The sequence below is a fragment of the Pieris rapae genome, chromosome 16 (assembly GCF_905147795.1).
Source record: "Pieris rapae chromosome 16, ilPieRapa1.1, whole genome shotgun sequence".
In the NCBI taxonomy this organism is placed as follows: domain Eukaryota; kingdom Metazoa; phylum Arthropoda; class Insecta; order Lepidoptera; family Pieridae; genus Pieris; species Pieris rapae.
Genome location: NC_059524.1, coordinates 742,274 through 1,030,631, shown reverse-complemented (window position 1 = coordinate 1,030,631; position 288,358 = coordinate 742,274). Strand labels below are relative to the sequence as shown.

General features: G+C 33.2%; 2 protein-coding genes and 2 non-coding genes across 5 annotated transcripts; 2 read left to right on the top strand and 2 right to left on the bottom strand.

Annotated features, from left to right (window-relative positions):
- Nucleotides 1-28,442: 28,442 nt before the first annotated feature.
- Nucleotides 28,443-32,786, bottom strand: LOC111002554 (chymotrypsin-2-like). Its single transcript, XM_045631664.1, has 5 exons — nucleotides 32,582-32,786; nucleotides 32,091-32,286; nucleotides 31,188-31,422; nucleotides 29,802-29,978; nucleotides 28,443-28,662 (listed from the first exon to the last, which is right to left on the bottom strand). The coding sequence occupies exons 1-5, from the start codon at nucleotides 32,619-32,621 to the stop codon at nucleotides 28,447-28,449; spliced, it is 864 nt and encodes a 287-aa protein (XP_045487620.1). The 5' UTR covers nucleotides 32,622-32,786; the 3' UTR covers nucleotides 28,443-28,446.
- Nucleotides 32,787-88,225: 55,439 nt separating this feature from the next.
- Nucleotides 88,226-88,297, top strand: Trnae-cuc. The gene has a single exon. It is a non-coding gene; the product is annotated as a tRNA-Glu (tRNA).
- A 10,822-nt stretch (nucleotides 88,298-99,119) lies between these two features.
- LOC110991764 (glutamate receptor-interacting protein 2) lies at nucleotides 99,120-268,135 on the top strand. Of its 2 annotated transcripts, XM_045631613.1 has the most exons (18): nucleotides 99,120-99,246; nucleotides 144,549-144,708; nucleotides 158,823-158,942; nucleotides 245,466-245,675; nucleotides 247,106-247,350; nucleotides 247,690-247,982; nucleotides 248,997-249,172; nucleotides 250,457-250,549; nucleotides 251,854-252,010; nucleotides 253,141-253,367; nucleotides 254,048-254,193; nucleotides 254,621-254,948; nucleotides 256,956-257,111; nucleotides 257,799-257,927; nucleotides 258,543-259,022; nucleotides 260,061-260,260; nucleotides 263,498-263,605; nucleotides 266,383-268,135. In XM_045631613.1, exons 2-18 carry the CDS (start codon nucleotides 144,606-144,608, stop codon nucleotides 266,458-266,460), a joined length of 3,249 nt encoding a protein of 1,082 aa, XP_045487569.1. In that variant the 5' UTR covers nucleotides 99,120-99,246; nucleotides 144,549-144,605; the 3' UTR covers nucleotides 266,461-268,135. The 2 variants fall into 2 exon arrangements, with proteins under 2 accessions (XP_045487569.1, XP_022112943.1); XM_022257251.2 differs by lacking the exons at nucleotides 99,120-99,246; nucleotides 144,549-144,708; nucleotides 158,823-158,942 and adding an exon at nucleotides 222,588-222,731.
- Nucleotides 180,780-180,898, bottom strand: LOC123689891. Its single transcript, XR_006750758.1, has one exon. It is a non-coding gene; the product is annotated as a 5S ribosomal RNA (ribosomal RNA).
- Nucleotides 268,136-288,358: the final 20,223 nt, after the last annotated feature.

Sequence of the window (288,358 nt, the reverse complement as noted above, 5' to 3'; positions counted from 1 at the left end):
AGAACGAGTATTTTGAACCATGCCCGCTCTATTGTCCTGGTGAAGATTGTAGTTCAGCCACGCTAACTGGAGAGTGTCCATTCTTACTACTCATTGCCGTAAACTGTTCTCCTAGTTGCCGCTGTCTACCTGGTCACTGGAGGAAGGATGGCATTTGTGTTCCATATGAAGAATGTCATGTACCTACATAGTAGTACCATATAGTTAATATCTAAACATGAATGTTTTTGCCTAGAATTACGGTATGCCCGCCTACACTTGAAATTTAGCGTAGCCTTTTATAACTTTTGTTTAAGGGTTAATAAGCCGCAATATAATATTAATTATATATTTAATGAATCTTTTAACTATTATAAATTGCTTTCCCGGGGAAGCAATTTTTAGCATTATTACGACTGTTTTATAGTTTTCTCATTTTTGTATACTGTATGTAAACTTTTTTGGAATTTTAACAAAACCTTTTAGTATATAAAAAACACAAGGATGTCTTTATTCTAAGGAAATTATTTTGTGCACAATGATAGTAATATTCGTTTACCTAATTATGATTTTTATCAAATAGATCAAAACAACTACAAATATAGTTTTAGTTTAGATTTATTCTACCAAATAATGATAAAAGTTAACGCGAAGAAAATACAATTAAAGATTGGTAATTATTCTAGACACAATGTATCGTCGTAATATGCGGTTGCTGTAACGTGGGTAATTGTGTGTTAAAACAGTGAAACCGTCATAAAACGCTTTTGCTATACAGCCTAATTAGATTATTACTGTAACATTACAGTAATAATCTAATTAGGCTGTACTGTACATACATTTAGTTATTGCATAACTCTTTAGACTAAATAATAATTAGAGAAAAAATAATTTTCATATTTTGATATATTATAATGTACTTAGTATCCTAGTAATAAAAGACCCTCTTACTTTTTTCCTAAATAAATAGATTTTACTTTTACGACTTTTTTCCCTGGGGCACGCAATATATTCTTAAGAAAGGCAACCGACTAATGTAAGATATTTATTCTAAATTTAAAAAGTACTATTAATTTTCTCTGTTAATAATACGTTTGTATTTTCAATTATTAATAATAAAACAAAGTTGACTTCAAGTAATCTTTTTAATTTGTGCGTATACTATGACTCCAGTATATAATTTCCAATATGTTTTGACATATATAATGTTAAATAACTTTATTTCTCTTTACAAAAAATGTATTTTATTTACATGAGAAATTTAATATTTATAATATACGAGCGAGATACACGTCGCCATTAGCCGTCCCAACTTTAGTCTGCTATGTTCACTCTAACATGCATTTTTAATGCCTTTTTGAATTTGTTAAACGCGCTAATATTGCGAATTCTAGACCGTAATTTATTAAATAATTGCACACCCTGATAGACTTTTTCAAATAATTTATACACAGCTTCGGCAAGATAAATATATATGACTCAGCGTCAAGTCTGACTCCCGTATATAGAGTAATAATATTTCGAGGCCCTAATTGCCTTTTTCTCGTATTCAAAGACGTATGATAAGAAAAGAAAATGGCATCGTAAGTTATTGTTAGACTCAGACAAAAGTTGGTGATATTGAACTTTGCCAACTAATTTCATTCGATTTATTTCTTAAGCGTTAAAGTAAGGGAAGAGGTCAATTGAGGTATTGGTTGTGACCTTCTATCGTAATATTTAATTATATTTTTGTTTATGGTAAATGAGGCAAGGGGCAGCAGGATTTTTACTGGAATTACATTAATACATAATATTAATATGTTGGTTTTCGTTTTAATTTCGATTTGCGCCACCTATGGGGAAGAGTGCAAACTATTTGTATTTTGGCTCACTGTGACTAGATAAATTTCATTTTCTTATACAATTACATAGATGTCGCTGATATCAATAATTTAAAAGTTCTGGCAAGTAATATAAATATTTTTATGTTGAAGAAAAAGAACCTTAATATTGTATACATATTATCACTGCGTACATGTCACCTCTAGACTCATACATATAGTGATAGATTTCTCTAAGTTTGTTACCATATTGCAGGACTAATTTAAAATAAGGATTTAAAATTTACAAACATTGTTTTATTTCGATTTGTCTTTATATTCCACGATTTCCTAACAGGGACACGTTGAAGTTATTAATTTAGTAATACTTCAGATAAAATTTAACAATTAGAATTTCAAAGTATTACTATATCTAATAATTGTATTTGTGTGTTGTAATTTATTATTTCAATATTATCATTTCTTTCTCACTTTACCTTTAAAAATATAATGCTGAAATCATTTTTAACGCTTTATTAATTTAATTGATAAAAATCTGATACATTTACATTCTTATACATTTATACCCGTTTTAGTTTTTTGTTTTTAACTGTAGATATTCTTTATATTTTTCATATAGTTCTTTAAGTTGCTGTTTAAAGTTGTCAGCCAATGTCTTATGTTTGTTTATTTACAATCGTATATGTAACGCTGTATGATAAAATAGACAATAATATAATTATAGAAGTATTTTTTTTACAATTTTATTATTTTATATATTAAGTTCAGTGCATATCCTAGACTCGCTCGTTAATAATACGCTGTATTTAGTGTTTATTGGTAATAAGTTATAAATATGCGATACAATTGTTCTATGTATAGTAAACCCTTTTAAGATTAAAAAATATCATATCGCCGGTCTCGAACCAGATATTCTGGACAAGCTGGTTGTGGTCAAAAGACCGCGGAGCAGAACGCCAACCCGCTGGCGTGTTCAAGTCACAATTCTTTCCATAACAGCTGCACGAAGGTATATACTGAAAAATTTGAAAGATGTCACTAGCAGGGCAGCAAACACCTTACGGTGACACAATGAGCAATGAAGAATACAACTGAGCGGAAATTAAAAATAAGTCAGAGTTCCCAGCTCTTCTTAAACAAAAATAACACTTTGAAGACATTGAATAAAAAACCATGATGATAGTTGGTGATTATACGAACTTCTTGATAAGTATGTGTCACGTAATACGGCTAGGTTTATTTTTAGGTATTTAACAAGATATCCTGTACATTCAATTCAATAGTCCGAAATAGTTATGAGTCAAGGAGCACCACAATGCAGGGTGAGAGCCTCATCAAGTCCACCCTACTCAAGGACAGACACTTCGCATTTTTCATTAATAACTTTTATTTATAGTCAAGTGTTCTAGCAGTCAGAAAGAATGTGTTAATTGCGTGCATAGAAAAATACTATACCAGCGGAATGTAAGCTTATTAAGAATTCTATTCAAAATCAAGTACGTGCGAAAAAGTACACATATCAGAAGTGAAACTTTTTTGTAAATTAATTATTAATAAGGTAAAAGCCCCAATAGATGATCATGTACCAGTAAGCATATGATCACTCCATGTATTTTTATATCTATATTGATACTGTTTACACACTGTATACTTGCTAATGATAATTATAATTAAATAAAAAATCTGCGTTTTCTGCACAAGACGTTATGCGACAGAATTTAAAGTTCTAGTATGTAACTACTAAACGAATATAACAACCAATAGCGTGTATTTTTCTCTATATCATTTTTCTCTCTCTCTCTCTCTCTCAATGAGACTCAATCTCTCTCTCTCCTTTTTCTTCGACAAAAACGCTGCACATCTTCGTGACAGTGCGTAAAAATGTTGCCCTCTACAGAAGTTAACATAGGCATTAATGCATCATGCAATGACAAGTGTGTACAACGTTTAAAGGGAGAAATTACAATGATAAAAGAGAAAAGAAATTATACAAAATAAATAGGACAACAGCTGAAGAAATACACATATACAATTTGGATATTTATTATATTTCTACTTTGCAGTTGTTTGCATTAATGATGAATTTTTCGAAATTGATAACTGTTTGAACTAGTTTTAGGGACAGGATTTGGTTTATTCATTTTTCCAAAAGATTAATAGCACAAGATCGACCGCCGACCTCAACTCTCATTTGTAACGTGTCGCCATTTATATCGACACTCCATAATTCACTGAGCAATTTGTGGATATCCATGTCGATATCTGAAGGACCAAATCTTTTTTTTTAAACATTTTTGGGTATTCTTCGTAAATTAGATTATTCGTAGATTAGATTAAATACTGACAGAATAATTATCATATCGTAATATCAGGTCGGGGCAACATTTAGAACTACAAAACTGAGAGCTGCTGCAATGGAGAGGCACTTAATGAAGAACAATATATTATAGACAATAAGTCACTAATTACGTCAAAAAACTATTGAAATTGTTTCTAGTGCCAAAACATAATATGGCTAAAAATCTATAGAGATTTTTTCACATAGCTGAATCGGCCCGAAAAACATTATTTTAGTGGTAAATTCTAATACTTTTCTGTATCATAATTCTTACTTATTAAATATATTTTATGCTATTGCATAGATTTTATCGCGGGCGTAGAGATTGAATCAATATCAAAAAAATACTACATAAATAAATAAATTTAATTGCTAAAGTTGATAAAAAATGCTATGCAATAGCTGTACCGCGGCAGTCCCTGAGTGCCACAGTTTTCTAAAAATTAGTATGTATTACCAACATTATTATATATTTTACTCAATCCAAAGCAGTTATGAAGCTAGTTATGAAGTTTCAGAAATTTAACTAAGTTTAATGATGTCCTGGCCTAATTTACTGCGTTGTTCTGTTAGAACTTGCTTTATGCAACTCCGAGAATTCTGATCTAATTGTGACCTGGCTTCCTACGGGTTATTGTGGACACTGGCAAAACATTGAATATATTTTATCAAGACATAAAATTTATAAATAGAGAAGTTTTTTATTTTATTTCGTTTGGAACAAATGCCTACATATCAATATTATTGTGGATAATCAATCATAACTCCGCTGTTTAAAGCCACATGATTTAAATATAAATTAATGTTTCATAAATTTTTTCTTCTTTTTTACTTAGTACTTTTATAGGGGAATTTTAGTCATTGTGTAAACATTGATTAAAATATTGTTTACAACAGATTACCAACATTCCGTAACTTTGTTTTGCAGGCTCTTAAATCTTAATGTGGTTTAAGTTTGAATTTTTGTTTGTTTATTACTGTTATTTTTATCTTTTTAGTTTTAGTTTAGTATTTATATTATTAGTTATTATTAATAATTTGTTTTTTGTTTTTTTTTGTTTATTTTGTGGCCGTTTCTTTTGTTCCTTTGATATATTGCTTAAGTTCTAATGTAATTGATGTGTATGTGTAAGTGTGTAAAATTTTTGATGTCATATTTTCTTGTATTTTTAGGCATACACATTGTTTTAAAAGGTATATATAAATAAATAAATAATGAGGGGGGTTCAATCGAGCGTGACGGCCATAACAGGTAGATACCATAGCCTATGGATACTCACTGTTGGCGACTCATAAATGGAAATATGAATATATTATAAGTTAGGTTAGAAAATTGTAACTCTATAAATAGAAATTAAGTGCGAGTGTTAAGAGTGATAAGTTAGACAAAATATGTATACAGATTTAAGTGAGAAATATGGTTCATTTATGAATGTAAATATATTAAATAAATAAATAGAATACTTCGCCGAATAAAAGGGTCACAGCTCTCGACGCGGTATACCGGCGCAAATGTATATAAGCGTAGCTCTCGTCGCGGTATACTCGTGGAGTACTTAAGCTCGGCGCGGGCGAGTCTCGGGCAGACTGCCCTTCAGGCGATTGACCCCCCTGCGACGGCCCAAGCCGAGGTTCGAGTCTCACAGGAGACGCCCTTGCGCGAGTCGCGGGAAACCCCCCCTTTCCGGCTGAGCTAAGCTCGCCAAACAGCCCGTGCTGAGCTGTAAAGGCCCTTAAGGCCAACAGCGAGATACCCCACCGGTATACAAAGCCGCACCGAGGTTACTTAGGTTACCGCACGGGTGTTATCAAACGAACACGATTTAACGTACTATACCGTGCGGGCCTGACCATATCTGAGGTGTTGACGGTGGTGATTGGCACTAATCAATACTCACCTTATTAATGAACGCGTTGCAGGCTTATGTTTCTCAGAAATCGTAAACGAGATTTCTTGCGTCATTCAAATACAAAAAGTACCAGTAAATTTAAAACGGAAGTAATCCGCCAAGTTTCTAAAATATGTTCCGCAGAAAATATTCATACGAAAGTGATGTCTATAGAAATGGGTGAGAAGAAAAGAACAGACGAATATTCAACATGAAAGTTTAACGTTTAAAACTTCTTCAAAAACTTAGCCTGCATTTAGTCCCTTCTTCTTTGTGTGGCCACAAAGCAAAGCTGACATGACCATGGTGACAGCTCCAGAGTGATAAATATAGCAGTTTACATCTTATATACATTGAGTTAAGAAGTACAGAGATAATCTATGAAAAAGATTTTCATGAGACGCCGAAGCGTGAACGACATTTCAAAGTCGCAAGTAGTTTCTTGAAGTAGAAAATATACGGTGGAGTTGAGTAGTTTATGTATCCAATTGTAAAGATCGATTAAAATAACTTCTTTTAATAGACGCAACAATACAAGACAACAGGTGCGTGTGTTCGATATAAAAATGAACATGTTTCGTTCAACGACTAAGTATCGCAATACAGCGAGGAAATGCTGCCAGCGTTAAAGTACAATGCGACAGGGATCAATTATTACTATTATTACTATATATATTCTACTATATAAGAGCAGTGTTGGCCTAGTGGCTTCAGCGTGCGACACTCATACCTGAGGTCGTAGGATCGATCCCCGGCTGTGCAGCAATGGACTTTCTTTCCATGTGCGCATTTAACATTTGCTCGAACGGTGAAGGAAAACATCGTGAGGAAACCGACATGTCTTAGACCCAAAAAGTCGACGACGGGTGTCAGGCACTGGAGGCCTTTAGATTTGCCTATTAGATTTAAAAATGATCATGAAACAGATTCAGAAATCTGAGGCCAAGACCTAAAGAGGTTTTAGCGCCACTGATTTATTTATTTTTATTACTATAAGAAAATTGTGAATACTGTACATTTGATTATTACGTTTAGTTACATGAATAAAATTTTAAAAATTTAATAAGACAAAACATTCAAGTGTATTTAATAATTCTAACGGACGTTTTTTTTTGTAGTCCGCAACACCACCAAGTCCACCTTCTCTTTTTCTAGTAAATTTGATTTGCGATCCATACGCTAATTTTGTGGCGTCCTGTAAAATATGTGGACGAAATTGAGCCAAAAAGACAGGATCACAGAAAAGCTGTCGACAAGCTTAATATTACATATTAAAGAAGGGAAATTACATATGTGTATGCTACATTTCTTGTGACTTAAAGAATTTAGTGTGTGGTATTATGATTAAGGTTAATTTAAACTTATTTAAAAAAACATAACGATCGTCTCGATTATGGGGCTATCAAATGCATCAGAATGGTATTTGTATATAGTTTTGTTTTTATTCTTGTGAATCAATAACAATTATTATATTGTTAAAACAACAAATATTATATTTATAGTATAAATACCACAATCATCTACCAACATTAATTTCGTATGTTTTTAAGAGGTAATTTGAGTATTGTTTTCTCTAAACCACAACTAAACGTAAGACAGTTTTTTCCGTGCACTACTATCTGGCCACTATATGTAGCTGGCTATTGAAGTATTCGATCTTCGACTTTCTTTCAAGAAAAGAGTGAGCGAGCCTTATATGTAACCCTCTTTCATAAAAAAACCTTAGCAAATAATTTTTTAGTACCAAATTTGTTGCCACAAGAATGTTAATAAAGAATATAATCGTGTTTTCTTTTAAATTCTTTCATGATTTTGCTACAATTTGGTCTACTTTTTCATTATTTCTTGAGCGCATTATAATTAACAAACTATTCATTATATTAATGGTGATACATAAATCGAGTGATAATGTAGAAATATACGAATGCCAATAGAACATAAGTCCAGATATTTATTATCCGTAGCCGCACATTTGTATGCATTGGCTCATCGCAGCCGTTTGTACTGGGCGCTCATAACTTATGTTGACACACGATTCGTCAAACAATTCCAATTGTATTACTCTGTATTAATTCTTGACTCGTACGAACTTTTATAACTAAATAAAAAAAATATTTAGACAGATTTAAAAAAGTCCCAAAACACATCTCTTTAACCAAATTTTGGAGTGACAGTTGTACCGAATATAAAATACACCCAAAGTAAAAATACAAACAATTCATAACCACAAAACCTTGCTTAGAATTGATGACATATTGTGTTGGAGTTTGTATAATTTGTATATTTAAATGCTTCTTGCTCTTATCGTCAAAGCAAACAAAGATAGAGGCTGTCAAAGAAGTCTACGACCAAACAGCGTACGAATTAAAAGGTCTGCAACGGATTCGCGAGCCCCCTGGCATTGAGAGTGTCCGAAGGCAGTGATATCACTATTATTTTTTTGTATTAGAATTACGCTAGTACCTCTCTCATTGCTGGCAATAGACCACTATTATAATGAGAATACATAGACTGCGACATTTATCTTTTTATCTGTCTGTCCGGGGCTACCGCAGGCTCATCTTCATATCTCATAGACAAGGAATGGAAAGTAGAGTTATATCAATGATTTTAATTCCCTATTGAAAACTACAAAATTAAAAACACGATGATTATGACACATGTCTATTGATGCACAGCCGGGGATCGAACCTACGACCTCACTTGAGAATCAGACACAAAAGCCACTAGACGCTACTCATATATTTTCTTTTTTTTAAATATAAATGTAAGAGAGTAAAACTCAAATGTTTGAAATAATATTTATTTTAAGAAACAACATTTAGAGTTTATTATTTCAGTTAAAAATCACTTTTATCCTATTCCTTTTATAATCAATCAAAAATGTATTCACATCAAAAACTTCGTATTGAAATTAAAATTACTACCTAATACAAAACCAGCATATATTCCACAGACCTAAAAAAAAATAAATGAACAAAATTACTTCTTTACACATATTGAGCTAACTAAGAATGAAACGACAAAACTGTTAAATTTTATATTTAGAATCTTATTAAACAAAATTTTCCATACAAACCTTTGAATTAGACGATAAAATGAATGCTTAATTAAATTCTGGCGCGTCTAATTAATTCCAAGACATCAAATACAAAGCAATTCAAGAATTAATGAAAATTAACCATCAAAACGAAGCAGGTATTCAAGTGTATTTTGTAAGTGTTTTATTGGGATATTTAATTAATTTACGTATGGGTGGGTTTAGAATCTTCTATATTATAATCGGGAAATTTAACGTTTTCCCTATATACTAAATTAATATAAATATTTGTAATTGCAGAATGTGTTGTGCCAAATAATTTTTGTATAAAAATATGTCAAAAGGCTTTAACTGTTTCCTCCGATTTTTGTTATCTAAAATATATTATGCTTGTGTGTGTGTGTGTGTATTGAGAAGTGAAACTTTTTTTCGAAAAATGATCTGTATATGAAACTTCATAGAAATTGGTTAAATAAAGTCAAATTAGATAAAGTTTAACAATTAATGTCTTTTATTATCATAGACATACGAATACAAATAATACAATTATTTTATTATTACAAAATTTCATTAATTGTAATAACATTATTACAATCATTGTTATCACTATTATATATTTTTGTTATCAATGGCTTTGAATCTCTTTGATTCAATTGTGGTAGGGACAAGAAAATGATGGCGAGTAACGGAAAAATATAACGCGTAACCGAAAAATGTGACAGTTTTTTTCCAACGCCGATAAAGAAAAAACTGTGGCGCTACAACTTCTACAATCGTCGTCATTTGTTTAAAAAGGCAAGTAGGTGATTAAGCTTCCGACATCGTCGACAATTTAGGTTTAAGGCAAGCCGGTTACTTCACAATTTTTTTTAAATACGCAAAGAGACCTCTGGGATTGGACTTGTACGATGAAGCTGTACAACACTTCTTGTATTATGTGGTAAATTAATAGTGTTAAAAGTAATGGAGGTGTAGCCAATTGTAGCCAATTAAATATCAGCCTCAATCATACTATGAATAACGTTGAACGTCATATCAAGGCAGAATACAAAATACCGATCGTCGCGGTTTATTAAAGAACTTTTTGCCGCGCGCCATCATTATGTGGTACAAGCTACTCGTTGAAGTATTTCCAAACCAATTTGACTAAGGGTCACTCATGAAAAAAGCTTATCTGTTCTTTAAAGGCCAGCATCGCACTTGCATTAGAGTATATGGGCATCGAAATGTCTTAAGACCAAATGAGCCAGTGATTATGTAATTCTAAGGCCTGTTACATTAAAAAAAAGTTTAGTAGGAGAAAAAGGAAAATAAATAAGTTCAGTTCTCATTTCTGAACGCGCTAATGAAATAGTAATGAATACTAGGAATTGGCTACACTGGGTTTGTGATTGTTATTTGAAAACTCAAAGTTACTGTAAGAATACCGAGAAACGAAAATTCTATTCTCATTCTATCATTATTACAATAAACATTGTCAATACTTTCTTTCAGAATTTATTTTTAATATATCATTACACAAAATTTAATTCACTCTAAAAACATTCATACTGAAGTAGGTATTATAATCTTAAATATATAAAACAAAGTCGTGTAGTCATACCACTTACAACTCAAGTTCGGCTGGACGGATGATAGTTTGGTGGATCTCTTTTTTGGTGGATTCTTCTCCGCTCCGAATAGCAAAGTAAGCAATAATATATCGAATAACATTAAATTAATTAATTAATTTTACGAAAGCAAACAGCATGTGGTGCCATCTGTTGATATAATTACACATTACATCGAATTCGTGTAATTTCAAGAAATTTGAGTGGTATGACGAGATGTATGTATAACCAGGCTTGATATTGATCGAACAGATGTGTTACTTCATGAGAAAAAATTGTAAATCAGAAAGTTCTTTAGCATGCAGTATCGTAATATTGGCGCTTGAGTGAAGAGGCCTGATGTGTAAAACTGCCATTCTACTTTCGCAAGGGTCAGGTAATAAAAAAAATATTTTTTTGCAAAAAAATGTATTAATGTCATGTCATATATTTATATTACCTTAACGAAATCCTATAATATGTTTAACTAAAGTATCGATATCATTAGACTGTAAGGCGGAACGAAGTTCAGGTGATCTAGTAAAAAAATAAATAAGAAAAATACTGATTACAATGCTGTAATAAATCCCATATTCGATTTAAACTTCGGTAACTAATGATTATTTAAGGATTTGCTCTTTTTTTAAACAATTGGAGCCGTCTCCCAGGGAAGATACCGCGAGTCGATTCCGCAGTTCGTTAGTTCGCAATAGACAATATCTTGTGAAAATGGGGCTTTTATAAATGCCTACTTTTGAGTAATTTACATTTAATTCAAATTCAAATTCAAATTCAAAATTTATTTATTCATGTAGGTAACAATGTACACTTATGAACGTCAAAAAAAGAAATATTAAATGAATTTAATTTTACATTTACTGCCAGTTCTCAAATCAAGGGCGTAGAACGGAAGAGAAGAACTGGCAATAAACTCTCCGCCACTCTTTTTAATCGCCAAGTTTTTTTTTTACACAATGCTTGTAAGGAGCTGCAACCACTACACCATGTTCCATATGACATATTGAGTAATAAAGAATAAAATAAAAATATAAGCTAATAAGGACTTTTGAACAGTGTTGGCCTATTGGCGTGTGACTCTCATACCTGATGTCGTAGGTACGATACCCGGCTGCACCAATTTCTATTACATTTAACATTCGCTCGAACGATGAAGGAAAAACATCGTGAGGAAACCGCCATGTCTTAGTCCCAAAAGTCGACGGTGTGTGCCAGGCACATTATGCTTATCACTTACTTGCTGATTAGATTTAAAAATGATCATGAAACTGATTCAGAAATCTGAGGCCCAGACCTAAAGAGAGAGAGCTAGATAGAGAGCCAGAGATATTTTAAAGGACTTTTACTGTTTAAAAATTAAATAGGGCGGTATTGATGAATGACGAGATTTTACTTGGTCCAGATTGACCGACTGAAATTTTCAGAATACAGAAGCTGTGTTTTAAACAAAGAGCAAGTAAGCCATTGGGAGTAAATGTAACTCCGTTTCCTTCCGAGATTAATTCGACATTGAATCATTAGTCATGTCATTGTGGGCTGGAAACTATTAATAAAAGACAAAGTTACCGCCTGTTTGCAATATATTTCAATAGAATTCATTATCGGTAGTTATAAAAAGAAAAACTTCATTTTATTATTTAGTTTTTATTTGTGAACATCAAACTCATTATTATGGATATATTTAAAAGCTAAAAAATAAAAATATATTTATAATGGAACATAAGATACAGATATCACTTATTCCACGTCATTATATTTGAATATAGGCATCCCTTCTCATCGGCAAAGACTAGACTAGTACGTGTAGGGTGTAGGGTGTAGGCTGAGAGAAAAAGCCGGCATAAAAACTCTCAGTACTCTTTAAAATAGCAAATTTATACTTATTATAAAACCAATATAATAAATTAATTAGAAGTAGCCTGTCTAGCACTAGTCCCAGGCCCTTTTATCAACTACATAATCGCTAACATTATAGTAAGCCTTTTTGTACAGTTTTTCTTTAATACATTTCTTAAATTTATTAAAAGGCAGAGATAAAAGAGTCGCTGGGATTTTATTAAAGAAGAGTATCCTTTAATACTCTATAATGTCAAATATATTTTATTGTATATCGTCAATTTTTTTCAAAGTAATTCATTGTGAAAATGACCTTATATAACCTTTTTTGGTTTTTTACACTTCGTTATTTTTATTGATAAACAAATAACATTTTTCATTACAATTATAAGGCATGCAACGGGCAGTACTATCGCTAACAAGTGATTTCTTCTAGGCAATAAGAAAAAAATATAATAGGTAAATTGCAAGAAGTGTATTCCGAAACGTTTTTAAACAAACAAATGTTTTTAGCTATTCTCTTTAATAATGTGAATTAAATTGATTGCTGTTCATAAGTGCACGTTGCAATATATTGCTTGTAATTGTTGAATATATGGTAAAGATTTCTCTCAATTACCGCTGAATAATTATGTGCATGGTTGAGTAGAAGGTAAAAATCATGGCTTAACATATGAATGGATGGGTATTGCGAATCTGGAGGCTTGTTGCATCTGGACGTCCAGTAAGCTTCTTCATTATGGAAATAGGAAAAACATTCTTTTTATGTTATTACATGTTTATTAATCATACAAGGGATTTGATCTACGGTTCCCTGATGAGTATATTGATACCTTATATATTTAAAAACATCTAAAGGCACTACGACCAATGGTCTCGAAATTTCTGTATATGTTTCGTGATCGTTTGTTTTTTTCTAAAAGGAAAATGAGAGAAAAGAAAGGTGCAGGCAGGATTCGAACTTACGACCTCTCGAGACCTACTTATATCCGAAGATCATGATTCTGTTACTGTAACCTTCAATACTGTCTTCATTTGGTTGGTTAAAATAAAATGTTTGATGGCTCCTTTTCAGGGTTGATTAGAGGCATTTGATTGATGTTGCACACCCGATAATCACAGTTGAGTCGTGATAGATCACTCTCTTAATGATGCTGTAGAACACGACGTCATTCTCCAATCTTTTCACTTTAATAAAGTGGAACACTTTCAGAGACCCATATTCATAAAAATTAACTTTGAACGCTTTTTTGTCTCTTTCTGTCAAATGCTGTTTACGCTGTGTTGTTAAGGGACAAATTATGAATTATTATTTTTATGAATAATGGCCTACCCTATTCTACATTGATATGTATATAACACATACAAAGAAGATAATTTAGAAGGTGGATAGACGAGATTAAGGAAACAGCAGGTATATATATGGCAGAGAGTGGCACTGTCAGACAGCGCGGCGGGATTTTTCAAAAAAGGCCAATGCCAATGTGTGTTTTGTAATAAACAACATTTAATACAAAACACACACACATAAACACACAAATTAAACTGAGCGATATCAAAACAATAAATAATTTTTTTTTAAAGGATTAGTACACGTAGTAATAATCTATATCCTATGTGTAAGCTAGAATAACCAAAATAGTAAACAATAACTGCAATAAATAATTTGATAATTTATTTCAATTGCACATTTGGTAAGATTAAACTGCTAGTTTAGTTTAATTAAGAAAACGTTCCACAAATGACATCTCCTACAGAGATTGTAATATCACGTTTACTATGACTTCGTATAGGTACTTATGCTAAGCCTACGTATTACGTAAGGCTGCTATTTTTCAAATACAAAAAAATATTTGTAATAATTTTTATGTTATAATATTAGTTCTATGCCAGGCTAATATAAGCTTCTGGAAATTCTAACCGCAGAGGAAGTAGCGGGCACCACCTAGTTGTATTATAAAAATACATAAACCTTACCATAAAACCATAAATTTTTTTTGGCAAATTCTAGTTTATTGCTTTCGTTCACGTAGTTCTTATCGAATTAAGTACATAATATTATTTTAATAGTGACATTTCGCTATTAATTTACAGGTTTATATTTATCTAAATTCCGGTTCGTTTCCTTTCATCTTCTATCAGGTTTTAATGAAACAACACCTGTTTCGACGATTAATCGTTTTGTTGTCGTGAAAGCAGCTATTTAGTAATAGGGAGACAAACTTATGGTAAGGTCAAAATCCTTTATTTATGGGCCGGCTTTTCCGCGACTTTGTCCGCTATGTATTTACATTAGGCACCATTATATAATATTTTTACGACGACGAACTTCCGACCCCTATATCATCCACTTTTACTTCTGAATTTGTGTCCCTGTGTGTGTTATATTGGGATAAAATAGATACCCTCTCTCAGTACTAAATGATACTACATGTATCTTTTCAGTATCGATTTAACCGACTATTTAAAAATGTACATTATATGCAGTCAATATTGCCTTTAATATAGAGTTCGAAATAGAATAATTAATTCCAGAAACGAAGAATGCGAATCCTTTAATCTGCAGAGTATTTCAGACGTTTTATCGAATTAGCTTTAAGTACAAATATTGAGGAATTACTAAGACTAGATAGTTCTAAAGAGTAGTCTCGGTAAACGAGATTTCACATGCGATTATTATTATTATTATATGCACCCTAGGAGCTGCTGCAAGGGCATGCAATTGGTAGAAATTGTTGTGTGCTACTATGAAATACACACCAAAGTACAATCTAAACAAGTAAGCAAGAAATATTTTTTTTATTTTTAATATTGACCATGCAATAGTGTCTCCTTCAGTAGTTCCTAGAAGTCACAGCGAACGTGATTGTACATTCTCTGTACGACATTGGAGCTTCTGTTTTCCCTATCGCTTTCTTCACATACTAGTTTATACATGTCAATCTTTTTCCATCTGTCTTCTAGAACATCATCATCATCAATGGTTATACAGCCCCTAGTGGGCCTTAGCCTCCTCAATTACACTTCGCCATCGTAATCTATCAAGTGCTTCCCGCGTCCAAATGCGAACCCCTATTGTTTCGAGGTCCTTGACAACTCAATCCCACCAACGCAGCCAGCACCAGGTCTACCGGATTTTCTTTTGCCACCGGGTTGTGGGTTTAGTAAGGACCTTGGAGTTCTGTCTGTTCTTCTAGAACATACAGAAATATTAATGCATGATGTATTTGTGAAGTTTTAATTAATTAATGTTCATCTATATCTTTATGTTCTTGTATAATATTTTATCAGGCGTTCTGTCGATACCGGGTAGAGGAGTGGCCACTCGTTCAAAACTAATTTTAACCGGATTCAGTGAGAAATTGTGAATACTGAAAAGAGAAATTAATAAGATTCGGTTCCTATTACAAACAGATGTTCACTGTTTGTGATTTGTTTCTGTTCAGATATTTATGAAGTTTTATTTCGCTTATATTATTATAGGACTAGTAAATTAAGAATTTCAGAAGCTGTTGCAACAATATAAATTAGTCATTTGATTAGTGTTTTAAAAATAGTACTAGTATTAATAAGACTACTTTGAAAAAATGTTTCAAGTATTCACCGCGTACCAAGGAATCTTTGTAATCTATTTACCTACAACACAGATTGTAATGTAGGCAACCTAATCTGACATGTAGCGATAGATGAATTTTCTAAAAATGAAACTGTCATATTTTGCTTTCTAATAATTTCATAGTAAATTATTTATAGTATTATAATATAATATAATAGCCTTTTTTCGGACATAACATTATTATTGTTATTATTAATTTATAGTAGATATTATTAATAAGTATATTAAGCAAGGTGTTTGTAACGAAAACACTGAAATAAAATCAATATGTATTTACTCATATATGATTTTAATTCTCGATTAATAAACAAACATATGTTATTATTTATTTATAGTAGATATTATTAATAAGTAAATAAAGCAAGGTGTTTGTAACGAAAACACTGAAATAAAATCAATATGTATTTACTCATATATGATTTTAATTCTCGATTAATAAACAAACATATTTTTCAATTTTTTTTTTAAATTCAAATTTAAAACTATCGTAAAGTAATAAAAGCTTAGCATCAGCGGGAAAAATAGGAGCACGTCAGATCACCAGATCAAAGATAAGAGGATGAATCAAAAAATACATTACAATGGTGCTACAATATTTTTTAGGTCTGGGCCTCAAATTTTTGTATCCGTTTCATGATTATTCGTTAATCTAATAGGTCAGTAGTCCTGCACCTCACACGCGCCGTCGACTTTTTTTGGGTTTAAGGCAAGCCGATTTCCTGACAATGATTTTCTTTATACGAAAATTTAGATAACATATTTTTCGTCTACGTGCTATAAAACACGTTATTAAAAAAGAATTGACGTTCGTATTTCAAATATTATGATTTCATAGCAAACATAATTAAAACACACACACAGAAGGTGTAATGAGGAGCTTTTTCTAATATTTGTTTGTGCTATGTTTTCTTTTTTGCCTCACTTAAGATAAATAACTTTCAATGAGCATTGGTTTTAATGGAACCATATAGATTGTAGAAATTGGCCGAAATTTTAAGCGAACCTGACTGTTCATCACAGCCTTTATAGTTTTGGCAAGTGCACTGGGACTTAGTTTAAATGCCTACATCCCACAATTTAACAGACATGTTTAGGGATGTTAAGATTTGGCATCAACGTGGAGATAATACGCCAAGACTGAATATTAATTGTACCTTTTACGTAACCTGCCTTTGATAATAAATTTTGTGATGATATTTTCTTACTCATATTGTTTAATATCAGACATGTCAAGGTTAAAATACTTAACGTTGCTTGAAACAGTTTAATAGGAATGTTTTAATGAAATAAAACATAATTCAGTACAACCCTAACGCCCAAACCCAATAATTTATCCACTATCACAGATTGAAAACAATCTGAGATCAGACCGTGACAGTTGATCGATTTCCTACATCCTAATTAATAAACCTTACGAAGACAAAAGATCTTCGCTCTTTACACTCATATTTGATAATAATCAATAAAAACCAAATCAAGTTAATAAAACCAAACAAATAACATTAAAGTATACATGTCTATGTTTAAATCATATGAAATAGATTTTTAAATATCTTAAAAACTGGCGAAGTTTCTTAAGAATCTTAAGATAGGATATGGGCACAGTTGAACTGTCATTTTCATACAAAGGTCTATCCACATACACCGATCAGACCTATCATACATACGTATCGACATATGGCTATTACAATCCCTCGATTGGTTATTGGCATACTTTTTTCTATATTCGGATTAATATGTCTATCCCAGATGGTCAAAAATGGATAGAGATAGGTTATTGGGCTTGGGCAAAAATGTGTCTCGCGCTCAGATTGCATCCGTTTCTCGATCATACTTTTTATTTATAGACAGGTTCTGTGTTGACGCGTTATGCATTAGTTAAAAATCCTTAAGACCTTTAAGCGATACAAATCCCAAAATTAATATGCTTTTTCCATGCTCAAGATTGACGTCGAGATGTTAAATGCTGTCGCTACTGGAAGATACACTGATGCATATACAGCAATGTTATACATTAAATAATGTAATTTGATGTTATCACTACATATTATAAAACAAAGTCGCTTTCTCTGTCCCTATGTCCCTTTGTATGCTTAAATCTTTGAAACTACGCAACGGATTTTGATGCGGTTTTTTTTAATAGATAGAGTGATTCAAGAGATTCATATGTATAATAACATCCACTACATAGTGGAAAAGTACTGTTATTTTTGAGGTTTCTAATGTGATGTCGTAAATAATTACATTTTTTCCGCTTACATTGCAAACGCAGGCCCAGGCAATTGAACCCTACGAGTTTTATCAAAATAATGTACTAAGTATTGTACACATTGAAAAGGTCTACAGAAAAGTCCGTGATGATATATGTCTATCTCTTATGGATAACCCACATTTTTATATACAACGTTCACAGATTTTCTGTAGTGTATTTAGTATCAGCATTGCACCCGTGCAAAGCCGGGGCGGGTCGCTAGTTGTAATATAAAACACATTATCTGCTAATGAGTCTCATTAATTTTATCTTTAACTATTATTAATTATCATGACCATTATCTATTTATATTAAATAATATATGTTTGATTAATTACCAACAAACATTCAGCAAAAAAATATAATACCGTAAAATGCGAATTGAAATTGCGGTATAGGACACGTTATTATTAATGCTTAAGAAGGGAGATGCTGCTCTTCCTCTGGCCTAAAGAACGAATAATCGACCAGTTATACCACTGATTGACTGGTCCGAAGACCCTAGTGGCTAAGACCTTGAAGTTGCATACTGTGCGATTGGAAAAACTTTGGTTTGGCCTCAGAATTCTGTATAAAGACAAGAGACGTGGCTTCTATGCCAGTAGGTATATTCTGATGATGTTTCGCTACATCACCTGGAGAGTTGTGACAATTCTTTCAAACGAGGTCATCTTCTACCATGTGTGTAATTCTTTACACTACATGAGTCCTTGCCATTTTCTATACATTTTATTCTTCATTATAAATCTATAATAATAAATAACTGTTGTTAATTCAGATTAATTTTAGTTTTATAAGTTTTGTATCAGATTTTGACTGAGATATTATATATTACTTAAGTGTTTACATGAAAACACAGTTTACTACATACTCATGATATAATTAAATTTAATTTAAAAAGTTTTTGTTGAAACTTACAACGCAATCTTAACGTTAACATTGTTCGTTTTTTTTTCATATTTAAAAGCACCTAATATAAAATAAAGTTATATTAGGTGCTTTTAAATATGAAAAAAAAAATACGTTTATTTTGGAACATAGGATCATCATGGTATCACTTATTCCACGTCATTAAATTCGACCCTGTTGGCATCCCTACTCATCGGCAAAGAAGACAGAGGGTTTTGGCCGAGAGAAAAAGCCGGCATAAAAAACTCTAGGTACTCTTTTTAAAAAAAAGCAAATCATCAAACAATTCTACAATATTTAAAACAAATATAATATAGCAAATTAATTAGAAGTAGCCTACCCAGCACTAAAATGTCTATAATATTGTACTATGTTTTGTAATATTGGCCTTATTAAATATTCTCTTCATCAAAGCATAAACACGTAAGTTATTTTAAAAATGATGATTTACCTTAAATTATAAATACCTTTCAAATATAAAAGCTTTAACAATATAAAATCGGCAAAAAAGTTTCGATTCGCACAGTTTATTACTCCTAAATTGGAGAGCCCTAGAGATTAGGATTCATAGGTACGAATATTTAAAAGCGAATAACCGTATAAAAAACTTCTGCGTCAATTTTGGAAATCAGAAAAAAAATCTTTATACTAGGCTATTATTTTATTTTTAGTAACTTCAAAGGAACATACAAGTCAGTCATATATTTAAGTTTGTAGCGAAGCTTTGACACATTTGAATTGTCAAAGAGGGACAAACTTTATTCTCTTTTTTGATGTTGGACTGAAGAGGGACAAATTGACGGTTAGTGTGGTACAACTTTCAGTCCCATACATACTTTTTCCCGAGATCCTGATACCAAGTATGATACTCGCTAGTATTTATTATGATTTTTACAATCAATACCGAGTTCGATTGTAATACAAAGTTATATATATCTTCAATTATTTCATATTACTTTTATAATTTGTTCATTTTTGGAAAGTACCAAATGAGAAGAAGAACAGTGTGGCTTAAAAAATGGTGGATAGAAGATATTATAAACGTTAGAAGGAAGAGAATGGAGGAAAAAAGCAATAGATACTTGGAAGTATGTGAAGTGATGGGGTTCCGATCAATGGTACAGAAGAAAAATATAACAAATCTAAACAAAATGTACAATCTATAACACCAATTGGCATCAACATTTAAATACGTTGCTAATCTTAATACTGTGACTTACATACCTGTGATTTATAACAGTGACATACTTGTGAAAATAGTGTTGAAATATGCTTAGCCTACCTCGTATCTCTGTCGTAATAGTAAAAACTCTTTGTTGAAAAAGTTGAGTTACTTTTGACGTTGTTATCCAATTTCGTTGGATTGCCAGAGTTTTGTTTTTGGCCAGACGAGGTCGTGTTTTGTTATGCCACGAGAAAGTATAATATAACGTAAAGATAATATATAAACAAAAAGTATTTTATTAGGTAAACATACATCAATACGCTATTTTAGTTTTTCACATTTTGTGTTATATATATGATGTATGCATGTTGTTCTAAAAGTAAATAAAAAAGACTGGGGCTGGTGATTGAACAGATTTATTGTAAACGCGCAGGAAGATCTCCCAATCATAAGAGATACCGGCGCCCATGGGTACTCTAAGCAAAGGGGTTCGTTGGGTTGCCGGCCTTTTAAGAATTAGTACGCTCTCTGGACCCTAAGTCAAATTGGTTCAGAAATACTTCAATAAGCTGGTTCTATATAGTGGTCGTACGCGGAAAAAAACTGTTTTAAAAACACGTCGTTGTGGAACGACGAACGTTTAGGTGATACGGGTGGAATTTCGGTGAAGGTATTAATCCGAACAACTCCTCTAAATTTGGACTTCAGTTAAACTTAGACGTTCAATAGTTAAGAAAAGTATGTTGCACACGCTTAGTTTCCTACTTGATTATATCTAAATTCTCGGTGGCTTATACAAGCCGTGTGACGCCGAGTATGCAACTTTGACGCATAATTTGCCACCATGGTATGTACTTTTTATACACATAACAAACGTCTGTGAATATTGTTTGCCTTGACATAGATAGGTAGGTGTAATACTAATAATTAGGGCCTGTTTCACAATGTCCGTTAACTTCCAAATAAGCTATTTATTACTTATTGGTAGGATAAACTAGTGTTTGTGGCGTTTCACGACTGTGAGATAGCGTTATTCGTCATGAAATGCGAAGTTTCCTATTCGGAACTTTTATATTCCAAATAATTTGTGTTGTATAGCTATTAGGTAGTTTATCCATACATTGTGAATGATGAATCCCTTAGTGTATGTATAAGTATATACACACACACACAGCCTAGTTTAATTAGTCATTCAATTAACAGCCTAGCTTTTAATGAAAAAAAATGAAATGAAATAGGTAAACATAATATTGTGTATATTATAGAAATAAATTAATTAAAGAAACTACAGGAAAATTGATTTTAAAGTGTGAGGGCAGCAACTATGGATATCCAGACCTACTTGGTTTATCAGAATGCTTAGAATAAAATTATTTAGAACACACTTTGCAAACACCAATGAGCTATTAATTTTTGCTCCAATTCTCAAAGTTATGACAGTAAAGCGAAGTCTAGTAAAAGGTCACAATTCAAATTTCTCAATAGATAAAAGTTTTAAGATATCGGCACAATTTTACGTGTTCGAGTACGTTAGATATAGGGCACGCTCGGGAAGTTCTTCAATTTCCAAACTCATACAGACCATCCATTGTGTAATGCGACTTAATACTTTTAATGGATTCTTATGTTTAAAATATATGAGTATTTTGCTCAATTCATTTTCTTTAAATGTCTTGAAAAGGAATTTTCATTTACATTTTTAATAACATTTCCAAAATATTGCCTATAATCATGCATACTCGTATATGTTTTTGTTCGGAACCTGCTGTTTCATCATCGGACATATTGGCAAAATACGAATTCCTACCCGTATCTCGTCGACGTCCATAGTTCCAAACCTGAGCAATTCTAAAGCAGTTTTTGCCACGTACCACCACTATGTGGAACCAGCTGCCAACCTGTTCGACTTAGGGTACTTCTTTGTGGAAGATCTGCCCTGTATCTAAAACCTAAATGGATCCTCGACCTATTTAACCACTGAATTACCTGCATCCCCATAGTTGTTACATACAAAGCAGTTAGTTACACCATCATAGAGGAATTCACGGCTTGACATAATCACTCTGATTCTACCTATCACTATAGAAGATGCAGTTCTCTTAAACGAATACACGTAGTCAACTGTCAATCCGTTGGGACCACGTATTGTACGTTATTCGTTAATTATTTGCCTTAAAGTGAATACAGAAGACCCACAACGAGTTGTATCAAACTCAAAGCACCCTATAAACGCTCTGTTTACACCAAACTAATGCTTGTCTCTACAAATACGAGTGTTATAAAGAGGAATCATTTGTATTTTCGTTGTGTTATTTGAAATATATTAAGTGTTGGCTTTGGCGTGCGACTCTCTTGACTGTGGTCGTACCCCGGCTAACTAAAGAACTAATATCGTCCTATCGAAAACACTGTGAGGATAGGACGAGGTAAGAGGACTTGCCTTGCCTTGCCTTGCTTTGACCCAAAAAGTCGATGGCGTGTGTCAGGTCAAAACATACTGTTTATTTGTAATTAAAACTATAGGACCGATTATAAAAATTGTAATACAAATTATTTTTAAAATTATTATTAAAACGGCGAATCAGTTTAGACTACGAAAGAAAGAAAGAAAAGCCACAGGCCAGATCTAGTATTATGTAAAGTACTGCCAACATAACATGTAAACATACGAGCTTCATAAAACCTATTTTACTTGTATAGGACGCTTGCCAAAAACATTCAGCAATTATCATTTAAATTTAACTGCCGCGATACGAGTTAATGGTCGCACTTAATTTCTTTTAAATTTGAAGAATACTTGTATACCTACAATTTATTTTGAGTTATACTATTTCCTTTTTATAAACTACAATAAAGATTTAATTAGTTTCCTTTGTATCGTCATATTGCTGAAGTTAGAATAAAGAGTCACAAAATATACCTTACAGAAATGGGCATGCCATATTGCAAGGTGTACAGATAGGTGATGGATTGCCGAATTTACCTGTTCGATTGGACATCCAGGAAAATGAAACGTGGGAAGACTATTATACGATGGGCTAGGGTGGAAGCTAAACACAGATCCAAATGGAAAGTTCAAGAGAAGACATTTACGCAAAAGTACAGAGTACAAATTGAGATGACAAGAACTAACGTAGACTTCCAGTATAAAAACCAACACCAGACCATATTTTTATATAAAATTTTATTTCATTTTTTTATAGAACAGGGGGCAAACGGGCAGGAGGCTCACCTGATTTTAAGTGATACCACCGCAAATGGACACTCGATGCCAGAGGGCTCGCGAGTGCGTGGCTGGCCTCTTAAGAATTGGTACGCTCTTCTCTTGAAGGACCCTAAGTCGAATTGGTTCTACTAATTTTTAATTATATTTATTATTAGTTATTACTGTGTAGTTCAAGGAATTTGTAATAACTGTATATTTGATTGTTATGTTAAGGTTTTATTAAAATACATTTTATAAGAAAAGAAAAATAACAGTATTTTTCTTTTAATTAAAGTGGCTTTATTCTCACTAAATTATCTTGTGTACATCGAGCACGCGAGCTACATTTTGCAGATTTATGTTGTTTGATGATATGTGTTGTTGTAAGTTGTTTTCCACAAAATTCTAGAATTAATTAATTCAATTCAACTAAAAGAAAATTCGTTTAGTAGAATATGACTTTTCATATCTGTTTGTATCCTTACATAATTATTGTATATTGTACTGTTCTTTATTGAATTTCATTTCATTTAATAAACCTATTTTCGTTTTATTATAGAAATACAATTATCCAATTTGTGTCTTAATACCTATTATTAATTTGTCGGTATTGGACAATACAGAATACATACTGTACCGTTTGCTTATTCCCAACAAAGTGCAACAAATTTCAAAATTTCAAAAACAAAATCTTAGGCCTGAACCCGCAGTTACCATGGCACTGGATTATATTCAAACAAAATAAAATAAGACGCACTCTCTCATTTTGTAAAGATTTTGTAAATTAAAAATTCAACAAAAAAGGGTCCTATTAAACACCTGGACAAGCATAAAGCAACGACTAAGTTAAGTATTAACTGAAACTCAGTTAATTATGAAGCTTTGTTCTCTGAATAACTTATCCAACTTCTTTGCGGTTCGGGCTCCCAGTTGTTGAGAAAATTTTAGAATAATATTGTGTGACGCCAATCGCTCTGAAATACGTTTTTTTTAATAAAATTATTTTTTGATTATGATACTTTGGGTACTTGTATAATATACTTATATAGTTATATTATGAAGGTGTCTAGGCAGGCAATAGACTCTTTTTGTTTCTTATACGACAAGCAAAGAAGAAAGTTCTCTGATTGGTGACGAGGATATGATAGTGATCGGGAAGATCGGGAAAGGAGATATTGCCATAAAACTGCTAATAGGATTTATAAATCTCTTATTTCTTATCAGAATTTGAAGTAAAGTGGAGGTTGTGTTGAATGAACAAATTACAGTTGTTGTTTATAATATATTATTATAAAAAATATATTATCTATAATATCATTATTATGTAACTAATACGTATCTATCTTGGAATTATTGACTTTTTTATATGTGTATATTGTGTTGCCTATATGAATAAATCAATTTTATTTTTGATTTTGATATAATTAATGTAGTAACTATAATACTTGATTACAATTAAATAAAATGTTCTTCTCCCTATTTGTTTATTAAATTATTATTTAAATTTATTTTTAGTTTCGAAGCATATACATTTGTACTGTGGGATCCCTTTAACAAAGGTCCCTTGGCGATTTCTATACTCTTAGTTTATTAATAAAGTTTAAGCAACAACAAAAGTGAAAATGCTGATGAAGCACTAGCGGCTCCCAAGAGCAGTTAAAAAGAAGACCTCCAAAATTGTAAAAATCACAATTTTCTGAATTAAGTAAATGTAGGCGAAGTTCTGTTGGCTTTTCTTTTTCTTCGCGCTAAATATTTACCCGGCGCAGGCCATTTCCTATTCAAGCGATGTCTCGGCAAATATAATTAAGGGCTGCCATATTTTATACTTTCATTTCCGTGTAACGAGATTGAGCTAGATAATTTGAATTCACTGCTTCTACGCTTGCAATAGTATTGTAAGATTACAACTGTAATGCAATGACTATAATAATTTAAGAATTAAAATGTCAAAACATACTATAAACCAAATACGAGCTAATAATGGTAATCAATCAATTATGCTAACCATATAGCCAAAGATATATACTAAAAAGATTTAAAAAAGCATTAAAAATATTAAATACATTTAACTAATTAATACCTTATTCGACTGTTGCGTACATGAGTGTGTGTTCATGATGCAGGTTATGTATCGCTACGGATATTCTGAATATATATGTACAATCCTCGATAACAAGTCGAAGCTTAAATATTAGTCGTTGTACACAACGTGCACAACGATGTTTTTGTTTCAATAAATTGTGATTTATTTTATTGTGTTATAACTTCACTATATAACTTGATAACATTTCATACTTCAAGTTGCATTATAAAGGACGATGATGACCCATCCCTGCAAGTATTGGAACCGATCTCCCCTAGTTATTTGTAAATGTGTATGGCCCGGTCTGTGAAAGATGCTTGTGTCAAGCATCCTCACAAACCAACAATGGGCGTGAAGAGACGGACGCAACCGCCGCATCGCATGTCGGGAAGCGGATAAGGCTCTGCTGTTACCGCATCCCGCATAAGGCGATTGTTGGTGGCACCTTGGGGTTTTAGTGGGTATGCACAATGGCGAGTCCCACATAACCCTTCTGCACCAAGCAGCCGCGCCGCGGAAGGGTATGCGCAATGCATTTCCCCAAGTAAAATAAAATAAACAAATAAAGGACAACAAAATTTCACATTATACACGCGTAAGGAATAAATCAACACGATATTGCATTCGATACAATCGCTGACGACAAAGGATCACAATATCGACTTATCGTTTGATCGCCTCTTAAAACCAAATGCTCTTTCTCGTCTCGAAAGTGAGAATGCCTCGGTAAAGATCTTTAGAATTCCTTTATTTTGAGCGCCTTCAAATCTGAAGCAAGAATGCTTTCTAATGTTAAAATATATCTTCTGAGTGTGGTTCCTTTGTAAGCTTTTGAACATATTTTACACAAAGAAAATAACCGGATGTTGTTGTATGGCTTTAAAGTATGATATTACGAGTTCGTTCTAACTAGATATATTCATAATTTTTTTAGTACATTTTAAAATAATCACAGGTAGCAACCACAATTTTCAACTATTTTTATTATTACTATGTAGGTTAGGACAATAATTGTAAATACTGTATGTTTGATTATATTTAGGTTTTTTTTAATAAAGTAATGCAATGGTGGTAATGTAATGGATGGTGCTAGGCCGGCTACTTCTAATTTATTTGCGATATTTGTTTTAAAATAAATTTTGTTTGACGATTTGCTATTTTAAAAGAGAACCGAGAGTTTTTTTATGCTGGCTTTTTCTCTCGGCATCCTATGTTTTAATAAACGAAATATTATTCTGAATATTTTTTTTTGTATTAATATGGTTTTAGGAATTGAAATGTGAAGAGTTAACATGAGCTGGGTTTGTACGTTGTTAAACGACATGGACAAAATTCGTAATAAGACCTCATAAAATCATTCAGGCAAACAACAGATATTAGGCCCGCAGTATGAAGTTGGCAAGAGAAAGGATGTAGTGATTTAGGGAAAGCATGATTCGCACAGTGACTCCGTCGTTGGTACTGAATATTATGGTCACCAATCTTCGCTAAAATTAAGGATGATTTATTTTATGGAACTAACAAGAGAGCTGGTGCGGCTTGTGATGCGGCTGAAAAAGCTAAAGTCTGCAAATACAGGGGTCTAGGCTCTGAATATGATTTTGTCCCATTCGGTGTCGAGACCCTTGGTCCGTGGGGTCCTAGCGCATTAAAGCTTTTTAGGGAATTATCAAAAAGGTTAGTCGACATCACAGGAGAACGAAGAGCTGGCAGCTACCTCGCACAAGGAATTAGTCTAGCTATTCAAAGGGGGAACGCTGCTAGTATCTTCGGAACCTTGCCTAAAGGGACTCCTTTTAATAATATTTTTTAATAATTAAATTTTAAGGTTAGTTATTAGACATATTTTTAGTTTGTAATTGTATATTAATATAATTAAATGTATAATGTTTAATAATTATTTTTGGTGCTGCATCTTTGCTTTACGAGATTGAAGGCCATCCTCCAGTGGAGAGACACCAAAAGAAGAAGAAAAATTATTATTATACAAGTTTCGTGCTATAAAGATTTTTTTGCTGCTTCCCGTCCAGGTAATTCCGAACTAATACGACTTAGAGAACTTTAGTTTATTAATTTTGCAAAGGCTTCTAGCATTGACTGTCCATGGGCGACGGTGTCACCTTACATCAGATAAGCTTTCTGCCAGTTTGCCTGTATACAAAAAATGAAAAAAGCACTGACTTCGATTTCTTAAATAACTTATTTATTTTTGTTAACTTGTAAAATGGGATCTTGATTTAAATATCACATGTAAATTGAACGACAATTTTTATTTCCTCTGACATAGATTTTGTTATAAATTTCAACATAACTATAAGAAAAACACTTTTTTAACGGATTATAGATATGTATTATTATATTAAACTTATAATTATTTTTACATAATTTTAAATTTAAACCGACGTTTCGCGTGCTTTACAGCGTGCGTGGTCACGGTGACTGAAGACAAAGGTGTTAAATGTCAAAAAGTATTACAGCTGCAGAAAATGTTGTGTTATCTTTTTTTGACATTTAACTCCTTTGTCTTCAGTCACCGTGACCACGCACGCTGTAAAGCACGCGAAACGTCGGTTTAAATTTAAAATTATGTAAAAATAATTATAAGTTTAATATAATAATACATATCTATAATCCGTTAAAAAAGTGTTTTTCTTTAAATGTGTAAAAGTTATGTAAATAAAAGACAATACTATTCAACATAACTAATTCAAATAGTCGTAAATCGTAGAACAGTTATCCATTGTGTACTTTAACTCATCTTTGTACCCCATTTCATCTAGGACGCTAAGAATCCATTCTTTATACGAACTCAGTCGGCTGAAGATGTCTGGGGCACCTAATGCACAGGGTATACCCCAAGATGTGACGCCGACCTGTTGATAATTATCTGCACATACCAGAGGACTACCGGAATCTCCCTGAAATAATATATTTAAATTTAATATAATATCCTTTCTAAAGCTGTTTATATATTTATTATTAAGAATATAGGACCCATATAGTTTAAAATATCCTAAAATGTACTCCAACTAAAATGATCAACTTTCTTAATAAACCTAACCACACTCTTGTCGGCCTGTTGGCCCCAGTGGCTCCAGCACATCTAGCAGGGTATGACGTAGCAGTGATTTGTATGGGCCTATTGACGAAGACTTTCCGTATACAACACAAAAATTTTGTAGTAAAATATCAATAGTTGTATAAATATACACGTAAAACAGTAAATTAAAAGAAGAATAATGAAGCTAGCGTCAACTGTAGTTGAGCGATGCGACAGCGAGATATGTAGATGGTCTTGGTTTTTACTAGAACGGGTTCTGTCAGCACGAGTACATATCAAAAATATGCAAAGTTACAACAAAATTATATTGAACTGGATCCAGCACTGAGAGAAGTTCATGCAATTCTTAAAATTTTAGCAACAGAACCTATTGACAGACAAGATGGCGATTTATGATCAAAATAATTTAACGAATTATAAGTTTTATTGATATAAATATGTGTAACCGTTGACTGATATAATTATTTAATAATGTAATAATAATTATTATTATTTATTTGCAAGAATATAAAAAAGTTAATCACAATACAATCTAACGTTCGCATATTCTGCCACACGTTATGGACGGGCAAATTTGTTTAAAATGAATTTTACATAGATTATCAGTCATATCATTGTTATATAATTTTTGCAGTGATAACATGTAAAAATGTATGTAATAATTACATTATTACAAACTACTATTAATATCACCATTCATAGAATAATACATCTGTAGTAAGATATGTTTTTAGAAAAATATTAAAAACCTTGATTGTTGACATACACAAGATGTTTTTCCTACACTCTATTAATGTTTATGTATGGCAATCAAGATTTTTAATGTTTTCTATTTTCATACATAATATATATTTATTATTAAAGAGTGTAAAAAGGGTTATACTTAGGTTAGGTTAGATTAGACTTTAATTACGATTTAATCAGGAATTTTCGAAAATCTTAGTCTTGTTCTACAAATTATAATCAAAGGGTGAATCTTTAAAGCAAATGCCATACCTTACAAGTTCCTTTCCCAAACCCTTTGAAGGCGCATATCTCAGCTTCTGGATACACGAACGGAGGACTAAAGCCTAACTTCTCTTTAGCCACTCGTTGGGTTTCTTCTAAGCAGTATGAAGAATTCACTGTTAACATCTCAAGTTCTTCCAATTCTGTGCTTAGAGGATTCTTTACCTGTGTCATAATGTGTTCTTTTATGAATTGCAAAATACTAGTCTTATATTTATTTCAAATTGTATGGAGACGGCTGACTAACTTGCTATTTGATACAAACTTTTGCCAGGCTGATTACTTACTATTAAAAAAAACACTATTTATTTTTAAAGTAATTATTGTTATAAGAGAAATGTGACGTCATCAGCGTTAGCAGGCCTCAATTTTTCGTTTGTTTTATAACAGGCAGGAGAGGTTAAGTGATATCAATTAATTTCAATGGCGAGCCAGCCCTGCTACATACTGATACACACTTCTGCACTATAATATAATAAGATAACTTTGAATAACACTTTCAAACAACGGTTTAGAAATTTACACAATATGTCTTTGATACATTTACCTAGTTCTAGGAATTAAGCACAAACATCGGTCCTTTGACGTCGACTATGTAAAGCAAATTATAGGAACGTAGCAAAATCAAGACAGGGCACGGAGCAATATATATTTACTTAAAATAAATAATGTGACGTATTTTATCACTTGAATGTAAAAATAAATTCTGCACCGACTATTATATATAATTTGATGAATCATTAATAATTTTGTAACAGACTCCGGCACATTTCATAACTCAATTTTCCTAATTAGAAAGTTTATGAAATTCAACTCAAAAGATTATTGAAGTTAACATCTTTGAAATGGTTTAAATAACTTCGTACAACTTTGTAGTCAAAGTTCTTCAGACGTTTCAGATATATTTCTGATCAATTTATTACGGATTTGGTTTCTTGTGATACTTTAAATACATTTAAGTTAAAAATGTAATTATTAAATAAATAATAAAATAAAAAAATATATATACTCTAACAACTCACAACTTGTATGTGACACAAAGTGAGACATTTTGCACTTTTATAAGCGGTTTTAATTTCAAAATTTGTTTAAACAAGTCAGCTCATATTGACATTAGGTAAAAGATTATACATGTAAAAATCTGTGAAATTATTAAATTGTAATAGTATTTATATGATATTATTACTTATATAGTATAATTAATATAATATTATTATATATAGAATATTATTATTAATATTATATCATATAATAAAATCGTTACCGGCGTTTTTGTTTGGTATTAAAATATTCGTAGCGCAGATGACATTGGAATCGCGCGAAACAAAAACTTAACAACAAAATCTAGATCAAAATTGGGCGTTAAGTACTTACCCCACTACTGCCATACCCATATATTATAACATACACCCCATCGCCAACCGTATTAAAGTTTAAAGTCACTTGATTCACCAAAAGAGAAAATGTAATGCTGGTATTTGTGAGAAGGATCCCCAAATCGTTCTTTACTTGGTACATAGTATAATTCGGGTGCGTATAGTTCCCAATAATGCTATAGTTCTGTCCACTACCGTCTCGAATATTTGTACCAACTGTTGCCATGTACGATCTGTAAATAAGTCATATTAATTCGTTGAAAAATTTGGATTGTTTATCTGTAAAAATATTTGAATTAAGAACGTCAAAATGATTGAATGTTGACAAACGGCTCTATAAACCCTATGTACCTGGCTGCCCAAAGGACAGACTGACGACAGAAACACAGGTAACAGACGGAGGCAGGTTAGGGTTAAAAGTTCATGGTGGTGGGATTATCTCAACGCTATCGGTACACCGCGATAAAGGCCTTGAAGTAGTTTTCGCCGCTTTGATCCTTAGGCGTTGCGTAGAGATGTGGGGTCACTCTGCATCGTTTACGGCATTTACCATGGAGAGTCTGGTCCACTTTGTGGGACCAGCTTCCCACTGAAGTATTTCCGAACCAATTTGATTTAGGTTCCTTCAAGAAAAGGGCGTATCATTTCTTAAAAGGCCGGCAATGCACTCGCAAGCCCTCTGGCATTGAAAGTGTCCTTGGGCGGCGGTATCACTTAACAGCAGGTGAGCTTCCCGTTTGCCCCCTGTTCTATAGAATAAAAAGAAAGAGCAATATTACTGTACTACTTACACCTATTCACACATACATATTATTCTAGTGAGGTGTCAGTGTATCTCGCACCTTCAGCTGTCAACATTGGGAACAAACGCGATAGCTTTGTCATGTTATTTATAACTTACCTCGTTAAACTTCCATTGACATATGCAGCATTGACACAATGAGCTGCCGTTAACAGATGCCTTTTCGTCAAAATGGAGGCACCGCATTGGAACTTTGAATTCACATCTCCGTATGATAACATCGCTATCCAAGGTGTATAATCAGCTGGGCTTCCACCAGCCAAGCGCGACGATAGATCCATGTTTGACATTAATGCTTCGTAAAACAAATTTTATTTTAAATTTCGTTAAACTAAATATAAGTATATAGATACTTACTTATACAGAGTGGAATGTTTATTTTTGTAGCTGCAAAAACTCGACATAAATTGTTTTCATTAACATAATTTAACTTAAATTTTTAGCGTTGATTGATTATTTTTAAATCGTAGTTTAACAGATAACTCAACGCCAAGAAGTTATGAAACCAGCAAAGAATATATGAATAAATGATTTTGAAGTCAAAATTAATAAGAATATGGAAAAACAGAGAAAGTATTTTTTTTTCTTACCAGTTGCAGACAGCACACCCAATAGTAGTAACATCATCATTGTAACACAACTAAAACACCATAAAACTAAACTCGAAAAACGGAGCAGAAATATATGAACTGTTATCTAAAACGAGTACAATTTGCATTTTATACACCCGATAATGCTTCAAAACGTTGACATTAAGGCACATGAACTACTTTCCCAGTTTATTATAGTTAAACCCCTGAATTTTCTATCAAAGGTTCTGCTATTAAGGTTTTAACTTTAGAAATTATCAAAGGAAAATGGGCTTATCCGTGACTAGAATTTGTTAAAAATATTATTAATTATTAATAAGGTTTACTTGCGCGATTTTATCAGCTCTGTTTGATTCTACAAATGGATTATTGTATATGTATTATGTATATCTTATATGATAAGACATAAGTATGAGTTATTATAACAATATTATTTTATTTTCTTTTGTGTCTGGCACATTTGTGCCACTATTTTGCTGCTTAAATATGCGATGACAGCATTAAAATTGAGTAAACAAACAAAATTCTTTAGAACTTGCCGACAATTTTTTTTATTTTTAAATATGTACTATTGAATTGCTATATACTCAATTATACACTTGATTTTCTTACATTTATATATACTTATATATACTTTACAGATGGCAAAAAGTGAATATATCATGGTGAAAGACTTCAATAAAATATATTTCCCGTATTAAGTTTCCAATGAAGAACCCGAGAGCTTATATAGTTTCTTAGTGATTACTGCCCTGTCGACCCTTGTCTCACCTCCGCCGTAAGCGATCACCTGCCTTGAAATTGGAGAAATGTGGCTTAAATCACCAAGTGTTATAAGGTTTTTAGTGAAAAGAATCTAAATTGAATCCGTCTGTTTGGTGTTAGATTTAAAAATATCAATATAATCACAGGTCGGTACGCAAAACCATGCTTATAAATTAATTTAAATCGTCTTGAATAGTCAAGGCGCTGGCCAATTCTTATGTAGCAACGCCGTCAAAGTTCTAACTCCATATACAACATCTCATCAGCCACTTTTGGCCTGCCATTCAATGGTTGGACTTGTCAAGAATCTTGTATTTTTAGTTAACATGCGTATGTGTAAGCGAACTACAAGCAGTTGAATCATTTGTAGATGCTCGTTAATTTTTTTTAAAGAAAAGGGGGCAAACGGGCAGGAGGCTCACCTGATGTTAAGTAATACCGCCTCCCATGGACACTCTCAATGCCAGAGGGCTCGCGAGTGGGTTGCCGGCCTTTTAAGAATTGGTACGCTCTTTTCTTGAAGGACCCTAAGTCGAAATGGTTCGGAAATACTTCTATGGGCAGCTGGTTCCACAAAGTGGTGGTTACTGTATGATTATTCATGTCATTAGAAAAGTAAGCTGTAATCAATTTATGAATCGCCTGTTCAAAATTACATAGCAAAAATCCAAGGCATATTTGTAAACTTCAAATGTCCATAATTCAAAAGTGTGTAAGACTTTATAGTTTTATTGAAAATATGTCGACTTTGTACTCAGATAATGATCCAAAGATATTAAGCCGAAATTTAAGAGGAAGAAGATATGGCCCAACTACCCCAGTTATACCGACAGGAAATGACACACAACGTGAACAATAATTAATGATGTTGTTTCGAAGTAAAAGATTGATGGAACTCATAAGTAAAAGAAATAACGATGCCTCCGGGTTCCGAAACAAAACACAAATCGTCCAGTTTTCCTTAAATGATATACACGCGTAACTTCTAACAATCGATTATCCGTATTCAGTATCGCTACTAAAAATCTCATAAAAAAACAGACGTAATCTCAGACCAAAATGGTTGGGGTAATGTATTATTACCACCTAATTAATTTAACGTTATGTATATTTCACAGCCATCTAGCTTAATTAGCCGTTTAATTAACAGCCTAGCCTTTTTATTTAACTTAATGGCATCGTTTAACTAACATGAAACATTTGATCAACTAGCTGAACATAATGTTCAGCTAGTTGAACAAACAGCTAGGCTAGATCAAATAACCTGGATCGATGACGTTCCATTACTTGCCTAGCCTATTGGCTGTTAATTTTAATTTAATTCGACTTTCTGCCACTCTCAAACTCGAAACGAAACTCTTCAAACTATGGTTATGATGACGTTACTTGTCTGTCCTGTCCATTTTAATTTAGTTCCACTTTCTGCCACCTACTCCAAACTGTCAATAAAGCGTCGGCAAACAATAAATATTATGATGTTTTCCAAAGGTTACAAAAAATAGGATGGACGAGTGTATTGACACTTAGTTTAACCGAAAAACACGAATATGTTACATTTTAAATAATATATTAAGGGCCTGTTTCACAATGTCCGGATACATACATACAAATAAGCTATTTGTTACTTATTTGTAGGATAAACAGTATTTTTGCGTTTCACGACTGTCAGATAGCGCTATACGTCATGAAATGTGAAGTATCTGATTTAACTACTTCTTTAACTTTTATCTTTCGAATAATTTATGTGTTGCATAGTTATTTGGCACTTTATCCATACATTGTGAAACAGGCCCTAAATGTAGAATTTCGTATGTCAGATATTTGAGCTTTTTTTATTTCTGTCACATGATCGTACGCATTGCCTAAGCATTAGCCAGCCAGTTCTATTAAATGCTACGGCCGAATATAATTCAGGCCGCCAGTTAAACGGCGCTGTTTAGTTAAAAGTCTAGGCTGTTAATTAAACAGCTTACTAAGCTATGGCTGCAACATATATTTTGTATAACTTTAAGATTCCAACATACAAACAACTAAATTAATAAAGTTTCTTACTAAAAATTTGGCTTACAATTCACATAATAAAATTTAGATTGAACCAAGAATTTATGATGATGTCGTCGAATTAAATTGTCTGTCTGGAACTCTTGAACATTGAAGATGACATTCTTTACATAAAAACGTCTGAAAAATGACCTTTTTAAGTGGACAATTTATATGAGATTATGTTGGGTATTGTAAAAAATATTCAGCTGTTTTTAAAGTTATACTGTTTTACGATAGCACAATTTAACACATTTTTTGTTTAAATAACTGATATGTTGACTACACATTTCTTAATCAAAGTACGTAGAGGCAATACCTTAGAAGGAAACAAAGGAAGCTGGACTTGAAATAGATGGTCTCTGTGTTGAAATTTGAAAAAAATCCCATAATACTTTAGCATCGTTTCTCCACCGGAGATCGCGACATAATGCACGAGAAAAGATTCTTCAAGAGAAAAATATTGATTGTTGAGTATATTATCTTTATGATACAATTTTTTCAGATATATTTCATTTATTTATATATATATTAAAGTACACCACATCATTTACAATGTGATATCTAAAGTATGTGTTACAAGCTACCTATTATGAAATACATACTTTTTTTAGATTTTACAAGTAATTCTTTGGCAGAAGGCACTTAACAATGCTTTTTTTATTAACTGATTGCTTACAATATTATAAAGTGTTGTTTCGAAGGCGCATAAATAGTATTGTGAGAGAATTGTACTAAAACAATTGGCGCCGAATTTCGACAATAGATGGCGTTGCTTCCGTAAAGTTCAAATATAACAAATACGTCTCAGTTTACATTCCTTTTGTTATTCTATGGGAGAGGATTACTCGGTGATGTTTTCGTTCGGTTAAACGTCTGATAAATATGTATCAGTGGCGGAGTTTATTTTGCGCATTGTAGGGCTGCGACATAATCCAATCACATAAAACTTAATTACTTACATTGATGAAAATATTGATATATTATACAATAATCTTCCTACTTACCATACCTTTGTTTGCCCTTTAGGAGGTTTAAGTTTCTATTTAGTTATTATTATATATTGTGGTTGCTTGTTTAATTTTTTCCTTGCTAGTAAATTTTTATACAAAATTATTGTATGTGTAAAATTTGTGAAGCCATATTATCCTGTACATTTAAAGAATCCGTATTGTTAAAGGACATATAATGTATAAATAAATCTACTGCCGACAATGGAGTGTTGTCTTTAATTAAAGGTATAGTAGTTAAAATATATAACTAGTTAGGTATATATAGGGTTTTAAGGTAGTATTGTAATTTATGATAAAATGCGATGTATATAATATAAAGTATTATAAAAACCATCTATCAAATCTAGTTTCTTCTTTTTGTAGTTGATTATAATACCTATTTAATTGTTATTTATATTTAATTACGATATATTAAATTGCATAGGTACCTATTGTTTAAGACGGCTCCATTGGACTACCTACGTGGCAACTTTCGCCCTAGTTTCGTGACATTGTTTTAATATAAATGTCATTTGGCCATACTCTACGATATTTTTATTTCGCTACAGATACAATTCATTTATTTGTTCTATAACCCATAAATTTTCAAAAAAGTTTCATTTTAATAATTCACTGTGATATTGTAAATATAACATTTACAGGTGCCTGTCTAAAATGAAATTGCAATAGTAATTATGGAGTAGGGAGCTGTGTGATCTTAGTTGATATTCTCACAGCTGCACTACAAAAAAAAAAACAAAACAATATATCTCTCTGTTCGCATTTATACACTTCTTAAAGTCACCGCATTCGCGAGCCCTTTGGCATCGAGAGTGTTCGGGCGGTATCACTAAAAACACTCTCGATCATAGGGTGTATGCTATCGTATGAGTCATGCACTGCAGGCTAAAACATGCCTATCAGAATGTATGCAGGGATGAAACGCCACATTTTTTAACGTGACAACCCTATTCATCGTATTGGCCCTGAAACAAAGTACATCAAATGTTATTGCTTTCGGCGACGCGTTCCAACATTATCTCATTTCGAATGTCACAAAACTCGCGAAGCTAGGTTTAAGTGTTCGTCTATTTGTAAACAGGAATAAAGAATTTCATTGTATCAATGACTACTAGTGAATTAATTTAAATGCCCTAAGAATTTTTATTTAATTTTTACAAGTATATTTTTAATGGCTGCAACAATTTTTTTTTTATTTGGGGAAATGCATTGCGCATACCTTCCGCGGCGCGACTTCTTGTTGCGGAAGGGTTATGTGGGACTCGCTATTGTGCCTAGCCACTAAAACCTCAAGGCGCCACCAACAATTACCTTATGCGGGATGCGGTAACAGCAGAGCCTTATCCGCTTCCCGACATGCGATGCGGCGGTTGCGTCCGCCTCTTCACGCCCATTGTTGGATTGTGAGGATATTTGACACAGCAAGTAACTTTCACAGACCGGGTCATACGCTTTTACAAATAACTAGGGGTGATCGGGTCCAGTACTTGCAGGGATGGGTCATCATCTTCAAATTACTGCAACCATTACACCATGCCCTACTTGCCATACTTGACACAGCAACTGTCTGAATAACAAACGCTTATATCAGCAGGCATGGTATCTTAATCTTATCCTTCGACGTGTTAGTTCCCCAACGTTCATAAAGCATTATTCCAATTTTTCCAATAAAAAGAAAAATCTGTGGATTTTTGTTAGGCACTCAGATTTTAATATCGTTTTCATGTTTTAATAGTAGGTGGTCAGCCTTCTGTGCCTAACACGTTTTTTGCGAAAAAGTCAAGCCGGTTTCCTAACGATGTTTGAACGAAAGAAAGTCCATTGGTGCACAGCCGGGAATCGAACTTACGCTCTAGGGATTAAAGCTGCACACTGAAACCACTACAATGTTGTCTATCGATTTCAACGATTCTTCGACGTTGTACAAAATTTCTTATAGCAATTGTGAAATTAGTACGACTGTAGATTTCGTTGTAAAAGCACACTCAAATTGTACATTTATATAAAACAAATTTTACACAAATCTGTGTGTCTTTACGAGGGTTCAACATTATCACTATCCCAGTCCTTAGGGCTGACCCCATAAGGGTTCCGAGATTGGTATCTTTACGAGTCTGTCGATAGGCCTACTATATCACATGAAATAAAACGAGCTGTATATTTTTTTAGTTCAATTCTCTATCGTCAACATTTATATGAAACTTTTAATGCGACTTCCCACAAGGTTGCGTTTAACGTTTAGCGCTACCATGGAAGTGATATGAAAGCACTGTTATGTTAAAAGTTCCACGCGAGGGAGGAATAGAAAGAGACAGAGCGAGAGTGAATACGTGTCAGTACTTTCATACTTTTTCTAATATCATAATCACTTAAAATATTATGGAGAACAACGTGTGTTGTGTCCCCGCTAGCGTCCATATTTTTTATATCTTTTATGTATATATATAAATTTAGCTCGTTTTATCTTAATTTAATGTCTGTGAAAAAGGTAAGAAATAGTAAAAATGTTGTGTGGTTTTATGAAACCACGGTAAAAGTAAAACTTATCTTCACATTATACACATTTAACTAAAAATTTTTAGAATAATATTCCATTATGTATGTGCGCCGCCATATTGGCCTTGGCTGCTATGACGAGCGTCTTTCACTTTATCCCTACTCCGCGGCCGACCGTCACGCAACATGCGCTACACTGACCAAAAAGTTTGAGACGATGTAATAAAAGTTTCACTTTAAAATCGCATCAATATTTATTTATTTAAATATTAATACATCTTTCATAAAATATAAATATAAAAAGTCCAGTATCATAATTATGCTTACCACTGAACACACAGCGAAAATAGTGAGAATCTAAATTCATGCAAATTCACAACTCTGTATGCGCTGCATAAAAATGTTCCAAATTATCCTTCCGTTAGTTTTTAAATAACTCAAAACACTTTCAGTTGCCTGCGGCGTTTTCATAGAAAATATTATTTTAAATGTAAATTAACTAATGTTTCTATATTAACATGACTTGGCCGTATTTCAGTATATGTTGAACTAACACATTTGACATTATCTACTAGAAGCTTATTTAATTTAAAGATTTCTATTTTTGTATGTATATAATAAAAAAACTTAAAAAATCACGGGAGCTATTTCAACAATGTCTTCCGTTAGAATACTACATTATATAGCTTATGGGGGGGCGGGGGCAATGTGGTAGACATTACAATTTGGCATTATATAGCGTACTTCAACTATTTGAGTTGAAGTACAAACTATTACAAAAAAATTAGGCACTGCCACCAATTTCCACCGCTTACCACGCCAAATGTGGTTATTTGGTATTCTCCCCAACATCTTGAAGACCATACTATAATAACCATAGGTGCAATACGATACGAACAATTACTTTTAATTTAATGTATCAAACTATACACAACATCAAAGATATACTTAACATGTAATCTAGATAATATACTTAACATATAATCTAGATAAGTACTGAACACTAAATACGCTCTCAAACTTATTGAAATTCAAACCTTTTAAATAAACGAAGCTGTAGATAAAACTATCGCTTTTGAAATCAACGAAAATCCAGCCACTCTGTTAAAAATCGCTAAGCTCTCTCCATTCGACGTAATTAAATTTATTCCTGATGCAAAGTTTTGATCTTAAATTTTGATTAAATAAGGATTCCTTTATTTGTTTGGGATCCCTTGTAGCGTTGGGAGCTCGATGATCCCTTATAACTAAATATAAGGGTGTAACTTCAAGATTTGTTATGTTCGAGCGTGAGCCGACCAGTCATTTGCGTGTAAATAATAGTTATTTGTCGTTTAGAGATTATTGCTACCGTAAAAACTGAGAAATAATTAAATAATCTCACAAATGTAGATGTTGCCATAGAATACAATTCATATTATATGACAAAGATAAGATTACTAAAGTTTTTTTTAATATATCAGAGATAAGGTTCAAAGGGAACCAGACGTTTTTTTAGAATGGCATCACGTTTTACCATAGACCTGTAACGCTGCACTGTCAGTACAAGCTTATGCATTCGAATCATTGCAGTGAAGCAATGACATTTTGTATATATGAGCACTATACACATTGTTTACTTCTTACGGTGAAAACAAATATTGTCTAGGATCTCTAAGAAACCGCTTACGTGGATGTCCCCACCAGGACAGGTGTAGGTCCATCATCCTCCTAGTATTTAAAAAATGAATTAATCCAAGATACTGATCCAATCTTAAGCCAAAATCCATTTGAGGTTGGATAGCATTTGAAAAAATGAATTGAAATTATTATTATGTTGTTTAATTGATTGGAAAGATGCGAAATGATAAGACTTCTCGAAATAAAAATTAAATTTTCTTCTTTCTTATGTGTAAAATGGAATTTCAATTGGAACTTTCACGGTATTTGTCGTTTGCACTAAAACAAACCTCAACCTCTGTCTTAGGCAGAATAGAGATTACTTGGACGAGGGTAGTACGTCAACTAAATTAAGTGTAAACCGGGTCTGATATCAGACGCAACGTACCACAGTTTATGAACTGTGAATACAGTATGGTTAAGATGAACAAAGACACATTTTTTTATGACTTTTTTGGACTTCTTATTGGAGGGCTGACGGTTTGTAACGTAACGCGTTACGGCGCCAGTCTGTCTAACCGTCCTTCCTCTCACGCATACGGCAGCGGAAGGGAGGCAACTCCTCTCTCCCTCTAACCCGCAGCGTTAGCCATACGCTCTGCTTTCTCCTATCTCTACTCAGTGTTTAAGGTGCAGAAGATGATACTCGGAACATTACAGAGTTAAATACCTCTTCTTAGATTAGTAAAGTTATCACTTCTGTCGAGCGTCGAGACTCATACATTTTTTTATTTTATTTATTCTCAGAGGGCACAATTCCACGTTATTCATAATTGTAATATAGATAATAACTTTAAGTGAACTACTTTAAAGGATAAAACCGTGAACAATGAATTATAAATTCAATATTTACATATTTTTTAACTTTATGAGAGCTTATCTAAGGTTAGCGAAAGACTTCAAGTAGCCATATTTGATATTTTTATTAGAGTTTAATTGAATTATTGCCATATAAAAATACATCAATTCGCTATTTAATTGAATTATTACTAGCATAGAACAAAGGTATTACATATATTGGAATTAATTTATAACAAAAAATGAAAACGATAATATATAATTGTTAACAATCCTGTCATCACTCCATATTATATAATAAAACTGTTTATATACCATAAACAGTAAATAATAAAAGTAGACGAATGCGAGCTGAATTAAGTGGGCGGTCCTAATGATAAGAACATTTCCTCTCAGACGTCTGGCTTAGACGAACTTCAGAATTTTGCAACTTCCTTTACAAGTGAGGACACTTAAAGGCGGTATGAAAACTTACGGGTGTCGACAGCAAATTATGGTTAGAGACACATTGAATCACTATTCGTACTATGTTCTACATACAACCAGCAATTTATTCCCATACTGAATTTACGAGGTATCGGGCCGGACCAGGCGGCTAAAAATATGTAAAGCTGAATTGGGACTGCTATTATTTGTCGTATCTTTTTCATACTACATTCGCTATTGTAGTAGAAGTTATAAAGTTTTATAGGGTCATGTTAGACATAAAATATTATCAGATAAACTTTTTGTTGAAACTTTTTTGGTAACATTTAACAAGTTTAACTAGCTGTAATACTATTTTGAGTTGACCGTATATACAGGGAGTCCAACTATGAAAATACCCCATGTATGTTCCGCGATTTTTTGTACTTTTCGATTTGTATTCTTTTTGCGTTTTTTGATTGTTTTCTGCCAGTGAGGTTTCAAAAATTCATATATGTATTTTTTTGTTGCAACTTGCTGGTGCTTTTCTTAACAAATAAGTAAATACATATAATCGCAATACATACCGCATCCAAGGTTCACAGGGACCTTAGTAAATTTGTTGAAATTTTCTATTAATCAATTTTCAATTATTATTCGATGATTAAGGGCCTGTTTCACAATGTACGAATAAAGTACCAAATATCTATGCAACACATAAATTATTCGAAATATTAAAGTTCCGAATAAGATACTACGCGTTTCATGACGAATAGCGCTATCTGACAGTCATGAAACGCAAAAATACTGTTTATCCTACCAATAAGTAATAAATAGCTTATTTGGAACTTATCCGGACATTGTGAAACAGACCCTAAGACTACTGTAAAAAAGGGTCAATTAATAATACATACAATATTGTAGAGGTCTCATACAATTCTGAGAACGTTCGGAAAATAATACTTATATATACTAAAACAAAACACGTCGGTAGTATCTGTGCTTAAAGACTAAGCGATCCGCTTCAACGAGGTAACTGAATAGAGCCTTTTTAATGCAAATGCGCTGGCTTCAACAGATTGCGACACCTTGCAACTTTGAGATAAATCTTACAAAGCCATTTTCTTCTTTGACATACATTAAACTATGAATTATGTCAGAAATTCAATAAATAATATACGTACGGTTTTGCATGTACATACATACACGATATATACATATTTCGTTGGACTTTTCTATTTCTGAGAAGAACGGGGAAGAAACTCAGCAAGTTTTATTAAGTAGTAAAACAAAATATGTTATGTGATTAACCACATTCACCATCACACATAATTACAACACTTCAAAGATAACAATACATTTCTTCCCACTTCGTCTTAGGATTCTTCAAGATAACAGCGTACGAATTCTTTAAAGGCTAAAAACCCAATTGCCTCTGACAATGTGAGTGTCCACTCTGACACTGACACTCTCAATGTCCAATTAGTCCCATTATCATTCCAATTTTAAATACAATAATACATACCTAACTTCAATCCGTTAAAAAAGTGTTTTTCTTTAAATGAGTAAAAGTTATCTTAATAAAAGATAGATACATGGTTTGATCACATACTGGTACATGATCATCAATTGAGGCTTTTACCGTAGTAATAAAATAATAATTTACAAAGAAGTTTCACTTCTGACATATGTACTTTATACGCACGCACTTTTTATTTATAATTAAGTAAAATTTTAAGCTAACCTACTTATTTAATATTTAGAACAATATTGTAACTAACACAAAATATAAAACCATATAGACATATGATTGTCGGCTGAAATTAGATTATTGTTATTAATTGAATGTTAGTGCAGTTAGACGAACGAAAGAATCCCCGATAGCTGGAAAACATATTTCCATGATGATTGAAGTTTGGATAACGAATTGAAAACTTCGAACACTAGTAAACAAGTCAACTATCGTTATCTCTCTGATCTTGTACAAAATCCAATGGACTCGAAATCCTGTATTCAAAAGATGTACAAGAATCCGTCTTACGTATTGTCTGTTTCGAACTCTGCAACATCATGAATAAAATATCACTGCGTTGTCCCAAATTGTATGGAATGTGTGAATTATTTCACGTCGAGCTTAATTTCGATTAAAGTAACACTCACAATGGTAGATTGGGTAGGAGGTAGAAAATAAATATTTAATTTTATGCTACGGGAGAACATGCAAAACTTATCTAAATCAAATATTTGCATTACAATTACGTATTTTAAAAACTATTGCTCCCATAAAAATAAAATCACAATATAAAGAGGACTACAGAAAGCTATTTGCATTTTTCAAAATTATACCTATACTAGAGAAAGTGCAGCTAGTATTATTAAACGAAAACTACTTTACAGAAAATTATCTTAAAACAATTAAAACTCAGTACCACTATTCAACACGTAGAAAATTAAAAAATGCATTTCTATTACCCAAACACAATAATTTATATGGGAAAAAAACATTAGACTATATTATTCCAAATTTAATAAACTCGCTACCAGCTACACTATTTACTAATTAGTAAGTATTATATTAATATAACTAGAAACAATATTAAATTTAAATTAAAAAATTATTACATAAAGCAAACAATTATAAATTACGCATAACAAAAATCAGACTTCGTCATTTAATTCATATTTAAATATTAGAACACATCCTGTAGTTGATTGAGAATTCTCGTCAAGAACAGGTTTCTTGCATCGGCTATGTATGAAGCGGCGGTGTTTCGATTGTTTTAGTGCGTTGTTTGTGCAATTTTTGAGGGTAAAGGTGTTTTGTTGTATATTATGTCACTTTATTAATTTAATTATAATTAACTAAATATTTTCAACGTCCTGGTGGACAGAAAAACTGTGTCCAGTTTATGTTTCCACCATACCAACTGCTACTATTTATGATTATTTATACAATAAAGATAATAAATAGAAAATAAATAAATTACAGTTAGTGAATTTAAAATCGGTGGCGCTACAACTCTCTGGGCCTCAGATTTCTGAATCTGTTTCATAATCATTTTGAAATCTAATAGGCAGGCGATGAGTCTGTGACTGACACACGCCGTCGACTTTTCGGGTCTGACATGTTAGATTCCTCGCAATGTTTTTCCTTAACCGTTCTATGTTAAATGCAAAGATAGAAAGTCCATTGGGGCACAGCCGGAGATCGAACCTACGACCTCAGGGATGATAGTCTCACGCTGCATCATTCATTCTTCATTGCATAGATTTAACATTAAATAAATAAATAAAATAAATAATTCACATACAGCGAAACAGTGAGTTTAGTCAGTTGATTAGTTTATCAAAATGATATATGTGTGTTCGCGTGTACATGTGTGCGTCATGAAGTAGGATCCGTGACTGTGAGGATTATATTACTCACAAATGTATATGAGTTTTGAAGTAAGACTTTGTACGAGACGTAATATCGTACTATTTCAGATTACAATCGCAGTATATCCCTAAAATGCCTCCTTTCACGCTTCGGATCTTCTAAGCTGGGATTACGAATGAAGATTGTACTTTCTCGATATACATAATACATGTAGATTTTATGTGAATTACAAGTTCATCTGAAGAAATACAATATTTTTCGTGAGTACGCCATATTTTTTTACTAACGCGTATTATCTACTGCCTTGACGTGGTAATCTCTTGTTGGGCGCGATTGCTGAAAAAACACTCGAATCGTAACGAAAGTTTTAAACTTCAGATTAATATCTATTTAAGAATCTTTATGTAAACACAGCTGGAGAGTGGAAATGACCAACGAGGAAGGATCCTGATTTGAGAAAGCAACAAAAGGTACAACTTACTATGTAAAAATCTCAGTTTTGTATCGCGCAGCCCGGACATACAACGGACACTATTTAAGAATCGTAATAAATAATTTAATTTAAGTTTTGACTTACCTAAGTTATCGCGGAATATGGTTCAAAGCTGTACTAAGTTGCATCACCTGCATGATAATCATACCCCATATACATTCTTTCATGTATTAACCGACACCATCACACAATACTTAAATATTTTTTATTAACCAAAAGAAGAGAGAAAGAAATAATTATAAACAAAGTGGAGAGTGACACCCTTTACAAAGATTTGAGTAAAATTCAAGTACTTCAAACTCAAATCTTTATGGCATTCCTTATGTTATTATTAAACACGTGACACGTTATAATTTATAACAATAAGGACCTTGTTTAGACACAGCAATGTTGTGGATGGGCCTCACCACCATAGTTAATACATTTCTGTTCATACAAGATACATTAGTTATTTGCTTTGGCTTCACATTGGGAAAAGGAGTATGTACTTAACATTATAAATAAACCTAACTTTTATACAGAAATTTAAGTTTATCAGTCAGATATTCTGTAGTGTAATAACATTTCTTATTTAAAAATTTCTTGAAAGATTTGATAAACCTCAAATAATTTGCTTCGCTTTTCAAACTTTCCGGTAATTTGTTGTATATTTTTATCAAGGGAGGTCAATGGTCCTGATTGACGCAATCCCAATCTGGACGCGGGTGGAACCAGTTGACCTAAACGAAAAGGTCTCAGAGAGTAAAGGGCCTTTGTATCTTCACTTTTTTTAAACATATCAGGATACTTAAAAATAAATTATTTAAATTTCCAAAAACCTTCCAGCAAATATTATATGCTAGGTAGGGAAAGGAGATTGTCCCAAATGAAGTGAGGCTTGCATGAGTAAGTATTTCCTAAATTAACTAAAATTCTCAAAAGTTTTTATGTTCTGAATTAAAAATGAAGATTTCGTAATATATTTTTGTTCAAAAAATTCCTGTGTAATTCAGGGAAAAATTGGACTATTAAAATATTATGTACGTTATATTTCTATTCTAAAAAGAGAGAAATATACCATTACAAGAATGTTAAAATGGGACAACTGCTAATGATACCGTTAAAAACATGTGACGGTGATGTCGGCACTTTATTTTTATAACTTTCTCAAATTAGATTAGCGTTCCATGTTTTTGAAATATCGTTAAAGAGGTGCGTTTTGTAAGGATAACGATGTTTGTAAATATTAATGTAACGATGTCTGAATAGAATTTATTTTTGGACGAGAATAATAATTTGAAGTCATTGTTGGCCTAGTAGCCGAGTGACTCTCATCCTTGAGGCCGTAGGTTCGATCCCGTGCAACAATAGACATTCCTCTGTCTGCGCATTTAATTTTACAAACAGTGAAAGAAAATATCGTAAGCAAAGCGGCTTGCCTTATACCCAATGAGTCGTCACAGGAGGCTGATCACCTCTTTTTCTTGATCATTTATCATCAAGGCACTTGCCTATGAGAATGATAAATGATCAAGAAATAGATACAGAAATCTGAGGCCAAGATCTGTAAAGATTGTAAGTCAGTGGTATATTTTTTTGTTCTTTGACTTAGTACGAACACACTCCCGTATGTCAATCACTTCCATCACTTTTGTTCACGTTCATATTTGTATTCAGAGACGCTTGAAATCAAAATTGGCCTTAGTATACGTCAAATGATTGAAACCTGCGACTTGAGCGTGACTACCACGAATCTGGAGCCACTAAACAGCCAATCTCGTAACTAACACTACAGAACTGAAATTAAAATTGAAAATACTTCAAAATATATATTGTATGTATACTAAAAATTATGTTCTCCTCAAATTTGTATTTCTTGCAATTTCAGATGATAATCATACCAAAAACAAAAGAAATAGGCGATGTTCGTTCATCTACTTTAGTTTTCTTTTGTCTGAGATTTATAAGTATAAGTTACTGCAATGCTTTGCAAATTTGCGGCTTATTTGAATCTATTAAAAGCCGCCTAGCCGTGAAGGTGGAATTTTGAATTCAAATAATTTCAGCAAGTACTAGTATTTTATACCTATTACTCACTCTCATCTAAGCATGTCTTAACATTACAAAATACTACCTTTTTAAATACTATTTTTTAGATTTTTTTACATAAAATAGTACCTAGATGCCTCAGCGTATAGTTAGTGTAATTTAAATAATCAAATTTGATATAACAAATCTATTTGTTATATGGAAGCGAAAAGAACATCGCAATTAATTTTAATTCAATGTGGTTGTGAGTTCTCTACAATAAATACAGTTTTAATTAATATAAAGTGTTGAATGTTGTTATTTAAACGAAAAATTTATTTGCATTCACGGTTGCATGAGCACTGCCTGTTAGACAACTTTATTGATATGTTTTCATTAATTATCATCAATGGAATTGATTTTTTGTTGCAGTTTTGGGAATCAAATCAGTATGTAACCTTGCGGCTGCTAAATTTAACAATAATTAGCTATCGTTTTAGAGTTTTAATGCATGCTGGACCACGATAATTAACAAATTGTTACGCCATGGCTATTAAAGTATTTAATCACCTTCCTAGAAGTTATAGATCACTGATGTGCAATTCTTTCAAGGGGAAGGTGATTAAATTTTTAAAGGCATGGTGCTTTTATAGCGTTGGCGAATATATAAGTAATTTTTTTAATCGCCAAGTTTTTTGTTTTATACAATGATTGTAGGGAGCTGCATTGTTTACACCCTGTTTCAAATGACATCTTAAATATTTAGCAGTTATTAAATAAGAAAAAAATAGAAACAAATATTTTTTTAAGTTTATTGCTAGTTCTTCTCTTCCGTTCTACGCACTTTATTTGAGAACTGGCAGTAAATGTAAAATAAGAAGCATTTAATAATGTATATTTCCTTTTTTTGAGGTTCATAAGTGTACGTTATGTGACCTATATGAATAAATGTTTTTGAATTGAATGTCCTTTATCAGCAGTAGGTATGGTAAAATAAGACGCACTTACATACTCGAAGCACAACATGCAGATTGTGCTCTACTTATGTATCTAAAAAAATTTCACCTGGATGTGTTCGCCTGGATGAGATCGCTCGGGCGCCATTAGCCCTTTTTTTACTTAATTTAATTGTACTGTAATTGTGTATTACTGCAACGAAGTGTTAATAAATAATATCACTTATTATACGTTAGGCCTGTGTCTCCACGTAAATATTTAATGCACTGAGAATACCAGAAAGGTCACCCATCTGTTCCGAGTCTATCATTGACCCATGAATTCCCATTTTAGTTCCATTATTTCAACAATCTTTTTTAAAACTGTTTTTAAATAAAATGCTTCTTAATACTTTCCATTTATCTGTTTAAACGCTAAACGATGTATATTAGAAAAACAGTGAGTTCTACAAAAAAGTAAATGTAATTTAAATGGACTCGGGATACGCTTCAAGTTGTTCATTTAATAAATTACAAACACTTGTAGGAAATGGCTTTAAGAGTGGACGATAAAGAATGGAAACGGTGCAGGCTATATAAGATTAATATAATACTGAGATTTTAAAATCATAATTAGGTATTGGCATGAAAAGACAAAGTCAAAGTCACAAATCATTTATTCATACAGGTAACACAATGTACACTTATGAACGTCAAACAATAAATATACATTGAATGCTTCTAATTTTACGTTCACTGCCAGTTCTCATATCAAGGTTGTAGGTACGGAAGAGAAGAACTGGCAATAACCAATCTCTCTCCGAGTGGCTTGATCCTTTGGCGTTGCGTAGAGATGTGGGGTCACTCTGTATCATCTACCACATATACCATAGAGAGTGTTCAATTCTACGGATTAATACCTGCAGCTGAGTTTCGTCATCGGAATGAGCTGGTACTGGGGAGCTTCCGCCCAGAGGTGAGAACAGTAATCCAACTCAAAAGGGGTTCACCCGGAGTTGTGTGCTGCGACATTGCAGGCTACTCGATTGTGGGGAACTAGCATGGATCTGGTTAGTACTGCGCCCTGTTCTCATAATATCATTTTCACATGTGTCTAACCTTTCTATAACATATTTCATAATACGTGAGTTATTAAATTAGGACAATTTAATAATCTGATGTTTGAAAATAACAACATTATAAACAGTTCCGTGCGCCTCTTGTAAAGCTTCTATTACAATTTATAAGGTATAATAAGCTTAGAATTTTGTTCCGGAAATTTAACGTTCTCTACTTAGCAATATTTTCATAATATTAAATTAAAAGCTCGAGTAACAGTGCAAAGTATGAAACAATGAAGATTTAATGTGACTGCAGAATGCTAATTTACAGATTCACAAATTCTCATATATTAAAGTAAGTAACAAAGAAACTTTTTAACACACACATTAGCTATTAAAAATATATATTTTTTAAAGGTAAACAATACAAATATACACACAAAGGTCAACGAAGCAATACGTGTTTATTGTATTGTAGGCTTTTTGAAGTTGATAGGTAAAATAAAAAAATAAATAAAATATACGAAATGTACCACAGAAGCAACTGCTAATCAAATCAATATAAAATGAAACAGAAAACTAATAAAGATTTCATTGATTCTATTACAATAAGGTTATCTTTAGTGTGCTGCGTTTTATTCAATTTGCTTAACCATCGGTCGTGCGTTCGACGTTGCTCTGTATTAATTGATTCTTATCTCACGTGAGATCTAGGATTATATTCACTAAGTAATGAAATATTTGGGTTTGATTTAAGCGGCAGTTAATTAAGCATCTCCTGGATAGGCGTGCCCTGAAATAGGCACTTAACATCAGGTGAGATTATGGCCAAATGTGCATCCGGTTACAGTAGTTAAAGTAAATTATGGTAAATCTAATAAGTACGAATAAATCTACCACTACACCATCACAGCTGAAGTTATTTAATAAATAAAACTGAAAAGCAAGAGACCACAATTTGTTTGTAAAAATACAATAGAATATTAAAATACTTCTGTGAAAATAGATTCTGTTAATATGACAGCATTACTATAGACTCTTTATCAGTGTTTCCCAACGTGGGTTCACACCCACTGGGGGCAATTTGATTGTGAAGGGAGGGTATTAGAAAACTTATTATATTTGGATTTTTAATTTCAGTTTTTCACTATATTTTGGAAATATACTTTTGTTAACTGTTTCCTTGTAATTTATTCCTAAAACCTATCATTTAAGTCTCTTGAAGAATTATTTTTTTAATATTGAAAATTATGTGAAATGATGAAGGCATGAAAATGGTTAAGAAATACTGCTTTATATGTGTGCTTTATATCTCTGTCTGTGGTGGTACATACGAAACGAAATAAATAATGTATGGTAGTAAATTCGCATCTATGTATGTTGAAACAGTTTAAATTTAAAATTTAAATAAATACATACTAAACTAAAAATCCCACGAATATAAAGGGACTGCTGGCTCCAAGATAATTATGTAGACTTACAAGATGGTCCTTAAGCAATATTCAGCAAACTTTTGGTGCAGGTTTAATTTAGTTAAGAGGAAGTTTATTTTAGCATAGTCCTCGTAATTTCTCTATAATCTCTTTATATTTTTATAGGTTTAAGAAAAAGTTTCAAGCACCTTCTTCCTTTTCAGGCAAGTCTTTAACGTTGCCATTGTATATATGATTTTGTAATTTAGTTATATACAACTAATACGGCCCGTATTAGTTGTATATAACTAAATTACAAAATCTATATCCTATCGCCTTGCAGGGAGAAGAAACGTGGACCATCTTGGCTCGAGAAAGGCAAAGGATTTCTTTTGAGATGTGGTTCTGAAGGCGAATATTAAAATCCAATCAAGTGAAAGACTCGTCGTCTTCAAAACTATACGCTATTATAAGAACACTGAACAGAAACCGGCGGAAACATATTTGTCCATTACAGGTCTTGCATGACATCAGATGAAATTACACATCAAATAAATAAACACATCAGTGGCGCTACAACCTTATTAAGTCACATTTCTGTATCTGTTTCATGATTATTTATTAATCTAATAGGCAAGTAGATGGTCAGCCTCCAGTATCTGACACACGCTGTCGACTTTTTGCGTCAAAGGTAGGTTGGTTTCCTAACGATGTTTTCCTTCACCGTTCGAGTGAATTCTAAATATACACATAGAACTAAAATTCATAGGTGCACAGCCGGGGATCGAACCTACGGGATGAGTCGCACTCAGAAGCCTCGAATTTAACCACCATCAGATATACGGAATTATATTATAGCGAAAACAAAACTCAAATACCTTTATATTATATTTATTTACTTTCCTTGATGTTACATTAATATTAGTACGCGACCCACGTTTCTTAGGCAATCTACGCTAAAGCCTAATTTGGAATCAATTTCTCGTAAAAACATAAAGTAGTAATTTAAACTTTTACGATTCAGGGACAAAATAATTTAAGTTTCTACATAATGGACTTAACAAATATTTTTTTTACAAACGAGATTCTGAAATAAAAATAATAATATATATTATAAGAGTACAGAGAGTTGTTTACGCCGGCTTTTTCTCGTGACCTCTGTCTCCTTTGCCGATGTGTAGGGATACGTGTTCAAATTTAATGACGTGGAATAAGTGATACCTGTCACTCTTATGTTACATAATAAACGTATTTTTTTATATTATATAAGAATGCGATGCTAAGTCCGGGGTGGTGGCGGCGTACGGTAACCTAAGTCGGAGATGCAAATATCTGAGATTATTTTATCTGCTTCGTAATTATTATCTATCCTAAAAAGGCAAGTGGGTATTCAAAGCTACATAATAATAAATGTATGCCGGTTTCCTGGCAATGTTTTCCTTTGCCGTATCAGCTAGTGTTATATCCATTCAGAGCTTGAATGTCGCGCGCGTTCTGCTCTTACAATTAGACTGTTAAAATATTTACTATATGCACTTCAGGAAAACTATTACATCGTTAAATACTGTGGTCCTAAATAAAAATATATCTACAATCATAAATGTATACATGTTAATTTTAATTGTGATACATTTTTGAGGTTGTTTCGATATAACTAGGTTGTAATATCACACCCGCAACTACAAACCGCCCATATTACGCTGGCATTGACGTGTACCATCCGAATATCTGGTATAAAATCATCAATAATTGTTCCTGGATGGAAAGCTGTTGACATAATATGTCAAAACTAATAAATACAGAAGTATGCTTGCGTGCAATGCGGACCGCCCATACGGCCATTGCAGACTACTAATAATTTATAAACTTACTAAAATATGTTTATGTACGTAACTAGCGGATCTAAAGTTCGTTGTCCTATACACCGGTATTACATACAAAAAAATATATCTAAAAATGTAAATCATTTTTGACTACACTTGAACACACAAAAATGTCATCAAAATCTGTCCAGCCATTGTCCAGTTTAATTACTTGCGGTATAGATAAATATGGCCAACTATATCTGCCGGGCTGATTTGTAAATCTAAACCATCCAAGTCGTCGCCCAAACACATACAAAAACATATTCAAATCGGTTCAATCGTTTAAAAATAGTTCAGTGAAATACACACGTACAGTTACATATAAAATATATGAGTTTGTATAAAATGCATAATGTATGCGTACGAGATGAAAATAATCAAAGAACCTACAGCTTATCTAAGCCGGTGGAAATCAATTCCGAGAACTCGAATCGGGTTTGATCCCCGAACATTGAGTTCGCACCTTACCTTATTTAATGAAAGCGAGGGTCTCTCACGTAACTCATAAAACGAGAATCGTCGATAATGACAATTTGACCCACTGATTGAACTTTGCTGAATTTTTTATTTATGAAAATGCATATAGGGTATATTTTGCGTCGCTTTTTTAATATAAGTACCTGGATGGCCGAGCTTTGCTCGGTATTTTTATTTTTTTATAAATTGTGTTTTTTGGAAATTATATTTAAGTACGAATTACATACTAATAAAATGATGAAATATGAACAGTATAGAATATATATGCTGAATTGATTCAGTGTTGTTGTGTCGTTAAAGCAATTTAAACAAAAAATAGTATTATTATTCGCCGATAGATATCAGGAAGATACATTTTTCAGTTTAAATTGGGACTACTCAAACACCACCTTTTTGTTATTTTCTATCATTTATTCCTAGCTAGATCGATTTATTGAAACCTCCCGTATACTAAATTTCAAGAAAAATCGTTGGAGCCGATCCCGAGATTCCAATTATATATATATATATATATATATATATATACAAGAATTGCTCGTTTAAAGATATGTATAAACTGCTTTTCTCAGTAACAACTATATAGTCTAAGACAGGATTTCCAACGTGGGGCCTACGCTCCACAGGGGGGCAATTAGATTGTTGTGGAGTGCAATCAAAATTGAATGGATGTAACACAACATGGAGACTTGAGACTGAACCAAATTGGAACCCAATATAAAATCTCTGTGCAGCAAGCATCAAGCAACAAGCGAGGATCTCACTAAATTATTATCGAAAACTTATTAAAATTGTTTGTCATTTTTTATTTTGATAATTTACTTATTGTTTTGTTGACAATTTCCCACGAGATTTAGGCATTTATTAAAAAGCAATATAGCTTATGCAATTATGCAAGCGCTGGAGAACACCATCTGGGAGTCTTCCACTGGTACGCTCAGCACCTGGTGGTAGACGCACAAACTGCCCTTGGTATTCTGGGTGAGGCAATTCTGCGCACTATGACCCACATAGGTCAAGTATGAAGAGAGCGTACCATTCTTAAAATGCCGGCAACGCACGAGCCTTCAGGCTATGTGTGTGGCCATCACTTAACACAAGGTTTCTTACCCGTTGGCCATTGGTGGTTTGTTGTTATTTGTTGTTTGTTGTTAAATTATTGCGAAATCTTATTTCCGTCGATAATAGATATATTATGATAGTTTCCATTAATTATTGCTGTTAATTATATTGATTGATTTCATCGCCTGTAATTGCTTCAGGTTGAGAATAATGGATTGATATTCAGTGAAGGAAATGATTAATGCAATATGTATATTATTCAAGCCGTTGCTTCACTAATTTCCAACACACATATATATATATACAGTATTTACCATGTTCTTAACGTACAGACTTACCTTAATAAAAATAAATTCATAGAAAATATAAAACGTTTGCTCCCTGTGGTAGTGTACCTTTGACGCTATTCTTTGAGAGAAAAAAACACCAGCGCTGTCACCGCTACTATCTACCAGGCGTCAATATAAATCTTTAATTAGCGGCTATGATAATTGATTATTTTTAATAAGAAGATAAATATGTGATTTACGACTCACGTAGTAATAAAATGAATTAAATTAATAATGCACAAATGAAGGCACTAGATATACACGGGGAATTCTCTTTGCTAGTTTTCGATCGTTGAATTTTTTCGCGTGCGCGTCTGTTACAGATACCGGCAAACTTCTTGAACATTAAACAGGGGAGTGGGGGAATGTTTGCGCATCGCAGCGCAGGACACAAATGTCTATTTTTCTTTACATAAGTGTGTCTGCCAAGCCTTGGAAAGCTTTTATAAATAAAATGAATATAATGCATATTTTACTTATTTAAAAAGCAGCTAAAATCGTTATTACTCAAAAATTATTCATATTGCATTGGGTTGAAATTATCACAAAAATCACGTGTCGCATTCTAATGGGAATATATAAAATTACCCTATATACTGAAACTATACAAAAAAATCAGATATTTTAACTAATCAATAACCACTTAGTATTGTATTTTATTAACATAGCTTTTACACAATAAAAAACACTTTTCTACCGGTAAACTTAAAATTATTTAACATACGTTTTGCGTGCTTTACATCGTGCGTGGTCACAATGACTGAAGACGAAAGCTGTTATAAGCTGTTCGAGAAATTTGATTAATTTTATCCTTTGAGTAAAATCTACTAACAAACACGCACCTCTGTTACAAAAAATATAGAAAATGTTCAGAGTAAGTGAAATAACAGAGGGTACTTTTCAAGTCACGCGCTCGATAATAATGGATTACGTGGTCCTCGAGTCTCTGACCCCGGCTTCCTCTATACCTTACGTGAAAGCAATATCATTTAGCTCGACACTATAGCTTACTAAAGACATTTTTATTTTAGCTAAGATTACTTTATAGTAAATATCGTAAGACATGCATTAAAGTCAGTAAAACAATGGCATACCAAAAATTTAGTTTAGTTTTGCTTAATCATTTATTCATGTAGGTAACACAATGTATACTTATGCACGTCAAAAAATAAATACATATACAGTTATTGTTAGTTTTTAAATCAAGGTCATAGAAAGGAAGAGAAGAACTGGCAATAAACTCTCCACCACTCTTTTCTATCTCTAAGTTTTTTTCTAATACACAACGTTTGTTAGAAGTGGTAATCATTTGCTTTACACTCTTTCTCTTCCACTATTAAATATTTCATTACATAAAAATAGTCATTGAACGAATTAATATTCTGCAATTTAGAGTCATAAAACAGTCAAATAAATAAATAAATATGTTAAATTATAATTAGTTATCCGCTCTGGCGGTAATACTAATATAAGTTTAATGACATTAAAACTATGCTCGCGAACCTACTCTCAACACAATTGTATGCGAAATAATTGTAATAAATTCTATTCAATTTAGTTCCTTCCATAGATAAAAACTATGCAAACCTTGACATCTTAGTGTTTGCGTAGATACAAACTGTACGTTATCTTAATTAGAGTAGTTTGGTTTTATTTGTAGCGACAATTAAAAGTGGTCACAAATTCGGCGCCATTTATTTGATTACTTGATTGCAGGTTTTCAAATTAACGAAGTTAAGGCGGACGAAAATACGATAGCGTTTGCATTTCAATTAGCTTGTTATTAGTTATTTAGTTAAAACACTTATTAATTCATTTTTTTTATATTATATAAGGCAAACTAGCCAACGGGACGCCCATTAAGGGCAGTACCACAGATCATGCACACCAATTTCTTGTGGGTGCGTTGCCGGCCTTTGAGGGAGGAGTACACTCTAATTTTGAATAAATGGAGGTCGTAGAAGAAAATTAATGTGAAACGGACTGTGGAAGACTTAAAGCCATCGAGGTAAACTCAACTATAACAAAACAGAATCATTGTTAAACCCTTAATATAAAATTTTAAATTGTGTTGGTTATTTTTGTTTAACTCATCTAGGTATCTAATTTTATATTAAGTGTTATTATGATAACAGAAATAGAAACTCTATGGACGTTTTAATAGATACTGGTGTTTTTTAATACGTTTAAAAATATGAAAATAATAATAATCAATGGTAGCCGCCAGGTAAGCCGGTTACTTTACGATATTTTCCTTCACCGTTTGAGCGAATGTAAAATCAACATAGAAAGAATCCATTGGTGCACAGCCGGGGATCGAACCTTTGACCTCAGGGGTGGGAGCCACACGCCGAATCCACTAGGCCAACATTGCTCTATGACAATAAAATAAATTTGATACATACACACAAATAACAAAAGTATCTGCAACGTCTCAATAGCTTTCCCAGAATATATATAATGTTTTTTAATTATATTAAAAAATTTATTCTTTTAATTATATTAAATTTCAATAATAGCGCCACATAAAAACTCTGTTAATAAGAGACCGCGGTTTAAACAAAACAAACGTGAGAATAGTTCAGCAACGCTGGAAGTTGAAACACGTCGGTCTTACATAGCATTTGAAATACAGATTTTTTTTTAATGATTCAAAAATGCTTTTAGGCATGATAGCAAGAAAGTATTAAAATACTATTCCTTTTTTCCTCCGATTTCCTCCGCAAATATAACTTTAAATAAATTCAAAGCATAATAGTTCTAGATATATATTTATGTTTTAGGGGCCGTTCAAGTATTATTAAAATCAAGTAAGCACTTTGTCTGGGGTCTTTGATTTTCTCATTTGGTAGGTCAACAGAGATTATTTACTTTTTACACATATAACCCACAAATTATTATCTATGCAGACAGTATCGACGTTACAAGAAATCTGTCAACAACTCGATAAAACATCAAAGTAAAGATACCAAAATATATGATTGTTACCAACTGCTGCTACAAAGGTGTTTTTCAACACTTTTAAGAGTAAAAAGTTACTTGCGCCCCACACTCCGCTGGCAAAAACGTACAGCGCTCTCGCTAGAATAAAAAAATAAGGGGGCGCATCGCGATATATAGCCTAGAGGTAAGAACTCTCGATATGTCTCTGTTTCTCTTAGATTTTTAGCTGATGCCGCAGGAATGGAGCTACTTGTAATCGGACGTGAATTAGAAGCAATCCATTGACGAAAGAGTACAAAGCTCCAAGCGTTTGAAAATAATGTTCTTAATATACATTCTTTGGAATGTTTCTGAGAAATTGAATTTAATGTATGCCTTCATTTTTGTGGCCTTCAACTTTCAGACAATATTGCAAAAGAAAGCAAAACTAAGATATTCTGCAAGTACGCCTGTCCCTAGAGGAATAAAACTCCAATATGGTCAAGATTAGACCACCTCAGCAAGCAAGCAAGCTTAGGCACAGATTAATATGAACAGTAGAAACTAAATCCTAAATCGCGTTAACAAAATTATTTTGACTGCTAAGGATATCCTTAAAATAATATAATTTTGTTAATATACATATGTATTACTTAGCATGGGGGCCTTGAGTCCGGTCAGTGGTTCAGCTGATCCAGGACCTTTAAGTCTGAAGAAGAGCAGTAACTACCTCCACATTCCCAATTCCAGTTTTAGTTTATCACAACTCTTTTTAGGTCTGGGCCTCAAATTTATATAACATTTTCGTGTTTATTTGCTGTTTCAAATAGGCAAGTATTCCACGATGTCGATGTTGGGTACAGAATGTCGTCACCGTTCGAGCGAATATAGAAAGAGAGTCCATTGGTGCACAGCCGAAGTTTGATTCTACGACTTCAGGGATAACAGATGCACGCTAATGTCAGTACTTGGATATGATAACTAATATGAATCAAAAGGTCAAAGGTTGGTGGATACAGTTTTCGCACTTAGACTCTCAGTAGGTTTGTTGTGCGTAAAATCCTGGCTAAATAAGCTAAACTAAAAAGCCTAAGTCTTTTCAGAGTCTCAAAGTCAGGGCTAGTACCCAGAAGACTGCGCATGCCTCACAGAGCGACCACTGCTTCGAGGATGTTACAGTACAGAAACTTTCTTCTGTGTAACAAACCAAAGTGACATTATTTGATTGAAAAGATATTCATACACCATATTAAATTATCTTTAATATATTACTGTCTCATCATGTAATATATGATTTCAAATTGAATGATATGCTTAATAACATAATTTCATTTGTTTTTAATTTGCTATTATATCGTTCCAAGATTCGAAATTCAAATATTTCGCTATGAATTTCGATTAAACTGAACTGAACGATTGAACAAAGTTTCTTTTAAAACTTTTTCCTTATATAAAAGCTGAGTGTAAATGGTTTTCTTTATAATTTATATCTTTTTAAGTATAATATATTTTTATAAAACAAAAATATATAGTATTCGTATTTTTAACCTAATAGTAAATTAAAAATCAATATATAAAAGATTACATTTATTTTTATAACAGTCTTTTGTCAATTCCTACTCTTTAAATCATACTGTGTGTAGGCTTAAGCGTTGAGCATAAAATTGCAACACGTAAGCAAAATATTGGATCCGATATTATTGAAATACATTTTTTGTCTGATCTCGAATCAAGGGAATATTTTCACTAGTGTTAATCCATAATGTACCTGAAAGATGTTTAGGTTAAGACGAACGGGATAAGGAAAATGTTCTCAATGGTTTGGCTTCTTATTGAATAAAAAAACAACTAACACGCTCGTTAGTGAATGCAAAAATCATGTGGTAACTGGCATGCCTTTTCCTTCATAGTCTTCATTTTTGAATAACGCCTGTCTGGCCTGTCTTATGAAACTGACTTGCTGCCTCCATTCTTCTCTATCCACTGGTCTCAGTGCATTATAGGTTCTAACACTTATAAGTGTCTTGATTTGGTCAACCCAACGGGAAGGCGATAACTTAGGGTGCGTCCACATCTGGCGAATATGCCGCGAATTTACAGCTCGCGAGCCGTTTGCGAGCTGCGCGCGAGCACATTCTGGCACAGCTGCAAATTCGCCAGATGTGGACGCACCCTTAGAGAACCTGAAAATGTATGGCGTGTGTCAGGCACAGAAGGAAGGAAATAATACTTCGAATGAAAATCAAAGATCAGCTACTAGCTTTTTATGTAATAGTATAATTTAAATTAAATAATACTTTAAAGTATCTGTCGTTTAATATATATTGGTTCTTTGTGATGTACCATAATTACCACTGCGACACATTAACTTTTGCTCTCATAGTTGATTTTTAACTCCTGCTATTTCTTTTGAGCCCTAATGGAAAAGTTCATAACAAAGCTCGCTTACAATTGCGAAAGCTCTTTAATATAAGGTTACTCGCGTCTAAATTACTTAACAAGCGCATAAAGGCGTATGTTGTCCTATTAAATCATAATAAAGTTGTAATTAACTTCACTACACGCTGCAATGTAGTTCGCTTTGATCGTTAAGACTGCATTGAAATTAATTATCTTTATTAACTAATATGTAAAATTAAAGTTCTTTATATCCACTGTGTTTTATTAGTATAATTGTATTTAACTAGCTGTACCCTGCCACGCTTCGCTGTGGCACATTGTGATTAAATGGTTGAGAAATAAGGGACAAAAATGAATTAAAGGGCCTGTTTAACAATGTCCGGATAAGTTCCAAATAAGTTATTTATTACTTATTGGTAGGATAAACTAGCGTTTGTTGCGTCGTACGACTGTCAGATAGCGCTAATCGTCATAAAACACGAAGTTTCTTATTCGCAACTTTTATCTTCCAAATAATTTATGTGTTGCATAGCTATTTGGTACTTTATCCGTACATTGTGAAACAGGCCCTTATTCTTAAGAATTATATTGTGAATAATAACGATTCCGCGATTATCTTTGAAGGAAATCGTGAATCGTAGTCATTCCCAAATGTATTTAAAATATAGTGTTTGCAAGTTGAACTAAAATAAACAAGAGATAGTCCCCTTTCGCTTGTTCATTTAAAACTTAAAAGCACAAAGCTTGTAATTACGCCAAAGCATAACTGTGTCGTGATATTTTATGCTACATTGTAACACCGCCATGTTGGTGTTAATAATTAGTTTCTTTGTAACTTCCCCACAGCGGTAATAATGTGGAGTGACTTGTGGTAGTTTTATTAAGCTGTAAACGAACGTCGTGAAATAGGATAAAATATTATTTTAAAAATCAAGTTTAAGTTGTTTGTACTATGTAAATAAAATTACTAAATAAAATATATTTTTTAAGATGCGCGCACACCGTCACAAAAACCGACACCCGCACACCGTCACAAAAAACCGACACCCTGAAGTTAGCATAATTAATATTTTAAAATAAAACATGTCTATTTTTTATTATGTAGAGATATTTTTTGGTATATTTAAATAAACTTTATTTAACTAGATAATGCTTAAGAATAAAACTTTAAATGTATCAAATTCACATATTAACACATAATAACTTTATTTTATTATTATTCAAAACAAATAACATAATACATAAAAATATATCTAATAACTAACCTTAACAATTAATTATTAAAGAATATTATTAAAAGGAGTCCCTTTAGAAATGCGGCTTGTGATGCGGCTGAAAAAGCTAAAGTCTGCAAATGCAGGGGGCTCTGAATATTATTTTGTCCCATTCGGTGTCAAGACCCTTGGTCCGTAGGGTCCTAGCGCGTTAAGGCTTTTTAGGGAATTATCAAAAAGGTTAGTCGACATCACAGGAGAACGTAGAGCTGGCAGCTACCTCGCACAAGGAATTAGTCTAGCTATTCAAAGGGGGATCGCTGCCAGTATCTTCGGAACCTTGCCTAAAGGGACTCCTTTTAATAATATTTTTTTAATAACACATAATTACACATCCATGTATGAAACATGGTGACCATTTTTCCTTTCTCTATACAGAAGAATATCTTTTTTTCTAGATTCTCAAATCGCCTTATGTACCTCCACTAACCTATTCTTATACATACCAAATAAATATACATATTAGTATTGTATAGTTTAGTACATGAAAGCCTTGAGGCATAGGACCGAATTGGGAGGGATTCCTGGTGGAAGCGCATGTACAAAACGTTGTAAATTTCATTTACATTTTCAAATCTAATATATCACTATGAAAAGAAAATCGTATCGAGTTACAGTTTAGTTTGATTAGTAATGGTCATTTCGTCTTCAGAAGACGTCACAGAGAGGCGACACAATCTTTCTGTTAGACTAATTACAACCAAACCTAACCATAGTTTCACAATTCTATACAAATTTATTTATCTTTCAAATCTAAAAAATATTCCATAGTATCTATTTTTTACGACATTTAAAACCCAAGATTAGTAGAAAGTTAATTTGAACCTTCTAAACTATCAGAACCTACAAAGAACGCTCAAAAGATGAAGCAGTCATATGTGAATTACGCTCGTACAATTATGGTATATCATAACCAAACATCCAAATAAATATACATTCAGAATAAATTACCCAAAAAATTGTTATGCCCTCACCTCGTTAGGCAAGCAGCGCGGAAAAACAGGAATCTTCATACCGACCGAATGTAACGACCGTAAATTTCATGTTCCGGCGTGTACATATTAGCTAGGTTCATATTTTAAAAAGGAAAATTCTTCATATTTTATCTGACAACAAGCAGTAGCCTAAAGAGCTATCCCGAGAACCCAATTTAGGGGTTTTTTTAACCCAAGTAGTCCCAACTCCATAGATCCCAGATCAAATGGGTTAGAGCCTCATGTGATGTCAAGTGATATACCGCCCATGGACTTAATATAATTTCAGAGGGCGGGCCGGCCTTTTAGGAATTGGAACGCACCTTTCTTGAAAGACCCTAATTCGGTTGGGAAATACTTCAGAATGACAGACGTTGCAGGTAAAAATCCGAACAACTCCACTGAACACACTCCAAGATAAATGCGGTAGAAAATGCAGAGTGACCCCACATCTCTACACAAGGGATTGGTCATGGACGATTCAAACCGCTATGAATACGGTCAAGTGATGGGGATCTGACCAGAGGTGAGAACAGTACTCCATGTGAGGCCGAATTTGCGCTTTATACAGTTGCAAGCCCGGTTAAAGTACAGCCTTGCCTTGTTTAGTACACCTAGCAACTTTGAGGCATATTATCATTACCCTCCAAAAGACCGCGAAACTGAACGTCGTTCGATATGTCAACGCCAAGTATTCCGATGCTGGTTGTTGCTTTAAGAGAGTTCATGATATTTTGTAACTTTGCGTGCAAAACGACATGTGATAAAGAATTGCTCATATCAGCTACTTACACGAATAGAAGAGGTTCGATTTATTATATATCTGGTATCAATTTTTTTTATTATTAAAGCTACCAACTTTAATAATAAAATAAACTTATTTTACTTACTGATAAAACTAGTATATGTATCTTTAACATTTCATAGTTGTAGTCAATACACCCTCGTCAATAATATTGTCACCGATGTCAAAGAAGAAAGTTCTGGTATTATGGAATAAAAAAATCGCATTCATCTTTAATTTTTAGCAAAATAAATAACTTCTTATAAGAGGAAATAGCACCGCGAAAAGTTTAAACGATACGCCATTTCTCTTTCGGGGATTTTTTATTAAAAAAAGTATGAAATACTGGCTCAGTTAGGAAACAGGTAATATATTTTGGCTGACTTTGTTGCTGTATTTTTTCTTTATTATGTGAAAAAAGATAAATTTGATTAAAGAGTGACAAAGTTAAAAACTATAACGACGTTTTAAAAAGTTTTTTTACAAAATGGCGCTCAAAAGTGACGTATAGCATAAACGTCAATTCAACAGAATATAAAAAAACAAAAACCATAAAGACCTCAGGGCTCACAGAAACGTTATTTTGAAATTTATAGGAAGTGCTTAATATATTCTGTAGTCTACGGATTTTTTATCTGTAGCCGCGGTCATTTTGCGCATTTGGTATTATATTGTACAGTGACGTTTTACTTGTTCAGTTCGATCGAAATTATATATCCAGTGCAAGTAAAACAATATTATTGACGTTTATTTATTTTCATACCTCGAGCGAATAAATATAATATACTTAAAAGCTAATGTATGAACATGGTGCTTGTAGCAACAAAAGGGTAACTCCATATTAAAGGGGACAATATATTTTCTAAAGGAACATGAATATCTCAGGAGCCTAAGGTGGTGTCATCAATCACCGATTATCCGGTCGGGAACTACTTATTTGATTTTATTACATTTTTTATTATATGCTAACGTCGCGTTTAGCGAATTTTTGCACACAGGCGATGTTTTATGTTATGGTTCGCTAATCAAAATATGGAGAATACAACTTGGGGTTTAAGTAGGATGTTTTAAAGTCCACATATTTTAATTAAATGCAATTTTAATAATTTAAGGCAAATGGGCAGGAAGCCTCGCAAGTGCGTTGCCGGCCTTTTAAGGATTTGTACACTCTTTTCTTGAAGGACCCTCAGACGAATTTCTCAGTGCAAAAACTTGCTATTAAAAACGCTCAGATGTGGAACGACCGACGTCGAGGTAATTATGGTATTTTATTTAATTATTATGGCAGGTTTTATCTGTTTTATCCTTTGTATATTTCAATAAAATAAATTAATTGGTTTATGTAATCTATTCTGTTGACTGGCTTATGATCACGCCTTAAGACTTTTTTTTATTTATTTATTTATTTATTCTCCGGTGTTGCCATCCCCAAGTAAAGAACTACATGGATTTGGTCGTTGTTTGTTAGGAATAACAGAAAAGAAGTGAAACTCTTTGTCCCTTTCAATATTTCCTGCATAGATGGGTTCATTCAAACTAAATTGGCAGTTCCTGGACTGGCATGTTCTCCGACAGTCTGCCAGTTCTGTATATAAAAAAATGTAAACTGTTTCGCATTTGAACTGCTGTTTGTAGCCACAGCCCAACATTTGTCATGTCACGACATTAAGCCGAAACCAAAATATAATCGCACTTTAATCACGTGCTATAGGAGTGGTATTCACAAGGAGTAAGGATCTGAGTAATGTCAACTCAAAGATGAAGTACCCTCAAAATTTCCGAATTGGGTCATCTCAGTGTTCAGATCTAAAATAGGCGTCTCAATTGGTACGAATTTGGTTCTTCAACAATATTCAAGAGTCTTGACAGTTCCCCCGGTAAGCATTTCAAGTGTTATTCCCAGTTTGTAAGTGTGGAGCTTTGATTACTACAGATAAAAATATTGAGGTTCCTGTCATCGCGGGACATCTTAAACCTTCGAGTCGAAATTGTAAGATGTAAAAACTCAACAAAAATATGGCATAATAAAGATTTTTATTGAGGCTGAATATAAACGACTCAGTAAATTCCAGTAGGTAACCCGTCCGAAGTTTTTGTATGCCATTTTGATGTTTCCTCCGTAGCACTGATATCGCAAAGTTAGGTACGAATAAAAACACAATACTGACGGCTGTCCCTCTTAAAAGTTGTTAGAGTATCGATGTAGGTGATAATGGCAAATAAAAAAATTGTTTTTTTTTTGTTTAATGCCTGGAATAGATCACTTGCAATGATGGTATTATTATTATCTAATTATTTATAAAAATAAATTTAAGAAATAATTAAATCACTGGCGCTACAACCTTTTTAAGTCCGGGCCTCAGATTTCTCTATCTTTGATCACTTATAAATTCACAATAGGCAAGTAGGCCTCCTTTGCCTGACACAAGCTGTGGACTTATTGGGTGTAAGGCAAATCGGATTCCTCAGTTTTTCCTCCACTGTTCAAGCAAATGTTAAATACCCACATAGAATATCCATTGTATGTGGGTATCGAACCTACGTCTTCAAGGATAATTTTCACACGCTGAAGCCACTAGGCCAGCACTGCACTTTTAGAATTATATAATCGAAGTCTCGTTTCTTATATTTTCATGAGTTTAACTATTTTACCCCAAAAACTAGTAATCGTAAATCTATCTTACGCGTAACAAGTAGTAGGGTGGAGGTAACGACGCGAACGGACATTATTTGTGTCCCCTATAAGGTTCCTGTCGTTAGGACATTTTGTTTGAAGATTAATCGCCCTCTGGCCACAAGGATTGAATTGGCAAGAATTCTCCATCTTTTTTTAAACGTATATATATTTAAATGAAACTTGTATACGCGAAAGTATTACATTATTATATACTAGCGGCTTCGCACGGGTGCAATGCTGATACTAAATACACTACAGAAAATCTGTGAACGTTGTATATAAAAATGTGGGTTATCCATAAGAGATAGACATATACCATCAGGGACTTTTCTGTAGACCTTTTCAATGTGTACAATACTTAGTACATTATTTTGATAAAACTCGTAGTGATATTATATCCATATATATTTACATATATTTATATACATATCCATATATATTTATATAGATCCATTTGTTAGTTAAATTAATAATAATAACAATCCAGTGGGGATACAATCGTGTTACATCAGTTTCTTTGATTATTTTTAGTTAATAGACAAGTTGGTCGGTCTTCTATGCCTGTCGGATCCTGACTTTTTGTCAGGCTTAGGCTCGTCTTAGGCTTGCTAGTTTCTTTACGTACTACCGAGTGTTATATGTACATTGCATTAGACAGAAAGCCAGTCAGTCGGGGATCCAACTTACGACTTTGATTTTATTATTACGATTTTATTAAGACTATTATATTTTATTTTGTTTTGTTCTATTCTGTTCTTTTCTGTTTTATTCTGTTCTATTCTGGTCTATTCTGTTCTATTCAGTTCTATTATGTTCTATTCTATTCTGTTCTATTCTGGACTATTCGGTTCTATTCAATTCTATTCTGTTCTATGCTATTCTGTTCTGTTCTGTTCTGTTGTGTACTATTCTGTTCTGTTCTATTCTCTTCTATTCTATTCTGTTCTATTCTGGTGTATTCTGTTCTGTTCTGTTCTATTCTGTTCTATTCTGTTATATTCGGTTCTATTCTGTTCTATTCTATTCTATTCTATTTTATTATATGTAATATAAATAAATGAAATAAACTCTCCGCTACTCTTTTTAATCGCCAAGTTATTTTTACACAACGTAAACAGTAATCTGCAACTATTACACCATGTTCCATATGACATCTTGTGTAATAAAGATTAATAAAATAATTTAAAACAAATATTTGTCCTCTATCAGCAGGAGGCATGGTGAAATAGGAGCACGCACTTACATACTTGTGAGTACAACACGCAAATACGTAATATAAACAACTAATAATATCACCGCATACACGAATTCAAGTACATATAATGCGCTCATATAAAGAAAGTTCATTGGTGTCTTGTGTGACTTGTGTCACTGTCTATGGGCATTTCACATAACACAAGACGTACTTTTATCCACTGTTCTATAAAAACATCAAAATCATATGACGTCAGTCTAACTAATATATTGCTTTAATTATAAATCTCAATTCATCAATCAGTGAAGTAAACACAATTGTAAACAGCGAACTAAATTTCTATAGGCTTTGCATACTGTGTGCTCAACTAATTAATGCAGTTAAAACATCGTTACCGCCAATTATTTGTAGCTTACCATACCATGTGGAACTGTCATTTGAATTTACTGTTTAGATTATGTACCAAAGTTTAATTTTGATGCCAGTTCTATATCATGCATATATTTCACGGAATTGTGTTATGTTGATTGTAGTCGTTATAAGTTTGTGTGTATTGTTAAAATAATATTTTTGATTTTTTGCGAACTTCGTTTCTCTGTTTCACTTACCCTACCTTTTTAGTATATAGAATATTTTGATTTCCAACAAAAGAGTTCCACAACTGCGCGTTTTTCAAGGCAGTTTTTTGCCGCGCACCACCACTTTGTGAAATCACTGCCTACTGAAGTATTTCCAAACCAATTCGACTTAGGGTCCTTCAAGAAAAGGGCGTACCAATTCTTAAAGGCCGGCAACGCACTCACGAGCCCTCAGGCATTGATAGTGTCACTAATCATAGTATCACTTAACATCAGGTGAGACTCCTGCCCGTTTGCCCCCTGTTCTATTAAAAAAAATTTACAAAAAATTATCTACAACTAAAAATAAATAATTAGGGGTAAACCACCATAAATGAAAAATGATGAAAAATGGATGTCTGATTAGCAGACCTAAGCGATATAATAAACAGAAAATTTCACGAATATCGGTGGAGCCCTTTCGGAAGAGTTTAATTACCAACACACAATTATATATATTAGATAAAAACGTCAACCTTCACTTTGTTGACAGCAGTTGTCAAGAGGTTTTTATGAAAAGGTAATTTAGGGAAACACAACCTAGAGTGAGTGTTTAAGAAAGAATAATGAATCTCTTGACCTACTTGTAAATAAACTTTTAAGATTTATGCTTTTTTAAATGGATTCGTCTTTACAAATATAACAATATTGTAAAGACGAATAAAAAGAATATAAATAAATAAGAAAGAGAAAAGTTTTGTATTTTATGTTGGTAACTAAAAAATTTAACAACTACTTGACGTCAAATTCGATCATTCGCTTTTTAGGATTCAAAAGTTGGATGGAGTCAAGTAACTGAATGTAACTGAAACTAATAGAAATAAAAAAAATAATAAATAGATAAAATTGTCATTTCTATATATAAACTAACGCCCACACCCAATAAACTATCTCAATCCATATTTCAACCATCTGAGATACACATCTTGATCCAAATATTAATAAAAGTGTGCCAATAACATGGTAGGTCGGATCGGTATCTGAGCATAGACCTTTGTATGAAAATGATAGTTCAACTGTGCCAATATCCGATTTTAAGATTTTAACTTACACCAGTTTTTTAAATAATTATAAAGCTATTTGATATGTTTTAAATATTATTTGTGAGGTTTTATTTACTTTATATTGATTTTTTATATTGATATTTATTTGATTTATATTGATTATTATATGAGAGAAATCAGCGAAGAGATTGCATTCTATCTGTCGCCAAAAATGGATTGTCTTGGGGTTTGATTATTGGGATGCAGATAAGAGATTGATCGATCACTGTCTGATTGTTTTCAATCTGAGATTGTGGTATAATTTTTGGGTTCGTAATAGTACCTATCTATCTTCAGATAATGATTTATTGTAAATTTATTTGATATTAGATTTTCAGGCCCTTAGGGCAGAAGATGTTTGAACGAATCTAAAAACGCCGTTCCTCCAGGTTACGTTAAGTAAAGAAAATTGAAGTTTAAGATATTCGAAAATGACAGGCACAATCAAGAGAGAAAATACATAACATCAAAGCCCTTTGATGTGCAAATAAAATTAGGTCTGCGCCTCGGGTAATGAGCGTTAAAAGATATGATCGTCTTATGAGACAGACATGTGTTGGAGTTTTATTTTTCTTCCGTTTCAGTCGGAACGTAAACCTTTTTTGATTCTCAAACCATTTCAATCAAATATAAATGTAAATATAAATCATGCCGATTTATTATTTCTATACTGTGCAGGTTAATTCAAAATATATATTATTCGAATATTATAATAATTTGATTTAACTAAGCCGGCGATAAAAATTATGGGATATTTTGAAAACTATAAAAGGTTTAAAATTGGGCCAAAAAAGAAAATACAGTGTTACTACAGGTAATTTATTGCATACAACCAAAATCTTTAATTTATACATATTATTTATTTTATAATGACAAAGACTCACTGATGCAAGGTTTTTTGTATATTGTGTTTGAAAAACTAGATGTATACGGTTTAATAAACCACGTTATCTCCATTTCCATTAGAATTGTTATAAATTTAAATCTTCTGCTTTTTCATACTTCATTTCAATATTTTAATTGTTTCGTAGTTTTATAAATCCATCATTGTTGATTTAATTCTTCCTATCTCCCTAAGGTATTTATGGTTTATCTATAGGTGAAGATTTGTAATTAGTACTGTTTTTATTTTATTGTAATCATAATTTACATTCTGTTAAAATACTGTAATGATTCCTAAAATGCAATAAATAAATAAATAAAAATATTATTTTTTATAGAACAGGGGGCAAACGGGCAGGAGGCTCACCTGATGGTATGTGATACCGCCGCCCATGGACACTCTCAATGCCAGAGGGCTCGCGAGTGCGTTGCCATTAATTATCATTAATCGAGATTGTGCCTACAATGTTATAAAACGTAAACTCTTTAGTGACAAAGTTCTTGTATTTGACCTTTGTACAAATAACTTTATTTTGTTTGAGATGTTATAATTAATTTTTACCAGGTCGTATTGTGCTTTAATTTAGCTACGTCGCGTATAAATAATTGTATCTGAAAATCCGTCGCAAAGAGAAATGTTATACGTTCTTTGAATGGCTTTTGCCCGTTAATTACCACTTGCTGACCTGTTCGTTAGTTCCATATTCCCAGGGACTGCCAATTAGTAGTCGTTGCATTCTTTTATATAGAGATCTCATTTGTATCATAGTATTCATTGTAACATTTTCTATACGACCAACCCAACTACACATTTTTAAAACTTAATCCAAATGTTATTTGTTGTTAATGAAGTCGTCTAATTCTATAGCAATAGGTACGTGTTAAAATGTGTTGCTGTTCGAAAACTAAAGAACGGCTGGACTGTTTTTTAGCTAATTTTGGTATTAAATTACTTGTAGAAGTACTGTGTGAATAAATATGAAAGTGCTCGGAATTAAATAAAAACAACTATTTTACTTTTCCTTCGATGTGTCTCCCGTCGTTCGGAAATCAAATTGAAAGAATCTTAAGTTTTGTCACAAGTACTCATACAAACCTCAGAAAAGTTATTACTTATAAAATTTTCATTTTCTACCACAATCATACGTGAAACAATCAACAAAACACCAATTTACATCGCCAAAAATATAGTAATGGCGAAGAGTGCAGTTTTGCAAATTGACTGTTTGGGATAAATGCACAATGGCCCATAATAGGTCACTGGATGCACTTTAGTGCTACAACGTTCTATTTATAGAACGTTGGAAGATCTTTGAGACAACTAAATATTTTTGGTGGATTCTGATGTCAGATGATGTTCGTTTTTGTGGCGGTAAGTAAAGACACTCAAATAAAAACTAACATGGGAGTATTTTTGCAACAATATGAAAATTTGTTTGCGAAGAAACTGTTAGATATTAGAAATAATAAAGTCGCAGTGGACACCTCGACCCGATTTATCACATTAACCACAGATTCCTGTCACATGATAGACTCAAAAGAGGATATATGCAGCACGTCTTCCCAGATAGGTATAGCGCATCAGTTCAATAAGCATAATGGGCTGCGTGAACGAGCAATATTGGCGACGAAAAATAAAGATGTCGAGAATCGCAATGCTACCATTCTAGCTGGTTACTTATATAAACTAAGGAGCCGAAAGTCAATAACAATAAACAATGGGAGACGATATCTAATAATTTTCAATTTCAAGTAAACAACTTTGTAAGCGTACCAAACAAATAAGTTAATTGTTGCAAAATAACTGAAAGGTAGGGAAACACTAAGATGGCCGCACTGCGATAAACCGCAAATCTGTTACCACACCACCACCATAATAACATTATTACTTAACGTTTATCATAATTTTAGTTTTCTACTAATCTGTGCTTGACGGTGAAATTTTCACATCTGTGACTAAATTATAGATCTAGTGTCTACTGGTAAGATTAATGTATAATACGTAGTCTTTCTTATTATTTAAAACCTTGCTATAATATTATAAACAACGTTCGTCAGATAAACGTGATGATAGTATCATTATAGTAAAGTTTTTAATCATATTTTTAATCTTTATTGAACATTTAGTTTTCTACTAATCTGTGCTTGCCGGTGGAACTTTGATATAAAATTGTAATGTATTGTATCTAAATTATAGGTTAAATGTCTATTGGTAAGATACATTTAAAACGTTTATAATTTTAAATAATATAATATCATTTAAAATTATAAACGTTTTTTTGTTAATATTATTAATATTTTTAATATTTATTAAAACGTTTAGTTTTTTTACTAATCTGTGCTGTCATATAAACCTGATGATGAATACAGTTACTCGATATATAAAAGAGATAAGAGAAAAAAAAACTAAGAGAAAGCAACCGAATGTGAGTTTAGGCTGCTTTTAAATCAAGTTGCAATTTAGTTTCCGCGATCGTAGGTAGTCTCTTATGGTTTCAATTTGACTTACTATCGAAAAAGCTTATTAAGGATAACGTAAACATATTGAGAGAATGCAATCTAGCAAAGGAAGTTTGTTCCTTTATTGTTGCGTTATTGAAAGGCAAGCTTTATTGAGACTTGCGATCAAGAGCGTTTTATTTTCAGTGCGCCTTCAGATTATAGCGACACTTAAAGACAATATTACATTAGCTCAACATTTTAACGCTAAAAACACTACCATCGAATAAACATGAAACAAAATCACTCAGTATTGGCAAGATTCCAGACTGGACGAGAATCTTAAATACAAAGGATTTTGATGAAGTAATATAGGCGTTACGTGATTGTAATAAGGCGACTAAGGAAGACACTTTTCCAAATGTTTAGATTGACTTTAAATGGATATAGGAAGGAATTATCTGCAATATTGTAGCCTGTGAAATTAGACTGTTTCATTGGAAATATATAATATGTATAATACACATAGACAAGTGTTATATACAGAAAGTGATTGTTTTTTTTTATACATGGGAAAGAAAAATACCATGAAAATACTAGGTATATCAGGCAAATTTTATATCTATACCATGTGAAAACTACAATTCTTTATATAAAGCAACTTGTTATATTTTATTGAGAAAAATTCAATGCAATTATGTTGTTAATGTTTATTTTGAATTAGTTGATTGTGTAAACATCATCAAACACAACAAGTTAGAGGTAAGAATGGACCTTACTATCATATTATATTTATACTAGCGGATCCGACAGACGTTGTCCTGTCTACACGTCTTTAATTTCAAAATTTCAATTTTTAATAAGCCATTTTGATGAAAATTATTATTCAAATGTTATGACAATATCTAACGATCCAGCACATGGTCACACACGATATAACACAATGATAACAAAACTTTTTTTAAATTTCGTGACAGACTAAAATTAAAATTCGAATATTATTTAAAATTTGACACTGCGATGGTAGCGCCGTCTGTCGGATCCAATGTAAAACATTCCAAAATCAACAACAACTAATAAATTGAAAATTAATTAAAAAAACATTGTCCAGCGGACAAAATTGTGAATCTAAACCATTCCCAGATCCCCTTGAACACACACAAAAAATTTCGTCTAAATCGGTCCAGTCGTTTAGGAGGAGTTCAGTCACATACACACGCACACAAGAAATATATATATTAAGATATATTACACTGCCTGAATTCACAAGAATTGCATTTTTTTTTATAGAACAGGGTAAACGGGCAGGAGGCTCACCTGATGTTAAGTGATACCGCCCATGGACACTCGATGCTAGAAGGCTCTAAGGAAATAATTTCAATATTTTAAGAGGATAATCATTTTATAGCGACACAAATCATATAATATTTCATCTAGAATAAAGTTGAAAAGTGTTTTAAACATATTATGAATGTGTGTGTAAATAGTTCAGAAAAGTATTTGTTTTTTCCCATTTACATATAAAACTACCTTTTGCAAGAAGCAATTATAATTAGTTATAAAAAGGTTTAGGTTATAATTTTTTATTAATGTTTTTTGTTTATTTTTCTAATATATTAGTATAACTGTAAAAATAGAAATTAAATAAATCATTCACAACAGGAATATGTGGTGTAGAGCAAGCTGACAGTTGTTAACAAATAAAATTCTCTAAAATCAGATTAGAATAAAACATAATTGAGAAAAAATAGGAATTTTTTCCTCATTCCAACTTTTTTAATTCTATCAGAAATGGAAAATAAACTCGCCACCTTGAACAACTTTGTCTCATTATGGCTGTTCGATGTTTTGCAGAACTTGATACAATTTCCTATACATAAGCAACTGGTTCCCGTACAAGTGTTTTACTATAGGTACTTTAATGATTGAAATATTCTAGAAAGTTCCAGAGGGAAAGTCCTTCTAAGAAAGTATGAAAAACACATTTTTACTATAAGTTTCACCTCATATTGTATCACTTCGACCTTTGTTATTTCCCAACAGCGTATTATTTAAGACAAGTTTGCCGTGATCTAACACTGTGGAAATATCAACTGAAGTACTTCCGAACCAATTTGACTTTAGGTCCTCAAGAAAACAGCGTAATAATTATTAAAAGGTCGGCAACGCACTCGATAGACCTCTGGCGTTGAGTAGTTGAGAGTAGAAATTCTTGAGAGCGTCCATTGGTGGTATTATTTGCCAGTGATCCTCCAGCCCGTTTGCCCCCTAATTTGTTAAGTGATACCAATGGACAGTCACATTGTCAGGCTCGCAAGTGCATTGCCGGCCTTTGAATACGTAAGAGATATACTATATTTTATGTTTATAAATTCTGTTCAAACAAAGTAAGGCTAGTGAAATAAATTATTCCGGAAATCCTTTAAGCTAATTAATTGTTAGAAATTTTGTGAAGTACAAAGCAAATGGCGGATATAAATTGCCCCGCCTCTAAACTACGGTGACGTCTAAATTATGATAACAAAGAAAATTGCTTCCGAAAAACTGGAATACCATGAATAAAATTTCACTGAGGTGAACGCTATAAGGAAATAATTTAAATATTTTAAGAGGATAATCATTTTATAGCGACATAAATCATATAATATTTCATCTAGAATGAAGTTGAAAAGTGTTTTAAACATTATGAATGTGTGTGTAAATAGTTCAGAAAAGTATTTGTTTTTTCCCATTCACATATGAAAGTGTGTGTGGAACCAGCTGCCCACCGAAGTTTCCGAACCAATTCGACTTGGGGTCCTTCACGATAAGAGAGTAGAAATTCTTGAAAGGCTGGCAGCGCACTTGCGAACCTTCTGGCAATGTAAGTGTCCATTGGCGGCTGTATCACTTGGTGGTGTGGTCACATCAGATGAGCCTCTTGTCCGTTTGCCTGCTATTACGTAAAAAATAGGCCTAATAGGAAATAAATTATTTGAATTTGACGGCGGGCGCAGGATGACATGGCCCATTAACAGATGTCCCTAAAAAGCGTTTCCGGATTAAAATTATTACCATTAAAAATCTTTTTTTAATTATAAAAATGTATCGTTATATGGTGGTAAGAAGTGGCCCACTAGTTTCGGAGGCCTATATACATTTAGGATCGCAGAGCCAGTGGAGAGTGAATCTGAAAACTGAAGAATACAGATTTTTCAATCAGAGACTTCTGCCAACTTCATTATACATATTAGAAAAATTATAATGTTCATGAATCGTTATAGGTAATAATATATACCATGCAAACCAATGCCAATTTGTTTTAAAGTAATAATTAACAAAAATACAATTATCGTTCTATTTCTAACAAACATAATAATAAATACTAAACAGCGATAAAATCATATTAAACTTCACAACAGAATGTATGTTAGTGATATTAAGTTAACTGCTAACGTTTATTTATGTTTATTGCCTTTTTACCCCTAAAAGCCTTATTGTGGGACATTTCTATTTATAACGACCATTTTGTATCATAACTTTTTAATTACACATAACTTTTGGTTGAGATTTTTTTAAATCAAAATTATTTCTCACCGAACTAAGAGGTAGGCGCAAAGCTAAGGCTAGCCTTAAAACAACCATGATCTGGGGCTCAGAAATGCAAAAGCATTAAAAACAATTATTGTTTCGCCAGGTATAAGGGGGGAGTCATATGATCACTTCTTTAATAACGCCAAGTACTAGGCAAGTAATAGAGTTATTAAATGCTTTAATAATAAGTATATAATGTATATTATCTAAAACCTCATCCTGTCGTGACCGAAATGTAGGAAATGTCTGATTTACGGCCGACCTCAGCCACAAATCAAGCCTGTCCGATGCTCCAGTATTCATGCTTTTTTACGTTATCAAGCGAATTGCCAATTTCGACATATTTTCAATTTCAAATCGGCACACGTTGCGCGTTAATCTAACTTCCATTTCTACTAATGCTCGCGTTTTAATTAAATGCTATTGTGATACATTTTTGTACGAGAAAGATTTTTAAGCGGTTTTTCCCGTGTATGTGTTATTTATTACCCGGTGTGCGATTTTTGTTAATGTTCTTTGGAGGTTGTATTTATAATCTGAATTATCAGATGCAGTATTGGAAACATTAGGACAAATTTTAAAGCAATTATTAAATATAGTTCTCAGTTTTATTATACATAGTTTTAATTTCCAACACAAACACAAAATAATAATTAAAAAAACAATAGAAAATTAAAACACATTTAATAGGTCAGTGGTTTCCCGTGGTTAAGACATTTATTCGTTCAGCGAGAAATGCACTAGCTCTGGGGTCACCAGTACTATCTTAAATATTAACTGCGCTAACTTAAATATTAGTTGGAAAAACTATCATATTTGAGGTGATAATTGTATTTTTTCTCGATCTCCTATTCTCACTCTCTCTCTCAATCGGTCTAAATTGCTCTCTTCCTTTTCTTCGACAAAAAATCACTGGTAAAATGTTTACTTTAATGCGCCTGAAGAATTAATCTAAATGTCATACACCATTCAATTGCGTGTCGGTACGATGCGTCGCCTACCAACTTCCACAGACAACTGACAAACGTCAAGCGCGTCAAATTCGAAATATTAAAATGTCATTCCATTACATAGATAACCAATACCCCTTAAAATAACAGGCGTTTAATGTATCTAGGAAGGCTTTAGGTACAATCGTTAAATCTCACTAAAGACATATTAGATTCCAGGCTAGTGCGCACATTAATAGCGATTTCAAAAACCCAGTCTGTTTGTGGTTTGTCTGTCGCGGTGAAGCTAACAGGGTCTTTATTTGTCTTTCTACTTGATCCTATTTGCTGATGGATTAACTTAGATTGAGTACGAAAGCATGAGGGAAATGTTTGTAATAATTTAATACGGACTTGTTTCTATTAGGTAATATATTATAATGTTATATGCAGTAGGTCTTATTATCAAAAAAAATGTCATCAATCATCCGAAAATTGCAAGAGTAAAAATATTATGTATAATAGTTTTTTGTATAAATTAAACTTTTTTAAGCCATTTAGTGTATAAGGAATTTAAAATTTGTACCGTGGCGTAGTCTTTCACACACTAAGGCTAATAAACCACATAATGTTTTCTTGGGTGTTCTGTTCTTTTAGTTTGTATATTGTGCTAAGCAAGGATCGTCGTTGTCTCTCACTTGAACTGCTTCATTCGTTACATAACAATTAACATTAAATTATTTATATGTAGTATATCTATTTATGTATAGTGTTATTAAACTATAAGATAAGAAAATTAAATAGAAATTATTTATTATATATTAAAGTAGTTATTTTAATATTTTATAATCCTTAAAATCAAGTACTATTAAAACTTACTGAATATCTTCGTTAACTTAGTTGACTACATATCAAATTGTTAAGCTTAATGGCGCTAAACTTTTGGATTCCTTATTTTCATTCAAATCATTATCCAAAACAAAGCAAAGGGAGGTTTTAATAAGAAAATAATCTTGATTCTTGATCTAGAAAACGTCTGACTTCACAATTCAAAACAAGGGATTTGTTTAATTAAAAAACTTCGAAATGTCTAATTAAGTAAGAATTTAGTTTATAAATTCGTAATGTGATGTTACTGAATTTTTTTTAGGGAATAATCCTTTCTACAAGCCTATATATATTATATTATAAGTCGATATCTATATATATAAAAATGAATCCCTATTTCATCACGCATATACGGCTGGATGCTATAATAATATAGCTAATAATATATTCCTTTGCACTTAACATTCGCTCGAACGGTGAAGGAAAATTTTGTGAGGGAACTGGATTGCCTTATACCCAAACAGTCGACAACATGTGTCAGTAACTCACCTTGCTTATTAGATTGACAAATGATAATTAAACAGATAAAAAAACTAAATCCGAGACTGAAAGAGTTTGTACCGATATTGATTTATGCATTAAAACAAAATAAACATGAGAAAATTGCTCTTCAAATAGAATCGTAATCAAATAGAAAGTAAATAACTGTAGAAAGAAAACAAATGCAATCAGGAGCATTAAAGTGCAGTGAGAAAGAAATAATAAGCGAATGGAAGCTCCTCAGCCGCTAATCGGTTTAATGACGAAGCCAGCTTAGAGGCGCCTGCATTGCTCTGATAATTTTCCTTAATATAAATATCCGAGCGCGGTATTACAGTTTTTAGGCAAAACTTTTAAGATCACTTTTATAGGGTTCTCAACATCCGTGTGCTGAATTTTTAGTCTTCATTACGTAGTAAGAATTAAAGGCGATTCATGCCCGTGTGGATATTTTTGTATGTATTAGCTAAAACGTATTATTGCCTGTATTTTCGGGTCATAGGTATATCATGTTTTGTTTTAAGTTTTTACTTGTTATCTTTTTAGTTTAGTTTTCTATTGTATTAGTATTAAGTTACTGTAAACATAGAAAATAAGGAAATACATAAATAAATGTTTTTTTTTCATTGTCTAAGCAAAAATTAATCCTACATGGCGAGGAATCGAGACGAGAGTCCAAATAAAACACAGCGTTTACGTCTCTAAAGAAGAAATAAGACAACAACACAATTACAGTACAATTTAGAACAATAAAATAATTCGACTCTTAATACCAACTAACATCTTGTATCTGGATATATAATATGTAGAAATGTGTAGATACTGATATTTTTAAAACCACTGAACATAGTTTCTTTAAACTGACTAAGATATTACATATTAGAGTCACACATTAAATTACAAATATTAATTCCAAAAATTCACTTAAATGCGGTCCAAATAGGCTTTACTCAAGTCAAGTCTCTATTTACTCAGCAAATTAACTAAGTACTCTGAGTTACCTGGACGTCTGTCTTCCTTAATACCAACGAAACAAAGTTCGGATGCCACCTACAATTAGATTTACTTTGAGAAATGACCTAGTTTTCGACCGTATCCTTGCTTCCGTTCATATAAAGAATGTGTAAACAAATTTAAAATGTTAAACGATAATTATGAATAGTGCAACGCTGTTACGATTACTTTCTAGTTGTGTTGTTTTTGTTTTGGATAAGCTAAACAATTATTTATTTATTAACACTTCCGTTGCATTACATAAAAGGTAATAAAAAATTAAACATAAAATTATATAATTTTATTGTGAGCTTATTTTATCTGATATATGTTTTAATTATATTTTTTTAATTTTTATTTTTTGTAACACTTATGTTTACTTTAATTGTCAAACATATTAGATGGAAGATTTTGTAAAATATTCCGTAGATTTAGTACTATGCATGATATGGTAACCTTAATAAATTAATAACCTGGAGTCTTACTTAAAAAAGAAACAATACTTATTAAAAATTGATTTATACACTTCTATTACTAGTGTTTCTGTCTTCAAAAAGTGTTCGTTTTGAGGAGGGATATAGTCGAAATCGGATAACATTTGTATATCAACATAGATTAGAGGCTTGTGGGCTAATCTTCATCCACAAATTTATCCCAACCTTTAAAATATAAGATCAGTTTTGTTTTTGAGATATTCCAAATAGGATGTTTAATATTGATAAAAATGTTGACAGTTACTCGAAATCAAATTTTTTGATTACTTTAGTATGGTTATTGGAACTATAGTGAAATTTCTAAAGCCTAAAAAGGACGGATAAAAACTCGAAAGAGTATCTCTGAATCTAGACTAGTAATAATATAAGTTCTTTAATAATTATGGCACTACCGTACAAACTGACTTTTGAATATACAAAAATACTAAGGCCCATAAATTAATATTCCTCTACTATGTTTTAGTCGTGTCTAATTACTCCGACCTATTTTCAATCATAAAGACTGTATTATCCGATATTAAGCTCGGCAGTCTACGAACAGTGCCATACAGATATAAAACATAGTAAGCGTATTTTATTACTATGTTTGTCAATCATAAAGATACTTTGAACAATTCATTTTATATACATTAACTGTTCTTAGATATTGTTATATATTTAATAAATTCTTAAACATGACGCAGAAAAGAAGATTAAATTAAATGTGTATTTTAGTGACTGGCATAGTGATTTCCAAACGATTTGGCCAGTTGTGATGGATTTTTGTTTAAAAGAATTGACTGAAATGGATCTTGGCCACAAGAAGACTTGATGAGTTCTATTTTTGCTAGCAGATTGTTCCCTTATTTTAAAACATATAGTCGTAATATTTAGAACTCCCATAAACACACCCCTACTGAGATAATCTGTTAATGATTGATTATTTTTAGACATGCTAAATTCAAGGCCATCATTGCATAGTTTTCAAATATAATTTTAGCTAATAAATATACATTATATCAAATTTAAACTTGTCATAACAAAGTATGGAGCTGTGTTGGTCTAGTGCTATCGGTTCGATCCCCGGCGGTGCACCAATGGACTGTCTTTCTATGTGTGCATTAAAATAGGGAAGGAAAATCGTGAGGAAATCGGTGCGCCATAGACAAATTGTCGACGGCGTGTATAAAAGGAGGCTGATAACCTACTTGCATATTAGATTAACGAATGAAATGAAACAGAAAAAATACATAACATGCAGATGGTGAAATGGTTGCAGCTCCTTACAAACATTTTTTAAAACAAAAAACAGTGGCGGAGAGTTTTTGCCAGTTCTTATCGTCCGTTCTATGCCCTTGATTTAAGAACTGGTAGTAAATATGAAATTAGAATCATTGACGTTCACAAATTTAAATTGTATTTGAAAATTGGAATAAATGTTTTTTTTAATAATTTTTGTTTTTTTAATACAATCCTCCATTATTTAACAAGATTAAGCTGAGAATTTTATTAGTTGTAGCGCCACTATTTAAATAAATCAGTGGCGCTACAACCTCTTTAGGTCTTGGCCTCAGATCTAAATCTGTTTCATAATCAATTTTTAAATCTAATAGGCAAGTAGGTGATCAGCCTCTACTGCCAGACACACGTATGGGTCTAAGACATGTCAGTTTCCTCACGATGTTTTCCTTCACCGTTCGAGCAATTGTGAAATGCGCACATAGAAAGAAAGTCCATTGGTGCACAACCGGGGATCGAACCTACGACCTCAGGCATGAGAGCACGCTGAAGCCACAAGGTCAACACTGCTCTATTCGCCACTATTATGGGCCAGTTCTACAATTATAGGATTAATGATACACGATCATTGTCATATGAACATGAAATAAAGTTACAACTGTCAAAGTCATGGCTTTTTGACATGACTTTATTTGTGATGACATATCGGTAGCTCTAACTATTTTTAGATTTTCAACGTGAAACATGCCAAAATATGTCTTCGAACCACAAAGGCTTTGGTTTTTCAACACAACAGGCCCGAAAAGGTTTTTAAGACAAAACGACGAACTCCCTCGAGGACGATCGTTAACGTTCAAACGCCGCTCGGATACACAGTTAGAAGTAAAAGTTAACGTCAGGTAGGCGTATTTTTTCCTTTTCAATTGATAGCAATATCCATAAGGAATCATGAGAACTTAATAAAAGGGAATTTTATTGGGTCCATAGAGTCATGAACGAAGAACTTCTTTTAAATTCTTAAAAGGCCGGCAACGCACTCGCGAGCCCTCTAGCATTGAGAGTGTCCATGGGCGGCGGTATCACTTAACATCAGGTGAGCCTCCTGCCCGTTCTATAAGAATAAATAAATAAAATCACACAACACAACCAATTTAGGCATATAGGCTTAGTTAAATAAATTAAATCACAATTAGTTAAATGTATTAAATTTCCTTGTTTGTTTCCTTTTCTAAATCTTCTTCTTCTTTGGCTATATTTTCAGTGTATTTGTTTGTAATTATATACAATTATATATAATTTACAAACAAATATTCTAAATCACAATAATAATAATAATAACAATCTAAACACACTATAGCTTTAGGATTACTAAATAAATAAATAAATAAATTTTTTTCATAATTCCTGTTTAACTAATGCAATTTATGTATGAATTTTTCATCTTTCTTAACTCAATATAAAGATCATCGGCCAAAAGAAGTTTGCAAATCGTTACGAAATAATTGGTTCCACGGGACTAAGGCACCCCCTAATCTCCCTTGCAAAGTGTCATCCCGCGAAAGACATTAAAAACAACAAAGTTAACCCAAAACTGCGGATATTAACTAAACGGTCGAAAGGACTCCAACCCAAACTCAAACACCACTTAATCATAGGTCTTTCGAGTTTTTCCTCTGAATTAATTCACCCAATTTATAAGAGTACTAATTATATTATACATATTTAATACTTTCAGGGCTTATGTTAATTGGAACCTTTATTTAATAGCTTTTATTTTGTTTATATGATGTACTGAGGCGCTTCATTTTATTATTGTATATGGTCAGTTATATAATCTAAAATTAAAAATATCACATTTTTTTTACATGGATTCAATACCAAAGTTTCTAAAGCCATTAAACAATACAATTATTACGACTTACATTGTGGTAATATTTTGTGTCGTTCTACACTAACTTCGAAAATAATTATGTAAATAATCAAACCAAAAAAATCAAAATCAAAAATCATTGATTCATGTAGGTAAATACACTTATGAACGTCAAAAAAGAAATACATTGAATGCTTCTAATTTTACATTTACTTTCAGTTCTCAAATCAAGGGCGTAGAACGGAAGAGAAGAACTGGCAATAAACTCTCCGCCACTCTTTTCAATCCTCAAATATTTTCTTTTACACAACGTTTGTAAGGAGCTTCAGCCATTACACCATGTCTTGTCAAGTCATGTCTATTTATATCTGTACTATACTATACAGATTAAAATTATATAAATATTAACTGTTTCGATTAAGATAATAGCCGTGAACCGAGTGTCAACAGGAATAGACGCTGCAGTTCCTAAGTTACGAAGTTATCTGTGATTTACTATCTGCTCTACATAGTTTAATTTACTGCAGCGAGCTGTTACAAGTTCTACGGTTGTATTATTCGATGACTTAACCATTTCGGGTACAGATACTTTCTGATTTTAACCATACGTTATTCGTATTTACTGTACAAGAAAAAACAACGCGTCTGGTACATTGTATGTGATGTATTTTTGAACTTACAGTAACCAGTTCATTAGAAAAATTAAATATACAATTTTTAATCTATTTGCACTTTATTTTTTTTTTGTTGTTTTTGCAAATAGTGAAGGGGGGATAGATGCTTTTGGCACAAGTGTACCTGTACCAGACTCACGCAGTCGATTATTAAGATCTATGGCAAGCCGTTTCCTCACGATGTTTTCCTTCACCCTTCGAGTGATGCGAACATAGACAGTATGTCCTGGTATTGGTGCACAGCCGGGATCGAACCTACGACCTCAAGTATTTCAACTAAATAAAGTATTTAATGTTAAATACTTTATTTAGTTTAATGCGCCAGGCTGCACACAACTACTGGAAAAATATATAACAGTAAATCTCAAGGATCAATAAAAATCATCTTTCATTCGTCTCAAAGCGGTGAGTAATGTAATAATAACAAGTCTAAGGAATAAACTCCCGCAAATCAAAACTGCAAGCTTTCGCTGAAATGCACTATAATCCCCGGTTATTGCGGTGCTTATTCTGATACTAAGTTTTATAAATTCTTAAAATTGCAACTAAGAAAAGGGTCACGAGTATTTACTCGTGACCCTTTTCTAATACTTGTAGGTATGGCATGGCACACAACATACTTTCAACGTACAGACTCGATTTATGAGACAAAACTCGTCCTCACACGTTGTAAGTAGACAAAGAAATTAGTATCTTATATTCCAAAATCAATTTAAATCGAGCTCAAAATCTGTTTTTGAAGTGTCACTTCCGGCGCGTGAAATTTTGGTAATTTTTTTACGGATGAAACGTCACGATGGTGTGCAGCGTTTTTGTCAAAGAAAAGGGATGGAGCGATTGAGACCAATTGGGAGGGGGTTAGAAAGGGAGATCAAGAAAAACATGGTGGATGTTTTCGTTGTTTTTTTTGTTTTTGTTTTAGATGGCAATTCTGTCGCCTTGCGTTAAAAAGGCTCTCAAATCTTACACAATATAATATAGTTGACATATTACATTGAATTTTGTGAGATTCGTTTGTCTTCACTCAAAATATCGATTACATGTGTCTCTCACAGAACGCTAATCACCTACTTGTTTATCCATCAACGAAACAGATGCAAACAAGCTATTGGTGGTGCTGCATTGTTCTTTATTGTAATGTTTAATAATAACGAATAATTAAATTTAAATATTCACATTGAACGTATAAAATTTAATAATTTATTGTGCTGAGAATAAGTCCAACGTTTGTTATTTTTCAGTTTACAGCGAAGCGACTTTATTGCTTCTCACGGTTTGAGAAAAATTTTCTTACAGTAACATTTATAGTTGGATCCGGTAAATTTAATATTCGTAATTTGCTTGTAAAATTATACATCTTAATATTAAACAATTAAGAAGAAAGTTAATACATAATTAGTATTTATCGTGAAGTGAAGTGACTGCACAAGGCAGGCCTATATCCGACCCTTTTTTTCTTTGCATATCAGTGTGTTGCTACTTAGGAACATTCATTGCTATACGGACAAGAGCATAGGGGGCATAGTACAAATTTGTGTTTGAAGTTGAAACTCTACTGCAAGGACTTGAGTCGACTCAATTTAGTCCAAGTTAACCCTAAGAAGATACAAGTTTCCAACACATAAACAATAAATAAACACTACCTCTCTACTCTTTGTTGCTACCCCTCTTCGAACACACTTTTTTATCACCTCATCCAGCATCGGAATATTAGGTTTGCGCTCATTTGATGGATATGGTTCAATCAGCCGATACTTCGATCCGAACCACCGCATGCAACTCTTTACAGCCAAAAATTTGGCCCCACGTGGAGTATCGCTCTCAGCTCAGGGTGTAATGAAGATGAGATAAGAATATTTGGCTTCTGGGTTTAATTTAAAGACTTAAAGTTCACAATTGTCATTAAACAATTACATAATGATTCAGGGGCATTTTATGTAAATCCAGCTTTATTGGCATCGGGAGAGTCGTATCATTTCACAAGATATCTATTCAGACTCTATGCCAAGTGTACGTGGTTTGAATGCGGACTTATCAAATACAAGTTTAGCTTTCTGTTAGAACTTTAAATATACACTGTGTAACATTACTATAAGGTTCAATATTCCCTGTTAACAAGTTTCACAGCCGCAAAATACTTTGTCAATTTCCTCAGCGTGCAGCACGCTATCTGTCAAAGTATAATAATAATTGAGAGAAGGATATTTTATACGGTCTTTTGTGTGTTGGTAATTTGTGTTAGATTAATGATCTTCCATCAATATTTATATTCTAATAACAATACATATTAAAGTTAATTAATGACGATATTCATTCACTAAATCTTAGGTGTCAGATAAAAGTTTGATCATAATATTTTGGGCCATAATCAACATTGATAATTTTATGACGTAAATACATATAAGTGATAAGTTGCTAATTAATAAGCTATTTTTGTATGTAAATCCAATTGGGATTCTTATTCGATACTTCACATAAGCGATTTCACAACGTAATCACAGTTTGAGTTTGATTCCCAGTGAAAGTCAAATAGTGATATTAACGGGTTGTGAGGAAACAGTCGTATATGATCTTCTCATACTGTAGGAAGCTACAATGGAATGTAATGAAATATTACTACAGTCAAACCGTACGACGACATCGTTTAGAACGACATACCAGTTATATAGATCAAAAGTCCCGGCTGAATTCTAATTTTTTTTAGTTTTACGTTCACTGAAACAACGTCATCGGCTGTTACGACGATCGGTTTTTACGACCATATTTGGTCATACAATAGTTAAAAAAAAAATATGTTTACTATGGAGCATAAGATACAGATATCACTTATTCCGCGTCATTATTAGTACAAGTATTTTTATTTACACTATAATCTATAATTAATCTATCTCCTCCCAAAAATGTAACAAAAATACATCCCGATATATTGCCTTGTTTGTTATCACTTGAACCCTTAAATGTTATCGTTATTTTTTGCTGGACCCTAAAGTAATTAATTTCTAATAACGAGACGTGACATCGGTACGAAACAAAAAACCGTACATTTGAAACACGTTAATACACATGGCCAAGGATTATTGAGAATTGATGGATTCAGAGGGGGTGTTTTTGTCTTTTATAAACCAAACTAGCTAATGTGGGTTATATTAGGTGGGCGGTAAAGTTCGTAGGCGCACATGGAAAAAATATTATTGAAATCTCTTCAACATTTAAATTTGATTTGATTCTTCAATTTAGTTGCGTCCGCGAGCAATATAGCAGTGATGAAATTTTTCGAAAATAGTTTTATAATACGATTTGTCTTTAGGCACCAAATAAGCTTCAGTTTCGGTGATTATCTCTTCATCAGTGAATAATTTATATGCCAAAAAATTCTATTGAGGTCTGAGAACAGGAAAAAGTGTAACCGCGTCGCTAGTGACCAAATTTGAAGAATACTGCTTCCTGCTAATGCATCTGTAAGTGATTGATGATGATCTGTTCAAGCGATTTAAAGTCACATCACCTCTATGTATGCTGATATCACTGACCGAGTGTGATGAAGGATATCGAAGGTTACTTTTTATTTTACTAAAAAAAATAAGTTTGACAAATATAAAGTATTCAACGTAGAATGCACTTTATCAATTTGTCGATTTACGCTTGCATAATAAGCAATAGACGATCGCTTCAAATCGCGCCAAGTTCCAGCGAAATTCTTGCAAACACGATCTCGGAGACTTAAAGGAATCTCAAAGTTTTTGGAAGTCAAATTTCCCGCGAACCATTGATTGGAGCCGAGATAAATTCCGAAGTAGTTTCGCGAACTTCTCAATTAAACGCTTCGTGTTGGAATTGAAAACCGAAAACTAATTATTTTCAATCCTAAACAGGATTTGATTTTAAATATAAATATGTTGGGGAACCATCGATTTTGATATCATCATTTCGTTCTACTGGGCGTCATGTGGGTAAAGTGCGAGAACCAAAAGTCACGAGTAATTATCGTACAGTATTTAAATTAGATTCCTTATAACACTTTAGCAATTATATTGAGCAGCGAGTTCAAAGCTCATCACCACAATGCTCCACTGAATATTTAATTAGTACTGTCTAAAGTCGAAAATTTGTCGACACGAACTGTCATTCTCATACAAATTTAGTTTTCGACATTCTACCTACACTACTATTGTTATATCATCGGTACTCTGTGTGCAATGGCAAGATGGCGCCTCGACCCCACTCGTATTTGCTCTTTCCATCACGAGCTCATAGAAAGTGTTGTCCAAAGCCGGGTATCGAACATAAGACCTTGAAGTCTCTTTCAACTGTTAATAAATCTATCAATTACACAGACTAGACAAACAAATATACCTACTACAAAAGCGTAAAACAATTGTATAACCTTAAATTATTAAATGCAAATAAGCGCGAATTTCAAACAGTATTTAAAGAGCTTGACGTTTTGATTTGACAGATATTGCAGACAGTTGACAGTTAACTATTTGATATTATTATGATTAATCTAATTGGCGTGTTAAGGACATCGTCACGTAGTTGGAATTGGAAATATTCAGCTGATTTTTACGTTGTCATACTGGTTCCAATTTAGTAACTGAAGCTGCAGCTAGCACCACCACGATGAATAGGTATATGATGATATATATGTTATTAGATGTAATTGAATTCGATAAGACCATTCTTTTAATGTTGTTTAAATCATATATCTCATCCCCAATACGGCTAAAGTAGTCTAACAAACGTATAAATCACTGTACCTTGATATAAAATGATATTCTACGGCTGGCTACGTCACGGTGTGCAGATATCGTGAATATATTCAAGCTCCAAGTTCCAGTACTTCAGAAACTTTGTCGTTCAAACTTGGCCTATATTCAACGCTACGGACACGAAGGGCTAAGAGAAAAGCGTATGTCAAATACAGAGATGTCCAAAGGCGCATAACAAAATATATGACATTTTTTCTTGGGATCTTTTTAACTGTTGAATCTGCTTCAAAGTTTATATTTAAAATATATAAATAATTAAATGAATACGCCAACGACTAAATGTTTTATTTCTTGTCGATTTTATTTATATATAATGACACGACGTCATTTATTTCATTAGAATGGCAACATCTTAATCCGATATGGTCTAGTGGCTAGGATATCTGGCTCTCACCCAGGATGCTCGGGTTCGATTCCCGGTATTGAAAAGTAAAAAAATCATAGACATCTTACAGGCTGTAAATTGTGTGTTAAAAATATTGTGTTTCTTGCTTTTTATAGTTTTTAAAAATAAACTAAAATGGTTGATGACAGTGATAACAACTTGGGAATTATTATTTGCTTTGTACACATATATTTTTTGTTTTTTAATTAAAAATTTGTATAAAATACAATTTGCATGGCAAGACCGTTATAAAGGGGACAGAACGCATTTCTACAAATCAATTATAAATCTTTAATGGCCCGACTTAAAGTGTATACAGATGTAGTATCCATTACTAAGATAAAAAAGGTAAAAAAAAAGTGACGAATGTTCTTACTTTACACTACGTATAGAATGTTAAAAATAAACTCTTTTCGTGACTTTATTATATTTATACACATTTTACAAATGTAAAGAATCGTATACACCGTTCGTATTTGATGAAGTCAAGTTAGTATACTTGATATTTTAATTTTATGTAATTAATTTTAGTAATTCAGCATTTAGCCCCGCAACCCGGTATTCGATTCGATATTTGCATAGGGTTCATACTGCATGTTACCTATTCCTCCACTTAAATAAAGATTCCGTCTTTTTTTTATAGAACAGGGGGCAAACGGGCAGGAGGCTCATCTGATGTTAAGTGATACCGCCGTCCATGTTTAAATTAGACTTATACATAATATATTATAGGACAACGGGCGTAAATATCGCTTAAATTGTGAAACTTAACTTAAATAAGTATTGAAGAAGGTTAAAGCATCTATAATGACTTTTTTTATAAAACAGGTGGGCAAATTGGCAGTTTTATGATGTTATGTGATAACACGGCCAAATGACAAAACACTGTCGTAAGATTCGCAAGTGCGTGGCTTATAATATTGAAAAATAGAGATATTAAAGGAAAATGAAGGAAGCATAAGCGGATAAAGAGTGAATTTGTGAAACGCTGGTTCCATTGTCGGACTTTCTATGTGCGTATTCAACAGTCACTCAAACGTTGATGGAAAACAGCGTAAGGAAACTGGCTTGCCAAAGTGTCGTGGGTCAATGTGTGTGGCACAGGATCACTAACTTGCCTATTAGATTGACAAATGATCATGAAACAGACACTGAAATCTGAGGCCAAGACCTAAAAATGTTGTACCGCCAGTTTATTATGATTTACATTCCACAGCGGATTCAATTTTTAACACTACCTTGACGCTTCGTATAATTTAACAGCAAGTACTGGTCAAAGTTGGAACATTTGCCGTAGCCGGGAGAGCGATTTCAACTTGTTACCAATAAAGTTAGTTGTAAATGCTTCCATGTTCAGCTTTATGCTCGTGTTCAGATACGTGACTTATGGGATTTAGAATAGTTAAGCCGTTAGCACTTAGCTTTTATAGTTTCGGCTGTTTTATTTATTAACGGACTTTCTTACGTAATACTAGTAGTATGAATGTACTACGAGGTACGATAATAAAGGATCAAGGAAGCTGTAGGAGTGTTTCAAGGTCTTCAGAAGAATGGAGAACACCACCAGCTAGTACATTGATATTTAAGTACGAACTTCTAACGAGTCTAGTACAATGAATGTAGAGTTACGATTACAAAAGACCAAGGAAGATGTAAGAGTGTTTCAAGGTCTTCAGAAGGATGGAGAAGACCACCAGATATGGTGGTGATATTTAAGCACGAACTTCTAACGTATCTAGTCTTCAGAAGGAGAAGTTGGTACATAGAGATAAAGGATCAACATGGCAGTACGTCTGTTTAAAGCCCAAACACATTTTTAAACGAAGAAAATTTGTTTTGCTTGGAATTAGATTCATAAATCACATTCAATGGGCCGAGATTCCTTACAAATTATCAAAACATTCGAAACAAAACACTATCTGACCGCAATCCACCCCCTTTTCTAGGTCAATTAATACCATCCCACTCTATCTTTGTCGGTACATCTATTCTCTAAAGTAATACAAATAAACCGATATTGACCGGGTTGGACAGATCAACCATTACTCATGTCTTCTGACCGCAAAATCATTTACCATAAAGGACAAATAGCATAAAGTTAGAATTATGTTTATTTAACGGTATTTCATTAAAATTTTCTTTCATACCTAAAAAATTACGCCGTTAACCTAATGCTATCGCAAAATATTCTTAGAGTTTTTGTTCGTTAAAATTAATTAAATTATTTTCACATGATTTTATTTATTTCATATAAGTGTTTCATTTGGAGTTCATTAAAATCCAATTTATTTGGGAAACGCTTTAAAATATTATTATGAAAGTTATGTAAGTTAAAGAGCAGTGTTGGCCCAGAGGTTTCGTCGATTCTAAACCCGTTTTGCTTTTGAATCACGGCCAAGCACCAAAGAATTTTGTTTATCAATCGCATGGCGAGTGCAAACATCGTAAGAAAACTTAAAATTAACAGTAAAATCATCAGTAAAACAGTATTTCATATTTTTTTATTGAAAAAATTGTTCACTTATAATAAACCAACAATTTTTATAAGTGTAAGTACCGCAACAATAGGTTTTTCGGTTTTGGTTTCGTTTTACGTTATTAAACGTATTTCTCTAGCGCTCTGGACTTATATCCACAATCAAGACAAATCGAGGCCCAGTTTTCAGCTTAGGACAGAACGATAAAGAGAACTACAACAATAAAAACATCTTGCACTTAGGATCATTCAAAAAAGAGCAAGCAAAAACATTTAAAAAATATAGGCCAGCGGCGCATCTGCGAGCCCTCTAGCATTGAGATTCATGGGCGGCGGTTTTACTTAGCTTCAGATGAGCCTCCTCCTCACTTTTGCCCCTTTTTAACACTTTTTCCTTTTAAGACTTTAACAATTATAATACTGTCTAACAATATTTATTTATCAGAAATAATATTCATGTTGTTTTCCAGGGGTGAATGCACGAATAAGTTTGGGGTGAATACTAACAATGTTACAAATTTTGATTGATCTAGATTGCGAATAACATGAAATTATTTTTAAAGGGGCCGTAATGAGTCATTCTGATATCATAGAGGGGTCAAATGTAATATTTAGTATAGTATATATTTAACTGTACTATACGTATAATTTGAGTTAATCTTACGAACTATTTCTATGAATTCGAAATAATTTATCTGTTACACAGCCCATAGATCGGAGCTATATTATATATATTTAAATAATATATATAGGTTGTCTTACGGTGCCCACTTAGTGCAAAATTCACACATACTACTCTAATTTTTGAACATTTAAAGAAAAATTACAATGAAAAAGTATTTCTAAACAGGCGTAATTCTTAGAAATTGATTTTCAAATTGAGTTGCAAGATAACAAAAATTTTGAATACTTAATACATTATATATATTAACTATAATTAAACAAAATGAAAATAAAAATTCGAAAACAGAAATTGTTATGATTAGTTATATACTCAGATATACCTAATATATAAATGAGCAGTGTTGGCCCAGTGGCTTCAGCGTGCGACTCTCATACCTGAGGTCGTAGGTTCGATCCCCGGCTGTGCACCAATGGACTTTCTTTCTACATAGGAAGAAAGTTCATTGGTCCAATTTGCACCTCAAAGAAAACATCGTGAGGAAACCAACTTTTCTTAAACCCAAAAAGTCGACGACGTGTGTCAGGCACTGGAGGCTGATCACCTACTTGACTAATAGATTTAAAAATGATCATGAAACAGATTCAGAAATCCGAGGCCAAGACCTAAAGAGGTTATAGCGCCAGTGATTTATTTATTATTTATACCTAATATATAAGTGCCACACGTAAGGATTCGTTTATAATTATATTCTTATAGCATATGTTTGATATATAATCTAACCTTCAAGTATTGGTCAGAGATTATCGACCGAGCGTCAAAACCATCAATCACGGCTGGCCCCTAATCAGTTTAACAGATGTCCTCGGTCACGGATGTGTGCCACAGATGACGAATGCTCTGCCGACCTTTGAGTTTTTATATTTACTCGACTAAAAGACATACGTTAAGTGTACGTACTAGTAAGGTCCCGCCTGTCCATCAATTTCGGTTTTATTACGCTCGTCACCAAACAGAAATATTTCAGCAGCAGTATTAAGCAGAGACCATAGAATTTTAAATGTGGGTAAGTGAAATAAATCGTTAGGTTCTACCAACGAAGAACGATCTTTAAATATTATATTGGAGTTAAATTGAGAGCATTAAGTTCATCGGATCATTTCATATTTCTCACGCGGTAGGTACATGTAATTAATAAGGTTCGTATGTAGGTAGACTAATTTGTATATACTCTGGTTGATTTTATAAGATTTTATATAAGATTTATTTCTTTTTTAGCTATCTTACATCTAACTCGTATTTATATTAAAAAATAAGACACGTAAACAAAGCCAACACAGATTATATTGATAAACAAAATATATGAATCAGAAAACACAAAACTCAAATATTAGATAATTAATGTTCGTATGAGACAAATGGGACAATTGAAAATATCTTGTAATAGAACAGGGGGCAAACGGGCAGGACGCTTGATGTGCCTATGGACACTCTTCATGCCAGAGGGGTCGAGATATAACTTAGATATACATATAATTGTGTTATTTATAAAGGTTAAACTATTTTGTGGCAAAAAACGTAAGGAAAACTTGTACTGATCAATTAAGAAATGAATTGTTACTGAGCTGATACCGAGTTCGCTAGTTTGCTACTATTTTTATATAGCATTATTTATATAATGAAACTTGAATCAAAAATCCCTTTTGGATAATATCGCGAGATAGATTATAATGGTTACAATATTATTGACACACAAATGATCACACAATAAACCACCAAGAATCTTCCGTAGCCTGATATTGGCAGATGCATTGGTTTGTGGCTTGTTTCTGCCTGTTTGCACAAGACTAGGCGATTAACAGTTCACAAGTGAAACTAGCACTAGGATAATGTTTGGTACATTATGCATGCCTGCAACGATATCGAGGATTAAGTACGCCTAATAGGTATTGGTAGTTAGACTGACAAATACACCTCCTCATAATTATATAAGAAAATATGAACTTGTGGTTTAATGTCTCATATTGCATTACTCTTAAGCCTCTGCTTGGCAAAACAATCTAGAACTTTCGGGTAATCGTGAGCTAACCTATTTATTATTTGACAACTGAGCGTTTTTCAAGACGATTTTGGCCGCGCACCACCGCTTTGTGGAACCAGCTGCCCACTGAAGTATATCCGAACCTTCTTAAAAGGCCGGCAGCGCACTCACTTGACATTGAGAGCCATGCGTGGCGGTATCATCAGGTGAGCCTCTTGCCCGTTTGCCCCCTGTTCTATAGAAAAAACAATAATAAACAAAATGTCAATCCGAAAAACAATGCCACCTGATGTATAGGAGATGAGATGCCTATATGAACCCATATTATTATACTCAGGGAAGATGTAGGCACTAAGGAGTTCCACAATTGTTTTTATAAGAAACGAGGAACCAAATCGTCCAGTGTGGCACTTGGACATGTCGACAACGAACTCCAACGTGTAGTATTCTTGTAATGTTTATCATAGATAGTATTTTATACGTAAATGTAGAATGAACAGTATTTCACGTATTACTATAAACTAGCAGCTTATTAAAGGACACATCAATATTCTCTAATAAAACTCAGCCATCATGTTATGTATTTCACCGGAACCAATATGAAGCAGATTGATCTATGAACGCTTTTGGCAACTCGATAGACTACATAAGTAAAATAGCTTTACCATTTCCGTAATTTTATGGTTTGTGCGGTTGCCAATGTAGAGTCAGCGGGTTTATTTTAAATCTGTGTTGATTACAATTTTTCATAGTTTTTAAATCTTACTGCGGTCTGTCACGGCTTCGCAGGTGTGGAAATATTTTTAAACATAATTTTTTGATATTGATATGTTCTTTAATATTATGAAACATTTATTTTTCTATCATCAAGCGTTTTCCCAGCGCATGCATAGACATTTTATACACCTTGGGTAACATTATTGTAGATTTAGTAGGCATTCTTTTTTTCTTGCAATTCAAATTCTGATAATATAGACTTTATTAACAGTGATAATGTAGCATTTAGACGGTAAAAGAATTGTTGAAATTTGTCCTATACTTTTTATCATTATACATACTTACCTACATCGAAATCTTTCTTCTGTATAATATATTAAGTATAGGTTACAAGTAAGTGTACTTACCGATACATAATCTCTGATAATATATTTTTAATGTAGTGTTGCAATGGCGACAGATATTTTTGCTATAGACAAATCAAAGAAATTGAGCCTCGTTTTTTTTATAGCATAGAGAATCAGACGGGACGCCCAATTAAGGGCATTCGTTGCACACATGGACATCAATTTTAGTAGTTGCGTTGCCGGCCTTATAGGAGTTTATGGAGTTGTGTTTAACTTGCTTAAAGCTAAAAATAGTCAACTATATCCTTCTATATGAAGTATATGTATCACAAAGCCGTCCTTTGTATGTTAAGTGTGTGGATCATCGTAGACGCAATCCACGGAACAAACGTCAGTTTTAACAGTCGTGTTGGCACCAGTCCAACACTATGAGTCATCGCATGCAGCAAACCAGCATCATTTGTCAGCATTACAACTCACGCGATGGGACTCAGTTTGTATCTGATTTTCAGACGCGTTGATGTTAATCAAAGTAAAACTTTAAATAAAGAATGTCAATGCATGTTCATGACAGCTCTCGTAAATTAGTATTTTATTAATAATTGACTGGCTTTTACCGTAAATTCCAAATTTTAAAGAAGAAACAAGATACTGAATGTGATATCAAAACTCAATATTCAAATTAAAAATTTTTTAAACCCTGCGCTATGAATATTTACGGTAATGCTTGTATTCTAAGAATACAATTTAAAGTCTAGATGTACGTCAAAATTCATATTAATTATATCAATATTTATTATATAAAGTTTTATTACAGTAGGTAACTTAGTCCTTTATTTTATTTCAACATTTTATAATTCCATGAATTAATTACAAAACAACAGTTTGTCCTCGACAAGCCTACATGAAAATATCTTTCGTTCTTACATAATCATACAGTCGTACTTATTAATTGTTTGAATGTACCTACTAATATCCTTAGTATGGGAACGACATCGTTTTACACAAAGTACTAAAAATTACATATCAAAGCACTACCTTCCAAAATGCAATAGGACAAAACGCTTAAACTACTAATAATCTACTGATCAATTTAAGTTATAGACGAAGGTATTTCTGTATAAACTCATAATTTAAATTTATATGCAAGTCTTGGCGTTGGTATCTTGAGCCTGAGTTCATGTGTTCGAATCACGATGTTTTTTTTCTTCTATACTTTCTGTTAGAAAAACATCACTAGGAATCCAGTAGATCAAAACCCGATGGCGTGTTTTAGGTACCTAAAGCCTTACCTTCTTACCTTTTAAAAATCAAATTAATAAATAAAAACCATACAAAATTCTAAGGGGGTTTATTTCAAGGAGCCTTTTGTGCCTAACCTTTGAGTTTCAGTTGACGTCGTCGTTTTTTGGGTGTAACACCCACTTACCTACTTAGCTAACTCTTCTGCAAAATTATTAAGATAGTGAGAAAAGAGCCACTCTCAAACTATGACACCTCTTAATTAAGAAGTAATATAGAAGGCACCAAGACTCCTTTATCCTTCTTTAAAACCTGCCAAGCTGTTTCCACTTTTAAACCCAAACAAAGAACCGACTTTTAACTAGTCTTTAACTTCACAAACTCAGTTAATTATTAAGTTTACCTCTTTTAAACCGCTCAATGCGGAACTGAAGTATGAATAAGGGAAAATTTACCAGTGATTATTATTGTAAGAACTTTGTAGGACGGATGAAGTCAAAATTAGTTATGTCCAACCTTTGTATTACTTTAAAAAAAAATCTTTTAATAAATATATACATATTGTTTTTACGAGCTGGTTGGTTGAATCTAGACTAGCGAACATGGAAAACATTACATAGAACAAGACAAACGGTTATAACTGCTACACACTAGAACAATATTATTGTATAAGTGAATATAATGTCACTATATTAACGTCTACACAAGAGAAAATTGTCGGTGCACATGGTAAGAGGAACAGAAAAGTGGAGCAAAAATTAATAAACTAGTGCTTAAGCAAAGGAAAAGGAGGAAGACAACTTGGAAGGTTGATAGACCATATTACAGAAACAGCAGGTGGCACATTGCAGAGAGGAATTATGAGTCTGGTACAAGTAAAAAGTTAGATCCCTGCCTGTGCACCAATGGACTTTCTGTCTAGTATTAAGTCTCGCTCCGTGAAGGAAAACATTGGGAGGAAACCAGCATGCCTTAGACACAAAAAACGACGGCCTGTGTCAGGAACAAAGGGAAAATTTTTACCTATTAGAAATGATCAAGGAACACAAAAAGAAATCCGAGGCTCGAACCGAAAAGGTCGTAGAGCCATTTGTATATCGTCAATATATTTTTCATACATGGTATGAACGGTATTATCATGCGATATGTCGAACATTATATTCATACGTTTTTGTTATTGAAGTATTGTGAGCGTTCATGCGTTACGTTCCAAGAAAAGGGCGCAGTCTCGTTACACTGCTGTATTTTTATGTTATGGTAATAACGAAACAGATATAACATCGTTACTATGACTTCCTCTACAAAGAGTATGTTGAAAAACTTTTATCGTAATAAATTATAGTAGAGACATTGCGTGTATATGCGTATTCTACAAATTGTACTATGGAGAGTTTTCTGTAGAGTTTTTTGGGTTGATTCGTCCTTACGTGTACGACACCTACGCCTTACGGCTGTAACTACTTCAATCACGATACTATGAATCGCGTAATTTATAAGTTAAATAATAAGTTATTCTGAGGTTTAAGGATATACAACTTCTCGACCTAGCCACATGAGCATTAGTCTAGTCACTTCGAAGTTCCTCCCTTAAGAACGAACTGTTCATTATCCTATAATCCTACATAATTATAACGGGCATGTTCAAGAATGCAACCTTGTTTTTAACTCAATAAGATCTAAGCGAAAGCAGGACAGAAATCAAACATTGCAATCAAACTAGATACACTTTTATTCTTCTTTCCACAACTTTAACTTAACTTCTCTAAGTTTTAACTAGAATTCCATAACGACTTCTGAAGTACAAGCACCCTTTTGGACAGAAAGTTAAAAAACAAACGCCTAGAAACGAGACAAAGGACTGTATTAAAAATCTTATTAAGATAGTTCCTACAGGCTGATGTTAATACATTTTGATGAGCTTTCGGAAATTCTCTCGTAACTTTGACGTTCTTTAACTAGTGAGAATATTACTTTTCGACCTCTTGAATATTTTATAGGGCGGCCCCAAAAGACCCGGTTTATTGGATAAAAACGATGATTACAATTCTATCGCTTTAAATTTCAGCTGAGTCTAATGACAATTTTAGCAGTTCGGTCCGCGGGGACATTGCTATATTTTAATAAGTTTTGATAGCTAGTACTAAAATACTTATTGAGGCGTTACCTTTATGTAACTTAAACTATAAGTTTTCTTATCATTTCTATTTTATGTGTTTAATATTATTTATTTTTCTCTACATACTCTTATTAGCATAGTCTGTAAGGATAATGTATTTCTGTAATAAATAAATAAATAATAACCCAAAATTTCAACCGCATGATGGCTTTAATGATCTGTGGATGACTCCTGGAAACCTTCCTGGTAGATACGGCTCCAATTGCATTCTTTTAATCGTATAAAAAGCAGGCTCATCTTTCAAAGGCCGCCAATTCATCTGTAAAAATCGAAAAATAAAGTGGTGGTTTTTGACTGTCCCGTAGCCTGCCTTGCGTTTATGCTATAAAAAAGTTTTTATAAGAAATAACAGCTTACATATTAATTAATTAAACGTTAGAATCTTATATTAAATTGTTAATGTTTAAGGGAGAAAAATAAATAAATTATTATTATTATTTTTATTGTTATTATTATTAATAATCAAAATAGTATTATGTGTGTTATTTTGTGTATGTTGTATGTGTGTGTGTGTTATTGTTTGTAATAAATTATATGTCTATGTCTATGACTCATATTTCCTTATGATTTTTTTTTTAATTGAACTCTTAACCTAGAGAACCGGAGCATAATAGCTGAACTATAAATCAAAACGTATTTTTATGTAGATAACGTCAAAAATTACCTAAAACTATTTGCCATATCGCTTAGAAATGATAAGTGATCATTATGACTTATGTTAAATATATTGTTACAATTTCCCAAAATTGTTGTTATCTTTCAGGCAAATACATCAAGTTTAAAACGATAAAACTGAAATAGAACTTTTCTTCCGCATATAAATTTCTATTTAAGGCGGGCCCTCACACCTAAAGTACATTGAACTTTAAGTTCAAAGGTAAACAGAATCGATGCGATTATATTCGGTTGACTACACTCAATAATTAATTCCTAGAAGTGAATTATTAAGTGTGAGAATGCTGCTATAAGACTATAGGTTAGTTTCGAATTTCTCTGACTGTAATGTTGTCAATATCAATTATCTAATCTGTCAAATTATTGGGCTTTTTGTGAAGTTTCAAAAATGTAGTTCTTTGCGTCATTAGTGGGCGTACTGTAAAAAATAATGTTTTTGACTGAAAAACACGATGTTCAGTCATTCAATTCAGCATCAAAAACTTCGGTTTTTGCCCTTTGTAGGTTGACGAAGCACGGAATTCTCAGTTCGTCGGACATAGGCGTTCGGCAGTACGCGATCTGATCTAGTGAGGGGAGGTTGCGCGCTCCATACCGCTAACTGTTACGAAAATAGTACTAAGCTTTTTGTGACGCTGTGGTGAATCGTGTTTTTCAGTGATTTAAGTGTTGACTTTTGATGCGGATTTTATTAAGGTTTGTGTTTTTTTTTATGTTAAATTACGATACGTTTATTTATTCAAAAGTGAGTATGGACATAATATCAAATTTTGAAGACATGTATTCTTAGTAATTAAAAGTTTGTGTTTTAATAAGGAATAAATTAAAGTACATAGTAACATTGAAATACTCTACAATATGCGCATAATTTTAGCTAAAACCATAGCCAAGAACTCTCTAATTGCACTTGACGTCTGCTAAATAATAAAGTGCACTTCACTATTTGAGCTTTAATTAAATTTGATTTACTACAATTCTTATTAAATTTTCATACTATAACTGCTACTTCCGAGACAGTGATCAAAGTACATGACCGTTCGTTGACTTGGTTTCGATATAAAGAATAATCGCAATATCATGCCCATCAAAAGCAAAAATCTGAGGAGACCGATAGGGCAAGATGAAGGGGAAGACTCGAGATGTTAACATCAAAATCCATATAATTATTGTCGTATTATTACGTCATTTTCTTAGTATTTGAAGACCATATGGAGCTGGTCTACATTCAACACTTACGCCGCTGGCCCTGCGTCATGGCATCCGAAACGAACTTCTAGTGCTGTTCTTTGTCACCTCCCACCAATTACATTATATTTTGATAGAGCAACCTAAGGCATCTATACTTTCCCCAAGTTTAATTAACAATTGTACCTTCACTATTACATTTTATACAACCCTTCAACATTTCGGCCCTTGTACGTACTTTACGTTACGATGTCTTGGAGAGTCCATTTTAAACTCACCAAAAATCCTCGAGCGAAAAAGGCGCTAATATTTATTCTCCTCTCTAGAAATTACTAAAACCGAGCACCCTCAAAATGTGTCTGAATTCAGGTTAACTGAGTTCAAGGCAATTGCTTATTCGAGTTTTTGTCCTGCAAATACAATTAAGAAGCGTTTTACACTTCTCCGATCGATGGAAAATTTAAATTTAGAATACTTAACGAATTTTTTTTATTAAAAATTAATGACATGAGATAATATAAAATCTTTGTTTTTCATTTATTTTATTATTCTTTATTACTCAAGATGTCATATTATGGAACATGGTTTATTGGTTGCAGCTTCTTACAAACGATGTGTAAAAGAATAAACTTGGCGATTAAAAAGAGTGGCGGAGAGTTTATTGCCAGTTCTTCTCTCCCGTTCCACGCCCTTGATTTGAGAACTGGCAGTAAATGTAAAATTAGAAGCATTTAATGTTTAATTTTTTTTGACGTTCATAAGTGTTCCTTATGTTACCTACATGAATATATGATTTTTGAATTTGAAATATGACGGGACTTATTATATGTTTGAATGTTTTCTACGCGTTCTTAAACCATTTGAATCCTAGCTAGATTACCTTAGTGAAGATCGAGAGACAGAATTTTGAATAAAACGAAAATAGTTGAAATAAAACACTTAAATTAGAATTGTACAATATTTAAATCATATTTAAATTATAATAGTACAATTGTAGTCTACTAAGTACTACTAATAAGAAACTTACAAATAATTGTTGCTTCAACGTATGAAAAATCAAGTAAATTGACGTTTTGAGATGTCACGTCACCTTTAAGCGTTATGATGCGTTCTCGTATGTTTATTAATATAATATTTGAAATTAATAAAGGGTTCGCATAATTTCATCACTTTATCAAAGCAACAAAATATATATTAAAAACTGTTCTGAATAAAATGGCCATTCCAGACGTGGCGTAGGATTTACACAATGCGGTCTTTGTAAAAAGAATATTTTAGTTGTTTTTAAAGTATTGAAATCAGAAGTTGCGAGACCAAAGCAATTCTCTGATTCTAAAGTTTTGCAAACTTATTAGTTCAGAATTTGAATAACAATTCATGTTTGAATGTTGGCTTCTTTTAAGATATTAAATGTCTGAAGGTTGCTAACAGATTGAATTTTAAAAGTTTTCATTTTGCAATTTCATCGTTTAGTGTGTATGTATTTGTATGTAGTTCATACGTCTAACAATAGCTAAGTTTAACATTTTGAGGTTATACTGTTTGATGAACCTGAAACTTCCCTATGCAATCGGATATGATTTGACTGGTAAAAAAGCCGACGAATAATATATGTGAAAAATGGTATTTATATTTGAAATTAAAAATTTATTACGACTAAGATTCACATTAACGCCAATTCCTTTTAAGTTATAAATAAACCTTTCAGAATTAAATAACTTGGCGATTAAAAGGTGAGACAGAGAGTTGCCCGTTCTTCTAGCCACGCCTCTGATAATATTTCTGTGATAGGTACTATATTAAACTTATGTTAATTTATATGAATAAATTAATTTAAGTTTAATGTAGTCCTTTAAGTATATTTCCTTGTATTTATGTGGTTTCGTCGTGTGTTAAAGTTTGTAATGTAATATTTTCTTGTGTTTTTAATTTTATGACTTGAATAAATACTGGCGTGAGTAAACAATAATCATAGCTTAGTAAAGTTTGTACTAATTGAATTTACAATGATCACACTAAGAAGTACTAGGCTAGTAGTAAGCCCTAGGAGTTGTACTTAATATCAAAGCTTAGATCAATTTGTCAGCGGTTAACTCTCGGTTGCTAGATTGATGCCAAGACTCACTGATTACTACGTACCTTGAAGCTTAAGTTTATATCCATTCATTAGAAGCTTTTCATATATAAATATTTTATTATTGTATAAGATTTATTCAGGTATTTATATGTTGTTCAAGTCATTTAAAACAGTGGCGCTACAACCTGCCTTAGGTGTGGGGTATATATTATTGTTGACAAAACTTATAGATCAAATAAATTAAAACATATGTAAACAGTGTAAAAATAAAATAATTTTCTAAGTAAATACGACTTTACCTCGTCAAAAAAAGCATTCGTAAAGCAAAGAAACTTATCAACGAAGTATTAATAACAGGCGTTCCAGACGGGGGGTGGATTTTTTACGTTAAGAGCCTCTTGTGGACTCTTTAGTAATTAAAACCGTACTAAGTGTGAAACTTTGGTGATTACTCGTTTTTGTTGACTTTTGTGTCGTTTGGGCCTATGAACTAGATTAACACACAGTTATTTTTTTGACTCTTGGAGTGCACATCTTGTCATATCATCAATTTTAAAATATAATAACTAACTCTCATAAAGTTCTGTTGTCAAGTGTTTTTGAAAAGAGAAATTAAGAAATATATTTTTTATTTATTTATAAAAACACTTCTACATTAACAGGTGACCCTTTATTGACACGAGTGAACAATAATAATAATCTTTACGGACAGACCACAAAAACGAACAAACATATTACATAATAAATAAAAAATACAAGAAATTTACTAACTGTAGGACCTAACGAATAATATAACTTTTGCCAGATAACCGTTATTGGTCTGAATTTTAAATTAATAAAAAGTAAGAATGTGCTTATCTATAGTTTCTATACAAATAATATTAATATTATGGTAAGATTTGAATGTTTGACTATTTTTTTTCGCTATATTATCATATAATGGGCTAAATATTTTCAGAGTTACAAAAGTTCAACTGTATGAAGATCAGGCCGCTAGTAGGTATATAATCTTAGTTTTGTTTAAGGAGCAAGAAGTCCTTTATCTATCAGACGTCTGCAAACGTTTTATACTCCATGTGAACTTTGAACCCGACTTTATTACATTGTTAACAATATTGTTCAGAAACGAAAAAAATATTGAAGTCACTGGACTGTAACGTTTTGACCTTAATTCAATTGTGACGCGTCTTATCAATTTGGGGCTATTTAGTATTTAATTTCAGAGGATGCGTAGGCGTTTGTTTATTAAAAATTACGCAAGACGACGATCACGAAGTAAAACGCAAGATGTGTGAAATGTCACCCAATTCGGCTTGGATTTGATAGATGATCTTATATACCATAACATACGGATAACATATACCTAGATACTAATATATATATACACACACATACACACACGTTGAAGTTAGATTTTTGAACTGTATGCTGCGCTGTTTAGTTCTGCATGTTTGATCACTTTGGTTAAAATTTGCATGACTACACTTGACTCCTCAATCGGGGGGCATGGCAACGCGCTTGCCAAGCCGATGTTAAGAAAATAGTATAAGATAATAAATTTATTTATTAAATAAATTTATTATCTTATAAGTACTCTTCTTTTGTTTCGTTTTCTAATATTGTTATGGTCTTAACTTAAGACAAAAATGCCGTTAAGAAGCGACTGAATAAATTAAGCGAGTTGGATCTTACAACATTTTACGGTGAAAGAACTGAGCTACAAATCTTTTGGTTTTGATGGCATCGTCATTTACACTAGACATCTTAAGGCATCACAATAGTATCGCAATCGTGAAGGAGAGGTTAAAATTTCTTAAAACTTTGCATGCATTTTAGGTAGACCCCTGATATACCACATGTGTGCTTCATATACTTTATTAAAAAAAAATTGTTCTGGCCGTCCAATAAGCACATACATTAGTAAAATTTGTTTATTCATTAACGCTTGCAATTATAAAACGCTACAGTAACTTCAAATAAACGATCATATTTGCGTAGTAATCCTAGAGTGATTTGCTCCAGTTCAAACAATTTGTATTAAAAACTTGGCAATTGAAAAGAGTGGCGGAAAGTTTCATGCCAGTTCTTCTTACCCGCTCTACGCCCTTGACTTGCGAACTGGTTGTAAATGTAAATTTACAATTAATTTAATTTGTTTTTTTTGACGTTCATAAGTGTACATGTTTACCTATATTAATAAAGATATTTTTGAGTTTGAGTTTGAGTAAAATTTTTTAATCTTTTCTTCGAGACTTAGTTACCCACTTTGTGTATTTTAGTTACAAAAATATTAAGCGTTTCCCATACATTAATTATTCAAGCTTAAAAGGGTATGCTCAATCAGAGTTTCGCGAAGGAACATTTATGATGTATGATTTTATTTGGGACTGATACGATCCGGGCCATAGAGTGTTAAAAACAGTTGATAAACTCGTTCGAACTTGGACGAACCAATATGTAAAAAAATCTGATAAGTGCCAAGTAATTTGATATATTTGTTATTCTTATACACATTGATATTACTTTACACTAAGTAAGTACTAATTTACTCGACAAAAGTTATTTTTTATAAATATTTTATAATATTGAATAGACAGACATTGATTTCGTGTAAATGTAAGCGAATTAAAAGAAATGTTAATGTCAGAAATACTTTTTTTTTGTTGGTATTAAGCTATCGGTTACACAATAGGGTGATAATAAAAATAATTTTCAAAGAAAGAAAAACTTGTTTTAAACTTTCAGTTTAAGGGCTTTCTCCGAGAAATAATTTTCGCCTTAATATCCCTTTTATTTAGCCTACCTTTTAAGTAGCTACATATCAACATATTATGTTACTATTTGCTATGCTACAAAGTTGCTTGATTTTCCGAAAAAACTGAGCTTTTTTTATTATTCAACTTTTTTCTCTCCATGAGTTAAGAATTACTCGAATTGGTCCAACCTCTTCGAGTTTTGAGTTTTTTTTTTCATTTTTATTTATAAACATAAAAAAACCTGCATTTCTCACGATACGTTGTGCGTATATTTACCTGTTCCTACTGATTATTATTTTATTCTGTGTCTGTTCTGCCATACCGAGTATTTACAACCTTATTATGTTTTAGTCCTTTTATGATTTTTTTAGGACACATCGTAAATACACGGAGTTTGAAAGGTAAATGATCCGAAACATGAATGCTGTAAAAGTTATGCGAGATTTAGAAGAAATAAAAATGATTTTTTTATTCATTTTATAAGTTTGGAGTTCACCGCCTGGACAAAGAAGGTCAGAAGGTTAGTCATACTGGTTATACTAGTATCACAGTCTGGATTTAATTTTAACTTCTATTTATTATTTATTTATAGAAAAGTAGCAGCTTTCAACTGCTTTTAAGTGATGGCCGTAGGCCCGTTGCTTCGGTATTTTCTTGAAGGACGGTCAAACTGCTTAGAAAATACTTCAGTGGGCAACTGGTTCCACATAGTGGTGATGCGTGGAAAATTTGCTTTAAAAGACTCCCACTTGTGAAACGACTGACGCCGAGAGATATAATTTCGTATAAGTTGAAGTACGATGGTAAAATTCAAAAATGTATATTTCATCTTAACAAGTATGTTAGGAATAGACATTACTATATTTTATGATTGTTTGTGAAAATAACAAAGGATTCATGTATTTGTCGAAACGCTCTGAGCTCTATTAACACAATCAAGGGATCTGTGTATCACATTTTTTATAAGTAGGTATAACTTCTAACGCGTGTAGATAATACACACATGTCTTTTTTCTTATTACAAATCCCCATAAGAGATATTACTTACTTCAAATACATTAAACATCTCCCAATAAGAAAAAAATATATAATTTAAATAGAGATATAGCTAAAACATCCTCACTGAAATTTCAAGTGACGTGATTATCAAACTGAAATATTGTTTCTTAGAGTCAAACACGATTCATCTGTTCTGTATCATACTATACTATAAAAACTTTACATAGGACGTGTACATATCAAAAGAACAAAGATCGTTTCGCGTTTACGTTATTCCTTTTGAAGAGTTCAACATGCAAAGTGTCTGCCATCAAAGCAACACTGACTTTTCTTTAAATTCTTTTTATTTGTATTGCATTTGAATGGGATCTCTTATACCTAAGTTGCAGATTTCACATCATTAGACGAGACAAGAGTACAATAAATTATAATATTAATATTAAAAAATGGGGACTTGAATGCCTGTATTCTTATGGGACTCGAAGCAGTCACGATATTATAAAAAATAAAATAAAAAGTGATTTCATTTTTCTTAATTTTTTTTTCTTTTTAATTTTACAAAATAATATAGTATATTACAATATTTTACATTAGAAAACCGCTGTGGTTTGTATTAATGTAACCATAGCAGTCTTGTTTAGGAGCGCGACAAATGCATGTAAAAGTAGTTTTTTAATTTAGAATTTATGTTGGTTAGTGTTAGGCTATCTGTTATGTGATTGGGTAGACTATTTATTAGCCGATAAATTTGTAATACCATTCGGATTTTAGCGCTATTCAACTTTATATGCTCAGATTGTCTGTCCTGTCTCATATAATGAATGGAAATGGAATAAGCGAAGAAATTGTTTTTTATAATACTTTGTACTAATTTATATGAACAATTCAATCTTTCATTCTTACATAATTTTACAAAAACAGATAAAAGTTTATGAATGTAGTTCTTTATTTGCAAGTACATAATATATACAAACTTAACAAAACTTATTTTGCAAATACATATAAACGCGAATTTAAATTTACATAACTCGACTTTTCCGACGCGCGTCTCAGCACTAGAGTGCTAGTCATTGATCACATCTAGGCATCTCACCAAATCGACTTAGGGTCCTTCTAAGAAAGACGTACCAATAATAAATACCATCCTTTTTAAAGTCTGGCAACCCACTCGCGAGCTCTCTGATATTGAAAATGCCCATGCGTTTGCCTTCTGTTCTATTAATCGTATTTACTTACATATACAATATGACTTCTCGTTTATACTTAGCTTTGTTTAGAAAGTTTATTTATATGACCTAATGTAACACTATGCTTACACTCACTTAGCTGGCTCTGTGTATGTTAAATATTGCATATTACTTAAATAATGTTACTATAAAAAAATTACCGTACATATAAATAAATTGTATAGATACTTCCATTTCGTAATAAGCACAATGACACCAGGCTCGCTACTCTGTAAAACCGATTTTCAATTATAGATTCAATAAAGCAATGAATAACAAAGTGCTGATTCTAAGAAATACCTATTCCAAGAAAATAGCTTTTTCAACTGATGAAGGAAAACTTAATATTGAAGTTGCAGGGTAACCCTGGCAGGCATCAGTTTCTATGTCAAGTGGTATTAGCTTGCTTCAAATACATTAAACATTTATATTTCCGCATTCGTATCAAATAACTATAGAGTGGTTTTCATTAGTCTGTGTCTGAAATGTTAAAAAACAAATTGCGTTTTAATCTGTTTGTATTTGGGAAATAATAATGTGGAATAAATCTAAATTTATTCCACATTATTATTTCCAGGGAGCGGAATGTCAATTACAAAGTCAATTTATTACTGAAGCTTAGGAATTGTACTTATGAACGACAAAATAATTACTGCCAGTTCTGAAATTGTGAGCGCAGAATGAAGAATTGTAACTGTTAATGAAACTAAAAAGATTTTTACTTCATTGGCTAAACTTTTAGCTAAGCTTCACTTGACCTACACCAGAATCTCTACTATTCAGAGACTGGGTAAGCAATACCCAGTAAAACCACAACGAGTAGTTCCAATAAAGCCGTATATCGAGGCTCCGGGATCGGTCCCGGTGGACGGGACTAGCGACATCAACGGCATGGCTAAAATCGACCTACAAAAACGTATTGTCTAATAATTTCTATAGAGGCAAATCAATTATCCTTATTTTCTTTTTCCTTCCTCTTATGAGTTCCATCAATCTTAGAAAAAACATTTGTTACCCGCGTGTCAGTTCCGTATCATTGTTGCGTTATTGGTTTACTGAGCGCCTGTTTTTGCTATTGTTTTCGGTAACTATTAATTTTGTTTTATTTCCTCCTGTCATAATGCCTTTTTCTCGGTCATGCTAACGAAAAACAATGCGAATTTGGATCAGTTTATATTAAGGTAAGAGCTGTGTTGGCCTAGTGGCTCCAGCGTGCAACTCTTATACCTGAGGTCGTAGGTTCGATCCCCGGCTGTGCACCAATGGACTTTCTTTCTATGTGCGCATTTAACATTGGCTTGAACGGTGATGGAAACCATCGTGAGGAAACCGACATGTCTTAGACCCAAAAAGTCGACGACGTGTGTCGGGCACTGGAGGCTGATCACCTACTTACCTATTAGATTTTAAAATTGATCATGAAACAGATTCAAAAATCTGAGGCCAAGACCTAAAGAGGTTGTAGTGCCATTGATTTTTTTTATATAAGGTAAAAGTCTCGCCTATGTAGATTCTGTATATTTGCAAGATGTTCGTCATTTGCATAACCATGATGAATTTTACACCTGAAACTTTTCCAGTAATGTAGTAGGTAGAGTAGTAGTATTGACGACTATACAAAAAGCAATTGTTAATTTTTGAGTTTATCGTGTTCATACAGGCAGAAATACGCGACCGAGAATTTAATTGTTGGCATAATCGAATCAAAATTTATTTATTCTTATTAATCATGCTGGCATTCACATTATGTTACTGTCATCTACAGAGTAAAAATAATTAAAATTATAGATAAATTCATCTCGTTTCGACCGGTTTTAAAATACAAAAAACATGGAATAAATTTAAAACGCAGATAAAGTTTTTTCACAGAAAGCCATAGTAGCCAAAGATATAGATAGATAGATAGATATAAAATCAATTTAAATCTACTACATTCTCGTATACCGATATTAAGATACCTTTTTTCATATGTGTGCTGCTAAATTCTATAACTTTTCATATAACAAGATTTGTTCATAAGCATGAATATCAATCTCAAAATGAGAATGTTCGAGGACACCGCATTAACGTTTGATCTTGGTGAAGTGTGTTTTATTAACTCTCGTGTGTCACAGGTTGACGTTATTGCATACTAAATATATTATCTACGTTATACCTTTGCTGTCCTGAATTTGACCTGTCTATAGTTTATACGTGATCTGATAATATCCGTATTACATTTACATTTATGATCGCTAGTATAGCGCAAAGTAAGTTGAATTATTATTGTAGAATTGTTTAATGATTTGATTTTTTTTAAAAGAGTACCGAGAGTTTTTTACGTCGGCTTTTTCTCTCGGCCAACACCCTCTGTCTTCTTTGCCGATGAGTAGGGATGCCAACAGGCTCGAATTTAATGACGTGGAATAAGTGATACCATGATGATCTTATCTTCCAAAATAAACGTATTTTTTTGAACAGCTGACTTATTTTAAACATTTTGTTGTTCACTTCATAATTTACTCACAAATACTATTGATAGTAAAAATATATTTGTATGGATATAACACAATTGTGGAGTTATCGAAAGCTGTTGAATAATATTTTTTGATGAAATGGTAAACACAAATTTAATAAAGTATGATATGTACGATACAGATAATAAAAGAATTGACTTTGACTAAATAATGTAAAATTTAAATTAAGATAAATTTACACGCCACTGCGTATAGCAGAATATGCGAACGATTAACGATTGTACCACCTTAAAATTTTGTACCATATTCTTGCAATAAATAAATTATTATTATTATTAAACAAACCTTCCAATACAATAATTGAATAGATAACTGTACTAAGAAACCTACGTTTATGACCAAATAGCTCTATGAGCTTTTGATTTTACTAATTGGCTTTGGTATTTCCTCGTAATGAACATTATTAAGTATCGTTAGAATGTACTGAAAGGCTACATTGAACTATTGTATGACCAACTAGCAAGCTACCTGATTCAAAGGCACTTTGATAAAACAAACGAGAAAAGCCTTTAAAATGTGCAGACAATGTAATAAATACACCAACGTACAAAATACAAGTTTAAATCTCAGATTTAGTTTGACCCCAACTTTTTCCAATTTCAACTGCACCCGCGGCGGAACGTGACAATTTTTATTACGACTTCACAGCGATGTTATTATTGCGAGCGGGGATTGTACGAGACAATAACTTGAATAAAAGAATTCGCTAATACCAAAAAAAGTTTTAAGTTTTTGTAACATATGTGCTTTAAATTTATGGATTGTGCAAGGAAACAGAAAGTAGTTGTCAACTGGGCAGAATTAATAGGTTATATATAGACTTGCAACGAATATTCGGTTACTATTCGGTATTCGGCATTCGGCCTATTCGCCTGGTTTTATTATATTCGGCCGAATAACGAATGTCTACATATATGTAGACCGTATGCATCGGTATACCGATTACTTAAAAAATATATTTTGTCATAGAGAAATAATTGGTTAAATGAGAAATTTAAATCATATAAATTACATTTCTGTTATAATCATTTAAGTATTCATTGGTACATAATCATCTTTTGAATTGAAAAATTGAAGATTCTACGTATTTGAATTATCGCGGTAATCAGAATTTAGAATGGTAAGGTTCCCATTTATTTTTATAATCATTCATCGAGTAGTCATGCAGTGCGATAGCAATATACCATGCAGAGTAACAGCGGGCGCGCGGACGATGAGTACATTAGAACAAAACATAGTCTGTACAAGTTTTTGACGGTAAAATCCAGCCGAATACTTTTGCCTAATATTCGGCTATTCGGTCAGGGGCTTTGCCGAATAATCGGTATACTGCCGAATATACTATTCGATGCAAGTCTAGTTATAAATATCTAGTATTACAATAACAGCCGACTGATTTAAGCGTGCGACTAGACCCTGAGTTCTAGCTCTCAAGTCACGGGATGTGAAATGAACCATTAATTTTTTAGAGTTCGAAGGCTGGTGTAGTTACATCTAGAGGTCCTAGACCCAAATACCGACTAGGTCAGACACAAAACAATGTCAGATGTGGTACATTAAAAAAGAATGTTCAAACAAACCGATGCTATAGCCAAGACGGAAAACAATATATCACCTTTACCGAAAAGTGATTTGAACAATATATAGCGATGATATAATGGAAACACATTAATTAAATATTTCTTAAGCGAAATATGCTTTGAGGAAAATATAAAGCCATGTTTTCTTGTAAAATAAATTGTTTGACTTGAGTATGAACGCAAATTGGCAAACAAATTACTTCACATTCTTGTATAACTATTTGTACTTAATGTTATTTAAAAATAAACCGTTTCATATGGTGATTGTAATCGTTTGCAGTATTTAACAGGGATCAGGTAATATTATATACTGTCAATATTAAATATTTGCAGTTCGGTCAGTTGTTATTCAATATGAGTAATTGATGTCGATATAAAAATATGATTTTTACATAACGTATCAATAATCGATTGTCATTCAAGGTCTGATATTTTTGTTATTTATTTCTTTATTGTATAAATAATCTTAAATAGTAGAAGTTGGTATGGTGGAAACATAAACTGGACACAGTTTTTCTGTCCACCAGGACGTCGAAAATATTTAGTTAATTATAATTAACTTAATAAAGTGACATAATAAGTCAGTTAAATGTCTATAATGATGAAATACAAAAATCTTAAATACTAAATAGTCTCTAAATTGTTATAGATTTCTCCTCCTCAAAAGAATGAGTAAAAAATCCTGTTAAATAAATGCAACAAGGTTTTAGTCTATTTATTTTTCTATTCACGCCTTTTTCCCAAAGGAATTCCTACCACGAATTTCCATTTGCCATGGTCTTGGCACATCTCTATCGCTACATCCACTTTCATGTCTTAGTACTTTTGACTTGTTATTTCTCTAGTAGGAACTCTTCGCTTAATAACTTGATATATATAATAATTTGGGGCTTCATATAAATGTAACTCTTATAAAAGTGTTCATAATCAAATCAAAATTCGTTTAATCAGTTTAGATGCGTCCCAGGGCATGCTTATGAATGTCAAAAAAGTTAACAAAATTCTCAAATTCGCAAACATACCAGGAGGTCTTGTTCTGAGAAGAACGGGCAAGGAATTCACCAAGTTTGACTTGAGTATGAAGCATAAAAATTAATTTGAAAAACCAAAATTGAATTTAAACACCTGTCCACTGAAAAGAAATAAAAACTATAGATATAACTCCACATTATACATATCTCTTTAATCTAAGATTAATTTTTTTTATTATATTTAAAACACATGAAAAAAGACATACGAAACAAACACTTCAGAACACACTATAAAAAAACAAAAGAATATAATATTGTGTTGAGGAATAATTTATCTATGATTAAATTTTTCAAATTAAGAACACATTCAAAAAAACAAACAATACAAAACAATATATTGTGGCCGAAAATTTAATCTATGATTATTTTTTAAAATTAAGAACACATATAAAACAAACACTTTAAAACACACTAAACAACAAAAAATACAAGGCATAAACAATATATCGTAACGAAAAAGATTTGATTTCCAAGTTTAAAATTATTAGGGCATAAAATTGCTCCAGGCCTTTATCATGCCTGAATATAATAATCATTCCAATAGACTGCATATGGCAAGACGTAATAGCGGCCCCGATAGCCAAGTCTGATAAGTAGCAGTCGTTTGCGAACATTAATTTCAGTATTTGCCCAATTTGCTCCGAATGCGCACGCAAATTTCTACAAACCGACATATATTTCGCTGAACATTCCGACAGCGAACAATGAGTTGTTACATAATGACCCGTGACGTTGCAGGGGGATTTATTTTCAATAATTTTATGAACAATATGGCGTCAATTTTGTTTATTTGTTGGATTAAACGCTGTTTTTATAACAGGCAGTTTGCGGAGAACTTCCGAATGTTTAACTATAAAATTGAATCTAAAGCCTTATTATTATTTTAATATAGTTTTACATAGTTCCTTTTTGTTAGTGTCTTATGATAATCGTATGTTTGGAATATGTGATACTCTCCATCTGCATATAATATGCATCTGCAATACATTGACGGCCCATATTTTATTTATATTTTAACAGTTTGAAAATATATTACGAATCATTGTTTTATTGATTTCCAATTATTAAATTTGAAACATGTCAAAACGAATTACACCGTACATTCAAAGAACATTATGTAATAACAAAAACAGTGAACGAATAATTTACTTGTGTGGTGTGTATAAATGTAATATGATCTTGAAAATCCATCGTTATATTTTGTAGATCCTGTTTTGTTTATATATATTTTCAATACGTATTGTTTTAAGTGTAGTGTCTACTAAAATAGAGTATTTGAAAAAGCTCAGTTCAGAGTTCTATAAACGTTTATATTTAAGTTAAATATTTTAAGCGATTTGTTGTAGTTATATAACTTTATATACCATAGTAGCTGTTTTATACTTACACAGTTCATATGTTAAAGATCTTTTAGCTTTTCTATACCTATTATAATAATAAAGCACCAGTGACCTAGGATTTATTATTGAAAAGCGGGCGATTGTTGAAATTTTGTAGCAAAAGGCGTATATTTGAAAAAATATACACCATCCATCGAGGTTTAGCAGTTCATTTTGGTTTTGTTCAAACATAGAATACAGCGTCATTTTATGGCACCGCTTTCAGAGTTGCTTGTTTGCAAATTCGTGAAAATATTTTTTCGAAAATAAAAAAGATTAAACGATAGTTATATATATGTACTAATTTGTATTATTTATTCACTCTTCATTATAAAAAAACACATAATATAACTAAAATTATAAAGAATAATAATAATTACATATGTCATGTTTGGGCAGGATAGGATATGCTTAAGAAATATTTATTCAAAAGAATTTTAAACAATGTTAAGGAGGTAACCAGTCGTATAGAGTCGGGCAACCTATTCCAAAACTTAATGGCGAATTATTTTATTTTTTGTCTAGCATACTCGACGAAGTTATATATGTGCTTAACCTAGGCCATGGTAAAAATAAATGTATTGAATAGAATACCTTTTATAATTAATTAACTAAAATCGTACCCTTAAAATGTGTACAAAATAATATTAAATGTGATAAAACTCGACTCAACGTTATTAATCTTTCTAAAACGTACATTTTGCCTTATAAAATGAAATATGTTCTTGTCTCACAAGGGAGCTCGAAGACATTGGCCTGATGTTTGAAATAATAACGCCCTTGTAAAGGTGATAGGGGTCCCTTGTGTTCACTTCGCTTCAATATAATATGAAAAAAACAAACAGCCAACTAAAACTAAAGATATTATGTGTAGAGGTTACTATTTTTTTGTTACCATGCTAATTATAACTTCGTCTGTTAACCAATAATAGCTTTAAAGTAATCAACATTTCGCATAGGTAAATTAGAGGGTTGAATTGAATATTAGCTTAGAAAGCTTTAATTAACTGTCTAGAGATTCCATTAACTCTCTCATTTAACTACTTTACTGCGACATACATTCGAAAAACAGGTCCCGCATACACGATATTTTATTGTGATTCCAAATTTAAAATTGTTGTTGTGTTGACTATAACAACTTGATCAACTTTCAATAATAGGTAACACATTTATTTAATTTAGTCAAGTTTTTCTTGTCTATGAAATATGAAACGAATGTTTCAAATTATAAGAATAGTGTAAACTATAATACTATAAATTAGGCCTCCTTCATCCAACACAGATTAGTATCTGTGCTGGATGAAGGAGGCCTAGTTTATAGTATTATAGTTAAAATCAAATTCAACTAATAAACTATTAACTGAATTTTGGAAACATTAGAAATTGTTTGGATCACGAATAGTGAAAAAAACCTTACCATTGCGTAGATGATTTAAACCAAATTGATCGAATTTCCGATTCATTCCGTATCTTTAAATTGTTTCGTTATTGGTGGGTTTATGTGATTATTGAATTGAATTCTGAACGCGTATTGGCGTATTATTGGGTTGGTGAGGATGATGTGAAAACCACTTTTATATAATATATTGAATAAATAACTGTTATTACGTGATTCCTTCTAATTGTAACTGTAATTTAAAATTCTACCTTTTAATACAAATTGGCTTGCCATCATTATATGTACGAGATATTAATTAATTTTCTGCGGTTCTCCAATGACAACATCTTAAAGTGCGCATAAATAATTAATAAAATAAATAAAAAAGTGCGCATTAAAATATAAAAATTTTTACAAAAAAAATGTAACATTATAATTGATTGTGGTGGTGTGGTCATTATAAATTTATTTTTGTAAAACAAAAAATACTCTACCCATTCGGACGATATGTTGCTTTGATCTTGGAGATGTAGAATATTTCCTGGTATTTTTCTCTACATATTGATGTACAGATTAATATTAGAATTAAACGTATAACCTTACGCAGGAACCAAACACGTATTTTGCATCCAGACGTATTTTATTCCAATTACAATCGTCTACATATATTTAAGCCTTAATGAAAATCAGACTAATTTAATGTTTGGTACCGGAAGTAGCAGCGGTGGGCCACCACTATCTTTTATTCTGAGACTTTACTAAATAACCAACCAAACCAACTAACAAACGGGTAGTTTTTACAAGGTCGTAACGGTACACTGGCATTTTACTAAGCAAAACTATATCTTAATTGTAAAATCCTAGTTTTTGGTGGGCGTAGATTGAATTGTAGTTGGATCCAGTTATTGCCATTTTTAGTCATGTTGAATATATAGTATACAGTCCGCGTAATTTTAGTTGGTGACTCAAAATGGTTATATTTGTAAAGCTTGTTATGCAGAAAGAGGGATAATAAAGTTTCTAGCCAATTCTTCTCATTTGTCCCTTGAAGCGAGCAATATCGCCCAACTCTAACTTATATTATTACTTAAGTTAGTGTTAGTGTTTATTAATATAATAAATTTTTATCATGTATTCTATCCTAGGTATGGGATGTATGGATATATATGTATGCCCTTTTTTCCTTTCTCGTCCAAAACCCGCATGTGCTAGTTTCTGCCATGTACCTCCTAATGTAGCCCCGTCTATATACTTTCTTAATAGTCTTCCTCTTTTTTATTATACTTTGGGTACCAGTTTATACATTAGAATAATTTCATGATTGAGTAATGTTATCGATATTATTAAATATATTCTAATAATGATAAAGAAAAAAATTTTTTTTATACAGGAGGCAAACAAGGTTTAGTGATTTACCCGCTGATTTCGCAATGGGAAGCTCGCGAGTGCGTTGCTAGCTTTTAATAATTGGTTGGGTCTTGAAGGTAAGGTCCTTTTGTTTAATTAGTTCAAAAATACTTCAGTGTTAAAAATAAAATGTAGTAAAAAAATCAATTGTTCAATACGATAAATGTAGATTTCATCAAAGTATATGTTGTTAAAATATTAATTTTATAATTAAACCAAACACTTTTGATACTGAAAACTTTAACATTTACAAAGCGTTTGAAACAATGATAATGTCTCAAAGATAACAGTTTGGATTTTCCTCCTGAAATTTCCACGTTCTAATAGTGCATTACTGAAAATGGCCTATTCAGTGCACTAACTACATTACCATTTCAGATAAAGACTATAGCGCTCCGGGGTACGAGATGCTTCCGAACAATCTTACTTCAATTGCAAAATCTATAACATTATTACCTGTGTCTTCCGTAAGTTAGGTTCCTTATAAATTATATTATAGTAGTTAGTTATAGGCGACAACGCGCTAGCCAGCCCTCTTGCATTGAGAATGTTAAAATTGTTTTATAAAAAAATCAAATGCGATCGTGATCTTCAATTATCTTCTTATTAATATAAGATACAGCATTGTGATTAGGTACAACCAGGGTTTGAAGGCACATATACAAAATAATATGTAAAAGTAAAAGATTTCATGATAACACGTCTATAGAGACGCTTATTTTTACTACAATTAGAAGGTTCAAGGGTGTGAATTGGAAAAGTCATAAAAATCCTTTATTAGTAATCTCTTTTAACTAAAGTCTTTGCTTCGCTTTGATAGATAGAAGAGTGCTAAGTATTCAGTAAACTATAATTATTTCTAGGTAATAGCAAAGTTAGTTAATTTAACATTTTAAATTAAAGAACTTGAACACATTACTCAATCAAGTAAATGCATGCATTTCCTCGTCGTTAGATACAATTTAAAAAATAAATGTTAAGTATATCAAAACAAATTCGAGATTTAGGGCTGTCAATTGCTTAACGTGTGTAACTAGCACACAAATAAATAAATATAAATAGACTTTATAGATTTATAATTATGAAACAAATTGAAATAAAGTTATATTTTTAAGCATATTTCTTCATAAAAAAATACATTTTAAATCATTTATTACCATGAAACAGATACCATTTTAACATATTTTTGACATGTTAGAAAGCATTATTCTAAACTATTTTAGCACGTCTATGTTGGCGGAAACCCAAAGTACCGAACCAAAACCCGAATAAATATTTATACACTTTTGAATCGAAGCAGCAAGAATTAACTCGTCGCAAAGTCCATAATTCAGTCACGACATCCTGTAATATACTACTATTTGTTCCGGTCAAATCCTTTGTGGAATTCCACTTTGTCTCCCAATCTCCCACCCCTTGTGTGAAACGCTGAATTGTTGAATTTTCTTTAATTTTTAAATGCTGTAAAATAAATTGGGCATTGTTTATTTTAAATGGTTTTGAAAACGGTATTAATAAAGAAATTTAATTGTGTATATTTACAGAAATTTCATCAATATTTAGTAGTAATAGTTATATAGTTTAGATTAATGCAGGGGCGTGTTTGCTTTGTATTAAGAGAAGGTTAAGATAATAAACAATATAGCCTATTCTGTTTAATTATATTTTTTTAAAGGTATATATGGACTACTATTGCTACTAGTAAAATTAGACTTTGAATTCAAATAAATTATGAGAGAAATTAATCATATTAAACACATATGTAAGTACTTACTAACTAATTATTTAAATTTGTTTATTTATTAACCTATCATACATGTTATGAATCAAAATACTTAGACAATATCAAAGCTAAAAAAGATTACATAGATAAACAAAATACATGAAATAGACAACATAAGTAAATTAAAAAATCTTTAAACAAACGGTAATTAATACTTAATATTTCAAAGAAAAAAGTAGATTGTTAAAATGAATGGAATACATTAAAAAGAAATAAATCAGTGGCGCTACAACCTCTTTAGGTTTTGGCCTCAGATGTCTGAATCTGTTTCATGATCATTTTTAAATCTAATCGGCAAGTAGGTGATTAGCCTCCAGTGCCTAACACACGCCTTCGACTTTGTGGGTCTAAGACGTGTTGGTTTCCTCACGATGTTTTCCTTCACCGTTCGAGCAAATGTTAAATACGCACATAGAATGAAACTCCATTGGTGCACAGCCGGGGATCGAACCTACGACCTCAGGTATGAGAGTCGCACGCTGAAGCCACTGCTGAAATGGAATACATTATTATTATGAAACAAGATCGCTACAAACACTTTTTTAATGTTATGTAAATTACAATGTATAATAAAAAACATAATGCTGCTATAAATACATGATACATCGACACGCATGTGTAACCACTATTCAATATTGAGAATAGTTTAAATAAACGCATTTGATCCAATCTACACAATTGTTCTGGGCAGTGTGACCACAAATTCACGTTGAATTTGCATTATGCGGTCAACATCAAAGTAACGCGACAATCATCACATATGGCATTCATCTTCATTAAACTAAATTTACGAACAATTTATTTCATTGATGTGAACTTATGGCAATCAAAACAAGAGGAGCAAAGTCCGTCTTCCCACAACTGAGCCTTTTTTAAGCGATTCGATTTAGGATCTTAAGATAAGGCTTTTCAGCCTCCAGAAGAAAAGTATGGAAATTATGGTATTCGTTTTAACAAGAAACTCCCAAGTGAAATTATCACTAAATACATTCAGCAATCGAATTAAATGGAAATTAATCAATACAGATTTCTATAAATTAATTAAATGACCCAAATTCTTGGAATTTATATGCGTATCCAAATTCCTGGAATTTATAAGTTGTTTTGAATTTGAGTTAAAAAACCTACCAATTCTTAAATCTTAAAATCCGGCAATGCACTCGCGAGCCCTCTGACAGTGAGAGTGAGTGTCCATGGGCGGTTCTACAAATAAAGTCATAGTTGGATATAGGAAGTGAATTCTATTTTAACTTTCATACAGTTCTTTTGTATATTGGCGATGAATTTGTGCACATTATCGACACCATATATTTTTTTCTTTATTGTGGCTTGTTGGTATATAAATACGTAGTAGAAGCTACAACTTTATTTAGAAGAAACACCACAGCACACTCTCAAAGTAAAGGCAACAAAACCAAAAATAGCAATGTTGGGAGAAAATTAACTATCTACGCCGAATTATCACTTCTTAACGCTCCAGCGAAAAGATTCGTTTTAGCGACTTGCTTATAGTTCAGTCTAGACCTCAAATGTTCTTCGATAAATATAAAGGTATTTGCGTAACTAATTAGATTCGTCTGAGTGCGTGCTTTGAGAATAAGTTTCGTAATTTAATAGACTGTTCAAACTAAACAGGCCACGTACACTGTATTTTATTAAGACTATAGATTCAATGTATTTTACTAAATCACGTGGTCAAACTTTAGTAAAACCATGCGAAATTAATACGAACATGCGGCGAAGGAAAGGGTTTAAAAACGGGCGTTATAATATAAACGTTCGGTAATCGTTAAAAGGCGGACAACGCACTGGCATTGAGATTCTATATAAAAAAATAAAAAAACCCTGCCCGTTAACATCGTTCTATAAAAGAATAGGAATTCGGTATAAATCATTAAAACTAGTAAAATATGTATGTTTTTAAGAACTATATCAGATAGTTGGATACTATATCTATCATGATCACTATTGTAATATTATAATAAAGAATGAGTTGTATTTTTTGTGACCGACTTCTAAATGTCTCGAAAAATCTATATTATAAGAAATTAATGAAGAAAATCTTCATTATGTATTCTTGGCTACGATTAAACTATTTTAATGTTTACGCATATCCAACCTACATTTTAAAAGATTGCTACTTTTGCTACTAAGTTTAAAAAATACGTTTTATCCTATACATCGAAATCCCGAAATATTTAGGTTAATATAGAAAATTTGGAAAGACTTCTAACAGAATTGTATCGATTCTGAAATTCAAATGGGCTAAACTAAAACAGTAGCTCGACAATTGGACAATTTAAGTTTTAAATGGAAAATTGCTTTAACTGGAACTAAATTCAATTTATTTGTAGTATTCCACGTTCGCGCGTATTTATAAACAATTATCAATTTTTATTTTTAGTACTGGTGAATTTTAACTAACATATTTTGAATAGTGATGTTAGTATTTGCGTGTTGTTCCCACGAGAATGTAAGTTTTCTATAACAACCATTACGCTATGTTCCACATGACATCTTAAGTAATAAATAATAATAAAATAAATTAAAAACATTTGTCTCAGATTGTGAAAGATCGTCTATAAGCAGGAGGCATGGTGAAAAAGAAGCTTACATTTTTCTGGGAACAACACGTAAATACATAGTGAAAATAACATTACCGCATACTAGAATTCAAGTACGACAAGTCACCACAAGTAGCACGCGTTCACGAGTGTGACGCATGGCCAGCCATCGGCCCCCTCGCCATATTTTAGGGAGAGAGATAACCCGACGCAACAACTTTTTGAAGTGAAACTTCTTTAGAATCGTTGTGATTTCAAACCGAATGTAACAGAAAAAGCGACAGTAAAAACAGACAGAAACATATATTCAAAAGATTTGATGTGGGAGAAAATGAGATAGATAGAGAAACTTCTTTAGAATCGTAATTTCAAACCGGATGCAATTGAAAAAGCGACAGTAAAAAGAGATAGAAACATTAATTCATAAGATTTAACGTGGGAGAAAATGAGATAGCAGGCATTAAACAGCCTCTCTTTACTGCCGCTTTTTCATTTGATCGAATTTCAAACTTTCGATGTTTTAGTTTTTGCCAAATTAAAAATTTATATTAAACTTATACATTAAAATTTATCATTAAAATATTCTGTTTTAAAAGAACACACACATTTAGATAATGAAAAATGATTAATTTATATATGATTAATAATAAAAAAATTGTTTTTGAATGTTTCACTTCTACCATGTGTGAATTGCACATATGTTTTTTTTTCTTCTACCGACACGCCGTTTACTCTGGATTTCACCTATTATAATTAATTGAAGGAGTGGGCATGGCGCAAAGTAAAGTACAATTGAGTTGACGCAAAGTAAAGTAAAAAATGTAAAGTAAACAGATGACTCTTGGATAAATAATAATATAAGATGATAAAGATGTAAGCCTCGAAACGATTAGAGATCAATATCGAACTTGACACAGTTGTTATTGCTTGTTAGATGTTTACCCCAATTCGCTGACAATGCTGTTCGCTGATAGATGTCTTTACAAAGTTCCTTCATCTGTTCTTGTTTAACTGGATAGCAGTTTAACTAGCTTATGTCCGCAACCTTACTTCGAACTGTATGACCAAGCGCTTTTGAAGCTTTAGATTTGAGGCTTTTATTAACGTGCATATTTCGCGGATTTACGTATTATTACGTTGTGCTTTTCAGAGTCTCTCATTAAACAAGTTACCTGAAAAGCGCTTGGTATTTTTTACTGCTTTCGGGCCTTAGACGAATGAGCAGCGGTATTTCCCTAGGCTTCTGTGATAGTCTCACCGAGGTGATGGTTTTCCAATTGTACTCGCGTTTCATTTGATAAGAGATATTCCCGGTGCCCATCCTTTCGTTTCCCCCTTCCTCTATCCTATCCTTCCCATTTACTTACACCAAGACCTGCTCATTCCATTTGACCGCATACAATACAGGGCGGCTGGAGAATAATTGTTCGGACTGACACCTACGAATACACTACCGCATATCGAGGCAAAGTGCAAAATCCCTGGGTAGCGTTTGTCTTTGGGTGGCGGTTATCACAATTTCAAATCTTATTCATGTTTCCATGTATGTTTCATACTACGTAAACTATTTCTACAAAATTGGCAATTCACCGATGTTTTGTTTAAACACTGGAATACTGCAGCTTTCATATCTAAATCCAAAATGTTTACAATCAAACCAAGATTCTGTTCAAACGCATTAGGAATACCAAAAGAAACGATCATCTTCAGTTATGGTATTTTTAGATCATATCTGTATGTGTGTGTACGTATGACACGTATATGGATTAAACATTTATAACGGACAACGCAGCAGAACTTCAAATATTTAAAACTATATTCATAGAATGAAGTCAAGTTAAATAATGATACTTTCAAGGTCAAAAAACGGACGAGAAGAACTTGCAATGTGACGGAGTTACCGTCACTATTTTAAATCGCCATGTGTCATAACTATGATAATGTTATAAATAAATAAGTTACATAATAAGTTCAACCTTTAACAGCAAGTATTGAAATAGGACTTACATTGCTATGGGAACACTCAAACATATAGTACTCAAAGTGAATCAAGGCAGAAAATACTGAAGAGCTGTGTATACACCAATCCGATTCCAACTAGACACCAACGCATAATCGTAACTATTCATAGAAATGTACCAAGAAGAATAAAAGCTGAAACTGATTAATACATAGCCAAACATATAAATAGTAAACACCCAGTTCGACTAAACACCAACTCAGATATTATTCATAGAAATGTACCTGTACTAGGAAACGTTCATTTTGATCGGGGCTAGATCGCTCAATAAACAATTACACAAATGACATAACGTTAAATTGCTTTCACAGTTCTATTCACAGAACAACAAATCACGTAATAAAATGCATAGCCATCAATAAAGCAATTGTCAAATTCAAATACGAGCGAACATTTTACAGGCGCCAATAAAAATGTTCCAAACATTACGATAACCCTGCAGTTAGTTTTATAGTCACATATATTATGTTAAGTCAAGTGTAGAATGCAAGTGGGAGTTTCTAGGAGTTGAAACATAGTTAACGTCCCGCTGAAATGTTCGGAAAGTGTTTATTTGCGATTGTTTCGGGTAATTTACACATGAGTTGAATTGATAATATAGATGGGAGCTGGAGATTTCGTTCGTGGTTTTGTTCTTAAACGATAATATTTATTTATTTTATCAAGAAATATATATATCGTATATTATTATCTACAGTATGTTGAGCAAGCTAGTTTCTAAATTTATGGCAGTTATGGTAAACATGTTATCAAAATATTTAAAATTCCAATTCCAATTTTAGACTTTTATGCGGATTATAGCAGATTTGGTATCAAATGTGCCTCAGAACAATGATTTTTTTTAAATTGATCACCCCACTACTGAAAATATCTAGCTCTAGATAAGTAGTATTTGTTCTATATATTTGCCATGAGTTGAATAATACATATTATTAACGTGACAACGTCTTATAATTCGATGGAGCCGCGGCGTTCCATTTTAGGCTTGAAGTGTAAGCGAGAGCGCGGAACGAGCGACAAAGAGGCACAATCGGCCTCCGCGTTCGGCAGCGTTCGTTCGTTAAAAATTGACAAAATTGTATTTATGCGTACAAATAAATATAACTTGATCAATTCTATTGGTATTTCCATTTACCTCTTTCTATATCCATACAAAATATCTATCAAACAAATAAAATATAAATTTTCTTTTGAAAAATGCAACCATTCCATCAGTATTTTCTTACGACGTTGGCACGTTTAACTATCGTTAGTAAACCGACTTCAAAGACAAGAGATTTTTTTAATAAATAATTTGTCCTTCTTTTGTTTCTTTCTTTCAAATTGTGATATAAGACAAAATAGTATTTTAATTTACAAATATATTAACATACTCGTTGCACACTGTACCTACAAAGACATCAAATCTTATACATAAGTACATGTTTATATCAGGCCCAAATTACGCCTAAGATTATGTGACGTGATTGATGATACAGTGTTGATCATTTATGTGATGGCATCTGTGATATATGGATCGCTATCCTAATTATTACGTATAATTTGCTACTAAATTTACTTAAGGTCTTGCGGTATACTTCATGGAGATTGGCGTGAGTCTTGAAATTCCTCAATTGCCTGTGTGTAACGTCCGGTTGCGGACGTGTTGAGTTAGAAAATATTTATATCAGATTTTATTCACATGTAGACATGCATGGTTTGATTACGATGTAACTGTTTTTTATGTGACAAAAAAGGCAAGAGGTTCAAATGACGTTCAGCGATACCACCGCCTATAGACACTCTTAATGCCAGAAGTGCGTTGTGTGTGTCGCGAGTGCGTTGCCGGATTTTAAAGAATTACAGTACACTATTTTCTTGCAAGACCAATTAAAGGTTAAACTGTACATTTTTACAATATTTGAGCGTAATTAATGAATCGTCAAAGGCTTTGTGTTTGGCAGATGTAGCTACGAAAATAACACCATATAAATGAAAACAGTAGCGCTACAACCCTGTTAGGCCTGGGCCTCATATTTCTGTATCTGTTTCCTGTGCCTGATATACGTCATCAACTTTGTGGGTCTAAGGCATGCCGGTTTTCTCACGAGGCTTTTAATGAGCTAAATTTAAATACGTACATAGACAGAAAAGCCATTGGTGTCCAGCCGGGAATACAACACACGGACTCAGGCTAAAAACTATTCAAACTGATCTCACATCAGCAGTTACGATGTAGTATGTTCCAATTGTAACAAAAATCTAATATGCTATTTGATTGTTAGTAAATATTTAACTACATAGTGTGTCGTCAAATCCTTGCAGAAATTAAAATGATTGTGGAATAAAAAATAATCTTATTGTATATTTATAAAAAAATATGTTTGTATGGTGTCTGTAAAATTCGCCTAGTCACTCATAAAATATTAATCTCAGTAGCTTTAATAAATAAATAATAGAACGTGTATCGAAGCATCCGAGGTCCCAAATGCCATTCATTGGTCGGAGAAAGAATTTTTATTATCAATATCACTTGGAATCCACGTTGTTTGTGCGCCTTTATTATTTATTATTATAGGGGAGATAACAGATATATTTTACGACATCTAAGTGTTATTTTAATGTACAATTTGTTGGCGACATTTTATTGTTAATGGGCTGGAGTGTTTAATGGTTTCGCTTTAGAAGTTATTTGCTGTTTTAGTGATTGACAAAAGAAGAAAACAGATAGAAATTACTTTTCTGGTGTAAAATATGGAATATGGATAAAGCGATTAAAGAAGTATATAAAGTCTTTATATTACTAAATAATGACTAGTACAAATACATTTTTAAGGTCGTGGTAGGGAAAAAAACAAACAAACGGAAAAAAATAACTTATTATTGTATTTGTAAAGATATGTTTCATTAAGTCCTAAATAAAAGATAATATAACTTAATTAATAAAGATGTATACAAAATATAGCAAAAACTATTTCAAAAGAATAAGTATGAAGTTTCTTGCCCATTCCTTTTCATATGAAACTATCTTTTGTAAGAAGCAACTGGTAATTTTTTAATATTAATAAAAAAAACACTTTCGATGATTTATTTCATAGGTAATTATTTAAGTTAACAAAAAAACATTTAGTGCCTAATAGAAGTTTGTGGTTTCTAATTAATTAAAGGTTTTTTTCAGTCTTTTATTAACATAACTTTTTATCTCATTTAAAGAAAACACCTTTTTATTTGATTGATTGGATTGAAGCTATGAATTATTATAAACTTATTTTACATATTTTTTTTTCCCGACGGTTCGCGTGCTTCACAGCGTGCGTGGTCACGGTGAGTGTGAAGTGTGAGTGAAGACAAAATGTGTTGAATGTCAAAAAGTTACACAGCTGTAGAATTATAATACATAGCTTTCATCCGTTAAAAAAGAGGTTTCTTTAAAAAAAAAACTATTATTATCTCACTATCGACCCTACTGCTACTGATCCTGTAGTTGGTACGTTTAAGCTATAAATAAAAGAAGTTTTGCATATTACATTAGATATTCTTCTCCACATTAGACACACTTCACAATCTAAGCTGAAATAATAATAAATAATTCTCACCCCAGCTTCGTATAGTAAGTGTTATTTTATTACGAGCGGAATCTAAATTGTCTCTAAATGATTCGCAGGGGTCTTTTATTGAGGGTTATTTAGACGATTTTGAATGAGGTTCCAGACTTTCCTTTCTTATCTTTATCATTAAAAAAATCCAATTAAATTCCCTATTCCGTTGGATGCGTTATTTGGATGTATTAATAAACAATCTAGCTTCCCCACTTAGTAAGCTTTAGAAAAATAGACACATTAAATATTCAGTAAAGAAGTGATGAAATATGAACGTAGAATATAAGTTTGAAGTTAAGGAAATTAGTAGTGGCTTCAGCGTGTGACTCATCCCTGAAGTCGTAGGTTTGATCCCCGGTTGTGCAGCCATGGTCTTTCATCTAAGTGCACAATTAACATTCGCTCAATCGGTGCAGGAAAACACCGTCAAAAAAACCGGCTAGCCTAAGATCCAAAATTGATAAAAAAGATAAATGATCATGAGACCGGGTATCTGTTGAAGAATCTGAGGGCCAGACCTAAATAGGTTGTAGCATTATTAATGTTTTTGTACTCAAGGAAATAATTTGTTTAAATAATTTATAAAAAAATATACTTATTAGTTACTACTTCATAGAGTGGTCAGATCGAGTATTCCAATCGAGACCTTAGTAGTAGTAAAGTTATACAAATATTATTGACACAAACTTGTGTGCGTCACGACTCTGAATTTTATCCTATTATTTAAGTTATGTAAGTGTTATACACATTATTAGTTTTTATATTATGTGTAATACTCGCATATATATTATATTATGTCGATATAGCCTTCTGTGTCAAAATAATCTAGAAGGGTGCAACACAGTAGGTAAACAGTACTAATTATGTGAAAATATAGGCTGAATTCATTACACGAAATTGCTAACATAAATGAGTCACATAAATGGGAATAATTTTATTTATTTCATCAAGCTAATACGGTGCTAAACAGCAAGGATTAAAACATAAAGTGCCATAAATACATTTAACAGTGCAATCATCATGTAGATGACCACAACACGCGAATATGGGCTGTATTGCATTAACATAGCAAGTTTTTTCCTATAACACAGTCGTATGCGATTTTATTCGCCGTTGCTATATTTGTTCATGACTAAGTATGAGGTTTCTGCGGTTTAATAATTAAAGGTTTGTTTTATTAATGCGTTTTATTAACATTCAATAATAATATTAATTATATCACACCAGACGCGGCGGGATGGGATGTCGTTGATCCCTTTAAAGATGGGACGGAAAGACGGACATGTTAGGCCCGTCTCACCTCTCTCGGACAAGCAACAAAGCTGGCACGGCGACAAAGCAGACGAGAAAATAAATATAAGAGTTCTCTCTCTTTCTCTTCTCCCTTTGTAGTAGAGACTCTTGGATCATGGGCTTCCAGTGCACAGGCACTGCTTAAAGCATGAAGTTGGCGCCATGTTGATAGAACCGGTGAACCGGTGCTGCATCGCATTTGTTTTTACTTTCGTTTTATAAATTTTTAAATTAAATCTTTATTAGTAGATTGAGAAAAATGTAAATTCCGTTTTAAAAATTTCCTATCGTTGTAGAGCAATGCGTAATGGCTTCAGCGTGCACCCATACCTGAGGTCGTACGTTCAATCCCCGGCCGTAAACTAAATTCTAAAATAATTTATTCATGTTGGTAACATAATGTACACTTATTTACTGCCAGTTCTCAAATCAATGGCGTAGAATAGAAGATAAGAACTGGCAATAAACTCTCCGCCATTATTCTTAATCACCAAATTTTTTTTACACAAGGTTTCTAAGGAGCTGCAACCATTACACCATATTCTATATGACATCTTAAGTAATAAAAAAATATAAAATGAATATAATACAAACATTTGTCCTCCAACAGCAGGAGGCATGGTAAGCTTGGAGGCAAATAGGAGCACGCAGTTACATCCTCGTGGGAACAACACGCAAATACGTAGTCGAACCAACTAATATCACCGCATACACGAATTCAATTACATACGACAGTCAACACAAGTAGCACCCGTTCACGAGTATGACGCATGGCCAGCCATCGACATATTTGTGCACACCCGGGATTTCAACACCTTATCACTGGGAGAATCATAAACTTACTAGATTCATACACAATGTTTAAAAATTTAACTTATAAAGTTATGCTTGTTTGATTATTTAAATTAATAAGTGAGATCTGCTTAACAAAGTGTATACCATAGAAATTTCAAAGCGTAGTGTAGACAAAATAGAGTTCTCTCAAGACGCACCTATCGAATTTTGCTGAAGCATAGTTAGCTAACCGTGGCACAGCCATACACTGTAATTTCGACTTTATTGCTATAAGTTTAGAAGCTATAGACTCAATTTACTGTAACCTTGTTTACGAAACTTCTGATAGAGGTTTGCAGTTATTTAAAACGGACAAGTTGCTAAGTAAGTTTGGAACAGTTTTATCGGTGAATTGCAACTTATTGAAATTTTAAGTGTTAAAAATTGCTTTTCATTATTCTTAGTGGAATATTGCTTTGTTTGAATCGTAAATGCCTGGATTGCGTTATTTAGATAGGAATTATATATTTGTTATATTCATTCATTCATTAGGAATAGTACATTTGTAATTAAATACATTATTAAATAACTTAGTAGTATTTATTCTTATTATAACTAGGAGGCAAATACATCTTCCGAGTAAAAATATAAGTGTTTCTTTCCTATCCTAATATGTAATTATACATAATTATTGTCTTTATGTAATGTATTATTTTTATTAGTCCAGTATCATTATCTTATTGTAATGACACAGGGGTACAATTGGATGATTTTAATAAGTGTAATGTCGCGTAATGGTAGCGAGGCTCTGTTTCAACCGTAAGATATTTTTTTTTGGTTTGATATTCTTATTTTAAATAATATAAACTTGATCATGCAATTGTACGCAGCAGTGCGTCATAAATAAATATATTTTTAATATCTCTTTCAACTACGGCATGTCCAATTAAAAACTAATTCTTAAAAGGCCGCCAACGCACTCGCGAGCCCTACGGCATTGACAGTGTCCATGGACGGCGGTATCACTTAACATCAGGTGAGCCTCCTGTTCTATAAGAAAAACTACACGTATATTATTTTTAAATCTGTCAACCATCTAATTGGTGTGTCGGTTTAAAAATTGTTTTGTACGAAAAAAACGAAAAATAAATAAACTTATGTTAGTTTTTGGATTTTTGTAATACATTTCTTAACATAGTATTCGAAGGTGTATATCAAAACAAATGAAGTGTAAAACCCGGGTCTCATCCGGACGATATCGGGCTCAACAACGCGCCGCCGTCCGGCAATTTGTCCGGATTAAGAATTTACGATGTATCCCGCTCCCGGATAAAAAGTAAACCCAAATTGGGTTCTTTATTATTATTTTCTGGTGATTTGCACTCGTGTTTTTATAGATTACTTTTTGGACACAGATTTCAGTGGGTGTCTGCGTCAAACCATTTTTTTGTGAGATCCCAAAGATTTATCAATTAACAAGAATCGTGTTTTCACTATATGAATATAATACAAACAACATTTTACAAGGAAATGTTTTATGATTAGAATTAGCATCATTGTTTCATTATTACTCAATTCACTTAAACTTTAAAGTGTAGCAATGTAACATTTTGTATCGGGTGTATTTTAGAATGCATGAAATTAAGTTATAAGGAAGTTATTCTAACAGGTTCTTAAATGTAATTCAATATAGAGACTGGCGATATTAAATTCGTGCCAAAACGTGCATACTAAAGTGTCAACTACCGGAGTAAGTCCAAAGCAAAACCATTGCATGAAGCCATTTAGAAAACATATTTTACTTTCGTATTTTTTAAATTAAAAATTTCGTTATAAACTATAGATTTTAAAAACAAAACACTAACTATATAGCTAGCCGGCAAGAGAAAGAACTCACTGTATGTGTCTTTTGCTATCTCCAATATCAATATATCTTCTACCGTTTGGTTCCAATTACTATCCTCTCATTTGTCTTGAACAATCCCCATTTATCCCCAATTACAGTTGTAATTCGTCCGTCACATTCTGTCCCTCGGTATCTCCAGGGAGATCAAGACAAAGCGACAATTTCCTGAATATTCCCAGATTTCAGGCAAATTATTTGATCCCGTTCTAGGAGATACTTACAAAACTTGTAATTCACCTATAATGATCTTTTCTAAAAACAGTACTAATTGACACTATTTTAACTAAGTACTCTCGTCTCTTTCTACCGAATTGTTTTATTTCTGTGACGAAAAGAAACGGATGTGTTTCTGCGCTTCTTCAAAACTTTATTGAAAACGGTGCAAGTAGACTGATTATTTTAAAAATGGGGTTAATATTAAACAATAATCTACTGAAAAATAAATCAATGTTTTATCACGGTAAAATAACTGTGAAATTGATATATACAAACAGATAAACGCTATTAAAGGGATTAGAATGCTTTACACTTCCTAGATAGAGCATGTACTAAGAACAGCATGTACTTAGTATTCTTCCACACGAATATGCAAAGATAATATTCTTAATTATATATTACATAATTTATTTATTATAAAATAAACTAAACCTTAAATAATTAGGAGGGAAAAAACGACCGTTATATAAACAAGAAAGTGTTGTTATTATTGCATAATATGAATCCTATTAAACTTTGAATAAAACTTCGTACTTAATATTGACTTAATATTGACGTTAGTACTTGCATAATCTATGAAATTATAGAATAAATTTAGTTAAATAGTTCACATAAAATATGCATTTATGCATAAACCGTTCAGCTAACAAGACACTAACAATTTGCAATTTCGAATTCGAAATTCAAAAGCATTCAATAATTAGAACCCTCTAGCAAATTAGTAAGGAACCCAAAATAGATCTCGGAGAGCGCAATAAAACATGCGGTCAACTTTTTGTCCGGATGTTAGCGGTGACTGATCGCATCTGCTGCTATTTGCGTCTTATATTTGCAGTGCACGGATTGCTTAACAATCGGATTCATTAAAATAAATACGTAAAAATTATATTAAAAAAAAACTTTGCATAGTTAAGTTGAAACTTAATTTCTTCTTCACTACTTCTGGTTGTTCCTGTCTTGCGAAGCAGATCATAATCATCAGCCTCTTTAACAAATAAATCAGTGGCGCTAAAACCTCTTTAGGTCCTGGCCTCAGATTTCTGAATCTGTTTCATGATCATTTTTTTAAATCTAATAGCCAAGTAGGTGCCTGACACACGTCGTCGACTTTTTGGGTCTAAGACATGTCGGTTTCCCCACGATGTTTTCCTTCACCGTTCGAGCAAATGTTAAATGCGCACATAGAAAGAAATACCATTGGTGCACAGCCGGGGATCGAACCTACGACCTCAGGTATGAGAGTCGCACGCTGAAGCCACTAGGCCATCACTGCTCACCAGCCTCTTTATTTGGTTCAGTTCTAGACGTAGGTTTCCTCGGTTCAACTCTACTACGCCCTCAACTGGCCTCTCTGTATCCACTGGGATCCAACCTCTTCAACGATGTTGTCAGTCCACCTAGTCGGTGGGCGGCCGCGCTGTCCATTGTTCTGCCCAGGTCTCCTACGGGTTCATATACTGCCCATCGTCAATTAGATTAGCCCTTACAGCATCGCTACGTAGTATTTGCTTTATATTATATTTTTTTAGTAATAAATGCGACACGTGTTTGTTTCTGATCTACGGGTACAGAGTTATTGTCGCTACGGGTACTTATAATTCGAAATGTCTTAATTAAAATTATATACGCTTATAATCCACCCCTTAAACATAAAATTAAAGCCCCTTTAACGGTAATGTCTTGATAATAAAGTTATATCCCAAATACGGAATTAATGGGGACTGTATTTAATAAAAATCCTATCACTATTACCGTCTAAGTCGCTGAATAATATCTCCTAATGCAACGTGATAAGGATAAAAGTTCTACAACTCTTTTGTCAAAACGTCTCATATGCATTTAGCCAAATAGCGTCACAAATTGTAAAACTTATTGACAGTAAAAGGGTTTTTATGGCGATGCGATAAAGGCCATTATTGCACACGTAATGTTTGTGATGTTATAATAATTTAAGAATAGGGAACGAAATAATGCATTTTAGTTATTTTAGTGATTTGTTAAAGGTAATACGTACATTGTGTATGACAGGGCTTTCTAATGTTATCTGTGTTAGCCCATCTTACAAAGCATCTTGCAAAGATTTATAAATACATATAGGAAGATTGTCTTTTTACCCTTTACGGTATAACTTTTTTGGAGCTCACATAATTATAATAAATACAATCAAAATACTTCGAATATATTTATTAATTTATTTTTGTTTGACTTTATATGACAACTTTAAAGGTATATTGAGTATTTGTATAATATAAAAAACAAACATATTGATGGCAAGTAGGTATTATTAGGCTTCGTTATCTCGCAAGTGCGTAGTCATTGAAGTTATAACCTACATGTTACTGGGATTAAAGTTAATCTTTTTACAATACCTAGATAATGATCTACATTTATCTATCCGAAGGTCCCGTTTTGCTAAAATCCAGGTCCTTCTTTCTTATTTTGAGCCTAGTTCTCCATCTTCGTCCACTTGGTATATACCAAGTGGACAAAGATGTTTTAACCCTGTTTGTTGTCCATTGACTTTTATTAATTCTATCCGACCGTTATTCTTTTCTCCTGATCTATCTCACACCGTCACATACTCCACTCTTTAATGTCATTTTGGGGTTTTTAACAAAGTTCAATTATTTCATAAAACGATTTGATGGCAACCCTACATTAATTGTCTGTTATCAATTGAGTCAAAATGTGGGGTACTGATCAATTCAATCTATTAATAAAGTTAATGTGTATTTAGGATTCTTAGAATGGCTCAATTGCTTGTAAATGACTACAAAAATTAACCTATCCTTGCATCCGTTAAATACGAGTGAGTAACTACTCAACTCCACCATATATTTTTTTCCATTCGCCCAACTTTAAGAAACTATGACAAAAATAAAAAGAGTTGGGCGACCGGGTAGGTCTTTAATTTAAACATTTGACAACCAATATATTGTATAGGCACGTATAAAAACACTTTTTATTAATGACATTATTTTACAATTATTGTATCTAAAATACGTCATTATTAATATAATATATTGTGGATTTTTCTTGTCAATTTCTTGTAATTTGAGGAGAAAATTTACCGTATCACCGGGATGAACATTAAAAGTTTGACAGTTACGAAACCCATAAACATTTTGTATTGGATTTTGTTGTAATTTATTTGTCAATATTTATTCTGCAATTTGGAACCCAGTCCAGCAGTTCTCTAATCGCATCAATGGGAATGCATATTCGATAAGAAAATTCACATATGAAATTAGTAATCTCGTATATCATACGAATCGTCATGCAAATTTTTGTATTTAAGACGTGTACGTCTGCGGGTCCGCTAGTATAGAAATATTATTGTATCAATACAATTTTCCATCGAAATAAAACTAATTCATTTAACAATGGTTATTTGTAACTAAGTTAGTTCTGTCCTAACGAGTGACTGGGTCTAACGAGCTCCAAGCGATTGTTATTGCGCAGCTCGCTGCAGCGAAAACTCGACAATTGTATTTTGAACGGATTTTCACGTCATATAATTTTTATTTTTAGTTTAAACGGAAATAACGCTTTTATTTTGTTGTTGACTTGGGCTGACATATTTCTTTTTTTTATAGAACAGGAGGCAAACGGGCAGGAGGCTTATTTGATGTTAAGTGATACCGCCGCCCATGGATACTTTCAATGCCAGAGGTAGGGATTGCAATCCGGAAAAACGGATCCGGTAATCCGGCGGATCCGGCATCATTTAATGGTTACCGGATCCGTTACCAATATACCGGATCCGAAGACCGGATCCGGTGCACGCAGTTTGTGGGAAAATAATATAGCTATTAATTATTTATCGTAAGTTGATTAAACTAAAGAGTTCTAAACTCATTATTGTGATAATTTTTGCCATTCATTCGTTCGACAGATTCATCAAATCATGATGGTATCAGTCATAATGATAAATACCTATAAGACTTGTTTGTTACATAGCATTCTCAAATACTTTAATAATGTAAGGTTAATTGTATCTATTAGTTACTTGATAATTAATATTGTTACTTATAAATTGATCTATCTGTGAAAGTGAAATCTAGAAAGACTAAGCTACTCGTTACGTCGTAAAATTATTACTAGTTACCTACACTACTAAACTTTTATTGTTTTCTTGTTGTCTATTTGTCTTAACATTGGTTAAGAAATAAAGTCGATTTTATATATTTGTGATTTAATTTTTATTAACTATCTACATATAAGTGCAGTGACACTTGATTAACTCACTTATTTTGTACTAAAAAGCGAAAATCATCTTGATTTAATCAATCCGGTCGGATCCGGCCGGACTGAAAATGACGCCGGATTGCAATCACTAGCCAGAGGGCTCGCGAGTGCGTTGCCGGCCTTTTGAGAATTGGTACGCTCTTTTCTTGAAGGACTCTAAGTTGAATTGGTTCGGAAATACTTCAGTGGGCAACTGGTTCCACAAATCGTGGTACGCTACAAAAACTGCCTTGTGTGGTTTTTTTAACTTTAAGTTGATCACATAATTTATTAAACCATTAATACGACATTTATATTAATGTTTGTTTCTTTATAAACATTGTTGCAGTTTCAACGACTTTCAACCCAGTCTGCTCCAATCACGGTCGTGAATTTTTTATTCTGCTCTCATGCAATGCTGCTAGGTGAAGGCAAATATAATATTTGCATTAAATATTAGGTATTAATAGTAATATTATTAAATATTTTAATATGCGGTAGTGCGTTAAAACGCCCCTTCTATGCTATGTTTATTGAATGTAATCGTAAATATTAGAAACAAATCCACGATATCAGTCCGATTTAGAGAATATTTCCTAAATTAACCCATCAATGCGCCTAAAAATATATTCAAGACGGGGGAGCAAATCTAATTAAAATTGAAGCTTCGACGTGACCGAAATATAATCGTTGATAGATGAGTGTGGGGTGACATTGTCGACAGGCCTTTATCGATTTTGTGTAATTAAGTGATCATTCTTTGGCAGCATTTAGTACTGCGACAATCATTATATAGGCAACGATTCAATGTGACACAATTTTCTACTTTTATTTGTTTCTTATGTGTAAAGCAAATTAATTATAAATTATAAAGATAAATTTTGTTATCAATATTATTCAGAAGGTAGCTTTCGATATGTAATGAATTAACTTAAAACCGAAGAAACTGTTGAGGAAGACTGTTTCTATTCAAAAGTAATATTTCTAGCAAGAGTTTTAAATTTGTAGTTGATATATATCTATTAAACCTTTGATAACAAACATTTGAACCGTTTGTCTTCATTGGTCAAAGCAACAATCGTACTATTATAGAATTTTATTTATATAGAAATGAAGGATCTAATAACTTTTACGTAACACATATGTACACACACACATGTAGTCTGCACACACTACTATATAAGTTCAAGAAGAGTACCTATAAGTAATTTGTTTTTAGATAAAACAGAACAAAACAATTTTTAAATCCTAGTTAGTAAAAATAAACAATTTTGATTTTAAATTTGTACATTATACCTAAGATTTGAGATTTAATATAGATAGAATCACTTTCCAAAATATATGGTTCTGTCCCAGCTACGTACAGTTGGATATTGATTTTGTATGCACATATTAAGTAATGGTATCGCGGTATGTAAATATTGAATGTCATCTATAAAACTCTGGTACATCAGTTTGCTCTTTTGTCTATGGTATAATCGGTCCATCAGTTTTGGAGACTATACAATGCTCACAGACAAACCATCTGATCTTTCCGCTTTATAATATTAGAGTAGGCACCCTTTTCTCGATTCGGGCGGACCTGTTACCACAGATCTATTAAAGTCCTTATTAAACGCACCAGACCAAGGAAAAGGGCGTGATATTACATGATGTGGGATAAATTATGATATATTCCCATAAAAGCAAGTAAGAACACAAAGATCTAAAATATATAAAACTACTAAATGGTATGTAACTTTATATTTGTGGTTTGCGTAAATAGTTTTAAGACTTGGGACGTATTTCTCCTTTGTATGGAACAAATTATACATACTTTTCTCTGCGGTATTTAACTCGTTTTATAAGAACATTAAGATAAAATAATGGCGAAGATGAAAGGATGAATTTGGAGGAGGCCACTTCGTCAGAGGTCGTGTGCTTATTATTATTATAAATTAAACTTTTCTTATTATATTTAAAAACAAAATATTTTAATTCAATAAATTATTGTTATAATAAAAAAGAATATAAATTTAATATAATCCTTATCAAAATCAAATAAAGGTTTTTTTTATTATTTATATTTTATTTTATTTTTTGACTTCTTATGTATGGCCACGCTTGATCATACATTTAACTTTACGAACCATTTTTACAACGGACACAATAAACTCGAACAAGGAAACAAATTGGAATATTGCTCAACTGTAATTACATGAAGTGGAAAACTAATAATGGTCACTTACTCAAAATTTAACAGGTCTGACATTTTAAAATTCAGGAAAAGGACTTATTACAATTATTTTTCCAGCAATACTTTAAAGGAGTTTCTAAAGTTTTAAGAAAATTCTATGAAAATAGAGTGTCCATGGGCGGCGGAATCACTTAGCATCAGGTGAGCTTCGTGCCCGTTTGCAGGGGGCAAATTCTATATAAAAAAACAATGTATGTATATTGTTTAACTAAAACAAAATACTTTCACATTACAAACTCGTAATGTTAAGTATCAATTACAGTGTGGCATGAGTGAATAAATGTTATATCATCGCAAAAAGCAAAATCCAACTTTTATACATGACTTATACATGAATCAAGACAAAAAACGAATAATGAAAATATTTCTTAACCGATACAATCAACTGAGCTCATTAGAGTTGCCCTGACATCAGCATCATCTTTGAGAGGAACTTAAGTATCGGATCACTTTAAATATCCGTCTTCCCCACTTGAGCACGCCACCAAGAAAGAATATAGCCAAAGATATCGAGGATAAAGTGAATAAAAGGTTTTTTTAGTTCCACACAAATATTTGTAATAGACGCTTTGATTCAAAAGCTTTTAGGAAAATGTAAGCGGTGAAACAGAATAATAAAGAGAAGAGGTATACAGATTTATACAGCTGTTTGATTAATTATAGGCAAGTAGATGATTAGCATTCTGTGGAAGGTACGCTGTCGTGTCAATTGTCAATAATCTTCATATTCTGTGTTATTTGCTGCGGCAATGTTTTTTACGTCATTTTTTTTAATGACAGTATATACAGAAAACTGACACAGTAGCACTACGACTGTTTCAAAGTAATGTCTGAAAAATGTAGAATATAAATGTGAGAAAGTATAGTAATATAATAAAAATAAATAGTAAGTAAGTATAGTAATAAGTAATATAATAAATAGTAAAGCATGTATGTAATTTTTTTTATTAAATGTATTTCTAACTGAAAATAAGTTTATGCATCCGGGTAACCAAGTACATATTTTATAAACGTCAGCAGAAAACATGTTTAATTGATTCTATATTTACATTTACTACCAATTCGCAAGCCAAGGGCGTACATCGGGCAAGAAGAACTGACAAGAAAACCTCCGCCACTCTTTAATCACCAAGTTTTGAGCCATACAAATTGTTTGTAAGGCAGAGACATTACTATTTGAACTGCAGTTAATTAATCCCAAAGATTAGGATCATTTAAATATTTTTCAAATTCATAAAAAGCTTTATTAATTAATTTATGTTTAACTAGTGTTTTTTTATTTTTTTTATTTAGTGATAATTTCGCTTGGGAGATTCTCTGCACAAAGACAAAATTTAACATAACGATCTAGCCTAACCTACGACTAATAACTTAATAAGTTAGACCTAAGAATAATAAGTTTTAAACTAGCCACATTTACTAACATAATATTTAACGCAAGAAAGTTTCCTATAACACTACTTACAGTCTTTAATCAGGGGAAACACGATGTTCTTGAGTACTGTTTGTTTTTTACTCACCACTGTTTAGCGTAAAAAAACGCGTTAAAATCCGTTAAAGAAAAAAATATTATTAGTATTTGCGTAAATCAAATACACTATGTGTGGCAGCATTATCATTATAGGTTCATCTATTGCATACTGCACTTTATCTCGTTTTGACCAATTTATTTAGAGGTAGGCATTTATTCTACAAGTTAAACGGTGACACCGTTTAACTTGTAGAATACGAGTATAATATACTCGCGCTTTTTAAACTTTATGATCTTTTAAAATTATTTCTCAATTTCTACTTATTTTCAATTTTACATGAAAAAATCAACGGTAAAAAGTAAATTTGAAGCTAGCGTCGAAACAATTCAGTGAATAAATTAATGGTTTCGGCAAATTGCTATGCCTGCTTGAATTTACTGCTAAAGCATGTACTGATTCTTACTCGGCCAATATGTCCATGTGCAAAATTTAATGCCATGGCGTATCATAAGATAATCTTCATCTTATCAGCTACACTCTTCACAGAGGTCGACATCGCTTTGTATGGACAGATGTCACGCTCTTCCCGACGTTCCGCCATCGTTGCCAAACTATTATTTCATGATTATGATGAGATAGTAATTTAAAAAATATATCTTAATAAAACTGTCAAAAAAAATGCTTTTATAAAAATGGTTGTAAAATACGAGTACATACTAATAATTTTTTAAACAATCATCCTGGTTATAAATAAAATAGAAAATCTATTTATATTTAATGACATTTGCTATATTTTTAGCAATTTATTAGTGAAGTAAGTGCAAGGAGCAAACAAGACAGTTATAAATGGTTGTTGGTGTTTACATCGGCGACCTAATGGCGCAGATGTTTTGAGAAATGTTCTGTTGTGCGCTGCGCTAATGTTATTATTGTTAATTCAATCTCTGCAGTATAATTGTTTTACATGATTTTAACATTAAGGTTTAGTTATATTTGTTTTTAAATTCTAATCATGTAATCAATATTGATTTAGCATATGATTCAGGTACGAAATAGAGCAGAGAAAACGTGTCTCTGACAAGAGCTTTAGTTTTGCCCAAAAGAGCAGGTAGTTCAAGTGCACAGGCGCTAATTAAAGATGTTAAAGAGAAGTTTGCGCCTGTATCGGTGATCCCACAGCTGGTGTTTTTCACTCTCAACGAATAAAAAAAAAGAGTGGCGGAGAGTTTATTGCCAGTTCTTCTCTTCCGTTCTACGCCCTTGATTTGAGAACTGGCAGTAAATGTAAAATTAAATTCATTTAATATTTCTTTTTTTTGCCGTTCATAAGTGTACATTGTTACCTACATGAATAAATAAATTTTGAATTGAATTGAATTGAATATGTATCGACAGCGTAGAAGTTCTTTACCAGCGTTATAGGTACATTGCTCAAGAACCAAACATTAAAAAATTGTTTAAATTTTCCTTTTAATATTTTTTATTATCACTATATAAGTATGTAGGTTAAGAAAATTGTAAATATTTGATTGTAATAAACCTAAACATGTTTTAATAAATCAATATTGTGTTTAAAGTTTTATACCATGTATACTGGTTTTCTTTATAATTAAAATGATATATATATATAGAAATAGCTCTAATCAAATTCAAGAGATCGCCAACTAGTTAATTAAGTAGTTATTCAAAAAGTGATTCAAAGTTGTAACTATAGTTCTAAAAACTAAAGAAAAAACCGTTTGGCACAAATCCAGAGTATTAGTTACGTAGAACGACGATCTCCAATTATCTTCTTAAGTTAGGTGCACGATTCCTTACTTTCTCTAGGGAAATTTAGTTAGCGAAGTAGAGAGTTTGTCGTCAATTAGTTATTAATTGATTAATCTTTCTAGTTTTCCATAAAACACACACAGAATCACACAAAATAACAATAACAAAGAAAAAAATAAAATTAGTGATATCAAAAACTATAAAATAAATCCCTTTCCCATTCGGTTCATTTTCAAAAGTGTAATGCGTATGTGCTATGGATGGAATTGGTCCTGGCTAAACATTATCATCAACACAAATTCTGCCAGATACCACACAATAAAATAAAAATTTGAAAATAAGATGATTGTTAAGAATTAGATAGATATATATTTTTTGTCTTTACATATTCTCATCAAATTAATGTATAAAAATATTGTGAAAACTATTTTAAAAGAGTAAGTATGGATTTTGATCATGATTCTGATCATTCCATATGAAACGTATTTTTTTAATACTTCTAATTTTGACTTTCAAAAGTACCATTTTAATAGGCTTTATTGAAATAAATAATTTCTTAGATGTTTATTTATTTTCTTAGATGTTTTTGTGTACATAAGACCTCTAAGGGACACTATTGTATATGCTTAAGTAAATGGCATTGGTAACTAGGATGTTTAATCCTTATCTATATTTTATTTCCTTAAATGACTTTTTCTATGATATTTTTAGAAATAATTTAATAAGTTTGAGATGCTTAAATGAGTTACTCTATTAGTCAAATAATATCTTAAGTATATAATCAAATTAAGAATTAACCTTTATTCCGTGATCATTATAACTAGTTAATAGATGAGAAAAAATTTCAACCTAAAGCTGATTGAATTTCCTTCCTATCGAGATTATTTTTGCAAAGCAATTTACTTTTAATTATTTTTTCCTACTATTAAGTTCACAAATAAGACAAAATATGCGTAATGATATTGAATATTTATCATAAAAAAGTGTCCAATAATATTACTTACAGTCAATATTAAAACTGTGTTGACTTAATTTTCTACAGTACTAGCTTGAACTAAGGTAATGTTAATTAATAGTGCTAGTGTTCTATAATGTGTTGACACTATATTCGTGTGTCCAAGATACACTTGCACCTATATTCACTACACTAATGAATTTAAATTAATAATTGAAATAATAAAAGAGTGTGTGTACTTATGCACACGCGTTAGAGGTAATACTTCTTTGGCATATGGAAAAAAAACTAAAATGCAGTAGTGATTAAATATAATAATTAAAATTAAGCAAAAAGTTTTTATTTAAATAAATAATTTATTAGTAAATACTATCACCGACGTATATGAAATTGATTTAAAAACACCAGAATAATATTTATTTATTCACACTGTTTAATTGTACGGTTACGAAACACGTGTTATAAATATAAAAACACTCAAACATGAACATAGTTATCGATTTCAATGCCACCTAGACCTAACTGCAATGTCGAATTTAGGTGTTGGTGTATAAATTCACTCTCATTTTTCTCCATCGCGCCAAATGAAGTAACTTTAAAAATAAATGCTTGATTTTATGATTCAATGAACATTCATTATCAGTCAAACGAGAATTTCATAGATAATAATATAAGTTTTCAAACTCAGTACACAGCACAATTTGGGTATTAAATGTAAATATTTGAAATATCTTATTTAGGACAACTTAAGACGCTAATAATATTCCAGAAGTGTCTTTGTTTGTGATTTAATATTAGTCGTCTTGTTTAACGTCTCATCTGCGACAAGAAGGCGCTTTATACACGAGATGTGTATAGGAAGGTGCTAATAATATAAATAGGAAATATTTGAGTTTTTGTAAGGTTCTCACAAAAAAATTACTGCACCGATTTAAACAATTATTTAACCTTTAGAAAGTTGCATCTTTAATGACTGACATAGATTACATTACATTTTCGTAAAATATAGGGATCCCTAACAAAAAAGGCAAAAATATAAGCTAATGTGTGAAAATATTATCGATAAAAAAATCTGTCATCGTGCGCATTGCGGAAACTATTGATGATAGAACAAATAAATGTTGTACAGTTATTTGTTCTATCAGACTGTTGATCTACCAAAATAATGTTTTACCCACGGGTAACAATATGTTGGAGAAATTATTTTGCAGATGCAAAACAAATAGTCAAATGACGTGTTTTATTTTTTTATAATACAGGAGGCAAACGGGCTAGAGGCTCATCTGATGTTAAGTGATACCGCCGCCCATTGACACTCTTAATGCCAGAGGGCTCGCGAGTGCATTGCCGGCCTTTTAAGAATGGCTACGCTCTCTTTTTGAAGGATCCTGAGTCGAATTGGTTCGGAAATACTTCAGTAGATGGAGAAGTAGTAGAAGATTTTTGTGATATAAGCATTTATTTTTATTTAGTATAAAGTCACTAACCGATCACGTACCTGACACACAATCGCACAAGACAGTGTTAAATGTATTAAATAACTTTTGAAGTGAAACTTCTTTATCGGCATTAGAAACAAAATTTACCGTCACATTTTTCCGTTACGCGTCATCTTTTACTTGTCCCTACCATGGTTGATTCGAAGCCATTCATATCAAAAATATATAATAACGATCACAATGACAATAATAATTCTATAACAGGTAATGGTAGTAATAAGGTAAAATGAAATAATTGTATTATTTGTATTCGTGTCTATTATAATAAAAGCATTTTGTTAAACTTTATCTAAATGAACTTTATTTAAACATATTCTGTAAAGTTGCATATTGTAGATATTTTTTTGAAAAATAAGTTCATAAAGAAGTTTCACTTCTTACGTGTATATGCACACATTTTTTTTTACATTTTCATATAGTACGTATTCCATCTTAGGCTTTATCAGTATTTATTTTATGTAATTTATGTAAGCTGTAGAATTACGAAATAAATAAATAACATTGTAGATTTCTTTTCATCGCTATTCCCAATGAATAAATCCTCAGCCACCAAGCTCTCTTTTATCTCTCTCTCAATGAAAACGCAGTTAATATACCTCATTTTACGCACTCTCCCTGTAAGAGGCCTCACAACTCTCCCTACACCCTCTTTAAATATTTCTTCGTACTCCGTATTTGCATTTTCTCACCTGCCATCTAGTGAAAACCGTTTTATTTGTATCTTACAGTGGATAAATGATAAAGAAGTAACAATGAAAAATGTTAATGAAAAAATTTTTCTGGTAAAAAAAATCTGGCTAAAAGTCATACAAATGCGATTTTCGTAAAAAACTATTGCGTTTTTTGCGTTCGTGTATAATATTCGGCAAATCAGCATTTAGCATTAGCGTTTAGGAGTGGTAGCCATCAGTGATACAAATTAGATTTGTTATTCGATCAGGCGATGTCTTGATGTAGCATTTGTTTCTTGTCCATAATGACGTCCATTTGCCAAGTGGCGTTCTATTCATTTATATTTCAGTACTTTAAGTACATATTTGTTACCGCCTTTTTATTTTATTTTTTTGGATCATTTTGGGCATTCCACACTTACCGAAGTTATTAAAAAATTAATAATTTTCTAGAAAAAATTTAATACAATTTTTGATTCATTCATTACAAGCGAATCTTTCGTTCTTACAAGTTATTTAATAATGGATAACAATATGACAATATAAAAAGCCATTATTGATGAACAAATATACGAAACAGAAAATAATCTGAATAATATAAGTAAATTAATATTAATAGATTAAAAAAAGAAAACTGTACATTAAACAAATAACAACTTAATAAAGAGAAGAATTGTTATCTATTGTTATCTATCGATATATGTATATATATCAAAGCCTGTCCGCTTCATTTTTTTGTAGAACAGGGGGCAAACATGCAGGAGGCTCACCTGATGTTCATTGATACCGCCGCGCATGGACACTAAATACCAGAGGGATCACGAGTGCGTTGCCGGCCTTTTAAGATAAACCAATTCCTTATTTATTATAATATTAATATCTAAGATTATCTTAAGATATTCCCATATGTGTTATGAGCTTTAGTTCAACAGCAAAACATGAAACTCACGAAATCAGTTCAAAGTAACATCCGTTCGTTACGGGTCACTTGTTTCTATGAATCGCATCTGTCATGGTTCACCGCACACAATACTCATGAATTAACCATGACTTATTAAAGATACTCCGCAATAGTTTTATGACTGATTGCGTTTAGTAGTAAAGATTAGACTCATACAAAATTTATTAAACTAGATACAAACTTCAATGCGTAATGAAAAATAAATCAGTGGCGGTACAAACTCTTTAGGTCTTGGCCTCGGAATTCTGAATCTGTTTTATGATCATTTTTAAATCTAATAGGTAAGTAGGTGATTAGCCGCCAGTGCCTGACACACGTCGTCGACTTTTTGGGTCTAAGACATGACGGTTTCCTCACGATGTTTTCCTTCACCGTTCGAGCAAATCTTAAATGCGCATATAGAACGAAAGTCCATTGGTGCACAGCCCGGGATCGAACCAACGACCTAATGGATGAGAGTCGCACGCTGATGCCTAGGCCAAGAGAGATTTATCGAGATTTTCCTAAGTTTTTCTCACGAAATTTTTCCATCTTTGCAGATAGTGACGCAGTGTTAGTGAGGCATGTGAGGTGGATAGAGTAAATATGGTGGCAAGATGAAGTTGTGGAAAAGCCTTAAAATTTCCATAGGCAAGACTGACTCGAAAGGGTATCCTCACGAACTGCCACAATGGGGCGGCCAGGGTTATGAGTTGGATGGTAAGTGCCTTTAAATATATATATAGTACTAAAATAGTAAATTATAGCGTGATTTATAAAACCTAAAAAAAGTTTAATTTATAAAACCACAGTTTAATTACTGATTTTTTTAAATGCCGCCCGCCAACGCATTCTCGAGTCCTCTGGCATTTAGAGTCTTAGAGTCTCCATGCCGTTTCCTGCCCCTTCCCCCCCCCCCCCCCCCCGTTCTTTTAAAAATACTTGATGAAAATATATTTCATAATATTATTTCCTGTTGTTTATTATGCTCATAATGAGATTTAAGTTTTTAATTGGATTTAGTTTTTATATGAAAATTCTGTTCTTATATTGTTTTGAACTTTTACATATTCTGTGTAGTTCGTGTTGATTACATAATAAAGTCTTTATGAATGCAACACAGGATGGATACAAATGCCGGTACAGTGAGCCGTTTCAAATTAGTATGCAATCGCACATGAACATGTTATTATTGTATATAATTACAGTAATTAACACTTTTAAATTTACTCTACCAAACTATAAATAGGCACTGTGCTTAAAAACATCACCTTTAAAATCATTATAAGACAGCGGTTTGTAACTGCTTGTAATTTATCGGCAATATAGAAATACAACTTATAAAACTAAATGTGAAAAAAGCACTGTCTTCCAACGATATATCTCGAATGTTTCAATTAGCTGTTGAGCTTTGAAATCACACAAATTATTCATAATATTTGTTAAATAAGATTGTATATTTTGCACCTACATACGATGCTTTTTTGTGCATACAGCACGAAAAAATCTATACTAAAATGAGTTAAGTATATATTTAAAAAATTACAACAAACCAAGAAAACAATATTACTTGATACAGCATAGAAAAATCATCAATTTATTATAGAGTTAACAAATCCCGGATTTCCGTTGAAAAGATCAGCATTGAATTAAGAAAATCTAATGCAAATGGAAATTTCGCGTCGTTCCGAGAGTTGTCTTAATAAATTACAAACACTTGTAGAAAATGGTTTTAAATAAAGAGCCCGAGCGAGGAGTTTGCGAATAGCGGACATTCTTAGGTATTTTACAAGGAATTGGCCGAATTTACGTGAGACCCATGGGAGGCCCCCAAAGTCAAAGGCGTTTGAAGAACCATACCATGTTTGGTTTATACAGCACTTGTTTAATTGGATTATGGTTTTTTGGTTGGTTGACATTTGGTTTGGTTTTTGTTCATTTTTTGACATTTGGTTGACAAATAACAATGTAATTTGAACCGGTTGAAATGTAACATGAAAACACTTTTATGATATAGATACGAATAAATGACCATGAATATCTTATAATTATTAGAAACACAATGACATTTTTAATAGAAATTTTGTGAATTCGTTTTTCTGTCAACCGATATTTTAATATACTAAGGGCCTGTTTCACAATGTATGGATAAAATACCAAATAGCTATGCAACACATAAATTATTTGAAAGATAAAAGTTCCAAATAAGAAACTTCGCGTTTCGTGACGAATAGTATAGCGCTGACAGTCGTGAAACGCAACAATGCTGTTTATCGTAGAAATAAGTTCTAAATAGCTTATTTGCAACTTATCCGGACATTGTGAAACAGGCCCTAAGTCTAATTGCACTATATAATTAATTATATGTAAGTATTAATTCGTGTCTTTTAAGTATGTCATTAAATTATTATTTCATATAACTAATGAATAAATGAACTGACGAAAGAGTTTTTAAGTTGAAATTGTAATAACCTATTTCAGTTCATGACTACTTTTTTTGTTATGAACAACTTTTACAACTCTGATTTATATTTGGAGAATATCGTATAGAGAATTTTTGTTTTAAAATGCATTTTATTGTCCCGGTATTATCTTAACTCTTATTGCTTTTGGGACTACGTTGAACAACACTTCGGCCCTGTTTAGAAGTCCGTCTATAACATAGAATACGCTGGTATTGTTACGTAAAATAAGCTTAAAATTCTCGTGAATTTTAAAATTAACATTCGTTTTTTCACTCTGACAACTTCCAACTTCTAAATCTGTAGCTTCCATAGTTTATTTACTTCGACTTCTTTGAAAAGTAAGTTCTGTTTTAAACTCTCAGAAAGTTAATATTATTATATTTAGTTAAAATATATGATTCCTAATTCTGATTCCTTTTATGACATAATTGTGATGTTGAATTTTTAAACCCAAAAATTTGACCATTTGCACATGTAAAAGATTTGAGTTCAGGTCGTTGCTTTACTAAATTTTCTGATTTGTTATGAAGTCAATAGAGTTATTATAGTTGGACAGTAACCATTAATACTTAATGTATAAAAGTATGATTATGTTTATTTATAAATAAATCCCTATTTCTCTTGGTCACGGCATCATGCGTGGACGGCTGGACCGATTTCGCTAATTTTTCTTTTTTTTTATTGTGTTTGTTATTGTCAGGAGAAGGTTCTTATGAAAGAAACCTGTCTAATCCCAAGGAAATCTTAAAAGTTTGTCATGTGCCAGATACAGCAACTCTTCCACAGTCGCAATACCCGTCCACTCCTTAATGTTGCGAAACCATGTTTTTGTTTTTTTATACCTACTTTAATTATATGAAGGAGGTGGTTGCGGTCATGGTGCAAAACGTGGACCAGATACGCAACTTTCCGTTGTTAAATGTTCTGTATGAGTCTTTTGACATTCCAACTCGATTAAAATATTCTCGATACAGACTTTCTGGACCCAGTCTGCGGAGCATGCGACGATGAAACCACATGTAGAAAAGGTATTTAAAAACATGAAGCTTAGTGAAATCGAGACAATAGCAGAAATTTTAAGTATTTCAATATCGTAACATATTTTCCGTGTTCGGTTTTAACCACATACTTGCATCTGTATGCACATAACATCTGAATGTTAGCACAATTCGGAATTCTCTAAATTAGTGAAGAGCTCGCTTCCACCCGAGTTTTGTCACTTTAGTTATACAAGCTGGTTGAATTATTTCCGAAGACTAATTTAATTATACTTAAAGTTAATTATTTAAAATGCTTGTCTTTGTTACTAATTCAAGCATAGGTTAATAGGTTAATTTTTTAAACAACTAATACTATCAGATATTTGAGAATGATGATTTATTTATGCTGCCAAGTAAGCTAAATTTTCTAAGAGTATTGTATGTTTGTTTATTTATTTCTCGGCTACTAAAAGCTTAAAAATAAATGATAAAAGAATATATAGGCAGATTTTTAGACGATTTAAGACGATACTTATTTTTTTTTAATATATTGGATACCTATACATACAAAATGAGGTATCTGTTTTATTATTGTATAATATGTTGTTGAGTATTGCGCCTATTGGTATGAGTTGTTTAATATATAATATATCAAGCATGTATGCAAAATGTGACGCGTTAACAAAAATAATGTTTAATGAATTCGTTAAACCGCTATTTTGAACCAGCTGCCTAATGAAATATATCCAAACTAATTCTACTTATGTACCTTCAAGAAAATAGCCTAACAATTCTTAAAAGGCCGGCAACGCACATTCTAAAGAATGTTTATTAAAATAAAAAATAATCTTTTTGAACCAACTCCAAGAAATAGGAAAATAAGTTTATAATCCAGGTTGGCAGTTTATATATTTTATCATTAATGAAAGCCAATATTCTTACTTAGTACATTTATAGATAAAACCTTAGAAATGAGAAAGTAATAAAACATCCAATGAAAGAATCATGGTTGAATCTATTTGTGCAAATACAATAGAAACCGCGCACGCTGTTGGACGCAGTAATGAATAATGGTATTTTATGTTAGATAACTTCCTTTAGGAAAAAGGCTTCTTGATGGGTTGGAAACGGATTTTTAACTATAAAAATCTATATTTATTTTAGTACTGTAACAGTAGTTTGATAATAAAACAGATACAGAAATCTGAGGCCGAGACCTAAATGGTTGTTGCACCATTGATTAATTTGAATCTCATGAACTATTAGAACACATGGCAGTTTTCAAAAACCAGATAAAATTAATTTATTTTTACACAGCTTATAAATAAAATTTACTATTAATTAATAAAAATATAATAGATTACATATGTACTACTAAAACTTGTATCTTAATTGCGATTCAGCTGGGATTCACCTCCTATTTCGCTACTGAGAGACTCTATCGGTTTCTTTATTTTTACTCAGAGGTTTCTTTCCAATTTTCCTGTCTACGGCCGATTTGAGAGGAAGTACTTGTTTCACTGGCATTCATAACACACTCTTACCTATATGAATGAATGATTTGGATATTAAAAGAGTATTAAATAGTAAACATATTTGGCATTACGTCTGAATTAATCGCATTCCATATCTAGTCGTTAATCGATTTATATGTTAAGGTATGTACATATACAAAATGAGCCGACCGATATTGCTCTTATTCCATTTTTCCCAAATCCGCGCACGTCGACACGCGGACAATTTAACATAATGTTCTAAGCGATGAAAAATTGCACCTGCTATAATGGTGCTATCTGGCGGTGAGGCAAGTATTTATCTGATCGCTCTCATATGTCAGCGCATTACGCTACATTCGACTGTCATTGTCAGTGACATTTTTTCACAGAACTCATAATAAACAACACTATTATTAGTTATATACAAATAAACGAAGATTTGATAGTAAAAGTAATTTCATAGTCACGAAATGAGTGACGTTAATAATAATTTGTCTGAAGGTCCTGTTTTTGTTAATTCTCGTTATTGTTATAATTCTCCTCTCTTGTCCTCTTTGCCTGGTTTTTAATCTATTGTTTTTGGAGTCCTTCATTCGATAAGATTCCTATCAATCTGTTTTACATAATTACACATAAATTTAGTCATTGGAGCTGTGAAGTTAGTTAGGTAGCATATATGATAAAACGAATTTGTATAACAATATTTAATTTCTGTTTTACAATAAATTGCAGTATGATGTGATATTATGTTATAAAACCAATACATTTTAAGTGTTTAAGTATACTTTTTTGTCATTTTCAAGGGAAATATTTAATATTTTATTTAGTTAATAAGTGGATAAGTTTTTTGTTTAAATGACGCAATTTTTTGTTAAATTTTCACAACGTATCCAATTTTAGCATCCATCCGACGATATAACGCATACTCTGTTTTCATTTTACACAGTAGTGTGATGAAGCGTGTTCCCGTTGAAGATAAATTCAGCAACATTTTTGCAACATATTTTTTAAACTGTAATCTAGTCATTTACGGCGGATAGTGTAGCGCTGCCCCGCTAAGTTTTGTTTATTAAACTTAGCTTTCTATTTTATACACGTAAAGTTTTTAGATACTTACTTTTTAACTTAGGGGACAAATGACTAGGCGGGTAATTACTTGCTCGATCCTATGGCGTTGCGTAAGGATCTCTCTAGTCTTCTACAGCGTTTACCATGAAGAGTGTTTAGATGAGTTATTCGGACTAATACCTGCAGCTGAGTTTCATAATCGGATGTCAAGGCAGAATAGAAAATACCATCTGTAACATCTCGACTTCCGTCGTTCCACAACTGAGCGTTTTTTTAAGGCAGTTTTTGTCGTGAACCACTTCTATGTGGAACCAGCTGCCCACTGAAGTATTTCCGAACCCTTTCAAGGTCCTCTAAGAAAAGAGTGTCGATGGGCGGCGCGGTTGCATTTAACATCCGGTGAACCTTTGCCCGTTTGCCTCATGTTAAATTAAAAAAACAAAGAATTTATTTTAATTTTTGCTCTACACAAATTGCTTGAAGAGGAAAGACTTGAGTGTTTGCATTGAATATTCTCCAAAACTACTTGGCCGATATATTTCACCACAACCCCTGATAAGGATATGCCAAAGAATATTTTCCAAAAAATTTTGGAAGTTAATAATATAACCAATTAATAATTTTAAAAAAATACCAATCCCTATTGCGCGTACGTTGCGGAAACTTTTATCAAAATTACAGAGTTATTACAGTCATTACTTTAAACATATGTTTAAACATATTAAATAAATATCCAGTTAGAAAATCATGGGGAGTTCATTATAATTTTGCCTAAGTCTCTTGAAGTATGAATTTCAAAGAGCAGTCAATAAAGTGTCGTCCAGAGTTAGTCAGTGGATGTACGGTTTCATATTAAATTATGGGAATTAATTTGATATTTCCTGGCCCTGAGAACGATTATGCAGTTGTTGATAAATTGCGTTAGGTTGTTATTCCTTGCTCTTTGCTTTGCGCTTTGTTCGACTTTAAAGCATTTATTTCGTTACATAAGAAAATTTCGTTTAAATTTTTTTGTTTCCTTTTTTCTTGGTTCTCTTTCTTAGCTTGATCAATTTTTAGAAGTGAAACTTCTTTAGGCACATTATGGTAAAAATTTTATGAAACGTCACGAAGATGTGCAGCGTTTTTGCCGAAAAAAGGGGAGAGAACGATTGAGACCGATTGAGAGAGAGTGACAAAGGGATATCGAGAAAAAATACATGCTATTGGTTGATGTATTCATTTTCCTTCAAGAATAGAGCGTACCAATTCTTAAATGGCCGGCAATGCACTCGCGAGCCCTCTGGCATTAAGAATGTCCATGGGCGGCGGTATAACTTAACATGTTCTTTAAAAAAAGCTGTTACATATCAGAACTTTAGATGGAAATTCTGTCGCATAACGTCTTGTGCAGTAAACGCAGTTTTTTTAGTTATTTATATTATGATTAGCACGTAGACAGTGTGTAAACAGTGTGTACATGATCATCTATTGGGGCTTTTACATTAATAATAATTAATTTACAAAGAAGGTCACTTCTGACATGTGTACTTTGTTCGTACGCACTTTTTTACTATTAAGATTGATCTGTTTTCCTCTAATTCTAAAAAAAGTATTACATTTACTCAAGAATAATTTTACGTATACAAACATAGACCCCTGTTAATCACAATTTGGTCCACCTACGCATAAATCCCAAAGAAAATAATTTCATAGAATCCTTAGTCCATAAATCTGACGTTTACCGGATGCTACGTCGCGAAGTTAATTATGAGTGGGAAGTTTTATTTGCATTTTTGTTAGGATCTCGTATTCTGTAGTTCTTATTAATGGCCTTGTGTCTAATAGGGTCGTGCCATTAGACTATGGAGGTTCCATTTATCCGCCTTTGGAATAATCAATTCATAAAGATATTATTATTTCATATAAACTTTTAGAGGTCAATTCGAAAATGTATGAGGGAGTTGAAACTTGATTGAGTACCTTCCTTTTTGGAATAGGTTCACGTTGTTAGCGGTCTCTCTGCTAGACCTTGCAGGTCGTAAGTCTGAGGCAACTTTTAGGTAGAGGGTCCAGGGTGAACCCGTGGCCTTGTGCCCGTAAAGATTAATGTACAGAACGAACATTGTGACACGAAAATTTAATATATTAAATACCAAGAAATATAAGAATTATATTTTTTAATACGCAGTCGACTTACGAAATTATTTTGTGTTCAACGAAATTATTCAAAAAAATAAAATAAATATGAAAAACAATAACTATTTTAAGGCTGTGTAAAGTAGTTTGAAATCATACGCTTATGAACGCAAAGGATTTTGAAGAGCCACTTAAATCAGGTTCGACGTCCTAAAAGTAGGCTACTTAACATTACAAGGGCGTTTAGGGCTCTCTAGATTTGCATAGAAGACTAAAAATTTCAGCTAAGTAATACAAAAGAGTTGTAAAGTAAACTTTCATTTAATATTCACAAAGATATTAAACTAATCTTATTAATTATTAACTTAAGTTGATTGAAGTTAAATAAAATTGTTAAGGTATAAGTTTCACATAAAAAAAAAAGAAAAAAAATCGTATTTGGTTGGTTGATGTTGAATTATTTAGTTAATACGCATTTATTTCTAGACGTACTTGTTTAGGATGTGATAAAGAAACGGAAGATACATCTCCCATTCAAATATCTTCGGACTCAAAAACCGTAAAAAAACGAGGGGCACGGTCAAAAGCAGCAGACGAGGCGTTTGAGATACCACAATACGATTTTATTACACTGTCGGAGTTCCGGGATTTTAGTATTGAAGTGCTGAAGCAATTGGATAACCAAGCAAGCAGAAATATGTCTCTCCACACAAACGGAGTTGAAGGAACTCAAAATATCTCGAGCTTCAAGAAAAAAAGATGCAGAACTGCAACAACATCATGAGTGTGAATGTACCTGTGTGTGTTGTGTTTCGTAAATATAGTATAAATTATAAATATAAATTATAATAATATGGTATAAATATTAAAATAGATGAGTTAAGATATACCGAAGTTACTTGTAATAATATCAAAAAAGAGAGATATGTGAGGGTAACAAAAATATTAACATTTTATAATATAAAGCAGCGATTGCTAATTAATAAATAATTATTCTGAATAATTATGTATTTATTTAAATAAAAATCAATAATTTAGTCTTTAATTGGCACACCAATATTAAATAAACATAAATCGCATAATCTACACTATATGTCGTATCATTATTTTACAAAATGACAGTAGTTTATGTCAAATGTGGAATCGAATTAAAAGTCGTGGTATAGTGGCCACGCGTGAACTGCGGCTGCGACGGAAAGAACCGAATGATATCAACGTCGGTCTGCGTTCGTTTGAATTAGTTTGCGCGTCAGTTCACTTAAATGATAAATGTTTATTCTTATTGTGAATGCGGTGTATTTACCGCCGAATACGTGTGATACAGAATATATGTTATCTTTACGAATAGTTGAATAATTCTTCATAAAAATGTATTATTATTAGGGAATTTATCTTAAATCATTTTTATCTTAATCATCACAAAATTTTCTTTTCGTTCTGTGAATTCACTCAAGTAAGCCGGGTTTTTAATTGTGATGGGAGACAGCTGGATTTAGTTTTGTGCTAGTTGGGTATGAGATGAGAAATAAAGTATAAGTATAAGTGACCTGCAGCTAAAAACTAAATTACACAAGAAAGATAAATGCTCAATTCTCTGAACCAGTAACGTAATTTTTCTGTTTGTAGGTCACGCATTAAATTTAATAATGAGCTTGCGTTTGAATCTTATGAACATGACTGGCTTTTTGCAGACGATCTAAAATTACTCCTGTCAATCCAAAAGGTGGACGACTGTGAACGCTTGCAAGGATATATAGATAGAGTATTTGAGTGGAGCAAAAAAAAAAAACTCCAATTAAATATTAACACATGTGCTATCTTGACATTTAGTCGCGCCAAATGGCCTTGTCATACTTGGGTGATACTGAAGCGGGAAACGCCAGTAAAGGCCTGTATTCACTTTGATTAGTGCGAGTGCCAGTGATTAGTAATTGAAATTGATTAGTTTTAGTTTATTAGTAAATTAGTTAGTAATTTTTGTTTAGTGGCTCTGTTTAGTAAATTCAGTTGTCATATAGTTTGGCAGGCACGCTGCGAGTGTCGCGACGTCACAACTCGTTGTTCACTGGTAAAAAAATAGAATATGATTCTAATCACTACGCAGCCAACTGCTCTAATCAGTCGCCGTTCACACTTGTTTTTTCCTAATCACTTATCAATTGCACTAATCACTTGCACTAATCAAAGTTAATGTGGCAGGGCTTCGCAAGAAACTAAATACTGCCTTATGTTGGAGCGCATACAAAATAAATTTACTGACTGTATGGTGTCTTTTCTACTATCCATTAATGTACCCAATATTTGTTTTTGCATAGTGTGGTACAACAAATTGCAAACCAGACAGGACAGTTGGCCTACTACGTACTGATGTACGAAGTCTTGAGGGTTATACCTAGTGCGATAGCATAGTTATAGGTAATTTGCGATACCAAGGACGAAGGCCTAGGCGAGAACAAGTCTGATGCACAAATCCCCGTTATCTAAGACGTTGCGCCTATTGAATATGTCTCCGACACTATAAATCTATATTTTTTCTCGGCATTATCGTATTGGCATAGTCTGTTAGGATAATTTATGTATTTCTATCATAAATAAATAAATAAGTAATTGAAAAGAGATTTAACAATGGAGAAGAATGAATTTAGAAAAAAAATCTAAACTTTTTGTAATTGTCAGTTCAGAGATTTTACGCAAAATATAAACGAATTTAATTCAACAATTCTTACATCACATTTAACTACCAAAGTAACTGATTCACAAATTATTGTTTCAAAAAATATTTCATGAAATACAAGAATATCAATTGGAATATGTTATAAACAATTTTTTTTTAAGATTTTGGTTCAAATAAAATTTATTCCAAAAGTTGTGTACGTGAATTAAGGCTTCTACAGGAACTTAGATATCATTAATTTGCAAACAAATGTTTAAGACATTTTCTTGAAAATGAATTGTTTTTCAGTTTTTGTGACGCGCATACGAATAAAAGGGACATTAAATTTTTGTTTGCTCTCTTTGAACAGGGCTGTCAGTCACAAATAAAATATTTTAACAGCTAAAATATTTTTAATGTAGATAGGTTTATTTTATTAACACTATTTGTGATAATTATAAATACGACTCAGCTTTTCTTTGAGATTTAATTCGTAGAATTTATCCGAGATACAGATTATTATTACTAACTATAATTAGATATAGACTTCCTGGTAAATAATTCTATTTTATTCAGTCCAATAATTATGTTATAATAATGGATATTATGATTTTTTCTTTCTCAACGTCTTTTATTGCAATTAAAACCCAAATCTTTCGTTGTTATTATAAATATTTGTGTAAACATAATATAGTTATTAAATCCACACAGCAAAAAAAGTATTTTTTCATTCCAACATTAAACTACTAAAAACTATGTAATATATATTCCCTCGTAGTACAAATAAAAATTACTAAGTAATTACTTTGATTTTGCAAATAAAAAGTATTTATTTGTTCTCTTTAGAGATCCCTCATGCTTTTAACAAACATAATATTATTAATAAATAAGTAATTTATAAACGTTATTAATAATATTTTTCCTTTGAATACAAACCCTTATAACACGATCAATCATCTTACGACAATACAAAACAATACTACAAAAAAGTTTTCCGTTCCCAAATTAGGAGCAGACAAAAAGTAATCCTGCTTTTAAATGAAATGTCGACTTTCGCTAACGACTTACAAATAAAGGTTTAAACCATAAGAGACCTCAGTTAAAAGGTACGTATTTAAAACTGTATACAGTTAGAATTTTTCGGTTCTAGGTCACGTTTTTATTCTGGATTTTTCACGTTTGTGATATGTATTGCTTGAGCTGAAATGCGTAACGTAAAAAATGTTTTTAGAACATATTGACAAATCAATGCAATGTTGCCAATTATTTGAATAAATTACTTTTATTTACACTATGCTGTATATGTTTTCGTCAGTTTCCGCAATATGTACCCTCATTTTGTGATTTTCATAAATATATAGGTATATTAAAAGGTTATCTTTACATAAAAAAATTAAGTTCACCAGATAGTAGGATCTGGTGAACAACAAAAGACAACAAAATCCATTCGAACAAATCATATCATATCTAATGGTAACCATTAGATGTTTAAGTTTTAATTGTATCTGTATATGAGCAGTATTAGTATAGTGGCTTCATGTGACTCATGCCCCGGTTCTATACCAATGGACTTTATATTTGCACACTCGCTCATATAGTAAAATACAATATCGTGTCTCGAAAATATTGTAAGAAAACCGGCATGCTTTTGACCTAAAAAGTGGACGTTGTGTGTCAGAGGCACAGAAGGTCACTTGTCAATTAGATTAACAAATGACCATCAAACAGATACAGACATCTGAGGCTCAGACCTAAGAAGGTCATTGATTAGTTTATTTATTTATTAAATTATTTTTTAAATTGCTTTGACGTCGGTTTACTTGATGCTCATTTGTTCGGTAATCATTTATTTCGCTCATCTTTGACTTATGCTAATATTTAGAATTAAACCAATAATCTCAGCCACTCCAGACCATCGGAAATCAATATTCTGAGGCGATAATGCAATCTAATCTAACCTAGTTACGCTGACCATCTAGCAATTTAGTATGCGCTTAGGAATAATTGGAAGATTTAATAAGCAACCGCTTCTATGAGAATAATATTATATATACAATATATGATATACATTGAATTAGAAATATTATTACTTATTTTATAATAAGTTCAGGTTTAGTTGTCCGATATAGACAGCTATGTACAATAAGCATTTCATACTAATATAGGACATTACTTACATTTTATTATGTTTTTAAACTGAAATCCGCCCTACGCTACCTGTCTAAATGAAGGCTATGACGGAGTTTGGTACCCTTAAGTGTATTATTTTATTATTTGAACCGTTTATTTAATTCGTACATAAATGAGGTATTTTTACTTTATTATATTCTACTAAAAACACTATAGATGCTACATATACATATATTGTATTTATGTATGTATAAAAGCTTGCTTGATATCCAGACTAAATATTTTCTTATCAAGATAAGAGATATATTTAAATGTGCTGTCAAAAGCGCCGTCTATATGTAAATAAGAATACGCTTCAACGAATCACGATAAAATTTTGTGAAATCTAGCTTCCGAGTTTTATTACATCAAAGACCTGACATTATGTATCTGCCCCAAGCCTCACTTAGGAATCCCGATTTATTATACTTCTCTAATGTCAACCCAGAGTTCGTATAGAAACAGGAAAAGTATAAAAAATCTTGTTTGTTTCATAATTCGAAAGATAAGGTACGTCTATATTTCTTCAAGAAACCATAGCCCGATTACATTTTCATAATTGCATGCAATAATAAATACTTAACCATGGTGAAACTGTACAAAATTAATACAGGCGCGTAAAATAATTTTATTATTATTAACACTAGCAGCTTAATATTTGGAGAAACTATGCAATTATTTTGTAAGATTCTAAATGAGCAAGATGATTGTTACATATCGACTAGTCGTCTGTAACTTTAACACCTCGCCTCCGTAGTAGTTTAAACTGCATCTCTCTCTGACGGCAGATTAGTGCGTTCAGTATGTAGTATGCGTAAACAATGCGAAATTACTATATAAACTTTCCAATTAAATCGCTCACACAAAACTGTTGCGTTATTAAAAAGATATTTGGGTCTCATAAATCCCGAGTTTCTAGCTATATGTTAGCTGACCTTATGTATATGTCCTATGCCCTACTCGAAGGTCAAATCTTCTATCTATAGTATTGATGTGTTGCTTACAGCTGCCACGTGTATTTAAGAGTTTATTACACAGACGTAAATGTCAGCGCACCGGCTTTACAAGATTTGTGTATATTAATCACTCGTAATGCCCACAAAACAAACACGCGAACTAAAATGGAAATCGAATAATTGTTATTTTTGGACGGACATTTAGTTCAATTCTATATATTATATAAAATTGTATATAAGATTTATAACTATATCAGATTTTTGAAGTGTAACTTCTGTATCGGCGCGGCATCGGAAAAAAAATTACCGTCACATTTTTCGGTTACGGGTCTTATTTTTCGAAGAGATTCGGGGCCATTAAAATAACGACAAAAATGTCGTCTCATTTTAATATTGCGATGAAACTCTGTCATTAATATAACACAAGATCTGCCTTTTGATCAAAGCGCATTCATAGTTGACAGAAAGAGACGAATTACCACTTTAGCTAAAACTGTATCGAAGATTTTTTTTTTGAATCTGATTTTTACATTACAATATTTATTATTATAAAAAATTATGGAATTTACTAGTGAGATTGTTATGGAAAACTTTTCACTTCAAGGGAACCCTGACATGGTGTTTTTTACATTTTTATTTATTTTAATTTTATCTATCTAATTATAAAAACATGCCTGCCTTAACAGGTCACCCTAAAGTGACAAGAGTGAACAATAAGTGAATAAAATTTACAGACGAACCAAAAAAACAAACATATACAAAAGGGTTCTCAATCCTCATACATTAAAACGAATTGTTGTCAAAAAATACTTTTCATAACCACGGTAGTAAATACGACGATAAGATTAAGAATGATGTGAATGATCAAAAGTTCAAAATATCTTATACAATCATTAATACCATAATTTATTGTTTATTACTTGTTACAGTGTTCAAATCACAAACGTCTCTGTCCACTGACTCTGGGCTATGCACTGAACGAGGCCTGCGGAGAACACATATAGAACTAATCAAGCCTCCAGGAAAGCGGATTGGGCTTAAACTGGCAGGTAAGATATATTAATTAATTCCAATTTATTTATCTAACTTCACATTGTTTTCTCCGCCTATCCGTGCAATATTACAAAAATCAACCCACACCTCTTGAAACTGGAGAGTACAAATTTACATATTTATTGGTTCTTGGTCAATATTGACAAGCTACATAATCTTTCATACGTCTTAACTTTAGATCTATGCAATTTTTATAAGTCCATCAGTAAATGTATGTTTGAAGTAAAACTACTTTAGGCGCATGAGGGTAAAACATTACGAAACGTCACGAAGACGTGCAGCGTTTTTGTGAAGAAAGGGGAGAAGGTGATTGACAGCGATTGAAAGAGAGTGTGAGAAAGGGAGAACGAGAAAAAATTCACGCTATGGGTTGATGTATTCGCTTAGTAGTTAGATATTAGAACTTTAGATGGAAATTCTGTCGCATAATGTCTTGTGCAGTACACGCAGATTTTATTTCTTTATATCATCATAAGCATACTTCATCGCGATCCGGGGCTTCTTTGGGATCATATGCTTATACTTGAAGTGTCACTTCGGACGTGTGTATTTGTGTGTGTACGCACGCACTTTTTTTTCTCACAATGATTTCAAGCTATGAAAAAATGAATGAATGCGACTTATTATGTCTGGGTCTCAGATTTCTGTATCTGCTTCATGATCACTTGTCAATCTTACAAGCAAGTAGGTGATCTATTCTGTGACTAACACACTGTCGACTTTAAGAGTCTAAAGCAAGCCGGTTTCCTCACAATATTTTCCTTCAGAAAAATCATTGATACAGGAGATCAAACCTACGACCTCAGGTCGCATGCTACCAATACCACTCTAGACATATATATTTAAACATTGAAGTAATATTGAATTACTATTAATTAATACGACTCCAACATGTCATCTAAATAAATCCAATTTCACATTCATTATTTATTGCATTTCCAATATAACATTAAGCTCTCAAACAGGAAAAGCAAAAGTACACTCACGCGCATAACTCATAACGTTCAAATAAAATAATTTAGTCGTCCAAAGGCGAGGATGGATTTAAAGCGTCAATTAGTATCGCGACGCCAGGAGGGAGGCTAAATTTGTATGCCGGAGGTAATAAAAATAGTTGCGTGTGGTTATACATAGATATTGTTGTCTGGATGCGGTGGTGATTTATGTTAGGTTATAAAGATTGTAAGGTGATTTCGTTTTAGTATAACGTTTAGCCAAATGAAGACGCGATGAGCGCATAGCTGTTTTATTTACATTTAGATTTTTTAGTTGCAAGGAATAAAGTCTGATAATTTGTGATAGACTTTAATATGTAATTTAGACTTCAATAATGTGTGTTGTTTTTTATGTTAACCAGAATGATTTTAAAATGTTCTTGACTTCAGAATTTTTAAAAATTTAAATACATATCATGTATCGCATTACAACAAGGAAATGCTGCCAGCGTTAAAGGTACACTTCAACTACAAGTTAAGAAAATGGTAAATACTTTTTATTTGTTTGTTATGTTTAGATTTTAAAAAGAAAATATATTATATTACAAAATATATAATTTATTGTTAATTCAATAAAATGCTTATATATCATTACCTAAACATTCAAACACCAGTCTAGTGCGTATTCCATATTTAATATCACTTCAAAATTATGACCATATTATATACGTCGTAAACTTAACCAATGCACTCCATCACTGTTTAAAACGCCACCCAAACAATCCTAAACAAGTCACTTCTAGCAACACTTATCCGTGACACTTAACACGACACAGCTGTCGAGATACGTTTGTAGTTAGACTTTAAAACCGAGAGAAAAATACACGATGTCGCTCGTAAAATGGCGAGTAACTGAGCGTTTATGAACAACAGTTTTCTGCATAACTGTACTTGGGATTACGTTTTGCGGTTTAACAAGTTTTTTAAGTATTGTTTTTACAGTTTTTGAATAGCTTGGATGATGTGATGAGTGGATAATGTGAAAGTTGGAGCTTGTTGGCTGCGTATTTTAATTAGTGAGCTTTTGCCCATAGCTTCGCGATAGAGATAAATAGTGAATACTTATGGGTCTCAAAATCTGTTTCAACGTTTTTCTCTAGAAACAATTTTAGATTAAAAACTAACTGTGTAAGTAGTAAAATAAAGTTACACATAAAACCCTTTCAACTAGGGAATTAGTGTTAGTGCACGTTAGTATTACGTGCTAATCAGTGAGTAAAAAAAGTAGAACACTGTACGTAGTGTTATTGGACACTTCATTATAATGACAATACTTATTAGTAAACTATATTAGACTTAAATTACTTATTAGTCTTAAGTAAGGCTAGATTGTATGTTCTATGATGTCTAAGATACATGTATATAAAAAAGATAGATAAAGTGCAATACGAATATTTTATTTTTTCGACAAATATCGACATTTTATAAGACATGCCGACTACTACATTTAATTTAACTTTTGAATATTTTAGCACTAATGAGCGGCATGTTAAATACTACTTTATATTTAAATAGCTACGAGTACGTACAAGCTACAAGTGATTCATTTGCACTTTTCCTTTTCATGTGTCCTTTAACATTGTACTATCCATTGTTTACATAATGTTTTAATTGTTTAATCTATATGCTTATGTATTTTTGAACTTCTTGCGTTTGCCTTATACAGTTTATTTTTACAGTGCCGCAGGGACCAAATTTTTTAAATTTGTATCAATTTTCTATTACTTTAATTTAATTATTAATATGTAGGTTAAGAAAATTTTAAATATTTTATATTATTTTGATGTATCTATAGTTGCAATGATAAGTGTAACGACTATTTTTTTTTAATTTCACCATCGAAATTATGTACGGGTAGTATAGGTGTATTTGCAAAATGAAATAAAAATATATATGCGAAACCATTTCACTCGCAATAAAATAATTATGTAAAATGAAGATCATTATTATAAATTAATGATGTAAGTTACTTAATGTTTGCTTTATGTGTATACCATTAAATTCAATTTTCAGAAATGAAGTGCAAAATAATTAACAATCCGATATTCTAGCAACGAAATTAATGATTTCCAAATCTCACGTCAAATTGAACTTGCAACCGTTGCGTGGTATAAGACTGAATTTAACTGTAATTAAGTTGTATTAATGTTTAGCCGTCCATGATTATAGTGTTACTCATGTGGTGATTCCAGAATATTTAAATCTTCGTTTCAAACATAAAAATAGGAATCTTTCTATTAAACTGTACGCCGGGGCATAAAAAGGCACATCCTGGAATATAATTGATGCCAGGCCGGCATCCAATCCAATACCTCTTAACGATATTTAATTTATAAACATTTTATTGTGTTCATCGAAGCGTTAGTAATGACATTTATATCACAATAAGTCGATCCAAAAAGTCGACGGCATGTGTTAGCACAGGAGATTTCTCCTCCTAGTCTTGCTAAATTTAGTTTTTTTATGAGAACATACGAGTTTTGTATGTTTAATCTTTTAGCAACAATAAATTATAACCTAATTAAACGTAGGTTCAGCATTATGACCGCAATATAATATTATTTATTACTTACACCGGCGGGACTCAGGGGCGCGGTGCCCAAACTAATTTTACATTCAACGTTATTAATCTGATCCAGGGATGTTGTGGAGCTCCGAAACTATCTGAAATAATAATCTATGTAAAGAGGTTATAGCTTTTGTATTTGAAAGTATCTTGCAATTTTTAAATTAAATAAATCGATGGCCCAACAATCTTTTTAAGTGCCTCAGATTTATTTATTCGTTTCATTAGTCATTCTCAGTAAATCTAATAGGCAAGAAACCTTCTAGGCAAGCTTTACCCACGATGTTTTACTTCACCATTCGAGTGAATGTCAAATGGGCACTTAGAAAGCCTATTGCAAAGCTGTGGATCGAACCTTCGACATCAGGGATGGGAGACGCACGAATGGACTAGTACAACACTGCTCATTTGTTGCTTATCAATGATACAAATATATGTCACTTGCGTTTTATAACTAACACTTGGGTGAACACAATAAAACAACCAAGACTCAATCAATGTTGGATTACGCTTGAACTTTTATCTACTTATAATATTAAAACAGAGGTTATGATATTACTATCTTGTATTTTTTAAGTTAAACCTCTTTAGGTGAGGTTTACGGATCGTGACGAAGATGTGCAGCGTTTTTGTAGAATGAAAGGGTGAGAGCGATTGAGATGGATAGAGAAAGAGTGAGAAGGGAGATCGAGAAAAAATACGGTAATGGTTAATATTCGTTTAGAAGTTACATATTAGGACTATAGGTGGCAATTCTGTCGTATAACGTCTTGTACTCTGAACGCAGATGTTTTATTTATTTATATTATCATTAGCATATCTACAGTGTGAATATACAAATACATGAAGTGTTCATATTCTGGTACATGATAATCTATTATTTATCTTTTACCTTAGTAATAATTAATTATCAAAGAAGTATCACTTCTGATATGTGTACGTTGTACGCACGTACTTTTATATTTTAAGAGTACTAGATATTTTTTGAAAGACAATTTAGAAAATAAAAATATTTTCTAAATTGTCCTTGGAACACGTTTGACATAATTCCTGTAATAGTCGAAATATCAAACATTAAAAATCTAAACTATCTGCCCCTATCCAAAATTTTAAGTCCATAGTCTAATCTGATCATCCATTTAACAGGTTACGATTAAGATCCCCCATCTTGATTTATGAATATTAATATCTTATACAATATGTTCGGGGAAGCAATTATAGCTTTCGTATTATTAATTCCCAATAAACCCAGGCTCTATTGTCGAGTCAAACTTAGTTTGCGGTGTTTGATGATTAAATTAAAATTCGTCGATCTAAGTAATGGTTAAATTTAATTTTGACAACTTCTCGCCACCATTTCTATTTTGTTTTATTTAAGAAACTTTGCTCTATTGGCTTGAGCATGACCTCGCTTCAACTATTGAGCTTTTTCTTCACAATAAAGTTTATTTAATAACAAATAGTTCTAATATGCTGACGAATTTACGAAGTTTATTTTACTTGAAGATGTCGGGATAACGGGGTATATAAAATACTAAAACATAGGCAGTAAAAATAAAATTTACGATGTCTACTACAAATAAAAACGACCCTTGCAATAAACCTTGACATATACTTGAAGGCTTTATTAACATTAATATCGAGAAATGGAAATATTTAATTTCTTCTTTATTATATTAGTACAGATATAAATGTAATTTATTTTTTATACGCAAGAGATGCCTTTTGTATCATGATTATTGCATATATATAAGATATATTATTAAGGGTTTTCAAAATGAACCACAAATTATTTCTCTGAAAATTTGAAAGTCTTGTTTATCAATCACACTTTTATAATAATACAATACTGATTGTCTAACTGTAACAATTTTCCATACCTGAAAATTCAAAGAAAAATTGAAAGTTCACTGTTCGTCTACTCAATTATATATATCCTTTTATAATTAAATCTATCTTTTTATAACGATACAATGCACTAAGTAATCTTCACGTCATCCGACAATTCATCGCGCGTCACTCCAATGCGTACCAACTTCCACAGACAACTTGTAAAAATGCGAAACGCGCCAGATTCAAATGAATAAAATAACATTTCATTACATATATTTCCAGTTTTCGGAAAATATTTGTGTTATTTCATTTAAATTACCGTCTCAGGATTGAGAATCATGATAAACTAATCTGCTCTTGATTACTAAAATTATATAATTTCAATTATATTTTCATGTTACAAAATATTTCTTAGTTAGTAAATGGCGAGTGATTGAATTACCTTTGATCGTCAATGATGTTAAATATAGTTTTTTCGAAATCGGGCTGTTTCCGTTTTCAATCAAATGTATGTTTATTACGATTTCTTGTACATGTATTTCAATTTGGCTTTCTAAATTTATGATAATTAAATCATATCTGAAATAGTATATTTATTAATAAGTTAATTATGTTTGTTGAACTGTTTTATTAATTTTATTCTTATAATTATATTTTTTGCATATTGTAAGTTATTGAATGTGTTTTAGCCTTTTAGGCAAGGTTAAGCATTTTTGTGATTTGGCGTTTTAATATACCAACTATTAAAAAGTACAGGACAATTTTGTATCGGGTTTAACAGCTTCCTTTATGTTTAATCAAAGTATTAATCGCATTGATTAGAGAAGATCTATTTGGGTTATTAATAAAACATAAATACAGACCTACTTCCCTGACTAACAAAATACTCTACTAATTATTGAAACAAACTTTACGTTTCAATACTAAGATCACAAATTCTCATAACAAAATTTAATACGTTTTTGACGTAGATATTACTTAGCGCTAAGTAAAGACTCTGTCTTTTAAAATGTCGATATTTTGTGTGTTTTTATATTTTCACTTATTTTCGCTTGTTTTTGCGATCCATCAAAGCATGTTTTTATTTTTTTAACTGCCCCTCTAAATGTGATGGCGGGATCTTAATTAACGAGATTTCTCCACGCCAGTTAGTAGTAAATGTAAATTTAGAATCAATTTTTAATCTTTTCTGTTGACGTATGAATAAAGTTATTTTGAGTTTCAATTTAAACTGTGCAATCAGGAGTTTATTCTTAATTAATGAATAAAGTGCCTGCGTACAAAGTGCACAAGTCAGACGTTAAACTTCTTAGTAAATTAGTTTTTACTAAGGTGGTGGTACCCAATTGGTGATCATGTACCCTGTATATATGGTCACTTCATGTATTTGTATATCTATATTCACACTGTATAGTGTATACACGCTAGTGATTATATAAATTAAGAAATGATCTGCGTTTACTGCACCAGACGTTATGCAACAGAATTCCCGTCTAAAGTTCTAAGATGTAACTACTAAAGGACTACATCAACCAATATAGTGTATTTTTCTCCCTTTCTCACTCTCTGTGTCAATCAGTCTCAATCGCTCTCTCCCTTTTCCTGTGACGGGTCGTAAAAAATTTACCCTCATACGCCTAAAGAAGTTCCACTTCAACAATTAGTATTCAGCTAATCAGTGCGAGAAAATTTGACAGATAAATACAAACTTCGGATCGTTAATGTGTTACATACGTGCCGAATCCAAACGTCGTCAAAGGATTTGTTCTGAACTTCGCTGTTTATTCTCGTTGTTAAGAAGGGCTGATCCTAAGATGTGGGTTAACCTTTGTGTTGCGATTTGAGTTGTTTAGGTGTTTACTGAAACTTCATAACTGTCTTTTCACAGTGAGCTTATGTAAGGAGCTTTGGAATTTGAATAATTACGGCGAGACAATATATATTTAGTAAATCAATTGTTACTATGTTAAGTACTTTTCAAAATCAAATGAACTCCGTACAGTTCAATTTGTTTTTTTATAAACAGTGTCAGACGGACAGAAAAAGCTCGCCTTATGTTACTTCTGCCCATAGACACTGTCATTGCTAGAACTCTCTTCTACATAATGTACTTCTTCTTTTTGTTGTAGAACGTAGTGGTTAAAATTTTTTTATATATATAAATGAAAGATACGAAGAAAATATCATGAATCAATTGTCGTGGTACGTTATTCGTCACCTGGAAGTCTTGGATTCATACACCAGCTGTGCATTATATTAATTATTCTATGTCCAAAGCAAAATTAAGTGGAATTTACGACCTATAAATATAATGGTTGAAACGCCACTATATGTTTGATTTAAAATAAATTACCTTGTTAATGTTCAACGTAGCGAAACTGTGGACGTATTAATTAATTTTAACTTAACATCCTAGAGGTTCTTAAATCATAAGTTCCCGGTTCGTCAGTATCTGACGTCGAAATTTGTTTGCATTCCGCAAATATTTGGCGAACCGTACATCACCAATAATGGAGCTCGGTAATAAATGACGACACGCGGTAAGGTGGCGTTTCTCCTTCATTTTTACCGCAGACCATTAATCTAATACGAAGTGTTGCGTATTTTGTGTTTTCATACGTTTGGATTACGCAGCCGTATTGGCTTAGTAGCGTGCGAATTTCATCTCTAAGGTTCGCTCTCCGGCTGTGCATCAAAGGACCTTCAATATACGCATTTAAATTTTCTACTAAAAGGAAGCTGTTAAGATACAGGCTAGGCTAGCCATACTATAAGCTATGTTAGCTATACTATAGCTCAAATAAGTATATTATGTTAATATACAATATTGTATCTCAGCGAACCCAGAGTATGTTTTTAACCTTTAAAGTGTTAGTTCAAAGTGTTATGTTTTTGAGACAAATAAATAATTTTTTATTATTTATTTGCAATCATTTTTTATATGGTTGATTGTGTTGTGTTTTTTTCTATAATACCCAAAATGAATGTAACAATTTCTTCCAAATATACTATTTAATTAAATATTAAAGGTTTCCAGTATGCTATATCGGTGTATGCTATATTTTGTAAATTTATGCTACCCGCAAACATCTCGGGATCATAGTCAAGTTGACGACTTACTCTAGTAAGTCACACAACTAAAAAATTTGCTTCGTTCAGTCGCATACAGGATGGCCCTGGTCAATCACGCTGGGTCACATTTCAATTCTACGAATGTAAGGATATGCTAAATTTAGTAATGCCTATACATCCCAAGGACTCTAAGACAGGCTTATACGGGCTAATCCTATTTTGTGGCTTCAGATGTCTAGGGCGAAAAATTGCTGTTATTCCGAAATTATTTATAATAAAACTAGATGGCATGAATAAGCTCTTTTGTTTTACCATAGCATAATATGTAAATCAATAAGTATTTGTTGTAGTCAATATTTTGTTTTACGAAATACATAAATATAATAAATCTCACAATTTATGTTAACAATACAAATTATTTTCAACTTTGAACACGTCAAATTGCATTATACTATTTTATTTATTGTAATATGTTTCACTGGGATCAGCAAAACATTACCAAGCATTCAAATGCAATACTTTAAATATATACTCGGAGATGTCGACACAATAATGTCTAGATATCTACGTTACCGCATTGTGCCTCTTTACACAGCTCTTAGCGATTTGAAAGCTTCAAACTTTCTAGATATTGATTCGGTTGAATGTCAGTGTTGTTGGTATTGCTCTTTTGAAAACAGCTTTCAGAATATTCCTGACTTTACTGTTTGCGTTTTATATTGTTGAAATATCTTTTCTGAAGTGTTGGAGAAATAACAAAGCAGATTTGTTTAAACTACGCATTGTTGGCATCGCGTAGCCAGGTAAATATGCCGTAGCATTGTAACGAAAGTACGCATTACGGAAGCGTAGATAAATCGTAGCGTTGTAGTATTATTGTGGCGTAGCACGTAGACGTCCTATTATATTTAAGTATCCCTTTATTTCATTTACGCAATTAGCGATACGTGAATAAAAGGAAAAGAGAATACATGCGAGTAGCCTTTTATATCACGTTTTACGTTGAGACGGCTTCTAACAACCTAAATCTAAGTTCATAGAATCCTTGCTCTTATCTGAATCCTGTATACAGTTGCAAGCTTGACCTCGTTCTAACATATATGTTCTAAGAAGCTTGGGATGAATATCCTCAGGCTGCAGCGAGACTGTTACCCTTTATAAATAATACGAGGCTCCTTCGAAGAGACGTATCGATTTTGGCTTAGATAAGATACGAGTAATCGAATTCGATTTGATTTGAATGATGTGAGTGTTTGGCAGTCTTTTTGATATTTCTCTGGCTTTTGGAAAATACATTTTTCGTCAATATGTGAATTTTATAGATTTATAGATATGGTTGTTATACCTATATAGAAGCAGTTGCATCCCTTCGTTGTCGCCATCTTTAGGTTGATTTGTAATTAGTGGAACCAGCTGCCCACTGAAGTATTTCCGAACCAATTTGACTTAGGATCCTTCAAAGAGCGTACCAATTTTTAAAAGGCCAGCAGCGCGCTTGCGAGCATTCTGGTAATGTGAGTATCCATGGGCGGCGGTTTCACTTAAGCATCAGGCGTGCCGCCTGGAACAGAAAATAATAATCAAAAAATATCTCACTTTATATTAGGTGTGATATGGCCAAACGGTTAGTTATGAAAAAAAAATATTTTTGATATCTAAAGAGTTTGTTTACTTGAACATGCTATTCTCTGGATCGATAGACAGATTTGACGTAATGATTGTAGAATACATGTCGATGTATGTACAATACATTTTGTTCTGGAAAGGATCTAGAAAAACATATATATAATTATACTGTGAATATAAAGAGCCTTTTGCATTTGTAAATATGTGAATTTTTCTTGTGTACAGCAACACTACAGCTTTACAATGACGGTTTGTGTATTGTTATAATATCTTTAAAAAAATCTAAAACACCTTTATATGTAGATCTTGTATATCTTCTATGTACCTTGTTGCAATAAACAGCAACCAATTGATTTGTGTAAATAATATTTTGTATTTCTTTTTTATTATATAAACGAGCTCATGGACGCCCTTTATATGATGATAAATGTTACGATAATTTATTATAATAGAAAGAACTTAAAGGACGCATCTTATTCGTTATAATAGAAATGCCGCGGTCAGACAGCTTGAAGATTAATCTTTAAGCAGAATGGGCTCAAGACAGGTCTCTCATAGGGACACAAATAATGTCTTGCGTCGTTACCTTCACCTTATAAATTGTTACTTGATCTATTAATCTTCCCAGTGACGTTTTCCACTCGGCCTATATACAATGTTTATAAGAATTTAATTCACTCCCAGCTAATAGGACTATTATTTGGAAAAAAGTTGAAAACTCTATTTTGAAGTTTTTATTTCCAATGATTGTTTGAATTGTAAAGTGTATAAAGCAAAAAAAAAATAAAGAAACAAATGCATCAGTGTACACGTCTATTTATTGTAGTATAACGAAACACACATTATTGACTCAATTCAAGTGTCGGTCTATCAACACTTCTGTCTTGTTATAGCACACATTATCTAATCCCAACACAGTCTCTCTTGCCGTAAGTGAAGGAGAAACAGCTAGAGAAGACTTGCAACCGTCGACCCAAGATCACGTTTATGCTTACGCTTTTATTTTGTAGTCTTCTCCCACAGAGACAAGTAAAGAGATGGAGAAATAATGTTGAGTTATCTATGTATATATTTTATATAAGAAAACTGTACCTAAAACTCAGCAATCTGTGCAGTGCAGTTTTTTTTTTTTGTTATTAGTTATTATTTATTTATTTACAGCATACAAATAACATCTTAAAAAATGTATAATTAATAATATACATACCTTTCGTCTTAGAAATATTAAGTAACACTAAAAACTCTTCCACAATTTATCATGTTAGTATATATCTATCAAATATAAGCTATATACTAATATATTTTATGGTTTATATGTATTAACGATTTAACTCACAATGTTTAAACATAAAGGTGCACTCACAGACCATATTAAACCTCGTAACCGATGTATAAGATTATGTCCTTTGAGAAAAATATAATCCTGCCTTAAACGTATACAGCATTTACCGATTCCATTAAGACCTTTTTCGGTATGTATAATTTATTTTAATGGATTCTCTGATATTCTTAAATCCCTTGTCTGAAACACTGTAAAGTGAAACCATTTTGTAGGAGCTTCTATGCGATCGTTTATTTGTAGTCGTTTGATTCTTTTGTATATTCGGTCAGTTTAATCAGAGAAAGGCGGTATCACTTAGCATCAGTTTTATTAATATTAGATATCAAAGATATCTTCTTAAAAATAGCTAATGTATGGAAATATCATTATTAAGTTAATAAATATTATTCTTTCAAGAAAAGAGCATACAAATTCTTAAAAGGCTGGCAACGCACCCGCGAGCCCTCTGGCATCGAGAGTGTCCATGGGCGGCGGTATCACTTAACATCAGGCGAGCCTCCTGCCCGTTTGCCCCCTGTTCTATAAAATAAAATTGTACGCTCTTTTCTTGAAGGAATCGTATTTATTGGATTTAATAATGATATTTCCATACATTAGCTATTTATTATTATTATTATTTAAGAGAATATCTTTGATATCTAATATTAATAAAATATGAATCTAGTTCTCTTTAGTTTTTAATTGGGAACTTGGTTGAACATAAAACTACGTTATAATTTTAAAAGAAAATATATTTTCATTTAATTATAATTACTGAATCGTTTGAATAAATATTGAATGAATCGTTTAAGCAGATAAAGAATTCTTTCTCAAGATATTAACTTCATTACGTGGGAATATTCTTCTTTGATTCCAATAAAGCTGTCTGCAGCATAAACTAATCAAAAATGTTTTTTTGTAAAATCTCTACGGCATGTCAACTTAATATGGCTAGCGAAACGCCCCTTGTAAATATATAATATCTAGTTCATGTTAGTTTTCTATAGGACAGGGGGTAATCGGGCAGGTGGCTCATTTAATGTTAAGTGATACCGCCGCCCATGGGCCCTTGCAATGCCAGAGGACTCGCAAGTTGCCGGCCGGTTTTTGGTACGCTCGTCTTTGAGGACCCTAAGTCAAATTGGTTTGGAAATACTTCAATGGAACGACGGATAAGAGTGGAATTTCGAAAATTATTATTATTATTAATGAGAACTCCTTCGAACACTCTCCATGGTAAATGAGGTAGAAGATGCAGAAAGTTTAAGAAGCTTTATTTTAAAAAGCTACCTCTAGCGTATGATGGTCAGTGTCATAAGCGCATTCAATCAAACAATATAACGTAATTTTATAGGATAGATCTAATAGATAGATGGACTCATTTTCCGCAACTAGACACAAATTTGGTCCGTGTTGCGTAGATTTAATAGATATTACAAATCAAAATATACACGTTACAGTAGATATTTCGTAAATTGTCGATACTGAATGGAGATTCCAAATCATATTGCATCAATAACTGATATTCGTTAAATGTTTGATGTTAACGTGAGATATTAACTTTGATTTGTATCGTGATTTCAATGATGATAAATAGGTATTACTGCTGTTAGATTTAATGATTGACGATAAAATCGTTTCATTACATTTTAGAATATAATAATGAAAACCTAAAAAGGTTGTTACGTTACTAATTTATTTGAATTGAATAAGTTATAATTAATTATCATTAGTATTACCGTGTGGGATTTATAAAGGATTACCTACTGTCTTGTCTTCCGTGTAAAGCGGATCTTAATTGCTTCAGAGATTCATTTCAAAGTCTCTTTGAAATGTGGCGATGCAGTATCGTTAAATCTGTGAGAAAACTGCAATGCAGTCAAGTCTATCAGAGACTTAATCAACATCACTCGATTTTCACTTACGTAATGAAGTTCGGATGAGCATGGATTGAGAAAATTATGAACCGTACTGTTATATGTAGATTAAACATAATACAAAATTGTACTTAAAAACGCTTACTAACAGAGTGAAATTTCACTTCATCATCCAGATTTTTTTAGATATTTTGTTAACCGAGTTCATTCAAAATTTCAAAAGCTTATTTTTCTAATAGTTTTGTTTATAGCTTTTTGCACTTAAACGTTTATTGATATGAAATACCAGTTTAATATCGTAAGATGTGGTCACTCTAGTTGGTTGACAACTTGACACAGATCAAGTATGGAGTGGAATCAAAAGCTGACGTTTGCCGTCTTCTGCTTCTCTTCAAGAATACTCAACTCGATGCCGACTCAAGGTCCCTCGTTAAGCTTATTGATCGCTGTATTTTATACGATTTTATATTGAGTTTTTAAGCAAATATAACATGAAATAATTTTATAAATAATTTACATAGAATGCATTGAATTATCAGCATGTAATTAAAATATATGACAGCAAACCCGATGATAAAGAAGATAGAAGAAGCTATTGATGATGAAAAATGCATTTTCAAAAAATTATTCAAAAAATTTAATTTAAATTCGCTGTGTAAACCAGATAACTAACATGATATTATGTGGAATCATTTAAAATGATTATCCAATGCGATAAATACAAAACTTCTAATTCTAGTTCGCAGTGGCCTGTCACCATCGAATTGTTTAAATAAAATAAAATAAAGAACCAAGAAGAGGTTGTTTTGTCCATTTTATTAAGATATGTTAATAATGTTTTGGATCATAAAAGTTATTATTTTTCAATATAAAGATTCTTTATATTGAAATTTAATTAAAAAAGAGATTAAAGCCCTTTACAAAAGGAAAAAATATTATAAAATAAATATTAATATAAATGAGAACGCTTATACGAATTATTAGAGAGATATCTTGGGAAGTCAAGGGTCGTTGACTTCCCTCAAAATTGTTTGAGACAGTCTCCAGATCTTATTTGAATTCGACTACTTAAGAATTCGCATAACTTGAAGAAATGGTGTTAAGTATAAACTCATAGGTACATATTATGTTAATATAAAATTTGGTGAATATTAAAAAATCTATTATGTTAGTTATTAGAGCAGTGTTGGCCTAGTGGCTTCAGCGTGCGACTCTCATACCTGAGGTCGTAAGTTCGATCCCCGACTGCACCAATGGACTTTCTTACTATGTGCGCATTTAACATTTGCTCGAACGGTGAAGGAAAACATCGTGAAGAAACCGACGTGTTTTAGATCCAAAAAGCGACGACGTGTGTCAGACACTGGAGGCTGATCACCTACTTGCCTATTAGATTTTAAAAAATGATCATGAAACAGATTCAGAAATCTAACCTTAGACCGGGCCTTAAGAGTACGTATGCTTTATCAAAATATTAAAAAGATTTAGGATTTCTGGGTATAATAATTATACTATTATTAATAGATTATAACTATTTATCTAAATTAGCTGTCTTTGTTTGTTTATATTAATTATGAAATATAAGATACAGGTATCCTTTATTCCACGTCATTATATTTGTTTCAGTAGACATCCCTACTAATCGGCAAAGAAGACAGAGGTTGTAGGCCATGAGAAAAAGCCGACGTAAAAAACACTCGAACCCTGTCCTAATCTCTGACACAATAGAACCTCTACAGAAATAGTGTGCCTCAAACCATTATGGATTTGGACCGCATATGTTGTTTTACAATTCTTTCAGAATTATTCGTGATATTCGCCGAACATAAAAGCAAGTTTTTATTTATTTAATAGACCAGGACTGAGATACCTTGCTGTCTTCATTATTTCATTTAAGCACAAGTAATCCGCTATGGGAATCGCCTAAAATAATATTGACGCAGTAATATCTCTTCCAGAGAATCCAGCTTAATATAGATACGCTAAGACCCAGAGGAGTTAGTGTAATACCAATTTTGTACGTAGGTAAATGTTGAATAACATTTTTGCTAATTTCAGCGGGTTTAATATCTCTGATTGTTTGCTGACTGGCAACGCACCTGTTATTTGTGTACAAATGGTTCCCATTCGTACTTTTTTATGTTTGCGGCTGATATTTGTTGAGGCGACGACTTTGTTGTAATTAGTCTGTGTTCAGATTATTTATGCTGGTGATATGTTTGATATATCGATATATTAACAGCGCCGTAGCCTTATATACTTGTAATAATATTAAGGGCCTGTTTCACAAGGTATGCAAACACATAAATTATTCGAAAGATAAAAGCTCCGAATAAGATACTTTACATGACAAATGTGGGATAAGTCTTAAGTTCTTCTTATGTTCTTATGTTCCAAAATAAACGTATATGTTTTTAAATAGCGCTATCTGACTGTCGTGAAACGCAAAAATACTGTTTATCCAACAAATAAGTATTAAATAGCTTATTTGGAATTTATCCGGACATTGTGAATCATACCCTTAAATTGAAATCTAACAGGTACAGAAATACACAAATAACGTTAAATGTTGAAGTTAAAACAACGTGTGGCTCTCGGGGACTGCCGCGGTAAAGATATATATATATATATATAGAGATAGATAGATAGCATTTTCTGTCAACTTATGAAATTATAATTATTTATAATTAATTAATTAATTTTTCATTTATGCAGTATTTTTTTTCTTTGATATTAATTCAATCTACCACTCTACCAGACTCAGACTAACACGCCTATATGTATAGTCGGTCTCACTCTAACGCGTACCGGCTGCACCGGCCACACTTACGCCACCGATCTCGTCAGAGAGATGTGAATACGCAGTATGCGTTATGTCCCGCTCTAACGCTTATTGGCCGCACCTATATTCCGTCATCGTGTGATAGATTTTCCGTTACGGAATTGCTTGATCGAGTCGCCGCTCTCATAGCCCGCGATAAAATCTATGCAATAGCTTAAAAACATACGATTTTTATAGTAAAGTTAAGAATTTTGTAATCATACAAATTAGTAATGCGATTGGCAATATTAAAATTTATATTTCAATTATGAAGTGAAAAAGTGGTTCCAGAAAATATGGAAATCACGAAATGGTAAGTGTGTACTTACAGCTACGTATAGTAATGGGGACCGAAGTATATTCTAACTTTGTTCAGAGTTATGGCAGTTCTTAGTTAACTCCAAGCTTATGACTACGAACTTGATAGAAGTAGAATATTTTTTTATTGAAGCGAAACTTCTAATGCGACTTCCAACAAGGTTGGAGGGGGTATGAAACCACTATAAACGTTCAATGGGGAGAGATAATAGAAAGACACAGAGCGAGAGTGAATGCGTAATTTCATATCTTATCATAATCCCATTGTACATAATATTATAGATTTGGATATTGATATACTCTACTCAAAAATTACATGATGCCATCATTTGTCACTTGTAATAAAGTTTGTCATAAAGCAAGAATATGATTTCATTAAAAATCAATTTCTACCCATTCCTATTTTCATTTCCACGTCACAAAGTTTCACTTCTATCTCACGGAGGCCGTTCACGCACTATATTTTGATTAAAAAAACCCGCAGATGATATAAATAAATACAAAATCTGCGTTTACAGCACAAGACGTTAGACGACAGAATTGCCATCTAAAGTTGTAATATGTACATAATTATTTAACGAATACAGTATTTTTTCTCGATCACTCTCTCTCCCATTTCTTCGACAAAAACGCTGCACTTCTTCATGACGTTTCATCCGTTAAAAAAATATCACTCATACGCCAAAAAAAGTATCACTTAAAAAATTTATGGATGCGATTAGTTTAATCTGGAAACTCTCGCAAGTGCCATGCAGGCCTTTTAAGAATTGGGACGTTCTTTTTTGTAGGACCTGGAATCGTTTCAGAAACACTTCAGTGTATTGTATTTTATTTTTCAAACTTCAACAGTTTCTGATGCGATTCATAACTACACTTGCTCCAAGATATTGTGAGTAAAAAGAAGAGCGTAATTTATTGTTTACTATTGAATATCAGAGCAGTGTTGGCCTAGTGGCTTCAGCGTGCGACTCTTATACCTGAGGCCGTAGGTTCGATCCCGGTCTGTGCACCTATGGACTTTCTTTCTATTGCGCATTTAACATTTGCTCTAACGGTGAAGGAAAACATCGCGAGGAAACCAAATGTCTTAGACCCAAAAAGTCGACGACGTGTGTCAGGCACTGAAGGCTGATCACCTACTTGCCTATTAGATTTAAAAATGATCACGATACAGATTCAGAAATTTGAGGCCAGGACCTAAAGAGGTTGCAGCGCCACTGATTTATTTTTTATTTTTTATTGAATATCAGTACTCCTGAAAGCGTTACTCATGGTACTCCGCTATATGCCTTTTATTTACACTCTTAATATGCCCTTGCCGAAAAACATAATATAAAACTTCCGGTATTGATTGTACTATACACATGCAACACTGAACTTTAGACTATGGATATAAGATTTAAAATTCATCGATTTATAATATTGTAGATCTCATGCGTTTTTAAAGCGCAATATTCGGAGCACACGTCTGAAAATCGTATGACAATGAATTCGGTAGGAATTTTTAAAACACTGCAAATTGAATTCCGATTTATTGCAATCAAAATATCGAAACTGTTTTCGGCTCGACTTTACGGCTGTTGACGTAAATAGTTAATTGATGCCGGATGATCTCTTTAAGTATTTCGATAAAGCTATTCAGAAAAATTGGATATATATAATATCGGCGTTTCGTAAATTACAGTAGAGGGAAAAGTAAGAGAATTTGGAGGAGCCCTATACATAATGTGACATGACTCCTTTGAGCTAGTATATTTGTATAAACATTAAGCTTTAATAGAAGAAGGTTTGCTAAATTTTATATTCCTTGTAATCCTAGTCTCTTTCCCCTTTCTTCGCCTGCGCGTCAGCCATACAAAAAAGTTAGGAAGTGCATTATAAGATTTTTTTTAATGATTGGAAATAGGAGCGAAATTTGGAAAAGAATCAGATAAATTTAGTATATAAGTACATAAATGGTTATAATTTTATATTGTTATGAAAAATGAAATTGGCTAAAATTCTATATACTCATCAATATTTATACTAGATAAAATACACAGAAATTGAAGTAGCAAAAGAATCCTAGACATACCAGAAATTAAAATCGAATATATCGATTATTTTCTGCTTTTAATGGTCCAATGAATAGGCTCTAATTCTTAAAACCTGATTACTAACATTGATGAAAATATGAATGTGTTTTGCAACAATCTACCAGCTTATTGTAACATTGCTTATCATACTTTTAATTAGATTTATATTTATTTACCTATATTTTTTTAAATATTATTTGTTTGTTTTTGTTGTCTGTTGTTAATTTTCCCTTGATATCTCATGCTCTAATATAATTGATGTGCATGCATGGGTGTAAATTTTGTGATGTCATATTTTATTATATAATTATTTTAAATATAATAAACTCTGATTATATATGAGGCTACATATTTTAATTCAGAGAGAGTTCATGTTCACAAACTAAAAGGCTAAGTGCTTTAGCGACAGTTTTCAACGTCACAAAAAATGAAAATCAATTTTAGTTTACGAAGTATAAAATCGATAGATTTAAAGTTATACAAAAGTTTCAAAGGTTGTCGGACATCGTCAGTGATGGATGAGCGAGCCAATATTTAACTATCGGTTATATTGGCCCATCCTTCAATGTTAAACTCGATCTAAGAGTTAACTTTTGAAGGATTGTAAAGCTTAACTTCATTATAACTGGATTCTCAGTTCTTAAAGTCAACGTCTAAAAAACTCTTCTTCTATTATAGTAGGTATGCATGATTTTCATTAGAAATATGTTTTATTTGATTGCCTAAAGTATGTCACAGAATGTCTATTTCATAGCTGTTCGCTGCAATCTTTTAAAATCGATTTCTTTCAAAAAATAGGTAAATATTATAAAGTTTAATACATTTTTAGAAAGCCCATTAATTACAAATTTTAACACAAATATAATATGGTTTTATGATTACATTTTTGTAAAAAAAAATATCAGTAAGTGAGGAAAACAAAGACAGGTTCTAACTTTGTCGAGACTTTTGACAGTTGCCGATGTTTTGTAGCATAGATATTCAAGAATAACATTTATTAAAGTCAGCGGAAACCTGTGGTTTCGGAAGTTATCGTGAAAAGTAAGCTACAAGTCAGAAAACAGAAAACCTCTGTGTATTGTGGTTTCTAATGTTGAAGTTTTTAATTGACTAGTTTCCGGTAATGTTTCGATAATAGAGTGATCTTTATTTTGCAGTCATTTCGCAAGGTAATTTATACATTAATGTACATATTTTTAAAGTACTTAAATGAAAATTTTACAAAATTTGTATTGTCTAACTTTAAATATCTTATTGAATAAATATCCTTTTAATTACTTGTAGAAATAGGTATGATCTATATACAAAGTAATGTACAAATAAGTTTTAATCCGCAATTTTGTCCAGACAGAAATAAAATAAAGGCAATTTATTTTAACTATTGTTTTATGTTATTTATTTATACTATTAAAGTACGTATATGAAAGAAAAACGCGTAACGCCTTCAAAAACTTAATTTGAAGGCCTATGTAAAAAGCAAAAATTCAGTCGACTTTTTTGACAAATAAAAAAGTTATCAATTTTTTATGAAACAGACCTTGATTTTCCATAGTGCGCCGACCTGATTTTTGTCTTTCAGGCTCAATCTGATGTATATATTTAATTTAATAATAAAGAAATACACTAATCAAACAAAAATAATATTTTATCCGAAAATAAGCGTAGATAAAATAAGTAATAGGCAACAGGCAACCTTATTAAAAGGAATTTCTTCCAGACAACCCTAGTAAAAGACAAAAAAAAGAAATATGATGAGTAAAGTGCATGAAGTGCAGAACCAATTGCTATATAAAAAATATAGAACCTCAACGTTATCTAGTAATACAAAATATTAATGAAACAAACAATATAGTAGGTATAGTATTTTACTTTAAACTTACACAAGACTTACAATTAAGTTAAGAAAATAGCAATCATCATAAACGTACTTCTTAGTCAATTTTGAAAATAGCACTCATAAATATGGCGATCGTAAAATTAATTTATTGGGCAACTTGCGAACCGCCCTGATTCGTCACGCGAGGTCGTTAGTCGCTAGTTTGCAGACTTCCTGCCGTTTTAACATCAAAGGTGTTAATGCACTCTGAACATTACGTAATGGAAAGTACTTTACGATAATTTATTTTGTATGCCTTTTGTATATTTTATTTATATCAACACTTTGGTGTATTAAATGGTACATATACAGATAACATAATATGTTATATTTAGGATGCAACGGGCTTTATTGCTAACAAGCGATCTATTCCAGGCAACATAATTAAGGAAATATAAAAAAAAGAAATAGTTATAATAATAATAATAAAAGCCCTTTATTCGCTGACCTTTTTAACTCACATGCTATACTTTTTAAACAGTAGTATACTTAAATCTAATTTACATAGCGAAAGTAATAATTTATTATCAACCACTTTGGTCAGGTTGTCTGTTGACATAGGCCTCCCCCAATTGTTTCCACTTCTCGTGAATCGTGAGTTCTTCGGCTTGCCTTAAACCTAAAAGTCTGTTAAATTAATACATGATCATAAAATAGATACAGAAATCTGAGGCCCAGACATAAAAAAAGATTGAAGCTACTGATTTTTATTGCTGCATTTGTAAATAGGATGCTTTGTATTACTTGCGCTAACCAAAGGCAATCCGTGTCGTTGCTTTCACAATTAAAATAGAATTGCAAACTAGCGCGATTTAAAGCCCGCATAGGCGACGAACACTGATAATTCTCATTTAAATTACCAAAGTTAATGCCAGCTAGCGCCATCTGTTTCCCGGAAATGGTATTTACAGTGTGTACTATATCTTTGCTAAAATCTTAATAATAGTTATTTTATGTAAAAAACTTGATAGGTGTCAAGAAACACCCGGATGGAAGTTCCTTTCGATTAATTTTTGTTATAATATTATATTTATTTCGTTTATTAAAGTTTCAAGAGACCAGGAATTTAAAAGAGGAAGAAGGATGATGTCGTTTTGCTACGCAGGGATTAAATAGTAAAATAACCTCAATATAAAAATGGTGGCAAAATTAATAAGCATATTTCGTATTTTGTGTATCAGTTCTTTTAATTCAGTGTCATCTGGTTCATCTCCGATTTTAGTTCACCAGTTTGAATTCGCAGAATTTTATTACATTTTCCTGGAACATTATTTTTTTATTTATTACAATGAATATTTTTTTAAAGGTGATGTATTTTGCAAGGAAACTAGGGACACGGCAATTATTGTACAGGGATTCTGGTGTACGTTTGATCTCTCGAAAGAAAAACAAGACAAATTTAGTTAAGTGATTCCAAAAATAAATTTCATTTCATATACACAAAAAGAAAAAATGCCAACATCACGAGGTGTTCCCAGGCGGTCACCCATCCAAGTACTGACCTCGCCCGACGTTGCTTAACTTCGGTGATCGGACGAGAACCGGTGTATTCAACGTGGTATGGACGTTGGCGATATTTATGTCGAAAATATAAAATAGAACAACTATAGCAAAAAGCATCGTTATAACTTTTGGTTACACACCAATTTCTTTCCACCAATAAATAAATAAATAAAATAAATAATATAGATATTTCTTACCCACTCTTCAACACAGATAGTGTGCTAAGCGTGTATTTAATATCGCAAAACAGTACCGTTCTTGCTTCAACATATAATTTAAATTTAGAGCCAAGAACGCTGCTACGGAATTAAAGTTGCACTAATTGTACACGAGTAAATAATGCATAAAATCTAAAATGAGGACCGTAAATGGTAAAATACTGTGTTCAGACATAGGCACATAATTCAAATCACGTTGAATTCGGGAAAGTTAATTAAAATGCCGCTATGTGGACCTGCTTAAATTAACTGAATGGTAATTTGATGCTAACAGAATTGTTTTATTCTCATTTATACCAATATTATTTATAGAATTAATATTTGTATAAATCTGTTAAAAGACAAAAGATAACCGCATTTACCATGGAAAGTGTTCACAGAAATTGTTCGCACTATTACTTGCAGGTGTGTTTCATTATAGGACGTCAAGGCAAAATACAAAATATCATCCATATTATCTCGACGTTCGACGTTTCACAACTGAGCGTTTTTTATCTAGTTTTTACCGCGGTGGTACTATGTAGTATGAGGAGGCCACTGAAGTATTTAAAGAAAAAGGCGAACCAATTTTAAAAAGGCTGGCAACGCACTAATGAAAGCTTGGAAGAGCTTTTTGCGGATGTTAAGAGGAACAGAAAAGTGGACCAACAAAGTTTTAAACTAGTACCCAAAAGGATTTGCAGAAGGCCTTTGCCAAACAAGGCGCACACCTAGGAATGTTGTCTTGAGAGAAATGTCTAAATATACCTATCAAAAAATAAAAGTTTTTTAAGTTACTCATATTATATTAAACACACTGTTGACAATTTTAAATTATTATAAACAAAGTATTTCAAGAGACATATATGTAATTAATGCTATAATCCTTACCAAGAGAAGAAAACAGGAATTATTATACTTACATAATATTCAAAACTTGAAAAATGCCAAATGAAGAACAATCAACACCTCCCAGAAGTCTTTTCATTTTCACGCGAAATTTTCTCTTATATTTTGCAAAAGTGGCCACCGCAGGGGTGCTAAAGCGTAGCATCTATGAATGTTGATACAGAATTTCATGTTTCGTTATTAAAATTTATGAGTAGTTGTACTCAGTTTTACGTTAATACAAACAAAATTGTATGCTCCCCTGCGATATGCCGAGTATTATACAGGTATTTTATGATTTTAGAACCAATGCAATTTTATATTATATCTAGACTACGATGCTTACTTTTTCCACATTTCTGTGTAGTGGTATGTTAAGTATATTTTCTTCAGGTCTTATCATATCAGGTTTATGCTGCAGGTATCGGCATGAACCTGTCAAAAGCAGTTTTCTGTAGAGGCAATTAAAATTTTGTTATTATTATTCACAAAAGTTTCCTTCTAATCCTTACGTGTGACACACGCCGTCCATTTTCATGTCTTAATCTTGGCGGTTTTCTCACGTTTTACACCGTATCAGTAAGTATTAATAATTATGTATTAGATAAATATATATAAATAGAAAGATAGATGTGGCAGGTCCATGGATTGAACGTCGTCTTTATGATTTTTATGACCTAAATAACATAACAATGTTATAGACATTTTTCAAAATGGAGTTTCAGAACTAAACAAAGTCACCCTTACAGATTATCCTAATACCATAAATCCGTCAAGTGTCAAAAATTCAGGGATCCACATAATCGTCTTTGGCCGCTAATTTTCATATCCCATTATAACTTTGGGTGAGTAAGCGGTAAGCTGGATACACAATTTAATTTAAATTTAAATTATTCGTTCATTAGTCATTCGGGCTTATAGCAATGAGCAGTTATATTGTTCCACTCGGGTCTACTTGCCAAGGTGCTTCAATGGTACGAATCGTCAACCCATTGACTGACTACTTTCAGAGCGTCTTGATATCTTGGCGTTGCGTAGAGTCTCTGTATCTTCTACTGCGTTTACCAGGGCGTGTTGTATGGATTAATACATGCAGCTGTGTTTCATCATCGGACGAGGAATACGAAATTCCTACCGTATCACCTCGACGTTTGTCGTGCGATAACTGAGCGTTTTAAGGAAGTCTCTACCATAATAAAATATAGTGATTGAAGTTTTATACATTTGTTACCAATGGAGTGTTTCATTCCTGAAATCGGTTAGGTGTATAAATATTTTTGCTAAAAAATTAATTTCACTGTTTATAGCTTCGCTAGCCAGATTTACGAAAACGCAGGCACAAGCGGGAGTAAGTGCGATATAATATAGAACATTAAAGCTTTAGAAACAAAACAATTTTTTTGTTATCACAACAACAGCAAATATATTTAACACCTATCAACAGTTAATAATACGATAGAACAACAAAATAATACCTACACCGTTATTCTACAATTAAATAATAATATATTATATTATACCTAATACTTCTTCGAATTTATAAAAAAATATTTTTTATTATTTGTCAAGAATTAAAATCATATTACATATACATAAGGCTTTGCGTGACATATGTATATTATGAAATAAAACAATAATAGGTCAGAAAAAAGTGCCAGCCGCGTCCAATTTTCCACTACAAAGTAAATCGAATTAGTGAATCGGCGTCGATCGGTCGGCGAGGCGCATGCATTTGAAATTCCGCCCTCTTTGTAAAGAATCTGAATTTTGATGAAGTCAGGATGCCCAGATTTCAACATTTATAGTCAAACGGTTATTGTAAAGACCTTAGCACGGAAAAATGCTAATATATGCATTAAGATATTTCAAATCGATGCTAACATTTGAGTTTTTAATAAGCTTTAAAATAGAGTTTGATGTTTGAGTGTGATTTAGATATAAACAAATGAATAAATATAATAATGTGAAACAAAATGCTATCGTTTCTATTAGCCAGTTGATCAACCTGAAACTCACCGTCGCGTCGACGAGAATACAGAAAGTACTTACTACACCATTTTTCAATAATGGGCTGTCTGGAAGAAACTGTTTTTAGCTTTTAGCTTTTACATCTTACCGAGGCCGTCTACTGTTATATAATGTTTATAATTACATGTTTTTCTTAATTTATTATTTATGGTAAGAATCGTTTTTTTTAACAAAAATTTGAAGGTAACATTACGAAAATGCGTTGTCTGAAAGCGTGTGGAGAGTTTTATAAGAGGTTCGGTTTATTTTGTCTCAGTATTTTTGCAATGCTAATGCTGAGGGCCAGACGAAGCTCACTTAACTTAATCAATGTTCATTTCGTTAAAAAGCCGCGTACGGTGAATTAATTTTCTGAACAAAAACTATGGCCGAGACAGCGATTGTACTAAGTGCTTTACGACAGTTGTTCGTTTTGTTCGCGATTTTCTCAAGATTGGAATTTATTAGGATTTACTTCTTAAAAAGAGGCTCGTAAAGGTATTTAGCATTAGCTACAGGAGCAAATGCTGTGTGATTATGGTTAATAAGTACGCAACACCTGAAAGTCAAGTTCTTTTCCGAAGTAGCGAACTGTGGAATAGACTCCCGGTAGGGGTTTAATCCACTGTTTAAAGAAAGAGTATACTTCTCTCTCAAAGGCCCGCAACGCACCCGCTAAATAAGTACCCATAGGCTGCGACGACTGCTTTTCTTGGGCGCCCCGTTTGCCTTCCTATGCTATAAAAAACCAATGTCTATCTAATAGGCAAGAAGGTGATCAGCATCATGTACTTGACACATGCTGTCTTTATGGGTCTAAGGCAAGCCGGTTTCCTTCACCGTTGGAACGAATGTTAAATGCGCTTATAGAAAGTCCATTGGTGTACAGCCGGGGATTGAACCTACGACCTCAGGGATGGGAGTCTCACGACGAAGTCAGTATGCCAGTACTCTTCCTATTTTAAAATTAAAACATATTATTTGTAAGCCACCCTACCTAGTATTAACACCCATAATTGAAAATATTTGTTTAAGTTTATTGATACTTTTCAAACATGAAAGAGCAATCATGGCACTTATTTTATCATGTTTGAATTAAATGAAATATCATGCAACAAAATGCATTGACACTGAGCATTTATTGCCATTTATTGCCAGTGCCATTAGACAGATTTATTTTATGGATAAGTATGGAGGTAAAATTATAGATACGTAAACTTACGTTACCTTAGTCATTTATTTTATTGGATTAGGATACAATATCATACACAACTTACGTATGTCAATGTGTCAAAGGCAATTTGTCAGTAGTTTGCTCTCTGATCGGCTCATGTGGTGGAAATGCGCGCAATTTCGTACTGAATTTCTTTGAATATAAAATAAATATATCGGACGACGATAATGACATGAACATCGCAAATATTAATACTATTGAATCTGCGACAAACTAACTAAATAAATTTAAAACAAATCCTGTCATGTGAGCAGCCGACTGCATCGAACTCACTCTAATCGTTAATAATTCAATAGATCACTAGCAAACGGAATATGAAATATTGCAATTGTATTAGCATTTTGACTAGTAGTTATTCCCAACCGCATTCCTATATACTCTTCCTACACAGAAATAATAGTCTTTATGAAAGCTTTTTTGCCTTAAGTTTATATTTAAGATCGAGATGTAGCCATAGTATTCTCTTATGTCATATACGTGTTAAATTTTCATCCCGAACTCTCTTAGCGGTAGACTCAACTTTTACTTGTCCATCAGCCAATAGACTGAACACTGTGCCTAACACACGTGGCCATAGCAAAAATTTAAATCACACATAACTGTGTCTGGAGTATTTTTCTCTAAACGCAAATAAAAATAATCAATAAAAAGTGATTATAAAATCCAAATTAAAGAAAAACACTTTTTTAACGGATTATAGATATGTATTATTATATTTAAACTTATAATTATTTGTACATAATTTTATATTTACAAATAATTATAAGTTTAAATATAATAATACATATCTATAATCCGTTAAAAAAGTGTTTTTCTTTAAATGTGTAAAAGTTATGTAAATAAAAGACAATACTAAATCCAAATTAAGTTCGCTAACTTGATTTTTTTATTCGCCATGAACGTTTCATCAGATATAGAAGTTGCTATAAATAAACCATTTCTTGTCAAAAGTCCTAAGATCATTTCAGAGAGCCCCCACCATAAATGTTCACTTCGACTATTAACGTACGCCCATTTCGGGAAACGTGTGAAAACTTTCCCGATTTCTTTTCCCCGTCACCTTATTACCTTTGCATAAGGTTGAAATTGGTTGCGGAAAATCTCTATTTGAATTTCAGATGAGTCGCCCGGCCAGTTTGGACGCACGCCAATATTTGAGTGATTTTGTTTTGAGTTAATTTGGGGATAGTGTTTTTGAGGCGGTAAAACGTAATGCCATTCTGATAAGACGTGTTATTTCTCTTTATATGGTAATTTTCTCGTCTAGTTGTTGTAGATCTAATAAATGCTTTAGCCACTTATGAGATAAGCGGTTATCCAATGAAATCTTTTTGTGAAACTTTATTTTTTTGTTTTAAATTCTTAAGGAAGGTGTTATAAAAATATTAATGCAATTAAGATTCGTTGTAACATCTCTGAGTAGCCTTGATATAGTAACATAATACGTAAAAAATCTTACAAAATTATGTAGTAGCTATATATTTTGGTGGATCAAATCAAATTATTATTTGATACAATGCACAACATTATACATACATACATAACATACATTACATCACCTTATTTCAAATTATTTGTAGGTACCTCTCTCTGGTTTGCCTTAAAATATGAAGCATTTTTTTATGATTATATTTTTTTGTAAAGAACGCGAAACATTATGATACTTTTACAGTAATAAACAATATAAATTATAACAGAAAATGCATGTGTATGTTTCATTATAATTATTTATAAATTATGAAACGTATCTGCAACAATTTAATCTAATAAGAATAACGTACACTAAATATTTAAAATAACTTCCGGTTTATCTAATATCGTGATTTCCTGGGAACTTTTGATTTTCAAAACTCATATGAACTCACGTTCTCTTGTTATGGGGTATAAAGCTTGAATAAAAAGTTTTACGACGCTGCGTCAGCTCTGGCATTTTGAAAAAGTATCTTGTTATTATTTTAAATAAAACAGTTATTATACCTAAATCTATAATTTTTTAAAATATAAATCGGCGACTAAAGATTTACCTCTTACAAGGCTTTTTCAAGTGCATTTAATTAACAAAACATCTCATACTACGCAGTCAAATTCTCGACAGAATGTTATTTATTTAAAATATAAGCTATTCAGTTTCAAAATTTTATTCATACCCTATTCTGAAGCAATTTTCGCTCTTATCATAAATTAGAAGTCCATTTTGTTTAGAGGTCGGATAATTTAAAGTTTTATGGTCGGCTTTGTGAACTTGTAGTGTAAAATATTGGACTCGTAACCTTTTTGGTGAGTTATTGCTGCAATTTTGGTGTCTGGGTTATAAACATAGCTTTAGTGACTCTCAAAAAGTGATTTTAACACTAACGATGTAGAACTATTTCACTAATTTAACTGATTTTGGAACTTCATACTTATAACTTTTATAATAAGGTTAGGCAGTTTTAGTTAAAACTTATTTAAATATTTTTATTGAATTAAACGCAAATTTATGACACTGTTTCGCTGACCGTGATGGTTTTAAAACATTCATAGTTCCAGTTTCGCTATAAAACATATTAAAATTTTAATAACTTACTTTCAGAGGCTGTCTATCTTACAAGATGTAGTGATTGATACCTATATATCTAGTGATTTAGTCCGTAATTATACAACATACATATTTTTCAATTCCTTTGATAAAATATATGGATTTTTTGTTTAAGTTCTAACAATATCTAACATTCCTTTTAGTACTTAACACTAACCACCACATATTAATTGACAGCTTTAACATGCGCTTTTTGTTTAGTTTCATGTCCTTAATAAACGATTATGCCAAACGTCGCGTGATATACATTTGGCATTCTTCATATCTCGCAATTCGGTAAAACTATTCTAATAATGTATAAAGGAAATGTTGTGGGACGTTTAATATTTAAAAGCATTAAAGGATGCGTTTTGGCATCGAGCTTCGCGCCACAATGCGGGGTTCCGAAAGGTGGGGCCTGGACGCAGGCCAACTTGCCAAAACTTTGGATATTTTTGTTAAGCTCTTTTTAAACGTTCTTTAGGCTTTTGTGAACTGAATAAAAACAATTGGGGTGATCGATTTTACAATGGAAAACAGATTTTCGTTTCAAAAGTTTGTAGCTTTAAAAATGAAATGAATCTTTTGATTTATGATGTAATGTAAATCACATTTTAATCATTGTTACTTATTATATAGTGAAAATGAACGTGTTTAATGCACTAAAATATAATGTAATAATGTTCATGCAGAAACTAACATAATTAATCCGAACTGAATTGTAAATAACTATAAATCTATTTACACTGTGTACATAACACATACAACCCTTAATTAGGTATGTTTCAAGACACCGTAATACGAATAAATTGCCTCGGGAATTTAAATTTCATCAACCAACCAACATATTATATCTTTTGAAATACATATTTATATATAAACATAGGGAGTTCCATATCTTACAAAAGTAAAGCTGTAATGATCTAAATCACACATATTAAGACAGGAAAAGGGGATACGAAATTGTCAGAACACATCGTTCTACGTAAATGTATTTCATTACATTTATCTTTGAGAATCTTTCGGCAATTTTGAAGGCAATTCAGACGCAATCTAAACGATTTGCGTGCGCTGCTATTAAATGCTTATAAATTTTATGTGAAAATTTTCCAAGATAGTACTTTGAAATTGTGTGGTAAACAATAATCGGGATCAAAATCTTCTTCGTAGTATGGACGTCCAAAAAGGGCAGTCATCGCACCCTAAAGACACCCATTTTTAGTAGGTACGTTACCGGCTTTTGACGGAGGAGTACGCTCCTATTTTGAATAGTTGGAGGTCGTACCTTTCAGGGAAGACCCCCACCGGGAGTCGATTCCACAGTTCTGTAGTTCGCAAAAGAAATTACCTTGTGAAACGGACTGTGGAAGACTTCCGGCCATCAAGGTGATGATGGTGAAATTAAGAATTCATACGGCTCATACGGTGCTGAAACGCGGCAGAAGTGATCAATCGAAACAATTTTACAAGGGCAAGCCAAGAATTGTAGCGGCATATGTTATTTTTCTTGGAAAGGCCCAAATTAAATGAACCATTTATGTCCATATTAAATCAAATTGTATATTATCCTCTTTTGCTTGGGATCGGATGAATAGGGGAAAATGAGTTTCTATTGGGTTGAGTCTTAGATCGAATGTATGAAGAGATATTGAGTAATTTCAAAGATATAGAGTTGTCTTAGAATGAATTATACTTCTTAAAGAACCAGTGACCTAAACATTGTTACCAAAAGATCTTTACAAAAACAACGTTTTCTTATTTAAATAAACGGCTAGCGAGGCCATTAAAAGGAATGATAAGTCGCAATAAACATGACTAATAGTTGAATTTTACTGGCCTACTTTGAATTATGATATAAATGCGAGTTGCGCTTAATGTATTGTATGTATGGAAGCAATTTTTAAAGTGCACTTTTAATGAGCGAGTGTTTTTTATCGTAAATAGCTTCCGCCCACTCCCGCTTTGACTGCGTGAATTTCGTGTATTTGGGCAAGTTTTATTGCAAACTCTTTCACAATAATTGCTGAGTATAATTTTCAGAAAACTACAACGAATTATAAACCAAACATTTCTCAGAAATCACTATTTACTATCTTGACTCGTTTAAGTTGTTTGTGAGTTTACCGCATTCTTACATACACATTCACTGTTAGCATTTGTAAAATTATGTGCTTATATATATATATCTCATATATAGTTACTTTAGTGACCAATACCGATCAGGGAATATTTCTATTTGCGCATTTAACATTAGTGATTGAATTTTTTTTAACGTCATTATTATTCTACCTAAAAAATCAACTAAAACAGAAACGATATTATGTATGATTTATGCTCTCTCTTTTTAGTCAATAGCTAGTGTCTGATCGTCGTGGTCAAGGAAGCATCTGGAGCGGACTGGTTTCTGTCCAGCGCGTCTCTTAAGACAGTGCATAGTTTTGAGGATGACCAGTTTTTCACTCAATCGGTCCATCTGGTTGGAGGTGGAACAGCCACGTGATGACGTTTCTCTTACTCTTATCGTCCCTGCGCACCGTATAGCTGAAATTAATTCATAATTATTTGCAATTTGAATAATCGAAATCTTATTATATTATATGCATGACTGTATTTTTGCATAACTAGCGTTCATATGCCTTATTGCCTCGGTAAAACTTTGAAAAATATTTTATAAATAGAACTTTATAATCCAGGAATAAAATAGTGGATGAACAAAATATTTGCTACTAAATTGTTACGTGCGCAGGAAATATAGGGAATCGTACAATATTTGTTGTTCAAAAAATTTTGCATTTCCAGAATAATACATTTGAGGAAGTTTTGTGTTATATTTTGTTGATATTCTGTCAGCCTTTTTTAAAATTAACAGTCAGCATTATAAGTTAGGTTAGGTTAGTTTAATACATAAGAGAGAATTGTGCGTATATTAAAAACAAATGTAATTGAGTTCCACAACACTTGCATGTACATTTTATTTATGTGCGTTTATATCTTGTGGAAATAAATCACTTAATTGTTATTATTATGACATTGTAATAATTAATATGATATTTTCATGCCTATTTGTATATTTGTAATTTTTTAATAATCGATCGATATTTCTTGTATATTATATACATACTATCCCTACTAACTAGGTTTTTTTTTTTTCATTCTACTATGCCTACAGTACTGACAATCAATAGTCTATTTTTCTACGCGTACATTTAGCATCAAGTTGTAACCGAGTGGAGCGCTGGCGAATGCGCTCCTATGAAACGAAGTTTCGTACGATTACTAGCACTGTTTTTAATGAGTGCGAAAGAGAAACATCGACACAGGCCGACGCGTGAAACAAAAGATTTCGTATGATAAACTATCCTAATCTGGATCGCCGCTCACGCGCGACGTTGCCAAGCCGTGCGCTCGTGCCTGCTGCGGCGGCGTTGGTGGCGCGGGGATGCGATGTTGCCGTTCGGATGTAAACAAACAAACGCGTCAATCGGCTCTGTCAATTTCGCAGTTTTTCTTTAAATTAAATATTAAAAAATAGTTTGTGCGCGGTATTTTACAGAATTTTTGAAAATTTTTGTGAACACCCATAAAGAAAATTCACGAGCCGCCTCTGTTTGGTTGTAGTTTTGTATAATTAACCAATCTGAATGTAACAATTTATAGCTTAAATGTTGAAATCCAACTTGAAACAATTATTTATTTATATTTTTGATGGAATAAATGTAACGAATGGTCAAACCTAGTTTCAAACATCAGAAGAGGGCTGCAATCTCTATGAAAACATTTTTCATTTTATTGTAGTTATAAATCCTCGCAATATCTGAACAACTTTGTTAATTGGAAAACTTTTTATGGAAAAAAAGTTTAATTTCGTTAACACGGAACTACTATCTGCAATAATGCTTTGATGCTTCTAACTACGTTAGTTGTTATTATGTTTCAGTTGGAGAGCTTCTATGGATAATTCATTTTATAATTTGTTTATAAATTCATTTCAAATACGAACGATATCATACGTCTAGTGACGCACTGCCGAACATGAGGTGTCTGATCCAATAATAATTAAAGTTAAATTAAATTCATGGTATATACGTTAGGATTTGTTTATGTTGCAGCCAGCTAATTGAACGGCTGATTAAGCTAGTTGCCTGCGACATACACCAATAATGCACACACTGAAAATATCCATTTCGTACGTTTCTAACGAATAAACATTTATTAATTAACAAATAATAAAATAAATAAATCAGTGATACAAGAACCTTTGTTTAGGCCTGGGCCTCAGATCTCTGTAACTGATCATTTGCCAATTCTGCGACACGATGAAGCCTGCATCACACCATCGACTTCTTGGATTCTCGATGTCTTTCTTTACCGTTCGTGCGAATTTTAAATGCGCACATAGAAAGAAAGTCCATTAGTGCCCAGTTGGTATCGAACCAACTCCTCCTACTACGTCCTCTGGGATGAGAGTCACTGCTCACTGTAACATAGGCTTTTCGTATATTCACAATATTTAAAAAATGTACAGCCGTGCAAAACAGTAACAGTCATTAAAGAAAAATTACATTCCCAGATAAAATTATTTGAATATCACAGAAGCCTAAATTAAAATATAAGTTATATATATGACGAACACATACACAATATACAAATATATAACCCTTTGCGAAATCGGATAAAAGCCTTCAATTACGAAAAAATTGAAGAACGAAAATGACATGACGAGGGAGTCGTAATAAAGTAAATGTCACCGACATATCAATAGGAGTTTTGATTTATGTCCTGCGTCAATAACAAGAGTTTATTGTCAGCTTTTCACGGATTTTTTTCGTATTACGTTGCTTTTTAAAAGTTTCTCCTGTCGTCAAGCAACGGTAAACATACCCTATTACTGTTTTGTTAAGTGTTTGATGTTACACAAAGCAAGGGCGTGCCATGTCATATCATTTGGAGCAAGGTTATAGATACGGTTTCCAAGCATCTTGTAAAACAAAATACTGTGCGAATGCCGGCTGTTTCATTCTAGATTTCACTTGACAATAAGAGAAGTTTATAACTATTGTTAGCTATGAATAAATTTTATTTGGTTTAGATCTAAATTATTATTTTACTGTGAAACATAACTATACGATGCCACGTTCTTTGTATAGACTTGCCTAATGCCTACATTAATTAGGAGAATTCCCAAATCTGTAAAATTCCTCACGATGTTGTCCTCTACCGAATGATCATTTATTGATTGCGTACATATATCATACATTGGTGTAAGAATCGCCATTTAACTAACTTCATTCGAGAAGAATGATTAAATTTAATGTATAGCAATCATTAAGGCAATGGTAATATATATGTAATAAAATGATATTTCATTCATTTGAATATGGCGCGCTTCGCGTTTTTACAAGTTGTCTGTGGAAATTGGTACGCATCGGAGTGACGCGCGACGAAATGGCGTATGACATGCAGATTATTCAGTGCATTGTATCGTTATAAAAATATTTATTTATTCCAGAAATACACACATTATATTAACAGCCTATGCCAATACGACAATGTGGAGAAACATTTAATAAAATATAATATAGTACATAAAAATTAAACACATAATATGCACAATATCACTACTGTGAATTCACTCTGCGAACATACAAATATGTCGATAATATCGGAGACAGCATTTAGTAGGCGCAACGTCCTGGATAACGGGGATCTGTGCAACAGACTGGTTCTTGCCTTTGGTATCGCAAATAACCTAGGCCTTCGCCGTCGCACATATAGGTTAAAGGATATAGTTGAGGAGGCGATGTTGGAGAAGTTTAAATGTCGTTTCTTCGTATTTTCAGATATGGATAATTGTTATAGTTAGAAAGTGTTGTTTTATTATAAAAGTGTGATGAATAAATCAATAACTTAGTATTTTCAGAGAAACATTTTGTGGTTTATTTTTAAAATCCTTCATAATATATCTTATATTTATAACAGTTTAAATAGAAAATCAATACGTAAGGTTATGCAAAAACCGGCCCGATTATGTAAATATATTCAGCAGTTTCGCTATTAATAAAAATTGACGTCTCAATTTTTCAAAGGATTATTAAAAACTAACGACACAGCCTGTGTGAGGGATTTTCTGCTTTAATAGTTTGGTTTATAGATGAATTTTCTGCGAAGTCTCGAATTGAAATTTCCTTTGTGACGAAGAATAATTATTTATTCATTATAATTTATAAGAGGATAAAATTTAATGATGTCGAATAAATTTTACTAGCTTCGTGTTTTTAGTTATTTGTTTTGATAAAAATTCTAAGTACCAAAGCATACCAAAGGATGTATTTAATACCGATATTTCCGATATTACCGAAAGAAAACTTATGGTTGAAATTACATATTTTTTACCTTTTCACTGTTTATATACATACATATGGTTTAATTGCTTTGTTTTGTTACATTACTTTTATCCCAATAAGTGTATATCTTATGTATTTTTCCACTCCTTGCGCGTACCTTGAAGCGAACTGTTAATATATAAAAAATACCTTTCATACAAATAGGTACCTCTTACATTATTAACAGTATTAGTATGAGATCAGTATCCCTCTAAACATGACTATGCATGTTTACTCTATTTACGCTGTCTGCTACGAGAAAATACTGTTATGATTCTACTTCGGGAAACTGCACTCTAAGTTTGTTAATTCATTTTGTATCCAATAGCAAGCGATCGTTTCTATGCACTGCACATACATTGCTTTTAATTTAATTAAAACATCTGCTTCAGGAAACCGGCTAATATGTTCCAGTTTCCTATAGCATATAAGGCCTATAGCGTTTCCTATGGCACTATGTGGAACCAGCTGAAATATTTCTTTATTATGAAGTAATTTATGCATATTCAGTAAGTCTGACAATCGGCTTCTATATATCTTTCAAACTCCTTGATAAGGGGTGTCAAAAAAAATATTTTTATTTTATAGACAAATTTTGTTTTTATTTTTGTATGTACAGTTTTATATTTGTACAGCATACAAAAATACATACAACCTTTAATTAACATCTACACTCTACGATCAACTCCTTTTATTTGTTACTGAAGAACTTATATCTCTGAGGCTTATATACAGAGATATCACAGAAAAACTTAAGCAGTTTTCACTGTGTAATTTTCAACCAAACAGTCTCTGGGGTAGCATAGCAAAATGTTCCATGTTTGCATGTACTAAACAGGTAGGCTAGGTAAAATCACATTAAAGAGAAACAAAGTTACCGGGTACTGCAAGTTTTAATATAAAATTTTGTATCAAGGCCGCCGAACTATTGTTTTAACAATAAAATATTTTCATATGCATATCTCGCTCCTGGGAACACTGTTGTAACAATACTGTGTAAAACTTAAAAATACTGTGTAGTCTGTGAAATAAATAAATGTAAAAAACTTATAACTCACCAAACAAAAACAATATTTCATATGAGCATCCAATTCCATTGCTAGACGCATTGTAGAGATTAAAATTCATCCGGCCTTCATTGTGAATCAGATTTATGTGCTTCACACGTTATGCAATGAAGCTGTCTTAGTGTAAAATTGCATTTCTGTCACTTTTGGAATGCAATTTAACGTAGATCTTATCGTACAACGGAAGCATTTAATGTGCTTGTCTTATTTTACAACTACTTTCTACAACTGCTTGATATCTTAGCGTTCTGTAGAGGTCTCATGGTATGTTCAGAGTAGTTGCTTGGATGAATACATGCAGCTGTCTTTCATCATCTTAATCATCTAATCATCATCAAATTCCCCCGTGTCAATTCGAAGTCCGTCGTTCCATAATTTAGCGTTTTAAGGAAGTTTTACCATACACTACCATTCCTATTATTATTGCTGCCACTGATTAATTCTACTAAGGGTCCTTAAAGAAAAGAGCTTATAAATTCTTAAAGTGCCGGCAACGTACTTGCCCTCTGGCAATGTGAGTTTCGAATTCTTCTTCACTTAATAACATGTAAGTCACCTGTTATGCTAAATAGAAAGTAAATTTATTAGAGCATATAAGACTGGACACTATTGTGACTAATCTCCATAAAAGGCCTGTATTTACTTACACTAATCAGTGCAGGTAATTAGTGATTAGGAGAAAACAAGTGTGGACTGCGACTGATTAGTGCAGGTGTTTTATGTTTTTGCGAGTGACCTGCGAGTAGTAATCGCGTGTCCTCCCTTCCCTCTCACTCGCAGCGTGCCTGCCAAACTATTTGACAACTGGATTTACTTAACAGAGCCACTAAACAATAAGTGGACACTAATTGCACTACGCACCTGCACTAATCAATGTCAATTACTAATCACTTGCACTCGCACTAATCATAGTGAATAACAGACCTTAAGTCTCATGCTCTGCCACGGTATCAACAGACCAAAGCGGTATTGATTGTTAAACGGAACCTCTTTTTAAAGTCGGTAAAAAGCTTTACAGTTTATATTATGAAAACGTCAAAATATTTTATGATGCCTGTATTTCAGATAAAATGTTCTGCAGATATATTTAAGCCATGTTTATGACTTCACAAACGATTTAATATGAATAAACGACAGATTCAGATGTGAGGAATTGATGAGTTTGGGTAGATTTTAACATCGACTTGTTTTGATCTGTTGAATAATAAAATGTTTTAACGTAATAGATAATTGTAATATTCAATATTTATTAGTAATCTTACAGCAAACATACATGTTAAAAACATAACACTTATACAATAAGTATACAAAGTCAAAACAGATTACATAGATTAACAATATATATAAAACAGGAAACATAAGTAAGTACACTAAAAAAGTGCCATTTAAGGTGGTCTAATTGGAATAAATGATCTGACTCTGACTTTTTTAAATTTGGCCTTTACTTGATAGATCTAGTGAATAGAAAATCAGCCTCTGTCCTTAATAATAATAAAATATAGTAGAATTAAATGTTTTCTTTGGTAAAACATCAGTTTTAAAGATAAAGTATAACTCAACTATCATAACAATGTTTTTCCTTAACAAATTGTCTTATACTCTTACGAATATCTCACAAAAGAAAAGTAATGTTCTTACACATTCGTGTTCTATGCGAGTATGTAAATGGACTAAAGTTGGCCCGACTCAACCATAAATCAGAAAAGTAAGCGTTTAAGGATAAATATACACGAATTCATCGGAACAATACCGTAACACATTTGCCTTCCTCTCTCAATCTACAAACAGATTTACTTAGTAAAAAGTGATGATTAAAAAAAATAGCTTTATGTAATTACTGCAATTATTAAATTTATCATAGATTTGAATTTGTTTTTAAAAAAGCCAACGATTCTTTAACGCCTTGTTATCTTCAATAGCATTCGAACCGTTGCTGCATATTCTTACAAAGAATTTATAATTGTTTTGTTGTGTCTTAGCAACAGAATATATCTGAAATAAATGTTATTTAATATACTTGAGACATCCAACTTATAATAAGACATCAAACTTTATCTGAAGACATAATAATTACAGTACTTTGAACTGTTCAAGAATTAGATTATTTACGGGTCTCCATATCATATTGACGTTTCAAATATACGATATTCATAGCATAGAACTATTTATTTATTTATAAGTAATCTTACACATAACCATATTAAAGAAGAAAGGGGCTGTAAGTATAAGCACTATAGGGGGGCTTTTGATATGCTTATTTGATGATTACGTAAACATTGCCCACACAATATATATCTATGCTTTATAGAATAGAATGGCTAGAATTTTTGTATGTTTGCTGACTTATGCTTACAAGAGGAAGGGGAGGGATAAATTGCAGTAAATCGGCTTACGTAATACTAGAAAACCCATAGACAATACACCGAGCTAAAACTGATCACATTGACAAACAAATTATATGAAACAGAGAACATTAATACATAATATTTTAACAAAAACTAAATTAGTATTAAGACACTGCTCATCGAACGCTGTATAGTAAAAGCCTTTCATATACCTAATGTTATTTACTTAATGCATTGAATTATTAAGAGTAACAATAGCTTAGGGGAAAATGCGTGAAAAGTTCGAGGGGATACGTTTTATGGAGCAGAGCTTCGTTTAATGGTGCACGTTACTTACGAGCTCTGTGTTTCGTTTTAAGCAGCCACACATACTTTAAAGATTGTTATTTCGTCATCATGCCGATAATATGTACTGTGAGTGAGCCGAATTGAAACTACACCAAATATAGAATTTCATGTCTTATATGAAACACTTTATTAGTTACGATTGTTCACAATAAGTAGCTTTCAATAGGATCTAACTTTTAGGTGTTTTTACTGCCACAAGCCCCATGCTAGTCCAAGTGTTGGCAAGTCTATTGTTGGATAAGATACGTTCTTTTCCCGAACGTCCCTGAATCATAACGTTTAAATTATCTAGAATAGCAACATGAACGCCAGTCGTCAAGTCGTTAATTACATTCATGCACATAAAGGAAAAGAATATAATAATTCTTTCTTTCTTTCTTCTTTTATTCTTTCGTTGATAGATTTTTTAATACTAAACGGCCATAAGGATTAATTAGGTTTTATATTTAAATGTAGAATAATTGGGTAGTAAGACATAATGATATATTTTTATTACCTAATGAGGTAATTGTCAATTAAATAGTATAATAATATAATATTTTCCTTCAATTTCATTCGCATTTATTAAATTAATTGTTAAAATGGACAAATTATTTGAGGTTCAGTGGAGTTTCATAATTATCATTTTCTTATATTCACTTTCCCTTCTGTATCTGCTTTTTGTGTCTGATGTGTTTTTTTTAATTGAGGTTCATTAAATTTTAAATTTCGTTAAGGCTGTTATCTCAAAAGCTCTTCTTGTTAAAAAAAGGACATGCTGTCTAATTTCTATTGTCTATGTTTAATGTGAGTCTGTGAAAAACTTGGTCAAGTGTTAATGTAGCGTTAAATTATGTAAACGTTAGCTAACTTTAATTCTCTCAAAAGTTGTTGTCACATATCTACTTCTCTATATAATTGCAAAGATTAAAGTATGTATAAAACGTCACTGCTTGTATACTTATTATTCTGATAACGCAGCCTTTGACGCCCCCCTTTTATAAACCGCTTTGATCTTTTAATGCTTTTTGTGTTACATTAGGTTTTTATGGCAATCGCGTTTGTTGTCTTAAGTTCTTTACGCGTTTAACTTTCAAGACTTTGAACTTCAATTGGGACATTGACTTTTGCTATCGTATCCTTTATCTAGTTTAAACATGAAACTCGAAACTCATAAATAATAATGGCACTAGACGAGTGCCTTGCGGAATCCCATAACATATAATTGAGCATTAAATTTCCGGGAATCGTCAAAAACATCAACTTTATGTTGAGCGCTGTAAAATTGTTATTCAAATTAAATATTCCATTTTCATAAAAATATGATAAAAGCTTAAACTTGGAACAAGCAGAATTGACGTTGTTTACACGAGTCGGTTCAAAAGGCAGGAAAAAATTTATGGCTTTTGGCAGTGACAGCTCCTTTAGTAAGCCCTGGGCTTTATTGCAAGTGTGTAAAGGTCAAAATCGCGTAGCACTATTATGTATGATAAATTATTCGATATCAACTTTTGCCTTATGATCGACTTATGACCGTATTGTGACTATAAATTTGTAAGTTTTATTCATATTTCGTTTTAATTTTATTGGCGTTTAAGTTTCCTTTTTATAAACTTTTCGGGATTCACACTTTGCTTTAAGGTATAAAACATTTAATGGGCTACGAGATAAGAGACAAGTAGTTTTACTAAGGTATTCCGTTCCCAGTCAGTATCCCGTACACCAAAATGTATTGGGAGTTCCCTAAGTTTCGTCAAGTTTCTAACTTAGGTATAAAGGTGCTATTTTAGTACTTATTAATATTATTATGTAGACTTTTATTGTAATTTATTAATAAAAGTATAATACTTAAAAAACAATTTTACAGTATTTGATTAGATTGTGCTTACGTTTTTAGCCAATATCAGAATGATTCCAATTAATACATCGTCATAAATGCGCTTAAATGAACAATGAACCTCTATCTATCCTCTAGATGTAGGCTAACTCTGCATCTTCTGCCACATTCACCAAAGAAAGTGTTCTCATATACCTTAACAACCTTGACCTCCGCCATTCCACACCGAGCAGTTTTAATGGAAGTTTCTTCTTTCTTTCACCGCGTTGAAGCTGCCCTATACGTATTTACGAACCAATTCGATTTAAGGTACTTCAAGAAATGAGCGTATCAATTCTGAAAAAAGGCCAGCAATGCACTCGCGAGTGAGTTGATAGTGTCTATGAGCGGCGGTATCACTTAAAATCAGAAAAGCCGGGCTAGACTATGAAAAAAGTTTTCTTTGTCGCAGAATCGAAGTAATTTACCGGTTAGCGGTTATTTGTCAACGCTAAGCTACATCTTCCACAAAATTAAAGATAATTTTGTTAATCATACTAAATCAGTACAGTTAAACCTCTATTATACCAACTTTTCACACTTTAAAACTATGTTGAAGTTCAAGAGTTAATTAAGTTGTCTGAAACGATTTACCGGCTGTTAGGCTGCCACAAGTTTGTAAATTAATTAACATATGATAGCTAATTGAATCGTGGGCCGTTATAACTTATTTTAAAATGTAATTAAATATTTAATTAATTATGCAGTACTAATGAGGGCAACGCATTATTTTATATGAAGCGATTTTTTTAAATTTTGAATTAGTGTTAAGTAATAGTAAAATGTCGTAGACACTTGTGTCTTACCTACTCACATACGGCTGCCTAAAGTGGACATACAACACAAAAAATAAAAACCCACACCAGTAGAATGCCAGAAAGCAATGGAAAGCGTACTAAACATATGGAGAAAAGCAAAAGTGATAGATGCCTTAAATTATGCCCTAAAACGGAAGTCACAATGGGTTGATGTTTTCTAAAAAGGTGAATAGAAGACACAGAAGCGTAAGAAGGAAGCGAATGGAGAAAGAAAGCCATAGATGTCTGGGAAAACACTAGAGAAATACTTTATCCTTGGTTCCGATGATTGGTGAAGAAAGTTATCAGGATAACAAGAAAGAAAACGTATACAAGAAATACTAAACTGTACTCAACATTTGTAACAATTGTAAATAAACAGGCTTTATTATTGTTAATATTAATGTATAAAATAAGTGAATTAAAACTGTCATCACTGTTTAAACAATTTAGTTAAATCAAAAAAAGTGTATATATTAAATAGTGCATAATCAACATATACCTTTACATGTTAACATAATAGCATCACAAGCTATAAAAAACACAAAACCCATCCAAATGGGTCACCTACTTTGCTAGATACGCAAACATAATTTCAGCTCATTTAGAACCCTAGTTAATTAATCTAGATTATTAAGTATCCCCTCGATACATAATGGCCTAGATTTTTCAAAGGACAGTAGTCATGTTCGCTGTAATACCCAGTCACAATGCTTGTATCTTGAATGGTATGAATACAAAAACCACAGATGAAAACTGAATAGTAATTCTTGAAAAACGCCTGCTCGATCCAATGCTCTGTCATTTCAAGTGTCATTTCTGATAAGAATTTACTTAGTTTACAACCATCGCCTATATATGTATAATACTTGGGGATAATCAATAGTTTAAGCGCATTACCATTATCGTCATCATACATAATCATTATAATAATACAAGATGGCGCCGACGCTACTCGAGGCATTCGCTCTGCTTTGCTTGGTCGTAACAATTTTGTTCGTAACTTTAATTCTGATGATGATTTCAATGATTAACCAAAGCAACAATAAAAATCAACGACCAATAGACTGCGTTCTAATATAATTTTTTAACATACCCTGTCATATACCTACAGGTAAACATTAAGAACAAGATAATGACGTTATCTATCGCGTAAAATATACAGCCCCACTGTTAAAGACTTTACTGTGCCTGAAGTGAATCGATCTGAGTTGAGCACTTAATGGTTAGCCTCTTGAGGCTTAAGCAAGAAAGAGTTGTACATTCCATGGTTACAATGTTTTGCTATTTACAGCCTACGTCATGCTCACTTTGTGTGTGCAATTTAATATTAAAAATGTAGGCAACCCTAAGGTCGTAACTAGCGTGTAACCACCAGGTAGGCCTGAACATTTTCCCCAACTGCGTTGTAATAAGAGATGATTTATAAAAAAATAAATACGTTTATTTTTGAACATAAGATCATCTAGGTTTCACTTATTCCACGTCAATCAATTCGAACCTGTAGGCATCCCTACTCATCGCCAAAGAAGACAGAGGGTGTAGGCCGATTTGTAAGGAGTAATGACTATGTTATAAGTAATTATCTATTATTATTATTTTAATGCTTCAAATTCAGTAGATTTTAATGTAAAATGAAAGAGGATATCCGTATCATTCTGATTCGTCGTTCGAACAATCCGTTGCTAACTTTGACCATATTTCCATTGCTTTTAGATGTAGACTAGCGGCCTCTCCCTGCTTCACCTATATTAATCAGTGATCATGTAGTTTCAAATGGTGAATTTTTTTTTATAATCGGTCCAGTACTTTTTGACCTAATTCGTTACAAACACACATACAAATCTTTCCTCCTTATAAAATTAATATAGAGTTAGAAATTAACAAATAAAATTACTAAACATAACCAAATTAGATTACACAACGAATAACCACAAATTCAACAACAATAGTAACGTCCTATATCTAGTGCGAGCGTCGAAGAAGTGCGCCCGACCATACAGCGCGCCGTGCTTATATAGCCTGAAAACCAGTTTAGTCCAGTATACCCCACTGCTACACGTCACTTGACTTTTTACAGCTTATTCGGCCTCTCCTGACGACGGTGCGTCCTCGCCCGTGTGATGATAGGCAGGTTGGCATGTTGAAACTTGACCTGCTGATGACTCTTGTATCACGTGCGGTGGTTGTGGTGAAGGACTATCGTCATCATCAGCGCCACCTAAAAATTACATCATTTTTGTTATTATAACGTTAAATTAACATAACTTCATCGAAAGTAAGAGCGCATCCATTACTTTCGACACAACATTAATTCATTTTTTTTTTTACATAGCAAGAGCGTCTCCATTGCTATCAACAGTAAGAGCGACTCCATTACTGTACATCACACTAAGCAAGAGCGACTCCATTGCTTTAACAGTAAGAGCGACTCCATTACTGTACATCACACTAAGCAAGAGCGACTCCATTGCTTTAACAGTAAGAGCGACTCCATTACTGTACATCACACTAAGCAAGAGCGACTCCATTGCTTTTGATAGTAAGAGCGACTCCATTACTATCACACAAGACTCCCGCAGGTCTTTACCAAAATAGTTACTACCTATATGATAAGCAGTTCTAATAAAATGACAGTTTTCACAAACATTTATCAACATACATAAGTTTTGAAAAGGCAAGTAAAAATTACTTACTCTCAAAGAATGCGGCACACACATCAGGGGTCCATTCCCCGCGCCAGGGCAACATGTATTCCGCGGCAGCTTTACCAAAAGAACCAGCGACTAATTTTAGTTCATATCTGTCCTGCGACAACGTCGCTAAAACCACATATGGTCCGCGCATACAGGAGTCTAGCTTACCAACAGCTTGGCACAAATACAAAATCGCCGCCATTGAAATGCACACCCTTGCGAGTCAACCTCGCAATGCACGATGTCTTCATATCTTGACCATTGCTAATGACTCGGCATAGATACTCGATCTTCGTGTCTGAAAGTTACATTTTACAATCAATATGGTCCTCAATTAACGGAAGCGGGTATTCCAACTGCATTTGAGTTTTAAGTTTAAAGTCGACACAAAGCCTATCTGAATCGCTTTTTTTCTTTACAAATCTCTATCTCTATTTATTTATTGATTCAACACATCTTTTATGATATCTCTAACGCGTAATTTTTTCATCATACGACATTTTATAAGGGCGGTAAACTATAACTAATTTAGCCTACCGCTCGACTCGGAACGCTGTCGAACAAAACAGTCCTCCGTTTTATGTCCTACCTTATTATACAAAATGTGCAAATAATTTTGATGTTATAAAACTGCCTTTTATCTAAACTTGATTTGTTTGTAGATGACTGAATTGATGTAGAGACCCACTCTGGTGCGGTTTCATTCTTAGTTTGACACAAAATTTGTATATGACCAATTTCCCCACATGAAAAACATTTAATATTAGACTGAAAATTATATCGTTTTCGGGAATTATCTCACAAATTTGGCCTTTTAACATGATTTTGTATTATAGAGCGCGGTTCTAGGGGCTGGGTATATAATGAGAGGAATTTAACTAAGCCTTCCGATGATAAATTAGCACAAGTCGCGGCGGCGCGAACTTGTGGGTCCTTAATACCCCGAATAACTACTGCGACAATTAACTTTTCACTCATTCCTCGTACAACACGCAATACATGAGATAACTATCAGAGTCTGTTGTCTCAACTATGATCATTACTAAGCCACTCATTTAGCCACACTTTAGCATCCCCTTTCAAACAATATCCAATCAGAGATAAGCACTCACGGTCATCCCAATAATTAGACAACCGCGCAGAGTCTTCCTCCTCACACCATATATCGAAATATTTGAAAGACGGATCAAAATTAGAAATATAAATGGAGTTAGATCTTACCAGAATTGTGCTCAACGCACTTACTAGTTTGTCGGTCACCTGATTAAGTACCAGATCAGTGCTTGACTCTCATGCGCTGCTTGAACTTGGCACCGGAGCGTTCTCAGTACCATTGTGCGAACCGTCAGTACCAGGTGGTAACGAGTGTCGCTTAAGGAAGAAAGCAGCAAATCCGATGGTGTTGCGCATGTCGGTGCAAAGGGCCGATCCCCTCGCGGTGGTGTTGCTGAGCACTGTTGTGGTGACACCACTGGTGGACATAGCTCAGTCGCTTGCGTCGGTTGACGGTTTAATATCGACTGTAACGTTTCTTCAAGCCCAGAGACGGGCACACCGTCATTTTTTTACGTGTTCACCGCCTACCCTCCATTATTTTTATTAAACGTATAACACTCGCGTTTCAAACTGACTAAAATAAAACCACGTGGGCGTTAATTTAAACTAATCAGAAATGAGAACGAATCCCACTACTGAAGTAAGAAATTAACAAATAAAATTACTAAACATAACCAAATTAGATTACACAACGAATAACCACAAATTCAACAACAATAGTAACGTCCTATATCTAGTGCGAGCGTCGAAGAAGTGCGCCCGACCATACAGCGCGCCGTGCTTATATAGCCTGAAAACCAGTTTAGTCCAGTATACCCCACTGCTACACGTCACTTGACTTTTTACAGCTTATTATAGGTTATATATAATAATATGACTTATTGTCCTATAACCCCTAGATGGGGGTGAGAGTGGGTCCAACGCCTTCAGTATTGAGCATCGTATTTCACCTCCCTCCACGTCTTTTCGTTTTTGAACATTTATGAACTCGTGGTACTAAACTAAATAATGGAGTTGGGATCAAAATTGGAAGTTATAGAGTACCGGCAGCTCTGAGGTTACCGGTTCTCTGTTCTAGGCCGGTTTAGATCTTTAATTAACGCCTGTTCACTTGAACCCCACAGCGCAAAAGTTTCAACTCCAAAGGGTTAAATAATTGACCAGGTCGGGTGTGAAATTGAATTAATTATGCTTTTTTTTTTTTTTTTTTTTTTTTTTTTTTTTTTTTTTTTTTTTTTTTAATGAGGTGGAAATGCACTTCTGCAGGCCCGCATCAAGAATCGAACTTAACGCGGGGACTGTGGGGCTGGATCTACACTCAAAACCCTCTGCTATTCAGAGGGGTAGCGAGACCCTACCCACTAAAACCACCTCAGCCCATCACACGCCCTTAAGATGGGACCTCGGGGTTCGCTAGGCATTCTACCCAAGGGACCCGGGCTTATATCCGACATAGAGAGCTAATCATGACCTGCGGTTCCGGGCTACTCGAGGTCGAGCCCCCAACCTTGAACCACCGGTCCTTCTACAATCATCCCCAGACCTCTCCCTCAGTCGCTCAGCTGCCTCCTTCTGCAGCATTACATGCTCACAGAAGGAGACCATTGCACTCCAGGCCTCCTCGCTCCCTAGCATGGCTATTATAATTCCCGGTAAAGTGAGGTCCGCCCCTATAACCGATACCAGGTCATGACGCTCCCTTGTCCAGGTGACACACTCAGCCACAGTATGCTCCGCCGTGTCATTTGGAGCGCCGCAGTGGTGGCACAACGGATGTATCTCCCTTCTAGGCACCTTATGAAGATACCGACCAAAGCATCCATGCCCAGACAATATCTGCGATAGCCGAAACGTCACAGCACCCCAATGTCTATTCACCCAGTCTTTTAGGACTGGGCGGATTGCCCCTACCGTCAATGCACCAGCGCGGGGCGTAGCAAGATCGTCAGACCACCTTTTAAAAAGAATGTCTCTGGCATGACGCCTCACATGCCCCGCTATTTCCCCCCATGTGACGTTCCCGCTATCCATTACCTCGGCCTTCGCGCGGTATGAGGCAGCAATCACTTCTACCTCCCGCTCCCAAGGAGGAGTACCAGCTAACACACAGGCCGCCTCAAACGATACTGTACGGTAGCAGCGAGCTGCCCGAGCCGCGATCACTCGCTGCGGCCTCCGTATAAGCATACGGTTCGTCCGCCTGCTCAGCGCGTCGTCCCAAATGGGGGCCCCGTACAGGGCCATACTGCGAATGATTCCGCAGTACAGCCGGCGCACGCTTTGGCATGGGCCTCCAAGGTTAGGCAAGAGCGTGCCAAGTGCTCCTGCCGCCCTCACTAGTCTCCCCTCGAGAGATTTAAAATGGGGCTCGAAATTCCAGCGACCATCTAAAACAAGACCAAGATATTTCATGGAGGGGGCCACCGGAATCCTAAGGCCTTCAATCACCAATGCCGCCCCCGAAGGAGGACCCATCTTTGGGCCATGAAATAGCAGGGCTTCCGTTTTGTCAAGGGACACCTTGAGACCCAGGGCCTGGATCCGCCTAACAACAAGCCTTGTACCGGCCATCGCAAGCTGAGCCACCTCCCCAAATGACCCTCCGCTCGCTACGACTAGAGTGTCGTCTGCATAGCAGAAGAGGCGCATCCCAGGAAGCAGTGCACCTCGCAGCACCCAATCATAGCTAATATTCCACAGAAACGGTCCAAGGACTGATCCCTGTGGAACTCCGCACATCACTGGATAGCGAACGATTTCTCCCTGTCCGTTCACAATAGCGACCTGTCGTCCTTCCAGATAGCTCCCTACTATTCGGCGCAAGTACAGGGGAACCTCGAAAAATTTAAGGGCCTCTCTGATCACGCCAAATGGAAGGCTATTAAAGGCATTGGCAATGTCGAGAGACACTGCTAACGCCCTCCCGCCCCGCTCGACTACACTCTTGGTGTGCTGTTTTAGGTCCGTGAGAGCATCGATTGTAGAGCGACCAGCCCGGAAGCCATATTGGGCTTCGTCCAGGTCCGGCCCGACGATCGAGAGGTGACGGCCCAAACGAGAGGCAATAATCCATTCCAACGCCTTACCAGCTTCGTCTAAGAGAATTATGGGCCGGTAAGCTCCAGGGCTGTTCGGCGCACGACCTTCCTTTCGGATGAGACACAATTGGCCCTCCTTCCAAGCTATCGGGAACCGTCCACTACGTAGACATAAGTTAAGCAGACCCCGAATGGTTTCCCCCATGTGGGGAAAAGTTACCGCTAAGACCCTAGCATGCAAGCCATCTGGACCTGGTGCCTTCTTTCTGCTCTTCAGGCGACAAAGTATGGACTCTATTTCTGGGTCAGTCACCTCAGGAGCTTGCTCTCTATCGACGTCCCCCACCACCACCGAGGTCACCATTCTTGGAAGGACGATGTTCGGAGGCAAAGGGAAAAGCCCCGAGATCACATTATCAAGCAAGGTGGGCTCAAGAGTCTCTGTTAGTGGAGCCCCTGCGCCCTTCAGCCTTTTCCGAGCTGCTCGGTAAGGGCGCCCCCAGGGATCACTGTCTAACTCCTTTAAGAACATTTTATGTGCCTCGTTCTTGGCGTCTAAGATGGCCACCTGAAGAACCTTCTTGTGTCTACAGTAGGCCAACCGCAATCCCTCTCTGACCTGCGGATCATCACTTCTTCGTCGGCAACTCCTAAGATAAGTCCTCCTAGCACTACTACATACCCTGCGAAGCTCTTCGATTTCCCGAGTCCACCAGTAGACTGCCTTCCGCAGAGGTGGCGGTCTCCACTTAGGCATGGAGGCGTTGCACACCTCAGTCATGTTCCGTTGGAGTCTGCGGACGCCTTCTTCTACGCATTCAACCGGGGTTGAATCCGCACACCACGCCTGAACAATGGCAACCTCTTCCGCTCGCTCCCGGTTAAGTCGACCAACAGTCCAACGCGGAAAAGTCCGACGACTGGTCCGCGACCTCAGAGGTGGTCCTAAAGAAGCATTTACGACAAACCTAATGTAACGGTGATCTGAAAACGTCTCCAAATCCCTCATTACCTCCCATCCAGACAATCTCCATGCGAAGTTTGAGGAAGCAAGCGTGACATCTACCCGTGACACTCCCTGTGGTCGTACACATGTAGGCTCCGTCCCCCTATTTATAAATATAAGCCCTAACTCCGCCGCCCACTCCTCCAGAAGCGGCCCCCTTGGGTTTACAGAAGTGTCACCCCAGGCGGTGGACCTAGCATTTAAATCTCCCATCAGGATAACTGGCCTGGGCAAGGCCCGCTGGATCGCACGACCCAAGTCACCAATAAAGCTTTCGAAATCTCTAAGCGGCTTGTTAGGGGAGAAATAAGTGCCTATTACCGAACAAAGCCCCCAGTCAACCATGACAAACCCAGGCCCCCTTTCTCTAAGGGTAATAGCCATATCCATCGGACTTACGATAACAGCCACCACCCCCAAAGTGTCTCCCATCCAGTGGCTCCGCTGAGCCACGTAGTATGGTTCAGAAACAACCGCAACTTTCGCCCCCAGCTCCGCCATGGACTGCAAGAACAAGTCTTGCGCCGCAGCGCAATGGTTTAGGTTCCCTTGTAGAAAGCTGGTGCAATTTCTATCCATATTAATCAGACATTGCACCAGACTCCCCAGGGATGAACACCTCCGGCGAAGAATGCTCCGCAGCCACAATAAAACCCCCTTTGCTAATCGGTGGAGGCTTGCAAGCCCGTCCACCCATTTTATGCCCCGCTGGTACTCCAGCCGAAGCACAGACCACGCAATGTGCCTGCAAACCGCAATCACCAGCCTTATGTCCAACCTTCCCGCACCTATAACAGGCCATTCCTAAATCCACTTCTGATGTACACACTTCTCTTGTATGCCCCAGTCGCATGCATTTAAAACATCTTAGAGGTCGTTCTTCGCGTATCTCTACTCTGGCCGAGCTCCACCCAATAAGAAGCCTCCCTTCGGCTACCTTCTTGGCAGCAGAGATGGGACATAAGATAAATATGTCCCCCATACCATTGTCACGCCTAAGAATTTGCCCGGGCTTTATTTGGTGAGCAGAGCAACCACCCTTAGCTGCCACGGCTGCCACCACCTCCTCAACGGTAATGCTGTCGTCGAGGTCTCGGATGTAAAGATCCGCACATTTGACGGGTCTCTCCACCCGAGCCACGTCCGCCAGCACCTCCCGAAGGCTCGCCGCGAGGCGGTCGGCCTTTTCCCCCCTCTGGGAACCCGGGATTTCTAGCATCCGCGCCCCTGTAGCAGTTGTACGCACGCTCACCCTTTCAATGCCCAAACCTGTCAGGCTGATGTCCTGCTTGGCTCTGGACAGAAGGGCGGCGTACGTGTGGCCCCTTTCTGCCGCCTCCTTCCGCAACGTTAGAACAACAGCAGCAGTAGTAGGCTCCACGAGCGTCCGCGTAGTATTGCGCTCAGCCTGCCTATACTTTACACCCCCAAGACCATTTTGCCTCAGACCAGGTTTTGCTTGGGATAGTCCTCCAACTGGCAGCCTCAATGGTTCAGGAGGCACGGCCTTCACCAGGGGCGTTGCAGAGGATGCCACACCAGATGTCCCGCAAGTGTGTTTAGATGTGGAAACCGCCTTTGATTTCTTTCCCTTTTTCCCCGTCACCGTCGACCAATTCTCAGTCACCTCCATGACAACATTGCCTACCTCAGATGTCTCCCGCCGCGCAGCAAGCCCCTCGACTCCACCAAAAGAACCCACATCTACTACCCGCGAAGCCGCCAGTGGAGGACGAATGGTCGGCCTCGGGAGGAGGCGATCTCCAATTCCAGCTAGCTTAGCATCCATCATGCCTCCCACCGCCCGCATCATGTCCGCCAACAACTCCCCTTTAACTTCCGATACAAACCCCGCCATAATTTCGCGGAGTCCATTCACCGATAGACCCGCTAATTCGTCCGACTGCTTGTTTCCTCTCGACATCTCCATTCTTAGAGCGACCATTTGCTTTTCCTGTTCTACAGAACGGGCTGTACGCTCGGTAAAGTCCCGTCTAAGGGCACAAATTTCCGACTCAAGGTCAGACACTCGGGCCCTCAGCCGGTTATTATCTCTTTCGAGACGCCTCCCCTCATCACCCTCCAAGCACCGTTCTGCAAGGTTTTCCACAATCTCGCCCAGGTCTTTTGCGGCGACCTTGAGGTCACGGACAAAGTCCCCTTTTAGGTTCTTCGACTTCGCCGCAATCTCCACAATACGACGAACCTGGGCCACCATCCGTTCCCTCAGTTCAGGCACCTCTTTAAAAATCACGTCATTAATGTCACTAGACATTAATGACGTGGTTCCCGTCCTCTCAGCCTCTAAGGCAGCGCCTGAGGCGCCCTCAGAAACATCCGCCGCTTCCTTGCGCCTAGCCTCCCTACGATCACTCCGCAATTGGCGTTCCAAAGCTGAACGAGCCACTTGCTCCACCATCTCCCGCTCAGCCTCCTCGAGACCAACTGCGTGTTTCGCAGCCTTCTTCTTACTCGCCTTCACCACAACAGAGGGGGGCGACAGGTCACGTATAAATTCCCGCCTCCGGGATCCAGAGCGAGACCTACTCCTTCTGTCACTCTCGGCCATCTTGCCGACAAAAATTGGTCCAGGCCCCTTATGGAGACCTGGCCTTGCCCGTCCAGTAATGTGTCTTTCACTATCACACCAAAATTAGTGTAAGACCCATTACCAAGAGAAAGAAAGAAGAAAAAGCTTACTATCTAAACAATATAAATACTATAAACTTAAATTCTAAAATCTTAATCTATACACACTTAGAATTCATACGCTTAAACTGAAATCACCGCCGCTAGTCGAGATGACGTAATCACACACAAATGGGGTACCGCCAATTCCTCCCAGCCGCAACTGACACACACAATGGGTCTCTATCCCTTATACAAATATATATACACACACAGCTTATTACGCCACGCCCTTGGATGACGCAATACGCGCAGATGGCGTAATTCACCCCCGGTTCCACCAGGCCGCCAACGACTAATCCAATGACCAATCGCTTCAACAGTAGTGGTTATTTCTTAATAAGGACCAATACTCGCACACAGTGGGTCACTGTCCCTTACACAAAGTGTAGTATTGAATGGTTAGCCAATCACCACCGTCGACACTCGCAGATATACTCAGGCCCGCACGGTATAGTACGTTTAAATCGTGTTCGTTTGATAACACCCGTGCGGTAACCTAAATAACCTCGGTGCGGCTTTGTATACCGGTGGGGTTTGACTTCGTACTCGTTTGTCAAGACGGCTCGTCGTAACGCTGGTACCGCCTCGACCCACGCACCCCTGCTAGTGCGTAATTGTAGGTGTTGTCTTGAAATGAAACTGCGGCTTGTTCTTGTTTCTTGCTTCGCCGATTATTCGTGGATCACAGCTCGTTGTCACGGGATAGAGGAAAGAGCCCGAGTCTCTACGCGCGTCTGCACCGTGTCAAGTCTGAACCGCGACTGCGCGTGTGCACCGTGTCAAGTCTGAACCGCGACTGCCACTGTCTGACTCGCCCGCGCCGAGCTTAAGTACTCCACGAGTATACCGCGACGAGAGCTACGCTTATATACATTTGCGCCGGTATACCGCGTCGAGAGCTGTGACCCTTTTATTCGGCGAAGTATTCTATTTATTTATTTAATATATTTACATTCATAACATATTTCTCACCTAAATCTGTATACATATTTTGTCTAACTTATAACTCTTAACACTCGCACTTAATTTCTATTTATAGAGTTACAATTTTCAAACCTAACTTATAATATATTTATATTTCTATTTATGAGTCGCCAACATTCTCCCCCTCGTGCGAAGCACCGTCGTTCCTGTACGGCGACTCCGCAGGCACCAAGATCAGGATCCTCGACGATGGTCTTCGTAACACTCCCCCTTTGGTTGCGACGTCCACGATTCTGGTTATTCCGTCGGGCCCGGGGTATGTAGTTTCGATGATTCCCCTCGGCCAAGTGCATCGTGGTAGCGTTCGCTTTACGATAAAAACCACGTCGCCTGGTTGCAGCTGCTCGCCTTTCTGTAGTCTAGTCGTTTTCCTGGACAGTAGTTTGGGCAAGTACTCCCGTAGCAATCTCTTCCGAAAGTGATCAGAGAGTCGATGGACGGACTTCAAATCTTTTCTGCCCACCAGCTTTGCATCAGGAAAATGTAGTATGCGCGCAGCTCCACTGGATCGTCCAATGAGAATGTAGTTTGGTTTTAGCGTCTCCTTTTTCGAATTCTCAGCTAGGTTCGTGATTGGTGAATTGTCTATGTGTTCTGTCCCCAACAAGGTTGCTTGCATTTCAAGTCTCGGCGTAGATATTGATTTCCGAGACTTTACTCTCGACTTGGCATCAACGAGGTTTTCTAAGTATTTTCCATTACCTCCAGTTGCGGCTGCATACGCTGTCTCACTCGCGTCTGCGACAGTATGCAGCTTCCCCTCAGTGCAGAATAGTGACATACATCGCGGCAGCCGATTGTCGTTTATTCTACCGATATGCTCTAGGTAGCTTTTCCGAGCTTCGGCGTCGTCTTCAACGACTCTCACTCTTTTGTTCGACGCCCATCCTCGTAACTCAAAGTGCACTTTCATGTGGATCAAGCTCACTGGCTGTATAACTCGTTGGTAATCGTCGACACAGTGAAAACTTTGCAAATAGTCATCCATATAGCGATATTGCTCTATTGCTTGCGCTGCTTCTGGATAAATATAAATCGTGGCACAAGGTGACGCAGATCCTAAAATCACTGATAACATTCTGTTATCCTTCACTAGCGCTTTCTTGTCTTTTCGCCAAAGGAACCTGAGACTATTTCTGTCTTCTTCACATATTTTCACCCGCAGAAACATTTCCTTTTTATCGGCCGCTATCGTTACGAGTCCTCGACGTACTCGCAGTAACACTCCTAATAATGACTGTAGACCGGTTCTGAAGTCCGGTCCGGACAGCAGAATGTCGTTGAGGCTCACTCTGTTGTAATTGGCTGCACCGTCGAAGACAATTCTTAGCTTTTTCTTCACTGGGAAGTGAGGCAGGTACCACTTTTTGTTCGATGTGCAGTCGGCTCTTACTTCTTCAGCGTAGTTGCTTTTCAACAGATCTATTTGCGTGCTATATTCATTTTTAAACTTAGCGTCCTCACGCAGATATTTTTCTATTCCTTGAAATCTGTTGAAGGCCGCTGAGTAATTGTTTGGAAGTTGTACGTCTTTCCTTTTCCACAATAGTCCGACCTCGGATCTGTCATCTTCCAATTGTTGACTATTTCTTTCCAATATTTCTAGCACTCGCTGTTCTATAGCCGCTGAAGGCTTCTTCGGCTGAATCCCCAAAGACTCAATAATAAGATATTCTCTCACCGGCTGATTTATTTTGTCTTCGACGACTCTTGCATGTGCGCATGTGTTTACATAATTGATCGGAGACACGCCGTTGCTATCGTAGCCATGGATAACCCACCCTAACTTAGTTCTTGATGCCACCGGCTGCCCTGGCTTTCCACGTCGTATTTGTAATGAGACAATATGTTCCCAATTGTCTTGGCCAATGAGCAGCTTCGGCGCCTCAGCTTCGTAGCACACGTCTTGCAGTAAACCCCGCAAGTGATGACACTTCTTAAGTCGGGTTTTATCGATGAATTGTGGGGTTAATTTCAGCTCTTTGATAGTCCTTGCCCGCTTAAGTGTGCTCTTCTCGCACTGTCTTATCCCTTTCACTTTGATATCTACAATCATTGAGTCGTGATTTTTCATTTGCCCTCCGCCGATAGTTTCTATATTTAAGGTTTCGCGAGGACCCTTAATGCCGATGCTAGCAGCCACATTTTCATCGAGCAGTGTCACCGTAGAGCCTTCATCTAGCAGCGCCAGTACTTGTTTGCTCCCAGTCGGTCCATAGATCTCCACCTTAAGCATCTTTAAAGTAGCTTTCGGAGTACTAATTGTATGGACCGTCGCTGTCTTGGTCACTACCTCTTCATGACATTGTTCGCTCTCCGATGTCACATGTAATAAGCTGTGATGCCATCTTCGACACAGCTTGCACGGTGGTCTTCGGCATTTTTCTTTCCGATGCTTTCCAACGAGGCACTTGAAGCAAACCTTAAGCCTCTTAACCGTTTCCCATCTATCGTTGACTGCTGCATTCAGAAATCCTTGGCAGTCTTTGAGCTTATGGTTGCCTTCACAAACTGGGCACTCGATTTCTTCTGGTCTTCTCTTTTCAGCAATATTAAAAGTAGCCTGCTTCACCGGTCTTTTTATCGTTGCGCTCGGTCGTACACTTTTGCTGTCTTCAAGTACCGCGAATGCGCCGCATTTATCCGCCTCTAAATTGAGGAAGTTGCTTATTGTTTGAATGTCTGAGAACGATTCCTCTCCCCTCGCAGCCGTGTAGTCGTACCATCTGAATCTCAGAATCGCGGGCATCTTATCTATGATAATTTTCATGATTTCCGGTGAGTACAGGTATTGCGGTTTCTTCAATCCTTTTATGGCGGCCACACTGTTGTTTATTTGGCTTGCGAAAACGCATATTTCGCTGGGATTTTCCGTTGTTCCAGAAAGTGCCTTTAATTTCTCTAGTTCGGCTAGCACCAGTGCGTCGGGTCTACCAAATCTTCGGCGTAAAGCGTTAATTACTTCTTCTGGCTTCGCTTCTGAGTACAAGAGGCTCTTAATACTCTCTCTCGCCGTGCCTTTTATCGCTTTACGTAGCCGCGCCATGTTCTGAATGTCCGAGAACATTGGAGATGTATCTTCGTATACGACCCTGAACGCTGTCCATTCGGAGCTGTCCCCTTCAAATATTGGCAGCTCTTGAATGTATTTCGGTTGCGGCATTACATGGTTCGTCATAACTTCCTTTATAGCGTCGGCAATTGCTCGAATGTCGCTCTTTGTTTCTATTTCTTCTGGCTTTTGTTCCGATGAGCGCATCCAATTTGCTACCTTTTCTTCATGGTCATCGTTGACGTTTTCTATAACGGAGTCTTCCTCTTCCGTTTCTGCTTCTAATCGTAATCTGGCCAGGCGTGCTGCTGCCTGCGCTTCCCGCAGTTCGCAGCGAGCCAACTCTTCTCTGGCCTCGGCTAGTCTTTTTGAGCTGGCTTTTGATACGGTTCTCGATGCGGCCCGCCGGGTATAACCCGCTGGTGTCAGAGTCAATGCTTGCTCTGAGTGGCTGGCTGCGCTCGTCGACGTGGACTGCTCGATCGTTTTCTCTTCGCCTGTGGTCTGAACTTCGGACCTAGTGGCGGAGGTAACAGTCAACGTCGATTCTCCTCGCTGCATCCCGTTCTGTGATCTTGTGATTGGCATTTTCTTCTCGCAATATTCACTTCTTGATTCACTCCACTATTGTTGCAGGATCCGGCTCGAAGGACCACTATTGAATGGTTAGCCAATCACCACCGTCGACACTCGCAGATATACTCAGGCCCGCACGGTATAGTACGTTTAAATCGTGTTCGTTTGATAACACCCGTGCGGTAACCTAAATAACCTCGGTGCGGCTTTGTATACCGGTGGGGTTTGACTTCGTACTCGTTTGTCAAGACGGCTCGTCGTAACGCTGGTACCGCCTCGACCCACGCACCCCTGCTAGTGCGTAATTGTAGGTGTTGTCTTGAAATGAAACTGCGGCTTGTTCTTGTTTCTTGCTTCGCCGATTATTCGTGGATCACAGCTCGTTGTCACGGGATAGAGGAAAGAGCCCGAGTCTCTACGCGCGTCTGCACCGTGTCAAGTCTGAACCGCGACTGCGCGTGTGCACCGTGTCAAGTCTGAACCGCGACTGCCACTGTCTGACTCGCCCGCGCCGAGCTTAAGTACTCCACGAGTATACCGCGACGAGAGCTACGCTTATATACATTTGCGCCGGTATACCGCGTCGAGAGCTGTGACCCTTTTATTCGGCGAAGTATTCTATTTATTTATTTAATATATTTACATTCATAACATATTTCTCACCTAAATCTGTATACATATTTTGTCTAACTTATAACTCTTAACACTCGCACTTAATTTCTATTTATAGAGTTACAATTTTCAAACCTAACTTATAATATATTTATATTTCTATTTATGAGTCGCCAACATGTAGATACCACACAACTTATTATAAATCTTCGCGCTTCAAGACACTATCGTCACGCGCAGACACAGATATAATATTTATTGTGTCCAGCTCCATCCAGACACCAAGGTCTTAATAAATTCCTTGCAATGATTTAATCTGGACCATACAGACACATAGAATAGTCACTCCAGCACGTAAATAACACATAAAACACATCACGCGCTTACGCATTCACAAATAACTAAGCGCATGCAGAGCGCGTACCACACGTGCATTCTGTAGGCGCGTTGGACGCGACTATGAATTAATTATGCTAGCTCAGCTAGCCCTAGCAAGGTCTAAGCATTATTTTCCAAGCCAAATTCTACTACTTATTCGTTGGCTTGTTTTTCATTGAATAACAATTCTGTGGCCATACGTCAGAATATGATAAGTCATACTGAGAAACAATGTACTAATCATTGTCTAATCTATGATCACAGAATTTCTTAAATTGATCACAGTTTAAACTAATAATCATAAATTAAATTTGTAATGAAATTTTGAACTTCCGTATGCTAGCCTATTTTTTTCGTGTCATCATTATAACGCAAATATATAAAATATACTTGCCCCAGATGTGAAACTTGGAAATAATATTTAAACAGTATATTATTTCCACCTATCCGGCCGTGGAGTAACAATAACAACGAAGAATAACAAAAACATTTTCCTTAACGCAATACAACTTTGTATTATTTTATCCCAACTAAAGAGCCCAGTCTATACTAGTCATAAAAGAAAATAATTGCAAAAACAAAGGTCGAGCGAGAGCCGTACATTTAGCTCTACAGAAGTCAAAAGTATTGTTTGAGTGTATTATTCAGAGCCATTTCACTTATATGGGCCCATAGTTGACGGTAACAACGCCGCTATTACCCCTAACACAAGACCTGTAGTCGCGGTTGAGGTAACATTATGCCGGTTGGACAGGTATCGTAGGTGCGGAAACATACAGGAGCAAATTTTGGACGATAGCGAAGCGTTGAATGAAACAAAGCCACCTTCTAAAAAATTATGATTTAAAAAAATATAAATTCATTTTGGTCAGTGGTAGATGATAAATTATATCGTAGTAATTTAAATTATTCATTAATTATTAATGGATTGCACAAGTCACCTGAAGATTCTTAAAGTAGGCTTCCCTGCGGAAGGGATCTCGCCAAATAATTAGTCAAAGTCAAAAAAACTTTATTCATATAGGTAATCTATGATCAGAAAAGAAGTTAAAATCATTCTAAATGTACATTTACTACTATTTCGCTAGGCTGAAGATATAAAATAAACGTTATTGATTTACTAAAAAAATAAATAAAAAGGCTTTTTTATTATCATAATAATGTTATTTTTCCTTTCAGGTAATCTAAAGAATACGGCTTTTCAAGCAAAATCAAGCATGTATTTATGGTAAAGTATTAGTGTTTTTTAATATTAATATTTGCGGATTTATGTATCCAATAGTATTTTTATAACAAATGGTGACTTTCACCAGTATAATATATAATAATATTACTATTACTCGAAACAGAACTAATCTAATCGTACGACCAACTAGAAGATAAAGCATTCCTTATATGGAAATTTTATTCGTTTTTACTATAAACTCCTAAGCTGAATTAGAGAATTATCACTGAATAAATTAATCTCTTTAATCGTAAATTAATAAATAGAGCTTTTGATCTATACTAATATTATAAAGAGGAAAGGTTTGATTTTTTGTTTGTTTGTTTGTTTGTTTGTATGAATTGAATAGGCTCCGAAACTACTTGGCAGATTTGAAAAATTCTTTCACTGTTGGAAAGCTACATCATTCCTGAGTGACATAGGCTATATTTCATTTTCAAAAAAAATAGGCATTCTTACTAAAATTACGATAACATTAACATTTGTTTATTATTTGATACAATTCTAACAGATGGCGCTGAGTTAAAGGTAGTTTAGTTTAGGTCCGTGACGTGGTACCAACGTTTCACATAAGTTCTCCTACGGTTTCCCTTGATTAATTTACTACTATGTAATATAACAAAAACCTTAGCCACAGCAACGCTTGTAAATTATAAACCTATATGAATAAAGTTACTTTGAGTTTCACTTTATTATTTTATTGAAGGAGTATAAAACAAGATTAAAAATAAGCTATTTATGTCACATTAAAATAATACTTATAATAAATATGTAGTTAAATTAAAACGCACTGTTTAAAAGTGTATTAAAGAGCTGTATGTTCCAAAGTTGGAACCTTTACTCAATGCTCTGGGACGTTGAATGACCGGACGTGTGGTAGACTTTAATTACGTACTTAATGACCGCATTGCCCATGAGCCATTCCGCCCATATAGTTTGGGCGGGCGGTGTCGTATTTTAACTTGAGGTAAAGTTGTTCTACCTAGAATACCGTTGGTTTTCTAATTACTATTGTATTTAAAAGCAGGTTTTTGCTTAAAGTAGTTCCAGTTTTTGATGTTAGATAATTCTAAAATAATCTTAAAGAAAATTCCATTAAAACTTGGAAAATTTTCTTTCTTTGAAAATTATTTCAAGTTGAATATGTAAAAACACTAGCTGCCCCCGCGAACTTTTTCTCCTTCGTTTCACAAAATAAATTTAATTTATACTTTAGCCTCAATAACACGTGCTAATCATGATATTGAATTGTAGCTTATAAGACATGTTAGTTAGACTCCTTTTAATAATATTTTTTAATAATTAAATTTTAAGGTAAGTTATTAGATATATTTTTATGTATTATGTTATTTGTTTTGAATTGTATGTAAATAAATATTTTGATCTTCAGACATGTTTGTCGGTTTATGGTCATCATTGATTACTTACTCAATGCAGTAGAAAAGTATCGTCATCTGTTAGAACCTTTTGGAGTTAACAGATAATTGTGACTGTCTATTAATTATAGACAAATAATTTGCAATAAAATAAAATTGCTACTATAATTAAAGATCTAAGCTATCATATCTCTTAAGTTGGACCAGACTGCTCACGGTGTGCCAATTTAAAATCGGTTAAGTAGTTTAGGAGTCCATCGCGGACAAACATCGTGACAGGAGATTTATATATATTAAGATTATTGTAACCAATAAACTTAATTATTAATTAATATAATAACAGTCAGTGGCGCTACCGACGTTTTAGATCTGAGCCTCAGATTTATCTATCATTTGTCAATCTAACGGGCTCAGACAGTCTCCTGTGTCTGACCGTCGTGTGTTGGCCTTTAGGGTCTACGATCCAGTTTCCTCACGATGATATCCTTCATCGTCCGAGAGACTGTTAATTGCGCACATAAACAGAAAGTCTATTGGTGCACAGGCGGCGATCGAACCTTTGATCTCAGAGATGAGAGTTGCACATTGAAGCCACTAGGCCATCACCAATCCATAGAATAAGATTATTACAAAGCCTTTATTGCTGACACCCAGTATAATATATGTAAACACTTGTATTAGTTACATAACCTAACTTAATCTAATACATCACATGTGCTGCTTCCAATATTTTCTAATGTTAGCTGTTCTTGTCCAAGTTGAGCCACCAATTTTCTTTATATCATCTGCCCATCTCTTCCTCTGTCTGCCTCTTTCCTTTTTCCATCTCGTGGTTGCCATTCTGTAATTCTTTTCGTCCATTTTAACCTGCTATCTCTCATCATGCGCCCGGTCCAAAAAATATAATTTACCTTAAATTTTAGGATTATTATTATTTATGTAAAGACAAAAAATCATACAATTATTTTACGCAGTCCCATTGTAATACTTTGAAAACCTCACGATAAAACCGCTGTTCTCTAAGCCGAACCGCTGTTCCGAACCGCTTGGCAACCGTAATTTATTTTGACTTATAGACTTCAAATCTATTTTCGCCTGTTTCCTGAGTGAATCATGGAGTCAGGCCGCGGTACGTTTTAGAATTTGTTTCGAAACAAATCAACTTGACCGACATCGTAATCGATGTTTGTTTACAAATTACACTTGAAGCGTAATAAGGTTTATGATACAATCGTTTTTCTATGAAGAACACAAAGTTAGAATTTAAATAGAGTTAGTGGCAGCAAATAAAACCTGGTAATCGATCCATTACATGCATTCATCACCAAAGAGGATGTGAGGCAACATTTTAAGAGGCGGGAAGACTTTGACTTCGTTTGACAGTGATAATCTAGTCGTTTCTTCATCTGTCTGTCTGTTTCACAATGCCCGGGTTGCAAATAAGCTATTTATTACTTATTGGTAGGATAAACAGTATTTTTGCTTTTCACGACTGTCAGATGGCGCTATTCGTCATGAAACCCGAAGTATCTTATTCGGAACTTTTATATTTCGAAAAATTTATGTGTTGCATAGCTATTTGGTACTTTATCCATACATTGTGAAACAGGCCCTAAGTATTCACTCTAAAGTTTTGGTTTTCCAATTCTACTTTGTATCCATTGTTTAAGTTTAAGCATTTAATCGAATGGTATATCACATATTTATGTTGCATTAATTCCATTTATTGGTATTTAGAAATTATTATGATTCCGACGGAGAAGAAAGAAACAGAAATCAGACAGACTATAGAGCTGTAGATATTTAATTATTTTTATTATACACCTAATTTTGTTCTTTTATATTCGTAATTTTTCAGGGTTTGAAATATTCTTTGAATCGTCTCTTCCTGTCTCCAATTAAAGGCGGAAGTCACCCGGAAGTAGATTCCCGTATATGGCAAGTTACGTTTCGTTACACGGTAACGGCCTTGTTACAAATTGTTATTTACGCTAGCGCCAAGTTATTTATATGAACCGAGTAAAGTGATATTTAGTTTTATTTCTGTAAGTTTTGCTAAAAGCAACTTATAATCGTGTATAAAGAAAAAACAAGTGGCCTGTTCACTTGGTACCTGGAAATTATTTGGAAATATTTCGTGATCTATTAAATAGTTAATAATTTTTGGAGCTAAAACATGCCGGTTTCCTTTTGATGTTCACCGTACGAGCGAGATTCAACGCCGTGATTCCAACGTAGAATCTTATAATCAAATCCTCGGGCTATACAGTTATCTACTTAATATGTATATATAAATTACGTGTCACGTTGTTTGTCCGCTATCGACTCCTAAACTACCGAACCGATATCAATCAAATTTGCACACCGTGTGCAGTCTGGTCCAACTTAAGAGATAGGATAGCTTAGATCCTTAATAATAGTTGCAATTTTATTTTATAATAATTTGCAATAATTTGTTTATCATTTGATACAATTCTAGGTTTAAAGGTTAAACTGTGGCATGGGTCAAAAAAGGTTCGGTAATAACACTCTTCATAGTAGTAATAACGTTAGTTGGCTGAGATCTTTAGAACATTACTAAAATTGTTTTGTTGTGTATGTTTTCACAAATTTATGTATACAATTTTCATATGTACAAATATTTATATCTATATTCAATAGCCCGCGTCATCTCTAGTGGATCTATCGAACGTGAACAGTCCCATGGGACTGAATGGTATAAACAGTTCCTTTGGCCTATTTAACAGTGAAAGTTGGAGACAGTTATCGTGTACACATATGAAGAGTAAAGCAAAAGTTTTGTTGATGTTCGTAAATCATGCACGAAACATTGCGTTTAGTTTAAAGCTTAAAGTTTGAGCTTAATGGAGATTTTGCAGCGCTCCCGAAATAAGCTACGTCAGACCTGTTTAACTTGCACTTCTTGTAGCTTTTACTTACCAGAAATTAAGTCCTTCATATTAAAAATGTTAACGTTAAAAAAGTTATATTTTTTATAGACCAAAGAAACGGGCAGAAAATGTATTTATGGGCAGTTCGACACATTGTGCTATCTAAACGCACATATCTAGAATTAGGGTCCTTCCAGAAAGAGCATACCAATTCTTTTCAAAGGCCGGCAACACACACACGAGCTGAGAGTACGAGAGTGTTCATTTCCATGGGCATTTTATAAAAAAAATTATATGTATAAACGTATGCAAACCTATTGTTCTCTTGGAATTTAACCGAATCCCAGTCTAAAAGAAAGCGTCATGGCGATTTTTCAAAACCGTATTTACAAGAAAAACCATTATAGCTGCATAATCATAAAATTTCACCATAATATCCCAATCTGAAACGGGACAGACGCGGTCTATATATATCATAGATCTAAAGTCCCACGCTAGACGCCTGCGCGTACGCACGTATGTTGAAATGGCGGCCGTGATGTGAATTGTGCGATGTTTAATTTCAAAGTGAAACATAAAGAGAAAGATGTGCATTGTTATGGTTTTAGAAAACCTCCGAAAATACCGTCGAAGCATCAAAGACGTAAGTTAGACCTTATATTGTTTAATGAATTTCAAAAGTCCCAAATGAATTTGATGTTAAACTTTTCAACGCACTCGCGAGCCCTCTGGCATTGAGATTGTTCATGGGCGCCGGTATCACTTAACATCAGATGAGCCTCCTGCCCGTTTGTTTGTTCTATAAAAAAAAACTTATAGAACGATTGATTAGTCAAAATAATAAATACCTTTGTAATATTGTTCGGGGCTTTACTAAAAAACTATAAGAGTCAAATTATATCAGAGGATAATTTAAGAGGCTACTTGCCTATTAGATTTACAAGTGATCATGAAACTGATACATAAATCTGAGGCTCAAATATAAAAAGGTTGTAGTGGCACTAATTTTTTTTACCAGTTACATAATCAAATATAAAGTAATAGATATATTCAAAAAGGATAAATAAGCTTGTGTGATTACTTATTGTGTATATACATATCTACAAATATACTATGCCATAAATCACTCTTGAGTCAATTTAAATGTAAATAAGCAATATTGCAACTCCGCGGATAATATTGTATTCGAAGTTTAAATCGCATAACATCAAAGGCACAAGTGTAAATTCAGCTTAATGAAGCCTTGTTCAAGTTTAGAACCGCCTCTAAGGCTTTACACGGCTTACATATGAACGTTGTCATGGCAACCACGTAGCATGCAGTTTATAGGTAATGAAGTCCTTTTGACACAAGTATTTGTAAGATATGATTCCTTTGGTTCAAAATGTGTTGGTATTTCAGTCCTCGATCTTAGTTTAGTCAGAATAACTTTACAGCTGCTGAGTTATCGTACCACTTAATTAGACCAACACTTTGTTGAAAGAAGTATATTCAAAATTGCATTCAATGTTAATTGGGTTTAGTTTCGTTACATATTATGAAGAACTTTCCTGTTCTGTTTTTGTTTCTGTGAACGCGACGAACTAAAAACTTGGCAAACTGTTTTTTATTGTGGTTTTTATAAAAATAGTATGCTAGTGAGGAACGTTCAAATATACTATGGTTTTATATAAATTCACTAAAATATAACGACTAATGTTGAAGAGGTCGCAGAAAGCCCACCAAAGTCAACCATTGATTAAAAAACAGCATCTGTTGATTACTATACCAGAAGAGTGTACTACTCAAATTATTATTTAATTATGATTCATTTAACATCTAATTTTACGATTATGTTACTGTAAAATATGGTGTCATATATGTATTATGATGGTTTGGTACTTAATTAAAGAAACATTTATTAAAGCCGAGACAACAATTAAATATACTACAGTTATTTTATAAATTTTAGTAATAGTAAAAACAATAATTAAAATGAAAAAAAAAATTCAAAAGTGTGGTTCCTGTGGCAGCATGTCCAAGCTGTATTGCAATACTTCTACGTTTAGCCAGGAAAGCACTAGCTCTGTAGCACCGGTATTACCTATATATATATTATACCTGGTGCCAACTTCTTCCTAAATTGGCGCCTGTACACATAAACCACACAGCCCAAGAATCTCTACTCCAAAGATAACAAACGCGTTGCAGGAAAGTTTTTATTTGAGTAATTTATTCTTTGCTCTCCGACCGACCCATCTTTTGAAACTAAGTTGACGCTTCCATCGTACGAATATAATAATAACCAAATTGTGAGTAAAATTATCGTATATAACGTTAAAATCTCACAGCAAAATTCACTAGAAAATAGTATCGTAACCTCGTATCAGTAGCTAAGAACAGTGAATGGTTTTCAAATACTAACTAGTTATAAATAGCCTGTATTTGTAAACACGTCTGTTTTATTAGACCGTGTGCCGCTTCCGCTGTTTGGACAGACCTAATATATTCATTTAATTGTTCATTGACTCTTCATTAAAACAATATAAATAATAAAAAATAGCCTTTATTCGTGTACATATCTTCAAAGTTCACGTCATTATGTTTAACATGTACTAATGGCCTCCGAAGAACTGAAGGCCTCCAAATTCTTCCAACGGCGCCTTTGATTCTATCTTCCCACGTATTTTGTGGGTGTCCTCTCTTATTTTATACGATTTAAAGAATACAATTTAATATTTATTATTTTTTACATACATAAATAGTTGTAACGTATTATGTATGAAGTTTTGTCAGAAAATAAATTATGATTATTATTATTAATTATCTTGTGCGGCCTTTGGCAGCTCTTGGGTGTATGGGGTTTCTCTGTTTCTTCTACCGCATTACTATGGAGAGTGTTAAGAGAAGTTGTTCTTATTAATACCAACGAGTGAGTTTTATAATCGCACGTCATGTTAAACTCAAGTCATCGACTTCATTTTTTTTTATTTCGGCCAAAGTAAGTACACTGTATAATAGGTATTTTAAATCTGTTTTCTTTTGATTAATTACTTTTATTTTATGTGAATTTAATAACCATTCAACTTATGTATAAATCTTAAGATTCATTCCAGTCATTAATTTATTTGTGTGTTTCGTCGAAAACGATAAACAACTTTCTCGTCTAGATGAAAAATTAATCAAAAGAAATTATCAAAAGTTTGCCGAAAAGAAAATTATGAAAAAATTAAAAGCCATCTAAGTAATTAATTGGCGTGTTGATAAATTAGACAATTTATCGTACTTCATAAAGAATTTAGGGCGATTCATTTCTTTCATTAATTATACTTTGTGAGAAATCTTCGCATTCTATCTAATTTTAATTTTAGATTATATTATTTTGTATACTATATACAGTGACCAAAGAACTGTGCACCTACACACCTGACACATTCACTATGTTGAACCTGCTACCCACTGAAGTATTTGCGAACTAATTCAAGGTCCTTCAACAAAAGAGCGTACTAATTCATAAAAGGCTGGCAACGCACTCGCGAGCTTTTTTTTCCATATGTGGAATTACTTGCCCGATAATGGCTGGTGATATATCTACCGTTTTATTTTTGGCTTTGCCTCAATAATATAGCATTAACAAGTACAAGTAAGGAGTCCCTTTATATAAGAAACGAAAAAATAAATCAAACGAGTCTCAACCTTATCCAATAATCTCACATTTATATGTATATACGCTGTCGGCGAAGTTTTCTGAGAAAAATCGTTCCCCGATAGAAACACATTATCATATTTATAACCGAGATTTCAAATATCAACTTAATGGGATGAAACTGAAAAAAAACCAGCGACGTCCATTACCGACCGCTGGATCAAGGGCTTATTATAGATTAGACATCACCTTTGGATGGATTTATGTTTTATTGCAGCATTGGGTAGTCGAACTCGTGTGGTAAATAAATGTTTTCAATGTTTGACTCCAAATCAATTTAACAAATTCCCTTGGTCCGTGGGGTCCTAGCGCTATAAGGCTTTTTAATAAATAAATAATAAATCAGTGGCACTACAACCTCTTTAGATCTTGGCCTCAGATTTTTGAATCTGTTTCATGATCATTTTGGGTTTTATATAATTATTTAATTCGACTGATCGTCAACCTTAATTCCTACTACCTGCTTTGCTTGGGTTTACATTTTTTCCAATTTTATTATTTTTAGTGAGTTTGTGCATGTATACTAACTACTATTACTATATTATTAGTCTCACATTTCATATTATTCCCTTATTAATCCTTATCCTTACTGACAGATGTGTACCTTCCTTTGTCTAAAGAATATCGAAGCGAGGTATGTATTCTGGGCTTTTTTTAGTGAAAATTATGTAACGACAGCTAAAGAACCGTTCTTTGTGGTACAATGTACAAAACACATGCATATAGAAAATGCATTGTGTACTGAGGCGTGGTACGATCGTGACACAACATAGATTTTAGAAAAACAAGACTACACCAAGCTATTTAAGAAATGAGTACTAAAATAATAAAAATAATTCAGTGACTGTCGCTGGCATACATTTATTGACGGCCCTAATTTCTTGAAACTGTGACAAAAATAGGAAACTTTAGAAGTGTGGAAAATATTTTTTATGACCTGACGCACTTGGCATCCGATAGGAGTTCTTACTGTTGAGTGATATCTTGGTTATTAGTTTACTGGACGTTATATTAATTGCTGTAACAAACAAAAACTATAATCCTGTATTTTTGTAGTACTTATTAAATACATAAAAAATAGAAATAAAAAAATATTAATTGTAACTTGTCCCATTTTTAACAACACAAAGTCCGATATGTATGTGGGGTTGTTGGAATTTGATAATATTTAAATATCACTATTTAGGCATCCGAGCACCTGTCCTAACTTTCGTAAGTGTATGTATGTTTGTCTTTAAATTTCTCGGAAACTAAGTTACCATTTATTCAATTTGCGATTAAAATGAGTGGCGGAGAGTTTTTGCCAGTTCTTCACTTCTGTTCTATGCACTTGATTTGAGAACAGTAAATGTAAAATTAAAAAAAAACAATGTTATTTTTCTTTTTTGACGTCATAAGTGTACATTGTGTAACCTACATAAATAAATGTTTTTTTGACTTTGACATTGTCATTGTGATATTTCTTGATTATATATTCTAACCAGTCCACGTTTCATCAAAATCAATACAGACATGTGTAAAAATATGGGATGAAATGCATGGGTACATGAATACATTTATGGAGGGACAATATTTTATATTAGTAGATAAACGTTTATAGGAACAGTGTTATCCTAGTCGTTTCAAGGTACGAATATGATCACTGGCATCGTAGATTCAATTCCCGGCTGTACCAATAGACTCACTATTTATGTGCGCATGTTACGAAAACATCGTAAGGAACTAACGAAAGTGTGTATTTACAGCTTGCTCATCTACTTGCTTTTTAGAAATGATCACAGAGCAGATACAAAAATCTGAGGGCGAAACTAAAAGGTCGTAGTGTCATTGGTATAAATGTTTACAAGTATTCCAAGCTGGATTATTTTTTTGGAATCACTTTTATTTAGCTTCCACCTTACCAGATGTTTCTTAAAAGAACAAGGGTTCTTTAAAAAAGAAAATGAATAAGAAATTACAAATAGATCTGACATATGAGTTGCAGGATAAATTCGCGCAACTCCTGAAGCAAGTGAAGGGTAGATAAAACGATTATCAGGCGAGTGAACAAACATGCGAAGGGATCCTTTGAAAATCTATTTTATCGCGAATTTCTTAGATGGGACTTTAACCCGTTATATGAATTTTACTCGAATATAGAAAAATATCTTCATGTTTCTAACACTGTGTTTTGAATCTTGTTTTCAATTGTTATTTTTTTTTTAATTTTATTCATGGTGATATTAAATATAGAAATTTAAAAGTTTGGTAAATACCGTAAGGTAAATAAAAGTAAATACCATAACCATACTAACCGTGACTCTATTGAAGTGTATAGAAGGTATTATATTTTGAACATAAATATAATATACTAGCAGACTCGGCCAAGCGTTGCTAAAGTTTTTGTTATATTACATAGTAGTAAACTATTCAAGGGAAATGGTAGGAGAGCTCATTTAAAACGTTGGTACTTTAACCACAGCGCTATCTGTTAGAATTGTATCAAATAATAAACAAATAATATGCAATAAAATAGAATTGCGACTATAATTAAAGATCCAAGCTATCCTATCTCTTAAATTGGACCAGACTGCTCACGGTGTGCCAATTTAATTTAAAATCGGTTAAGTAGTTTAAGAGTCCATCGCGGACAAACATCGTGACAGGAGATTTATAAATATTAGGATATTTCATAAAACTAATGTTTGTTGTTATTCCTTAAAGAGTTTTGTTTATTAAAAAAAGTCTGCTAGTTGAAAAATGTGGAATTAAGAATGAGCTTATTCGTACTAAGTAATTGGATGAACCCATTGTGGCTTCAAATTATTACTACTTCAGTGAGTCGGTAAATCAGTTGGGTTATTTAATTGGGTTTATGATGAGGTACTCAGGTCCTCTTTTACAGCCCTACTTTAAAGCTTGGGGATTCAGGTCATTCGCTGTATGAAGTTTTACCTGCTTTGTATTATATTGTACGCGTACATCATATATACTAAGCCAGCTAAGTACTTTAAATTGCAAATTATAGTTTTAGTTTTAAATAATATTAAAGTGTAAATATTATGGCTAATCAATGTTGCTAAGCAATCCTAGTCAGAATAAACTAGTCTACATATTACAAAACATAAACGTAAGTAATATTATACGGCCTGGAATGGTGATGACTGACTCAACTATTAGATTGACAAATAACTATGAAGCAGAGACAGAAAGCTGAAACACAAAAGTCCACGCATACACTTCACACACACACTGATAACCTCCCTTTTGAATTCAATAAAAACTGTTGTAAAAACATTTCCCTGTTCCATTAGTAAATAATTTATTTATAATTTAACTTTATTAAGAATATTAAAGTCGTCATAAATAAAAACTTACTGCATCTTACATCACCTTGTCCTAGACACAAGCATTCCAAGTTTAAAATTAAACGTCTACACGAAATAGGGTCACCACTTCATCAACATTTCTGAGAAATGTGAAAGAATACAATTAACCGATCAAAACTATGAGAATATTACTTGAATACATACAGATACATTTTTTATTAAATGGAATTGTTCATTTATTTAAAAAAAACTATTTTTTTTTATATTTCAGATATTTATTATTTTGTAACATAAAAATTTATACTGGTCCAGTGAACATTATTTCGTTTGCTGCTATAATATATTATCTGCTTTATAAATTAAAAAAAAAAACAAAACTTTAAAAACGTTTAAAGTTTTAACTTAAACTTTTTAAAGTTGTTTTGTTAACTTAAACGATTTTGAAGTTGTTTTGTTTTTTTTTTTTTAATTTATAACACAGATCAATCTAAAGTTGTAATGTTTTAAAGGTTAACTAAATTTAACTACATGGAAACAGGAATATTTAGAACATTTCGTTTAAATACAAAGAAACTATTTAAAAACTAACATACGCTAGACTACTTACCAAGTGTCGTGATATTTGTGTGTATAAAGATAATCCTTAGATAATGAAATTTAACAGAGAGAGAAGTTTATTGTAATACCTTTCGCTTCAATAATCAAGAAAATAATTTATTAATACCTTAAATTAAAATCTTTGTATATAATTTTTGCTTGTAGTGTAGGTAAAACCTACTAGACATTCAAAAACGTAAACATATTCACACAGTGTGAGTCAACTATAACTTAGTAGCTGATGGTATAATTAATATTTAAAGCATTTGTGTGAGGATTCAACCCAAGCTTATCTTGTTATAAAGGGAGGCTTCAGCAACTGGTGACAATTATGTAAATATTATTGTCTCTATTATTATAGTTAGTGCGCAGCCCGAGGATTCGATTCAAGTTTTTTTTGTAGACCAATACTATTTTGGATTTCTAGACGCTTCGGAAGTTAGTTCTTATTGTGTAACTGGGGCAAACGGGTAGGAGGCTCATTTGATGGTATCATTTATCTCATGGACACTCACGTTGCCAGAATTGGTACGCTATCTTCTTGAAGAACCCTAAGTCGAATTGGTTTGGATATAATTTAGTGGGCAGCTGGTTCCACGTAGTGGTGGAGCGCACCAAAAAGTACCTTAAGAATCGCTCAGTTGTGGAATGACGGATGTTGAAGTGATATGGATGGTATTTTGTATTCCCTCGACGTCCGGTGATGAAGGTCAGCTGCTTTCATGAATCTAACATGAAGAACAACTCCTTTGTCACTCCCACACGACGTGTTTCAAGAGTATAAACTTATCTTAACATTTTGACAGTTCTGTTAACCCTATTTCATGTAAATTGTCTTATTTCAAAAAAGGAATTGCATCTAGCAACCCTGCGAAAACATTTTCCCAGTCGCCTCAGACACTTAAATATTCAAGTGGGAGTCACGAACCGAACATTCTTGCCAGCATTAAAAATTCCTCGTGACACTCAATCTCACCTTCCCTAATGGACTCCGTGGAGAACACGACTTTTTTAATGTATAAATACAAAACAGAGCTTTTCTAATAAATATTGCGTGTATGTATAATGTCCCGTTTCAATATGTTTTACTATTATGCTGTACATAAATGGATATGTACACAAAAATTAGTCTCGAAAATGTGCATATATTGTAAGAACTTTATGATTAGAATAAAATAAAAATAAATAAAATACGTTTATTTTGGAACATATGATCATGTAGGTATCACTTACTCCACGTCAATCAATTCGAACTTGTAGGCATCCCTACTCATCGGCAAAGACAGAGGGTGTAGGCCGAGAGAAAAAGCCGGCGTAAAAAACTCTCGGTACTCTTTTAAAAAAGCAAATCATCAAACAATATTTTAAAAAACAAATATATCTTATTAATTAGAGGTAGCCTGCCCAGCACTAGTCCACGGTCATAGTGAGAAAATTGAAAAGGATAAAATCATTTGAATTTGTGAATTTGTGTTAGTGTAGTCATAAGTGTTAAACAGAGTGTGTAACTTTTAATATAGACTGTTTGTAAGTTATGGACACTTTCTTACATTTTATTATTATTAGTAAATTCGGTTAGACTTAACCGTTCCACAACTGCGCGTTTTTCAAGGCAGTTTTTGCCGCGCACCACCACTTTGTGGAACCAGCTACCCACTGAAGTATTTCCGAACCAATTCGACTTAGGGTCCTTCAAGAAAATAGCGTACTCATTATTAAAAGGCTGGCAATGCACTCGCGAGCCCTCTGGCATCGAGAGTGTTCGTGGGCGGCGGTATCACTTAACATCAGGTGTACCTCCTGCCCGTTTGCCCCCTGTTCTATAAAAAAATACTTATTTATCTTAAATAAGGCTAGATTGTAATGATCCACGATGCCACGATTTAAAAAATATATTGAAAAGACAAGTTTTGAAAATTATTAATTGTTTAACATATTGTTTTTATTATAATTTCACTACATAGTCAGCGAATGGTTCAAGAATTTCTTTTTCTAATGTAACAATTTATCTACTGTTTATAATTTACCCACTTCGACACTATTGAAATGTGTTAAGAAATACCTCGCTGATTCGCGCTGGCACCTTGACGCTGTAAATGGATTATTCATTTGGTTATCGAAGCGGAGGAATCTAATTTTTGGTTCTGAGGAAAACCTTTTTATCGAGTTATTGAATACGTCTCTTGAATATTCACATTTAAAAATATTTCATTGGCACTGTTTTATTTAAAATAGTTTTTATATCTATGAAATGCCTTGGCCTAAATAATTAACTGTATTTGAGTGAGTTTATATTAAGTATATTTTATTAAAAATCGGTCTGGATTTTTGTATCTATTTCATGATCATTTATACATCTAATATGCAGGTAGGTAATCAGACTCCTGTGCCTGACATGCCGACGATTTTAGGTTTCCGGTAAGCCAGTTTCCTCACGATGTTTTCCCCCACCGTTCGAGCGAGTATTGAACGTAACATAGATAGTCAGTGCTCAACCGGGAATCGAACCTACGACCTCAGAGATGCGAGTCGCACCCTGACGCCTAAGCCAATACTACTGAATTTCTTATGTATTTAATATTATTTCAAGTTTCTAAGTATGTATAAATGTAAGTGGGTGATCAGTATTCAATACCTGCAGGTCATAGTATAAAAATGGAGTGTTCACCTAGTGATTGATGAAGAATTAACTCAAGTTCATGCCTTGGAAAACAGTTAAATAACTCTCATACTAGCATTCGCGAGTAACCAAACACAAATTACATAACATAACCACATTCAACCATCGCGATTAAGTCAGAAGAGAGATACACATATATTTATAATAATAAACAGCGTAAACAGATTTTTAGGAAAGATATATGAAATATTTTATTGAAATAAATGAAATTTACTGTAAAGCCCAGTGGCAAACCTTTTTTATAAAATAAATAGTCCATTGATCAATTTTAGACATTTTGGTAATCTCATTAACCTTTATCTAACTCTTCAATAAACCAGCCAGAGACCTAGTTTTTTTAGAAAAAATCCTTTTTCTAATTAATTTAACTAAAAATTTCTAAGAAAAATACGAAATAAACTTTTTGATAAATAATTAATTAGTACGGACATTCTTGCCCGAACCTAACATAATTTATAAAGTCTAGACCCAATTCGCCAGCTGTGCCTAATTGGAGCCAGCTGACCTAGATGTCTTTAAACTTAATTTCATTATGATTTGCTTTCAGAGCAATTATTACTAAATTAATTTTGCATACATAAGTTGATTTATAATCTTCTAGATTCTAGATTTTAAAATGGATGCTTTGAGTTGAAACCAGAAGCTTATTGAATTTTAAAAAAATCAGTAGCACTAAAACCTTTCAAGGCCTGAGCTGTTTAATCTGGAACTGTTTTATGACCATTTGCTAATCTAATACTCAAGTAGGCAGTCTCTTGTGCCTGACACTCGCCGTCTACTTTTTGGGTCTAAAGTAAGGCGGTTACCTCACGATTTTTTCCTTTACCATTCGAGGGAATGTTGTATGCGTCACAGATAGAAAATCCATTTGTGCACAGCCGGGGATCGAACCTACGACCTCAGGGGTGAGACTAGCCACTAGGAGCTGACACTGCTCGCTGCTGTATTTTAATTACCACATTTATATTTATCGTTGCATGCCTTTTAAGATTTTTCTTCCGTCTTCATATAACTCTGCAAATATAAGACTAAAGTTCTTTAAATAATTGAGAATGCTTTATCAAAGCCTGCGAGTTATATGACTATTTTTGTTCGTCAGCCGAATAAAATATGTTAGGTGTCTGTTAAAAATAATTCTCTTTATTAATTTTATACATTCTTTTTATAATCTCTTTCATTTATTCTTTTCAACTATTCATAGACTATATTATATAACCACTTGAGTCTTTATGATTTATTGTTGTCTAAGGGTTTTAACCATTTTATTCAAAAACATATAAACAGTGTTGTATTCACTAATTTATGTAACAGGTTGGACAAAACATTGAAGAGCTTTTTAAATAAAGCTTTCATTTGATTCACAATCTGACATATAAAATGTATGGACAATTTACAAGGCATCAAGTATTTTTTAAATATTTAAGCATTGAGCCATCTTCCAGAGAACTTGTAGGAAAGCTTTTAGTTCAAAATAAGTGAGAGTACTTAAACTCAGTAACAGCTGGTCACTACAGTCTCAACTTAAGAAATGTTAGTTTAGAAATGGTGAAATTTATTTTTGTATATACTCTTGTAGCTAAGGAATAACTTACTTGACTTAAAGACCTATGGCTCCCAATTAGGATAGAAGGCAAAGAGTAAAAAATCAGCCTGATTGGTCCTTTGCGTTTCTCTTAATTTCATAACACCTCGTCTTCCTTCGCCTCTGCAATGATGTTCCGTTTCCAGTTCTGTTTTGGCCACCACGTTTCCTTCTGCTTAGTCGAGAGTTTACTTGGCTATGTGGCTTGGATCTCTAGAGCGTGCGCCTATAGATATAGATCTATTGGTATATATATATATATATATATATATAGATATAGCCTATAGGTATTGCCAATTGATAGAAATTGGCACCTCATTGCATTGATAATGTAGCTAGAGAATAACGATTCTTATTCTTCTTACTTTCCATACATAAGTTTAAATTTCTGTTAAGACAACGTATGTACTTTAATTAATACATTTTAAAATCCTCACATATTATTAAATGAATTACTCTGGACGCGTGTATCTGTTTGAACGCGAAATGCTTAAAAACGGATTTGACGGTTCGCAAAATATTGTCAAAACACACAAAAACCTATAAAGAAAGCTATTAACGATTATCATTTTAGCCTTTAGTCTTCTTCTGCATTCACTATGGTTTGGTTACTGTTTTATTTAATATTGCTTTTTTTTTATTTTATAAGTATTAAGTTATTGAGACATAAAACATAAAATAAAATAAACATATGTAAAACATTAAGACGTGTGTAACATGCATTTACATTTCGTTCTTACTGTGTACTATGTACGGAGATACTACTACTTGTAGTAGACACGCAAATAGAGTAAGTTGTAATTAAGAAGCGGCAGAAATATTTGTTCTACGGCCTTTAGAATTGTTAAATGTAAACTTGTAGGCACTTCAAGTTTTCGACGTTCACGAGAAAAAAAAAATTAAAAAATATAAGATTATTAAAATATTTAATTAATCTATATTTATTCTGATTTATACCCTGTACACAATACGTTTAGTTTTCCTCTACCTAGCACTAGTAATTATTCAATGTACGCGTGATGAGTTAAACCATTATATTGTGACGGTTTGAATATAATATATGAAATAGCCACTAGGGATTTATGTCACTAGAGCGAAAGTTATTCTCATTATGAAGACTATGTTAGCTACTTGGTTATGTGATATCCGATTGTAAGGCCAATATATGAGTATGCCATATGAGGCTGCCAGTCCACAAATAACTTAGAAACTTTGTTAATGTTTATCTGATACTTAATTCTAATTGTTTGCTGAAAATTAATAGTAAAATCTAAAATTGAAAGCGATATATTTTTAGTATATTTGGTTTGAATTTTATGTTTACCATAATTATACCATTTTAGAAAATGTAGCTTGTAACATACTGTAATACTATATCGGTGAATTGCTCTATTGCTGAGGTGATACATTGTGATATACCAACATAGATCCTACTGTACTTTTAGAGTTTGGGTATGCACACATTTCTAAAGGGATATTGTTTAGAACAGGTACTAAATAGTAATATTATTTGGTTTTGAAATTTTACTACAAAGCACTACTACAAATAACGAATATTTGTAATTGTTGTTAATAAATTACAGCCATGCCAACCTATTTAACTGTAGAAAGTTTATTTGGTATTATCTTATGATAGGTAAACTTTGCTACCTATAACTCTTCAAGACACAAGATTAAAGATATTAACGATCAAACTTGTTTATATATAGTAAATACTTAACGTAATAAACAGGTGAGGTTATATCAAAAGCCTATGTCATGTATACCGGTTGGGATATTTATAAAGAACTAGAATAATGAAATATGATATAATATGATAATAGTGGGGTAAAGCAACTCATGGACACCCATTTTAGTGGGTGAGTTGCCGGCCTTTGAGGGAGGATACTGTTTCTATAAATAATTGGAGGGAGTCGATTCCACAGTTTGCTGGTTCGCAAAAGTGACTTTGTGAAGTGGACTGTGGAATCATCAAGAGGCGTTAATACTTTTATAGCAGCAGTAAGATAAAGTAGTTGTGTAGCGGACTATGGTAGACTTCTATCAAGCAGATGCTGCAATGTGATGATTTTTAGATGCAAAAGGCGTTAATGTTTTTGTAACACCAATAGCATTAAGTTTCTACAATTGCGTAAAATAAAACCAACGTAGTCAATAAATAAAACTCAATTTATAATCCCTTGAAAGAACAACAACAATAAAACGACACCTATGTTGCCAATCTAATAATTGTATTTATCAGCTACACTTTCTCTTTACACAATTGCCTATTAATTAACATTTCTTAGTTTTACACCGAATAATAAAATAACAAACTAATTTGTATCTTATTTAGTTACCATTAGACTCAAATTGCTCTAATTTAACGTGCTACGTCCAACACATCTGTGCTGCGTAGGGTCAACAATAATTATTCCAATAACCACGGACTCAATTTGTCCATTTGATATATCAATTTGCATGTTTTATGTGCTAAATACATTTAATACTTACTTAATAAAAACTTAATACAATAATCTGCATCGAGCCTAGGCGATTAAAACTTGGAGAGTCAAGTCATATCATTTATTCCAATTAGACCACCTAAAATAGCACTTTTGAACGTTAAATAAAATATAAAGATGATTCTAGTTGCCCCTTCCAAAACGTAGTTTCGTGCGGAGAAGAATGGGCAAGAAACTCCAAATCGGGTTTGAAATATTTGTATACATTAGTTAAATAATTATATGTGAAGACAATGTATTTTTATTACTATTCAAGTAGAGAATAAAACTACTATAAAGACTGGTACAAACTGATTGGTAACAAATTAACCGATCAAGTAAAAGTCTAGTTATCCTCAAAACTGTACACTGTAATTACTCATATTAGTGTATAATTTTGAGGACATAAACCTATGGTCCGCCCCAGATGTTTTCTTGCTTCCACATGAGCTATCGCCGGAATGGAGAGAATCTGCATCGCGGCTGTTCATTTGTGTAAATCATTTCTGTAAAAATGTAAAAGTGTACTCTGATGTGTGTTAAAAAACAGACACAAATACGAGTATTTACATTACCTGGGTTATTCAGATTTTTCATATAAAAATAGCAAACCGCATTGCAGATTGGGGCATTTCGTTAATATAACATTTTTATTGTAAACTATTTGGTGTTGTATATTTGATTAAATTACAGCAAAAGTATTAAATATTTGTTTAAAAATCAGTTAACAAATGTTTAATTTAATGTTTTCATATCTAAGCTCCTCTGGTATATACCAATTCAATACCAAAACTACTTGTCCTAACAAGTGGGCCTCAGATTTCTGTATCTTTCATTTCTAGGCACTTTTGGGGGCTAGTGGGCATGGCGGTTTCCTCTTGCTTTCCTTCATCCTCCTATTTTATGACACAGTCAAACAATTATTACTTTATCAGTCAGCTACATAATACATTAACATATTTTTCGGTATAAGGAAATCGTGCACGATAAATAAATAAATATAAATAAATAAATAACAGGTTAACACAGAAACTTAAGCTTTTTTCGTACCCTGGATCGCTTTAACAGCCTTGACCAGGATGCGATAACGCGATCCTGGTGTGACTTTAACTCATTCCACCACAATCAGCCATATAAAAATAGGCAATATTAATTATCATAGTGTCATAATAATAAGAACCGTTACGTTATTTACAATTGTTAAAACTTATGGTCTAATACTCTCCCATGCTATAAATGCATTAAAAACTTTAATCAGCTTAATTAAATAAATTGTGTTTCAACTTGGAACCGTTTTTTGTAGTACAAATATTTAAAGTATTATTTTATAACCTCAATCTGGGGTTCTTAAATAACAACAATCTGATTCATACAAGTCACGCAATTCCAGGAGTTATGAGTCAACTTTTGCAGTTTTTAGTTCCCGTGTTGAAAATCTAATTATGGCAAGAGTTTAATTACTTTACGTTATGAGTTGGGGCAACAGGCGTTTTAAAATTAGACCCAATTTTAAGTAAATTAAAGTTTAAGTGAGCAGTGTTGGCTTAGTGGCTCCAGCATGCGACTCTAATAGGTATGGTAATGTCGTAGACTACTAGATATAATAATAAAAAAGTATTGTATTGCTAAAGCGGCTATGAATACTGAGGTCGTCAGTTCGAATCACGGCAACGCATCAATGGATTCTTTATATGTGCACAATGATTTCTTACGGTGTCGGCAAATATCGTGAGGAAACTGACATAACACAGAAACGATTCAATAACAAGTGTACTCACCAGTGTAACCTCGACGTCGTTTCACAACTGAGTGTCTTTAAGGTTGTTTTTGCAAATTTCTTCATTTCTGAAGGTTGTAATAGTGGCGCCGTACAACTATCCCCCTCATCCCTGTCAGCCTGTGTGATGGAAAGACCCGTAAGGGCCTTTTTTCCGGGCTGTAGCATGCGTTTAAAGATCCAGGTATTCTTCTATTCTGACGTTAGTGTTCTTATAATACGATTTAGAGTCCTTCAGAGGAGCGTACCGATTCTTAATAGGCCGGCAACGCGAGCCCTCTAGCGTCGATTGTCCATGGGCGGCGGTGTCACTGAACATCCTGTTTTATAAAAAAAATGTAATAACAATATAGCTAACATAAAATTATTATTATTTATGGCCAAGATTTGTGGCAGCGCCACTGAATCACAAATTTACGGTACTATTCTTACTTATTTCTCCTAAATATATATATGTTGACAATATCTGATTCATACGTGAGATAAAACTTGTTATCCGGTTTCCTGAAATGTTATACTATTTCTAGCTTAAATTTCAGCATTTACTAAAGCGTCAACTTAAAAATAAATCGACACCCCGGGGCTGGAACGTGATCTATCTTTAATTCAAAAGATCTCACCACACCAGCTCTTTAAGCGCTACACGTTTACAATAGAAGCTAAACGACTTTAAAAGTATCAGCGCCAACGACGCTGCGCGGTGTATTGTTGCCTTTGAATAAAATGTAGTGATATTTTGCAGAATTTAATAACGTCTAAATTCTTTTGATAAACGGCAACATTTCGAAAAGTCTAAAGTCAGCAAAAATCCTTACATATTATAAAATGTATTCACGCGATACGTGTTGGCCTAGTGGCAGTAGCGGGCGACTTTCATCAATCTCGACAATTTGCCTGATGGGTACGTCAGAGAGCGACATCCTCCGCCGTTTTTTTTCCGTGATGATTGCCTGGTGGTGAAGGGTTATGTGGGACAAAAAAATATAATATTGGTATATATTCATATTCCTTTACTATATTCATAAGTGAGGACCCGTTATCTAGCCTTTGCTACGCTCTTGTTGCAGTAAGTGACGCATTTCACTATTTTACTGAGAAACCAGTTGCGAACTGAAGCTTCTTATTATTTCAGGTAAATGCTTGGAACCTTTATATCGATTTTTTGCTCCAGATCGCATCTGGAGTCTCCAAATGCAGTACCTCTATAATGAAATGCATCACTGTCTGACTTTGTAGGTGGCACGGACATGATGCATCTGATTAGAAGCTAAATCTGTGCAGGAATACAGCAAACGCCCCAGGTCCCGTTAAAATCTGCATTATTTTGGACTAAATCTTTTTCGTCATAAAATTTGTAGCCTTTAACATTAATTATAATATGTTGTTGTGGTAGCTTCTTTGTACAATTTGTCTCTCCGATATCGTCTTAACTTGTTTCCTGATGTGAGAAAGTGGTATCTTTACATATTCTGTTTTCTTCCCCAATTTCCACCATTGCTAAGCTCCATTAATCCAATGAAGTTTTTCCATATATAATTTGCTAAAACAGCTCGCATGAAATATATTTTAAAGTCTAGCAACGTTTCATGAATTACCACAAGCAATAGGAAATTCCCTGTTTTCGTATTTCCAGTACATGTTTAAATTACAACCGAATGGAATAATCAGTGTATATGTAGATCTTCGTTTCGTATGTAAATGCGCGGGAGATTTGAATATTTTGTCGCATTCGAGTACGATTTAAATCATCGATGAAATCCTAGTTTGTGGTAATCTATATGGCCATTTTCATCAACTAAAACCTATTCACATCCTGAAAGACAAAACCATATAAACTAGTGAATTAATGTTCGTGTACGTTACTATATATGTCGTAGAAAAGTAGTTAAATTCAGAGAGTTCATTGAATCTCTAGACAGTTAATTAAAGATCGATATTCAGTCAAGTCGCAGCATTTAATTTTAATAAAGCAGCATCGAAAATCTTAAACTATCTGTCTGGCCAATAGTCAGTGTGTTGATTAATAACGTAAAACAAGATGGCGGTAACGACAACAGCTGATTACTATTAAAAATAAAAATCATTTAATTCAGACCATTTAAGTCCATATATTGTTGGTAAAGTATGCCACATATGCTTTCTATTTGTAGCATTCAACAAGGTGTAGCATGCGGCACTGTCGCACGTTGTCGCCGCGGCGTAAACCAGGCTTTAGGCATGCCGGTTTTCTCACAGAAATTTCCTTCGCCGTTCGAGCAATGTAATACGCATAGATAGATAGGAAGTCTATTGATGAAGCCGGGGATCGAACCTACGACCTCAGGGACGTGAGTCCCACGCTGGTACTAAGCAAACACAGCTGTATATAAAAATTAATAGACGTTGTAACTTGTAAGTGTTGTAATTGTATTGAAATGTGCCTGCATGTCCGTTATTCTCATTGCTTTCCAGCGAATAGTGCCTTATAAAATAACTTTCTCTTTGTTCTATTGTCTTACTGTGAACCAATACCAGTTATATAATTCCAATAGTTTTTATAGCTACAGGAACTGTTTGATAGCGCTAATTGGTGATGCCATTGACTTGAACATACTTCAGCTTTTTATAATAAAAGCAAGTTATAATAAGCAATAGTTTAGTAACGCGTATTTCGTACGAAATAACAATAAACACACTAAAATTTGTTTAGTATTCGCGTAAACGAAAACCATACGTATATGTATAGAACCTACCTTATTATATGATTTAATTTACGAATGTATGACTCAGCCATATTATATGCAATAAGCAATGATACCTCAGAGAAAAACTCGATTATTCTAAAATTCATCGTACATTATTTGCTGTAACAGTATTATTATATGAATTTCATATTAACCTATTTATATGGTAATTTAAAAAAATATATTTTTTAAATTTTTAAGTCGATAGAAATCTGCTCTATGCATCATACTATGGTTACTCCGTTCGATACACAAAAGCAAATAAAATGCTTTTTAAGGATTTCAAAAGAATATACTTGAAAAAAAAGCGAATATACATATAATATTCTTAATAGCTTCACGCTTGGTCGAGAAGTGCAGTTTGGTCTGCGTCCAACGCTCGCTTAATAGCATCGTTATATTGATGATGGCTTGTACGACAAGCAGTGTATGGTTATGTTTGTACTTATTTTTATAAGATGCGATTATCCTTATTAGCCAACAAATGTACTGAATAAATAAATAGTAGATAGTATCTTTATATATATATTTTTTAAAGAACAGCCTAACAGGCAGGAACTAATGCTAGAAGGCTCGCGGGCCCTTTTCTCGGAAGGAGTGAATATTATATGATACATAAACTAGACTTAGCAGGAGCTATTACAAATGCCCATCACTAACATTTCTGTATTCAGATATACACTAATAAATACTTTAAATACTTAAGTATGCTAAATTAATGAATTAATTTATATCTTTAAAATAATATCTCTTGTGAGATGTGGCTTGCAGTTTGGTTCATATTAATTGTTTGCTTTTTTATAATTGTACAATATCTGTTGTTATAGATTAAATTTCCTTCGTTGTCTTACCAAATCAATAGAAACCAGACTTAGGGATGTCTGTCAAGAACAATGTAACTCAATACAATTATGTAAACTTGACTTTCGACTAGGAGGACCCAACCGTCTGAAGATAAAGTCTCCCAATCTCAACTCTATACCCAACAATTGTGGCTAAAGCTCGAGACTAAACTAGATATTATTATTTGTTACTAAAAATGTCAAGTGGAACATGGTGTAATGGTTGCAGCTCCGTACAAACGTTGTGTAAAAGAAAACACTTGGCGATTAAAGAGTGGCGGAGAGTTTATTACCAGTTCTTCTCTTCCGTTCTACGCCCTTGATTTGAGAACTGGCAATAATAGTAAAACTAGAAGCATTCAATGTTATTTCTTTTTTGACGTTCATAAGTGTTCATTATGTTACCTATATGAATAAATGATTTTTGATTTGATTTGATTGTTTTAAATAGAATAGAGGACAAACGCGCATAAGTCTCATGCAATGTTAAGTGATAACGCCGCCCATGTACACTAAATGCGAAGGGGTTTGCGAGTGCGTTGCCGGCCTTTTAGGAATTCCCTCACTCATGAAACGTGTTACATGAATAAATGATTTTTGATTTTATTTGAATTAATGACAAGTACTTGCCAATAAATGGTAAGAGTAGGTCGACCTAGGTATTCCTGGATGGAGAGTGGAGGAGGGCTTGTGAAAAACAGCAATTGACGAGAGGTAACACAGCACAGAGAGTAATTTATCATTTCGGAAACCAAGATACTTGAGTTGTTGAGCGAGCGAAAGTGCCAGTTAAAATTATAAATAATCAGAGGGTAAAGTTCATAAATAAGCTTTATATATAAACAATTTGTAAATGAGAATTCTGCTGCTAAAATAATACTCGTTTACGTACTAATGTGTTTATTCATGCAATACGTAGAAAGACAACGAAGTGTTCAGGTATTCCTCATTTCTTACGAATATACAAATTATTCATGGAGCTTAAATGAAATTTCAGAAACACAAGTTTCATTTAACGCTATGAAATACCAACATTCATTTTGAACCATTAAAACTTGTTAATAGTTTACGAATAAACCTATATTATGGTTGTAGGTTCGGTCTGTCAACTAAATACACCTTTTTAAAAATGTATAGAGAAAATATTAATGAAACAAAGTTGCAGATCGTAATGTTTTGCACTGCTGTCGGCTCTTGGCTGTTAGCGTAAGGTTAGGTCGCAACTTAGCACTAAGTAGTACTACTGACTCCTTGCGAAACTATAGATCACTTCTTTGTCGACAGTCTCTCTGCACCAATCACATTCAAGCTCCCCCAGACGAGCTTTCTTTTATACGAAAAGAGAAAGAAATTGCAATTCCCGTCAATCTCATTTGACGCATTAAAGATTTAATGAAAACTGTCAATAGCTTCTATTACAACATAAAACATGAGATTAACCATCATTATTTTAAACATATAAAATAATAGTATATAAACAATAAATAAATACACAGAAAACTCAGAGTATTTACACATTTATCTCGCCAGAAAGCGTAATTTTTCATTCTTTTTACACATTTTACTGTCGTGTAGTGTGTTTTTTTAAACTGAATTAAAGAGCATTGACATGTAGTACATTTTTGCTCACTATTTAATATATTGAGAGTTTCATATTTTAATAGTGCCTTCAAGACTTCTAAACAATGTAATTGCTTGTTATGTACAGTAAAGAAATTGCATATAACTGAGACCATATTGGGAGCGATTCCTGGTTACATAGATTTTATTATCTCTATTGAGTATTGAAGAACCGGTTGAAAGGTCTCACAGGGCGCATACGACCAATTGGAGTGCCCTAGAAATATACAGATAGGTCAACTCATATATGGGAGACCGAAAATGGTAATTGCGTCAACAATTCCTTTGTCCGTCAAAGCTTGCCCTAAGCTTACTTTGAATAAAGCCTTAGGGTATTTAGGGAGGCTTGAAGAAGATAAAATAATTTGTAAGGTATAGGAATATAAAATAGAGAAAACTATTCTTAATACTACAAACTGTGCTATTACCAACCAAACAATTACGTTTTAATGTTTTGGTTTTAAACTGGGTGGCATTTAAAAATGTAATAGACTTGTTCTGGTGAGAATGATAAAATAATACAGCTACGGTGCAGTAGACGATCATGCGTAGACAACAAACAAATTCAAACGTTTCGTCTTTTTTACATTACGTGTATTTATTTATTACGGTTACCATGGTAACAAACACATTTTTAATAAAAAAAAAATTATAGAACAGGAGGCTCACCTGATCTTAAGTGATACCGCCGCCTATGGACACTCTCAATGCCAGAGGGCTCGCGAGTGCGTTGCCGGCCTTTTAAGAATTGGTACGCTCTTTTCTAGTAGTAGAATTGGTTCGACTAATAAGTACTATATAGTCTGTACTACGCAATCGTATATGATGATTGATTGATTCATGTATCGGGCCGTTAACAACATTCACGTGTTACATTGTGCATAATCCATCGGTTGGCGAGTGAACTCTAATTAAAAGCCTTTAGATTGTTAGAGAGCACTCCATCAAAGGAATTAATAATACGTTTTGCGTCTTCACTTTAAGCGAATATTTTATTTTAAGTTAAAATATATTTTATTTATAAAACCTTGCCAACGCTCAACACAATACATTGGTACATTTATAGGCAAGCATAAAAAAACAAGTTGGTAATAAAAATCTAAAGGAAAATAGAACGAGCTGTAAAGTATTTCCTAACCAACTCGACTTCTTCATGAAAAGAGCGTACTAATTTCCAAAGGGCTGGCAACACAGTCCTGAGCCCTCTGGCATTGAAAGTGTCCATGGGCGGCGGTATAAAAAAATATCCAGACCTAGCTCAGAAAGAAGAATCAGATTTAGTGAGCATTCTGATGAACATCAGAATGCTGACTAAATCTGATTCTTAACAAATGTATCAATTAATTTTCTACAATTCTTCCGTCACAACATCTCAAATTTCAGATTCATTAATATTAGCGAAATAGCTATCTCTATCGTCGTCCGAAATTTGGATTTTATTTTAAAATAAGGCAATGCACAGGCGCCGATCGCAGAGCAACTGAATAGCGATCCAACGCACTACTGACAAATTGACTTAGACACAATGACAAATTGCAACCTGCATGATATTGCGTAGTGATGTCATCCTAATAAAAGAAATCATCGACATCGTGTTTTGTGTTATGTAATTATCTCTGATATACTATAGCGTAGTGTATCCCTTTGCCAAGATTATTTTTGAGTGCTCAACGACTGGAATGAAATCCGTTAAGCAGTATGGATGCTTCATTGTTTTATCGATTTACTAGAAACAACATATAGCATTTTGTTTGTAGTAAATCTAATAGTTTGCAATTTATTATATATAATTATATTCAAAAGTTGGAAATCCCAAAGTAATAATTGATAAAAATGCCATAACTATCACGATATAACGAATTGATTTATTTCATTAAAATTAAATGAATTATTTACAGTTTTAACTAGTTTGTCTTTTTATATATCATAGTCAGTCATTATATAGATATGGAAATGAAAATTAACCGAAAAAGCCAAATTGCACAAGGTTATTTTGGTCGACAATTTAAACTTAAGTTTTTCTAGCATAATTTCGTTAAGTATAAGTTGACCTTTTTTTTAAAAGCTACGTTCTTTACAGGTCGTTCGGAACCAGGTGTAATACCTTCGATTGTTGGATTTACTAAAGACTCTGTGGCCCATGAATCCGATCGGCTGGCTCCGGGGGATAGAATCTGCAGCGTCAATGGCATCTCCACGGCTAGGCTTACCAATGAGGAAGTTCTACGATTGTTGGACAATGTTGAAGAGAGGGCATCTTTGGAAGTTGAATACTATATGCCTAACTATGGTAAGATATTTAAAATACGAATTCTTTTAGCATCGCAGATATTTTATTTAATTGCAGTCATGTCAAAAAAGTAAAAAAAAATGTAACAAAATATTACATGTTATTATTTTATATCTAATAAGGCAATATTACTTTAATGATTTAATTTAATGATCTTTTTGACATTTTATTTAATGCCACATGTTTCACCAGCATAACTAGTGCGGTTTGAGAATTAACGACTTTGGCGTTGGTTCTCAAACGGCACCTTCATCCTTATTTTAACTTGTTTTTATATTTATTTTTGTGTAACACTCTTGGATTTTATATATTTCTGTCTATGTGTATTTATTTTTAGTAGATAAGCTGCTGAACTAATTTGATAGACGATAATTCTTCCATGGATATCTTTTGAGATGTGGATGGTTATTTTTAGTTTCCAAAAAGTTAGTGAGTCAGAAATATGTAACTAAAGAATCCCCCGAATTGTAGCACCTTTACCTTTAAAATACTAAACAATTATTGCAAATACCAACTTCACGGCAATAGATGGCGTTATTATCACAAAAAACTTTATTCATGACAAAATATCTCTAGTCTATTTCCACACACCTCTGCGTTCTGTCCTAATTATTCCGTGGTACATAGTACTTGTTTGAAACAATTGTTTTATGAAAAGGTAGTCTTCGTGTTACATCTAATCAAGCAAAACTTGTATAAGACCTTAGAAATATCTGAAACAGTGTGGTAATACTTGTTAGATTAGAAAAACTTCTATTACAAAACATACACGGAACAAAATATATACGGAAGTGAAAAAGTAATTTTAAAAGTTAAAAATGTCACGAGCGCACATAGGTAACCGAACACAAGAAAAGTCAACAAAGCTAATGTTAAAAACTCTACCACAACAAACTTTCATGTTAATTATTAAGTAACTGCGCGTTGGTTTTTTGTTTCCTATTTAATTGTATCAAATACATTCTATTGTCTTTTATTAACATAACTTTTACACATTTATAGAAAACACTTTTTTAACGGATTAAGGACTATTTTATTTTTAGTTTATTGTTCTATTTAGATATTTTATGTAAATACATTTATATGATTTATATGGGTTCATATAACATTTTATGTACCTATTGGGTTTTATTTGTTTTTGTCTAATAGAAGTAATTACTAATTAATATTTAAACTTTACCAGTGTAAATCTAATCTACATAGGGTGTATTGCTTTATTTATATATAGATATTTAATCACTTATTTGTATGTATTAACCGGGCATAACTTTATTCTCCTTTTATAACCGATGGTAACTTTTTATAAATTGTGACACCCTTAAACTCCAGGTTTCTTTTTCCATAGTTTAGGAGGGCGCGTCACCAAGTAACTAGCGCGTCTAAGTTAATCTTTCGTGTATGTTGTTTAAACTTGAGAATACTCTTTCTAGCATCGCAAAATTCCCTCTACATCACAACGAAGCTAGCAGAAGTTCCAGTTGAGAAACTTGGAGGGTCTCTCGGAGTGACAATACGCGGAGGCCTTCCGGAAAACGCGGCCCCAACTGCTGATCTGGTGTTGAACAGCAGATCTCTGGATGCGCAACCATTGGTCATTACCCATGTCAGACCTGGTGGGGCAGCGTATAGTACATCAAGGATAAAACCTGGTGATCGGCTGTTGAAAGTCGATCATGTGAGTATAATACTTCTTTTGGTTCCTCTTCATTACTGGCCGTCTCGTAAACCCTGTCTTGTCCTGTGCAGCAACGCTTCTGCAGTTTCAATACCCGTCCACTTTCTAACGTTCCTAACCCATGATTTTTTTCTATCCACTAACATGCTGCTTACCCTGAACAAATATTGCTTAGTTAGGAGAGAATTGATTCTGGACTCGATTCCTACAAAAGAATATTTTATTATTGTTCATACTTTTCAGTATTTGGTACACGCTATTACGAACGCTTAAACAAAATTTAACAACGATGATTTTATCTTTATATGGAGAAAGACTGACTTATTATCTTTATTCCAGATATCCCTAACAAACAAAACACTATCAGAGGTCCATCAAATACTACAGAATTGCCCGCAAGTGACGAGCCTAACTATCGAGTATGATGTATCTATCATGGAATCCGTTAAGTTGGCGAGTGGGCCCTTACTTATCGAGATTGAAAGGCCGTGTAACGAGGACTTGGGGCTTTTCTTGAGTAATCAGCGGTATTCTGACGATGTGTATAGTTCTGGATCTGACACGTACCAAAGGGTTGGGACGTGCAACGCGATTTACATTGATAGTATATTACCTGCGAGTATTAGTGACAGGTAAGGTTTTTTTGTAATAGAAATCATAAGTGAGCTTTATGGTGGTTTAACCGTGGTAATTTAGTCCTAAGCTTACATAAATATAGAACAAAACAGAATTATACTAAAGATATAATGGTGTACGTAATATATGCACAAAGGTTCAAATATAAAATAAACATTATTAAATGCATTCAACTAAGTAATACGTAATTCGGTTGGTGTTGATGTGAGGAACGTGAAAAAAAACACGAGAAGTTAATTCTGGTAGGCAGGAACATGGAAGGGCATTTTGTATAGAATTGATCTGCAATTAATTTTACATGAGAGAATAAGTAGCATTATATCGTAATTGGTTCTAATGTAATCATGGTAATAAAATAACATCATAACACATAAAACTATTTTTTAAAGTTAATATGTAATAATAATTAGCATGGAAGTTTGTAGTAAACCTTTTAACATTACCTTTTGACTTTTTCTTGTGTTCGTGGTTACCTAACTCGGACTTACTTTGGCCCCTAAGTCGGACGTGGTCATCAAAGCCGATTACGACATTCCACCCGTATCACGAGGTCCGAGTTTTTTACAGCAGTTTTGGGCCACCCACTTCAACTATGTGGACCAGCTTCAACTTAAAATTTCTCTTGCGAATCCTCTGGTAAAGTGAGTGTCTATAGATGGCGGTATCACTTAACATCAAGCCTCATGCCCGGTTGCCTCCTGTTTAATAAAAAATAAATTAAATAATCGATTGTACGTTATTATAGTAGCGTGGTATTAAAGTTTGTTTTAATTAAAATAATATGTAAATCTAATATTAAGTGGTGTGTAGTTTATTTACGAAATTTGATTTCCTACAGTCTAATTAAATTATACCGACTTAACAACATGGTATACCCAGGAATAGAATGTATATTCTATACATATAAGTTACATTAATAATAAATTTCTGGATTTTATTGTTCATGTCGCCAAAGTAAAAAAAGATTGTATAAAATAGAAACAAGCATTACTACTTTTACACTATTTCAGATGTGGTGCTCTCCATCCTGGCGACCAGCTGTTGGCATTTGACGACCACGTCATTGATGGCAACACCTACACAGCTGAAGAAGTGATGTGTTACTTAGAGAACTGCGAACCTGGTTTTACGAGACTTCATATAGCACCGCGACATATTCTGGCACATGGTGGAAGGTTTCCTAGAGGTATGTTAACATTTGGCGATTAAAAAGAGTGGCGGAGAGCCAGTTCTTCTCTTCCGATCTACGCCCTTGATTTGAGAACTGGCAGTAAATGTAAAATTACATTCATTTAATATTTCTTTTTTTTTGACGTTAAGTGTACATTATGTTACCTATATGAATAAATGAATTTTGACTTTGACTTTGATTTTATTTGTACAACACTCACACGTTCTGAAGAACTGGCGGACTTTGAGTTTCTTGACATTATTTTACGTTTACACAACTTTACACACTTCATTTATTCACAAATTTCTAATTAAAAACATACAACGCGTTTATTTTGAAAGGCTTTGAATTCTATAGGATGTTTTCCTTGATCGTAGACAGAAAAATGAATTGTGCACAGCCGAGTTCAAACGCAAGACCGTATAAAGCATATCGCTTGCTCCGGGAAACAAAGTCGAGTAGCTACTAACTAGAGTAGTACGACTGTTTTAGTTTTTTTTCCATTCTGACTTCCTTACTATAAACTGTATTTCAAAATTTTGCAAAGCATAAAAAACACGGAGATGCCTTTATTCTACGGAAATTATTTTGTGAACAATGTTAGTAAAACACGTTCACATAATTTTACTTTCGTGAAATAAATCGCAACAACTATACAGATTAACTAACTATTTACACTAAATAGATAATAATGTTTAAATCGTAGAAAAGGAAATAATAGCTTACACTTGATATATAAATACTATATATTTATATTTTTATATATATATGTACTAGCAGTATGTTACATAGTAGTAAACTTTTCAAACGGTATAAGAACTTATGTGAAAGGTAGATAGATTATGTGAAACGAAGTTCTTTTATCACAGCGCCATCTGTAAGAATTGTATCAATTAATAAACAAATATTTGCAAAAAAATAATATTGCGGGTATAAATTGAGATGTATCCTATCTTTTAAGTTTGATCACAAACTGCACACGGTGTGCAAATTTGATTGATATCGGTTGTGTATGAACTTAAAAGTCCATAGCGACATAGCATAGGACAAACAACGTGACACGTAATTTATATATGTGTTTATACAAAGATTAATGTACCTAAAAAAATACTAGATTTAGCTTTTACGACTTTGTGCCCCGGGGCAAGCGACATTATGGTTGAGCGTATAGCCACTTTTATAAAAATAAATTTATAAAGCAAGTTTTAAAATATTTTTAACGATAAGCAATATTATTATTTTATTACGTTGACTCGTGGATGTGACGTTTTCGTTAGAATAGAAAATGTTTTGTTTCAGAAAATTCAATATCCGGTACGCTGAATCCTAAGAAACAAAGGCAAAGATATAGACAAAGTTCCATGCCTAAACTGGGTGGTCAAGATGACTTTGGTGAGTACATACTAAGTGACTATTTTTTTTATAGAACAGGGGGCAAACGAATAGGAGGCTCATCTGATGTTAAGTGATACCGCCGCCCATGGACACTCTCAATGCCAGAGGGCTCGCGAGTACGTTGCCGGCCTTTTAAGAATTGGTACGCTCTTTTCTTAAAGGACCCTAAGTCGAATTGGTTCAAAAATACTTCTAATTAATAATTCATTTATTATTTAAATGAATCAATTAATTTTACATACATTATTGCTTTCTTTGGTATTATATACATGATTGTATTAAAATTATTGTTGATTGTTGTCCAGTCTTAAATATATCGAATTGGTACAATTACCTAAAAAAATATTTCAGCAACAAAGTTTTTATTATTCCAATCCTTTATGATATACAACATGTTTTTTGGCGCTTATATAAATAGTTTAGTTGGATTTCCAACATGGGAACAGGCCATGTGAAAAGATGTCTTTTGTTTTTTATTTATTTTTATATTGTCCGTGTGGTTTTCAAGATGAATGAAAAACAATTAGCGACCCTAATTATTTTCAAGTATTTTAACAATATAATGTCTATGTCTATGAAAAAACAAAACCCGTTTAAGTTTATTTTCTTGTAAATTTCCATTTAATATCTGCATATCACTATAAATCACAATAAAAATACGCTTAAATAAAGAACAGGAAAACCAGGAATAATTTAGAAAATTTATTGCCAAGAATAACAATTTCACCAACGTTTTGTAGCAAAAAGCGTTCAAACAATTTTTTGTGAAGCAACTTTGAGATTTCACGCCCCCAATATTTGTTTAGGCCTGTAATCGTACTATAGGGTTGTTTATTGTGAAGTCCAAACCTCCAACAAAAACTTGCTAATGTTTGGGAATACTTTGTACATGTTTTACGACACCTTTGTAATGGTGATTGAGTCGTGCAAGTCAATGTTGGTGTTGGGTTTTTTAGGTGGGATTTTTTACTTTTACTTCGATTTCTATATCGACACAATATCTTCGGGTGTGTATTGATTATGGAAACGAACATTGTGACACGAAAATTTTATAATATTCCATATAAATAGAATTCATTTTATTTCATTTTGTTTAGTTTCGTTTAGAAATTCGTTCAAATGCAACTCCACAGCTGAAGTTTGAACCTTCGACCTCAGCTATGACAGTTACACGCTAAAGCCACTGCAATACTGCTCAATAAATTCCCTAAATTTAATTTCCAATTCCGACTTGCGAAGTAAAAGTGTCCTTCAAACGGTTTATTGATTTGCTGTATATATAAAAGATAATATTATTCCAGACAACCAGCAAAACTACATGAGTATGGGCGTGTGTAGAACGGAATCTCTGAACATACAGTTGGAAGTGCCCCCGGGGCAGAGCAGCGGACTCCTGGTACACGAAGATAACGCTACATTGGTCGTGTCACATGTTGCGCCACAGTCACCGGCCTACAGGTTCGTTTTTAAGTAGATTCAAACATTTTCGTGGTATGTTTTGCTATTTCTTCTAGCTGCCACAAGTTTTATTACCGGTTCCTGAATTGGTTCCGGATTGTATATATATATAATAGCCTTTTCTCGGACATAACATTATTATTATTATTAATTTTATTTTTTTAATTATTATTACTATTTTTAATCGTAGATTGTTTTTTTCTTCCACTTTTGCGTGTCCGTTTGCCAGGTGGCAAAGGCCTCCTCCGATCTTCTCCATTCTGGCCTTTCTATGGCCACTCTACTCTCGTTTCTCAAGGACATCCGAAAAGAGAAACTTCAGGCTCCCCCTTTGCCACTTCCAGCCAATTGCACTCACTCTCTCGGTCCAGAAATCATCAGTCTTACAGCATTTTTATTTTTACTATATTATATTTTGCTAGTATCTTTTTTGTACTAGTATACCAAAACGTACCCAATATTTCATCAGCCAGTCAGCCATCAGCCGTCGGATTTATGTTTAACCTGTTCTATTTTTTTGTTATTTTGATAAATTTCGTGAATGAAAAAAGTACGCGTATATATGTTTTTTCCTTGCTTGTTTGATTTATTATTTTTTTATGTGTGCATATTATTTAGAAGTTGTAAATAAAGTTTTGTTTCTCCCTTTGTTGTAAACGGCACTACACGATTTAGACCGTCGTTTCTTGTAAAAACAATAAAGCAGTGGAATTCCTTATGTTTTCTCTGGACAGTTCTCACTTAACATAAAATTAGTTTTGTATTTAAAATATATCAGTTTGCGTAACTACCACACCGGTTATCTTTCCGAACAGACTGTATCTTGTACTTGTATTAACTTTTGGAGAGAAATTTATTTATTTATTTAATTATAAGTAATCTAACAGCTTACTTAATACATATTATTATACAAAATACTAATACAATACAGAAAGCCAAAACAGATTACATAGATTAACAAATTATGTATAAAAAACAGAAAACAAGCAAGCGCATTCAAAGACAATTTTACATTTAAAAAAAAAACAAAAGATAATACCCATGTTATATCCCGCGGACAATTCGCCAAACTATGACAGAACCTTAATGAAACATTTAGAACAATTAATAATTTAATTATATTATTACAGATCTGGATGTCTCCAAGTCCGGGATCGTGTGATGACTATTAACGGTCACGAGAATCTAACTCTTGATGTGGCAAACGAAATCCTTCAGCGAAGAAATGATTCGCATAACCCAAAATACTTGACCTTGAACGTTGAATTCAGTATGCCCAATACTATTGAGGCGTCTAGTGGAGTCTTTACTGTAAAGCTTGCGAAGACCACGGCGGGACTTGGAGTTACGATCACAGGTAATGTAACCAAATACTTTGACAAGAAGAAAGCTGGAGAAGAAGTAGAAGAACAAGACCTACATCGTAATTGAAGGTTCCACGACTTAGCGCGTTACATCATCACAGTGATTGAAGTCTCTGCAAAACAGTAATGTGTATAAACAATGTGTTATATACATCACTAGAAATGCGAGGACTTATATCAAATGCTTTTGAAGTGATTTTCAATCTTGGACCGTTCTCTAAATTATTATGCCTCATTTTTATTAAAGCATCATGATATGAGTTTTCAAGAATTTAATGTCAAACATATATTCACATAAGTCAATAGATTATCAATTTTTTTCATATTTCATGACTCAATATACAGGTTACACTTACAGTTTCCCTTTCAAGTCAGTTAATTTTTTCATATGCATTCCCTGTTCAGTCGCTAGCTCATGGCTGAGAGTTGTGGTCAGTGAGAAAACATCTGGAGCGGATTATCTGTTTCCACCGGTTTCTGTCCAGCTCTTATGACAGTGTTCGATGAGGATGATGCGTCTTTCACTTGATCGGTCCATCTGCTTGCTAAGCGGCTTAGTCTATACGTCCTTCTGTATTACCAACTTCGATAATTTTTTCTAAGTTCTCATCACCTCTGCGCGTTGTATTATTCATTTTATTTACTGTGTTCTGAATAATAACCATTTTTATAGGTTGCAAACAGAAGCTATTAAGTAATGAGGAACCAATGGTGATATCAGATATCAAACCAGGTTCAGTGGCCCATCGAAGTGGCGCGTTGGCTCCAGGGGATCATCTCCTTGCAATAAATGGGCAGCCTTTACATAATTTGTCGCTGGTAATATATTAATCAAAACTACTGACTTATTAATTGAGTTTAAACATACTGTTTGTATGTTTTGCTATTAATTTTAACGGTCATAATTAGAATAGAATTAATTAATCTGTTTATCATACGAGAACATATATACTACTTTTGGGAATAATTTATTATTCTATTAATGATCATTTGTGTAAAACATTATAATTGATATTAATTTGATAACGTAATATTATATTTTAATAATGCGATATTTTATCACTACAAATAATGTGAAAATTGACTAATTATTCATACTGTATGTAAGGGAAGAGAGGGGTTGTGAAATTCATTATGAAACACGAAAAAGCATTATTAAAATTAAATGGGCGGCGGTATCACTTAACATTAGGTGAGCCTCCTGCCCGTTTGCCTCCTGTTCTATAAAAAAAATATTATTTATCAGGACACAGCGTTCAACATCCTTCAAAACTCACCTGAAGATATAATAACATTAAAAATCCGCAAACGCGATTTGACCGACGACTGGGCGAACATACACAAGCAAAATGCAAAACTCACATTGCAAAGCTTTAGTTGCGTGGAAACAAAAGCCGTTATACACAGTGAAGAGGATTCTGGGCATACTGACAGTCCTAATAATAGCGGAAAGGACAGGCATGACGCTGTCTTCATGGTGGAAATCATAAGACCAGACAGTGGGCCACTGGGATTAACAATAGCTGGAAGCGAGGATGTGACGCAGCCTATACTATTGAGCGGACTCATTGAAGGTACGTTTTTATTTATTTCGTAATTCTCCATACTGGTGCTACTTGTGGTGACTGGCCTTACTTGAATTCGTGTATGTGGTGATGTTAGTTGTGACTATGTCTTTGCGTGTTGTTCCCACGAGAATGTAAGTGTGCGCTCCTATTTCACCATGCCTCCTGCTGATAGAGGACAAATCTTTGTTTGTAATTTATTTTATTATTATTTATTACTTATAATGTCATGTGGAACATGGTGTACTGGTTGCATCTCATTTCAAATGCTGTGTAAAAGAAAAAGAGTGGCGGAGAGTTTATTGCCAGTTCTAATCATCCCCTCTACGCCCTTGATTTGAGAACTGGCAGTAAATGTAAAATAAGAAGCATTCAATGTATTTTCTTTTTTGACGTTCATAAGTATACATTGCGTTGCAACTTTACAGCAAACATAAATTATGTTTAACAAAAAATAAATAAAACTAAATATAGCCAAAGATGGAAAACAAAATACAAAAAGGTTCAAACATTTACAAAAGGAAATAATCCATAAAAAAATATTAAATACTTTCAACTAAATAGTACTCAATACGGCTGTGTTTTATAATGGTGTGTGTTAAAGAGTATATAAGTGTGTCTATGTGGGTCATGAATGGAGGTGATTTAGCGCTATGGCTGTTCTTAATACTCCTATAAAGTATATTCCGCGATAGCTTAAATAACTTAATACTTAATTAGTGGTCGTTGTATGTCCTGGCAAAGGCCAGTCGATAACATATAACATAAGACAATATTTATTAATTTGCTGTAAGCTATAACGTTGTCTAAATCATCATCATTTAGATTTCGGTTCTAATGTTTTGTGAACTGTAAAGCTGAAGTATTTTCGAAAAGAAATTTTCAATAATAGAAAGTACCATTTCTTAAAAGACCGGCAACGCACACGAGCCCTCTGGCATTGAGAAAGTACATGGACGGCGGTGTCACTTAGGATCAGCTGAGACCGTTACTGTCTGTTAAAAATCAAATCTTATAATATGGTTGTATTTAACTTCGAAACAGGAATTTTGTTCGTGTAATAATCAAATTAGCTTGTTAATTGGATAACATCATCGAGCTGAATTATCGTAGACCCAAAAGTTTGACGTTGTGTGACATTCTGATTACCTATGATTGCCCCATACCTTACTCTATTGACATGGATTAAAATCAGTAGGTGTAGTATACAGTGTTACCAGTATCTCAGAATTAAAAATTAAAAGATAAAAGAAGAAATGGTTTTTTTCTTTTGACTTGTTAACGGTATTGGACAATAATTTCTATATAACTCTTACATTTTATAATTACACTATTGTTGTTGCATTGAATGTGTACAGTTTTGAATGGATAGTGAACATTTTGTTTTTGGTGGTTAAAGAGCGTTAGAATAATACTATTTTTTGGGTAGCTTTGATGTGTGGTCGGTATGTTTCCAAAAATCGGAATATCTCCATTATATATAGTTTGAAGTTTTGTATGACGAATTACGATTGGTTGGTTAGAGAAATGTGTTAATTTATTGAAGTAATACTTTTTTTGGCGCGATGGAGTAAAATGATGAGAGTGAATTTTTACATTTTTTTAAATTTTTTAAATTTTTTTTTAATTAGTAAAGTTAGGGCTAGGTGGCATGGAAATCGATAATAAAGTTCAAGTTGTATATTCTAGTATTTAAAGAAGTATAACTTCTAACGCATGTACATAACACACAGTCTTTTTTATTAAATGCCATATAATTATAACATTTCCGCAAATTTTATATAATTGTATAGGAAATAATTTCTGTATTCACTGTCAATTAAGGTCGAAATTTAAATATGAATATGAAATGATGATGACAGTAACTAACTACTATAAAATATTTTGTTGTGTAATCTGTTTTATAATAAGCTAGTTGATATTTAAGTACGAATTTCTATGCTAAATAAAAAAAACGTGAAAACGACAATTCCTTCGATAATACTAGACATATTTTTATGAAATTCCTAATTATAGGTGGCCTGGCTGAAAAGTGCGGGAAACTGGCCATTGGAGATGAGCTGCTCAGCATAAATGGTGAGAGCGTCCTTAACAAGCCTTTGTCGGAAGCGATCAAGTTGTTACAACAAAGTGGGCAAAGAATTCAGCTGCAAATGTGTAGAAAAGTCACTGGTGAGTATAGTAATAGCGCTTTTTAAGGCATTTTCTGCCGGACAGTACTTTCTTTATAGAACCAGCTGCCAGGAGAGGTATTTCCGAATCGATACGCTATAGGGGCGTTTCCTAAAAGTCAATCTTTTTCCTCAAGGCCAAAAGAAAATTTCATCACCATCAACTTGATGGCTGGAAGTCTTCCGCTTTACAAGACTTCTGGAAGATATGGCCTCCAAATGTTTATAGCAGTCTTACCAAACCCCACGTTTGGTAAGACTGCACTGACTGCGAACGCGCCACATTGAGGCAATTTGATTGTTCAGGCTGTTATTCGATTTTTTTTAATTATTTGGAATTTGAATTTTAGTTTGTCATTATATGTTTTGAAAAATAAAATACTTATTGTGTTCTAAAATATAAAATGTAACATGCTAAAGGACACAAGTTCACGCGTAATTCCACGCAATATAATTTTCCTGGAATAGAAAATCCGACAGGAATTTTATACAAAAAGTATTTACAATATTGCTGATTCATCGGAAAAGTATTTAAGGTATTATTTCTCTCATTCATATTCAACTTCGTAATTAAATACGTGAAGCCCATTTTGGAATTATATTAAAATTATAATATTTTTCTTATAACCATTTATAGAAACATTTTAATAAATAAAAATCATATTTCCATTTTATACTGTATTAATAGGTCATTTGGACTGCGGTGAGTCAAGTGCAAGGGATTCCAGCCATTCCACGTCCAGTCCAGGGCTCTCAAACGACAGTGCTGTGGAGTCCTGGGACCAGAATACACCCGTCAGGACAAGTGGTAATTGTGGTCAGTATATGATTTTTTGACTTTGACACATGTGAGAAGTGAAACATCTTCGTAAAACCCTAATAGATGATCATGTACCTGTATATGATTACTCCATATATTTGTTTATCTATTTACACACTGTATATGTTATGGGATTGTGACCAAACATCTGAGTAAATGTGGGCATAAGGATGATTTTAATATCAGGTCGTCGATTTTGTAGGTGTTTAATTGTCCTAGAAAATTTTAGAATTACGCCGAAACTGGCAAAATTTTTATATTATTAATCACTTAAATAGGTACTATTATTATTTTGTATTTTTTCTTAATTTTTTATGCACCTGTTGAAATTTTTTTCATGCAAAGGTAACATAGAAAAAATCACTTATTAGCGATAAGGCCGAATCTTAAGTAATAACATAACTAGTAACTTGTTTTATACATGACGTATGTTTAAGGTAACGAACTGTTAAAAAATATTAAATAAACGTCTCGTAAGTATCTAGTAAACGAATTTTATATCTATTAAATATATAAAAAGGATCTTGGCAGCAGCAAATTATAGAGTGACAAAAGTTTATATTTATTTGTTATGTCTCACGCACCTTCATTTCTCATTTATCCAATTTTCAGGCAATTCCGAAGTAATAGAATACGCCGTACCAGACAAGTCCCGAATAATAGATAAACAGCCGTACTCACCGACAGACGAAGATAAACTTTTAGCCTCCAACTTCAATTCGTTCATTCAAGACTTGCCCTTGCCAAATTATTCACTCAATAATTCACTCAAGACGTTTCACTACGAGAATACGTGCATTATTCCCGAGACTTTGAAGAAAACGAATACAAGAGAGGATGATGTTCAGCAAATTGAAATTTTAACTTCGAATATGAAGGATTGCCAGCTGCACAACATGGAGAGGTCGTCATGCAAATGTGACTATGTTCAGATGGGTCCTTATAGTATAGTCTCCCCAAACAGGCGTAACTGGGATAACGACTACAACGGTATATATACAGTGTCGACGCCCCAGAAATCGCCTTTGAAACCTATGGCTGGATCCAGCTTTCAATTTTCGAATAGCCCTATATATGAGAACGATGTTCCAGGTATGTGCTGTCCCAAGATTTTTGTTCAGAAATAGCATTGTTATGACTACGCAAATATTTAATAATTAATTATAAAAATAGAAATAGTACATCTCGCTGCCTAAATTATGTAAATCAATTTAATTAATATGCAGTCGAAAACAAATGTATAAGAAAATAATTAAAAAAAACTACGGTTTTTTTTATTTTTTTTTAATAAATACAAAAACGTGGTGATGGTACACAAATTGAACACAATTTCTCCGTCCACCGAAGCGTCAACATTGATTGCAATAATGTCACATATAAACTTATAAATCAAAGATAAAGATGTTAAAAGACAAAGCATAATAGTCCAAATAGATTTTAGGTCGAAAACACCATTTCTATTAAATTGGTAACTCTAAATATTCCAGGAAATATCGCTAGCACAAGGGATAATACATGATATAATATATATACGTATACAATAAATGTTCAATCATTTATAATGCTTTTCATAGAAATTAATTTTATGTATAAACTAACAAAACATGACAGCTTATAGAAACTGATATCAATGTAGAGTACACAATATTGTTTGGCACATATTGACCACTGAAGTAATTTAATATGGCAGATCACACAACTAGAATAATACACAAATAACTATTGGTTATGAAATACGATATCTAATTGTATCATAATCAATACTACGTAATATGTAACTATGGAAGTTATGTTGGCGTGAAATCATGTTTCGTAGCTGACCTTTTAAGCTATTGCCAATTAACAAAATAAATATTGAGTGATTTAATTATTACTTAATTATTGTAATCGGACTCTTATACAATTTACTGTTCGATTTTCTGAAAGTTCACCGATTTTTCACATTAGGCTTGATGTTAAGTCGTTCGTCATTCCATGTCCCTACTTCATGTTAAATAATCCCGCCGCCCATGGACACGTGCAATGCCAGAGAGCTCGTGGGGTTTTTTAGTAGGTTCTTATTTAGGTTCGCCTTGTCCTTATCGGTATATTTTAGGGACCTCAGTCTAATATGAGTATTAAACATTCAAGGTCTCTACAGCAGCGATACGTTATCACCAGCTCGGGGTTCGGTTCATCACGTCATACTGTATAAGGATGCTATATACGATGACTATGGATTCTCCGTCTCCGATGGTCTATATGAAAGGGGGGTCTACATCAATAGGATACGTAAAGGTGGACCAGCAGATATCGTTGGTCTGTTACGTCCATATGACAGGATTTTACAGGTCAGTGGTCATTCAGAGGACAATACATATTTTGAAAATAATTCGCTAGAAATCGAATCTTGTTTCTCCAGTTACATCCGTCCGTTATATGCTTTCTATCCATATAAGAGACAGAGTCATATAAATAATAATAATTTATTGCAAGTGTGTGGTACAAAAATGGGTAAGTTAGTAGAATCGTAAGTGCATATTCTATATTCTATGGCGCGCAAATTTATCTAAAGGAATTTTACATTTTACATTCTTAGTCATATTATTTGGTCAATTCTTATATTATTTGCTGCTATATGCATATACTCCAAGTTGACATTTTTTCATTCAAAATTAATTTGTGAATGTGTTTGTGTAATATAGTTTTATTAGTCAGTATAAATGAGCAGTATTGGCCTAGTGGCTTGCGACTCTCATCCTTGAGGTTGTCGGTTCGATCCCCAGCTATGCAACGGACTTTTATTGTGTGCATTTAAAATTCGCTCGAATGGATGAATGAAGAACATCGTAAGGAAACCGGCTTGCCTTGGACTCAGAAAGTCGATGGCATGTGCTACAGCCTGATAACCTACTTGCATATTAGATGGTACATAAGAGATACAGAAATATGAAGCCCAGACCTACTTTTAAAGTAGGTAAGGTAAAAAAGTACCAACGTACTTTTATTTATTATATGACACGTCGTAATCGCCGCTTGCGATCTGCCCCCCTAGACAAGTGGCATTCGTTATCAAACGTTTCGCAATCGAATAATACGCACGATCTGTCGTGAACGCAAATCGATGCCTAGCCAAACGGACCTAAGTTCGGTTAACGTTGTATCGTTTTCCATTTGCGTTAGATATGCGATAGATATGTGAAAAAACCACGATATTCGCGCGCTGTCAGTTCATTTTGATAAGCTGTTGACAAGCACAATCTTGGTGTTGCTATTATCATGACAATTGCTACATATATGATAATTTTTAACTAATGACTAATGTTTAGTTTCTGTTGTTATTACCCGACTACGGCAAAGCCAAAAGGAAGAGTAATGATTTTAGCCGTCTATGTTTCTATATTTGTTATTTAAATTGTATTTGTTGTATTTATTTTAACAAACGAAATAAGTTTTTTTTAAATCGGGTGATTTTACAGTAATTGTTATGGCAACCCATCAGACTTTGGCGCTGAGAAGGTTAAAATACATATGAATGGTTTGATTTTGAAAAAGAACCGATTTTAGTTATTATTTAGTCTTATGTATTATGTACAAATTCTTTAAAATAATATAGAGATGATTTGGTTTTGGAAAAACATTTTTATTTATTTATTATTTACTCTTGAATATACCTACCACGAAGGTACCTATAAATTCTTAAAAAAAAATATAAAGAGATGGTTTGGTTTACCAATAATATATATACAGCTGACTAAACAACCGCCATTTTTGTGGTTATCTACAGGGTCCTAGCGGACGATTTGTCATCGCTTAATCGATACGATTGATGCTTACATTACCTGTCAAAATGTGCCATTTGGCTAAGAATTGTATGGCGTAGCGAACGACGCGTTTCGTTTATCCAATGCGATAATCGAATCATGACAGAACTATGCCACTTGGCTGCGAAATAAAACGATCGCTGTATTTGCGATAAGGTAGATGACGTGACAAATGTCATTCCCATACATTTTAATTCTATTCTACTTTCGTTTACGATATTAGATGTCCATTTGTCTAGGCCTGCTGGTTCGCTACTATGCCATAACATTTAAATATAAATACGCATTTTTAATATCAATAATATAATTAATCTTCAATAATTAATGCGTTGAATTTGTTGCTTTATTTTTCCATGACTCGTCAGCCGTTATTAATTATATCAATCGTTTTTTCATGACCTGAATTATATTTATTAAGTGAAAATAATCTTTGCTCCTATCGGAAATGAATACTGCAAAAAGCCTTTTTAAAATATTAAAGCAATATTTTTTATATGTGAACTTTGTAGTTGTTAAAAATATCGTTTTATTTAAAAAAATGGTAAAGAATGAAAACATAGTTTTGTGGTCAAGAAATTGTTGCGGTTTTGATTACATAAAGTATGTGTGAGCCTTCTGTATTTGTTTCATGATAATATGTTAATCTAATAGGCAAGTAACCAGCCTATGTCTAACACGCAGACGACATTTGTAGGTCTAAGGCAAGCCAGTTTTCTCATGATGTTTTCCTTCACCGTCAGAGAAAATTTTAAATGCGCAAAGAGAAAGAAAGTTCATTGGCGCACAGCCGGGGCTCGAACCTATGACCTCAGAGACCCTATTTGGCTACGTTATATTAAAATAAAAACTTTTTATTTCAGTGGATATTACTGATGATCATTTAAATCGTAATAAACTATAGTAATAATTATTTTTAATTATTACTATAGTTTATATTATAATATATATTATAATAATTATTTTATGCCCTACCGGCAACTATTAATGACTGAACTTCAGGTTAATATTTCGTACGGTTTTAAACAACCGTGTTCGCTAAACTCCGTCCCATAGTCTTTATCAATGGGAGTCTTTTATGAAATATCTAAAATACTCGACCTCAAACTCTACTACTATATATAAAAGTGTTCTTTATCTATTCTGTTATAAACGTTTGAAGTGTTTATGTGTCATATGATAATGAATATAGCAAACCAATCACCATAGTTGACGTTCGAGTTATGAGGGTACTTCGTAAGGCCCTGAACTGCCAGCAATATTGCTTTTAATTATCTCTCAAATGAAAATACACTTATATTTCTGTTAACAAGCTAAAAACTTAATTATACAGCGCCAACAATTCACGAGATATTTATAATAAGAGATATTACCAGTACGTTTCAATTTAAATAGAGCAGTTTTACAATATAGTCGTAGGTTCGATTCCCGGCTTTGGACTTTGTGTCTATTTGCGTATTTAACATTTGCTCGAATGGTGAAGGAAAACATCGTGAGGTAAACCGGCTTGCCTTAGAACTAGAAATCTGATCACCTATTTAACTATTAGATTGATAAATAATCATAAAACAGATATAGAAAGCTGAGGCCTAGACCTAAAAAATATTGTAGTGCCACTGTTTTTTTTTAAATTAGGAGTAGTATTTATATCTACAACTAACTAAATTAAAATAGTAAAGTTATTAATATGACCAGCAAACTTTTTTAGGATTATACGCAAGCTTCGAGAAACTGTCATAATTATTTGATTAATTATTTTTTTAATAGGTTAATGGTACACGAACGGTGGACTATGACTGCTGCTTGACTGTGCCTTTGATTGCCTCTGCGGGTGACCGATTAGAAATTGTCGTGCAACGGCTAGCAACTTCACGGGTAAGATTATTTAATTTAATTACGCATTTAGATGCCGAGTTGGGCTTAAGTATGCTCTTAACCAAAAAGTCGTGTTCCAATCTAGGCAGTGCAGTATGCATTATTGAATTTTAGAAATAAAATTTGATTAAAACACAATCGCTTTAATTTTTAATGGCGCCTTAAATTGCAGCTATTTACTGAATTAAACAGTCAAATCCGTATACGGAGATGAGATGTGATCGATGTTTTGGTGTGAGTCCACGTTCACAGTCCATGTTATTCTTAGCATCCGTCTCCAGCTCCACATCTCATTAGCATCAATCCTTTGCTTTCCCGAGCCAAGGTAGTCCACGTTTTTACTCCATTGATATTACCTACCTAATAGACAATATAAATACACAACCTAAAAAATCTGAAGCCTAAAAAAGAATTTTTTGTTTATCACGCAAAATATTACACGAAATTTTATTGTTACATACAATGATTTGTGCAATTATGGTGAATCAATAAACAGATTGGAACTGTACGTATTTTGATTAAATATTACGTGACACCCGAAAATACGGCAATTTAAAAAAGCTATGGATTTATCAACGTTGCAATATTTTACAGGCGTCCGGTTTTAATTATTAAGTACGTATACAACGATGTAAATGAAAAATGTTTGTACAAAGAAATTATCTGTCTATTGGAACCTAATTTGATGTTTTACGTAAAACAAGAACACAACACAACTGTATATTTGTTTAGACACCTTTAAAACTTAGAAAATTATTAGCTTTTAACAATGAGTGTTACAACTAGTGCTAAGTGTGACTGTTGTCTGAAAAAATGTTTTAATATACGAAAATTATATATATTATATAGTTTGCACGAATTTCAAATTCTGAATCGTACTTTGGTTGCCTCCTTTTCCCTGATATCAGCAAATTGAAATACTAAAACTGGAAGTATATATTCACGCAGCAGTCAGTTCAATAATTTAGAAATCTTAAGAATACAATCTATTAAATATGTTTTTTGATAGTTCCGTTTAGCTTAATTAAATATACATAAAGAAACCCTATCTATATAGTAATAAAATAAGTCTGACGTCAGATAGAACTTTATTTATTCTAGTACCCTGTTTTTATATCTCAGTTCTATAAAATAGATAATGCGGCAGTTATTACAATCGTTGCGTCTTTTGGGATATGTTTTCACCCCATGTTGAGTATTCTCAATACAACTACGCGATATTTCGCGTATAAATGTGAATTTATTAAAAGTTTCAGGCTCTTTACAGCAATCATGGTTAACGCGAGACGGACATAGTAATAATAATAATGCCACATCCTCTCTATACTATTAAAATTACAAATCAGATTGATCAGTTTTATTTTTATACAGTTAGTCTACGTCGGGTTTAGTTATTTCATAAGTTCAAAAATCATATGTTGTGAAAGTTGTTGTGAATCTTTTTAATTTTTAGGATGCTTCGCTTCATTGCTCTCTGACCACTAGACCTTCGAATCTGTAAAAAGCCAGATTCGGTTTTCATAGACCAGGCAAGGGAGAACTTTTATTAATAACAGTATTTTTAAAACCTAGGCCGTAGGTTCGTTTTAAATATCTATTAACTGCCATGACAGACACTATCTATTCCATTATAATCTACTTATGACTGTGGATTTATTTATCAATAGATCCTAAGATGCTGTTTTCTTAGAGAGATTTTTCTTCTTTTGTGAAAATGATTTGATTCATATAAAGTATGATGACTGAGCTATGAAACGTCTGATGTAGCAAATAATTATTTGACAATCGTTGCATATCCAACAGAATAAATTAACATAAGTAAAAACCCTTTCTTTTTGGATGACATAGCATTGTATGTGCAAAACCAGCGCTAGTTCTAAGTTGGAAAATATTTAATATCCTCTCAAAGAGAAACCTTTTTACGTACGATTGCCAAACGTATTTCGGAAAGCAATTATTGGGATGTTATCGTTTTGATCTCAGTCATTTCGATTGCGGATATTATTTTTTTATTCCCTGATTTTTATGTAAACAAATTCTATTAAGTTAAACATTATTTGTATTTCGTTACTAATTTATACGTGTTACAAAAAAATATTGAACAAGATTGTTTTTTTTTTTTCGATAAAAATATAAAACTTTACTTAATTAAATAAGTAGTAAAAAATTAATGGGTTTATTTATGGGCTTGACGTCAGATTTCATAGACAATATTTTTTTTATACACAAATAAAGCAGCCTTCTGTGGCTAACAGCTTTTGTTTATTTTTACTTCGATACATTACATATAAAATAGTAAGAAAAATATGCGTATATGAAATAACTTGATGAGATCTTCTTCAACTCATAACATTCAATACCAGGTCTCTACGCTCACACAGAACTTTTAACCTTCCGACTCCCAGAACCAACATTGGGTTCCGCGAGCCTCTTCACAGGATGTGTTCTGCTTTAGATTCTGTCAAAAACATTGACCCTTTTACGCACTCCTGTACTGCTTCATTTAAAAATAATTTAAAACAACTGTTATATAGCTAGAGGTATAATTTTCGTTGTCCGGATTTATACATTTTGTGTTGTCATGTTTTGTTTTGTTTTACTGTGTATTCATATTTTTATTAGTTAAACCTTTTGTGGATACATCCAATGTGTTTATTTTATGTTTTAACTTTTTTTTCTGTATTTGTCTTGTTTCCATAAAATAAATAAAAACTAATAACAAATAAATTCAAAGGTAAATCTTAAAAGACTAAGTTTTTCTTTTTGTTTTGTTACAGGATTTAAGGAACATTCGTCTAGATGACAGTTCGAGTCCCAGTGAAAGTCCCAGCAGTATTGTGACTAAGACTATTTAGTGCATAACCCGTTTCTAGTGCAGGAACACTAAAATCTAAGGAATAGTTTGTATGGTTGCCATGGCAACATTAAAGCAGCATCATCAGCGCTAGCAGAGTGAACGTTTTCAGCTGTGAAAATATAACTTGAAAAAGAATATTGGATACCAAATTGTTGAGAAATTGTTATAAAAATACCTCACTGGCGTAATAGAATAGCGATTTAATTCAATTCCCGCTTACTTATCTATTATAATTATCTTTGAAGAGATTAACACTGTTATAGGTTTTACAAGATTGACAAAAATTAGCAACGTTTTGTATAAGCAAAATATTATTTACGTCTAAATTTTCTTATGTCATGATTGTTCTATAGCTATGAACAGTCATTGTATAAATAATTAAGCGCTCAAATATAGCTGTGTATATTGTGCAGTATTGAGCTTATGTGGTGGTTATAGTATATAAGATTATTGTATAGAATTAAATATAAATATTATATTAGATAATTGCAAAATGTCTTAAATTGGTTGGATAACAATTACACTTCTGAAATCTCTTTTAATTTTGTTCAAATATTTTTAAAAATCATTACATTAAAATAAAAGCGGTTGCCTTATCGCTAAAAAGCGATCTTCTAGTAAAGAAAAACTAAAACAAATAAGTGTTAATAATAAAATGCTTTACCCACGTAAGAGATTGAATTCGATTTTGGGTAAAACAATTATCTCAGATAACCTGACTCATGAATAGCAATGAAATAGACGCAGAAATGTGATATTCCAAAGTCTGTCTCTTTATGAATGTCAGGCGTGGTTAGGTCGAGCGAGGCAGACATTCGGCAGCTTAGACCTTATGTAATGAGTAATGTGAGTGAGTGATAGGAATCTTTCTTTTAAATTAAATTGCTTGAGTCAAATTCACATGATAATTGTCACAACAGTTTTCCATTGTACTTGTTGTTTTTCATGAAACTTTGGAAAACACCATCAACGTTGTGGTTTGCCGACACCATATTGACAGTTGGAAGAGTTTCGTTTCAAGTTTGAGAGTATCAGAAAGTGGAAGTAAATTTTAATTAACAGGCTAGGCAAGTAATGAAACGTCATCGATGACTTGGTCATTTGCCTAGCTGTTTAATCAACTGTCTGGCAATGTTCAATCAAATTTCAGGCCGCTAGTTAAACGGCTAGGCTGCGACATATATAAAACGTACGTATATTATGTATGCCAATACAATAATTACTGCTATATAAGTATGTATTTAGTAAACTAAGCAACCGCAAGAAATATTCGATTTAAATGGAAAACTGTTCGATCTGTATTGAAATTTGTAACGTTTTATAAAATTCAGAATTGAAACAATAGCTTTTTATAAATTAGCTTTACCAGATATCGTCGACTGCATTTCGGTTTGGATAAAAGCCAACAGACTATCTTTGCTGCTGAAATCTCCCAAAAATATATCATTTTGAATTGTATTGCGCTATATTTTTCAAAATAGAAACGCGACAAGGAAATTGGATGATGTAATTGCTGTAAAATATGGAAGAAAAAGTCCTGTGTTTTGTATCATGGGGTTGTGCTAGCAAAATAGTCTCTCAAGTCATGATCATTTTTTATGTGTGCAAATTATTGCGGGAGAGCAGTGTTGGCCTAGTGGCTTCAGCGTGCGACTCTCATACCTAAGGTCGTAGGTTCGATCCCCGGCAGTGCACCAATGGAATTTATTTCTATGTGCGCATTTAACATTTGCTCGAACGGTGAAGGAAAACATCGTGAGGAAACCGACAAGTCTTAGACCCAAAAAAAGTCGACGATGTGTCTCAGCATCTACAGGCTGATCACCTACTCGCCTATTTGATTTAAAAAAATGATCATGAAACAGATTCAAAAATGTGAGGCCAAGACCTAAAGAGGTTATAGCGCCACTGATTATTATTATTATTAAATTATTGCGGGAGATAAAGTTTCTGTGACCCAATTAACCTTGTATATACAGAGAAGTTAAGTGTTTATATGTAAAGAAAAATAATTAAGAAAACCCGTCTCAGGCAAGGATAGCGCCATTGTTTTTTCATTGACGATGTTAATTTAATTCCTCTCTTGTATAACGTTTATAAGGGATATTAAACATTTTATATTGTTTTATCATTAACTGTAATTGATATCCAGCAATTTATTATACATTTTTAGTGTAAGCAGATACGATATAAATTAAAAATTTTGTTTACTCTAATTACAATTAAACTTATTTAGTATATTGTTAAATGATTACTACTAGTGAATTGTCAACGATACATTTACGAAATATATGTAATTAAATAACTAGATAATTTTATATTGTTGTTGAAATCAGACTGATAGTGTTTTATAGATGTTAAATAAACGATAAATTATAATTAATTTTGTCATAGCTATCCGCTTTGAGTTTCAGTGCTGAAATATTTTATAATAGCTATTAAAACTCTAGCATATACCTCCTCCTTATAAAATCTGAAGGAGTGAAGAAGTGTTTATGTTATCTGATAGGTAGGACACATATTAATGTTAAAAAAATGCTCCATGAAAGGTGTCATATAGGCCAAATCTTTTCTAACAGTCTCGTGCTATTAAGAAGTATTTGACTTGATCATCAAGCACGACTTTATCGGATATTTTTAGTATATCTAAATATATTTCATCACGGAAACTTTGAGCTTGGATAGCTCTTATAGCTTAACTTATAACGTCCCCAAAGGTATATCCAAAAACGTATAATTAAAAACATTAGCTGTATAATTCAAATTATGTAAATAATATATGAAGAGGCGTTTATAAAATAAGTATTGTTTTGGCCTTGTAAAATAAGCATTTCTTCGATGTCAGTTTTTATTAAAATTCATGTAAAAATCGTCGTCGATTAACAATTGGAATTTAAAAACAAAAGACGAAAGCAATTCGTTTTATCGTGATTGGCCAACGGAATCTCCTCCAATCACAGACAAGCGACTCCGTTCGACCAATCACCATTGTTTCGTCATTTGTTATTTGGCACAATAAAAGTAAAGGTGATTTTGTTAAGTAATTTATTTACGAAATAGCTATTTGGGTTTATATAACTTATCAATAGGTGTATTAGCCTGTACTAAAAACTACGTTATGTTTAATATGGTCGAATCTTATATGTAGGAAAAAATTGTCTAAATAAAAATTAAAACTATAATAATTTTTAAACTACGGACAAAAATCAAATTTCAGGTTGAAAGTTTCTGCATTATCACATTTGTGATACTAAAATAATTAACATGGTTAACAACCTTCAACTAATGGTGGCATATAATACGTCTATAATAATATAGTATATACTTTTGACGGAGCGAATTAACAGATTAAATCTACACTGGTGAAATTCTACTTTAGAAAGCCAAATCGCGAACCAAAATCTAATTGAAGGAACTTTCTTATTATTTCTGAAATTATACTTCTTTTGTCGCGTTAGGAAAAATAATGAGCGTACATTTTTACGATGCGCGCGCATACCGTCACAAAAAACCGACACCCTGACCACCTTGTTTTTTTTCACAATCGCCTAAGAAGTATAATTTCTAACGAGTGTACATAAGTTTTTTATAAAAAAATTTCAGACGACAAAGACCGTAGCTTCTACCGAGAATAGTGAGAAAAGTAAAACTGTCACAATTGAAAACTAAAATAATTCACTATACACATGAAATAGTTCCGAACGCAAAACAAATCATTTTATGTCTAAATGCGAGTCAATTTCGAGTTCATTGCGTTTAATACACAAACGTTTCAAACAGACCTTTGTCACTAATACCGGTGAATTTGCAATATCTCCTTGCACTGAAGTAAATGATTAAACAAGTGTTTGGTATTCAAAAACAAATTTGTTTTATAACAGTATGTGTCAGACAATGGATACTTAGTTATAAATACTTAAAATTGCTTAAACACTTACTCTAAGGCTTTCAATTCTTTAAAGGCCGGCAACGCACTCGTAGCCCTCTGACATTGAGAGTGTCCATGGGCGGCGGTATCACTTAACAGCAGGTGAGCCTCCTGCCCGTTTGCCCCCTGTTCTATAAAAAAAAGTTTATTAAAGAAACAAAGTCATACTTGGAATTGAATTTGCTATGATTGCAGTGCTGTTGACAAATCACAAGCAAACGAAATATGCCATCGTTATCAAATCCGTTATACATTTCCCCAATCAGAACATTGTTAAGAGAAACATAAATAGTTTTGTATTCAATATCGAGTAAATATTTTATTTTACTTTTTCAATTTTGAATACAAATTTCCTCTGAAAGGACATTCATGACGGAAAAACGTTTTTCGTTGCCCATGAGTTAAATACTTATTTTCATTTTCAATTATATATGATTTAAGAACAAAGTTAATCATAATTGAGTGACCTACTGTAGCTTATATGTATTGATTGTAATAATTGTGTAGATAGCAATTTTTTACGTTTTATTTTTATACCCGTAATGTAAGTATAATTTATATTAAATGTCAATTAATGTTTAACTAATTGATCATAGAAGAGCCTAGCTACTGATTTAATAAAATTATATGCGTGATTATACTGGACTTTTATTTTTAATTCAATGCAAACTTAGCAGTCTTGCTATTTTCCAATTCAAAACAACATTATTCACATACGTAACTGAATATAAAATAAAAATAAAATACGTTTATTTTGGAACATAAGATAATCATGGTAACACTTATTCCACGTCATTAAATTCGAGCCTGTTGGCATCCCTACTCATCGGCAAGGAAGACAGAGGGTGTTGGCCGAGAGAAAAAGCTGACGTAAAAAACTCTCGGTACTCTTTTTAAAAAAAGCAAATCATCAAACAATTTTACTATTCTATTCTTAAATATTTAAAAACTACTATTATACTTGTGAACGTTAACAGAAAAGATGTTAAATTGATTCTAAAATTATATTTACTACCAGTTCCCCAGAAAAACAATCATAAATATTAAACTACATTTTAACAAACCACAACGGTTTTTTTAATGTAACATATTATGATGTTATTTTATTATTCTCTGAAATAAATTCCTTCTTCAAGAAAAGAGCGTACCAATTCTTAAAAGGCCGGCAACGCCCTCGCGAGTTCTCTGTCATTGATAGTGTCCATGGACGGCGGTATTACTTAACATCAGGTGAGTCTCCAGCCCGTTTGCCCCCTGTTCTATAAAAAAAATACAAATGATTGAAATTACCTATTACATACTTACAAAAGCTGTTTTATAAATGGATAGTTTAACGCGATACTAATAGCGTGATAGATGCCAAATAGTTCACATTGCGAAAACTAAAATAGTTATATTTTTTAACTTTTTAATTGAATAACAGTAAAGAAATGATCCGTGCAGCGCCCTGAAATCCCACGCCCATCCTCTTACAAACACTTGAATATTGAATATTTTGTATTCTTGTTTAAATATCGACTTATTATTTAATATGATATCGGTTTGACTAAAGCTATGATATTAATATTAAATGCTAACATACAACAACAACCTATATGATAAAAGTATCTGCCGCATACCCCATTAAAGAGCAGGGCAAGCTAGTACTTAACTTGGGACTGGTAGTTCACTATTCTGAAAAAAAGATTCTGAGGATTTTTATTTTAAATAATAACTAGATTTAAATTGTATACCTAGATCAAAAATTGTTTTTATTTTAATAAGATTTGGAATTGAAAATATTTATAATTAACGCTAACCATTGCTTTATATGAAAATAAAAGCAGGTAAATGATAATTGGGTTAATCAGTCAGAAGAAGGAAGAGTTGAGGGAAGAAGCTTGCTGAGGGAAGTTCCCTCAGCATACCTGACAGTAAAACTTGCAGAGAATCGAACCTAAAATCTGTGTCAAACAAATAACAAGTGCTGCAAAGACTACGGATATGAGAAGAGAACTAAAATCGATATTTATGCTATACATGCAAAATTTGTATTATTATTAATGCGATGCAACATGGAAATTGTTTACAAAAACAAGAAACAATCGCTATTGTAATTTACTGGTGCTTTAGAAGGTTTATATAAGAACACAGGTCGACACACATTCCATTACAATTTTTGGTTTATTATTTCAGCTACATATTACAAAAGTTAAGCCAAATTCGTAAGCGTCTGGAAGATGAAATATGCAAAGTTATTTTGCTTAAATTTGGAAAATGATACTACGTACGGAAAGGCCTCACAGAATAAGATAGGTATTTTATTGTGCAGGCCAAACGCCTCTCCCAAGGGCTGTGACCTAAATTGAAATAACCTAGCGCAATGTTGCCGTTTTCAAATAATATCCAATTGGAAAATTCAGATGGAATATTTTGAAAGTTTATTTTTTGTTTAATCCCCGGATTGAGGTTTCGTATTCAGACAAGAATATTCAATAGGCTTAAAGGTTTGTTTTAACAGTATAAAATAAATTACAGTTTTAACGGGATATAATTTCTGTTAACTTTTATCCAAAATATTTCAGATTTAAATATAATTTCAGGTCAACAGAAAGGAGAATAAAATTACTGTATATGTAGATTTTTAAGCGAAGTTTTTTACTATTTGTGAAACAATCATTGAAAAGACTTTGAGCTGATTTAATTCTAACTTCAATTCCAACTTCAGTCTTAAGTCTTTAGAATTGGCTGGTGGGTTCATTAGTTAAAGTGACTTAAAATATTTTTTTTTTCAAGCACTTTAGTCACGTCATCTGATTAGTTTTATTAGTGGTGGCGCAGTCGAGATTAATCCAGCTCTAGCCAACTACGTGTCTCGCATTCTGGATTGTTTACTATTCAAGTTACAAATGTGCATGCGAATATTTTGGTGGTTTGAACAAGGGACATAAATTTATATTAATTTATATTTAATAATCAAGACCTTTGAGATATTCAATTATGCTCTTATATAATAATAATAATAATAATAATAGCCTTTATTCAGATACATTACATATTTTATATACATTTAAACAAATTTTCATATTAATCTAATTCTGGTGCATCTGTGTGCCCTTTTTTGGCAAAGGCCTCCTCCAAATCCCGCCATTCCTCTCTACACTGTGCCACTCTCTGCCATGTACCACCTGCCGTTTCTTTAATGTGGTCAATCCACCTTCTCAGTTGTCTCCCTCTTTTACGCTTGCTGTACCTTGGGCACCAGTTAAGCAGTTTTTTGCTCCACTTTTCTGTACCTCTTGCGATGTGTCCCACCCATTTCCACTTTAGCTTCTTGATCGTTATTGTAACATCTGTTACCTTTGTTATTTTCCTTAATACTGTATTCTTTATTTTGTCTCTTCTTGTTTTCCCTATCATACATCGTTCCATCGCTCTTTGACACACCTGTAGCTCTTATATACGAAAATTAATTACGCTGCAGAAAAAAAAATGTCACTGAGTAACCTACAATTTAAGTGGAGATAGGCAGGGCACGTAGCCAGACCAAACAGTTACCGAATTGACTGGTCCAAAAGTATCATGGGCAGACCAATACAGCGATGGGTCGACGGGATCCATAGTGGAGATGGAAAAAAATGATTGACGTTGGCACAAAATAAAATAGGGTGGAAAAACCTGGAGGCTTTCTCAGAGACAGGATAGGCAGGATAGGCGTCTTAGATTTGTAATTTTTTTTTAATCCATTAGTTTTAATGTCACTGAGATTTGTATAAATAAAGGCTTATGTCTATTATTATTATACCAAATTTTAAATTAGCATAATACCGCTGCCCATGGACACTTACACTAAAGGCTCGCCAGTGCTAGTTAAATTGCTTACCCGAGTTAAATTAGTTCGGAAATACCTCAATTGGCAACTGGTTCCACATAGTGGTGGTGCGAGGCAAAAGTACCTTAAAATTTTTCTCAGTTATGGAACATCGGACGTCGAGGTGATACGATGTAGAATTTCGTATTGTGCCTCGACGACTGATAATGACACTCAGCTGCAGGTATTAATCCGAATCCAGTCTTTCAATGCTAAGTAGTTCCGGCTTCGCACAACTGAACTTTTTATAAAACCAACGTCGATCAGAGATAATAGGATTATGTAGAATTGTAAAGGTGAATTAATATTTTAACTAGATGGAGTTGTTTTTGAATTTATTTGTAAACATACAAAAATTCTTGCCTTCTTTCTTTCTATAATATTTGTATTAGTAGTTAAATAAACTGAGATACGTATTTTGAAGTACTAAGTTTATTTGGGTCATCTTTGATTATGCTCTATTCATAATCAGTCTCTACTCATTATAGTTAGAGATTGTTTATAAATTATGAGAACAAATGAACCTATAAAACAGCCATAAAACGCAGCCGCAACCCGTAGACAGCCATTTTAGTCGGTGCGTTGTCGGCCTTTGGGTAACGGGTAAAGCTTTTTAATTAATTGACAGACAACTGTCGAAAGTTGGCGCTTGCTTTGGCCACTGGTTTCATAAGACCGTTAAATAACATATATTTACAATTTTAATTATAAACAAGTGGTTTAGTTTATAGTAAGTAGTAGTAGTTTATATAATATTGTGATTTTATACTCATTTATAAGTCATGTGTAAGGCAAACGCGCGTGTTACTTGATTGAATTCTATCAACAGCATCTTTAGTCCAATCACAGACGCACGACTGAGTCTATCGTATCACTAATGACAGATTACGCAGTCAAGTGTAACGCCGATTGTCTTCCGTTGTACACAATTACCGCCAGAAGCGCTAATACTGTTCCGATATTAACAATGCATATATTTATTTAAACAATGTGAGCCTACATTCGAAAAGTAGATACTGCACTAGAAACAAAAAAATCAGCGTGTCCATGAATATATGTTAGTATATATTGTAAGAGGATTTCAAAAATAAATCAAAAGGACCTTTATAAATGTTAATCATAATTTTATGATACTGGACAGCTGCCTATTACGCTACAGTATTCAAACCTCATTTATTATTCAAAAACATTAATTACTCCTATTTACACATACATAATATTATTCTTGTGAGCTGTTGGTGTATTGCGCATCTTCAGCAAGAATTGGAACACTAAACATAATCAAAGTTAAACAAAATCAAACAAAATATAATCAAAATTGTTCTTCAGCTGCTGCTAATACACACGTGATCCATGTCAACAGTTGGTTGATGTTCAAATGATGAAATCTGAAGTCATGGAAATATTGCATAATCAGCCATCAGTCACAAATCATCTAGCTCTAAGTCAGATTCAAAATTTCCGTCCCTACGAATTGTCCTTATTACAGCTTCGGATATAATAACAAATATTCGTAAATCGAATTCATTATCCAATCGAGGTGTATGGACCGAGTCACGTAGTAAGTTGTAGGAGATAAGCCGAATACCAGCTATTAAGCCGAACTCGTGTCAGGAATACCACGTTGAATCGTGTATCATGCTTTGTGCTTTTGATTTATTACCATGCTTTCTTTATTTACTGTACTTGGTCAAGATTGGCCATACATCTTAGTAAGTATAGATATATAGAGTATATATTATTAAAGCTGTTCGGACGTGTGAAAAATAGTCTTAACGAACTACTGTTATTGCGGAATTTGCTTGTAAGATACACACACACTTTCGCACACAACCTGTCTTACACACCATGACACAGCGGAATTAGGTATTAAATAGTTAAATGTATTTAATGTTTGGACCCCTTTGTATATAATATTTTATGTTTTCCACCCGTGGCAATATTTATTTATTTTCACACTTAATACAATAGTAAACTATTAATATAAAAATTAATATTAAAACACGTAAAAACCTAAACCTTTTTATAACTAATTATTAATAATGCAATTCTACTATTTTACTTGTAAATTCAGCCAGTGCAATAAATACATCCGTCGCACAAGCAATAATATTTATGCTTGCTTGCCCAAGGCAAGCATATGCGAGCTCTCGTCACGTCAAGAATACAATATACCATCCGTATCACCTCGACGTCCGTCTTTCCACAGCTGAGGGTATTTTAAGGCTTTTTTTGTAGCGCACTCTGTGGAACCAGCTGACCACCGCGAGCGTACCGATTTTTAAAAGCTCAATGCATCTGCAAGCCTTCTGGCAATGTAGGCGTCCATGGGCGGTGGTATCACTTAACATCAGTTGAGCCTTCTGCCCATGTTCCATAAAAAATATATAATTAACGTTTTCTAAATATAACCAATTGTGTTTAGAATTATTTAACTTCAGATTACATTCTACACACGCTATGCTTAGTGGGCGGATAGATAGCCCCTATTAGCTGCCATTAATATCTTTAAGAATTCAACCCCTGCGACAAGAATTTGACAATTGTTCCATGTGCCTCGTACGAACACGACTTCTGCGTAATTCGGCAATGTTTCGGGATTTAGCTAATTATAACATAAATTATGAAGATGTGGCCATATTAAACCTTACCAAAGGTGTGAGGAAATATTTTAAGCAGCGGGAAAATTTGACTTTATTACATATATATATACCGTGTAAATATATTTCTCTAAAATATTAAATAAATAAACATAAAAAAATAATTATATTTAATGTTTAATTTCCGTTCTATTATAATGCTGATTTGACTTATGTTTCCTGTTTCGCCCATTATGTATATCAATCTAATCTGTTTTAGCCTTGTATATTATGTTAATGTTTATTATAAATTTATGTGAGGTGTTTGTAACGAAGTGTAAATAAATAAAATAAGTGTATATTTATGTAAATATGTGTAAGATTACATATAGCTAAATAAATACATGCAGACAATAAACAGAAAAAGAAATAAATCCGCACGAAAATCGTTCAGTAAACAGATCGAAGTTTTCTCATACAGCTGTACGTGTAACTGATCCATTTTCAATATTAACTGAAGTAGTTGGTAGTTAGGAACTATCCGACAACTCGTTACTGAAAAAGTTTTGGTGCAACCGCAGCGGAGTAAGTATCGCCTCTTTGGATTTAGCTATTCGCGTCTGTGACTGAATTTTATATACGCGGATGTTTTCACCTGAAACTTTCATTTTACACAGAGTTTGACAGGTCATGGATTCTCGATAATACAGCTGAACATACGGTATTATATGTCCTGACTTAACAAATATATAGCTATGAAAGATACAACACAAACCATCTTATGAGAATGATCATAACAGATACAAACGAAAACTTTCTTAAGTTTGCTGTATAAAGTTTGCTTTAATAGCATACACCAAATCGTAAAATGGCATGATATTTATTGATAACATAAAAAACCAATGCCACAATTATTTGCGTGTCTCATGATCATTTATCAATCAAATAGGTAAGTAAGTGATTAACCGTATATGCCTGATACACGCCGTCATCTTATTGACTAGTGACTAGGCGAGCCTTTTGCTAGCGGTGTTTTTCTTCACTATTCGAGCGAATGTTAAATACGCACATAGAAAGAAAGTCCATTGGCGCACAGCCGGGAATTGAATTTAGGACCTTAGGGATGTGAGTTGCACGCTGAAGCCACTAATCCAACTCTATTCTTGATAATAAGTTTTAATATAAATAATAACAACATAATATGACTAAAATTTAACAGAAATGATATTCATGAATTCCCACTATGACAATTAACTCACTCATGTGTTTAGTTCAAAACACCATCTTGTACCAAATATAACATAAGTCCCCGTATGTAGCCTAAACCCAAACAAGCGTGGTTTCCTAATGTTTATTACGTCTATTAATTAAGCTATTTACGACATATATTGCTCAGTCAGGGATTAAAGTCTAAATAGCTATAATTAATCAAGAATACTGCCTTAAAGAGAGAGGAGGGAGTCATTTTAATGCGCATGAGGTGTATAGTAAATTTCCAAGGTATTTTCACACTGTCACCTTTGTTCTTACAGTCACAGATGTAAGAACAAAGAACAAACACATTCACAGAACCAATAATTTTCATAAATATATGTAGCTCACTTTAAAATGCTCGGTGGCTTAAAATCATACACACACACAGTGAAATTTAAAAACCCTGAAACCTAAAATTATTATAAATATTAATTATATTTTTATATTATTTTTTATTTGATAATGTCTTGTTCGAAAATACTTTGTTTTTAATAAGCAGTCTAATAATAAATATACAGAACTTGCATTACCAAAGAAAAGTGTTTTTTTTCTCAGTAACTGTTTCAGTTTAATGTAAAGGGTTATTTTGCTTTTAACCGACAAAAAAAAAATTATGAGATTGACTCGTATATGATATAGCTAGAGTATGATATCTTTGTGAGATTTCAGCACTTATACTAAACTTCAAAAGGGTGTATTTTTGCTAATCAATGAAAGTAATGTAGAGATATTTTTTATCATTCCAATGAAATAGAGGCTTATGCACTCTGAAGGACATGTATAATTTAAGTAAATAATGTTGACATGTATTTGAAATCACAAATATATTATTGATTAATCAACATAATAATATGACTAGTAAAAATATTTTCTTATGAATTAAAACCATTCACAAGTTAATGTGTTTAAAAATTATAAAACATATTTATTAAGTTTTGTACAAGAAAATAAAAGAAAGGGAGGGAGTAATGGAAATAACAAAGACTAAAGCAGATTTACGGCGAATACGAAGTGTATAATAACTAAAATAGCACCCAGCTGAGTTGTATATTTATAGTATAAAATATTTCAGGTTCAGATTTATGTGTCTGCTTCATTATCATCTGTCAATTTAATAGCCAAATAGGTGAGGCTCCTGTGCCTGACACGTCGTCGACTTCTTGAGTCTGGGGCAAGCTGATTTCCTCACGATGTTTTCTTTCACGGTTCGAGAATGTTAAATGCGCACCTAGAAAGAACATCCATTGGTGCACAGCCGGAGATCGAACCTACGACCTCAGGGACGAGAGTCACTGAAAGGGGCCAACAGGCAATGATAGTTTTTATACTTCCTAGTCTTTTACCTCAATCAAATAATTACATACATATATATAATAACAAATTCGGCGTATTAAAAAATCATGTAAGTCCTATATTTTTTTATTTAGCTTACTTTTTGGTATATTAAATCCGTGTAAATCTGTGACAGAACTTTTTATTTACATTACTTCATATTTAAATCAGTTATAGAAAGTATTCAGAAACTTTTCAAGTGAATTTACAACTTTCACTATATATTTTTTTCTTAGAATTAAATAGCTTGAAAGCGTCTTCGGGGCTTATTTATGATGAATAGTTTTAAAAGTTTAGTAAAGTTATTCAACTACGCTTCAAATGCATTATTAAAATTATTATATTCAATTTTTATGTAGACTTTTGGGTCGAGTTTTTGTTAATTACGCTTTTCGTATATGTCATATAAATAGACGTGAAAACAAACAGTAGCCAAAGGATATATGTTTCTAAAATGTATACAAAATGTCTTTAAATATTCAGTTATTTTTTATTAATAGGTTTTATGAATTTATACAAGTCACAATTAAACAGTTAATATAATATAATCATATTTCCCAAAAGTGATCAATCTTGGGCCAGTGTTTTGAGCCTTCTAACCTAGGTAGGTTAACGTTTGTAGGTCGTGTGGTCTAATGACAGAGGTCTCGTTGCGTAGCCGGCCAAAAATACCTTTTCTTTCTAAGTGGGGATTTAAAACTCAAAAGAAAGAAGATAAAAAATGGCGTAGGTTTAAATAAAGATAGCGAGTCAGCCATATAAGGCGAAACACCTATTTGCCTATTATTAAATTAAATGATTACACAACTGATACGAAAATCTAAGATTGCGTTTCCACATCTTTTTGGTTTACCTAAGGTGTTGGTAGATACTACATACTTCCATTTGCCACGTTCCTTCCAAACCTTTCTAGGTCCTCCTCTCTCAACATTCACCAGTTTTTTGGTCCATTTTTATGTTTACGTCATAAGAGAATCTAGTGTCTTTTTGTTTTTTAATAAATTTGTTTTGCCTATTTAATTTTTTATGTCGTAAATAAGTACTCGACTAGACATATATTTAGGTTTTCTGTTATGGGCAGTATTTGCAAATATGGTAGTGTCTGTCTGTAAAGTCGGTTTACTGATGATACTTGAACGTGACAACGTCATAAGAAATACTGATGGAATGGTTGCATTTTTCGAGGTTTCATGTTCGACGTCAGCCGTTCCGACTAAGAGTATTTTAAGGCAGTTTTGCCGCGTATGTATGTTCAACTAGCTGCTCACTGGAGTATTTCTAAACCAATTCGACGTAGGGCCATTTCGTCGACTAGGGGACTTCAAGAAAAGAGCGTACCAATTTTTAAAAGGCAGGCTCCGTACTGGCGAGCTCTCTGGCATTGAGCTGCGGTATCACTTAACATTATGTATTCCTCCTACCCGTTTGCCTCCAGTTCAATAAAAAACGGGTATTCTACTTTGTAATGATAGGAATTTAAACGGATGAAAGGTAATTTTAATAATAAGAAATCTTTGTCTATTCTGTCAGAATATCTTGACAACAAACACTACATGTACACATTACGTGTAAGAGTTTTTCCCTAAAATATTTTTGTAAAGTTCTGAAAAATCTCAACGTGCAACTATCAAAAAAAGAATATGGATTTAAGTAAGTTTAAGAGTATCACAAAGCAAGTCTTCGTAGCACGAACTAACAAGAGCGTCTACGAGTTGAAAATTGTTCTTTTCTATAATACGGCCGCGTAGACAATTGGCTACAAAACCGGTATTAGGAAAATGCACTTTTAACATCTGGTTTCTTAATTTATTTCAAGTTTTACTTAAATGATTAAGTAGGTAGTTCTGCATATTTCCATAATAAAGCCTGAAAGAAATTGCTTGTTAGACATTATCCCACCAGTTGAGTAACACTTACTAAACCTATGTAATCTGTCCTCTTATATGTATGTATAGATAGTGCAATTTAAGAAGATGCGCCCCACCAGTTTTTGGTTGAGGGGATCACGGAGTGCGGGGAGTTTGCTACAACGTCAGTTGCGAACCGTCAGCGGTTCATTCTAGTGTGCGTGTGTACCGATAACATTCAACATTGACGGACGCTTACACAGATATACTATAAACGGTTAGGAGGAATAGTGGGGCGCGTCTTCGCGTTTTTTAGCAGACGCGCCATCTAGTTAAGTAAGTAACGGCTGTTACACTCAGATGCATAGAGTTAACACGATTTATACAATTCACAATTTAATTATGAGTATTGGTAATATTTAGTAGCAGTTTTGGTCTTCGTGCGACTCTGATCCTAGAGATCGTAGGTTTTATCCCCACCTGCAACAATTGATTTTCTTGTTGCCTATGTGCTTATTTAACGGAAACAGAAAGCTTTCCATAGACCTGAAAAGACGACGGCGTGTGTCAAGCAGATGAGGCTGAACTTGTATATTAGGTTGACAAATAATCATGAAACAGATACAGAAATCTGTGGCCTAGACTTACTACTGGTTTTTTAATTGGTTATATGTTGACGTACGCTTAATATAAATTATAATCATATAAAACAATCTATGGCGTAGCTGGATCTTACATTTACGCTACGAATGAAAAATATTTTTTGAAGAAAAATTATATTCCTGAAATAGCGTCTTCGGAGCGTGGCTGTGAGGATTTTAAACTAAACATTTATTTTTCCTATTTCCTTTGTGGCACAGATTACAATACCGTTGAATTATATAAAATAGTTGTAAACATCACCTGGTGTATAGACAGCTTAAGCATACAATGTTTTCCCACTATCGCGACGGCAGATCTAATCTACCCCGTTGTCATCAAACGCCGCTTCTAGAAAGTTTGCGGCGATTCTCAACATATAACTTTTTGCAATCTCGCAACTTATTCCCAGGATTATATCGTCTTGTATATTACATACTTTATGAGGAGAATTTTCTAATAAAATGTGTGAGTTGGTGTGGCCTTTGTTTGGGGATTTCGTTTAGATGATAACAAGGAAGGTGTATAGTTTTCGGTTAATCGAAAAATCTTTTTAAAAATGTCAAAAGGTATACGTTTCTTTCAAAATCCAACGACATTGTGAAGTCATCGTCAGTTTGACTTTATCTAAATTGCTTCAAGCCATATTAAGGAGAAACTAATTTTTTCTTTTCTCTAGCGGTTCTCTTCTCATATCTTTTATTTATTAATGCGAGTGAAATCTTTTTACAGGTTAAACGATTATCAGAATTCTGAGGAATCGGTTAAAGATATAAAAAAAAAATATACCAAGAGTTTACCAAGGGAAACACGGTCCGATATATTTCACAAATGAATAACCAAAGCAACTCATATGAAAACTTCGGAAACCAAGGGCAATAAAGATCCGAAAATAGGTTTTTCATTGTATCCAATACTTTGGCAAAGTTATTACGGAAAATATTACTTTACGACTAAAAATATGTTTTAGATTCTATGCGTCTATAAAAATATAAATAAGTTATAAAGAACTTAATTAGTAACAGGATTAATACCTGCAGCAGAGTTTCATCATCGGACGTCGAGGCAGAATACGACATTCCACCGTTTCACCTCGACGTCCGCCGTTCCACAACTGAGCGAAAGCTTTGTGGAACCAGCTGCCCACTGAAGTATTTCCGAACCAATTCGACTTAGGGTCCTTCAAGAAAAGAGCGTACCAATTCTTAAAAGGCCGGCAACGCACTCGCGAGCCCTCTGGCGTTGAGAGTGTCCATGCGCGGCGGTATCACTTAACATCAGGTGAGTTTCCTGCCCGTTTGCATAAAAAAAAAGAACGGTCTTGACAAAGCATAATATATTCGAGATAAAAATGAGTTTTCATATGTTAATTGCGCGTGTTAGACACAGAGCAATGAAACACCAATTATATGTTTTTATTTATTCCCTATAAAAAAAAATCTTAAAGAAAGAAATTAAAAAAACATATATATATAATTATGTTTTTTTATTTCATCCATATTTAAAAAAGGACCCAAACAAAGTGCACTAGGCCTCACCAATCACCATAAGATTCCTTGTGTCGTCTCCAGCTTCTCTTCCTTCATATTAACGATACTTGATCAAATAAATTCTACATAAAACTTACATTGTATAACAAAACTATTTTTGCACAATAAGAATATTTCGTTTTTAAGACATTCACCGAACCCTTAAACTTCATTAAACGCTGAACTAATTTATTAAATTAAAAATTTATTAAAACACTCATAAACCAAATGTAATACATAAACTATACAGTGAAATTGAACTAATTAAAAATTTATTGACACGTACATGAGTGGAATGAATATTGTTACAATTGATACCTTTGTGAATAATACATTTGTACAAATCGATTGTTTACCAGTTTATTAAACATTGTCAAATATCTGATGTATTATTTAAATTACTAAAATGCAATGCTAAATCATTTATATGCTAAAATATCAGTATTTTCATTTATTCATACATATAGCTTAATCATACATATAGAAATCAGGTTCGGTTCAAAGATACTATATTTCTCAATTCCCTAATTTGATTAGTGAGAAAATTAAAATGTAAGGTAGTTGCAAATCGTATTACCATAAACTTAAAGAGTAAATCGTCTAAAATTGATTCGCTAAAGTTGAATATGAACAATATTTATAATTAATATTTTTAGCAATGTGCAGGTAGATCGCATTTATGTTACAAAATGCATTGTGTAACTAATGAATATTATTTATTATATAAGTAAATAGCAGATCTGACAGACGTTGTCCTATAAACATGTCTTAAATACAAAAAGCTATTCCACTTGAACACACAAAAATTGTCATTAAAATCTGTCTAGTTGAGTTTAATTACGAGCACAGGCTCATAAAATTTATATATTCCAACCTTTCATTTGATGTTTAGAAATAGTGTCGTAACCTAGATACCAACCAAAACGCCATCTGCAGGGCTTAATTGTGAATCTAAACCATTCAGGGCACATACAAAAAAATTTATTCTATCGGTTCACCCGTTAAAGAGCATTTCAGTAACATACACACGTACAGTAGAATTATATATGTATATAAATCTTTATTTAAAAAAGATTATCACTGACAAAAGATAATTTAAAAAAATTAGATATGTACTAGGGATATGGAAAAATAAAAAATAAACATCTACTGAATGTAAAGCACATAAATTTTTAAAAATTATCATGAAATTTAATGTAACATGAAAATATTAGTATAAATAAAATTGTTCAAGCAACTCGTAGAGTTAATACGAGGACGAAGAGAAAAGAGGTGAAAAAGAGCGCAATTTTACAATATTTAATGTTCTCAGACCAGCTCCGTTTCGGTTAGGAGATGTAATGATACTGATGCAATATTATTTTTCACCAGGCGCACATTTTTTTCAGTATCATTGTAAGGTGGGCCGATTGGTGCCATCATTTCTCATTGCACTTAGCACAGTGATTGAGTAAAAAATGATTAGGATTTTTTATTATTTAATGTTAAAACATGTTTATCGAATTAATAAGTCACCACAAGACGCCGATATAAGTAAATAAATATCTTCAAGATTTAATATAACTTAGAAGCTCATATTCATTATTTGTTCACTAGTAGTATAGTAATGAAGTACTAGTAGTATAAAAAATTTACTTTCGTGATTACCTTACAAAAGAAAATAACATTACTGAACCTTTCGAGTGCTCCTCAAAGACAATATATTTAACAATGAAACATTGTATTACCTATATTAATAAATGGTAATTTTGGTTTTCTATTCGTGATCATTGAAAGAACTTATTGAAATTAATAACTATTTATGCGTCTTTCGGAGCGGTTAAGATAAGTCTATATACAACATTATTGAACACAATGTATACAATATTTTATTATAATAACACCATTTTAACTTGAGATTCTCGTATCACACTGGCTATAAAAACCGTCAGTACAATTTATAAGGTTTATTACCGGCTGAAACAATTTTACGATGCGATGTCGACACATTATAAATGTCAGCCATTACGCTTATTAATTTTGAACTGAATGAAATTTGCTCACTGATTTCCAACTGTGTGAGCAAAATTAACGAAATTTATGAACGCCCCTTTTATTTTCAACCCCCACAGATGCGATTGTTTTTGATTGCGCTGGTTTAAATAGTAGTAATGATTGGTAAACATATTAAGAAACAATTTGATTCCTCGGAAATCAAAATTTAAACACTGTGCATAATATGTGTTAGGCTAAAAATGAAAATATTGATATATTTTACTATAGTCGTCCAACTTACCGCAAATTTGCTTGCTCTTAATAAGGTTTGAGTTAGTTTTAGTTATTTTTTATATTTTTTAGTTATTATTTTGTGGTTTCTTGTTTAATATTTTCCATTTACAGCTTGCTAATGTTTTAATATAATTTGTGTGTAAAATTTGTGATGTCACATTTTCTTGTATAACTTTATGCGTACACTTATTTTAGCATAAATAAATAAACCTGTAATCAAACCCTGACCATCGTACATTCTACCCTCGATTAATAGATTTTAATTCATTTTTTTTAACATAAAATGTTATAAAAAGTTTTTATATGTTCATAGGGTATTGCCAGTTCTTCTCTTCCGTTCTACGCCCTTGATTTGAGAACTGGCAGTAAATGTAAAATTAAATTCATTTAATATTTCTTTTTTTGACGTTCATAAGTGTACATTGTTACCTACATGAACAAATAAATTTTGAATTTGAATTTGAAAATTATTATAGTTAAAAAATCTTGATTAAAGGGAACATAGTGTGAGGCTCTGCGTTGGAATTGATATTAATTCAGAGCGTCGGTTACACTTAATAGGTATAAAGTCCCACTTAAGCCGAATTATGGCCTCGGGGAGTTCAGGCAATTCCGCCAGAAAATTTGTTGAAGAAATCTTTCTTACACTTAACGCCAGTTTTGGAGTATTTTATCGTGAGTCTTGCCAGAAATAATTGGGGTGGAATATAATTTTGACATATTTGAATTCATGTTGTCTACGGAAGTACATATAAAAGATAAGATAACATATATTATTTACAAAAGACGTTTTGAGAACTCTTTAACCAGTGTGGGTCATCAATTTAATTGAATTTGGCCAAAACCAATTTGATATTATTCACCATACACTGAAAACACTAGGCCATAATTTGAGTTAAAAAATATATTGATATAAATACAAATAAATCATAATGTTGAAATGCCTGAGATAAATAAATGCGTGCGCGTCTATCGAACGACGCAGAAAATTCTCCGTCACTTGTTTTCAGTGTATTTTTTCCTGGGTTTATTACTGGGGCTTTCCCGTTAGGACACAAATTTTAGATCCGCCCATACTCTCAGGTTGTAGTAGCCCTCAGAACCTAGAATAAATAAGGTCAGAAGTCAGATTCATCAGATTACTTAAGAAAATGTTTGTACCCGTTTTAGTTATTTCGCCATAACTTTTGTATATTATGTAAATATGTAATGTGCTCCAAAATAACCAATTACTGTAAAGCACTCAAAACGCTATTCATAGTTTCAATTAAGATAATTCCTGTTATTATCCGTATTTTGGTTAAGTTTTGTTTAAATATTAATTTATGTATTTTGCCAACCTGTTTAATACTTAAAGGTAAATTCTACCAGGAAATTAAGTAACTCCCTTAGGGCTGCCGGTTGTAAGCAAACAATGCCAGGCCGGATGTCGAACTTAAATCCTCCGTCTATAACAATTCCCAAGCTATGCAATAATATAAATCGTTGTTAAAAAGATGCTTCTCGTTGTTAAACCAAAAGACTTGCCAATCCTAAAATAAAGTCTTCAAGAATCAGTATCAATATGAAATATATTTTAGGTATATATTAAGACTTTTTATAAGTTATTAGCCGGCACTGGCGTAACCAAATAAAAGTAGATAAACTATTTGACGATTAGAGTAAAAAACAAAATTATTAGTTTGACCTGTCTATGTATATTGGACGTTGATATTTCAGTATAATTTTACTTCGTTGCTGTGAATGTTTAACACATGTCGAGATGATTTTTACTCAAATAATTAATATTATATTAACATTACAATTAAGATTGGTGTATGTATAATGAGGCGTATGTATAACAAAGGTAATTAATGTTAACAGATATTTGAATTTGCTTTGTTATTACATAACTTTATATAATTAGTTAATCAACTGCTATATGACTAGTTATTGCTTACTAGCGGCCTATTCTGACCTGTTCAAACATAGCCTATGTTACTCATAGTGAATGTAGCATTTTTATCAGATTTTTATAATTTATTCAATAGTTTTATTTAATGTATTTTTTATTGATAAAAGATTGCGTACGCTTTGCACACTGTTACATTTGTTAAACCACATTACTCATCTGAGAACTATTAAACGACACAATCATTTAACATAACAAACATTAAATAAAACAAAAAATTACTGACATAATATATAAATGATATAAAAATTTAATTGCAAAAATGTAAAAAAAAGTTGATAATAGGAGGCAAACGGGCAAAAGGCTGGTAATGTTAATTAATACCGCCGCCCATGGACACTCACATTCCCAGAAGGCTCGCAAGTGCGTTGCCGGCCTTTAAGGTACGGTATTTACGGGTACGGTATTTTTTTGAACCCAAAGTCTTTCAAGAATTGGTAGTAATTGAGTTAACATACAACAATACAAATCTTTAGCATTTATAAAAAGATAGGCTAACCGTATTTTCATAGTTTAATCCGCATAATTTCTATGAACACAAGTCTTCCATACAGTAATTAGTCTGCTCCGTGGAACCAATACAATAGATAGGAGATAAATCAGAGACAATTGCTGGGGCAACCGACAATTAGACGTGATGTTGCAGGTCACAGGCCGACGTCTATAGGGCTATTTATCCAGTTGAAGTATTTGAACATTTTATTTCATAGACAACTACG

Excerpts from the sequence above, each read along its gene's own strand:
- LOC111002554 (XM_045631664.1), bottom strand. The coding sequence starts at position 32,621 with ATGATGATGTTACTACTATTGGGTGTGCTGTCTGCAACTG. Across the intron at positions 31,423-32,090 it reads GTCAATGGAAGTTTAACGAG|ATCGTACATGGCAACAGTTG; the intron begins GTAAGTTATAAA and ends ACTTATTTACAG. Across the intron at positions 28,663-29,801 it reads TTGGGAAAGGAACTTGTAAG|GGAGATTCCGGTAGTCCTCT; the intron begins GTATGGCATTTG and ends ATATTATTTCAG.
- LOC110991764 (XM_045631613.1), top strand. The coding sequence starts at position 144,606 with ATGAAGTTGTGGAAAAGCCTTAAAATTTCCATAGGCAAGACTGACTCG. Across the intron at positions 247,351-247,689 it reads GGCTGTTGAAAGTCGATCAT|ATATCCCTAACAAACAAAAC; the intron begins GTGAGTATAATA and ends TCTTTATTCCAG. Across the intron at positions 252,011-253,140 it reads CCACAGTCACCGGCCTACAG|ATCTGGATGTCTCCAAGTCC; the intron begins GTTCGTTTTTAA and ends ATATTATTACAG.